Source organism: Pelobates fuscus, chromosome 5 (genome assembly GCF_036172605.1).
Source record: "Pelobates fuscus isolate aPelFus1 chromosome 5, aPelFus1.pri, whole genome shotgun sequence".
NCBI classification, from domain to species: domain Eukaryota; kingdom Metazoa; phylum Chordata; class Amphibia; order Anura; family Pelobatidae; genus Pelobates; species Pelobates fuscus.
Window position 1 is genome coordinate 42,372,567 of NC_086321.1, and position 288,358 is coordinate 42,660,924.

General features: G+C 40.9%; 3 protein-coding genes across 7 annotated transcripts; 1 reads left to right on the top strand and 2 right to left on the bottom strand.

The window, feature by feature from the left end:
• Positions 1-9,338: 9,338 nt before the first annotated feature.
• FCHO2 (FCH and mu domain containing endocytic adaptor 2) lies at positions 9,339-121,579 on the bottom strand. 3 transcript variants are annotated; one of them, XM_063453750.1, is made up of 27 exons: positions 121,404-121,579; positions 83,133-83,224; positions 76,933-77,007; positions 76,673-76,814; positions 76,421-76,573; positions 70,534-70,638; positions 49,794-49,892; positions 47,331-47,427; positions 40,145-40,189; positions 38,756-38,828; positions 38,207-38,231; positions 36,592-36,652; positions 34,832-35,004; positions 32,593-32,604; positions 31,490-31,514; positions 25,725-25,764; positions 25,543-25,628; positions 22,163-22,636; positions 20,687-20,850; positions 18,000-18,129; positions 16,293-16,404; positions 15,843-15,998; positions 14,243-14,375; positions 13,658-13,857; positions 12,527-12,591; positions 11,563-11,727; positions 9,339-9,953 (listed from the first exon to the last, which is right to left on the bottom strand). In XM_063453750.1, exons 1-27 carry the CDS (start codon positions 121,434-121,436, stop codon positions 9,931-9,933), a joined length of 2,958 nt encoding a protein of 985 aa, XP_063309820.1. In that variant the 5' UTR covers positions 121,437-121,579; the 3' UTR covers positions 9,339-9,930. The 3 variants fall into 3 exon arrangements, with proteins under 3 accessions (XP_063309820.1, XP_063309819.1, XP_063309821.1); XM_063453749.1 differs by having other exon boundaries at positions 32,593-32,607; XM_063453751.1 differs by lacking the exon at positions 22,163-22,636 and having other exon boundaries at positions 32,593-32,607.
• A 13,910-nt stretch (positions 121,580-135,489) lies between these two features.
• On the bottom strand, positions 135,490-197,347 carry TNPO1 (transportin 1). Of its 2 annotated transcripts, XM_063453752.1 has the most exons (24): positions 197,181-197,347; positions 182,184-182,259; positions 177,809-177,958; positions 176,485-176,591; positions 173,827-173,960; positions 171,767-171,848; positions 167,032-167,154; positions 165,176-165,294; positions 164,090-164,150; positions 163,834-164,002; positions 163,560-163,712; positions 161,830-162,055; positions 159,130-159,301; positions 157,398-157,484; positions 153,464-153,571; positions 150,793-150,951; positions 149,473-149,560; positions 149,230-149,328; positions 148,473-148,568; positions 141,694-141,769; positions 140,846-140,945; positions 139,715-139,789; positions 138,772-138,915; positions 135,490-137,709 (listed from the first exon to the last, which is right to left on the bottom strand). In XM_063453752.1, exons 1-23 carry the CDS (start codon positions 197,283-197,285, stop codon positions 138,808-138,810), a joined length of 2,673 nt encoding a protein of 890 aa, XP_063309822.1. In that variant the 5' UTR covers positions 197,286-197,347; the 3' UTR covers positions 135,490-137,709; positions 138,772-138,807. The 2 variants fall into 2 exon arrangements, with proteins under 2 accessions (XP_063309822.1, XP_063309823.1); XM_063453753.1 differs by lacking the exons at positions 135,490-137,709; positions 138,772-138,915; positions 141,694-141,769.
• A 46,868-nt stretch (positions 197,348-244,215) lies between these two features.
• ZNF366 (zinc finger protein 366) lies at positions 244,216-281,301 on the top strand. Of its 2 annotated transcripts, none has more exons than XM_063456781.1 (5): positions 244,216-244,313; positions 263,563-264,862; positions 276,865-277,056; positions 278,990-279,164; positions 280,421-281,301. In XM_063456781.1, exons 2-5 carry the CDS (start codon positions 263,570-263,572, stop codon positions 280,903-280,905), a joined length of 2,145 nt encoding a protein of 714 aa, XP_063312851.1. In that variant the 5' UTR covers positions 244,216-244,313; positions 263,563-263,569; the 3' UTR covers positions 280,906-281,301. The 2 variants fall into 2 exon arrangements, with proteins under 2 accessions (XP_063312851.1, XP_063312852.1); XM_063456782.1 differs by lacking the exon at positions 244,216-244,313 and adding an exon at positions 261,307-261,354.
• The last annotated feature ends 7,057 nt before the right edge of the window (positions 281,302-288,358 follow it).

Consider the following 288,358-nt stretch of genomic DNA (forward strand, 5'->3'; position numbering starts at 1 on the left):
TGGTGGCTCGGTTCCGCTACCGACCAGTCCTCCCAAAAACACCTTTCCCCGTAGGGGTGTGGAAGACTTGTTTTAGCGAGGTCTGGGTTTAATTTAGTGTGGTGAATAAAGTCACGTGTTTCTTGAGTACTGCAATGAACACTACGTCGAATAGTAGACCTTGTGCTTTTGGGTCGAATTCTTGTCGTTCCTAAGTCCAATAGTGTGTTGTCGATGCGGACCAGTACAGATTTGCGTCTGTCGGCGCATAGTGCATCATTTGCATTGCCCAGGAGGCATATCGAGCATTGAGCCCATTCTCTGGAGGTGGTAGGGTTGAGTTCTGTACCCTGGTTGAGTGCCAGATCCGCGAAATAGAACATCTTGCAATCAGGCCTGGTAAATCAAGTACTTTATCGCGTGTCGACCTCAGGCCTTACTCCCCACCATTGCGGGGTTTCGTCCCGAGCGTGCAATGAAGACTACCACAGCGTTGTTGAGTTCGGGCGCAACTGCCACTTTCTCTGGTAGCAGTGGTCTGGGGTATTTGGTCCTGAGGAGTGCGCATACTTCCATCCCCAGAGGGTTGCGCAGCCAATAGTGTTCGTCCAGGAACGTTCCGTCTTTGGCTATTCTGGTTTAGTGCCGCCGTCACAGAGTAAGGTTTCCCTAACATACTTCGAGGAAGTGTGGGGTAGGTCTTGCCGTTCCACTTCCTCAGACGGTGAGCTGTCTTCGTGTCGCTCATCTACCATGTCCAAAGTACGTGGTGGGTAATAGTCTTCTCTGTCGGAAGATTGTGGCGGACGGGGTTCGGATTCACGGTGCTCCACCTATTTGGTCTGTTCGATGGGCGTCTTGCCCTTGACCTTAGTGGCAGGGGGGCTGAAGCCCTTCCCTTGCCGTTTTGACTTGAAGGCTTGTGGGCCTGAGGTCTCCATCAAGTGGTGTGGGGCAGAGTTCATAACAGAACCTTCTCCACTGAGGCCGGAACTGCGGCGTTTATCATTGCCTAGAAATCTTGGGAAGGTTGAGTGTCCACCATGACTCGTTCCCGTCCTGTTGGGAGATAGTGGTAGTCAGTGGGAGTAGTGTGTGAGAGTCAGCACGTAGGGGTGCTAGACTCCTGGTAGAACTGGGGATCACCCAGGTAAACGGTTTGAATTGCCTGCTTTAGTTTGTCTGAGAGTATGAATACTCGTGCCAAGTGTAGAGGGGTCACCTCTATTAGTTTAATCTGGCTACTGAGAGCCGCGGTGCAGGCGCGACTGACTGGTAGTGGTGTTGTCTGGCTAGCTGGGTTCACCACAAATGTATGCCAGGGCTGTATGCACGGTTTTTAACTATACAGGCTTATTATATAGGCGCGTGGGGCCTGTCTCCATAAGGTCTGCAGCCGCAGGACCCATGTCTATTCGGCTGGGTTCATCCCAGGTGGTGTGCCATGGTAACCCAGAGGACACCCATATTATAATTATTGGCACCTTACAAGCATTGCATGCATATCTGGGGGTCACCCCAGGTGGTGTGCCATGAAAAATTACCCAGAGGACACCCACGTTCAATATGTACACTAGGTACAGTAAATATACATATATGTATCCCTGTGAAGGGTACACCGCAATACACTCAGTTTCAGTTTCCTTAGTGACCCTGCCGTCAAATCGCATCCGGCATGGTACTGTTGCTTTAATGTAAAACTGACATGCAGTGTTTAAACATCCATATATGTCTGTAGTAATCAGTGGTAAAGTTGAGGCGTAGGCCTCCGTGCATATGATCGGGGGTCACCCCACGTGGTGTGCCATTAAAAATATACCCAGAGGACACCCACATAAATTTGCACCGTCAGGTACAGTAATATAATATGACCCTCTGTAGGGTACAATAATATAATATAATATGCCCTTTGTAGGGTACAGTAACACAATATGACCTTTGTAGGGTACAGTGATATAGTTGATCTTGTTATAGGTACAGTATATGTGTTGTATAACAACTGTGATATTGTATGGCTTCACAATAATACATAGATTGTGTGCATGCTCAACATATAATCATCCAGTGTAAGGCACCATGAGAGATATAGCCATGAGAATAAAAAATAATAATTGTATAAATAAATGAATGTGCCCAGAGAGGGGGATCCCTGAAGGGGTTAATCCAAATGCAGGGCGCGGTGATCGGGTGATTCCCGATCCGCCGTGTGGGCGGGGAAGGCAGCCGTCGTGGGTCTCGCGAGCCGCGAGATCCAAGATGGCCGCCGCTCGCGGTCGAAGTTGCGCGACGGAACTCGGTCGCGGGTCCGTAGCGCGGGAAAAAAAACAAAAGAACCGACCCGGCCTCCCTCCACCCGTCCCCACACAATCTCTGTGAGTCTATTAGGCGGGTCCGTGGAGCGAACGCGGCAAGGGCAGCCGTGACGCCCGCGGACCGCAACAGCAAACAGGATAATAAAGTAGACCTTGAATAAAGTATGAAAATCAAGTAAGGAGGGAAGGGGACAGGCATAGGAGGTCCAGGGGAAAAAATTATAGATAAAAGTAAAGACAAATAATCAAATAAACAGTCCAAATTCTAGGTTATACCCAGAGAGGTAAAATACTCTGACCTATGTAGGCTGGAGCAGCAAAGAAAGAGGAAGTGATGTCATAGACAGGGCCTTTTATGGGCATCATAACTTTTTTCTGATTGGTTGTTATGTTTCTATGCTGCTGGAGTTTTCAGTAGAGAAAGATATGCAAATATGAAGCCTCCTGTCATGTGGTAAAATTTGATAAACACAGAAATATAAAATTGACTCCACATGGTTCTTAACAATGGCTTACACAGAATTCATTGTTTATGAGATCTGTAATTTCCACCAGGTGTTGGGCTTTGATTAATTAAAACAATAGTTATTCTGTTGCTTGGTGTAATCAAGCTTAAATTGTGTAACTTTCATTGTGCAATCTATATTTATTAACTTTTCTAAAATGAAGAAACGAAAAAAGGAGTATTGTGAGTGGCATATGCTGTGCATTCATTAAATGGGTTTAGCCAATAGTTTGCATATTTTATTTTTTCTATATTCTGAAATATATTTATTTTTATAGAACTTTATGCTACTAAAGTTAAGAAATCATTTGGTTAAAGAAGCCAGGAAAGTGGAGCTTATTAAACATGTTACCATCCTGGTAGCTTGGTGAGTGGATAACAAGATGGTTATTAGACCTATGTTTAAGGGAACACAGGGCAAAAAAAATGAAAACTAATTTAGTTGGCAGAATTTTGTTGTTTTGCTTGTCCAAATGACATCCATGCTAACAATTAATGAAAACCTCTCCGGACAAACCAAAAGAGTGCAGAAAATGAGCCTATCACTGTACTGAAAAATATACCCATAATATTTATATAGTTACATAGGCTGAAAATAGTCTTGCAGCCATCAACATGAGCCTTTCCCACATTCAGTTGCTGTTTAAAAATCTGATAAAAAAAAAAAAAAAATCACCTCTTCAATATTCTTACTGTAAAGAACCCTTTCCTTTGCCTTAGACTAAATCTCCTTTTTTCCAGTCTGAACGGGTGACCTTGTGTATTTATTGCATAATGATATCATATCCCACTTGAGGCAATGTTTTCCTTAACAAAATAGATTTAAATGTGTTAGCCTTTCTCCTTAATTCAAATCTTTCATTTACCTTTCAATTAATTTTGCTGGTCTTTTTTTTCTGTACTTTTGCTAGTGCCATTAAATGCTTCTTTAAAACAATAGTGTACATTGCACAACTTATTCAAGGTGTGGTTTTACCATTGATTTATGAAGAGTAAACATTATATTTCATCCCTAGAATTTATACCCTTTTTTATAAATGGCAAAACCTTATTGGTCTTAGCAACTGCTAATTGACATTGGACAGTGTTGCCTAGTTTGTGGTCTATAACAATTCCCAATTCCGTCTCAGTATTTCAATGCCACTTTCAAGATCATTTTATACATATGTTAAATAGAAGTGGTCCTTGAAAACGTACTATTAATGACATAAAAGGCTTGAATTTAGCCCTGAGATTGTATTTTATAAAGGATTCTTTTATCTGGCTCTTTACAAGGCAAAGGGTCGGGAGGTTTATTTATTTACACTGTTCTGGAATCATATACGAGCTGTAGTTACTGCTTAGACACTTTTCTTTGGTCCTAGCTGTCCTTATGATGCTGCTCGATTAATGTCCAAGCATTTCCTATTTCCTGCACATCCGACTATGGAAAGTATCAGTGTGCACGGATTACATTTTGTTCAAAAACTATCCAAAGGATGTCTTTTTAATGTATCCGAGGTGCTTCTAGCGTCGTACACCGGAGACAGAATCCATGTTAATGGATTTTACCCCCTGCCTGTTAGACAGAAAGTGTGTTTACATCAGTGAAAATGTATTAATGTGTTTGCTAAATCACTTCAACGCAAGGAAACAAGACCTAAGAGGAGTGTTTAGTGAGCACAATTTAATTCCTCTGCTCGAGCAGTGTTTGCACGGTTTAATCAGGGAAAATCCAATCAGATGGCAAGCACAGAAAAACACACAGCATGTCCTTTGTGTAGGCAAGGCTAGAGCCCTGGGCGGCCACAAGGTCACGTACTGAAACCCAATGTTTTACCAACAAAATACTTTATCACTGCAGCATAGACACAGAATTAAATGGAGAGTTGTCTTAAAGGACCACTCTAGGCACCCAGACCACTTCAGCTTAATGAAGTGGTCTGGGTGCCAGGTCCAGCTAGCTTTTACCCTTTTTTTTTATAAACATAGTTTCAGAGAAACTGCTATGTTTATACTGAGGGTTAAGCCAGCCTCCAGAGCCTCTAATGGCTGTCTCATTGACAGCCGCTAGAGGCGCTTGCGTGCTTCTCACTGTGAAAATCACAGTGAGAGCACGCAAACGTCCATAGGAAAGCATTATGAATGCTTTCCTATGCGACCGGCTGAATGCGAGCGCGGCTCCTGCCGCGCATGCGCATTCAGCCGATGACGTCGCGAGAAAGAGGAGGAGGAGGAAAGCTCCCCGCCCGGCGCTGGAGAAAGAGGTAAGTTTAACCCCTTCCTCCCCCCAGAGCCCGGCGGGAGTGGGTCCCTGAGGGTGGGGACACCCTCAGGGCACTCTAGTGCCAGGAAAACGAGTATGTTTTCCTGGCACTAGAGTGGTCCTTTAAGTAACTGCTGCTGATCCTTCTAGTATAAGAATGCATGTGTGCAGAGGGAGCCCTTCAGAGGCTTCTCGTTGAGTGAAAGTCTCTTCCGGGTTAGCAAAGGCTGCAGTTCCAACTATTGTAATATATATAATGCACGCATGTATTAGCATTTCATAGTGACAAGTTTTTCTGATCCAGTCAGCTAGTCATTTTCCATACAAATATCTAAATACCAAGAGACCATGTGTTTCTGACTTGTCAGGTAGGTGGTCCCCCCCCCCCCCAATCATTCTGATAGAGAAGTGCCATAAACTCATCAAGTACATTAATGGATCCATTAGGAAGAAAAACAAATCATCAATATATCCGTGGTTGGTGACAACGCAAGTCCCCAAATCATCCCTGAAAAGATACTTGAAGCAAGGAGGAAGCAGCACTCAGGGGTCCAGACAAGACCTGGTGCCAAATAGACCAGCACACAAAACATCCGTTGATCACAGATTTATTGGAGTACCATTACAAAGTTTCTGCCCACAAAAGAACCTTTATCCAAATATTTAGTGACTTTGCATTTCCTTAACTGGGTTCTTATTAAACCTTTTAGAGGTTTATCATCATTTAATAGCACACATTTCATTCATATAATTATAGCAACTATTAATCAGAATGGCCACTTCTCGATGTACACCACTGTATAAAACAATAGAAATTACCTAGAATATGTTAACCTTTCTTTTATGAGAAGCTATTTTTTCCCCTGTTCTCTTTATGCTTTCTCTATGCTGACTACCAGGTTCAAATGTCAGAGTTTACAACAATGATTGACAGGGACTTATGATGGAGGCGCCTAGTTGCACGATAAAGAGGTGTGGATTTCTAAATTTCGATTTTTTTTTTACAAATCATAAATGCTTAAATTTGTAAAGTGCCTTTTTTTTAATAGTATTCTTATTACATCTTAGAAATAATAAATGTGTGTTATTTGGGCTCAAGTTGCACACTATCGACTTAGTGAGGGGGTGCAGGCCAGTTGGGGAAATCTTATGACCTCCCCACAAGCTCATTAGTCTGCCAATAAATGCTTAGTGGTAGTTCTAGCCTTGAGTATAGACTGATTAAATATATTTGTCAAAGCTGGTGGCGAGGCTAGACCAAACTGGATCACAGTGGTCAATAATTGCAAGATCAAGAAAGGTAGGTTGTGAGGTCAGGAAATTTTGCCCATTCAAACAGGAAGTCCTTGAGCAGGCTGGTCAGACGTGGTCACTTTCGAATATGTGAGAACTGTCTGGAGCCTGTCAAGGCAACTTTTAAAGCAAAACTCCAAGCACCATAACCCCTACAGACCACTGTAAGGATTATGGTTCCAGTGGTGCCTTGGTGTCCTCCCAGTGTTACATAGGCAAACCATTTAAAAACGGCTGCTGCCAGACTTGCTGGGTGCTCCTACCACCAAGATAAGCCCAGCCGTGTGGGCTCATTGGCTGCCAATTTTAGTCAATGAGCACACAGGGCTATTCTCAGTGAAGCTAACTGGAAACTCCTTATACGTGCTTCTAGCAACATGGCAGGTGGCAGCAGGCACCCGACCTAACCCAGGCAAGTTGTCAAACTGCTTTTAAAAGGTTTATCGAGTTACATTCCTTGCACCGTAACCACTATAGCAGGCTGTGGAGGTCAGGGTACTTGGAATATAATTGGCTAGAGTGCAGGCAAAAAATACAATATAATTAACCTGTTTTGTGGTTATTTTCAAACCAATATTTGTCAGTAAGCTTTCATTTCTTTAATCTGTTTTAATCACACATTATAAAGCTACCACTGTAAAGATCCCTTTATTTTTATTTGCATCCCCAGGGCACAGTACCACTCATGTACCACTATGAACCACTCATGTACCACTCATATTCTGACTTGTTGTCCAGTGGCATCATCTGGAGAGTCTGGAAAAACTTATACTTTTTGGGAATGGTCCCTACATATTGAATTTAACTGACCTCCATCCACAACACGCACGCACGCACATAAAAGAATACAGAAATCAAGTGTTTTTTTAGTAAATTATTTGTGTATGTATATATATATATATTACATGTTTATTACAGATACAACATATTCTGCAAAATGTACATTACAGAAAAAAATTAAAATATTTACAGACTTGGTTTTTTGTACGATAAATTTGTTTTCATTTACAAGTAAGAATATTTCATAAAACCTCAAGAACTTTAGCTTTCAGTGTTTACAAATTTGTCTAAACAGGAGGCAGCTATAAAGGGTATCACTTGTATACAGAAGCAAGAACCAGCTCGCTAAAAAAACTAAACACAGAAACAAAAATCACTTGGCAGATACCAGCATCAACCTGTAGATTAAAGTTCCTTCCGTCGCTAGTGAAAATTCCCATATAAATCTGTATGGCTTCAATATTGTAACCTGCGCATTTTAATCAATACATTTCAGAATAGTTAATACCGAAGACAGAGTAAAAAGTGCTGCAATTTACAAAACACACTGTATGTAATTTAAATAGCATCGTTATGAAATTGCCAATTCCATATAGATCAAAACAAAATTAAGCATTTTCTTCACTATAACTACTAGTTTGATTGCAAAACAGATTACAATAAAGATACCTGAACATCTTAGCTTTTAAAACTGTATATTATAAACTTGTTGCTATTAAAAAAAAAAAAAAAAAAAAAAAAAAAAAAGTTACCAGTAGATGTTTTATTGCTGAATTGGATTTTTCTTTTTAAAACTATGTATAAAAAGCAGTACTATTGCTTAGTAGTGGAAGTTTCATTGGCAATTAATATTCACAAGCATATTAGTATAATTATAGATGTGCAATTGTAATATAAAGTCAACAAAGTAGTGGTTTAAGATGATTATTATTTTTTTTTATATATATATAAACAATTTGTTAAACAGGACCTGCAATACTATTAATAATCACTTATATGCATGCTACATGTGCAATTTTGGACTCATATTGAGATTCTGGGAGTTGTTAAAGAGCCAGCCTAAATATTGGCATGGCTTCTACTTCAAACATTCGAGAGGATGTAAACTTCTTGCTAAAATGAAACTGAAAACATGCTTACAGCCATCTTTGAGAATATGATAATTACGTTTGTTGAACAACAAGGAGGTACTATTATGGGACTCAAGTTTGTTCAACAAATAGACAAAAATATCCCCATGTATTTTATCATGTCTTATCTCTGCCTTCTCAAAAGAAAACAAGTACAGTACATGTTCCAACAAACGCTACGACTACAGGAAAGGTAAGCGAACACGGATCTTTAGTCTCCATATAGCAAAATAAAAGTTAAAAAAAATGCATTCTTGTATGCAAGATTTCCTGCCAAATGTATTTAAATATGACCTTACATAGTGTTTCACTACATCCTAGAATTTCCAGGAAAGATTCTAGGAACCAGATTACGGTAGACATTATACTAAATATTAAGCAGGTAAGATTGTGTAGGATGGAATTATAACTCTCATTCTAAGGGAGTTATTTCCTAAATAGTAAGGCATAGTGAGCTGATGAAAGGGTTGTAAAACACAGGTCACAAAAAGTAAAGTTAATTTTTTTTTCTCTGTTTTAGGCTTAAATTTTATGGACTTGTCCACTCACTATTTAGTAAAACAACACCACAATGTGGGATTGCATTACAGGATGTCTATTTTATCAGTGCATATTAATGTTAACCTGCTTTTTTCCTGTAAAAATAAAATATAATGAATTCAATTACACAAAATCCATGTATTACCAATTAACGTGACTTCGTGCCCAGGGACATCTTTTGATGTCGATGTGCATGTGAACCAAACATTCCTACTGGAGAAAAAAAAAAAAATTCTACTTCCTCTCTATATTTAACATATAAAAACATTTAAAAAATATAAAATAAATCTCCTTTCTAAGAGCACAAATGTGGTAATTATCTTGCACATTTCCCACAGTTTATCAAATAAGCCCTTAATAACTTAGAAATAGATCAAAACTATCACCAAATATTTGAGTCAATAACTAGGATGAAGGGGACTAAAATACTAAAAATAAAGGCATGTACATTGGTGCATACGAAAACACATGTTGTACAGAATTACTCCAGTGACACAAAACATTACAAAAGTCCTGCTCATTCATTAAAGCAGTAGTATTGCCAGTTCATGTGGTTGATATCGGCATCAGATTTATAAACTGCTGTTTGCGAAGTAATTCTTTGAATATCAGGAAACATGAGATACGGGTTATGATGTCTGGTGACTGAACACCCTGCCTTTCTGCATTGAATTCATATATATTTATATGCAATTAAGAATTGAGAAGTTTAAAATTATGGTTTTCTTAAGTCAACTGTCTACATGTATATAAAAACATATAAACCATCATACATTAGTTATAGTTGATTGCACTTGCAAATTTTGCATTTGCTAAATAAAAATAATAAAAATAATTTTTTGACAACGCAAAGGGCTGTTTGTGTTTGTACAAATACACATAAAAAAAAATAGCTGAGTTTTTACAAAGACAATTGTGGAAAACATCAGTGCTACAACATTATAAAATAGATATCCCAACAAAATGACTCATAAAAGTGCATTTTCTTATGTCGTGTAGTTGGCAGCAGTATAGAAATACCTTCTTAATAAGTCGAAAATTAGAAGAAAAAAAATAAAAAATATATATATTTATCTCATTAAAACAGCATTTGGAAGAGTTCTGATTGACATGTCCTGTTTATAACCCATCACTTCACATTCACAATCAACACTCTGCCATATATTTTCCTGGAAGAAGAAAAAAAAAAGGACAAAAATTAAAAAACATTATTAAACTAACTTAAAATTAACAAAGTGATGAAATGGTTAGAATTTGCATCACCCATTTAAAGGAACACTCGATTTAAAACATATGGTTTATTTGCTATACCCACAAAGTAAATTTGTATTGCATGTGTTCTTTGGGTGAATATGAATCTTATTACCAAAAAAGCGCTCAAAAAGTGATGACCGTAAATCTGCAAATAAATAAAAACAAATATAGTGCAGACTATCTGGATGTACTGTACAATGGGGAGTCCAGATAGTCTGAACTATATATATATTTTTTTTTATTTGCAGATTAGCGGTCATCAGTTTTAGCGTGATTTTTGGTAATATTGTTTGTATCTGTATGTACTTTTTTGTGTCACTGGGGTGCAGTGCAGCTAAACTGAGTGTTTAATTATCTTCATAGCGCTTACACTTTGCTGGTTTCCCTTGAATATGAAATCTTGGTGACTGGATGTCTAATCACAGACCGCTCAATGAGCTGTAATACAGTACAATGATACGTTCAATAAATCGAGCAGGAGATAAGAACTTCTCAAGTAAACATACTCTATGGTCGGATTGAAAAATAAACTTTTTTACGGAGGTTGTGTGAGTCACAGTCAGAGGAGGTGATGTAACTTCTATAGGCACAGTAAGACAGTAGGCACATGATCTATACAACAAACCTGCTTCATTAAAGGACCACTATAGGCACCCAAACCACTTCAGCTTAATGAAGTGGTCTGGGTGCCTGGTCCAGCTAGGGTTAACCCCCCCCCCCTTTTTTTTATAAACATAGAGAAACTGCTATGTTTATACTGAGGGTTAATCCAGCCTCTAGAGCCTCTAGTGGCTGTCTCATTGACAGCCGCTAGAGGCGCTTGCGTGCTTCTCACTGTGAAAATCACAGTGAGAAGACGCCAGCGTCCATAGGAAAGCATTGTAAATGCTTTCCTATGAATTGGCTGAAAGCGCGCGCGGATCTCCCCGCCCGGCGCTGGAGAAAGGTAAGATTTTAACCCCTTCCTCTCTCCAGAGCCCGGCGGGAGGGGGACCCTGAGGGTGGGGGCACCCTCAGGGCACTATAGTGCCAGGAAAACGAGTATGTTTTCCTGGCACTATAGTGGTCCTTTAAGTGAATGCTTTGGTGCTTAGAGTGCCCCTTTAAGGTTCATATGACTAGCTACCATGGCTTTTTTTTTTCTGGAAAGATAAAGCCATGCCATTAGCCACACTGGAACTCTGTTTCATCTCTTCATTTCTTCTCTGTTACTGACTGGATTGGCTTCATATCACTTTCTTCTTTAGTATGTATTGGTGGAGCAGCTAATTTTAATTCATGTAGATTTGTGCATGTTTTTTAGATTAGTGCAGGCTCTGTATTGAGGTGGACTGCTTGTTCATAATGTTGTACACACGTGTGTTCTCATGAATTTGTATGGCCAGAATATAGAAATACTTGTGTGGATGAGTGTTAGGATATAATTTTTATAAGGATATAGAATGTTACCACAAAGCTTACTCCCACAGTGCTTTAAAGTCAAAATGGTACAAAATATGATACTAACACTTAAAGTCCTCTCACCTGTGCCAAATCTCTTTTTTACTAAGGAAAGACGATACCCTGTACCCACTAGTTCAATGTCCACTCCAGACAAGGTAGCACCATCACTGACAAATTGCACGGCAAGTGTGCTTGGTTTACTTGGGCCCTCTGAAAGTTCAAACTTTGCCCTAAGGGATCCAGAACCTACAAGACAATGTAAGACATGTTAAAAGATACGCCATGTGTCTATCATTCCATTTTAAGTACGTTATCATTTTATTTGTTTTCTGCGACTTCTCTCACTAGTAATTTCCCTACTACTTACTATGGTAGCATACAAATATTTGTATTTGTTATGTCAAACACATGACGGTCACTCTGTATCAATAGAATTACTAATCTCATGTCAGATTCTGTAGCCCCTTTAGCTGCAGACCAACAAGGAAGTGGGCCAACATCTACATTCGTATTACATTTCCCATAATGCTCTGACCACTGCTGGCAGAAGCCCATGGTGGTGCCAACCATCTATGGGACAAATTCTTATTCCTTTATGTCTAACGTGGTTTGAAAAAGCTTATAGAAATCATGATCAAAGGGTAAGGACATCACACACAGAAAATGTCTTGCTTTCTTTACAACCATTTTATAAAAGGAAATCAAGTCCGGCATATTTCTGTAATACATGAGCCAAGTTCAATCCTCACGCAGGACTCAGGGAAATAAATATAGAACAGTGACCGTGTGGTTTTCTCCTGCTCACGGAGATTAGGAATTGTTCAAAGTACAATATGTATCACAGTGTTTTTTTTCTTACTTGTAAAGGCAATTACATTTTGAATAGCTTATCCATTCTGCTAGTTTTGTGAGATAAAACCATAGCTGTCAAAGTACTTTACTAGAATTTTTTAAAACATGACGTCACCGTAGAATGATATTTCTTCATAACTCTCCTAGGGCACAGCATTATTTACAAAGTATTTATAATGGGTTTGGCACTTGCCTCCATTTTCAGACTTTTCTGAAATTCCTGATATCTTCCAGAATGCCTTCATTTGCTCTGCATTCCTAGAAGTCAAACAAACAGAAACCAATCCTATTAGAACACCTATGTCACTTTTTTTGTCTTATAGATAAGAATTTCCATCATTTTTCACTGTAATACAGACATTAGGGTTGAAGAAACTCAAGCCCAAGCTTTTACATTTACCTGTTGCCAATATAGATCCCCCCCCAAAAAACACTCAAGTGACGAACTCACGAAATCACTTGGTGCATGCTGAATGCAAGGAGAATTCCAACAGGTGATGACAGGATGATGATAACAGATTATGTTAGATTATAACAGGAGAAGGGGAGGAGACAGAAGGAACAGACCAAAAGGGATCCGTGAATTGTTTTGAGGTGGAGGTTTGGCAGTAGTCATGGAGAAGGAATAAAACAAATGGATAATGTAGAAAACATGCTAGAATGTTCATGCTGTATGGAAAAGTGTGACAGCAGTGTCCTGGTGCCATCATAGGGCACGATTCTGCTGGAGAAGATACTGGCAGCCAGCTGTAGTGGTTATGGTGCATTTAGTGTTGGTTTAAATGGGGAGAGACTCAAAAGGAACTATTTAAAGGACACTACGACCAATGTAGTGATTATGTTGCAATAAGTATTTGGATGGTGCTATCTCGGTTTGTGTTAAACTGGAAGCTTGAAATTGGTTTGACAAAAACGATGTTCTCCTGGCACTCACAGTCCATGCCCTCTGCTCTGGCTCTTCCTTTACCAATGAGGGAGTGAGCTTCCATGTTAGCATTCCAACTTTTGATGGCAATGACAGACAGATTGTTGCTGGTTCGCAGGAAACCTGGCATCCAAACACTCATTGCACAATAGGAACTACAAAGAGCTACAGCAGTTTACGGTGCTCAGAGTGACTCTTTACTTTATGATACAAGAAATATGCAGAATATAAAAAAATTAAAATGTGCATAAATTCTTACTTGGATGGTAACAGTAAAAATGTTATTTGAAAACACATTATATCCCATAGTGATTACCTTGCCATTATGTAATTTTTTTAAAATGACTACAAATGCAACATAAGAAAACAATGAAGATTTTAAACAACTCTTGTGCTCACCATACTGCAGAGGGTAATGACTGCATGTTGGTTACTCCTCCATCAATTGGAACCACGACCTGTATATTAGACAGTGGACATGGTAGAGCCATCGACTCCGGGTTAAACTTGTAATCTAACCTCACATCGGTAGTGTCGGAGGTACACTTCCAATAAGTAGCAAGATTTAGTGGAGTGGATTGGATCCCATTTGAAGTAACCTACAAAGAACAAACATGGCGTCAGAAGGCTATATACCAAATTCGAGTCAAGTAATACAGCAAAGTTGGATCAATAATTGTACATATGAAGCCTAAAAAGGCAAAAGCACACAGATAAAGATGGTGTAGTTTAATGTAAGGACAATTCATGGACAGAAGAGAGTGTCAGAACACATTAGTTTTTATTCTAAAAATGGACATCTTCAATAAAGAATTCTTACATGTGGGAGCGCAGGACATGGGGACACAATGGGCAACTTAGAATAGGTGTCTAGATAACAGAACACTCTCTTGCGTTTTGTTCTGTAGTCACTTAGAATTCACACTCTTGAACAGAGGCTTCAAATAACCAACTATGTAGTATGAATCCCTGAGTTACACTTACCTGATATTTTAATATATCTACATTATAGTATGAGGCTGATGGGTTTTGTTCAGACATCTTCTTGAGGTAGGAAGTGACAGCTTGCATATTCATCCAGAAATCTTTACAATTGTTGTCGCTCTGAGATGGATCGCTGTCAACAGTTTATGGTATTAGATATTAATACACATGTATCCACATGTCTGAGTAAAACCACCCTCGATTTTAAAATATGGCATCAAACAGATTATTAAGGTGTTTGGAACGATTGGTGATATATTTATAAAACAAATATAAAATCAAAGAGTATTCTTCTAAACCATGTCTGTGAAAACATTCTTTCAGCAAATACACTTGTGTCTAGGCTGTTTACAGAACATAGGACTGGCTGGAGACTGCTCAAATTATCCTCTACCAATCGCACTGCATAGCACAAATAAATTCACAAAGTCAGCAGTATTATACATGAAATATTTTCAATACTTAGCTGCGAAAACGAGCACAGATAACACAACGGTAAAGCATCAGAACAGGCTTAATATATAACTTTATACCTAAAGCGTTAGGAATGCAAATCATTATTCCCAACACTATAGGATGCCTATTCATAGTTCGTTTTTGCCCCCTTTCATCTTCTCTCTAGCATGGAGTCTTCCTCCTGCTCTGACACTCTCCACATGATGTTATTTTGGAAGTGTACCTCCAGAATGACGGCCCAACACTACTCATAGAGGTGTACTGGGCTCCTAGGGTGCTCACCACGATTCACCAATGGGTTTGCCCTGCAAAAAGATTCTTTATGACAAGCCGTGACAGCACTGTGCACGCATATAAGTGAATGGAAGGAATATACATATGCGCTTGAAGTAGCTCCAAGAGGCGGAGCAGTATGTGTTAATGTCACACACCAGGGCAGTACCCAGAAGCAGAAGATCAATAGATACTCTGGTCAAAAGTACAAGACATCTTGGAGTAAATTCGGAGGAATGTCTGAGCCAACAAAGACTGTGTATTTCGCTCGAGAGAGCCACGAATGCCTTTACCTTATATTGTTTTTAACCAAACATCGAAATATATGCTGTAAAGTGGAAACCTAGGCATGTGGCGAGTCCTTCCAGGAAATAAAGATTTGGATACAGCACTCACAAGGCACTGATCCTCCCTTAGTGAGATAGTTTTGAGTGGTACTTCATCCACTCTGTTGGTGAGTGCTATTCTGATTTCAATTTTTTTTTTTTTGCGTTTGTGATTTCCATGTTTTCATGCTCAAGGTTAGAAATATATAAGAAAGTATATATACACATAGTACGCTTGTAATATTTTGTTTTGCGCACCATGGTTTATTTTATTTATTTTAAAATGTATACCCACACTTTGATTAAATGATTACTTATGGAATATCCTCAAAAAAAAAATACAATCAAAAAGTAGCAAATATAAATTTCATGTTTTTCTAAATAACCTCTGACCTGCAAAATGTGTTTAATAAACATATGTAATAGGAGGTTATAGCATACAACTAATACAATACAATTTAATAGAGACTAACTGATTTCAGATGCAATTTAAAATAATGTTCTGAATGCTTATAATCTGTTTGTGGGTTGAACGGAATACTTACCTGTATAGAAGTTGCGTGTTTGGCAAGATCTGTTCAAGTTTGCTGGTGTTTTTTAACCTGAAGCAAAGTACAGCTGGAGAGGGGTTGTTTGTGAAAACTTTAATTATTCCACTTGGAAAGGACACGGTCATATCACCAATTATCTTCACAATGCATCTAAAACAGACATAATAATCACATGAAAGTTTAGCATTAACTTATTCTTCAGCATTTCCCATCAAGTACTGCCATGAAGTCACAGGGGGTCTTTTATAATGAATGGATCCACATAGCTTTTCTTAAAGAAGTCTTTAAAAAAAATACATCTGCCAGCAATTTCACTGGGATCATATATAGATAAAAAAGATTATAAACTTTAAAAGTAACACCAAGTCATGTTTGCAAGCACTAGAATACAAATTACTACTTGAATATTAAAAAAAAACAACAAAAAAAAGGTTTTAAACTAACTTTGACGGGTCCGCTCCCTTAAAGTAGGCATTCACAGACTCCGAGAAGGCAACTGCAACAGGCAGGGTGTCTTGATTTCCAAGGGTGACAGGACTGGGCCCTCGGGATATACCTAAAACATAAAATGACCAGCATCAATAAATTTCGATGGGAAAGATCACCCTTAAGGGACACTTGAGCTCATTGAAGTGGTCTGAGTGCATAGTCCCAGGTTCATTAACCCAGCAAAGATAATTATTTCAGTTTTTAAGAAATTCCACCTCAAGTGGTTGTCTATCAAACAGCCACTGGAGGGACTTCTGGGCCATTGGGCAACTTTTGTTCCAGCGTCATGCAAAACCCTATGCGAGCCGGCCATTGCCACGCATGCACTTTAGGTCTCCCCTGCCGACATCAGTGAAGGCGGACCCGAGCTAGCGCCGAGGGACATTGGCACTGGACTGAAGTAAGTGACCGAAGGGGTTTTTAGTCCCTTCTGCACCACAGTGGTGGGGGGCCCGAGGGAGGTGGAAACTGTAGTGCTAGGAGCTAGGCAAACAACTTTGTTTTCCTGGCACTAAAGTTTCCTTTTAATATTTGTTATTCCACATGTAATAAATGTTGTGTAACAACTGCATGGACTGGTTAATCATTTCAGTATAATAATCATATCTACTAATTAAAGTGCTAAATGTAGCACTCAAAAAAATTGACAGTCAGGAGAATTCTTTGATTGGAATCTATGTCAATTAATTCAGCAATGACAAGTGCTGTAAGAGCAAATACACATGCAGATTGTAATCACTTCTTCTATGTAAGAACATAAATAATATGGCTTTATAGGACCACAAACATATGAGGTTATTAACTTTAAAAAAATAAATAAAAAGAATTGTGGAGCACGGACCAGGAAATTAGAAATTATAGGCCAAAGCAGCTAAGCTTGAAAAATGACTGAATATGGGAATTTTACAAATTTAGAATTTTTTGTCAAAAGGTTCCAGTTCTTCAGTCAATTCTCAACACTTCTAATCGTATTAGTAAATACTCTACAGATTCACAAACATTAATATGAAAGCTAACTGCTCGGTTTTCTGGCTTTGGATTATGAGCCTGCCACCATGTTGTCATGCAAATCGTTCCATGGAATATGACCTGCCAATGAGTTTTGCTAATTTCACGATACTATCATTATAGACACAACTGCCCCTGGTTGTCAATCTACAAATTGAGATGAGAGGGAACTAAACTATCCCGAGTTAAGGCAATGGAATGCAGTGTGACATAATCGCTCCGTGGAATATCTAAATTAATGTTAAGAAGCAACACAATATGGCAGCTTAATCAAACTATTAAATTAATCAGTAAGAGGAAAGCAACAAAATATGGCAGCTTAATCAAACTATTAAAACAAAAACAAGCATGTTGTTTTATATGTGGCACCAATTTAAAATGTATATAGCTATACAGAGATGAAATAAGGGACCTATATGGTATGTATTGACATGGCTCAAGAGTGATATTTTCATATTAGGGGTGTTACCAGGGTGCAAACCTTTTTGGTAATGTCACTACCAATTGATCGATCAAAGGATCATATTTGCAAAGGCTGTATTATGTGCTGTGAAGCTCTGTTAAACGCACATACAGGCCATGTATGGAATGAAAGGTTAGGATTGAAATCGGGGGCAGATGGATTTAGGAGGTATGCATAAACACAGCACTTACCGAAGGTGGGAGTATTTGCTGCACTGATCGAAGCAGAAGACGATATTGAAGAGGAGCTTTCAGCGCGAGGTAAGGAAGCAGAGGGAGGTGGACTAGTGTTAGATGTTACTGGAGGGCTGAACGGCCGTGGCTTAAAAACAAAAAACAATAGAACATAAAATGTGATTATTTACTGACAAAAAATAGAATGGTTCGATGGCATATGAGCATTACAAGCACACATCTAACAATTGTGGCTGATGAAAACTATGGAGTTTGTTCACTGAACGCTAAGTTGGGGCGAGTAGAACCCCGAAATGTAAAGTTTAGACATAAAATGCAGACCTGCAACTATAGCATAGCTGGAGATTTTTTTTTCTCAAAGTTTCTCAATTCAGCTTTCAATTCACCACAAGTTAAACTCCACTGACTAGTTATTATTGTTTGCAATTCTTGCAGCTCGAATTTCAAATTTTTTAATGATTGTAGATACATTTAGAACACCCCTTTGATTTTAAATCTCCCATTTTTTTTCTCCCACGTTCTGAACGGGGCTCTTATGACTGTAAATGGCAAAACAAAGTCGGCTCCATAAGGCACTTGAATTTTTTTTGTGGGGGAGAGTTTACTTTTATTCAGACTCATTAAAAGCAGCATTGTATAGGGAGCTCCCCAGGGGAAACGTAATCTTGGGCCTAAAGTTGGACTCTTACTGTTCAATTGTTGGCCGCCTCTTGTCTCTACCCTGGGGCACACCCTGACAACTATTAGGCTTAATCCTGCTTACAACCGACGCCTGACAGACGCACCTGCGGTCTGAAGGAAGGGGAGGCGGCCGATTCCCGACCTTGAAATATATACGAAAGACTGTGTGATGGAGGCGCTTCAAATATGAATAGTATCAAATAAAGATACGCTACAATACTCTAGTGGGATCTCTCTCACCCACCAAAACCATGCAAAAAAACACCATGACCACAGAGGTGTTTCCTGCTGTGTTGCTTTTGTCTCTTTCTCTGAGGAAATTTATCGTGACCTAAAGGGTAAAGTGCCACCAGACGTCATTAATGGTGATGAGATTTGAGCCTGTCCTGTTTAAGGCTCTTCTACATGTGAGTTGACACTCCAAAGCTTTTTCACATTATAATTTAATATTACAGATTTATGCTGTGTTCCCCCCTGTTTTTTTCTTTTGTATATGCCTTGAGATCAACTGGACAACACTACTATCCTAACTCTATGATAGGACTGATATACCCCTATTTAGGGAAGGTGTCTAATCCGAATTACATAACTCTCCACTCTTGAGGTTAATAGCTTCTGGGCTCTTTTCCACTTTTTTTTTTGCATGATTCCGACCTTGACCTGTGCCTGCAGGCGCCGAGCCCTGTTTCCTCCATGTCGGGAGGCAGAGTGTGCAGGCGCACACCAATGCATAGCCTAGTTCCGGGTGACGACCGGGAAACCCCTCTGGAAAGGCTTACTGCAGACTTTCAGGGGGCCTGGGCACCCGGGGGGGGGGGGGGGGGGGGGGACCATGTAGTGATGACGGGTTGTGAAGGAGACTTTCAGTCCATAGGCATAGGCTAGAGGGCAAGTTGGCTTCACCTGTAGCTGGGCTGATTTTGGGTGTTATTATTAACACAATGTTTGACTTGATCCAGTTTTCTCTTGCAACATGTTAACCAAATTATCCAGTGGTACTTACCCAGTAAAGTCCCTCACAGCGCTCCAGTTTATTTAGATTTTCTCAATATCCTACAATCTACATTGCTAATACGGTGGTTCTGCCCTCTCGTGTGGGTTCTCTTATTGGAATAAAAGGGTAGACTGTACCATAAAAGGATACACACAGCTGGTAACCATACTCAGGGAGGCAGTGGCTTTTGAAGGTACTGACACTAAAAAACAGGTGTACATCCATACCCAATAAAGTGGGCACTCAGTATGTATTTGTGAAATTGTTCAGCTCTAATTTTTATTTAATTTTTTTTAAACATGAAGAACTAAACTGTGCTATAGGGATAAACATGTACAGACGTCTTTCATACATTTCCCATTGGATAAATTCTCACATTTAGAGTCTGGGCTATGGCTTCTGTAGCTTAATTTTAACCGTGTCAACTAACGTACAGAGAGCTGGAGTATAGGTGAGCGATATAACTTTATTATTCCAGTAATGGCTTTTTGCTACTTGGATATATCATATATTAAAACAAAATGCTTTGTAATATCAGGAAAGCGTTTAAATATTTTGTCAGTATATGACAAGGAAAGTTCTCTGCAAGTTTATTCACTGAGCTGTGTGTTAAGTGCAGTGAGGGCTAACCTTGGCAGCTCAGATGTTTCGAACTACATTTCCCATGGTGCTTAGCCAGCTGAAAGGGCAAAGGGAATGTTTTGCACCCTGACAGATGGAAAGGGTTGGCACTGTGCATTTAGTAATGGCTTTGGTAAAAACCAGAAGTAGCAATAGACTTGGAACAAACATTTTGATAAACAGTTCAACCACTCAAATCAGTCAACTCCAACAGCTGCATTGCTACATTTCACTGAAATTTCGCAAAACGGATAAAGGTGTAAATATATTTAAACGAATCATTAAAAAGCTTAGATGGAAATCAAAGAGACTAATAAGACAAGTCTTGTCTGCAATGTACAAACAAAATAAACAAACAGAGAAATGTTAATACACAAGCAGTACATACTAGTTCATTAATCCCGCCAAGTTTCCCAGCAGAAAGCTTTGGTCTTGATGCAGGCCTCGGTGGTGGTACAATCGTGCCAACAGAATGCGGCGTGGTTGGTCGTGCCGGTGGTGGTACAATCGTGCTAACAGAATGCGGCGTGGTTGGTCGTGCCGGTGGCGACACTGTGAGAGTGAACAATGTGTTAATGATACATACGGTGACCATTTTTAGCCAAGATTTATGGATTACTTACAAATATGGATTACTCCCATAGATGGTGAAATAACACATTTAGTCCATGTTTAATACAGACATAAAAAGAAAATGCTATTTAGGATACTGGGAAATTTTAAATATAGAAGTATATCATACTTCAAGCACCATTACCACAGGGCTTTGAAGTGGTGCATGGAGTCTGTCTGTGTGTAGTTATCGGAGGTGTAATTCTACTTCCTGCAGCATTAGTCAGCCAGGACTCTTAGCTGATGGATGATTGGCGTGATAGCCCTCTAGTTTGTGCAGCGCTAGAAAAGCCAGATGTTGGTCAGCCTGCCATACCCAGGAGCTGTGCCAGGGTACTCATTGCATCATAACTACTAACATATGTGGGCAGTAGTGGCTATGAAACTTGGACTAACCCTTTAAAACCAGTTTATTATAATGTCATGGACCTTGATTGGCCTGTAAGGTGTTAATCTTAAATGGGCACTTCTCAAATCTCTAATTTACAGAGTCCAGAAAAAAGAAAATTAGTAAGAAATTAATTTACATTTTCTATCTAAGACGTAACGTTATGCCGTTTGACTGCATGATGACCTACACATCATTCGCGATATTGAGCAAAATGATTTCTAGTAGATTACCGCAGTATGGCGGCTTGGAACACTGCTGATATTTGTACATTAACAGTCTAAAGGAGGGCTGAGACTCATGGGATATGTATTTCAGAAACAACTGATTCTTAAGCCTAATGATGTCCATTATGTTGGAATTAATGACATTTGTAGTCAACTTAGCTAAGCAGCATCGAAGCTGTGAGCATTTTATTTTCATAAATCATGCAACGAGTATTGACATAATTTGGTTATAAAGAAATAGGATATCGTAATGCAAGACGGGGAGGTTACATCCAATATACATGCACCAGGACACTCCTACACAAATAAATTCACAGACAGTGAATATATGGATACATACACACACTTTCACAAATCAAACTCCCTTTGAGGTGCAAAAAGGGACAACACCACAATTTGAAATCATAGGGATAAATAAAACCAAATTAATCACAACCACAACAAATGAATTTCACTCTGAAAAGGTTGAGGATACAAATAGAACTGCATGAACGCAAACAATATTAACAGTCGGATGCAAGTAGACTGCCAGGGGTCAGGCACTGCAAGCATTGTGTGTCAACAGAGGACTCACACCAAAGTCACTTTCCTGGGACTATGATTCACAACAAACCAGTACAATGCATGCGTTTCATACCATCGGTTACATGAATTGCAGATACTAGGCTGCAGTTGAAAGATGAAGACGGTTCTGAGGTATTTGAGTTCTCTTCAAGGAACACATTATCAGAGCAATAGTTGGCATTGTAGATGCCTCTGTCATCAAAGGCACAGTTTTTCAGAGCCCTTTCAGATAAAAAGTATCTCACATTATCAGTCTTTTCAAAGTGACTATGGTATCTCTGTAGTCTTTTGCGGTTTCTGTTAACTTGTTTAGCATTCTCATAAAAGGAAGCCCACTGCCTTTGAGAATGTGAGGAGGTAGACTGTGAGTTCTCAACTCGAGGCTTCATCGTGCCAAAACTGTGCATAAAATTGCTGCCACAGTCTGACTGTGTAGTATCTCCAGAGTCAGGACTTGAGAAGAAGTCAAATGAGAATTCAGAAATAGCACTTGATGGTAAGATTGTGGGAGAAAGACAAGAGCCCCATAATTGCTCTTCTAGTGCAGCTAAAGGAAAATGGGGAAAAATGTCAAAGGTCGTTTGTATAAAGCAATCTCAGACAGGACTGAAGATACATTAACGCATCTTTTTAGTACAGCTGACCAATGGAATGGTTTTTATGATACCCAATGGCTGAGATTTATCACCTTAAATATTCACTTTGGCCAGACTATGCTCTAAAATCAGCCTGACAACTTACTAAAAGTAGCACAATTTGAGGGAAACAAGCAGCCAACATTTCCAAGCTGTTTTTCTGATCTGGGGGCTCGATTGGGAAAAACAAAAATATATATATTGTATCAAGTTTGCAGAACACATTCCCCAAGAAGGAACTAAAAGCATTCAAGTTACATCCAACTGCAGTTTATCCTTGCCTGCCTCCCTGAGTTACCAAGTAATCTATTTTTCAAATGTTCCCGCCAGTACCCTGGCCAATCTTACATGCGGTAGAAGTTTAAACCACCAGCAAATTTCCCGTGGCCACCATATGTCTAAGATCTAAGCAGCAGCTTTAAAGTGAATGCTCCACCTATTTATTCTCATATCCAAAACCAACAGGTCAGTCCTGGAATTTGCTATCTCTAAAAGTAAATCTGTAACCCTTTTCCCCTAAGGTATGAAAACCTCTATTCCAGGGGTAGGTAATCTTTGGCACTTCAGATGTTGTGGACTACATATCCCCTGATTCTTTACCAGAATTAGGGCTGTAAGAACATTTAGGGAGATGTCGTCCACAACATCTGGAGCGCTGAAAGTTGGCTAGCCCTGCTCTAGACTATACATTGTGCTGGTGAAACGTCAGCAAATGCTTAGATTGAATGACGAATATACCTGAAAATTGTTTCTACCTCAGCCAGCAGGATGCCCTGAAATGGACAGGTCAACTACAAACGCAACCAGGATGCCCCATGTGACATGAACAGCGTCCCACAATTCCAAGCATGCGAGTACCTGCTAGGAATTATGGGATGCTGCTTCATCATTTTAGGGCAGGATGGGCAGTCGCTCATGGCACCCAATATAAGAATAAACAGTCGTATAATAAAGTCAAGGTAACAGCCACAGATGGAGACCATACAAATTCAATGTGTATAGAAATGTTTGCTTTTTCAGTATAGAGTTCTAGGTGTTAATCAGCACAGTATACAGTGCTTAGAAAATATTTTGAAAACTAGAAGCAGCCAGTGGAAACCTGCCAGTCATATCTCTGTTTAGTTAAACTTGTCTTCATATTGTTTCACAAAACCCATGTAGAGGAATTGTTTAATGAGAGGGCTGAGCATATTTCTTCATTCATTTCTGGACATCATTAACTACTGGTAATAACTGCTCAGCATGTTTACACTGTTCACCCTGTGCTGATTTTGTGCAACTTTTAGCTAATAAAACTATTATTTTTTTGATGTGTCACAATGTTACCACTTTCTAGATATAACTACATTCGGATACCAAATGGCAGTATCAAGTATCTAATCCCACGCAAATATCTTGGGAGCTAGTGTAAATCAATGCAATATGGATAAACACCTCCACACGTATCTTAGGACAAGACAACATTTTAAGTGGAACTATCACTTCCCTGGGTTTTTAAAATTATGCTTAAATAAATATGTATTTATGAGGTGTGGAAAATAAAAAATAAAATCAGAAATCCCCAATTCTTCATCCTTTAATAGAACGCCTCCGTCTTAGCTTCCTGTTAATCACTGTTCTAAGCTCAGTCCTTTGCACCTGGCAACCAACACAAACAGCATCCAGAGAAGGGGATAAATGGACAATGTCCATTTGCAATGTCTGTCCATGTCTGTCCTGGCCTTGCTTTGTCTGAACTGAATTCTGATATCACTTGCCTAAATCTTAAAGAACAAATAAAGAAACAAAAAAAAGGGCTAATGCAAGTGATAGGTGATTTTTTCGATGGATGATTTAATTCCAGCAAAGTGACGGTTCCCCTTTAGTACGTCAATGTGTATTGCCCAACATATTTACAAGGCAAAAACCTTTATAAGATGCAATCAAACACACGAGCCACCACTGCCACTCTCAGACATTGTTACATTTAAACAGAGATGGGAACAGTCCTCTGCAATGTTCTAAATTCTTACCATTTTATTTACAATGAACAGGCCCAGTCCAATCTACTAGAAGCAAATTAAACGGCTCTCTTAAAAATGCCTCAATTCTCTTTATTTAGACATTTCATATTTTTGCGCATACTATGATGTCAATAAATGAATGAATGATCCTCTGCAAGCTGAACCTCTCTGCTCCAGTGTAAAGAAAGCATTTTGGAGAAATAATCAAGACATCACACATTTCATAAAAATATAAACATGGGTAAGAAAGGCGTCACTTCGCTCCTTTTAAAGGTCAATTGGGTGGTTAAGAGGAGGAAGCAAATATTAGACAGAGAGAGAAATAGGAGCATGGGGCAAGGTGCAATACACAAATGTGAACAGAATTCAGGGAGATTTAAAGACGCCCACAAATTTAGGCTAACTTTAGCTTTCTTACATATTAAGTGTGGATAGATATTCCAAATACTGATTAAATGGACAAAAAAATAAAAATCTTGAATAAAAAAAAACTTTATTCTAATTGGCACTACCAAGAATGTACAGTTACTATAGTACTTACATTAATGGGGGCTGCTATTTTTGGGGACTATTAGACTTGTAACGCCACTAAGCTCTGTTTTAAGGCATTCAGAATTAAGGCTATAAGGGTTTATAAAGCAGAGTTTGGGGCAACATTAAAGAAGTGAGACACTCTGCAGAAGAAATCAGCTGGCTTTAATGGCATTCTTTTAAAAGTAAGCGTTAAAAGTAAGAGATGCCTATATTGGTCCAAGTTGGCTTTGAGCTGTTCTCATATTCATTAAACAGTGTTAGTACATTATACTGGGTAATACCTGTGGAGCTTGAGGATGAGACGGAAGATGACTCAAGTGATGGAACACCATAGGCATCCCAAGCAAGAAGATCACCGCTGCTTCTTCTGATAAACAGGACGTAAATAAAATGAAAATTAAATGACTGGTGACAGTACTATGATGCACTGTGCATTGTCAGAATGAGTGAAACAAACACTTACTCATTAGGTCCTGGAAATTTCATCTTTGTCATCTCCTCACCTAAAATATAGCAATGCATAAATGTAAAACTATACACATGTATAGAATAAACATATATGCAATTTCAAAATTCAGTCATCATAGCTTTCATAAATGAATACCGCCCCCCACCCCCCCTCCCCCAAGCTTTCCCAATCATTAGAGAACATCCTGGCAGATTCTATCATTAGAGAACATCCTGGCAGATTCTATCATTAGAGAACATCCTGGCAGATTCTATCATTAGAGAACATCCTGGCAGATTCTATCATTAGAGAACATCCTGGCAGATTCTATCATTAGAGAACATCCTGGCAGATTCTATCATTAGAGAACATCCTGGCAGATTCTATCATTAGAGAACATCCTGGCAGATTCTATCATTAGAGAACATCCTGGCAGATTCTATCATTAGAGAACATCCTGGCAGATTCTATCATTAGAGAACATCCTGGCAGATTCTATCATTAGAGAACATCCTGGCAGATTCTATCATTAGAGAACATCCTGGCAGATTCTATCATTAGAGAACATCCTGGCAGATTCTATCATTAGAGAACATCCTGGCAGATTCTATCATTAGAGAACATCCTGGCAGATTCTATCATTAGAGAACATCCTGGCAGATTCTATCATTAGAGAACATCCTGGCAGATTCTATCATTAGAGAACATCCTGGCAGATTCTATCATTAGAGAACATCCTGGCAGATTCTATCATTAGAGAACATCCTGGCAGATTCTATCATTAGAGAACATCCTGGCAGATTCTATCATTAGAGAACATCCTGGCAGATTCTATCATTAGAGAACATCCTGGCAGATTCTATCATTAGAGAACATCCTGGCAGATTCTATCATTAGAGAACATCCTGGCAGATTCTATCATTAGAGAACATCCTGGCAGATTCTATCATTAGAGAACATCCTGGCAGATTCTATCATTAGAGAACATCCTGGCAGATTCTATCATTAGAGAACATCCTGGCAGATTCTATCATTAGAGAACATCCTGGCAGATTCTATCATTAGAGAACATCCTGGCAGATTCTATCATTAGAGAACATCCTGGCAGATTCTATCATTAGAGAACATCCTGGCAGATTCTATCATTAGAGAACATCCTGGCAGATTCTATCATTAGAGAACATCCTGGCAGATTCTATCATTAGAGAACATCCTGGCAGATTCTATCATTAGAGAACATCCTGGCAGATTCTATCATTAGAGAACATCCTGGCAGATTCTATCATTAGAGAACATCCTGGCAGATTCTATCATTAGAGAACATCCTGGCAGATTCTATCATTAGAGAACATCCTGGCAGATTCTATCATTAGAGAACATCCTGGCAGATTCTATCATTAGAGAACATCCTGGCAGATTCTATCATTAGAGAACATCCTGGCAGATTCTATCATTAGAGAACATCCTGGCAGATTCTATCATTAGAGAACATCCTGGCAGATTCTATCATTAGAGAACATCCTGGCAGATTCTATCATTAGAGAACATCCTGGCAGATTCTATCATTAGAGAACATCCTGGCAGATTCTATCATTAGAGAACATCCTGGCAGATTCTATCATTAGAGAACATCCTGGCAGATTCTATCATTAGAGAACATCCTGGCAGATTCTATCATTAGAGAACATCCTGGCAGATTCTATCATTAGAGAACATCCTGGCAGATTCTATCATTAGAGAACATCCTGGCAGATTCTATCATTAGAGAACATCCTGGCAGATTCTATCATTAGAGAACATCCTGGCAGATTCTATCATTAGAGAACATCCTGGCAGATTCTATCATTAGAGAACATCCTGGCAGATTCTATCATTAGAGAACATCCTGGCAGATTCTATCATTAGAGAACATCCTGGCAGATTCTATCATTAGAGAACATCCTGGCAGATTCTATCATTAGAGAACATCCTGGCAGATTCTATCATTAGAGAACATCCTGGCAGATTCTATCATTAGAGAACATCCTGGCAGATTCTATCATTAGAGAACATCCTGGCAGATTCTATCATTAGAGAACATCCTGGCAGATTCTATCATTAGAGAACATCCTGGCAGATTCTATCATTAGAGAACATCCTGGCAGATTCTATCATTAGAGAACATCCTGGCAGATTCTATCATTAGAGAACATCCTGGCAGATTCTATCATTAGAGAACATCCTGGCAGATTCTATCATTAGAGAACATCCTGGCAGATTCTATCATTAGAGAACATCCTGGCAGATTCTATCATTAGAGAACATCCTGGCAGATTCTATCATTAGAGAACATCCTGGCAGATTCTATCATTAGAGAACATCCTGGCAGATTCTATCATTAGAGAACATCCTGGCAGATTCTATCATTAGAGAACATCCTGGCAGATTCTATCATTAGAGAACATCCTGGCAGATTCTATCATTAGAGAACATCCTGGCAGATTCTATCATTAGAGAACATCCTGGCAGATTCTATCATTAGAGAACATCCTGGCAGATTCTATCATTAGAGAACATCCTGGCAGATTCTATCATTAGAGAACATCCTGGCAGATTCTATCATTAGAGAACATCCTGGCAGATTCTATCATTAGAGAACATCCTGGCAGATTCTATCATTAGAGAACATCCTGGCAGATTCTATCATTAGAGAACATCCTGGCAGATTCTATCATTAGAGAACATCCTGGCAGATTCTATCATTAGAGAACATCCTGGCAGATTCTATCATTAGAGAACATCCTGGCAGATTCTATCATTAGAGAACATCCTGGCAGATTCTATCATTAGAGAACATCCTGGCAGATTCTATCATTAGAGAACATCCTGGCAGATTCTATCATTAGAGAACATCCTGGCAGATTCTATCATTAGAGAACATCCTGGCAGATTCTATCATTAGAGAACATCCTGGCAGATTCTATCATTAGAGAACATCCTGGCAGATTCTATCATTAGAGAACATCCTGGCAGATTCTATCATTAGAGAACATCCTGGCAGATTCTATCATTAGAGAACATCCTGGCAGATTCTATCATTAGAGAACATCCTGGCAGATTCTATCATTAGAGAACATCCTGGCAGATTCTATCATTAGAGAACATCCTGGCAGATTCTATCATTAGAGAACATCCTGGCAGATTCTATCATTAGAGAACATCCTGGCAGATTCTATCATTAGAGAACATCCTGGCAGATTCTATCATTAGAGAACATCCTGGCAGATTCTATCATTAGAGAACATCCTGGCAGATTCTATCATTAGAGAACATCCTGGCAGATTCTATCATTAGAGAACATCCTGGCAGATTCTATCATTAGAGAACATCCTGGCAGATTCTATCATTAGAGAACATCCTGGCAGATTCTATCATTAGAGAACATCCTGGCAGATTCTATCATTAGAGAACATCCTGGCAGATTCTATCATTAGAGAACATCCTGGCAGATTCTATCATTAGAGAACATCCTGGCAGATTCTATCATTAGAGAACATCCTGGCAGATTCTATCATTAGAGAACATCCTGGCAGATTCTATCATTAGAGAACATCCTGGCAGATTCTATCATTAGAGAACATCCTGGCAGATTCTATCATTAGAGAACATCCTGGCAGATTCTATCATTAGAGAACATCCTGGCAGATTCTATCATTAGAGAACATCCTGGCAGATTCTATCATTAGAGAACATCCTGGCAGATTCTATCATTAGAGAACATCCTGGCAGATTCTATCATTAGAGAACATCCTGGCAGATTCTATCATTAGAGAACATCCTGGCAGATTCTATCATTAGAGAACATCCTGGCAGATTCTATCATTAGAGAACATCCTGGCAGATTCTATCATTAGAGAACATCCTGGCAGATTCTATCATTAGAGAACATCCTGGCAGATTCTATCATTAGAGAACATCCTGGCAGATTCTATCATTAGAGAACATCCTGGCAGATTCTATCATTAGAGAACATCCTGGCAGATTCTATCATTAGAGAACATCCTGGCAGATTCTATCATTAGAGAACATCCTGGCAGATTCTATCATTAGAGAACATCCTGGCAGATTCTATCATTAGAGAACATCCTGGCAGATTCTATCATTAGAGAACATCCTGGCAGATTCTATCATTAGAGAACATCCTGGCAGATTCTATCATTAGAGAACATCCTGGCAGATTCTATCATTAAATAACATCCTGGCAGATTCTATCATTAAGTAACATCCTAGCAGATTCCATCATTAAATAACATCCTAGCAGATTCTATCATTAAAGAACATCCTAGCAGATTCTATCATTAAGTAACATCCTAGCAGATTCTATCATTAAATAACATCCTAGCAGATTCTATCATTAAAGAACATCCTAGCAGATTCTATCATTGAAGAACATCCTAGCAGATTCTATCATTAAATAACATCCTAGCAGATTCTATCATTAAATAACATCCTAGCAGATTCTATCATTAAAGAACATCCTAGCAGATTCTATCATTAAAGAACATCCAGGAAGATTCTATCATTAAAGAACATCCTAGCAGATTCTATCATTAAAGAACATCCAGGAAGATTCTATCATTAAATAACATCCTAGTAGATTCTATCATTAAAGAACATCCTAGCAGATTCTATCATTAAAGAACATCCTAGCAGATTCTATCATTAAAGAACATCCTAGCAGATTCTATCATTAAATAACATCCTAGCAGATTCTATCATTAAATAACATCCTAGCAGATTCTATCATTAAATAACATCCTAGCAGATTCTATCATTAAATAACATCCTAGCAGATTCTATCATTAAATAACATCCTAGCAGTTTCTATCATTAAATAACATCCTAGCAGATTCTATCATTAAAGAACATCCTAGCAGATTCTATCATTAAAGAACATCCTAGCAGATTCTATCATTAAAGAACATCCTAGCAGATTCTATCATTAAAGAACATCCTAGCAGATTCTATCATTAAAGAACATCCTAGCAGATTCTATCATTAAAGAACATCCTAGCAGATTCTATCATTAAAGAACATCCTAGCAGATTCTATCATTAAAGAACATCCTAGCAGATTCTATCATTAAAGAACATCCTAGCAGATTCTATCATTAAAGAACATCCTAGCAGATTCTATCATTAAATAACATCCTAGCAGATTCTATCATTAAAGAACATCCTAGCAGAGTCTATCATTAAAATACAACATCCTAGACAATAGCAGTAATAAGCGGAGGAAAATAAGTGATCCACAATAAGAAATTATGTCAAAGTAAACATATTGCCATCATAGGAAATATTAAAATGTGATTCATTACTAGCAATTTGCAAATTCAATGAATTAACTGTGCAGGACTGTTATCATCTGTATGGACTAGAACTGAAAGGATCGAGGACATAGATTAAAGGATCAATCTGGAAGAATCTACACAGTTGAATGATCTCTGTTTGGGGTGTGAGAAGGTGGAAGAATCGATTAAACTATGTTGGGAAAACAAAAACTAAATAAAGTGGTCTAATATTCAGAAAGCACCTTATACTGGACCAAGAACGACCAACATTTTGTACAACTTTATTTTTTTGGTCTGGTGTTCACATACTCAGCAAGGCAACTGAAATTAAAATTGGCATACAACTGTAACTGGAATCATTTCATAATGAGGTTCCAACTATTCACTTCCACTAAAACCTAACAACCCTTCGTTATTAGCCTCTGAGATCACCATTTTTGTAATAACTTACTGGATGAAATTCTGCTCATCTGGGCCTGCAAATAAAATAAATACATACATATAACAGACAACGCTAAATAGAGCAAATACATTTAAAATAGACAAGTCAGTAAGTAGAATGAGCAACATATATGCTAAATACTCTTTTGTGAGCACCAAATTGTGTAAAACAATGGACATTGCATTCTTATCCGTCATAATAAAAGGTAAACATTTAGATTTGGTTAATGTATGAACTATTTTAAAACTGGATTTTTTGGCTGCTGCTAGACGTGAATATTTGAGATGCAGATTGCAAAAACTTTACAATTAAAACGGTCTGCATCTTACATTAGGTGATGTTTATATATAAAACCACCAGATAAAAGCCCAATGGGATGCATGCAATTTATACAGAGTATACCCTTGCAAAACCATCATTACCCAGTCAGCAGTATTAATGGAGACACCAGTGCACTGCGAAACGCGCTGCCTGTGCCGTGCAGTCAACTGGCAATCTGACCCATTACGTGCCTGTGCTAACCAATGCAGAAACACCAAAATTACATGTGTCCCCGGACTGTTTTTGAAAATGCTCACACCATAACACCATCACGTTATCTAATCATCCAAGTGACAATTAAAAGGCTTTGCTCAGGTCATTAAAATGAATAGCACCGTGATGTCCATATAAGGCGCAGAGCCACTTGCTGGGTTTCATTCAATGGGAGCACAAGCCTGTGCAGAGGTTAATGGGAAATACATGTAGAGCATTACTTTATTTAGGAGGATATTTTACAGAAGAAGCAGCATAGCATGGGAATATGTTTCACCAGGGGGACACTCAGAGGGTTTCATTTTTATGGCTTTATTTTTAAAAATGTATTCCTGTAATGCTTGAAATAAAGGGTGGTCAATGTGCCCAGGAGTGGCCCTTTAAACTGAATTGAAATGGCAGCTGAGCCTTGCAGCAGTTTGTGCTTTAAGTGTATGAATAAGCCAGTGATAACCGAAGCTGTCATGATTTTACTGCCGTGGTGTATACACACGCAAAACACAATAATACCGTGCCTGCTTTACGTATTAATAATTCAATGAGCATTAACTGGACTGTAAATCATTTACTGTACTCACCGGACTTGGTCTCTGCTATCAGCATAAGGAATGAAAAGTAGGGGAAAAAAAAAAAAAAAAGAGGATTAGAAAATAAATTTTGCTTGCTGCGGATTTTACATCCCAATTATTTGAATTCATTAGGACACACTCAGACATATTCTGTCGATGAGCTTAGCACCAGTTGGAGTTTATGAAGATGATTTACAAGCTGTTAGCACAGAAATGGCGGCACCCCATACCACACCGTGAATTCTTTGGGACACTAAAAGAATCCATTCTAATTACAGTAGTGATGTGGAATTATTAAAAATCTTTATTGTACTTGTATTGAATTATTGTACTAACTCCATTTTAACCTTATATTGTGACAATCCTCCATTTTGTCCTCCTAACCTGACTTCTTCAATCCTCCATTTTGTCCTCATGACTTAACTTGTTCATTTTAAAAAACTACCTTACGTGACTGAACTTCTCAACCCAATTAGTATAGTAGACAAAGACTGTGTTTCCTGCAAGGACAAGCACCAGGAGGTGCTGGCTACTCCTTAAACCTTGCTGGCTACTCCTTAGAACTTGTAAGATAGTGTAGTTTGAAGGCCACGAGAACACAGTAGTAATGAAATGTTTTATTCATAAGAGACCTTGCACCTGGACATGAAGCCTGATATCATTGACCGTGTAAAATGACGCTCAAGACCCCCTTATCCCCACCCGTGTCCAGAATAATCCCACCTCTGGTGGGTGGGCACGGGACTAACCTCTTAATTTTTTGAACCAATAGGTAAGACACTAACCCCGACACTTAACAATTAATCCAATTGATGATGTTTATTTGCTGATATTCTAATAATCAATGATGACGCAAAATGCCTCTTAAAAGGGCCTGCGCGCCCGCTTTTTCTTCACTTGCCAATAAACTTTCTCGAAGTTATTTTAACCTGAACCTTGTGTGTCAGACTTAATTACTTCAGCGTATATACGCAATTCAATTTTATTAATTTGGACAGGAACAGATAGACTTTTAAACATTTTGGTTTACTTTTAAAAAGTACCATAACAACTTGGCGCCCCACGTTGGGCGTCATTTTACACGGTCAATGATATCAGGCTTCATGTCCAGGTGCAAGGTCTCTTATGAATAAAACATTTCATTACTACTGTGTTCTCGTGGCCTTCAAACTACACTATCTTACAAGTTCTAAGGAGTAGCCAGCAAGGTTTAAGGAGTAGCCAGCACCTCCTGGTGCTTGTCCTTGCAGGAAACACAGTCTTTGTCTACTATACTAATTGGGTTGAGAAGTTCAGTCACGTAAGGTAGTTTTTTAAAATGAACAAGTTAAGTCATGAGGACAAAATGGAGGATTGAAGAAGTCAGGTTAGGAGGACAAAATGGAGGATTGTCACAATATAAGGTTAAAATGGAGTTAGTACAATAATTCAATACAAGTACAATAAAGATTTTTAATAATTCCACATCAGTAGCAAGACATGCACATAAAGCACACAGGGCTGAATCGTCTAACCAGTCTGGGGATGTTACCATGGAACGTCTTTATGTGTTTGCTGCTACTGGGTCTGGCATTTCCGGTGGCTGCTGTGGCGTGGCGGAGGAGTGGATCGAAGTCAGTCAAGTACACCTTGACCTGCACTGACTTTCTATGTATTTTCGCACTGAGCACATCGTTAATGAACTATTACATTCACTGGGATTTGTTTATTTCTGATTTTGACTAACCTTGCAAAGCTCTTTCACTCGATATCAATTTCTTCAAAGCACCAAATTAAGTTATTGACCATTGAAGCACAAATCTTCCAAATTATTCTACTTTGCTGTATATCTCTACCATTACCAATAAATACCACCAACCCTCCCCTTTCTTCATGTTAGATTGTCTAGGTTTAGGGTGCCATAAAATAAAAGTTTGTGTTTCTTTTTCAATTTACTCAAAAAAACAAAAAACAAAACAAACTGCACTCAAAAAATCCTTGCACCATAACCACTACACTGCAATAGCTACAATGCTAAGCTATAATTCTGGACTAGGGTTTTTTTTGGGGGTTGTTTTTTTTTTTGTGCTGGTCTTCACATTTCACCATCTTTCACAAATTCATGTAGCCACAAGTAGGATAGAGAATTACTGGGGGGAATGTCAAATGCACAGAAAATAGAGATGTAAATATTTGGACTTTAATTCACCTTCTATACCTCCATACGGAATGTTTCTTTTTATTGAATGAGTAACAGGAAAGCACTTACCACACCTGCGGGAGAAAGAGTAATATTCCCTATGGACATCTTGAGTTCATCCAAAGATGCCATTGTGTGGTGAGATCCGTTGTTTGGTTGCATAGGTTTGATCTGTACACGGAATTTCGGCCTCTCATCGTCAGATTCAGAATCACTTGATGAGTAAAAATGATTTCCTTTGGTATGTTTGAAGCAGTTAAAGAAATCAATAATCTTAAGTTGCTTACAAAATATAAACAAACACACACAATGTTAAGTCATGTAAAGAAACAATCGTAAAAACTGATGTTCTTTTCGTTAGACTGTATAGGCTTAACACATCTTAAAGGGACATTCCAAACCCATAAAGCCCTTTAGCTTGCATAAATGATTTATGCATATAGTGTGTCCTCCTTTTTACATTTTACAAAAAAAATGCAGATTTCAATAGAAATTGGCACGTTTAGAGATTAATCTTGTTACACACCCTGGCTGTCAGACAACTGGCCCTGTTACCTCCTGGTTTGGTAAGCTCTATGACTCTAAACTGAAGTGGCAGGAATTGCTCAGAGCACCTGCCTTGCAAATACATCTCATTGAGCTGGTAAGTCTGAGTGGACAGTCACAGAAAGTCTGGGCTGGGTTAGTAGATGACTACTTGCAAATGCTTCACAACAAAATATATGCAACTTTTGCAAGTTGTTTTTAGATATACTCTTAAAGAAAAAAATGCATAATAATGTTTTCATTGGAGGCATATCTACTAAAAAGTGATTTTTATTTTGTTATTTGGATATTCTGTTTAAGGCCCGATAATTCAACTATTACTTTTTAATAATTCCGATGGAAGTCCTTTTATCACCTTTTTTTGCTGTACCACTACCATCTCACTATACACTATAGCGTTTAATATTATACCGCTGCCTGAAATTTTACATTTAGTATGGTGAATAAAGCGGAGCAATTGTTGGCCCGTGAAGAATAAAGTTTCCATAACAATAAAAAAAAATATTAAAAAACAACAACATCATCATTCTTCAAGAGGGAAGAATATAAGGCTATACATGGATGTATGATTAGCATATCCCTTAAAGGGACACTGCAGTCACTATAATCATTTCACCTCTTTAAACTGGTCTAGTGCCTGGAGTCCCCAGGCACGGTTCGTTCCTCCATTCAGTGTTAAGTAATTTTAACAACAAGGGTCCCTAGCCACCCACAGTCTGGCCTCTTCAAGAGGTGTGGCTAAGCGAGAGATTACACACTTCCTTGTAGTCTTATCCTTCATACTGTCCAGAGCTCTGATAGGCTAGAAGCAGTTAGTTGAAGTTCTCAACCAACACAGCCGCCCATTGCTGCTCAGGCTAATAGTTCCTGACTGGCCAAAGAAGCACAGAGGGGAGGGGCTGTGGGACTACCATTTAGATGATTAAAAACGGTTTAATGCTGAATGAAATTATGGAACATGGGGGTTACAAATACTATAACCAGTTTAATGAGATGAAGCAGATACAGTGCCTACAGTGTCCCTTTAAATGGTTTAAACATTTAGTGTGATAAAATATCAGGAAGCAAGTCTTTAAGGCCACTTAAAAAGCATGGCTGACATCGGTCTAATCAATATGAGGAGTTTTCCCGAATGATGTAGTTGGATATTGTATTCATAGAGCCAAGTACCTTGTTGGCAATACAATATTACACACATACTTACATCTCCCAGGTAAAACTAGGGCAGCTCTTTAATACGCACATTGTCGCCATTTTAAAATAAAATCAGCAGTGGCAAAGGATATCATTCTGCATTTCTTCTGGTTTTATACTAAACCCTTCATCATCAACTGCAGGAAGGTTCTTTAGGAAAGAAAGATGAGAATTTACACAGATCAGATGTCAACGTTGTGACAAAAAGCTAAAATGATTTTAAACAGGTGCTTCACAGTATGCAGAGCTAGTGAGAATTAAAGCCCACATGCGTTCATATTGGCAATCAATGATCTTTAGAAACAAAAAAACTGCTTTCATTAAGTAGACCAATGGATCTTACTCGCTGAGCAGTGACATTAAATCCCACATCGGGGAGAGGTGTGGGGCCTAACCCTTGTGTTAATCACGGCCAATTTTATTATAAGTCCTCCTTGAAGTACACTACCTGGCTCCTTCACAGGTTACAATGACAAAAATCTGATTACAGCTGGCAGTAAATAGTCGTCAAGCTGGAATGGTTGAACTACATTAAATCTCTGGAAAATCAGGATTGACTGAAACACTTCCGGGCTTGGAGAACATTCACTGCAGCTAATGCAGGAATGTTCTTTAAAAATTGGATTGACCTACAGCCTGAAGAGACCTGTTAACTCACATTAGATTTTGCTCTGGATTTTTGTAGCATTGCGATCATCAGCATGCGCAACTATTGAAAACCTGAGAACTGGAGTCTGAGAATTGCCAAAAGTAGTGCAGCTTCCCATCCTGCCATCCCATCCCTGCACACTCTTGGTTCTGGAGTTCAACTGCTAATGACTCAAAACCACCTAGCTTTTGGGGATCTTCTTGAGATCAACGCGACAGCAGTTGTCTTGCGTTAAACAAAGTTCACTGTATGCAAAATAGGCAAAGAATACTGCAACAATTTAACCTAGACACAGACATGTTTCCACTTCAATGTGCCCGATAAATTATTAACCACAAGCACAAAAATAAGCAAGTCAGAAAATAAACATTGTAAGTCAAACCGTGTTAGAGCATGCTTCACCGATCCCACCTTGCAGCTGCCTATAATCCCTCCTTCATTAAGCATGTGACTTGTGGAGTTCGGCTGCGCACACAATATTCACCCTTCCTCTTACTCTACCTCAATCACATTAGATGATGCATAGCACCAGTGACAGAAGGGTATAGGGATATTACAAAATAAGGAAAATGGCAGGGGCTATTAAACTCTCTGAAATTTTCAGAATTTGCCAATTTAACAAACTCACATTAAATGCCCTGTTTGGACATGTGATCCTACTAAATTATCTTCCATTTGAACTTTGTATTTTTTGATCTCTTAGTAGCCCCATAAACCCTATAGTAATTGGACAAGCGGTTTCAAATTAGGGTTGCCAAATTTGCCATATTTGTTTAGTAAATTGACATATTTAAATCAATTCTGCATTCTTAGCTGAATTTGTCAACTTACAATTTGAAATAACTTGGATCCCATCAAATTACTTTTAGTAAGTGATTTCACACTGGGAGGATATAAAACATATACAGTATTTCTACCCAGTATTATTAAGCTCTCCCTGATAGAATTCAAGAGAAATATTGTAAAAATGACTGTCTTCTAGTAACCTGGCTAAAATGGACTCCAGAGTTAGCTCTCATAATATATAATATTAATGTTTACACATAAACACTTACAAGCGAATCAGCATCTGCATTCTCCCTGGAGGAGGGAAAAACAAACAAACGGATAAACAGAAAAGCTCATTCAGTTCTACCATGAAATTAAGAAATTGGTATGTTTTCTGAAGGCTAACTTAATCACCACATAACAAGATTTATTTTGCTCCAAGAAAAGTCTAATTACTGTACCAGACATATAAGAGAGAGAGAGAGAGAGAGAGACAGAGAGACAGAGATTTATAGATATCTGAGAGCTTCAAATGGGCTTTTACTCCTTAAACAAAACAAAAAAAAACTACTGGTTGAGCTAGAAATGCTTCCTAAATGAGCTATTCTGAGCGTAATTTTGCAATTCGTATGGCAAGTTAATGCATCCGTGAAAAAATGTTGATGTTAGCTAGCCCAGAATGACTAAATGAAATTTCTCACCTCAACCAATAGACACAGCTTATACACAAAGAACCAAAGACAGCACTGGGTGCCACAGTGTAACGCCCTTGTCATTTACGCATACTTAAAGTGTCATTTGTGTATATTAAACAACCAGCACATCAGAAAACTTACACGGATTCGGTGTCATTACTTTTTTTTATTATTCCTGGAAGACCAAAAGTCTTTTTTTTCTTCTGTTTTATGCCTGAAAAGAAACAAGGAAAAATAATAATAATGTAAAAGCTGAAGTGTGAGCACTATATTGGTTTTTTTTTTTCATTCATTAAACTGGTGAAACTAGACTTATTCATAAACAAAATGCAAACTAATACTCATTAGCTAGAAATTAAATGTTGTTTTGGTTTATTTAATCTCATCTCTGCACAACTCCAAATTGCTGGAAAAACATAAATTATTAAAATATTGCAGATTAAACCCTTGCCAGTCATGGAACACCTACATTTCATAACCCAAGAGGCCCAATCCCAGGATGCTGAATGCTGATTTGCTGAACATGATTTGAATGATTCATGTGCAGCCAAGTCACATGATTTGACGGTGTGAAACCCTTTTTTATTCCAGTACAAATGTGGCCACTTTTTTGATTTAAATCAGATTTTTGGTTTTAATCTGAATCATTTTAATAAAATGCTTTTAGAAGAAAATCTATCAGAAAATGTTTTTCTCTTTTAGATACATTATAATCCAAAGGTTATACAGCATGGACTGTGGATTAGTAATGTAACATTAACATTTTTGGTAAATTAATTTCAGTAATTCAAGTTAAATGAACCTGTGTCTGCAGAGGTAACGTGGACTTTTTCACATAAAAAAACAAAGTTAAAAAAAAAACTTAATCCCATTGTTTTTCTGCAGATGTACAAACACAAGTAATTTAAGTTGTTCTCCAAACAGTGATTAACAACAGTGTTAAACTGTTGTAGCACCTCCAGCAGGTAGCTGGAGATAATTAACCTTGCAATGATTTCATCATTACCAATGTATATAACAAAATCACTTCTCATCTGTTAATTTAATCAGAAAATGTAGAATTGTATAATGTATAAAATGTATAATGTATCTTCTTCTGGCTACAAATATAAAATATTACAACAACCAGAAAGAATGATTTTTTACGTTAACAAATCATTAAAACTGACTTTTACTGAATAGTGATTTAAATCAAATCCCTGCCTTGTTTAGGGATGAAACAATCTGTGGAAATTGTAGTTTGTTTCAATTTTGGCTGTTTGTGTGTAGCCAAATAATGAAAGTGAACTAATGGAAGGGAAATTATGGCTAAAATAACCAAATTTTCCTTTTGTGGGTTTCACACAGCATCATTTTGGTTAACTTTTAACTAAATGCATTCAGCTGATGCTTGGCACTTGATTGGTAGACCTCATTTGAGTTTTCAGTATTCCTAAAACAAACTTGTCCATCCTAAAATGAGGAAGTTCAATAAAAAAAAAAAAAAAATCACCTTTTCTGTGAAAATAAATAAAACAAATTAATATTCACCTTCCACTGCTATGGCCGTATTGCATTCTTCAAATTCAATGGAACCTTAAAAGAAAAAGAAGATGATGAGGGAGGACATAGACGTGCTTCTAAAATTATTACAATGAAACAAATACAAAAACTGGCAGAAAATACATGGCATAACATTTCTATTAATCTATCCACTGGTTGCAAAGATCAGGCAATTCGGTGTGTGTCAGCCATGTACATTTTGGCTTTTTCTTCCCCCCCCCCCCCCCCCCCATTTGACAATTTTTATCGTTTTTCTTTTTTCCTTGAGAAAAGGAATCAGAAGTATGTTGTGGGTACAGAAATTGAGAGAGGTGGGGGTAAATACGGTGTTAACAATTTCAATACAATTGCAATACAGAGACAGTTAATGCCACTCAAAGATATTGCATGTAACATAGGTTTCATGTAGCCCAGGCAGCGTTGCCACGGGGACCCCCGGTAGTTGTGTCCGAGTATCAGATTAGGTGGTTGTAATAGTCTTGGGGTAGTCTTTTCATTGTCCCCGCGCCACCAGGACATGTTTCCTGGGTGTTAGAGGGTCATGGCTTCGTAGTCAAAGTTAGGTGTAATCTGCCGAGTCAGGGAAGTTGTTGAGGGGGCCTCCATTGATTTCCACTCCCTGGCTATCAACGTGAGGGCGAAAATAAGGATGTGGAAAATAAGGATGGCATCTACCCTTTTAAATTGGTCTAAGGTTAGGAACAGTAGCCCTAATTCCGGTTGAAGTGTAATTGGTGTTTTCAGTGTGTCTGAGTGCATTGTGCACATCCACCACACATGGTACATAGTTTATCTTTCAGTGTGGCACCTCCAGCAGGTAGCTGAGGTGTGGAGATATATTTTTGGTAGTCTATCGGGCAACATGTACCATCTATATTTGCATTTCTTCCAAATGAGACACAGGCCGTTTTACCCTTGTGTGCTGTGTATGCCTTGTGCCATTGCTTAGTGGTGCAAGTGCAGTTTAGGTCCGCGTGACATGTTATTACGTGTCTGAAGGGTTGTTGGTCCCTGTGTTGAGTATGTTGTAACTGAGGGAGATTTTTTTTTTTTTGAGGTTTTTGTGGATCGGAAGGCCTTCTCTATCTGTGTCATGGGCGGTGTAGAGGCAGCTTGGTTCCCCAGGGTGGACTTTAGTTGTAGGTATGAGAAAAGTGCTCTATGGGGTAGGTTGAATTGGGCCTGGAGGTCCGGGACTGGCAGTTTGCCGTTAGAGTAGAGGTGGTGGATATTAGTGCAACCCTTGAGTAGCCACGCCCTGTAATCAAATGAGGTGCTGATTATGTGAATGCTGTATATCGGAGTGGCTAGTGACCAAGGCTCAGCTGAGCATAGGGGAGCTCTGGTGGCGTCCCATGTTCGTAGTAGTAGGTCTGTGGTAGGTAGTCGTTCCAGAGTACCTGCGCTGCCGGTGAGTGGTCTTGTGATGGACTTTGTACAGTTGAATAGCATTCGAATACATGTATATGGTACATCATACAGTTGACATCAATTTCAAAATCCCATTGTTTTACTTCCCATGGTATATCGTACAGCTAACAAATTTAAAAAACACAGTAGTGTACTTCTCTCTCTACTCCCACAGTGTATTTCCTGGTAACCAAAATCAGGTGTCAGAAAGCAGTGCCCTGTTTTTAACGCAAGCTGCTTGTAGGGGGTCCCCCAACACACAGGGGAGGTGTTTTTTCTCCCGACTTCAGTCAAGCATTTTGGGTGAAGTCTCCCGTCACCCTAGTGTGTCGGGTTACAGTTTGTGTTAAGAGGGGGGTTGGCCCCTGTAACAAGTGTAAACAAGAGCCAACATACACCTGAGCTGGCACTCAGTGGTCAATTTCGCAGCAAACTGGATTTCTCCGGTATTCTCCCTTTCTGTTATTATTAACAATATGTAATGTTTTTTCTGTTTTTGTTTTTTTTAAGTTTAACAGATAACCATTAGAACATTTCGTACCAGGGAGGGGGGGTTTAGTGACATCAAGGGTGCCCCTCAGCTAACTGTGTCAGGAAGCCATCCTGAATAGCGTTGGTTTAGTGTGTGCAAGGTTTGGAGCCAAGAGTGACCAGCTTGGTATCTGTCAGAATGTGACATATTGGCGTGCATCATTAAAGGAATATTAGTTCTACGAGTATGTTAGAATTGCAGTGTGCAGAATCGCACATATGCAGAATTGCAGTGTACAATATTGTCATGCTGATGTATAAAGTGATGTTTGAGGTGTTGTACTTGCTGTAAGCAGGAATAATATGTGCCGTAAAGTTCATTGGTGTCAGTCACTGAGGTTGCCGAGCCTTCCACCATTCAGGGTGGATTTTCTTGGGTTAGGGTGGCTGTTCGGTTGGCCCTTGGATTTCTATGCCCCAGTTCTGCAGTATGCGGGCACCTTCTTTAGGAGTCTGTATGTTGATAAGCAGTTTGATGGGGTATTCCCACATGCAGCTGACATGGTGGGCTTGCAGTTGTTCCATTAGGCCTTTGAAGGATCTTCTCTGTTTCAGCGTGGAGGCAGAGATGTCCGCGAACACAGCTATTCCTTTATACTGTTCCGGCAGGGTATTCTGGGCCCAGCACACTTTCCTTAGCGTGGTGGTAGTGCATGCGGAGAAGGACATTCCTGGGGGTGTCTGGTGGCAAACTTAGGTCTTGCAGTCCTGTGGATACGGTCCAGGAGGAGTATATCTTGGGATAAGTCCTGTGCCAGTGCTTGGACTAGGCCTGTGACATAGGTCTGAAGACTGTCTTGGGTGGCTGACTCCGGTATGCCCCGTATGTAGAGGTTGTTCTCCCGAGAGCAGTCCTCAACGTGTGCAAGTTTGGTATCTTGGATTTCCATCTGTTCCATGATGCCCTCCACTTTGCTTGCGAGGTCGTTGTGCGCGGTGGCAATTTCTGCCATTTTGTCCTCAATGTTGGAGGTCCTGGTGCCAATTTTCTTCAGCTCCTCGCAAAGATCACCCACAGTGGTGTCGAGGTGTGCCAAGAGCTTCGTCAACATCTCGCATAGCATTCTTTGCATAACCCCCTGAGGCTTTGGTATGTATCTGGAGACGTGGGGCCTTGTTCTGTGTCTTCCTCGCCACCATCGTGGCTCAATTCTTGGTAAGTCAGATTTTTCGACTGCCCGGCTCTGGAGGCAAAAAAATTAGCTTTTGCAGCCATTCCGTGGCTCTCTTGCCCTTTGGCTGTGACATAGTGGGCTGTTAGTTGATTAATTTGGGCAAAAATTGCTCAGTTGAGGTCGAAGGGAATCGGGGCAGTTGAGGCATGCAACTGCTCAGGTCGGAGTGTAGGACACGCCCCACATTTTGGCTTTTTAATGAACAAGCAGCAGAATGGCCTTCATTACGTTGTTAAACAGTTAATAATTATAGTACATTGTAAAATAATCTGCTCTGTAACAGATGTACATTGCTGATGTTTTCTCAGTGGGTAGCTGACTGATTGCAGCAGTGAAAGTCACCGTGATGTACATATTATGAGGATATGATTATCACAAACTTGTACTCTTAATTTCCTTAGAACCTGTGCATCTCTCCCGTAGCAATAATCAATCACATTTCCAATACCAGAGTTTGTTATCCTTCTTCCTAATGTTTTAATAAGCATTGATATTTATAACTGCTTTTATAAATAACAAAATGTTGAAAACTAATTATAGCTCTAAGGGAAGAACTAATTCTAATATCCAAATGCATAACGAAGTCTAATAATGATCCATGAATTAAACTGAGCTGTATGCCATCTGCTGATCGCTCCCAACTCTGTTGCAGGAAGGTAAACGATTACATCTTTTAGAAAGACAATCTATAGTTAGAGAAACACAAGTGCTCACATCAAATCTACTTCAACGCTTAGTGTCGTTAATTTAAAATTCCATAATAAAATCATCAATAATAGATGCATGCATAACTGTAAGCTCATCCTCAGGACTGTAAGCTTGTGTGGGGATGGGGTCCTCATCTGCCTATTGTTCCAGTATCATTTTGTAAAGGTCTCATTTATTGTTAAATTTCCCCCTTTCATAATATTGTAAAGCGCTGCAGAATTAGTTGGCGCTGTATAAATACCAATAATAATAATAATTTAAAAAGTACAAAAAGGATAGGCATTTAAATAGCTCCCAGTTCAGTGAAGGTATCAAGACAACTCATATTCCTGGCTTGCCCTCCAGTGGAGGTATAGCAGTAGTGCGTGTTAGATACATTCGGAAGGCTAGCACACAAAGTGAATCTCTATACCAATCAACTGTAAGCTCGTTTGAGCAGGGTCCTCTTCAACCTATTGTTCCTGTAAATTTTCTTGTAATTGTCCTATTTATTGTTACATCCCCCCTCTCATAATATTGTTAAGCTCTACGGAATTAGTTGGTATATAAATGACAATAATAAAAATACGGGAATAGACAATACCTGTTGTGATACTGGTTAGGTCCGTGTATAGTAGTAACATTTAATGTATTTGTACATTTCCATATCAGCAGATTAAAAATCCCATGGACTAACACAGGACATTTGTAACTGTATAGACTATATTTCAGAAATCCTGATTGCAGTATTTACTCATTGCACTTTTTTTTTGATACTCATACAGAGGACTGGCACACCAATCAAAAACTGTAACACATCAAACATGTTCATTTCCATTGATATACTAAATCTAATAAGAAAATTTATCCATTTACTTTTAAGTGACGCAACTTTGAACAAAAGCTGTTATTTCAACACAGATCTATTTCCTTTAAGAAATTAAATTTAATTTGTCCTCCTGCCCGCCCCCCAACCCCATTTTTTTTTTTTTAAATGAAATAATAGTCCTGTGTTGGTACGCAGAGCCATTCACAATTACCGTGCCATATAAAAAAAAAAAATGAAAAGACAATATGCAGCAACAAAAAAAAAAACAACAACAAAAAACAAACAAACCGAAACGCCCGTAATTAACATTTATCTGTAACATTTGATACTTTATTTAAAACAAATCACTTTCTGATTCTATGCTATTGTCAGTTATGAGTTCACGACATTCCCCTTGCCCCAGTATAAACTGTCCGATAGCAGACCTTCGTGTGCAGGTTCTGTATTCCAGATGCATATTCTCTGTGAAAACAGTTTTTTTTTTTTTTTATAAGGATTAAACAGAGAGGGTTTGTGGTTCCTTTCACATCCCATGCGTGCGCTTCCCATGCCACAGTGAGTGGCGAAGCCTTGCGTGCCTGGCACGGTGCCAGTTGACAGCCCAGCTGGATATCAGTGCACATCGTGACCCCCCTCCTGCAGCGTGTCACTTTGGAATTGTTTCCGCAGTAGAAAGTTTATTCAACCTCTCTCTCGCAATTCAGTGGACCGGCCATAGCCGTGCTATTTAATCATAGTCGGACAGGTTATTTTTCTGACAGCACTAAAGCCAGAGAGCAATTTCTAATGAACAGCTTGATACAAGTGGAATTTCAAATGTTTTAGCCTCAATTAATTCTGCTGTCAAAACAAATGACTGCTCTTAGTGCTGCGATGTTAAAGCCGGGTCAGCAAAGGTCAATTCTGTGAGTATACAAACAAGCTGTTTTTCATCATTTCATGAGCAATCCAGACTGGGTTAGACCCTACAGTCTGAATGCATCGTCAAAACAGATAAACAATATATGAATAGTTATGGTCCCTTTCACTATGATGGTCACTATATGAATAACAATATCAAAGCAAAGCTACTTTACAGGTTAGTTTAACCAAGCCAGAAATATTGAATGAGAAGGAAGGAAATGCCAATTTAAGGCCAAATAGGCCAATCTGAAAAGTTATTTTTGTTGTTATAGTATAAAAGCCACAACTACCAAAATCAAATCTGTGCCATAAAGAACATGGACTGTGAACGTCTATGACTTTCAGGCAGTCTGTTTAAATCCCTGACTTTATATTTCAACCAAGTCAAATGGTTTTAAAGGACTCATCTGAACAGCCACGCATGTTGAGGTGCCACAACTGCCATTATAAAAGTTCATGTATGCATATATTTACATTGATTTGTAACATGGTGTAGATTTTTAGAAGCTACGACCCAATGGTCATTAAGAATATTGCATAGAGACCTTTTGTTATCACATTCCATAACTATACCCCTTGTAGAAGGTTGGAAAAATTAGTAACTTTATTGCAGATTCATTGCAGCAATATGCCAATTCACACACTGAAAAAGGCCACAAGAGAAATCCAATCCAGGTGTTTGGTGTGTGCATATGTTAAATGAATACCATACACTCACACACAAAACTTAATGGAGTAACCAGTAAGCTTGAAACAACTGCTGGTCAACATCGGTCATCATCTAAGGCAGAAGTTCCATTCACTCTACCTGATAAATGGAACTGCTGCTAAGTGCTGAACTACATGCCTCATACAGCGTTGATTGGGCAGGAGTTAAGAGGATATATGTTTGGCTACCGCTGAAAATAATGGGAGCATTAGGGCTGGCTGACCCGCTTTCTGGTTTTGGTTTGGGAGGCCACTGCAGATATGACAAACCCTGGGTATTTGCGGCCAATTCATAAAAACCTAAAAAGTGAGCTTTTTATAGTGTTCTATTACTGCCGGGCAGCCCACTTCATGTGAAAATAAACAACATAGAAGTCAAATCTGTGTGCTGGAAATCAGAGCACCTGGCAATGAAAATGGAGGTAGGCCTGTGTCAAAAGCCCTGCAGGAAAAAAAGGAAACTATCCCAAAATAAACTGAAATCTAAAAAAGAATCAAGGATAGATAATCCTACACAATAAAACTCACTAAGTGCCAGATCGCTTATCAACATGTAAGTGCTAAAGAACAAAATGCTTCATTCACCCTGATGTGAGTAAATAACTTAAAAGGAAATTCAGGAGTGCCTGAAATAAGCCGGCACAAGCTGAAATGTTTACAAAAGGCAATCTGACACTTGCGTGTTTGATCTGGTTTCAGGGGCATGGGGAGGCTTAGCTGAGGTGCTCCTGCTAAAAACAGCTGCAAAATCAATGTATACCACACGAAAGCAAGCTTGTTTACCAAGATCTGCAGACTTCTGGGAACAAGAGATATAAATTAATGATGCCACTGTGACACACTAGGATGTGGATGCTTCCAAATATAAAATTGGAATGGTTAACGGAATATTTAAACAAGCAAACAGAAGATTTGGAAATTGAATACATACCAGGTCTCTCTTTCCCTGTTCCCTTAGAGTCTGCAAACTTCTCTAATAAACTTTCCACGGTGATATTTGCCATATTGTTTATAAAATCCTCATGAACCTGAAAAATAGCACACAAAAGTAATCACACAGCTACTACAAAGTATGTTAATGACACAACCATGTGTTGTGATGAGTGATGAGTGATCCAGACATTAGGATTCATATTAACGGAGGTCAATATTTCCCGATTAACAGGCATCCAGTTAGAACAGTACACTTGCCTAGTAACAGCAATGGAATAAAGAAATGATTTATGGCTTATTTAGCAGGGTTCAGCATTTGGATTGTCGATACCTGACCACAGGGGCTAGTTCACATCTGTTTTTACATCACAGGTATCTCATATAGGTCTACTTATCACTTGGTGTCTTAAATCCACACTCACAGTGTAAGTCTCAGAGAACCTTTAGATAATAAGATTGTATTAGCCAGTATGGGTGCACACTTGGTTTTAGAATACCAGGATGTATCTCATACAAAGTATTGTTAGGGACAAAGGGATATCTGATCTTTAAAGCGGCACCGTCATGCCAAACTTACCTTTCCTTAATAGATTCCTCTTCTCTCCCTCTGTCAGGATCTGTTCTATATTTCTTCCTATCTGCTCTAGTTTTTTTTTTAAACATAAGACAAAGTAGGGACTACTTTGTCTTATGGAAGTTTCCTACGCTTGACCAGCTTTGACCAGCGGAGGAACAAAGTGTGCTCCGTTTCCTGTGGTCAAAGCAATTTTCCTACAATTCTTACCTTTCCTCCGTGATCTTAGGACATTCGGCAATACTGGTAGGAAGCATCACGTCACTTAGACAGAACGCTGGCGAAACTGCCGTATTTCGTCCTAACAGAATGAGAACAGTTTGTTTATTCATGTTAGGATGCAATTCGGGACTTTGTTCTGATCGGAATTTCATTCTAATGAAATTCCGATCAGATTAGTGCCGCGGCTGCATCTCGCTTAGTAGATAGCTCCCTTATACCGTGGGAATTAGGAAGCTATCTACCAAAAGGCTGAGACCTAAATTGTTTTTTCACCCAAATTTACCAATACTAAGTAAAGATTAATTTGTATTATTAAATTCTGCCCCTTATCGCTATATCGCGAGTAGGGCATGTCTATTAAACAGTGAGCAGCCTGTGGCTGAACTGGGGACCTATTGCCTAAATGACAATGGAGGGGGGGAGGGGGGGGGGGGGGGAGACCTATCGTCCTCCCCCCACCCCTGAGCGGCGCGTGGGGGCCCGAAATTACAATAAATATTGTTAGGCTCAGAGCGCTCCGATTGGTTGGTTTAAGCCAACCAATCAGTGCTCTGACAGGTAAATAAAGAGACTGACAGGTACTGTCACGGCACTCTGATTGGTTGGCTTGAAATCCAACCAGAGTGCTCTGTGTCATTTTAGACAGCGTGGGAAAGTTCTTTGGAATTTTCCCATGCTGTGTAATTTGAATCATAGCAACACTCTGATTGGTTGCTTTCAATCATAAGTCAATTATGAGTTAAATTACACAGCATAGGAAAATTCCAAAGAACTTTCCCAGGCTGTGTAAAATGACACAGAGCACTCTGGTTGGATTTCAAGCCAACCAATCAGAGTAGTGTGAAAGGTAAATGTAGAGACTTACTTGTCAGTCTAGGTCCCCAACCCCCCCAATTTGTTATTTAGGGCCACCACCCGCCACTCAGGGGAGGGGGCCGGGGGAGAAGACAATAGATCCCCACCCCCCTCCTATTGTGCCGCAGAGGGGTGGGTGCCAGGGGGGGGGGGTGGGGAGGGGGTTGCTTACCCCAGTTATTTAGAGGCCCCACTTTCCACCAGGGGTGGGGGCCGGGAGGGAAGACACTAGGTCCACCCCCCCCCCCCATTTCATTTAGGGCCCCCACCCACCGCTCATGGGTGATGTGTGGGGGCCAAGGGGGACCCTATGTTCCCCGTTTACTTTTATAGTCCCCACTCGCTAGTTAATAGATGCCCCACCATGAAGGCATTTGTTGGGGGGGGGTAGGGCTTTTTTGTTTTTTACAACAGTGAGCAGCCTTTAGTAGACAAGGCACTACTTGCGGCATAGGGGCGTTTGGGGGGAGGCTAGGGGGACAATTAGATGTAGAGGAGTCGAGAGGGAGGGGGTTAAAAAAACAACAACGTGATTCGGCCATGACAGTGCTGCTTTAAAGGGGCAGGTTAATTTTAAGTTCCAAAGTCTGCTTTAACAATGACAATATCATCAAAAAGAAACATTTTATTGCTTAGAGATTTTCTGTGTGCATCTCACAACCTCCTGAGAGTCATCCAGAGGCAAATTTATGATTTTATTACATTAGAGATTTGCAACTCCTGAATTATGAGGCAGCTGGCCAATCTAAGCACAACGCCAAAAACTGAACAGAAGAAAAATAAACAGAATAAAAATGACTTCTAACTCACCTGCCCTATCTGTATGTGGACTTCGCTTACAGAATGAGAGAAGGATTCTATAATTTCCTTTACACGAATAAGATGGGCTTCTTCAATATCTTGAAATTTCTGTGTGTAAAGAAAAAAATCATTGAGTTATCAATCCTTACATGTTTCCCCATTTTTAAAAAATATTCTTTTATATGCTCCATGTTGTGCAATGTAACAAAGGTATTAAAAGAAAGCCATCTGCACACAAATAAGAACACGATAATAAAAAATAAATATAAACATGTGCCAAAACCGGCTCAGTCACAAGGGCAAATAATTTTTTAAAACACTTAGATAAGGCAACAGCCAAACAAGGATTAAGATACCAAAAGATGTTGCCAGTTTAGATTTTCCCCTTCACTCTGAGAGAAAGGAGGGAAAGGGGGCCCCTGTCCAACCCATGGGCCCCTATGGTGGCAGCTTATGGTTCATCGGGCTATTGGCTATGTATATAATGAGTGTGGCACAGATAGCAAGATAGGAAAAGTGAGAACTCCTTTTTAGGAAACTGATAAAACATCTGATAAACTAAAAGCATGAAAGCAACATATTATACAACTCGACTTTCCATTTATCCAGGAGTCTGTATTTGATCTCACCAACATATAATTATAATTTACAGAGTCTTACAACTAGTTAGTAAATGTTTTACAGGACTTTGACATACAATGAAAAAAAGCTCTGTAGCTTCCCACACATCTCTTTGTTTAACATATTGAGCACATTCCAAGAAAAAAATATTAAAATCGCTTTCCCCCCTCCCCCATTATTTTAACGGTCGGGCTGCAAGAACAATATTTATAGTTATATATAGTTTTATGTTAGTGCTATTGTAACTCGTACCTTTAAATGCGTCGCACATGTCAATATAAAAGTAGCCAGCACAAGGACATAGATAGTCAAACTCTTTAAAGCCGCACTGTCACTAACGGGGGACTTTGCAGAATTGGCAAAAACCTGACAGTGACATCGATGCTGGTGGTCCAGGTGGCCGGGGGGCAGGTAAAGGTGAAATTTGCTTGCCTGAACCTGTCCTTTATGTGCTCAGCTGGGGCAGAGGGTTTGACATTAAGTGTCCACTCTATCAATTTAAATGATAGATGAAAACACAGAACAGTTTTTTTCCCTATCTAACTAGTACAATGTAGTCAGAAGTTAATTTGCTACATGCATTTCTCAGAATCCACCATTTTTATGGCTTCTTCCATGTAGGACATCAAAGGGAAACAATATAGCCTGTAAAAGCCTGACAACTTTGGAATATTACTTTAACCCTTATGGAGATATTATACACACACACGTAGGGGAATCCTTGCACTCAGGACACCCGCTATCACTGCCTCCTTGCACACAGTGGCATAAAACCAAACATGAAAAAAAATGCTATGAGATGAGAACCATTTTGTTCCAGAAAGCAGAAGACAAAGCTGTATTTCTGCAAGTGCCCATAAAATAATATCAGGAGCGCCAGCGTAGCCCTCTATGATGACAACCGATTGACATGTGTCATATCGTATTTAGTTAAATGTGAAAGATCAACGTATTTGCTAACTCAAGGTTAAACTAAACCGGTCTTTGAGACAAAACAATGTATACATATTCTCTAGATCTTTATTTTACTTTTTCTAATTAAAATTATTTTTTATGCTGGTTTTCAGTTTTTTTTTAAATTCATTGTCTATATAAAATGTATTAAAAATAGGGGTCAATTCTAGCCCAGGGTGTGTCTTTTACTATAGCCGTTCGAAAATCATTCTAGACTTAAAGAGCTTGCGTTACGGTTTCTATAATGCATATTTATGAATATTTTAATTAGCTACATAGGACAACTTAAACTTATTTGAAAGGTAACAAAAGAAATTATATATAGGCCAACTTAAATTCTCCTAATTTTCATGATGATGATTATTTATTTTACTTTTGCGTGTGCAAAATTGCACACCCCATAAAATTGCACACCCCTTAGCTTCTCAAAAGATACAGGCATGAACTGCTAACAATTTCACGTTGAAAACCAACATGTATAAAAGACTATTTTTTTTACGTGCAACCAAATACAAAATATAAATAATTTGTATTTGCCATCAGACATCTAATGCCTATTCAGATACTTCATGTAAAAATGTGCTGTGGACACTAGAGGGAGCACAACACGAATTAATGCAGGATTAAACATATCTGCGGAAACATAATTCTGACTAAAATGTGCTGTGGTCCTATGGGCCACAGTTCCACAACATCCTGTCCACATAGTTTAAAGGAACACTATAGTCACCTAAATAAAGCAGTTTTAGTGTATAGATCATTTCCCTGCAATTTCACTGCTCAATTCACTGGCATTTAGGAGTTAAATCACTTTGTTTCTGTTTATGCAGCCCTAGCCACACCTCCCCTGGCTATGATTGACAGAGCCTGCATGAAAAAAAAACAAAAACTGTTTTCACTTTCAAACAGATGTAATTTACCTTAAATAATTGTATCTCAATCTCTAAATTGAACTTTAATCACATACAGGAGGCTCTTGCAGGGTCTAGCAAGCTATTAACATACAATAGAAACAGGTTATACCCTTAACCTCTAACTGCAGTCTCTATTACTACAGTAATGTGAATGAACCTATCTTTCCTGGATAGTCAAACAATAATATGACACAAGTGACAAAAAAGAGTAAATTTTAGATCTTATATATTGAATGCGACAGACTAAATAATAAAGTCCAATTTTGGTCTGTGCAAATTTCCTTTATCCCAGGTATTTTCTTGGATAGTAGCACTCCACAGTAGAGTTGAATATATGAAAAAAGTCACTTGTCAGTGCGGGTGATGGCTGCGCAGTGTCCCACAGCTCCTTGTGAAACACATGATCACTTTCTTGGCTCAGGAGCTGACAATTCACAGCTCTGGGAGGTATGTCCATGTGAACAGGGCAATAGATTAGAAAACACTAACATAGCAGGGGATAAGAAAATCTTAATTAAACAGAACTTGCAATAAAGAAAGCCTAAATAGGGCTCTCTTTACAGGAAGTGTTTATGGGAGGCTGTGCAAGTCACATTCAGGGAGGTGTGACTAGGGTTCATAAACAAAGGGATTTAACTCCTAAATGGCAGATAATTGAGCAGTGAGGCTGCAGGGACATGTTCTATACACCAAAACTGCTTCATTAAGCTAAAGTTGTTCAGGTGACTATAGTGTCCCTTTAATGCTTAGTGTGTATTCTACAGAAAGGTACATTTAAAACAATCTGATTTTTCAAAAATAATTTAAGCTTAGAAATTTGGATTCGTTCAATAAGTACAAGGATTACAAGGAGTACAAGATAAAACAAGAGTTACAGTAAGACATTTAAAAATGGAATAATCTTATTTCACAGTGTTCTACAGTAGGTGGACTGGACATAAATTCAAATTAGGCGAGACAGGTTTGACTTGGAGCAAGGGTCAGTAACCTATGGCACACGAGGTGCCTTTGTACGGCACTAGAGCCAAACAGGCTCGGTCTATCAGGAGTCATTAGTGCAAAGTGAGTGGTGATTGCAAGTGGCCAATCCTCAACTTACACATTGCAGCATTTAGAGCAAGCATGTCAAACATGCAACCCACAATGAGCATCTTTGCAGCCCTGCGAGCACATGCTTAGTGTTAGTGTTAAAGCAGAGTAGGCACCTGCTTTCGCCAAAATTTACCCGGCTGGGACTCAGAGGTTACTGTAGGAGCTCAGTCTTCCTGCTACTCACTACTGCTTCCTCACGCACACTGCCTGTAGTGATGCCGGGTGCCGGAATTTGACGTCATATTCCGGCACCACGAAACTGCGCATGAGGGAGCAGGAAGGAGATCTCCAGATAGAAGATCCCCACTGGACCCCAGGGAGAGGCCCCACACCAGCTCCCAAATGTAGGGGAGCAATAAATAAAATGATGTGTGTCTGTCGCGAGTGCGAGCGCCGCGCGCCTGTCGCGAGTGCGAGCGCCGCGCGCCTGTCGCGAGTGCGAGCGCCGCGCGCCTGTCGCGAGTGCGCACCCCGCGCGCCTGTCGCGAGTGCGCGCCTGTCGCGAGTGCGCGCCTGTCGCGAGTGCGCGCCTGTCGCGAGTGCGCGCGCGCCTGTCGCGAGTGCGTGTGTGCGCGCGTCTGTCGCGAGTGCGTGTGTGCGCGCGTCTGTCGCGAGTGCGTGTGTGCGCGCGTCTGTCGAGCGGGTCAGCGAGCGAGCGGGTCAGCAAGTGAGCGGGTCAGAGAGCGAGCGAGCGGGTCAGCGAGCGAGCGGGTCAGCGAGCGAGCGAGCGGGTCAGCGAGCGGGTCAGCGAGCGAGCGAGTCTGTCAGCGAGCGAGCGAGTCTGTCAGCGAGCGAGCGAGTCTGTCAGCGAGCGAGTGAGTGTGTGTGTGTTGCAATGGCCACTGCTGGACAGTGGAGTACCTGGAGGTCACATTCCGACATGACGTCGACGTGCTCCACTTTCACAGGGTTCCAAGAAGTAGCGGGAGGATCAGGGTGTGGACGGCATCATTTGGGGCCGGGGCCGGGCTCTGGAGTCGCATACTGGCAGAAGCAATGTGAGTGCAGTCTGCTTGTTGGCTAGAGTGGGGTTCTTTTTTTTTTTTCAAAATAAACCTACTTTTCTATTAAATGTAAGTTTTTTTTGTTGTTTTTTTTTACTGCCAACATAAGCGAGCGAGTCTGTCAGCGAGCGAGCGAGTCTGTCAGCGAGCGAGCGAGTCTGTCAGCGAGCGAGCGAGTCTGTCAGCGAGCGAGCGAGTGTGTGTTGCAATGGCCGCTGCTGGACAGTGGAGTACCTGGAGGTCACATTCCGACATGACGTCGACGTGCTCCACTTTCACAGGGTTCCAAGAAGTAGCGGGAGGATCAGGGTGTGGACGGTGTCATTTGGGGCCGTCATTTCTGCCATTTGCTCTGGAGTCGCATACTGGCAGAAGCAATGTGAGTGCAGTCTGCTTGCTGGCTAGAGGGGGGTTCTTTTTTTTTTTCAAAATAAACCTACTTTTCTATGAAATGTAAGTTTTTTTTTTTGTTGTTTTTTTTTTTACTGCCAACATAAACTTGAACCTTGTTTATTTGGCCCGCGCTAGACTTTGAGTTTGACATGCTTGATTTAGAGGAAGTGATCTCAGATCCCTATATCCCAGCAGAGTAGACTGTAGCAGCTATTGCAGCTTCTGCCCTTGACCTGTAGCTGGCCAGCCCAGTCCCCATCTGAAACACAGAGCTGCAGAATAAGCCTCCTACTTATACAAATAATACAAACAGTCCACACACGCAGTCCTGACAGCCACAACATTACAGACTTTCCACACACACACACACACACCCCAAACACAATGTGGCATATCATCCACACACAATTCTACAAGCAGCCTTTATAGGTATCATACACAATACCCCATACTACTCATGAACCTATTGTGTAGGGATCAACAGATATTGATTTTTTTTAGAGCCGATACCGATAATCTGTGAACTTTTAGGCCGATAGCCGATAACGTACCGATATTCTGAACATTTACCGTTTTTAAAAAAAGAAAGAAAAAAAATAAAAATGTCTACACAAACCTACAATTAACTGAACAAGTTTATTATTATTATTATTGTGCAAATCTTTTTTTTATTAACGTAAATGCACAAAATATACATGCCAGTCAAAAAAATTTATGTTTGCAAGAATATGTATTTGTGCAGTGGATACAGTGAGTATTTGATTAGTGAATGCAGTAGGGATCGACCGATTATCGGCCGATATTAGGGAATATCGGTATCGGCCTATAGAGATACCGATATTGCCATACCAGGACCGCCTGGCCCATGACAAGATCGGCTGTCCTGGAGGGCCCGCAGCAAACACTTACCTTCCCAGCAGCTCCCTTCATCTCCCCTGTGTAAATCTTGCAAGTCCCGCGGCCGTCAGAGCATTGCCACGGGTTACCATGGCAACGCTCCGCGTGGCACACATGCCACCAGATTTAGACAGGGGAGCGGAAGGGAAGGTAAGTAAGCTTGCTGCGGGCCTCCACTGCACAGTCCATGCCGCCAGACCACAGTCCTGGCCAAGTAAGAAACAGGGAGGGGGGACTAAAACATAATTTAAAAAAAATTAAACTTTTATTATTTCTAAAGTTAAAAAAATAAAAATGCCTCCCCCCTATTTTACACACCTAACATACCTACACAAACACACACACACACACTCACTGCATTCACTATACACACACTACACAAACACTCACTGCATTCACTATACACACACTACACAAACACTCACTGCATTCACTATACACACACTACACAAACACTCACTGCATTCACTATACACACACTACACAAACACTCACTGCATTCACTATACACACACTACACAAACACTCACTGCATTCACTATACACACACTACACAAACACACACCATTTACTATACACACACTACACAAACACTCACTGCATCCACTATACACACACTACACAAACACTCACTGCATCCACTATACACACACTACACAAACACTCACTGCATCCACTATACACACACTACACAAACACTCACTGCATTCACTATACACACACTACACAAACACTCACTGCATTCACTATACACACACTACACAAACACTCACTGCATTCACTATACACACACTACACAAACACCCACTGCATTCACTATACACACACTACACAAACACTCACTGCATCCACTATACACACACTACACAAACACTCACTGCATTCACGATATACACTACACACTCACTGCATTCACTGTATACACTACACACTCACTGCATTCACTGTATACACTACACACTCACTGCATTCACTGTATACACTACACACTCACTGCATTCACTGTATACACTACACACTCACTGCATTCACTGTATACACTACACACTCACTGTATACACTACACACTCACTGCATTCACTGTATACACTACACACTCACTGCATTCACTGTATACACTACACACTCACTGCATTCACTATACACACACACTACACAAACACTACTCAAATACACACTGCATCCACTACACACACACAGCTCCCCTGTCTAAACATACTGCATCCACTACATGTGGCATGTATATTTTGTGCATTTACCTTTAGAAATAATAATTTCTTTCAAAATGGTAAATGTACAGAATGTCGGTAGGTTATGGGCCTGAAAGTTCACAGATTATTGGTATTGGCTCTAAAAAAAAAAATCAATATTGGTCGATCCCTAGAATGCAGTGTGTGCTTGTGTGTGTGTGCTTGTGTAGTGTAAGCAGTGTGTGTGCGTGTAAATATGTGGGGTAGGAATCTGGGGTAGATATGCGAGCAGGGGCACTGGGGTAGACAGGCGAGCAGGGGCACTGGGGGTAGACAGGCGAGCAGGGGCACTGGGGGTAGACAGGCGAGCAGGGGCACTGGGGGTAGACAGGCGAGCAGGGGCACTGGGGGTAGACAGGCGAGCAGGGGCACTGGGGGTAGACAGGCGAGCAGGGGCACTGGGGGTAGACAAGCGAGCAGGGGCACTGGGGGTAGACAAGCGAGCAGGGGCACTGGGGGTAGACAAGCGAGCAGGGGCACTGGGGGTAGACAGGCAAGCAGGGGCACTGGGGGTAGACAGGCAAGCAGGGGCACTGGGGGTAGACAGGCAAGCAGGGGCACTGGGGGTAGACAGGCAAGCAGGGGCACTGGGGGTAGACAGGCAAGCAGGGGCACTGGGGGTAGACAGGCAAGCAGGGGCACTGGGGGTAGACAGGCAAGCAGGGGCACTGGGGGTAGACAGGCAAGCAGGGGCACTGGGGGTAGACAGGCAAGCAGGGGCACTGGGGGTAGACAGGCAAGCAGGGGCACTGGGGGTAGACAGGCAAGCAGGGGCACTGGGGGTAGACAGGCAAGCAGGGGCACTGGGGGTAGACCGGGGTACTGGGGTAGATGGGGAAGTAGGGTCACTGGGGTAGATGGGGTAGTAGGGGCACTGGGGTAGATGGGGTAGTAGGGGCACTGGGGTATATGGGTTAGTAGGGGCACTGGGGTAGATGGAGTTGTAAGGGCTCTGGGGTAGATGGGGTTGTAAGGGCACTGGTGTAGATGGGGTTGTAAGGGCACTGGTGTAGATGGGGTAGTAGGGGCACTGGTGTAGATGGGGTAGTAGGGGCACTGGGGTATATGGGGTAGTAGGGGCACTGGGGTATATGGGGTAGTAGGGGCACTGGGGTATATGGGGTAGTAGGGGCACTGGGGTATATGGGTTAGTAGGGGCACTGGGGTAGATGGGGTTGTAAGAGCATTGGGGTAGATAGAGGGGGGGTATGGACTCCAAGCTTACTCAACACTCACAAGTTCGGGCCACATTTAACCCCCGTCGCATGCTAAGCTCCGCCCCTATTGCCCTGTCTGCATTATCGGCAACATCGGTATCTTTATAGGCAGACACCGATATTTATGAAAATTCTGAATTTCGGCTGATAATATCGGCCAGACCGATCATCGGTCGATCCCTAGTATTTTGTACAATAGAACAGCCCACATATGCACAAATGCAACGCTACAAAGCAACTGCTTTGCCCATAAATAACACAAGCAAAATACGGCAACATACACACCTCAATTAAAAATAATTAGCATCGGCACGCCAAGGAACTTCAAAATCTCATATTGGCACATTCCTACTAAAAGGTTGCCTACCCCTGACAGAGGAACAAGAGCTGATGAGAGCCTTGCTTCTAAACTGAGTAACACACCAACATGTTATTAGTTTAATAACAAGCTTGTGAAGAATTTCAAAATGCATTTAAAGCATGCCAATTAATGTGAATGAGCAGCCCGTTTTAATTTCAGATTTTTCTTTTTTCTTTTTTTTTTAAAGAGTGAATCAAATATGTTTACAAGATCAAATTAATCAGTGATCAACAGAGGAGCAGTCAAAAAACACACAAAAAAACCTTGCATATGTATATTTCAATCTAAATGATAAACGGGTAGTGAAACACACACACATTGAATCATGAAGAGGCAAACACAGAAAGGGTAATACTGTAATGAGCACGAGATAGATCTTTGTTCACTATACTAGTAGTTTTTGTATTTTGATAAAACAAATCAGCAATTCTGAAGAGAAAACAGGAAAATATTTGCAGGAAATATTGATAAGTAAAAGCAGTAAACGAGTATCAGGAAGCAGAAAAAAAAGCATTCTGCTTGCTTCTGTGAAATCATGGTTACAATGTCTGGAGGCCTTTGGAGCAACAGAATCCTATTTAAAAGAAACATACAAGGCAATGGCATGTTTCCGAATACTACAAACTATATACTGAATGGCAGGGAATCCACGATTTGGTGACAGGCGGAGGATAGAAGGGGCAGAGAAATCTGCACAGTCTGTTTCTAATAGAGAAATTGAAGATTGGGGACCTAAGGCTGTTACAGAAGTCCCACAACACTAAGCCAGGCTGGGGACACAGACGGACAATCTATACTCACCGATCTAGCATTTCAACTATGATGGAAAAGGGTGCTGGTTTCTTCCTATACAACTTGGCAGAACCAAAGTCCATTTTGTAACTAATTGTGGAGATTAGTGGATAAGAGGGGAGAGTAGAAATTATCAGAGAATGCATTTGGAAGCACTATGGTAGTCAACGTAATCATTATTGAAAAATTCAGGCTAAACAAACGGATGTAGAAGAAAAAATAATCTCCATTTGAGCTGTAGTCAATCCTTGGCTATTTGGGTCTTCATTTTTGCAATTAACTTATTCTGGTATAGCTCAGAATTAGGCGAATAACACTGCAGGAGTGTTGCTGTATTGGATTCACATTCTAGGGGACTCTCTGATCAGATTATAACTGTGTAACAGACATCCCACGTACCTTTTTTTTTTTGTAAATCTGTTTATTAAGGCATAGTAAATAGCACAGAGTTGGCTCGCAGGCCAGATAAACGAGTAATGTTTTCAAGACATAAGCAAGACATGTATACAAAGTTTTAGTATCTAGTAAGTTGCAATATAGACAGGAGCAATATGATTAACCAATATCAGATCAGGAGATCCGAGCTTCATCTTGTGGGTCAGTAACAGTTCCCCAACTGTCAGGTTCAGATATGTAAATGAGTAGTACCTCAGAACATTCCCGAGATATTTGCGTGGGAGCACCACTGACTATTCTAGGTGTGATGTTGCTTTAGGTTGGGCAGAAACAGTTGGCATGATCTATCCCATGAAAGCAGAGTTAGGAAAATTGGGTTAACCGTCAGCAACGTAGAGGTTAGAATTCTGGGTCTGTGAAGACGATATAGAGTACTTCCTCATCACTTCCAATACATAACCCCTCTACCTAGTGTATCCCCAGATAAAGCCAATATTCAGGATCTAAGACTCTGCGTTGGTGGGAGATTATCCCTCAAGACAGTGTTCCACAGCGGAGCTTGAGACATATCCACCGGCTAGTACACCCAGCAAACCACTAAACCATTTAAAGAGGGGTCAATTGATCGCCCATGTCAAAGGTTACGAATTCTCAATGCATAAGTTTGTATGGGCGCCACCCCGGGGCATTGAGGGGGTGAGCTAGAGCGGTGGTTGTCCAGATTTGATAAGTGTCCAGCGTAACCTAGGTCTCCAGGGTCTCCGAGGGCATCCCCGGAGATCATGGCTTACCGTCCGCCATCAAGTCTGACCACAGGAAATTCGTCAGTCGGTAGTCAGGTCAGTCATGTACCGTGAGATGTCAACTATCCGTCCTGTGTATGGTCTAGCCAGTCCCGGGCCCAGATCCCCCGTGGCCCAGAGATCAGAGAGAAGAGGGTAGGAAAAGAGGTTAGAGAGGGGGGGGCATTGGAAACTGCGCTGCGCGCCCCTGATTGTCCCCGTTCTGTCCGGAGCTGGCAATATAGAAGAACCATGGCGCCCACATTTCAGTGTGTCTGGCTACCCGGCCCATGATGGTAGCATGGGCTTCTTCTGCCCCCTGAATATCTTCCACTCTTTTGATCCACTCACTTCTAGTCGGTACTATGTCCGTTTTCCAGTGTGCCGGAATGTTAGCTTTTGCGGCGTTAAGCAGGTGTCGCAGTATCGATTTCTTGTACACTGGTATGGGTAGAGCGGAGATGTGTAATAAAGCCAGTTCTGCATCCCACGTTGGTATATCTCTTAGGATGAGCCGAACCGCCTCTCTAATCATATCCCAGTAGGGAGTGATAAGCCTGCACTCCCACCAGATATGTATCACTGTACCGAGCTCCTCCTGACATCTCCAGCACGTTGGAGGAGTAGAAGGGAAGATGCGGTGGAGCAACACCGGTGTCCTATACCATAGGGATATCAGCTTATAATTTAGCTCCTGATAATAAGAGCTCATGGAGCTCTTATATTGCCAAAGTAGCGCGGATTCCCATTGTTGGGCGGTGAGATCCTTCCCTAGTTGTCCTTCCCACTGCCGTTTAAATGCCATCCGTGTGGGGGTGCCTCCGGTGAGCAGGTGCAAATATAGAGACGAGATTGCGTGGTCTAGGGTGGTACCTTGATCACAAAGCTGCTCAAACCACGTAAGTTCCCTGTGGAGTCGTGCATTGTGTGGTATGGAGGCTAGAAAATGTTTCAGTTGTAGGTGGCGTAAGTGTGAAAGAAAGGTAGGAGGTCTATCCCCTAGGAGCGATGAGAGATCTCGCAATCGTCCGCCACTAAGAACCGTGTATATGGGTACAAATGTACGTTCACTCTCGATAGGCCATGCCTCAGTCGGGAGCCCCCCTCCAACTTCTTCATTGTGAGTAATCGGTAACAGTGGGCTAGGCGTCGGCGACACATGTTCTTGTTCCCTCAGGGTTTGCCAGCCAAGCAGGGTCTGCGAGACTAACCCCTCGCTAGGCGTCAGGGTGGGCCGTCTTCTGGAGGATCCCCAGACCCTCGCCTCCAGCGTCGGGCCTATGAGACCTCTATCGAGGGCCACCCATTGTTTAGGTGTCGACGTTGAGTGCCAGTCCAGAACGCGCTGCAGGATAGCGGCTTGATAATACCTTTTGAAATCAGGGAGCGCTAGGCCGCCTTGTGCCCTTGGCCGGCACAAGAGGTCATGGCGAAGCCGAGGGCGGCCCCCGTGCCAAATATATTTGAGCACTCCTGATTTTAGGGCAGCAAAGAAGCTCACCGGAATGGCCAGGGGTATAGTCTGTAGGAGGTAGAGAACCCTCGGAAGGATGTTCATCTTAAGCACTGCTACTCTGCCGTGCCACGTAACATGTGGATAGGACCAGTTGGAAAGATCCGTTAGGATATTTTTAAGGAGAGGCGAAAAATTGCAGTCGTAAACTTCTTCCGGGTTGGTGGTCACCCATACCCCCAAGTATTTCATTTTACTAGATAGCCAATTGAACGCAAACTGCGGTTCCAGAGACCGGTATTCCTCCGGGGGGAGCGTGATGTTTAGCGCCTCACATTTGGAGATATTAAGTTTAAATCCGGACAATTGTCCGAATCTGTCAAGTTCCGAAAGGAGGCAAGGTAGTGTAATTCTGGGATTGCGGACAAAAAAGAGAAGGTCATCAGCATAGGCCGCTACTTTGTGGTGAGTGCCATGCCATTCATAACCCTGGATGTCCGGATTCCGTCTGATCGCTCGGAGAAGTAGTTCCAGGTGGAGTGCGAACAACAGGGGTGAGAGCGGGCATCCCTGTCTGGTACCGTTTCGGATAGCGAAGTCGGCGGTCGTGGCCCCATTGACCCGTACCGTTGCTCGAGGATCAGTGTATAAGGCAGAAATCCACGCGAGGAACCTCTCTCCACACCCCTGCCATTGTAGCATTTCCAGCAAGTACGACCAGTTGACCCGGTCAAATGCCTTCTCCGCATCCGTGGAAAGAAGCATCAGCCGGGTCCCCTGTCTCCGAGCATGGTGTTGAACTGCAAATAGTCTTAGGGTGCTATCCCTGGCTTCCCTACCCGGGATGAATCCCGTCTGATCAGCATGAACCAGTCCGGGTAGAAGGTGTTTGAGGCGATTCGCCAACACCTTTGTAAATAGTTTGGAATCCACATTGATCAGAGATATCGGGCGGTAACTGCCGCAATGTAGCGGGTCCTTCCCGGGCTTCAGGAGTACAGTGATGGTAGCAGCAACTGACTCCCGGCCCAAAGGACCCCTTTCTCCGATCGCGTTAATGGCGTTGGTGAGCCGAGGCATAAGCAACCCCGAAAACTTTTTATAATATCCCACAGAGAAGCCATCCGGGCCTGGGGCCTTCCCAGTCTTGGATGATTTCAAGGCCATGGCTATTTCATCCACACTAATTGGGGTATTTAGGAGCCCTGCGGAGTCTCGGTCCAACTTATCCACGTCCATGTCTGACAAATAGGTGCGGATTTTCTCGCGGTGTCTCATAGCTTCGCTCTCCCCGATCGGTGCTTGTAGATTATAAAGTTTCTCATAGTAGAGTCGGAATTCTTCTGCTATCAGCTCCGGGAAGGGAGACACTTCCCCTGAGGTCAGTTTTAGCTGGCGAATTTGTCTGTGAGGCATGGGGCCTTTTAGTAGCCGGGCAAGGTATTTACCGCCTTTATTGGCGTGGGCATAATAGAAGCCCTTGGTTCGCTGCACCGCCCTGAGGTGTCGTTTCAGGAGGAGTGCTTTAAGTCGTCTCCTATGCTCCATCAGTTCTCCATAAACAGCGTTTAACTGAGAACGTTTATGGCTGCGCTCAAGTGTTGAGATAGTGTGATGTAGTTCGGTCATTTCTGCCATGAACGTTTTTCGTTTTTGCGAGGCGAGGCGAATAAATATGCCGCGGATCACGCTTTTATGCGCTTCCCACAAAGAAATCGGGGATATGTCCGGGGTATCATTTTCCCGAAAGTATTGCTCTAACTCCCGGTGCAGCTGATCTTGGACATCCCGATCCAGTAGTAAGGCTTCATTAAGTCTCCAGGTCCATCCAGTCGGCTTGTATAGAGGGGAGGCCAGTTCCATCTCAACTGATCCGTGGTCCGACCAGGTGGCCGGAAGAATGTTGGCTCCCAACAGGCGAGAGAGTCCTTCTTGGGCGACAAAAAGGTAATCTATCCGCGAAGATCGGTTGTGAAGTGCTGAAAAATAGGTGTAATCTTTCACCGTAGGATTCAGCACCCGCCAGCTGTCCACCAATCTCAGAGAGTCCAGCGATTGTCGGATGGACCTGATGTGACGTTGTGGGATACAGCTATGACCTGTGGAAGAGTCCAGCGTAGGATCCAGTGGGGTATTAAAGTCGCCACCAACAATCAGGGTCCCATCTGAGAAGTCCTCCAATTGTTGAAGTGCATTGCGGAGAAATGGTGCCTGTCTCTTATTAGGAACATAAATAGAGGCTATCGTGTAGATCTTATCAGCAATGACTCCTTTAAGGAAGAGGTATCTCCCCAATGAGTCCTGCGCTCAATCTAGTTCTTCGAATCCCAGGTTAGCTGACAGTAGGATAGCCACACCAGTTTTGTGAGCGGAAGGGTGGTTGCAGAAGTAGTTAGTAGGGAAGTGTCGATTGCGTAATTTGGGGTGTGACTCTCCTTTAAAATGAGTTTCCTGTAGCAGTGCGATCGCAACTTGTTTTCTTTTCAATTCCCTTAATAGGTGCGATCTACGTTCAGGAATGTTGAGTCCTCTGCAGTTCTGCGAGATAACCTTTAAGGGTGCTTTGCGGTAAGCCATGATGCGTAGTATCACTACGAACAAGGGCTGCCTTGGTGCCGTGTAGAACTCTCAGGTAACGCGACAGTCAGTCCAATGCTAGGTGAAGAAAAAAAAAAAAAAGGGGGGGGGGGGGGATAGCGAGTGGGGGGAGGGGAGGGGAAGATGAGAGAGAAGTTAGAGATAAGAGTAGTGGGCGTAAGGTGGGTCAGCCACAGGAGACCGGGGACCAGGGTCAGGTGTCCGTTAGGAAGTTAAAAGGAGGTATGTATCCTTGTCGTCGATACCCTCACAGAATTTGGGGGTGTCCCAAATCTACGCCCCCCGCCCGAATGGAGGGGGGTATTCCCGTGCAGCGACCAACACTAGAGGTGTTTCGTTCCGGTACCAGCCCAGGAAACCCAAGCACTCTCTATGTGGCCGCAACTACAGCACGAGTGTAAGAATGTGGAGGCACAGCTCGAGCTCCGCCTGGAAACTATCTCTCCGAAAGACAATTGGCAACCGCTCCTAACCGTTCCCCCTGTCTACTGTAAAAGGGCTATGTAAATTCCCCAGAGAATGACAGCGGGGTCAAGGCTTATGGATGGTAATATCAAAACAAGAGGGAAAGTAAATATAGATGAGTCAGGTCATTACGTAACTACCAGAGACAACCGGCACACCCCAGGTACTACCCCATAGCAGGGCACTCTATCGGATTCCCATACCCGCTCCTCCCTTAGAATCCCATACGGGCAGCATCCTATCTCGTGGCGTAACAGCGGGTGACGTTTACTTATCCAGCCCCCCAGTACCGGAAGGCCCGTGGGAACCCCTAAGACCCATCTCTCCTAAAGGGTTACATTTATCAATACCTGTAACTCCACATATATTCAAACAGATAGGTAAACACTAATAAACGGCATAAACATTTTCTACCATTGAATTCTGCAGTCATACTTGCATTATAGTTAGTAGGCACACTCCTCCCGGAACGGGCAAGCACGGATGAGGGAGGGGAAGGGGAGAGGAGAGGAGGCGGCATGAGGGGGGGGAGGAGGGGGGGGGGGGGAAAGAAGGGCGGACATCATGTAGAGCAGTACCTATGCCAATAGTGAGCTCGTTTAGATTGTCTACATATAAGCGTATGTTCTCTACCTAGAAATGCACAGATGATTGCCACCTAAGAGGACCCCACCTTTGAATGAAATATGTTAACACAACGAACTGGGCAGTGGTTCACAACGAAAAGGGTTAGATTGGTCGTAACCCGGCATATAATCGCTTGTCAAAAGTGATTGCATAGTTCGGTAGGGAGGTTTACACGGCGCAACGTGCCACAAGTGCAAGCAGCCGAGCAAGGCCCTCAAAGAGTGGCAATGAAATACACAATAATATACAGTATACCGGGCACTAACATCCGTAAATAGCAATAACAATGTGTAGGTGTACTTCCCCAAAACCCCCCCCCCACCCCAATCCCGAACCCCCCACCCAAAGCCCCAACATAAGGTCCAGTGCTCAATCAAATGTCCCAGTACATGGAGAATTCCGTTGCCAGAGGACGACCCAGTTGAAGCGTAGACATCCGCCCCCCCCCCTCCCCCCAACCCCCCCGCCCAAACCCCAAAAACGTGTATATACAGCCTGTTCTTAGCTGAGATATCGAGGAAATTATAGTAGTACATAAAGCAGGTATGGAGAACATAAGCGTAGGAGTCCTCAAGGAAACCCAACTGGGCCCAATATCCCCCTCCCAAGTGCCAAAAACATGCCCCACAGTACCTTAGGGTATGCAGTGTAGTACGTGCGTCTCACATGGTGGTCGGGGTGAGTCAGCCATCTTAAGCGGAGTTCCGAGACCCAGATCCTGCGGAGGTGCAGCATCAATTATGAGAGATGGGGCGGTTATTCCTCTGGTGAGGTCGGTTCCCGGTATCTTCCCGTACGGGGGGCAGAGGGAGCTCTGGATTGTCGTTGTCTGGGTTCCCTCTGAGCTCTCGGCGGTGGACCCAGCGGGCCTAGAATCCAATTAGTGATAGGTTGCGACGGGAGACCCAGCTCTCCCATGAAACGTGGGACTTCCTCCGGCCATCGCATAGTGATCCAGCGATTCTGATGTCTCGCCATCAAGGCAAAGGGAAAACCCCATTTGTAGACCACATTATGATCCCGTAGCGCTATCGTGACAGGGCGGAGAGCTCGTCTGGCTTCCAGGGTGATGGGGGACAAATCATTAAAGAGTGTAACTTGGGCTCCTCTGAAGGGCCAGGATGGCCTCTCCCGGGCTTTCGTCATGATGGCATTCTTCACCGGGAATGAGCTGAGGCAGCAAACAAGATCTCTCGGACCGTCATCCGCGTTCCTGGGCCGCAGAGCCCTATGTGCCCTTTCAAAGTGGATCTGTGGGGGCGGGGATGATTGCATAATAAGGTGGAAGAGCTCCAAAAGGGTGTCCGCCGCCACCTCGGGGCCCTCAGTTTCTGGGACCCCGCGTACACGTATGTTGCATCGTCTACCCCTATTATCCACATCCTCCAGATGACGGCGCATAGCCAGGATCAGTTCACCCTGTCTCGAAACTGCGGTGTCCGTGGATGCCATGCGGGTAGACAGGGCCGCGCCTGCTTCTTCAAGTGTAGTGATGCGGCCTGTATGCGCTGTGATCTCGGCGCGAAGTCCTGCCACTTCATTCCTCATAGTTTCCTGAATATTCGCCTCCATGACCTGTAGATCAGTTTTAGTGGCCATGGCAGCAGTCAGGTCCCTGAGGGAGTTTTCAATTCGCTCCAGAGCGGTGAGCGCTGGGCCCTGCTCCGGCGTAAGCGCCATCTTGGGAGTAGCCGGGTCGCCGCTCGCACTGGGCTGTTGCTGCAGATAATTGTCCAGGGGACCCTGCTGGGGATTCCCCGGGGTCTGGGGGTGCTCCGGGCGTTTAGTGCGCCCCATTAAGTCTGCTTAGCCGCTCTTAAAAGCTGTAATTGGGGAACGGTGGAGCGGAGCTCTGTCTTCAAGCGGCCATCTTGGACGGAGCCGGAACCACGCCTCATCCCACGTACCTTGTGTTTAATTGTTGCCAATTTCATGGGATGAATAAATTATTTCTCTACACCAGATAACACTTGGCATTCATCAAGGTTTATTTATATAAACAGCATGAAGTGAGTGCACCCCTCACCCATGACCACGTGCTCCTGCGCTACGCTGTGTAAATACACGGTTTTAAAATGTATATATTTAGATCTTTTCAATACACCAGGGACAGAAAGTCTTCATCGAGATTTAGTCTCCCCGCACAGATGGAAGATTATTGCCTCTAGCAATGCATTGCTGTCCCTTTAAGAGGTTTGGATGTTTCAGTAATCTAAGAAAACCAAACTTCCCTTTGCATTTCCTTTGAAAGCTGTGCTGTTACTTTCAAGCAGGAAGGGGATTGCATACGAAAATCCCTACCCCGAGCCAGTAAAACCACATGCCAAGGTCACTTGACCCTTTTTGAGCATAATAATTGCATGTTACAGATCAATGGCCCTTTAACATTTTAACACAGAGCAAAGTTATTTGCATAGTGACCTATTCTATCTAATTTGACTAATATTCTGAGTGATTTAAGTTTGTAGTGGTAAATATCACCACCCAATGGTGACCAAATTATCAGCCCAGGACTCAGTGGTCAAGCGCTACCTTTACTGTAAGACATAACATTCTACCAAATGTAAACAATTGTTGATTAGTAAATTTGTGAAGTTAGGGAGAATAAGAGAAACAATTTATTCGGCCATGGATAAACAAAACTAAGAAGTTGGAAAGTCAGTGGTCCTGAACACAAGGTGACATGGGTAACCTTTTAGAATTTAATGGATGATGCGTTTCTCTGGCTTCTAAAGAAGATATTTCAATAAAAACATAGTAAGTAATAAAACTTTTGAAAAAGCAATTCTTAAATGAATCTCAGAAGAAAAAAAAAAAAGACCATACACTCAGATGGTTAGGTCAAGCACGCTATTTGACACTAAAACATGTTGTTAGAACTGAGCGTGGACTTTATTGAGCAAGTGTGGTTCTCTGGGTATACTGGAAAAGTGTGGTAAAAGCATGTGAAATGTAGTAAGAATAAAGAAGGTAATATTGAGAACGTGAATGTTTCGGGGAAGGGGAAAAACCTCCACCGAGGTGAGAACTATAGAACTGCTTATCACGTGGCCCCTGTACTGCCAGCCACCAATCATCTGTGACAGTTACAGTATTGTAAGTACTTGTTAACCAAACATTCTCAAATAAAACTGACAGTGCCAGGTAACACCCAACTTCTATTTATAGAAAATGGTTTAACCCATATTTCAAACCTCATGGAGCTTGATTTCCAGAACGATAAAGAGAATATTTGTCTAAGTCTTAGGAATAGCTCAGCACCTATAACCAATCAGATATCAGTTTAAATGGCGTTCATGTGTTGAAAACAGAAACTCATCCCTCTAGATTGCCAAGAAATCTGCTACCTAACTCTAGCCAGTTAAAACCACCAAGCCCATGGAATGTATTCATAATAAAGCTCTCTCAATATTCTAGTCAATTTAGAAGGAAACAGATGTGCAGGCAATATAACAAAATAGAGCTCACCCTTTATTATTATTGCCATTTATATAGCGCCAACAGATTCCGTAGCGCTTATTTATATGTTAAAATATATTAACCAAAGCCTCCTGGGAACCGAGGAAAAAATTGTCTTCCAATATGCCATCCATGTTTGATGAAAAGGTAGAGGAAGTTCCCAGAATCTCAGCCTATTACATGACATATCACTGGAAAGCCCAGGATGTCCTCTTTACAATACAGCAGGGAATGATAGAGTAGCTCAAAAGAATAAAAGGAGATGCTTGTGAACAAAATGTCCAGTACAGAGGACACAAGTAAAAGGGCTGGGTCTCAGGAGGTTAAGATAAGAAAAACGCCTTTTGAAGTTCATGTTTCTGCTATAAATTTGCAGATTTAGCAGTTGGTTCTCACCAAAACAGGAATTAGGCAAAACATAAAAGTAAAAACAAACAAATCAAGGACTGGTCAGATATAAGGTACAAGGCAGATTTATTGGTCAGAAACGGGTATAGTTTAGGCTCTCTGTGAGCCTTTGTCAAGATTCACAGCAGCTGGGATTGGACAAAGTTGTGCCTTTTGTCAACCTCAAGCTTTACGATTAGACAAAGTCGAATTTTTCATGTGAATATTCTGTGTTATATTCGATCTAAACCTTAGTTTTGAAATTGTATAGCAGGCAGATTTTATTTCTTTTCTCATAAAGAATTTACTTTTCTACATGATTCAAACATCAAGCAGTTACCGGTAATTAGTATCCATTTGATTCACCTCTTTTACCATTCCCCGCTAACATACAGCTGTTTGCTGTTCGGGCGTCACACAATTCAACTATTGATATATATATATTTATTGACAAAACATACCTCCGTTTAAACCTTAGTTTGAGTAAACTTATTGATACAGACGTTGCAATTGGGTATTAACATTATAGAATATACTATGAACTGATGACTTTAGTATGGTACCACACTGGCGCCATCTTTTAACTCTTAAATACTTTTTATACATTTGTTTTCTTACAGCTATTTTAAAATAATTTTACTCCATAAAAGTTGTATATATTTTTTTCCTGCAAAAATTTTGCTATTCTATATTAAATGTTCAGAAGACAAGACAGTCCCTACTTTGTTTTATGGTATCTTTGGATTTGTGTTGGAATTTTAATGAAATGTTAGTTTCTCTCCTATCGTATATTAGCATTATTTTATTGGGACAGGGTCATTTTGATGTGCCTGATAATCAAGAGACATAGAGATAGCCCGTTTCTCAAAGTTATTTGAGGTTAGCCTGTATACTGTGCTCTTATAACACTCTAAGGGGCATCTTTTGTTCCGTACACTGAAACAAATATACTCTGCTTATACGCCAGATAGGCATCAAGCTAGCTTCAAATGAATGTTATGTTAATATTTTTTAAATCATACTGTTCTTGGTAGTGATCGGTAACTAAATGTTATATGATTTATCTGCAATAAAAAGAAAAACTCACCTGTGCGGTTTCTGCCATTTTCTGCTCAAAATCCAACTTTACAGTAGCATATTTTTCAACGCAGCGTTTATAACTCTCAGTGGCTTTCCCCGCTTTGATCGATGCCTAAAATAAAGAAGGTGTTTAATGACAAAATTTATATTTTCCTTTAATGTTCAAGAAATTTGCAAAGATGAAAGTAGAGTGAAGTTTTTATAAAGTTTATCTCATGTTTGCCATAAAAAAAACTCTTTGCAAAAAGTTTTCTTTTGACAATCTGAATTTGGGGGTTGTTTACTTGCCTTATTACTGCTGCTCACCTACCTCCTGCGACATCACTCAGGCTTTAAAGGAACACTACAGTCCCCAGAACAACTACAGCTTATTGAATTTTTTCTGGTGAGTAGACTCATTACCTTCAGGCTTTTTGCTGTAAACACTGTCTTTTCAGAGAAAACCTTTACAACCTAGTGATAACTTCACTGGCCACTCCTCAGGGGGCTGTTAGAGATCCTTCCTGGGTCATGGCTGCCTAAAATGCATTCAAACATTCAGTATCTCTTCACTCTGCATGCAGACACTGAACTTTCCTCATAGAGATTCATTGATTCAATTCATCTCTATGAGGAGATGCTGATTGGCCAGGGCTGTGTTTGAATCATGCTGGCTCTGCCCCTGATCTGCCTCTTTGTCAGTCTCAGCCAATCCTATGGGGAAGCACTGTGATTGGATTAGGATACCACTTCTGATGATGTCAGCAGATTGCTTGTTTTTCTGAGTCTAACAGCATGCAGAGTTACAGCTTCAGGCTTGAATACAGTAGGATTTTGCTATATTTATGGAGGCATGAGGGGCCCGGGGGGGTGCAAGACGGTGGTTTTAACACTATAGGGTCACAAATACATGTTTGTGTTCCTGACCCTATAGTGATTCTTTAAGCAATGGCCCAATATAATGCTCCTCATAGTTGTCATAGTACAAGCTTCCTATGAGCTGCCATGTCAGGTGAAAGTTTACTCTGTCGGTGCAGCAGAAGTGCATCTAGATGTGTGTTTAACCCTTTAGGGCAAGCATGGCAATGTTTTACCACGAGGGGGTAACCATACAGGACCAATACACCCAGACCACTTCAATGAGAAGAAGTGGCCTGGGTAACTTAACTCACAATGCGTTTTTATGGGGAGTGGGGTTTGAATTAATGTATATGAAATGTGTCTTTAAATTTTTAACAAACCCGGGTGCGGACACAAAGATACAGCTGATATAAGCTTTGCCAACTAATGTATGCTGAGTAACACCCTGTCAGTCCAGACACAACCCATTGTCTCATTACATGGACACTTCCTAAAATGTCCCGCAAACAATGTTACTAAAAGTTATGTGAAATTAAAAAAATTCTAAACAGGCAAATTGCTTGACATGACACATTCAAATCAAAATGAACTAGAGCATGACAGTAAGCACTGCACTTTATATTTAGCATGGAGTGAACACACAGTTACAGAGTTCAATAAGGGCAATATCTGGTGTACTGTGCACTAGCACTGCACACATCGCACACTGAGACCAATGGAGCTTCATGTTACTTAGTGTGTAAATGCAGAGAAAATTACCTTCAAAATGAAGAAAAAAATATATTTAGTCTAGAGTCAAGCAGATGTCTACAGAAACAGTCATGGTTTCCTTTATAAAAAAAAAAAAAAAAAAAAAAAAAAAAAAAAAAACAAGCTAACCCAAACTCATGCAAGTGCCCACAGAGACCAAAACTGGGAACAGGGAGGACAATGCATCCCTGTATTAAATGGAGACCGTCAGTGAAGTGATTATAGTACTTGGAATTTGCTGGCAATGTTCTTCCATTCTTCTTAATGGTTTTAATCAGTTGTTTAAACAATTAAAACAAAGTCCCTGGATGGGGACTACTCCGTTTGGTGTCCAGTGGCCGTAGGGTGCAGGAGAAAGTGAGTTTTACATACCTGAACTTGTCCCCCCCCCCGATCCCGGCCTTCGACTGATCGGTCCTTTTTAGCTCCTGGTGTTTTATCTGCTAGGAGCCGGCAAGATCCTTCATAGACGAAGCCTTTTTCCACACAGCCATAGCTAGTGACGGCTGGGGAGAATGACACATCTTTACAGCAGTAGCTCTGCCTTTTGTCAAGTGAAGGAAATATACTAAAGTATCTTTGGAATCTCAGTGAAACTTTAACGCAGTCAATGTGAGTATTTCAGAGAGATCTTTAGGTTATGAAATACTAATTTGGGGGTGGGGTGAGAGAGCTGCTAAAAATATTAAAGATAAACGAGAGCCGCCAGGAGCCCATCCTTCAGCTAAAGCAGGGCTGTAGGCAGTCAGGGACTCTCATTCAGAGTTAAACGTTTTATCACTGAAAGGAGGGCCAGCACCAGGTGACTCCAAGCACTATAACCGACCTAATGAGATAAAATGGTTGCAGTGCCCACCTACATTGTCCTTTAAGGATTTGCTCAATGAGTGCATGGCTTTATTAGTTTATAAAAGCCAGCATGTTGAGCAGTACATCTCAATGAGCAATAACATTTTATGGAGAAGAGAGGTAAAACTTCACAGAGGGGAGATCCTGGAGAGATCTACAATTTAAATATATATAAAAAGGAATATAATTTTCCCTTTCAGACTTATCTTTTTAGACACTATAGATACAGGGGTAAAATTAGACTAAGAATCTCTTTATTTTAAAAGGGGAGCAGGAAACACAAGCATCAATAAGCCAAACCACAAGATAATTAAATGAAGTGTGATGTCAAAGCATTCCCAAGTAACAAAAGACATCTGTCATATCCACTGAATGGATAATCACCATAAATGCATTAGAATGAAATATTGCTTCTTTACAAAAGATTGGCAAGTCCTCACTTTGGATTTGTATTGCCAAAAATTCTGAAATTTCAAATAGTAAAGAAGAAGAAGAAGAAACTAAACATAACACAATAGCCAAACATGGAGAATGTGACTTAAAGCAGGAAATTGAAACTACCCATAACTTATCTTCCATTACCTCTATAACACTAAATATAAATTGCCAAATAAAGCCAGTCTAACAGAGTTATTCACTAAAGTGAGCATTCAAAGTGAATTTCAAATTTAAGGTCTGAACTGAACAAATTCACTAAATCAGCTACGATTTCAGTTTGGCCCAAAATGTGAAATTCACTTTGAATTCTCACCACAATAAACAGCCATGTTAGACAGACAGATTCAAGAAAGAAAATATAATACAAAAATGGAAATCAGTTAAATGAGTTATGGAATTGAAGGACTCCATTAGATCACGTTTGTTATCGTTAGTTGATATTAATAGCTTTTATGTTAATAAATTGGTTATATTTGCACAAGTGAAGTGGATGCTTTATAAGCTGCTATACCGAGCTGTGGAGGAGAGAGGGGGTTAAGTGTCATCCTTGACTGACACAGAATTGTGTGTGAACTTAGAGCCAGTTCACAAGGTGAGAAGTATATCTGGTTCTTTTGTTATATTACACCAAAATTACATATTACACCATTTGCGGTCCCCCTTCTGTTTTCAATTCTCTTTCGGGGATTGGAAGAACCACCAAAGAGGAAAGGTGGTGCAAAGCCAAATGTAGTGCAGAAGCATTTGTGATATCAGTGTAGCGGAGTCCTAGTCCTAGCAGGGACTATTCTCCACTGGATCCACAAAAGTACAATCAGGAACAAGAAAAACGCCAAATAAATATCCCACCTCCTCCCCAGCAACTGGACGACATACAGTTCTGGGAGCATAACTGGTTTTATTCCTGCCACACACGGCTTTTATACATTGCCCCTTGGATGTGGTTTCTTAGTCACAATTACAGGGATTTTCTTCCCAAGATCCACTGTGCCCAAGATAATTGCGTGAGAAAAAGCTATAAATTATCGCTCAGGTACAGAAAAATATACAATATTTTAAAACCCCCCCAAAGTACAGAACGTCAGAACCCTCCGAAAGTCATATCACTGAATATCTTGGATCTCAGCACACACTTTGCCAAAATAACACTCAGATCCCTTTGGTGGTTCGGGAACGCCATTCGAATTAAGTTTTGAACGGTTGGTCACGAGGTGATGCCCCAAAACAGTTCCAGAGAAAAAAGGCAACGACCGGTTATCTTTCAGGGGTTCTCACACGAACACTGATGAATCTATCCCCTGGCTGTAGTAGATTTAGTATACGAATACTCCCCCTGCTCGGTAGTTTATTCCCTTCCGAATGCCGTTCTAACTGTTCGGGAAGTTGCATGGGCAACGGTACCAATTTCCCGGGGGTTCGCGGGATCGCGTATCCAAAATTAGTTCCACGCCGATCATCATGTACCGCTGCCCTCGTTCAGACGCCAAAATGGCCGCCAATGGTTTGAACACGTGCGTTAGTTATACGAACGGCAGCCACATAGGGAAAGCACTTCAACTAATAACCTATTTGTGGTTAACAGCCAGGGGTGGTCGGTGATTATGAAGGTGCGAACAATGGACCACACAGCGAGGGGGTTCGGTAAACGAACGGGGCATACGGCCAAATGAACAAAAATAGGGAATAAAGGTATATTCTGCTACAATCAGCCGATCAGAAAAGGCTATGCTTATGTGAGTGTGCGGTCTGCACCCTTAAAGGGACTCTCCAGTGCCAGGAAAACATATCCGTTTTCCTGGAACTGCAGAATCCTGCAGAAGCCCTCTCTCCCACCCCCCCATCCCATGTTGCTGAAGGGGTTAAAATCCCTTCAGTGACTTATCTGAATTCAGCGCCGGTGTCCTGGGTCTAGACAGCCACTAGAGGAGGACTAAACCCTACAAGGTAATTATTGCAGTTTATAAAAACTGCAGTAATTACACTTGCAGGGTTAAGGGTGACGGTGAGTGCTTAACACATAAAAAGATGTGAAAGAAAAGGTATTTATTACAATACAGTATAGCAAAATGATTAACAGTGGTTCCTAAATCAGTCCTCAAGGCTCCCCTTCCAGTCCAGGATTTAGTGATTAACCAGTTGTGTCTCAGGTGCTTATTTTTTTCCTTTTTTCATATAAACACCTAGGACACAACTGGCTAATCCCTGAATCCTGGACTGGTCGGTCAGCCTTGAGAACTGATTTAGGAACCACTGTTAATCATTTTGCTATACTGTATTGTAATAAATACTTTTTCTTTCTTTAATAATCCTGAGAACATCTTTTTATGTGTTAAGCACTCACCCTTTTAACTACCTGTTGAAATATAAGCGCTCCACTATCTTGTTTTGGTGATTTAGGTCACTTTCAACTACACTGTTCGTTTTTCTTCATGGAAATAGATTTCTCTGTCCTTCACGATGACAGTAAATCAGTGAACAGGGAGCACAATACTGCTCTAGCTGCCAGTAATCCGTTACACATACTGAAACATAAAACCTAATATGCAACACAGAATTCAAAGTGGGGAAAAAATGTGAATTAATTTTCACCAGTTTGTCACAGGTAAAATGTCTTGTGAGGACCACACCAGGTATGGGGACATATAAGGCTGTAGTGAACCAATTGTAAAAGGCAGCAAGGAAATAATGCATTAAAAAGGTACAGAAAAAATGTACCTCGTTTAACACATCTGCAGTAATAAAGCCAACTGTGGCTTTCTCACTGTTTATCATTAGCCAATCTAGCCTCCGTTGGTTTCTAAAGGTATATATAGTTGATCATTAGCTGCAAAGCTAAAATGAGCCACAAGGAAAAAGCCAACCCTCAACTTATAGTTGCTAAACAAGGAGTTTTTCCCCCCATTTTTCTTCTTTAGCAGCAAGAATGAAAGCGTACATGCAAAACACAAGTAGTACTGTTCGTAGGTATGGTCAGTGGGAATCCGTTTCTTCTTGTGACATCAGAATGTGGGGCTTACCTTTTCGATGTCTTTGGCCTGTGCTCCCTCCTTTTTTAATTTCTCATGTTCTACACACTTGACATTATAAAGTTCCTTAGCTTTCTGGAGAGCTTGAGTAATAGTCTGGATATTTTGCACTGCTTCCAATGTTCCAGCTACTTCCTCCTTCGTCTGCCAAATGAAAGCACATATATTTTAGGGAAAGGTCTAAGCGTTCGGTTAAGAAAGCAGCAATAACAATCACATTACAAAATGTTCACGTGGATGTACCTTTTTGTGAGATTTAATTTGTTCATCGCCGTACTTTTGAAGTTCTTTGATGAGTTCCTGTAGCTTTTTTACTAGATCTAGGTGACACACTGCTAGTTTTTCTGTTGATGTTTTAAAGACATCCCAGACTGGTCCAAATGTTCTGTATTTTTAAAAGGGGGCGAGGGAGTAAAACAACAACAACAAAAATAGTAATTAAATGTGCTATTTTATTCAAATTCCAGAATGTAGTGCATTAGTAAATTTATAAGTAAGCATACCCGAGCTGTGTATAATTGCTTGCAGACTTGGCAAGTTTGGTCATTGAACGAGAATATGCCTCTTCAATCGTGGACCTGACAAGGATAAAATAAAAAAGGGACGACAAAGTAAATATGAAAACACACTATAAAAGCCTAAAAATAGTTTGAACAATGAAAAATATTTAAATCAAGAATACAAGTATGGAGCAGTAATCCTCAATAAATGCATAATATTGCCAAGAGCTTCACTTTTATTAATGGACACATTACCCAGGATGGTAAAAATCATGGGGATTACCCTGATTCTAGCAATTCAGGCACCTATAGTCACATACCCTTACTACCAGCGGTAGTCACCAATTTAGTCATGATTCATACAGAATCACCTGCCTCCACATGTCCACATTCACTACCAATCCAAACATATATTGCCACCCACATGCCCATCATTACTTACACATCATGCTCAGCCAACCTGTAAGGAACATAAAAATGAAGGTATAGGAAGTATCGCCCAACGCTCACTGTGGTGACAGAATGAGGAACGGTCACATCCAGACAAGGGACACTTCTGCTTTAACGCTACACACCGTACTGACAAAATCTAAAACTGAGGCCACAATTGTAGCACTGGAAAAAAAAAAACTACACTTTGGCTATATATGCAGCTTGATTAGTTCAGCCTGAATTTTGCAATTGGTTTTTCACTACAACTCACTGCTTAGCGAATAAAGCTTTGTTTATTCAAAATGTTTCCTCCCCCCCTCACCATAAGGCATAAGCTTTTCCGGTTCACTGAACAGCACATTAATAGGGACAAATCCTGTGCTTTGACAATAGCTCTACCCATTAGAACCACGAATGGAGCCACCAACACGCAGAGAGAAGCTGTGCTGAGTTACACATCCAAAAAAAAACATTACTAAGCAGAGGTTAATGGGATATACAGTGGGACCTCGGTTTACGAACTAAATGCGTTCTCTGGGACGTTTCTTATTGCGAAACATTTGTAAACCGAAACACGGTTTCCCATAAGAATGCATTGACAACCAATTAATCCGTTCTGGAGGTCAGAAAAAAGTCAAAATGAACTGGCATGGAAACCATCCCAGAAAGCAGAACACACAATAAAAGGCATGCAAACGACGAAGCTCAGCTCCCTACCTTTCCACTGCTTGAGAAATGCACCAAAAAGTCCCCAAAGAACTGCAAACAATTTCCAGAATAGCTCCAAAACTCGATGCAAAAGCCACTCCAACATCTCCACACCACGTGCTACCCACTGGCTTCAGCATGCAGGGGGCGGTGCTATAAACCTCCAAGGTGGAATGCATCCTGGGGAAACTTGCTTTGTATTGCGAAAAAAAAATTGTAAACCGAGGCATTATTTTCAATGGATTTTCATTTGTTAACCGAAAATTATGTTAACCGAGGTCCCACTGTACTTGAAATTGTGGTGTGCTTAGATCTGGTTGGCAGAAAATACGGCTCCATTGGAGGTATTTGCAGCAAATAAAGGCAGTATGCATGAACCACAAAATGGATAGTAAGCTAGATTAACAGCTTCCTGTAATATTACTTTTATATTCCACCGATTTTTGATACCGTTGGCACCTTTGACTAGCTAAATAATACTGGGGTATATTTTGAAATCACGGAGTTATAGTACAAAGTTACTCAGTCGAAATTATACTTTGCTTGTGAAATTCAAAAAAGTAAAAGCCACAAACAAAGGGGTTAAAGATCTGAATATATGGCATCTGTCTGCAAATGTTTGCATTGCCAACTATTCAGATTCATTTGCACAAAAATAAATAAGACACAGCTGGGATTACAAAGCCCAAACTGTATTCTGTTCCAGAGAGGAAGACTGCGAGACTGACACTGAGCCACTCCACACAAATGTTCTCAAATTTAAATATAAAGGACAAGTCTGGGTTTTGTTTGACTGTGGAGCAAATAGTTGAGAAATTGTAATTTCAACACATTATGTAATCAACAGTGCGATTGTAATCAACACGTACATATATATTGTTTTGAATGTATTTTTGACGTATTTAAAGTTAATGAATTACTTCATATATTTTTCCAGGATAAGAAAATATTACAGAATATTTCTTTATTTTATAGAAGCAGAGTCTCCAAATCAATAAGACTCAATGAGTGCAATGAGTTATTGGTTAGAACCCATCATTCTCCCTGCCAACGCACTGTTAGTGTGTAAATTATATATCTGTGTTGTAACTTTCAATGGTGTCCAACCTTGGATGGCGCACTCTGTCACGGTTCAAGCAGGGGACGAAGGGAGACACTGCAGAGGGAGGTCTGAGGGACCCCACACACAGCACGCTACTAAACAAGCAGCTTTCTCTTCCATCCCAAACGCTTACACATTGAGACATCAGGAGACTAACTCCGCTGCAAAAGCCGTGAAAACAGCAAACCACACGCTATCAGCGACGTAGCTCACTCCAGACTCCCCAGCCCACATGCTCTTTCCCGGAAGACTAAGGCCTCTGGAACCGCACTGGTCTGGGAAGAAGCTGATCAGCTATGGTACCGCAGTGCTACTCACCCAAGTGGACTGCCCAAACGTGAGAAATGTCTGCCCAGCTTTGGCATAGGATCACTGCCCTGTGTTCCTCCTCATGCATTGCAAGATGTGTGGGCACTGTGCTCTCCCCATCTCTGGCACTGTAAGCCTCCTCTGACAGATCTGATATTAGTATGGTTTATACCCAAAACCAAAGCTTAACCATTGCTTTCCCTTTACATGTTTAACATTGCTCCTGAATACTCATTCTCCACACTGACATAGTAGCTCAATTATCTCTGCCAACGCTCATTCAGTGTCTCCTTTTCTAATGATACCTCCTCCCTTTGTCTCGGTTGGAGTCCCCCATGGCTCTGTCCTTGGTCGCCTCTATTTTTTCTTTATACTGCCTCTCTTGGCAAATGTATTACCTCATTTGGATTCTACTTCCACCTGTACGCTGATGACATCCAGATATATCTCTCCTCCCCAGACCTCTACCCGTCACTGCTTGCCTTTCTTCCATCTCTGACTTGATGTCCTCCTGCTTTCTGAAGCTCAATCCCTCAAAAACTGAGCTCCTTGTCTTTCCTCCTTCTAATACTGATCCTCCTCTTTCGCTCTCCCTTCAAGTTAGTGGTATCCACACTAGTCCATCCTTGCAAGCGCGCTGTCTTGGCATCCTACTTGATTCTGGTCTCACCTTTGAGCCTCACATCCAGTATGGTACAAAATCCTGTAGATTCCATCTTAAAAACATAGCTCGCATCCGCCCCTTTCTTATGAAAGATGCTACCAAGGAGCTTGTCCATGTCCATGCTCTAGTATTTTCTAGCATGGATTATTGTAACCCTCTCCTAATTGGTTTTGAGGCTTTTGTCAACCTTCTGCTGTCATTTCTTAAGAATTTAACACACATTTACAAAATGACAAGTAAAAATGCACCTATAAAAACCAATCATGCAATATATACAGAATACTATTCTCCATGGAGCTGTCCTAGAGTGATGGGAATCTGAGAGGATGTTTTTACTCACTATTGTATTTCACAGTACATTTAGAATGCAGGGAAAAGGTACACGGTAGGCAGATGAAATGATGGCATTTTATTCTATGCGAGAGAATACATGAAACAGTCACTGCATCAGACAGTCTATGTGTGAAGAAGTAGCTCAAAGGAAAATTATTTGATGTCCAATAAATGCAAGAGGTGACCTTTGGAGTAAATCAAGGCTCTCCTTGTCGTAAAAGCTCAGACAACAGGACAAATGCAGAGCAAGGTCTAAACTTCATATAGGGGAGTCAATTTGTTTTTCAATTTTCTTACCGTTAAGGACCAGGGCTCTTTTTTACATTTCTGCGGTGTTTGTGTTTAGTTGTAATGTTCCTCTTACTCATTTACTGTACTCACACATATTATATACAGTTTTTCTCGCCATTAAATGGTCTTTCTAAAGATACCATTATTTTCATCATATCATATAATTTACTATAAAGAAAATTATAAAATAAGATGAAAAAAATGTATATACTAACTTTGACCCCCAAAACAGCCGTGCTAAATAGTTTCTAAATTTTGTCCTGAGTTTAATAAATTCCCAATGTTAACATGTTCATAGCTTTTTTTTTTGCAAGTTATAGGGCAATAAGTACAAGTAGCACTTTGCTGTTTCCAAATATTTTTTTTCCAAAATTAACGCACGTTACATTGTAACACTGATATTTGTCAGGAATCCCCTGAATAACCCTTCACATGTATATATTTTAAAAACAAGACAACCTAATGTATTAAACCTTGGGGTATTTTGATTCTTTACATGATCTTTTCATGCAACCATTTTTCCACCAATCTATGCCAAATTAAAAAATTAAAAAATTATTGGTGATTTGTTTGACACACATAGCAATTTAAGAATACATGTACTGAGAACTTTAAGGGTTACTGCCAAAGAACACCCCAATATGTGTTCAGCAACATCTCCTGAGTACAGTAATACCACCCATGTATAGGCGTGTCGGGTTCTCTGGGAGCTAAAAGACCTTATTTGGAAGGTGCGCATTCTAGCTTTCCAACTTGGAATTTTCACAGCTGGTCATCAGCACCCATGTCCTGTTTGGGACATTTTTTAAGCTGGCCAATGTAATTAACCCCCATCAAACCATATTTTTATTTTTTTAAAGTAGACAACTCACAGTATTCAAAATGGAGTATATGTCCACTCTTTTTTAGTAGCCACCCTGGCCAAAATTAGCATTTATATTAGTTTTTTTGCATTGTTTACACAAACTGACATTTCACAATGATATTATCAGTATAATACATTTTACTGCTCTAAAACACTCATTTGTGTAGAGTAATGACTCACGAGTACAACAGTGATTCAGAAAGTCACAGGGTCAAACATAAGATTTGCCTATTTTGTCTTTTGTAAATTGCGATTTGCCAGATTGGCTATGTTGCCTTTGAGATGGTATGGCAGCCCAGAAATGAAAATAAACCCCACCATGACATACCATTTGAAAAAGACAGCCGAGGGTATTCAAAATGGCGTATATCCAGTCTTTTGTAGAAGCCACTAGTCACAAACACTGGCCAAAGTTAGCATTTATATTTGTGTGTGAAAAATGCATAAAAACGAATAAGAATGCTAACTTTGACCAGTGTTTGTGACTAAGTGGCTACTAGAAAAAACTGGACATACCCTATTTGCAATACCTTATGTTGTCTACTTTTGCAACGGTATGCCATCATGGGAGTAATTCTTATTCCTGGGCTAACATATGGTCTCAAAGGCAACGTAACTAATTTGGCAAATTCCAATGAAAAAAATGAAATGGGCAAGCCTTATATTTGACCCAGTAACTTTCAAAAACACTATAAAACCAGTACATGGGGGGTACTGTTATACTCAGGAGATTTCGCTGAACACAAATATGAGTGTTTCAAAACAGTAAAACATATAACAACAATGATATCATCAGCCACTAGACATGCTTAACTCCCATTGTCTCATTATCCAACTGCAAAGGCTCTAAACACAATTAAATGAAACCATGCATATTGTAGTAAACTGATTATAGCAAACGGCACCGAGGCCTTCTTTTAATATCAGTACACAATTTGGGAGAAATATGTGTACTGGTTAACAGGGGTGAAAGATGTTAAAAGGTTAAAGGGGCACTCTAAATTTCTTACCACTACAGCTCAGGGTAGTGATTATGACACAAGGTACATATGGATTATAAAGGCTTTTGCAAAATCATGCCAAAACTTTGAGTAGCAGAAGAAAGAAAACGGTATGTGGGGCATTGCTCACAAAACAAGTAGTGGTTATGGTACAAGGATGCAAATCAGAAACAATTTTTTCATCACATCCTAGCGGAAAAAAAAAAGTTTATTTACACTGAATTTATTGAGATATATGCAGTGTGCGCACTTTCCTTTTTTCATTTTCCTCGGCATGTCCTGAGAAGCTTCCTCTATACACAGATATCCAGATTGTGTTGAGGTTCTACATGCCTACTGTCAGCTCCACCACTTTCATTTTTCTTTGTTTTAACTCACACATGATATTACTAGTGTGATGTTAACCTCAGTGCTGACCTTAATCCTCCTTTTTGTGTATAAACAGACAGATCGAGGGACAAGCACCACTTAATCCATCCAGTAGGTGAACAAACATACCTCTCTCGCATAAAGTCTGACAATTCTTTTGTAGATATCTGTCCATGTTTCATGTTGTGGTATAACACATCAAAGCCGCTGTTCTTTTCACCCTGTGAAGAAAAGAGAAGAAAAAAAAATTGTGAGATTACCAGGCAAATAGAATATAATACAAGCGTGAAACTGAAATCTCAGAATATATTGAAAATACTAAAATAACGCTGCAGAACTTCTGTGTGCTGATTTCAAACATCAGATCATTCTTCGTTCGGAACAAACTAATTTATATAAATTAAGAGAACTGCTAAATTGTGGTATCAAACAACAAACATTACAAAGTTACACACACACTCACAGCAACAAGATTGCTACAACATAAGAAAATAATAATAATATGGATAGATTAAAGGGGTACTGAATGTTACATAGATGGAAAACACCTAGAATCCCATGGCATCCCAATGCCTATTTAGTTGGCACACAATACCTTTCTGGAATATGATTTGAACTTGTGAAACAGGGTCTCTATACATCCCACTTTGGGGTCATAAGGTAACCTGCCATTCGTTTTCTGTCCAATATGGGCCACATTATAGCACATGTAATTTATACAGAATTCTGAACATAGTAGAACAAGGTATAGCTAACTTTATTTACAAGACATGTTGTTCACTTGGCAGCAATTCCATTTCTCATAAAAAAAAAAAAAAAAATGGAACGGCTGGATATGTATAGTCTTGTATAGACTGCGTATGCTGAAGAAGTACTCCAAACCACTGATCAGTCTACAGACATTTGAAGGATACGGAAGAAACATTTAATGAAAAGATGACATTCATCTTACTCAATGCATCTTTGAAATTTTAAACTGTAAGTGAACAGGAAAGACACACAAGTTTGCCACACCTTTCCCTAGTATAACCTGTTTTACCAATTGTATGCATGCCAGTTTTTATATAATAATATGGTGGATTACTGAACATGTCTGCAGCTTCATTTTGAGTACTTATTCTTCTGTAAATACGTCCTGCTTTTTTGCAGATTATTTCAAAGAAACAAAAACTAAATTCAAAAGATTTCAGAACTTGTAATTCTGCTGTGAAATCTTTAAACTAAGCATAATAGGTGATTTTTTTGATTGGGAAAAAAACAAAAAAGTCTTCTCTAAGCTTCAGAGATTGATTGCGTGGACATCTTTACTTCTCATTGTCTAGCATGTAAAATGAATGTTGGAATACAAATGATAAAGCTACTTTTGGCACTCTAACGTAAACGTTGTGATGTGGAGATAAAAATACAACTGTATTCATACGTCAAGGAGCAACCTATGTTTAGTTTGCGTGATCAAAGAATCATTCTAATTGGAGAGAAAATTAACCCATAAATATATAAATCTTGGCTATAGATTAGATCTCAAGTAGATAAACCTCTCTTTTAGAGTAAAGATGTCAGGGTGACTGTAGTACTGACATAGTATCCATTGTGTAACAAACACAACATACAAAAAGACAAAATATATATTTTAATGTTTAAGATATTAAAAAAGTAGAGGCCGTGTCCTAGCAGCAAAGTAGTCTGACAGTGCACATCTTGAGTTACCCAGTAATTTCATTTAGGATTGTCCAAAGTCCTACTGCGTAAGATGACCACAAAATGAGCCAAGAAATCCAAGCAGAAGACGTTGGAACCACAAGTTTTCTCTTGGTCTTCGTCTCAGCAGCAAGATCAAGATGGGGCAGAAAAGCCACCTTCTCCGGCTTCCCGCTCTGATAAATGAGGCATTACATCAATAACTATCCTCAGTAAGGAAAACGCTAAATTAATGGAAAACCTCTCTGCAAGCGGACTTCCCCAAATTGTCATCAAATATCAGGTCAGACATTCAGTCCATAGGGGAGCATGTTCCATGTTGAGGTGGAAATAAAGGATGCCCAACACTCTTTAGCATACACAATACCGGTAGCAAAACTGCAGAAACTGGAGGTGATGGTGGCGGATCATGAGAGACAGACGCAATAATGTGAGTATACAGGGGATTTGGAGGAAGCTAGGCTGCAGGAGTTGGTTACTAGCAAGTATGTTACTAGTTTAAGAGACTCAGAATTGTTGCTGAACACCCATGTCACAGGCATAATCGAAAGGAGGTTGCTATCTAATAGACGTGTGTTCATATATGTCTGTTTTCCATGTTTTGTATTTTAATTTGATTCTGTTATCTGCTTTTGATATTGTGACCACAAGAGCTGTATGAGAAATGAATGAACACCTGAATGACTGACTATGTATCGATCTATGTATCGATCTACGTAATACAATTAAAAACTCTCAATAACGTATTTTCCATACGCACTTATTGACTTTATTTTCTGTATATTGCTTGATTTAAAGTTGCAGAGTAGTATTTTACAGACTTCACTTGAGTTGAATGTGTACAATGATCTATCTTGATGAAGCGGTGACAGAGCGTCTGTTGCCCATCGCAGGAAACCATGGGAATTAAACATTTATGGAAGGTGCAGTCACTTTTTCCCACTAAGACAATCATTGCTCAGAACCAAGCTCTGTGCAGGCCACACTGTAACCATGCACAAGGTTTTATGGAAGCAGGCAGACAGGCACAGCTGCATAGATAAAACTGCCATCCAGCTGGGAAACGGAAGGGAAAAATGTGTGAATTAGTACCCTGCAATGTTTAGCCCACGTGTACAGGGATTACCATATGGTGTAAAAGCGGAGCTTCCTGCCAGGCACATGAATAGCAAAAACACTTATATAGACTCACTTTGTGGCTGATATCACATAAAATGTAATCGGCCATCGCTGTATTTATCTTCCCCAGAGTAGTACTATTACTAGATTACAAGGTAACACAATTTAGGAGGTTTATCACCTGGAAAAAAGTTACAATTGTTATTTTCTTAGCTGGAACTCAGACATACTCTGGCTGACAACTGTATTGTAAGTCTGAAGAACATTCTAATATTATATCCAAGTAAAAAATAAAGCATAGGAGTACAAATAAACCCATTACTAGCAAAAATGCTTTGTATTTACATTGGCATCACCTCCCCCCCCCCCCCCCAAATCAAAGAAAGCAATTGATTGGCACAGGATGGCATTTTGCTGGTCACTAGCTTCCCAATGCCTTCCGATTGGCTGAGATCATAGATTTCGATGAGGAGGCAGAGCAGAGCTTCCCACGGAGAGCAGCGAGGAAGAATAGGGTAAGTAAAAGATCCTTGTTTTTTTAATTGCAGGTGGAGGCACCATAGTATTCCTTTAAGGTTTCATTACCTCACTAAATATTAACAGCTCTGATACTGTAATCATGATCCATTGTTGTTCTACTGCATTCATTTGCAGTCACTATACAATGTCATTACCAAATCAAAATGAACGCCAAATCGGTCATAAATCACTTTGTCTGCAAATGCCGACCGACACAAACAAAAGACTTAAATGTCTTAAAAGGCAGAATACTAAGCTCTATAAAGCACTGTAATGATTATGAAGTTCGGAGTAGCCTGGCACCCACACGGTAAGTAGCAGAAACTATTTCCCTCTTACCTGGGTGCCCCAGTTTGATCTTTTTTATTGAAGGGCTACTTATTGTAGGGCAGTACCAGAGGACACCTAGCACTATAACCTTTATAGCAACCTATAGTGGCTATGGTACTTAAACTGCCATTTTAACTGAAAAGGAAACAGTTTGTATATTTTTTTGTTAAATCATACAAAAGCAAAAGAATTACAAAAAAAAAAAAAACATAAAATAAAATTCAATATTTAGGAATATATTAGCAGTTTTTTTGTTGTTTTTTTTTTTTACTAGCGTTAGAATAGTCTTTAATGGAAAGTGAATTTCAAATTTAAGGCCCAAATAGTCGATTTGGAATAACTCTCTAAGTTTAGCTATTTAGGTCTAAAATGTGAAATTCCCATTGAATTTACTTTGAATTATCGACAATTCTCACTTTAATATATATCCCTGTAGGTGACAGGGGTAAACAAATGATAAAGGACAGTAAGGATGCAGGAATGATTTTCCTGCAAAATGCTTTGTTCTAAGATTAACCAATTTTTCGCATCTGCAAGCCATCCCCTCCCTCTCTCCGTTTATTCAGAGTATCTTCTTTCAATTTCGCAGAAGTCACATTTTTTCTAAATAGATGACCAAGAATTAGCCAAATTCTTTGTACACAACTACATTTCTCCTATATTCAGGCAGCAATTATTGTCTAACTCTGTATAATAATAATCCCTAAACTATTTTAAAACACTTTCAAAGAAGCAAAAAAAAAAATCAACTGGTCGGTGTATATGAAAACATTTGCTACAGAACTTTGCCTCTGCAAGCTCGGAGAATACAATGGCCGGCAGGGGCAGTATGTTACTTTGACATTTACCAAGTACCTAGAGATCGATGCAGACAGTGTACAGTACACCCTTTTTATTCAAGCAGGATAATGCACCTTGCCACAGTGCAATAATTGTTCAGGAATGACTTGAGGAACATCACAAGGATTTCAAGATGATGCCTTGGCTTATAAATTCCCAAGATTTCAATCAGATTGAGCATCTGTGGGATATGCTGGAACAATAAATCCGATCCTTGGAGACCCCACCTCGGAACATGCAGGACTTAAAGAATCCGCTGCTAATGTCTTTGTGCCAGATACCATAGGACACATTCAGATGTCTTGTGGAGTCTATGCCTCAGTGCATCAGAGCTGTTCTGGCAGCACGAGGGGGAGACCTACACGATATTAGGCAGGTGGTTTTAGTGTTGTGATTTATCAGTATGTAAAGCACTGCAGTTTATTTTGATTTAATTTCATGTAAATATTTAGTAAAGTGACAGGAAGAGGACTGCTTACTGTACACTTAGCTGTTTTATCAAGATTACAATGCTTCATAGCAATCAAATGTGAAGGTGTGAAGCATTTTATCTATTGCATAAGGCTGCCAACCAGAGTAGGAATAAACAAACAGCGCATTTAGAGCACGCGTGTCATCATCTCGTATTAAAAGCAATGTGGCGTTCAAAGCTGAATGTAAAAACAAGATTTGTTCATATGTGCAGCTGAAACAATAGGCATACGCATCTAATGTTAATTTGTCCAACTACTAGTTTCAGATCTTCTGTTTTTAAGGAAATATTTGCATTGTGTTCGAATGAACACACATATGTATTTAAAATGAAAATTATTTTAATGTTAGAGTATTCCTGGTGTCTTCTAGATTACACGACCACTCTTCAGAAAGTGAAAATAAAGTAACTCCCCTCTCTTCCAGTGGCGTCTTGGTCTCAGTGTAGCCAATGCTTCTCCAACTGAGATCATCCGTTAGAAAATCCCTGACCAATCAAATGAGATAGACAGACATATTATTCAAAATCATATAAATCATATCCAATGCGCTTTGTCTGTGATAAGGACTGGAAATACTTCTATCAACACAGACTATTTTCAAAACTATCAACAGGAAATGGAAGGAGAAACACCCTTACACAAACTGACATTTCGTTTCTGAATGAAGGAAAACATGCCTTGGGCAACTGGACACAAGATCTTTCAAAATAGTCATGCATTTATAAAAGAGGAAAAAAAGTTTTAAAAAAAAACCAAAACTTTAATGCTAAAGAGGCAAGCAATGCAAATCATAGGACTACATCCATCAAAATGAAAAATGTAACAGGCAAAACACTAGTGCATTACATTGATCAGACAACAATAAACCACCTGCCCAATATTGTTTAGGACCCTCTATTGCTACCAAAACAATTCTGATGCGTTGAGGCATGGACTCCACAAGACCTAGTCTGAAAGTATCCTGTTGAATATGGCACCAAGACATTAGCAGAAGATCCTTTAAGTCCGGCAGGTTGCGAGGTGGGGCCGCCATGGATCGGATTCGTTACTTCAGCACATCCCATGGATGCTCAATCGGATTGAGATCTGGGGAATCTGGACGTCAAAGCAACACATTGAACTCTGTCATGTTCCTCAAACTATTCCTGAACATTTTTTGCATTGTGACATGGTGCATTATCCTGCCATCAGGGATCATCATTGCCATGAAGGGGTGTACGTGATCTGCAACAATCTCTAGATGGGTGGTACGTGTCAAAGTAATATCCACATGAATTCTATGACCCAAGGCGTCCCAGCAGAAGATTGCTTAGATCATAGCATGGTCTACGCTGGCCTTCCTTCTTCCCATAGTACATTCGGCTCCCATCTCATCCCCAGGTAAACAACAATGAAGGCACTCCAGCGGTGGACAGGGGTTATAATGGACATCTGACCGGTCTGCGCAACCCCATACACAGCAAACTGCAATGCACTGTGCATTGTGGCATGTTTCTATCAGCTGAAGCGCCAGGAGCTGAAGAGGACAGGCTGGAAGATCATGGCAGGGGTCATGAGGAGCTGGCTCAGTTAAGTAGAATTCACCTTCCCATCCGCTGTTTGGCTACTCACTGCCAGCGGCAAACCTAAATGAAGAAAAGACCCTAGACTTGGATGGGGGAAGCTATATTTTCCCTATGTCACAGAAAGGTTGGGCATATAATCGCAAAAATGTTTCAGCACTTATGAATTGGATAATGAAAACAGAACAAGCATCACAAATGGTTATGGTGCTTGCAATATCTATTAAATTAAGCTAAAAAAGCAGGGCAACAAGGGAAAAAGACAGCTCCCAGATGCTAAATGAAGACAAAAAAATTTCACCAGGGGGGCGGGGCCGGGCCGCCGAGCCGAGCGGTCGCAAGACAGATCGGCTCCCGCACAATATGACCCGTTAAGCCTATGAATGGAGTTTCTTGGGGGAATAAATGGTTACCATCCACGACCCTCGATGCATACAGGCTACCGGAGCTGAGGAGAGGCTTGCTCCTTGAGTTCTAGTCCCTCGGAGGAGAGGCCCCTGCTGTACCAGGCGGAAGGCCTACCTGGCGGTGAGTGGAGTGGACGGCCGCCGCTCCACTATCCTGCCCAACGGAGCCTGACTCGAGCATGGAACACGGCGGACCCGGCCCCGGTCCACCCCCCTCTGGGCCGGGGGGGTGATCCCGGTCCATGCCCCAGAGTCACACCCGGAGACTCCACCGGACCATCGGGCCCAAACCCAAGATGGCGGATGTCAGGTGCGCGGGAACTGCACCGCAGAGCCCATGGCAATCTCCGGACACCATCTGACCCGACGGCAACACGAGCCAAGCGACTCATGCCTTGCGGCAACACCCGAGTAAGGAGACACTCCAGAGGCATGGCGCTGGTAACCCGGCACGAAGCACCACCCACGTGGACGGCGCGGCGGAAGAGACCGCTCATCCTTCTTCTGAGCTGGGAGCTCACCGGGAGGTTTCCCCTCCACAGCGCGCCATACCCCCCGGGGAAAGCCGGCAACCGACGGAACCCTGGGCCCACGGTCCTGTTGATGGGACCAATGGCGATCGCACACGAGCCCCCACCAAGGCCTCAGGCCGAAGAACGGCGGCCCCGGACGCAGAGTCGCCACGACACCGGGATGATCAGGTGCATGGTGCTGGTCGACAACCCGACTGAACATCAAGCGACACTCACCCCGAGGTACAGCGCAACACCCGACGGAGTGAGATGAGTGCAGACTTGGACAGTGATGGACTCACTGGCTATTGCCATATAACTTAGCATGGCTGGGACTTGGGCCTCAGAATCGTAACTGTTACCAGCTGGGACATCCCTAGTTGCATGTATTACTTTAATCACTATGCTGGCCTCAAAACCTCTGGGTTCGGCGGGCAGGGATTGTATTGGCTGGGGCAAAGCATGCTCTATACGTTTATTGCTGGCTGTCTCCGCACCCTTAACTAACACCCTGCTGCACTCTCCTCTCAGTACTCTATCAGTCCTACTACTGTTAACAGCTTCAGCTCCATCCTCCAATCTTTTCCCCATGCTATTAACCTGATGGTGTTGAGCCTTGTACAGATGTCTAAATTACTGATGCAGATGCTCCATGGGTGTAACAAACAGAGCCTGTTCTTACTAAGTCTATCAGGGTCGATGCTTTACTACCTTGTTGATCTCAATGCAAGCATGTTTCATTTCCTTAGGTAGACTATCCCTAATGATCAATGCCAGACACGTAAGCCATGCAATGTTCATCTCACACAGCTGAGTTCCGTGCCTTTGCTGTCCACACTGCTAATATTACTCATATTTTAAGCCTCAGTCTATACCTGGCGTAAACCTTGCGTGTTTTACACATTTTTTCCTTATAAGCTCCACACGAGACCTGCAAATACCCCCTTCAGCAAACGTGAGCTTATACATTATATTATATTAGTTATATGCATACTTATACCGCTAATGCGTCCACACTGTTCTTGTCTCTAGCTTCAGTTGATAACAACAATTCCTAGCATGTATTTTCAAACTAAAGCTTAACTACCATAAAACAAAAAAACAAAAGGCATTGCGATACTGGAAATGTAATATACTCTTGCTGACTAATGTATCAACCCTACACTGTGAAACAACCGTACATTTCCCCCCAATATCTCTTCTGTACCCCATCTTGTATGCCTTTAATAAAATAAAGATTGACAAAAAAAAAAAAAAATTTCACCAAAAAGCACATTCCATAAAATCCAAGCTGATTGCGTCAATTTCCACTTACACAAGAAAGGCAGTGTTGCCAGAGGAAGCAATTTAAGGTAGGAACCGATTAATATGATGCTGTAATTAGTGTGGACCCAATCAAATAGTATAAGGTTGGATTTGGGTGCCTACCCAGGAGTTGAAGGGTTACTGCAACCAAAAACAGTATTTTAAGAATATTTTTGTTTACAATAATCCTTCCTAAACATTATGACCTTTTAAAAACAGTTAGTTGGTCGTGGTGCTTTGAGTAACCCTTTAAGAACCACTGGTTTAACTGTAAGTTAGTAAAGCTATAGATGTTATGTAAATTCTATGACAAGAGAAAAGACTGGTTTCTGTAAATTCCCATGTGAGAATTGCAATGTATCACGCAAATCATTTTTTCCTCTGGTCACACAACTGGGTCCCAGTGTTACCAGTTATCTAACCTGGTGCTTATTCTTCATTGAAACAAGAAACTGAATTAAAGTCTGAATCCCTGACCTTCCATTGCTTTCTATGAAAGTATTAGGGAACATGTGCAACTCAAGTTCACAAATTTCTCATAGTGATCCTTTTATTGCCATTTGCACATCAGCAATTGAGTAACTGGCAGCTTCAATTCAATGTTATTAAACAAAGTTTATGGCAATACATTGATTCAAATTTATAATTGGCTTTCTGAGATAGGGATAGCTGACATCATGGAACGGACAGAGCAGTGGAGATCTATTTTTTATTAGACTGAACGGAGCCCGTGCATAACAGCAGGTCTATTATTGAATACTTTGCAGAGCAGTGTTCTGGTACTTTTAGATTTATTTTTGCTTTTAGAATGTATGTTCTTTGGGCTCAGAGCCTGAAGCCACGCTGACCGGTCGCACAGCTTGAGAGCTCTGATGAAAAACTCTTCACACTTGCCATATTTGCAGTTTCCTGATCTGAAATTCAGCTGCTGAAGCATCACGGTGCCGGGAGGAACAGCAGTATCTCCCCCTACTCACGTCTCTTCTACGACCCCACCACCACCTGTCGCCTGTGTACTTCTGTTGAGGTTCCATTGGCACCTACCTTGCCTCTGATCACTGGACAAAGCACACCGCCTATCCAAAATGTCGACACCCAACCTGAGAATGATTAAACGGCGGAAGCAGTGGACACCAAGATACTGTCTGAGGAGGTGGGCTTAGGAACCGATGTTCTACCAAGCTTTACTATGAAATGCCGAGGCCCTACAATGCCAAGCGCAGATGCCGTAGTCGCCGAAGATGCAGTTACAGTCGCCCTGGCGCTGCCTCTCACACCCCCTAAGAATTGTCAACTTCACAATGCTTGAGCTAGCGCTCCATGGGCATGTCACCGTCATGCTGGACTGTGCTGCATGTCCGGAGGGCATAGGTTAAGAGTGGATAGATTTCTCCAACCCTTTACACCACTAAATCTAGTAAAAACTTACTATATTTCAGACTGTTGCTGCTGGCTCTGCCCTGATATTCCTCCTTGGCTGACATCATCAGAAGTGGTGAGATGAGCCAGTCACAATGCTTTCCAGTAGGAGACACTGAATGTTAGTGCTGCACACTGTGCCCAGCACTGCCCCAGAAAGCACCTCTAGTACCCATTTGAGGAGTGGCCAGTGGAGGCAACCCTAGACTGTAATGTAAACACTGCTTTTTCTATAAAACAAAAACAGTATTTACTGCAAAAGCCCTGAAGGAACAGACTAAACTCACCAGGACAAATACAATAAGCTGTAGTTGTTCTGGTGACTATAGTGTCCCTTTAAATCTCTACACTCCTTTCAGGAAAACAAACTTTTTCAATACTTACTGTAATTTTCTTTTCCTGGCTAATATCCAGGTCAGCAACAAAATCATAGGTGATGTTGACTTGGATTAGCCAAGAAAGTGTATTGCTGATCTAATAAAAACACTACTAACTACATTATCTTAGGTTTATTGTTGAGTAAATATTGAAATAAAAGTTTACACCCTCTAAATGACTGTTTTCTTAACATGGTCCTGTAAACCAACTACTATTTTTGTCTATTAGAACAAAAGAAAAATATATTGATGCGGATTATAAAGACAGAAGAAGTACTCAACTAAACCTTGTTTAAGCCAGTCCTTTCTGGTGCTCAAGTCTCTGTGACCTTGCACACAGTGCAAAATACTTAAACAGATTTACCCCATGGGGCTCAACCAAATCAGTATGTATATAACCTACTCATGGATTTATTTAAAGGAATAGTTTTAGGAATACAAATATGTATTCCTAACGCTATAGTTCCCAAGTCACAATATGTAAATTTACCCTGCAATGTAAACAATGCCGCTCTTGCAGTTTTCAGCTGCAGTATTAAGGGGGGAGGGAAGGTTGCACATGGCACGCAGACCACTTCATTGAGATGAAGTTGTCTGGGTGCTTATAGAAGTCCTTTAAAGAGACATTCTAAGCACCAGAACCACAACAACATAATGTAGTGGGGTTTTGATGTGCAGACCGTTTACGTCCATGTGACAAATATAGGCATTGCCATTTCCGGCAAACAGCAATGTTTACATTTGTCAGTATGCCTATAGTGAATGTCAGTCAGTAACTAGATATATTTCTTAGTGAAGACTTTAATAATTCAAAGTCTTCCAGCATACAAAGACTGAATACTGACAATTCTTGTTATAAAATAGGTGTAGAGAAGTATCAAATAGGTGCAGCACGGTGACTGCTAGTAAAAGTAGCACCAATGTAAAGAATATATTTATTCCTGACTTTTTGTGTCTTAGGTGACTGGTGTTCAACTTATTCCCATTCAAAAAGAAAAATAAAACAGAAGAGAAACTGTAATTTCATATTTTAGTTCCATAATAAAAATAGGCAGGCACAGCAAACTAAATTAACCTTTTTGTGACCGCATACGTAACTATGTATCACTTACGTAGTTATTTTATTTATTTATTTTTGGCTGCCTTCCTGGCTGTTGTATGCTTGAGAAATGTGTCAAGACGTGGTTACAAGAACACCAAAAGTGTCAAATCAGTGAAATTCTGACTATTTTAATTCTACACGTAAGTGGCTACAGCATTTGGAATGGATTTGGTCAAATAAAAATGCATGTTTCTCTCATTTTTAGCATTCCGAGAAGTATAAGTTGGTGTTCAAAGAAGATGTTTCAACAAAGAAGTTGACAAAAGGCAAATAAATGTTAGAATGATTAGGTAGGAAGACACCTGTAAATTCAGCAATAAAGTAAATCCTAACAACAGAATAGTCAAAAAGTTATAGAGACTAAAACTGGGTCAGAGCATTCCCAAAAAAGCAAGGCTGGTCGGGTGTTCCCAGTATGCAGTGATTAGTTCTAACCAAAAGTGGTGCAAGGAAGGACAGCGGGGAATGGACATCAGTGTAATGGATACCATTGATGTACATGAGGAGAGCTCCAAACGCTAGCACTTCTGGTCCGATCACACCAAAGAGGTACCGTAGTGAAAATTGCTGAAAAACTAAATGCTGGCTATGATAGCAAGGTGTCAGAAAACACAGTGCATTGCATTTTGCCACATATGAGGTTGTGTAGCTGCAGACGGTTCAGAGTGCCCATGGTTACCCTTGTCAACCACCAAAAGTGTCTTCACTGTGGTCATAAGCCTCAGAGCTGGACCATGGAACAATGGAAGAAGGTTGCCTGGAGTGATGATCACTAGTGATGTCCCGAACGGTTCGCTGGCGAATAGTTCCAGGCGAACATAGCGTGTTCGCCATGGATGGCGAACATATGCGATGTTCGGTATGCCCCTATTCGTCATCATTGAGTAAACTTTGACCCTGTACCTCACACTCAGCAGACACATTCCAGCCAATCAGCAGCAGACCCTCCCTCCCAGACCCTCCCACCTCCTAGACAGCATACAATTAAGATTAATTCTGAAGCTGCATTCATTTTTGTTTTTTTTTTTTGTTTTTTTGTGTTTGTGTTTATTATACATTATCCTCCATAGCAAGTAACCTGTGTTTATAATACATTATCCCCCATAGCCAGTAACCTGTGTTTATTATACATTATCCTCCCCATAGTCAGAAACCTGTGTTTATTATACATTATCCTCCCATAGCCAGTAACCTGTGTTTATTATACATTATCCCTCCATAGCCAGTAACCTGTGTTTATTATACATTATCCCCCCCATAGCCAGTAACCTGTGTTTATTATACATTATCCTTCCCATAGCCAGTAACCTGTGTTTATTATACATTATCCTCCCCATAGCCAGTAACCTGTGTTTATTATACATTATCCCCCCCATTGCCAGTAACCTGTGTTTATTATACATTATCCTCCAATAGCCAGTAACCTGTGTTTATTATACATTGTGACGAGAGCAATTTCGCCACATAGCATTGGAGAAGCCTGGTTGCCCGCCTGCTGCCTTTGGACTATGGACCAGACTTTAAAAGACTTTATGTTCCCTGCAGAAAGGCTTATTCGTGCCTTTCTGCCGGGGTGTTCGGTAGATTTTATCTACCGAACAAGCTGCCGAAGGAGCGACCACCAATTTACCTCCCTGAAGCTGCGGTTAACCGCAGCTTAATTGACGAATACAGGGTGGTCTTTGTTCGTTTACCGAACACGTGGCGGCGGCCATTTTAAAAGTCCCTTACGGCCAGCAGTGTTCGGTACTTAAACTATGGAACTAAAAACGGACACTTATTTGCACGAACACCGCTGAGCCGTCCGCCGCCTGGTTCCTGTTCGTACAGTTTAACGAATACATGTCTATTCGGTATGTTATTTTATGTGAATGTGTTAACCCAGATAGCTATGCCATGGAGCCCATTCATGTAGTTAAAGACTTTGGCTCCATGGCAATTGAACTGTGTGAATAGGATCTGAGCGCTATTCGGTAGTTTTGTGCGCTCAGATCCCAGCTATCTGGGGATATGTGAAATGTCTGTGTTTTATGTAGACAAGGTGACTTTATGTATTTTAAAGTGTCTTTGTGTCCCCACGTGTATAATGGAGTCTTGCCTCTGTCCTGGGAGATAATTGAGTTACTTCTCAATTATCTCCAGGATAGAGGGAGGGAATTAGGATGTATTGTGGGGATGTTTTACTGCTGTGTGTCTGTAATTGGTGTATATCTGTCCCTTGTCACAGTCTTCCATCTGGTCCCCTAGGGCAGTGTCCACCAGGTGGGAGACTTGCATAAATACTGGGCGGGTAGCCCATATCTTTGGGGGGATTCACTGTATGCTGTTAGAGACTGATTGCCAGAGACTGAAGCCGCTTGGGAGCTTTTCCTGTTCGTCTGCTAGCAGCTATTCGTGAGGTTCCGGTTCGGGAGTTTGGAGTGCTACCTTATTCCCTTGTATGCAGTGCGGGAGTTTGGTGCATTCACTTGTATTCAATTCGGGAGTTTGGTGTTCTACAGTAGCTGCCTTTATATCTGAAAGGGGAAGATCAGGGGAAGATCGCCTAAACGGATTTTAACCCCTTGTCTGCTGAAACGGTCCGTGACATACATTATCCCCCCATAGCCAGTAACCTGTGTTTATTATACATTATCCTCCCCATAGCCAGTAACCCGTGTTTATTATACATTATCCTCCCCATAGCCAGTAACCTGTGTTTATTATACATTATCCTCCCATAGCCAGTAACCTGTGTTTATTATACATTATCCCTCCCATAGCCAGTAACCTGTGTTTATTATACATTATCCTCCCCATAGCCAGTAACCTGTGTTTATTATACATTATCCCCCCCATTGCCAGTAACCTGTGTTTATTATACATTATCCTCCCATTGCCAGTAACCTGTGTTTATTATACATTATCCTCCCATAGCCAGTAACCTGTGTTTATTATACATTATCCTCCCCATAGCCAGTAACCTGTGTTTATTATACATTATCCCCCCATAGCCAGTAACCTGTGTTAATTATACATTATCCCCCATAGTCATTTATCGTTGGACCTAGGCAGCATGATGTCTTAGGCCGGCCGAGAGAGTGAGTGAATAATATAATATATATGTTCAGAAACATATTAGTAATATATGTAAAACGGGTTCATGCAAAGTGGGTGAAAAGGTATTAAAGAAAAACACACTCATTGCATCAAATTTACAAAGCCAAACTTTTAAAAGCTTTCCTCATTTCTTTCTCGGGATGAGGAATATATCGGTTGTAGACTGAGGATTTCCATCTGCCCAATCTTTTAATAATATGCACTGGAGTGTCAGTGTTGAAGGAGACCGAAGCTGCCCCTATTCTAAATGAAAGACCCGAGACATGGATACAACCCAATCTTAGGAGTAGTGTTCTGATGTAGAAGATGAATTTAGCCGTAGTTAGAGGGATTCAGTGAGAGTAGTGGTGAAATGTGTGTGGCATGACTGAGTGTGGGTAAGTAAGAGTCAAGTATTTTAATTGGGCACTAGTTCTAGGTGGGATAAAGTGGTATAGCGGATGGATGAGTAGTTTGGTTCGTTTTAGAGGTTTGTAGAGAAAGTATATAGTGAACATGATTTTTAAGGTGGTCCCAGTGCCACCACTCATATCAGGTGTCACAATAGCTTGCATTTAAAAAAACGAAACTTTTTTGACTGTAATATAACAGCAGTCAGTTTCCTTCACACGTGTGCGTTTCAGGGCCTGCCAGGGCACAGTGTCACACCAGTACAACTCATATCTGGTGTAACAGTAGTGTACATTTAAAAAAAAAAAAAAATACAGGGGGCTTGTTGTCACCTTTCGGGGACCCTTTGTGTTGTACGTGGCTGGGTGGAGGAAGAGACCTTCAATGACATCAGTGAGGACAAGGAACGGGACATGGCTAGCTTGGTATCCAACCTTGTGCAAATGGGGGGTTTGCGGTTGTGCAAATGGACTGTTGGCGGTTGTTTGCAGTGCGTTAAACGGGGAGTTTGGTCTGTCACTATGAAGCGGGCGTAACCCTTACACTACCTGATCGATACAACATCATACCTGATGTTTTAAAGCACGTTATTCCAAACAATTTAGGAATGTTAGGTGATTTATGCCCTTTATGGATTAAAACCAGACTCTGCATCAACTATGTAATTTTCCATGGGAGTTTTGCCATGGATCCCCCTCCAGCATGCCACAGGTGTTAGTCCCCTTGAAACAACTTTTCCATCACTATTGTGGCCAGAAAGAGTCCCTGTGGGTTTTAAAATTCGCACGTTATTCCAAACAATTTAGGAATGTTAGGTGATTTATGCCCTTTATGGATTAAAACCAGACTCTGCATCAACTATGTAATTTTCCATGGGAGTTTTGCCATGGATCCCCCTCCAGCATGCCACAGGTGTTAGTCCCCTTGAAACAACTTTTCCATCACTATTGTGGCCAGAAAGAGTCCCTGTGGGTTTTAAAATTCGCCTGCCTATTGAAGTCTATGGCGGTTCGCTGGGTTTGCCCGTTCACGAACATTTGCGGAAGTTCGCGTTCGCCGTTCGCGAACAGAAAATTTCATGTTTGCGACATCACTGATGATCACGTTTTCTTTTAGATCAGGTGGATGGTAAAGTGCGCTGATACCTGTGAAAGAGATGGCAGCAGGATGCACTATGGCAAGGTTTGGTTTTCACTCTGCAACAAAAAACACTGCCTTTTGCAGGATGGGTGATGTCTACATTGCAGGTTTTAAATGCCTCCAGAGGCTGTCAGATTGACAGTGGGTGAGATTCTTCTGCAGAAATAGCAGAGTAAACCATAGCTATTTCAATCAGATGGACTCACATCATGGAATTTTACTGCGAATGCACAGTGGCTACACAATGGTAAGGAATTGGGTTTGCTGAGATTTCCAAGATTGATGACCTTAGCCAAGGAAATGGGACCTGACACAGAGAGAGCACTGTAGAGTGCAAGAAAAGGCGAGTAAACCAACTTTTTCATCCACATGGGTAGGGGAGCACTAAACTAAACAATATAAAAATTAAAAATATTATAGCCATAAAATTTCTATAACATTAACACTGCACCTTTAACCCCTTAAGGACACATGACGTGTGAGACACGTCATGATTCCCTTTTATTCCAGAAGTTTGGTCCTTAAGGGGTTAAAAAGATTGCAGTCTGTTAGTAATGATGTTCTTTTATAAGCTACAAAAGACGTTGGCACAGATCCCTATTGACGTCAATAGGAGTTTTCACCTGAACTTGCCAAATTGGCTCTAAATAGATTAGAAGGATAATTCTCACATAGGTTGCTGTGACAACCTCCAAACTGAACAAAAAAAATAACCTTCAAAACCTAACGCACCTTTGAGGCAAATTTGACATGGCTCAGCTCTTGTATAGAGCAGAAAAAGTAATCTCATGGTTATTTAATTAGATTTCCAACAAACACATAAATTACGCAATAAGCGTTCGAAGTATAAATAGATTTAAACAAATGAAGCATTAAAAAACTATGAAAGGAATTCTTGTGAATAGAAATATAAACAGGAAAATAAAATACTTTGTATTGAGAACTTATACATACATTTGACTCGAGAGTATAAAAAAATAGGCATGCAGTAAAATGATGAGTGGCGTGGCAAGTTATCTTTCAAACAAACGCGTTTAATCTAGATATTATGATGGAGAATATTCTACAAATGTTTCAGAAGAAAGGGTCATGATGACAGAGCTTAACATTTCAAGTCCTACAATACTAGCCAGGCCTTAAAAGTTACTTTCCATGGCAAACATGGAGGGCCATGGCATACTCACCAAGAATGAATTTTCGCTTGCCAATGGCTGGTGCACAGTGGAACTTTTGAGCCCTGGGTACGATCAAACGCACCATGAAAGCTATCTGTTTTGCTTTGGGAGTATGACGGACCACCAAAGAAGGTGCAGAGGTAAGTATTTAAAGGAGCCCTTTAGGGTCAGGAACACAAACATGTATTCCTGCCGCTATAGTGTTAAAACCAGCATCTAGTCTAGCCCCTGAGTTAGATCTTAGTTGCAAGAATTGACTACACAATGAACGCAGGTAGTATGGTTTCTGGAAAACCAAGGCCTGATACAAACAAAATACACAAGCAAACAGGAAAGAACGTCATTCCTGCAAACCCCCTTCAGAAAATGCAGCACTTAAGATACAAAATTAAAAATTAATGCTTGCCATTAAGGTGAGATGTGCAATTTATGAGAGGCTCATTTAAAGGTGCAGTATCTCAGACTGTGTGTGAACAGGGTGCTTGCTTTATGAGAAGAGTTGGCGTCCAGGTATTTCGGGGGTATGCTTTGAAGTACATATGCGCAGGTTGCACAGAGTGAGCTTGGATAATAAGATTTTACTTACCATTCAAATCCTTTTATCAGAGGCTTATAATCTATTAAGGAAAGTGCTTAGACAATATCTTACATCACACCAGATCACTTTGTAAGTAATGACGCATTTTAACGGCTTACTAGAGTTCAATGAATGCATAAGCACTAGTGTATTCTCACAGCATTTTGGGAAGGAGAGGCCCAGCGAGCTAGCACATATCGTGGACAAAGTAAGGTGCCATTAACCCAAAAGTGCTGCAGAGATAATGCTTTTAAACCTATCCGGCAAAGATCTCTCCCAAGTAAACATGTCAAAAGCGGATACAAGGGTGAAGCAAAACAGATCTAAAGGAATACATATTCAGGAAGCTGAAATCCAAACTAGAAAAACACTATGCAAGACTGACAGCGAGATTATACTTTAATTTTAGGTTTAACTTTTCATGTTTAAAAAAAAAAAAAAAAAAAAACTATTAATGACAAACATTTTTAACGTTACACAGCATTTGGTTCAAAACAGGAGATGTGGAGAAAAACATGTGCAGTTTAAGATGTACAAAGACATCATGTAATAAACTGACTTGAAAGAAAATATATTAAAGTAGCGTATGTTTGCTGTTTAACTAGTCAAGCTTTTGAGAACAAATTATGAAAGCTCAGGTTAAGGGAGGTGGAATGTTTGATAAGACAATAAAGGAGTTGTTGATAAGCCAATATTCTCACTAAAAGAACACTTCACACCAAGCCACCTTTCTTGCACCTTTATTCCAAAAATGATCATTCATGGCTACTGCTGGTTTCATCATCGAGAGACTGGTAGTTGTAATTCTGAGAAATGCAGAAGCTATTCTAAAAGCTTTTCAATACACATTCTGCACAACAGGCGCCTCTACATTCAAAACACAGAAGTAGGACAGCCGTCTAAACAGAGTTAGTTCAGTAACTCCAGCATGTGAAATCTATTAAAACAGGAAGCCACCCAGATCTTCTCTATATGGTTTTCTGGAGGGGAGAGGTGAAGAGTAAATACCTAAATCGTGGTTACATAAATAGATACCAGACTTTTGTGTACATTACAACCAGTTATAAATAGACTCAACTGCTAACAAACAATTGGGGTATTAAACGTTATGCAAGACAATGGAAATTTGTCTTAAGGTAACTCTACAGAATGGATTTACTCACCCTTGTTACGACACAAACCTCATATCGGAATGATATTTCTGTAATTCTTCAAGGTTTGTGATGAATATAATTTAGCTAGGTCTTCAACAGACGTGCTGTGCACATCCCATAATTCAATAGCTTTTAAAGGGTAGTGAGTGGTTTCATTCAAATGTAATTGTGAATGAAGCTACCCAGACACACGAAAAAAATGCTCTGCGTGGCTTTTATTAAACATAAAGTCAAAGCACCAAAATCACTTTATGTTGATGAATTTTGGGGGCATAGATGACGTCTCTGCAGATTTGCTGTTTAAAACTGACGTTTCTGGGAATTTTCCACTCCTCTAGTGGTGGTCAACCAGAAGGCCACTATTGGCTGCACCGAGGTGTCCATTCCCAGCACTAGAACAAAGTTTAGTTTCAGGGTAACTTCCATTCTTGTATTTCTGAATGAAAACAGTACTCACTCATTCCAAAGGATGAGAATGTCTGTACAAGTCAAGTAGGATTTGTATGACACGCACATGACGTGTACACACGCTGCACAAAACTATGCACGGCAGGAAACAAGCAGAGGCCATTCATTAATGTGTTAATTGTTCAGCGGGTTTCAAATGGCCCGGAACAGCAAGATTGGAAATATTTAACTACCTTTGACTATTTTAGTCTAACACTTGAAATTCACTTTAAATTTCTGACATGCAATACTTTAGTGAACAACTACTGTCTGTTATTCAATAATGAGTGGCCTTGTAGATATGCAGCATTTTGAAAATCATTGCACCTACATTGAATATGATAAAAAGATATGAGGACAAAGAGCACATTGCAAAATAATCAATACAATAAACATAATTGTACTCAGTGGACTCCTTTAAGTTGGCTTAAAGGAGCACTATTGTGCCAGGAAAACAAACAAGTTTTCCTGGCACTATAGGGTTATTAGGTTCCCCCCTCCCTCGGGGCCCCCCTCCCTTCAGCCACTTAATGTAATCCAGTGCCGGGCTCCCTTGGCACTGGTGACTTCTCCTCCCCCTGCCGACGTCAGCTCCTGAGTGGAGCCGAATGCGCATACATGGCCAGAGCCGCATGCGCATTCTAACCGCCCATAGGAAAGAATTACTCAATTCTGCGTGAGTTCAATGCGATTTTCCCATTGAGAATTGTGGAAGCACCTCTGGTGGCTGTCAGGGAGACAGGCACTAGAGGCTGGCTTAACCCTGCAGTGTAAACATAGCAGTTTCTCTGAAACTGCTATGTTTGCAGCTGCAGGGTTAAAACTAGGGGGACCTGGCACCGAGAACACTTAATTGAGCTGAAGTGGCCTGGGTGCCTTTAGTGGTCCTTTAAGTGCAGCACCCAAAACCATATTTTTTCAGGCAGCAACATTTGAACTTGGTTCCCAGGACATCACAAATAAAACTTTAATAGAGTATACAAATATTTAATATTAATACTTAATGAAATTTTTTTAAAAATGTTTTTCTTTTTAAATCAACCACTCCCTGTGGCAGCTAAATAAAATAATGGAACATATTGCCACCAATTTTTATAATATAGCTCTCACAACTAATAATACATAGTTAAAGGGACATGGATCACTTTGAGACAGTTGCAACACTATGCAGGCTGAAAAAAACGCAAGTAATATGATTTTTTTTATATTTACCTGCTTCTTTCTTATGCTTTTCACATCCACTCCAGGGGGTCACTGATTTAACCAATCAGTGTCCTATCCCTTGGAATGCTGGAAAAGTGCATTGGGCGTATATGTGAACTTGGAAGATCTCTTCACCTTGCAATATCCTCAAAGGGGGAGTGGAGGGGATTCATGCAGAGAGATTCATGCACAGCAGACTGCGGTTTCTCTCTCCTCTGCTGCTGCACAGCATAATAAGGGGAATATGTTTGCAAAGCAGAAAGGACCGAAAAACCTGCATTTGCGAACACGACAGAAGTGGAGTCTTATATGAAATATGATTAGTGAGAAAAAATACATACTGAGTCTATGACAACTGCTGGACAATGCCATTCATTGTGACTGGGGAAAGAATATTTAACATAGACCAGCAGAAAGAATAATGATTTCACCTTTTGCCTTGACAGGTTGTGGTATCAACAGGGCCCAATACTAGATTTGCCATGCTAGGAGGGGCTAGGTTTGTAGGTGCCGGTAGAATCCCAGTGTTTCTCAAACTACTCAAAAATGCTTTGACACAAAGCTGGGGATGAGGGGGATTCAAATATTTTTGTTTGCGATTATGAAGTAAAGAATGATTTTCCCCATGGGGATGTACTGAAACAGTTATGTTTTTGTACGTGTGGATTACACAAGGGAAAGGGGCTTGTTTTGGGTTTATCAGGATTTTTATAACCAAGCACGACTGGTAGCATAATTAGTCAATTATTACCAATACCATCACTTTACTCATCAGGAACACCTAACAAATATTTTTTGAAAAGAAATTTAATGCACTGCGCTATAACTCTAAATTGCCATCTTTTTTAGGAATTAACCAAGGAATTTAACGTTCTGGGCCAAAATACTTGTATTGGAATAAATCTCAAACATTGTATATTTTTCCAGTATTCGCTACTGAATTCTAAGCAGATCATGATTTAGTGAATAATGCCACCAGTTTTATAATAATTAGCTCAGACGCTGTGTAAGTACAACCACACCTTTATGTAATTAAAGGCTGAGTGGAAATACTGATTGTCACATTACAAGATGAGGGAGAATGAAAGTGACAGCATGACAGAAAAAAATGATTGGAAATAAAATGAACAAATATGGGGTTATTCACTAAACTGCCCCATATGAAGAACAAAAAAAATAAAAAAATTTTAAGGCCAAAAAAAGCCAAACAATAAATATTCTCCAACACCACTGTATTTCCAGATCTATTAGTTTTGCCTAAAATTTCCATTTTCACTGTCAATCATCCACAAACCCCAGCTCTATAAATAGCCCTATTTATAATAATTTCGAGTGGCTCCATTTTCAGGACAGAGGGGTAAAGGGTACCTGTTTTAAAAGAATCTCATTAAGCTGTAATAATTGTCTGAAAATATCAGTTGAGCTGAGAGTCAGTTTATTATTATTACCTGTGTTTATATAGCACCAACGTTCTCCGCAGTGCTTTACAAATATAGTAGCAGACATACAAAACAATATTGACCAACGAGAAGAACAAGCTTCGGCTCAAATGAGCTGTTATAGGGGCAAGTTCTCTGGTCTATGGGGAACCCGCAAGCAGATCCCAAGTTGTTACCTGGACCATCAACGACCCGCGGTTGGATCAACAGACTAAATGTTACTACAAGCACCATAGCCACTAGAGTCCTCTAGCGTCATTCCACCATTTTAGGGCAAAGTGTTTTGCCCTCTGACTTAGTCCTGCAAGGCACCTAGGGTCCTCTCCTGCTGGCTATGACCAGATCTGGGTCCTGCAGATCTGCAGAAGCCAGATACTTATCCCCTGTGCCATTTATTGTCAATTAATCGCTCTCAGCAAATGAATGACATTCTATGTGTAGAAATATGCATAATATTAACTGATTAAGTGTTTAAGGGTATTCAACAGATTAAAAAAAAAAAAAAAATGAAAAGGCGGTGGGATAGAAGTTTAAATACAGAAGAAATAACTAAATTTGCTATTTGTGAATATCTAAACAGGTTTCATAAACCAGGTTTTCTGGTGAAAGAACTAACATTGGAAAACCAGATGGAACTTACTATTCTAAATCTCTACTACTCACAGGTTGTGCTTTTGTAGTGGTGCCCCTTTGCCTTGGATTATTAGTTTATGGAGTACTTCCCACTAAGCGACTATTAAAGAATGACTGTCACATTTATTTTTATTATGGAGGTTATTCAAACCAGTAAAACACTACTAAAAAGTGTTGACGGAGGGGCGGGGCCTGACCTCGGTGCTGCACAGACGCGAGTTCTGCAGGCTCCTGCTGAACGGGCGAAATCTGAGGCAAAATCGGTGGCTATGGAGCCCACGGACTCACCGGGGTGCACTTCCCACACTAGGAGTGCACCACTGAACAGAATGATGCCCAATGGACACAGACGGCCTTCTTCCCCCCCCACCCCCCCGGACCGGTGGGTGTTATCCTGGTCCCCAACGGAAGACCCCAGCTCCCACCCTACCGCAACTGCACATCGTGAACAGCAGCAAGCGGAGCCTAGACCACACAAGATGGCAGAGGCCCCTTCACAGACCTCGCTAGCCCCCAGCCAAACTGAAGAGACACACCTCGACTCCTTTGATTCCAGGCTGGAGGCAATATTTCAAGCCTTTTGGGACAAGCTGCAGGCACACTCAAACATCAACCAGCATACACAGGGGTCGAAAAGAGGCCCAAAGGGGTTGGCGGGAAATCTTACCGCAGGCAGAACACCTACTCTAGCAGCTCAAAAAGTAAAGATGGCGCCACTACAGAGGCCTGCACGGAAGCCTGCACAAAGGGCAGCACTCATGCCTGCACAGAAGCGCAAGCCCGAGAAGTAGCTGAAGAGAGAACAGAGAGGGAAACCGCAGAGCACACCCCGACACAGGAGACGCCGATATGCATCACACAGCCGCCTACTTGAACCCCGGTCCGGCTGTCACCCAGTATGTAAAAAGCAACCCGCAAGCAGATCCCAAGTTGTTACCTGGACCATCAACGACCCGCGGTTGTGGGTGAACCCGGGTCAGGACTGTGCTGGACACTGGAGCTGGTGGGGTAGCCATATGGGGACATGGTCATGTAACACAGCACCACGCAGGATGCATAGCTCAGTGGGCATAGGCTGACCACCCTACATGAAAGCAGGGCCGGGCTACTACATCTCTTAAGCCCCAGGTCTCGTGTTAACCGTCACCCACCTATCTCATATCTATAACTATGGAGCAAGGGTCTGTTTAGCTGATGCGGGTTCCTATCTCTCGTTGTTTTCTCTTAGTTTTTTTGTTTTTTTTCCCTCTTTGTTTTTTCTTGCTCCCATAGGTGGTACTGGTGGAACATCACATACAGTAGTTTAGCATGATATAAGTAGCCTCCGTCCCACTTAATATGGTGCCGAGACTGATTATGTCTCACTAAGATGACTTCTTTTATTTGTATACACTTGCATCTGAGCAAAATGTTAGCTAGTGACTGTTAAGCCTTAAGTATTAATGCTAAAATGTAGTCTATAGCGATGTATATACTAGACAGAATTTGCACAGTGAGGCATGTCTACTCAGTAAATCCTCTTATAGACATAACTACCTGTAAAATCAGTTACATCACTTAGTGAAAGCTTATGTATATTCTACCTTATCCTGTTTCACAATACTTAATTTTCCTAAAAAATAGTGCAAAGTATTTCCATGCCATGCCTATGTACCAATATATATGACAATGATTTGTCTGCTGATGCTGTGGTGGCATCGCAAACTTGGTTGTAACTACCCGCACTGCAAAAATAAAGAATTAATTTTAAAAAAGTGTTGACGGAGGTAAAGATCAAGCATAGCAAAATGAAATGTCATTTACCTGCGCATCATAAACCACGTAGGGGTTGCAGAGATTTTGACTACTATAAACTTTGTACCAGACAAGGAAGTTTAACTCACAAGTTAGGCTAACATTGATAACAATGAGAACTTAACACTCCGAATTCAGAGTTATCATATCACGATTACCATGCTGCTACCATGTTCGGAGATAACCCAACCGCTCAGTATCAATCGCTTCCACTGGGATAATTATAAAGTACACAGTACTAAGCTGAGCAGCTCACAATTTATTACTTTCCCACAAATTATCCATTTGTCATCCACCAAAAACTCACTTAGAATAGCTCCGACCAAAACACACAAGCATTAAGCAAGCCACTGCAATGAGAAAAAGAAATTATAAAAATGAAATATAAAAATACAACTAAGAAAAACCCATAAGTCTTTTATTACGGCCGTATTAAAGTCCCATGGCATCAAAACCAATAATTCAGCTCTGGGTGCAAGTATTAGGAAATCAACCAAGTTATTCTGTTGCACATTAAAGAAAGAAATAATTCTATCATTGTGGGTACTCTGTATTTTTTTAATAATAAGCATACAAATAACTGTGAAAATAAGTATGGAATTAATACCATCTATTCTTTTTAATCCATTAGAAATCAATACCGAATATGAATATAAATGGAAAATAGAATATATAATATTCTACAAATTAAACATTTCTACTTGACAATGGCTTGTGGGACTTTGCAAGACGTTTTTCTCAGCTTGAGCCATTAAGCCTCCTGTTAGTGCACATTAAAGAGATGGCTCAATATATGCGATTAACTTACAATCCCATTAGACAGAAACAGCAGATGCCTGCAGTGGTTCTTTATAGGCCTGGGTAACGGAATTCCATTCAGACACATTTCACACAGTGGGTCAGGTATGAAATCAATAATACAAGAGATTTTTTTTTCCAGGAACCTAATGTCAACCCAACGCCTAATTATTGCCTGTTTAAAACCTGCCAGTTAGGAAAGCTTTGCCCCTTCACCAATTGTATCTTGGTTTGAAAACGAATACTTGTGATGTTTCAGATTTCAATCATTGTTTTTTTTGTTTTGTTTTTTAAATCTCCAGAGAGAATATCAAAGCTAGATTTAAACAATGTAGTGTTTCTCTGGGAGCCAGACCAAAATCTACAAGTCAGACATCCTGTGTCACTCACCAGGACACACACCATGAGTCTCAAACTGCCATCCAGCACATGGCGGGTTGTCAGGTGTCTTGTTTTTCACTTGCAGGTAGCGAGGTCAAGAGACGTGCTGAGACGGAGGCTCTTTCTGATCACTAAAAATCACATAGCACAGCGGCTGTGTAGTATGGATGAAGGGGTTGGTACATGACAGAACGCCACACCCCTGCTCTCCTTCATTATACTGTGTGCTGGATCCTCAGGGGAAGTACTGGCAAAAGACACAGACATACGTCTTGTAAAACCACTACTACATTAGGGGGGTAGAGGAGAGGAAAGGAAGAAGCAGTTTGCACAGTTGTTTTGTGTGTGTGTGCGTGTGTATCTGTAAATGTCTGCAAGTGTATGTGTATGTCTCTGTATGTGGTGGTTAAAAAAAATATTTTTAGGGTTACTGTACTAGGTACAGATTGGGTTTAAAGGAACGCTATCGGTGGCGGCACCCCGGGTAGGAGAAGGGGTTAACGCAGCCAAAGGATGTTCTTTCCCCCAATATGAAGTTCGCTACCAAATAATCCAAAGCGCTAAACAGGAACCTTTAAGAAATATCCCCCCAAGCACGAGACGAGGCTTTGTGTTGAGGGTCAAGCATGAACTGTTTTAATGGGTGCCACTGGCTGGCTTTTATGTAAATCCCCATGCAAGGGGTTTCCTGAGAACATTTTCAAGGGGCATTCCCCACAGGGCCCGAAGGGCACCGCGGTATGAACACAGACATAATTACTTTACCCTTCAGGTCCAGGACATACAAACTTACAATACCCCTCAAAATACATTTAACATTGGGGTACCCCCTCAAGTCCTATATCCCCGGGTAGCTGGGATCTGAGCGCCCAACATGTCGAATGCACTCAGATCCCACGAAAGGAACTGAAACGCCACCGGAGTATAGATTCGGGGATACCAATTTACACAAAAACACAGAATACAACTGGTCGAGGAATAGTTTGTTCCTTTTCTTTAGTTCGTGTGGTTAAAACTACCGAACAGCGCCGTGTTTGTGCGGTTGGAAGTCGACCTGCTCATGAAATGGAAGTCTCAGCAGTGTTCATGCGATTGCGTGCCCGACAACAGTTCCAGACGCTCGACAAAAAAACACCACTGGGTAGGTTCGACTTCCAAGATGGCCGCCACCTCGTGTTCATACATACGAACGACAACCACCCAGAAGACCGTTCGGGAGATGGAAGTGGCTGAGGTTAACCATAGTGTAAAAGAGGTCAAAAAGGTTAACAAGCAGCACACTTCCCTGCTGGGTGGCCAGCCATTCGGTAGTTAGTTCATTTTAGTGAATGGAACCAGGGAAATAGAGGAACAACTGGGAACTGACGAACAAACAGACGAAACAAGTTTTCAGAGATAATCCAGAGACAGGGAGGTCTGTCACACTATCAAGTAAGGAATACAAACTTGCATTCTCAACATCATAGTGCCCTAGTCACTGGCTAGTTCAGTGAACTCCTTGTTGCAATGAAAATGGCTAAAAAGTTTTCAAAAAGGGCGGGGGGGGGGGGGGGGGTGTTTCCGTTATTATATATTTTTCTCCCTGCAGATTGAGACCGGTAACCTAAACAGCCACCATAACATTAGGAATACACACTTGTATTCCTTACACTTTAGGTTCCCTTAATAATATCAGTTAACAGGAAAGAAATACTCATCTGGAGAGTGTAAATGTTATTCACATGGGCCATATGAATATCATTCTTCCTGATGCCTTAGATTGCTATCATCAAAACTATTACTGGGAGGCACTTTGCTGTTTGTTTATTTCAAGGCTGTGGGTTGTGCTGCCACTGTGCTGGACTGATATCTTACAGCAACGATATGAGTCTGTTTCCCTCCCGACATCTATACCATCATCTGCACCAGTTATGTGAATGAAAAAAACGCACTAACTGAAAGACCGACATGTGTTAGTAGAAGATTCCCAATGACAAGCCTCACAGAGGCGGCAGCTTGATTGCCGTCTGTTGGGTAAAAAGACTAACAAAGAATAGGAAGACGATAGATTAAACATGGGTACCTCACAATATATGCTCTGTAAGGTTAAGAGCTGCATAGTATCATAACTCCAATTGCCAGTGCCTATGTTGGGCCCAAATCGCTCTTTTCCATCCTAATGTTGTTGATGTGTCTGAGTGTATAACAGAGCTCCTATTAATTAGTCTTTACACTACAATCAATGTGTAAGAAATCAGTCTGTGTGAATCAGATACATTGTTCTAAGCTACAATTGAGTTGCACAAATGGTTATAAGTGAGTCACCTAAAATTTCTCAGAACAGCCCCGCCCCCGACCCATCCACACTCTTAAAGAGACACTTTAGGCACCCAGACTTCAGCTAATTGAAGTTGTCTGGATACAGTGTCCCTATTGCACTTAGTTCTGCAATATAAAACAGTGCAGTTCAAGATAACTCCAAGTCTGCCCTCTGTGGCTGTCTACCAGAAAACCACTTTTGGTCCGTTATCTGACGCTGGACGTCCTTGCGCTCTGCATGAGGACCTCCAGCGTCAGATTTTCCCTATGGGAGAGCATTGAATAAGGTTTTCCTATGAGGGAGGTCTAATGCAAGCACCCCCATTTTAGATACTTTGACAAGGTTCATCATTAAATCGTGAACCAATGAATTTCAAATCCTGACCTACAGTGATGGATGAAAACATGTTCACTTCGAAATCCCACAATTCACACATTAATGAAAAAAACCTTCATTCTAGACACACTAGCAGTTAAAGCTTTGTCTTTTGTAAATGTGCCATTTTCTCAGAATTACAGGACACTCTAGGCACCAGAACCACTACAACTTAATGTAGTGGCTTTGGTGCAAAAAGATTGTCCCTGCAGTCTCTCACCTTTAAACACTGCCTATTCTGTGAAAAGGCAAGGTTTGTATTTGTCCCTTAGGACACCTCCAGTGGCTGTCTCTCAGACCACCCCTAACTATAGAGGCTTCTTATTCTGGTCCTGCAATCTTTGCAGGAGTAACATTTGGCCTCATCATTCAGAGCGCTCTCCATAGAGGCGGATTTGGACATATCTCTATGAGAAGATGCTGTTTGCCTTGTATGCACAATAGTCCCCACCGCAATGCTTCTCAATGGAAAAACACTGGATTGGCAGAAATAAAAAATAATGCTATTACGGGCAAGAGGCAGCTGTAGTAAGTCCAGCGAGCTGAAGAGGCACTGAGCTAAGCAGACAGGAGAACATTCATTTTAGAAATGCATGATTTGGGTTTCTTATGTTAGACTGCTCCTTTAAAGAACAGTCCGCAATCTCAGCACTTTACAACTACACATCCAACAAGATATTTCTAAAGCACAAATATCCAGAACGAACACTAAGTGTATAGAAATGAATGAATACAACCTTATGTTTTCCATATGATTTAAACTTGCAGGATGGACCCAAATAAATAATCATATTTTCTTTCACTGACATACTAGGTTTGCAATATGAACCCAGGAAGGGGTTTTCTGTCCATTTTATTCTACTAGGTGTTAAGCGCGGCACACAGTGCACTGTATATTGTGGCTTTCAAGCTTTCTAAACGTTTAATGTGTTTCCCCCCTCTTTTGCTATGGAATGCTGACAAGGGGAAAAGGTTTGTCACATATGCATCCTGTAGCTTTATACCGCCCGATGGCAAAGTGAACATCAAACCATAAGTGGAGTCATCTTATATCAGGCAAAAAAAAAAAAATCACAGAATATGGTTTCTAAACCAAACACCATTAGCTCACTGTTAAAAACAGAAATTAACAGTCACATAAAGCCCACCACTTACCAAACCCCATTCTTCGCCACTAAAATCTTATAGATTGTCTGCTACGTACAAATCAGCTCAAGCTTTGCTACTGTTAAAAGGGGCACTAAAGGCACCAAAACAACTTTAGCTTAATGGATTGATTTTGGTGTACAGATCATGCCCCGGTGTTCTAGCTGGACAGCCCGGTGTTCTAGCTGGACAGCCCGGTGTTCTAGCTGGACAGCCCGGTGTTCTAGCTGGACAGCCCGGTGTTCTAGCTGGACAGCCCGGTGTTCTAGCTGGACAGCCCGGTGTTCTAGCTGGACAGCCCGGTGTTCTAGCTGGACAGCCCGGTGTTCTAGCTGGACAGCCCGGTGTTCTAGCTGGACAGCCCGGTGTTCTAGCTGGACAGCCCGGTGTTCTAGCTGGACAGCCCGGTGTTCTAGCTGGACAGCCCGGTGTTCTAGCTGGACAGCCCGGTGTTCTAGCTGGACAGCCCGGTGTTCTAGCTGGACAGCCCGGTGTTCTAGCTGGACAGCCCGGTGTTCTAGCTGGACAGCCCGGTGTTCTAGCTGGACAGCCCGGTGTTCTAGCTGGACAGCCCGGTGTTCTAGCTGGACAGCCCGGTGTTCTAGCTGGACAGCCCGGTGTTCTAGCTGGACAGCCGGTGTTCTAGCTGGACAGCCCGGTGTTCTAGCTGGACAGCCCGGTGTTCTAGCTGGACAGCCCGGTGTTCTAGCTGGACAGCCCGGTGTTCTAGCTGGACAGCCCGGTGTTCTAGCTGGACAGCCCGGTGTTCTAGCTGGACAGCCCGGTGTTCTAACTGGACAGCCCGGTGTTCTAACTGGACAGCCCGGTGTTCTAACTGGACAGCCCGGTGTTCTAACTGGACAGCCCGGTGTTCTAACTGGACAGCCCGGTGTTCTAACTGGACAGCCCGGTGTTCTAACTGGACAGCCCGGTGTTCTAACTGGACAGCCCGGTGTTCTAACTGGACAGCCCGGTGTTCTAACTGGACAGCCCGGTGTTCTAACTGGACAGCCCGGTGTTCTAACTGGACAGCCCGGTGTTCTAACTGGACAGCTCGGTGTTTTGCAGCACATGCGCACTAGACTCCAAATGCTGTATATGGGAAAGCTTTGGATTGGCTGAGATCATCAGGAATGGAATTTTTTATTTTTATGGGCACATGACATAATTGAAAACGAGAGCGATCTCAACGTACCCTTACTGGTAAAATACTTTATAATTAAATAAACTGGTCTGGATGATCTCAAGGCAATGGAGGTGCGACGGCAGAGAAGAGGCTGGTGGTGCAGGGGAGAAAAGGTAGGATACTCCTAAATGGCTTTAAACAGCTAACGCAGCACTGCAGCATTAGTAAAACTAATGCTATAATGTTCCTTTAAACTTCCTTTATTGCAGTCTGTTGGTTTTAGAATTTCTTATCTCCTGCTCTGTTAATAGCCTACAGGAGTCTGTGTGGATTAAAGTTCAATTTTCAGAGCAGGAGATAAAAACCATCTAAAGTAAACACACTGCTGTCACACCAGATTGAAAATGAAATCATTTTTTCATGTAGGATGTGAGTCACAGCCAGGGGAGGTGTGGCTAGGGCTGCATAAGCAAAAACAAATGTGATTTAACTCCTAAATGGCAGAGAATTAAGCACTGAGGCTGCAGGGGTGTGGCCTCAACACTAAAGCTGCTTCAATAAGTTGTTTTGGTGCTTAGAGTATCCCTTTAACCCCTTAAGGACCAAACTTCTGGAATAAAATGGAATCATGACGTGTCAGACATGTCATGTGTCCTTAAGGGGTTAAAGGGACACTATAGGCACCCAGACCACTTCATCGTATTAAAGTGGTCTGGGTGCAGTGTTTATATTCCAAGGTTAAGCTAGCCTACATCGTGAAATGACATTGGACATCCTCACACTTTACATGAGGAATTCAAAATTCCCATGGGAAAGGATTTATTAGATGTTTTCCTGTAGGGAAGGTGTAATACATGCAGGACACTCATCGAACATGTGCATTAGATTCCCCCCATCGCTGTGACTTCAAGGGAGGAGGAGATTGATCTAGCACCGAAGAGCCTAAGTGCTGGAAAGAGGAAAGTGAATAAAGTTTTTAACCCTTTAATAACCGGGTGGAGGGGGCACGGAAGCAGACGGAAACTCTAGTGTTAGGAATACAATTTTGTATTCCTAACGCTACAGTATTTTTTTAATTTTAACTCCTTCAGAACCAATGATATGTCAAGACTAGATCTGCTTGATGTCACCATGTTCAAATATCCTGAACATTGATCATCTCTACATGCTGATGGACAGCATATGAAAAGTGCTGCCCTGTAGACAACAAAGATACCTGAAGGATGAATCCCAAAAGAAAAGCCATGATCACATATTTCACCTTTTGCAAAAAAAAAAAAAAAACCAAGGGAATACAAGAACTGCAAAAGTTTAGACAAACAACATTAACTAGCCCTTCGGTATGTACCCGCTCAAGTCTCAAATGTTTTTGCTCAATAGTGCCATTACAGATAGAAGAGAACCTATACCATTTACATATTCGATTGATCCCAGAAATAGCACAGTTTAGCTCCAAAATCCAAAAAGTGCACGAGATATACAGTAACCCCGTAAAAATGTTTTGGCCCCTTTGAGCCTTGTCAGCAAGGTGTAGACGACCCCCCGCTAGGCACAGTGAGCGCCTGAGTAAATTGCACCACAAACTGAGCATATGAGACCTCTGAGTTATTTAATCTACCTTCTGCTGTATATGAATGCTACCTACAATCAGGCAGCACTTCCCCCACCAATATAAAGAAGAGAGAAGTGTCCAGGGAAAACATGGTGCATTTGGAAACTCTGATAAGATTTCCCACAATAAAAATGGATTTGCCTCAATTAGGTAAAACCAAGTACACACATTAAAAATGTTTGCACTATAAATACACTGCAGGTTAAGTAGTGCATGGAGTTTATCAACATAATAAAGGATTTGTCACAGTACAGTGTTTCATCAGGACAAGCATTTGTGAATCATAAATATACTAATAGTGACAATTATTCCAAAGAATAGCTGAAGAGGCAGCACTCATTAGAAGTGATTAAAAGGGAGTTACCCAAACCAAATGTATGTTTTAACTCAAAGGGCAGTCCCAGAAAAAAAAAGTCAAGTTAAAGGGACCCTCTAATGACCATAACCAGCAGAATCTGTAATGTTCATTTTGGACGGAAGAGTTCTCTGTTTCCATCTTACAATTGTGTGTCAGTTTTCAATGAGCTTGAAACAAACTGTGTGCTGGCCCCTCATTAGCGATATTGCTAAAGCAGAAGCTCCCCTTCCACGCTATTTATAATGATTTCGCCTGTTTTTAGATGGATTGGCTGAGAGTTTCTGGTGACACGCAATCAATAAATTCCATTAAACCCCTTTAATGCATTGTAGAGATGCATAACAAACGCTTGTAAAAAAAAAAAAAAAATTCATTATTGTTTCTATAGAAAAAAAAGCAAGTTTGTTTTGTTTAAGAAAAAAAAAACTTAGCATGTTAAAAATAAGTTATGAGAATTGATATAGTATTTATTTTATTAACATCATGGCTGCAGTCTTTGTACAAAATAACTTTGGAATGATGGCAATAAATGCAAAACAAATGTTTCCAAGCTATCTCCCGGTAAATTGCTGAGTAAGATATTAGGAAGTTAATGGACAAAAGGTTTTGCACAAAGCCTAGTAAAACGATAAAGTTCACATGTACAACTATGCAAAGGAATTTGCACAATAAAATGTACACAGATCTTGCAATACTACAGCACATACAAAGAAATGCAATACATTTTTAATAAAGACCTCATTCAGAAAAACATTTTTTTCTTTAAATAACATATTTCATTTAAAATATAATTAGATCCCAATTAACAAAGCTCGTGTATAGCAAATATCTTGTCTCTAGACCAGGCTTTCCCAATTAGTGTTCTGCGGAATCCAACAAAATTGGGGTTCCGCGGCGATGTGCCCGTCGGTTGGCCCAAGCATTTAGGGCCACATGATGGTATCGCTAAACAGGCGTCCGGTAAGGCGCTGCGGGAGTCTAAGACCGCGACCAGGCCCATGTAGTATGGGATGCTGGAAAGAAGTGACAGCACTTCCTCCCAGACAGAGCGCACCGGCTGGAGGGAAAGGAAGCGCAGCAGAGTGAGCAGCTGCCGACCTGGCACACCATCCTCAGCCAGCAGCACGGAAGAAAGAAAAGAGGTTAGGTGACAGCAAATATAAACATATGTGTATATCTGCCAATGTGTGTGAATCTGTATGTGCATCTGTGTGTCAAGGTGTGTGTGTTTATCTGTCTGTCAGATACATATGTACACACACACACACCAGCACATATATAAAAAAAAAAAAAAAAGGTTTATGCAACAACGCAATATTGTTTGGGTTTTGTTGGGGGGGGGGGGGGGAGGCAGTTGATACACTATGTCAAAGGGTGCCACTAGAAAAATTGGGAACCCCTGCTTTAGACTGTAAGCTCGTTTGAACAGGGCTCTTAAAGACCTACTGTCCCTGTAACATTTTGTAATTGTCTCATTTATTGTTTAATTTCCCCATTTATAATATTGTAAAGCTCTGAGGATTAAGCAGGCGCTATATAAATGCCAAAAGTCATAATAATACAGGCGATGACTAATTATACAGATCTCAGATCCACTCTGTCTAAATATCTAAAGTGCGTATAATGCTATATAAAAACCAAGTATAAGATTCAAGATTCTTATTTTGCAGGGAGAACAAAACACCTCTTTATTTTCTGAACATGCATATTAACAATTATAACAGTCTAAATAAGCAATAACAACTTCTAAACACAAAGCAGTAAGAACCATGGCCCAGACTACACAGCTTTTAATTTATGTATTGCAGAGGTGGCCAACAAACTATGTTCTTATTCCATAAAGAGTAACTTATCTATACTTACCTGAGTCTGTCTCTTGCTCTCTCCTAAAGAGCCATACTCCACTATCTCCTCCAGTTATGCAACTTTTCCACCTTGTTTGGTGGCTGTCACCCTTGCTGCTCTGTACCCCACCTCCTGTAGACTGTAAGCTCGTTTGAGCAGGGACCTCTTCTACATATTGTTCCTGTGTCATTGTGTAATTGTCTCCCCCCCCCCCCCCCCTTCATAATATTGTAAAGCTGCAGAATTAGTTGGCACTATTTGAATACCAATAATAATATTAATAAAGTGTTTGCCTTAACATCATGGGACTTGGGCAGTTTATATTTCATGGCCTGTTATACATAAACAGTAATGCAAGATCAGACACATGGTTTAGTCTTCATTACTTATTCAAAATAAGCTACAACACAAAATAACTCAGCTATGTGATAAAGCGGTTTATAGCAGGGGCTATGTAATGCATAGCCACGGTCGTCAATGAAATATAGGTGTCAGCAGAAATATTTACAACCCTGAACAACATATAATAAAGCTTCCAGGGTTATTTGACCACCTGCGGTGTGACACAATATGTATTGTAATCAATCTCCAAAGTTTCCTCAGCTGCACAAAAACACACACAATATACACACACACACACACGTAATAAAAATATCAAAGTCAGTTTAAATTTGCTTAAAGTAAAGTTTCTCTATTCCTTTTGTTCCGGTATATCTCATATATATCTATTTCTGTGACTCAATTTTTGAAAATTGTTAATATATTAAAGTGTTCTGGATAGTAGCAGTTTATCTACCCTGGAAGGCTGAAAGGCACTGACCTTGTCAGGAACAACCAAACACGGAGATCCTGTAGTTGGAGTTCTAACCACTGCGCTATCTCACCAAGACCACTGAGACGTTAAATAATGTAACAGTTGTTGGCCATAGATAAATTCACTGAAGAGCAGATTGCATACACACACTAAGACGTGGCACTCCATCTGTTGTGCACCATGCTTTCCATTATGTTCTGCTGGCATGTAATAAGCAGTTATTGGTAGAGGAGAATTTCACATAATCTAACTCAATAACAGCTAACTATGACAACCCAAATGTTTGGTTATTTTACTTTTAACTGTGTTTCCGCCAGGCTGAAGGCTTGCTGGCATCTTGTAAAATATAATTAAAAAGCATTTAGTGCATCTAGGTAAATCATCACTCATTTGCGCAGCATTCTCTACCTTTTGTGCTTGATTCTATTGGTCTGTCAAAATCACTGCTTAAAGGGTCACGCTAAGTATAACAAATTAAAAGGACATGTAATACCCTGTACCAATTCTCTGAGAGTGGCTTAGAACTGTAGCAATTTGTAAAATTGCTGCAGCTCTAGCCCTGCCAGACAAAGCTATCAATCAAGCAGCCCCAACAAGTATTCCAGACTGCCTGTGTTCATCTTGTCCAAATGAATATGTTTAACTTGAGCTGAAGTATCTCCTCCCCAAAGTGGTAGATGAACTGCAGACGACTGCTAAGGGCTACATGTTATTATTATATATTATATATAGTGCCAACAAATTCCATAGCGCTGTACACATAGCCCAGTTCTAATGAACGGAGCCATGGGTAAATTCACAGCAGATGCAGTATGGCTGCTGTCAATTTACACAGCAGTACCACCCTGTCCTTTACAATGAGTGGACCAGCTCTTGGGGTCAAACTACTTTTCTTATAAACCCCATGCTATGCAGATGTTTATGGGATACATTCTCTTCCAGCTGCAGAAAGACCAACTAAACACTGCATTTAATGACATTTTGAAGGTAAGTTAGTTCCTGATCTTTATTTTGTAATCATCTTTGTCTTCAACTTTAAAAACGCAAGAATAAGCATTGCAAAAACCAGCAAGTACTGATGTGCGCGAGTAAGAAAAACACTGTCCATATTTCAAGGTAAATTCATATTTAAGGGTTATTAACTGAGGTTATGTTAGTAGTTATGAATAAGGTACAATAGATGTTCTTGTAGCCAACTGAAAATACCAAGTTACCAATTTCCAAATAAAAAACAAAAATCATACGGGAGATCTATCTATATTCTTATTAACGACATTCCATTCTGCTTAACATAGGCGGCCATGGCCAAGAGGAGGCTACAGAAAATACATTAAGAATTATTCCAAATCACACAATTTGATATATTTAATTTGCAGTTAAGTATTAAATTCACTGATTAATTCATATATGAATGAATATGATTCATTCAAGGGGCATATTTTTTTAATCTAATGTCAAACAGAAACTAGAATAGCTGACTTGGAGGAAAAGAATATATAAAATATATATATTAACTCTGCTAGCTTAACATGAATTTAGCAATGTGCATTTTAATTCATTACATTTTCGTTATTTTGTGAATAGGTACAAACTGGTGCACGGCAATATTTTGTGCCCTAGGTCCCCCACTGCCAGATTCACCTCGCACTCCAAGAAACCTTTAACTTATTTAAACTGGTGGCCAGTGCAGGAAAAGTGCTTCCCTGCTATATACCTAAAGCACATTCTACTGAGGGGAAATCTATGACTGCATCATGGAAAGGGGGTGCCAGAGCAATGCACAGCCTTTATTAAATAATGGGAAAGGGGTCCCAGAGCAATGCACAGCCTTTATTAAATAATGGAAAAGGGGTCCCAGAGCAATGCACAGCCTTTATTAAATCATGGAAAAGGGGTCCTAGTGCAATGCACAGCCTTTATTAATTCATGGAAAAGGGGTCCCAGAGCAATGCACAGCCTTTATTAATTCATGGAAAGGGAGTCCCAGAGCAATGCACAGCCTTTATTAATTCATGGAAAGGGAGTCCCAGAACAATGCACAGCCTTTATTAAATCATGGAAAGGGGGTCCCAGTGCAATGCACAGCCTTTATTAAATCATGGAAAGGGGGTCCCAGTGCAATGCACATCCTTTATTAAATAATGGAAAGGGGGTCCTAGAGCAATGCACAGCCTTTATTAAATCATGGAAAGGGGGTCCCAGTGCAATGCACAGCCTTTATTAAATCATGGAAAGGGGGTCCCAGAGCAATGCACAGCCTTTATTAAATAATGGAAAGGGGGTCCTAGAGCAATGCACAGCCTTTATTAAATCATGGAAAGGGGGTCCCAGTGCAATGCACAGCCTTTATTAAATCATGGAAAGGGGGTCCCAGTGCAATGCACAGCCTTTATTAATTCATGGAAAGGGGGTCCCAGTGCAATGCACAGCCTTTATTAAATACTGGAAAGGGGGTCCTAGAGCAATGCACAGCCTTTATTAAATCATGGAAAGGGGGTCCCAGTGCAATGCACAGCCTTTATTAAATCATGGAAAGGGGGTCCCAGTGCAATGCACAGCCTTTATTAATTCATGGAAAGGGGGTCCCAGTGCAATGCACAGCCTTTATTAAATACTGGAAAGGGGGTCCTAGAGCAATGCACAGCCTTTATTAAATCATGGGAAGGGGGTCCCCCAGTGCAATGCACAGCCTTTATTAAATCATGGAAAGGGGGTCCCAGAGCAATGCACAGCCTTTATTAAGTTGTATTGTTTTCCTCTTGCAGACTGTGCAGGGCAGCCCTTTTCATGCAATGGCCAGCCGCTAATTAAAGTGATAGGGGGTTCCTGGGAGGCTAGGTGGAGCTGCCAGCCCCAGCCTGGGATCCCCAGGAGGTGCCCACAGGGAGGGAATGGGAGGCCGGACACCGGCCAGGAAGGAAATCGAGCTCACCCAGAAAGTCTCCACGAATAACGCCATGACCATGGTGCCGGTGAGGGCAGAGGGACAATGCCTCCCGCGGTGTATTCTCCAAGGTGGCCTGGGCCTGGCCGGCTCCGTATTACTGTCCCCTGACGGCTCTTCTCCCGAGCTATGGAGACCGCCTGTGTCCCTCACCTCCACCCCCTCCTCCTCCTCCTCCTCCTCCTCCCTCTGCTGCTGGAACTGACACCGCGCATGCGCAGCCAGGACAAGCCGAGGGCAGGAAAGCACACGCCGTGCGCGCCCCCCTGAGAGCGTGCGCGCCCCCGTACCAGCGGCTTACATTGTTTTGATCGGCACTTATTCTTCTCGCACTCCTTTTTTTTGGCTTCAATAAACTTTATTAGGAAACGCAAAAAGGGAACAGCAAGGGAGCATTAGGGGAAGTCAAGCAAAGCAGATTTTTTTTTTTTTTTTTTATAGTTTCTTCCTTTATTGAACTGGTTTTTAGTTGTTGCAGGAAAAGTTTGATCCGGTTGATTTTTTTTCATTTTTATATTTCATGTAGTACTCTGGTTATGAAGAGGTTATACACTCATTTTCCTCTCCCTAGTTGCACCCTCTGCCACTATTTCTCTTCCTTCTTTCTCCAAGTCCCCTTTTTAACCCCTTAAAGACACATGACAAGTGTGACATGGCATGATTCCCTTTTATTACAGAAGTTTGGTCCTTAAGGGGTTAAAGGGCTAATCAGAGCTAAATCCACCATGCCCACTGCTGCTATTTGAAGTGGTCATGGTGCCTGAAGCCTGTATGTGCTCCTCCTAGCTCTCCCAGCGCTCTTTCAGTGTTAATTTCTCTGGCTCTGCTTTTTACGCAACTCCTCTCTGTTGGTGTCCCCCAAGGTTCAATCCTTGGTCCCCTACTGTTCTCCATCTATACTGCCTCCCTTGGTAAACTCATCAGCTCCTTTGGCTTCCATTATAATTTATATGTGGATTACATGTGAATCTACCTGTCCTCCCCTGCCTATCTTGACAAATGTCTCTGACTGCCTCTCTGCGATTTCCAACTCAATCGCTGCTCACTTCCTTAAACTCAACCTGTCCAAAACAGAACTTATTTTATCCCTCAAGTCTTGCAACACCATTGTCTGTTTTCTTCCACGTCAATGGCGCCACCATCACCTCTACCTCGCAGGCTCACTGCCTAGGGGTTCTCTTTGACTCCGACCTCTCCTTCATGCCTCATGTCCAGTCGATCGTCAAATCCTGCCGCTTCAAAGAAGGGCTACTAAACTGGTTCATGGATTGCAGGATAAAACTTACCAGGAAAGGTTAAAGGATCTTAACATGTATAGCTTGGTGGAAAGACGAGACAGGGGGGATATGATAGAAACATTTAAATACATAAAGGGAATCAACACAGTAAAAGAGGAGACTATATTTAAAAGAAGAAAAACTACCACAACCAGAGGACATAGTCTAAAATTAGAAGGACAAAGGTTTAAAAATAATATCAGGAAGTATTACTTTACTGAGAGGGTAGTGGATGCATGGAATAGCCTTCCAGCTGAAGTGGTAGAGGTTAACACAGTAAAGGAGTTTAAGCATGCGTGGGATAGGCATAAGGCTATCCTAACTATAAGATAATGCCAGGGACTAATGAAAGTATTTAGAAAACTGGGCAGACTAGATGGGCCGAATGGTTCTTATCTGCCGTCACATTCTATGTTTCTATGTTTCCATCTCAAAAGCATAGCTCACATCCGCCCCTATTTAACACCTGAAGCGGCTTAGGTGCTGGTCCATGCCGTTGTTCTCTCTTGCCTTGACTGTTGCAATCCCCCTTCTCAGTGACTTCTCCAAGGCTGCACCATACCTGTGGAACTCCCTTACCTTTTCCGTAAGACTTTCACCAAGCCTCCACTCCTTCAAAAAAATCATTGAAAACTCACTTCTTCAGGAAAGCATATCAATTAAACTGTTAGCAGCTTTCCCTCCTCGCACCCTGATTCCTTTTCTGCAACTGTGAAAAATAACCTACTAAGCACTCAGTGAATACTTTTCCCATTTGTGTCACCCCACTCCCTCTAGTATGTAAGCTCATTGAGCAGGGACCTCAACCCCTCTGTTCCTGTGCGTCCAACTTGTCTGTTAGTCCACCCACTGTACAGCGCTAAGGAATTTGCTGGCGCTTTATAAATATTATAATAAATAATAATAATAATAAGCAGCAGCGTTTCACTTTGAAACGCTGCACATATAAAGATGAATCCCTTTGTTCCTGGAGATGTAACTCCGCCATATCAATTCTGTGCAAAATTGGCATCTGATGCATTGCACATATCGTATATTTTCGCCAGACAGCCAATGGCAGCACAGCCCCCTTTATGCCAACACATCTGTCCTCCCTGCCCCCTCCGTAAAAAAAAAAGGGAATTACATCAGGAAAGGATGATTGGGCAGAGGGACTACATGCACTCAGCAAGGGAAAAGAGGTAAGTTTAAAGGACCACTATAGTGCCAGGAAAACACTCATTTTCCTGGCAGTATAGTGCCCTGAGGGTGCCCCCACCCTCAGGCTGGATGGGTGGCAAGAGCTGCGCGCGCATTCAGCCAGTCCATGGGAAAGCATTATCAATGCTTTCCTATGGACGCGGGCATCTTCTCACTGTGAAAATCACAGTGAGAAGCGCGGAAGCTCTCTAGCGGCTGTCAATGGGACAGCCACTAGAGGCTGGATTAACCCATAGGTAAACATAGAAGTTTCTCTGAAACTTCTATGTTTACAGAAAAAAGGGTTAATCCTAGCTGGACCAGGCACCCAGACCACTTCATTAAGCTGAAGTGGTCTGCGCGCCTATAGTGGTCCTTTAAGCTTTTTCTCTTCTTTTTTTGCAGTTGGAGTGGGGAGGCAGGCCAGCGTAGAATGGGTTACTATTTAGAAGGCACAGTCCCTATTTGAAGCCCAAACCCCTCTATTCTATTGTAATGTCCCTCTTTTGTAGGAGCTCCACATTGTTGATGTATACAACAGAGCAATACAAAATTAATACTCCCAGTAATGTATCTTTAAACTACAATGAATGTGCTCAGAAATCTCTCCATGTAAATAAAATACATTGTTCTTACTCTAACATATTACAGTTCCATAAATTATTAGTAAGTCAGTTCAAATTTCTCAGAATAGCCTTGCTCCTGACCACACCCCTAAAGTTAAAGTGTCCCCGTTGGGCCTTTTGAAATGTTGGGACCAGTGTTTTTGGTTGGAGTAACCCTTAAGTATCTTTCTATCTCTGCCATGCTACATATCTGTTTATGTTCCCTAATTTTCTGCCTTTATGCCCACTATTTCTTTGCCCGATTCTAGTTATCCTCCTAACTAGCAATTCCCACTGTCTTCCCATCATTCCGCATCTGCTGAAGGCTTCTGAATGTGATCGAGGCTTTGTGTATGTGGATTGTTGACAGGGTGTTGGGAGGGTGGGCTGACAGTGTTGTGAATCTATGTGGGAGGAAAATAAGCGTCAGATGTTCGGGGTGGCTTCCTCATTTATTAAAAAATTAAAAAACAAACAGGTTTTTTTTTTTTGCCCCTCTCCTGCTTACCTTGAACAGGAGTGGGTTAAAACCTCTGATTGTCCAGTAAGGACGTAACAGGGACCCTGGTGGTCCAGGAGTGGAGCATGTGATCAGCACCTCATATGGGTGTACATCATTTAAAGGGACAATATAGGCACCCAGACCAAATGCTTAAATTTCGGGCTTGGAATTTTTTTTTATTTTTTAAATCGCGCTAGCAGACAGTGGGTAAATAGTTAAAATATCTTTTGGCGGTGCTAGGGTTAATTATTTGGCAGCTGGCCAGTGCTTGGAGGGTGAAAAGATCCCACTTACTGATATTGCATAACATGGGAAGTTTTCCCACCAGATGTAATAGCTGCCATATTCTGGGAAAGCCCATATAGGGATTTCCCCGCTATGAGAGCTCAGTCTGTAGCAAGGACACATAACCCCCGTTATTGTATCAAATAGCCCCTACCTGTTCCCACAGGTGGGGACAATAGGGTAAACCGTAAAATCCAATGAAAGATCATTTGTAGATGCATTTGGCCCCTATTCAGGTTAAAATCGTTAATTTGTAAATCTTACAAATCTTATACTTGTATAGGATTCAGATGAAAAAGCACATAATGTAATCCTGACACCAAGTGTATCCAGGCAATTGCTGCAGATTTGCTTGCACCCACCGAATTTGGTAATTGTCACCGGATTATGAAGTGCAGGTGTGCGGTATTGTATTAAAATAAAAATGTAGCTGAGGAATTACTGTTAAAGTAGATGTTATGTTTGGGTTTAATTTACATTCTGATCTGAGCTGCAAACCTATAGTTTATCAAAGATGTTTTGTGAAAAGGCGTGTCACAGCGAATCAATGGAGTAATGCTGCAGGAAGCTGCTTTCGTTATTTTCTTAAACTAATTATCCTTCTGGATCCACTCTGCAAAGTCTTTTCCCTACTATATCAGTCAAATGGCAGTGTCTGGTGGCCATAGGAGATACAGAATAACGGCACACACCACTCTGCATCCCCCATTGACTTCCAATAGCTGCTGTCATAGTTCTACAGCTTAATGCAGTTCTGGTCAGTATAATTATTGCCATCTGGCATATTTTAATTACATTGCCCCCTAGGGACACCTCAAGTGGCCACTCCTCAGATGGCCATTGGAGATGCTTCCTGGAGCAGTGCTGCACAGTAGGCAGCACTGCCGTTCAGCGTCTCCACCCTCTGCATGGAAATGTTGAGTTTTCCTCATAGATGCATTGATTCAGTGCATCTCTATGAGGTGCTGATTGGCCAAAATGGTGTTTGGCCCCATCCCCATTCCGCCTTCTTGCCGATTTCATCCAATCCAATCCAATCCATAGGGAAAGCATTGAATTGGCTGAAATCGGCAAGGAGGCAGTTCTGATGTCACAAAGGAGGCAGATCAGGGTGGGGACAGTATCAGCAGACCCGCGCGGGGCTGAAAATAAGGTGAGTTTTCAATTATTTTTTTTGAGGGGCTAAGGGAGGGCAAGCCATTTAAATGGTGTATTAAACACTATAGCAGGCCTCCCTAAACTGCGGCCCTCCAGATGTTACTGAACTACAACTCCCATGATTCTATGAATTAAATAGATAAGTGGATAATCATGGGAGTTGTAGTTCAGCAACATTTGGAGAGCCGTAGTTTGGGGAAGCCTGTACTATAGGGTCAGGAATACAGGTTTGTGTTCCTTTAATGGCAATTGGACTCACAGATGCACATACAAATAATTTCGGAGACTATCACTTGGCCTACCCTCCTATTGCTTAAGGCAGGCTTCCCCAAACTCCGGCCCTCCAGATGTTGCTGAACGACAACTCCCATGATTCTATGAATGAAATATAGTCAGAATCATGGGAGTTATAGTTTAGCAACATCTGGAGGGCCAGAGTTTGGGGAAGCCTGGCTTAAGGTGCAGATTCCAGCCTTAGAGAATCATCCAAGGAGTGATAACAAATAAACCGTGCTTTCCTAGGCGCTCAAATTTGTAATTTGGTGAAGAACCTGGTTCCGCTAAGCAGCTCGACACACGTGAAGGTACCTCCAACCTTAACACAATAACATGCAGAATAGTGGGGTAATGAAAGTAGAAAAGGTCACAACAAACAACCCAGTGGAGCGCTAATGTAATGTATAAACTCACCCTTTTAAAAAAGAGGGATATGAAATTCAAGGGAATCTGGAGAGAGAATATAATGGAGACAATAGTGTAGTATGTATGGACTTGAGGTACATAAAGAGAGGAATCTATATGTAACACACTCACATGGTGCAGAGCCTGAAAACGATAGGCTCAAATCACAAGCGCAGGGGTGTTTTAAGGCAAACACCAAGCCTCTTCAATGGTTTAGTAGCAATCCTCAAAGAAAGGGAGAGATAAAGGGACATGGACCAAAGTCCTAGTGTGTTATCCTCAACCCAGAGTGGTATCAAAACAAATAAAATGCTTGCTCACCTTTTTGAGAGCCAATACAAACTGGGCTCTCAGTGTGATAGGTAGTGTGCCTTTAAGAGGGCACTGCTCTTCTTTGTAGCAGGAAAGTAGATGCAGGTCGAAAGTAGATGCAGGTCGAGTTCGGAAGAGGACTCATTTTTACACCATAATTTTATGGGAACTTTTTTATTTATATTTTATGTAAGTGTTTAAATAAAAAGTTTTTTTATATATTTGAGCCTACGACCTGCATCTACTTTCCTGCTACAAAGAAGAGCAGTGCCCTCTTAAAGGCACACTACCTATCACACTGAGAGCCCAGTTTGTATTGGCTCTCAAAAAGGTGAGCAAGCATTTTATTTGTTTTGATACCACTCTGGGTTGAGGATAACACACTAGGACTTTGGTCCATGTCCCTTTATCTCTCCCTTTCTTTGAGGATTGCTACTAAACCATTGAAGAGGCTTGGTGTTTGCCTTAAAACACCCCTGCGCTTGTGATTTGAGCCTATCGTTTTCAGGCTCTGCACCATGTGAGTGTGTTACATATAGATTCCTCTCTTTATGTACCTCAAGTCCATACATACTACACTATTGTCTCCATTATATTCTCTCTCCAGATTCCCTTGAATTTCATATCCCTCATAGAGAATCATCCAACTTTTTTTGTCATGTCATTTTTTTCCCTTTCTAAAATATAGGTGTCTCGAATAGAAATGTAGCCGTTTTATTAAGGACACTGATCCACCCCATCAAATAACTGTAGTTTGTTTTTTGGTATGATTTGACCATAGCCACTGATGGCTGCTTAGCCAGTTTTATGTATGCTTATATTGTTTGTTTTTAGAAATTTTGCCTTAGTAATTAGTAAGATTCATTAAGCCTGAAACAGGTTAAGCATTTTCTCAAGATTCACTACCAACACCGAGAGCCCATCCTCCCCATGGGTAGGTTTCTTTTCTGCCACAGCTTGGATATTACATATATAAAGCAACACTTACCGCATGTCACAATTTACAATGTTTAGCTTTTGAAGCAACCAAAAGCCTGCTTAACCCACTCAAAAATAAAATCACTATTGTGCATGCATGGCAATACACCACTCAGCGTCTCCTCATACAGATGCATTAAACCAATGCATTGCTAGAGCGTTCAGCAAACTCCAAACGTCAATCCTGCACACAATGCAGAACTGAAATAGAAAGCATTTTTAGTGGTGGCACCTAGAAGTGTTACTAGGCAGCTATGAAAAGGAAGCGTTTAGATTAAAGGATCACTAGTGTCAGGAAAACAATGCGGTTTTCCTAACACTAGTGCCCTGAGGGTGCCCCCACCCTCAGGGTCCCCCTCCCATGGCGCTAAAGGGGTTAAAAAAAAAAAACCTCAGCAGCTTACCTGAATCCAGTACCGGTGACCTGACCTCTCCCCGTCCGACGTCACCGGAGCCGAATGCGCAGCAAGTGCTGTGCACACATTCAAAGTGTCCATAGGAAAACATTTCTCAATGCTTTCCTATGGACGCTCTGCACGGTGGAGGCATAATATGCCTCCAACGTCGCAGATGTGCCTCTAGTGGATGTCCGGAAGATAGATAGGCTGGATTAACCCCTAATGTAAACATAACGTTTGCATCTGAAGGGTTAAAACCTGAGGGACCTGGCACCCAGACCACTTTATTGAGCTGAAGTGGTCTGGGTGACTATAGTGTCCCTTTAAGCTGTAGTGGTTCTGGTGACTAGAGTGTCCTTTAAAAAGAAAACAGTGTTTGAATTTGACAGTCCTGGTGTCACTGCAATGTGCAGAGGTTGTCTGATTTCAAACACTGTATGACCCAAGGGGCATGTTTATGGCTGAAACATGTATATGATCCTGTCATTTACTAAAAGGTAGGGCTGAGGTTTTTTTTGTTTTGGTTTTTTTTAACTTATACTTTAACAAAGAATCCATTTCCTATCAAAACTTGATGAAATTATTACATTTAAAAGAAAATAAATAATTATAATAATAGTGTTTAGGTGACAGTTGTCCATTAGGCAAATTAAAGACATTTTAACAAGAAGCAGGAGTATGGGGGCACAACCTATCAAAAGCAGTTTTGTTGGTGTCCAGAGTGTTCCTTTAAGTCGTTATCTGTCGAACTACCACAAACTTATTCTTCAATGTCTCAATTTACTATGAAAGTGTCTGTTCTGATAACAAGACATCTAAAGGTAGGGCTTGAAGTAACCTAAAATTCAGACCTTACATGGTTTCTGCTCTCCACTATTTCTAGGGTTAAAAAAAATTATTGAGTGAGGCTAAATTAGTTCCTAACCTTAATTTTCTTTTTTTAATTTTAACCGGTTTCAAACACTGTTTGCGTCACTCAATTCTTCTAACCCTAAGGGTGGAGGGCAGATGAGTATATTTAGGATTTAGGTGAGGTTTAAAATTAGGGTTAGGAACTAATTTAGCCTCACTATTATTATTCCAACCCCAACTCTAGAAAGTGTGGAGGGCAAACCGCAGCAGAATTCGTTTAACAGCTCTAGCCATTCCATATACCTCCCTTCACAGTCCCTAAGTCACAAGCATCCCCCCCTCAAGTATATCTGATAGGCCTGCTACTCTAGCTCACAGTAATCTTTGATAGTTAAGAACAACAATTTACACCATGTATTTAAACAATTTTATTAACACAGCCAAGCAGTGATTAACATTCACATCTATTATCACATCATACAAATGTAAATACAAAAATTACTACATTACAATATATATTCTCTGCATGATCCAAAATATTTGGTGGCCCCCAAAAAACGTTTAAAATTCAGCAGCTTATCAAAAACTAAAACTATATTTTATTTAAAGTGAAAGTCAATAAGCAGGGGCAAATGTCTGAGAAATAACAAATTACTCCATGTAAGAAGACCATACATTTTCACTAGCAATATATGCTTAATACAAGGGTAACACCTATTTTGACCCACCAGCTGTTGGACATAGTTCCCAAAAATTCTCTGCCATTCAACAGCTGACACAGAATTCTAGGTAACCTATCCAACCTGCTGAAGAGGCAATATTGGATATCCCAGTCTAAAAGGTAACATTCTGTTAGGTCAAAAATAAAGAAATCGCATATAAAGCTTTTCTTTTGAAATGCATACAACCTAAGTTGCTACCAGAAAGTTCCAATAAACTGATGTAATCAGCTGAAGGGAATTCATTTATGGTTAACCGTTTTAACAGAAAGAGCAACCTTTTTGATATATAAAATTGCCCCACACTTTGAATCATGAACTACCACTTCTCAGGCCTAAAGATGTGTACCGGCCAAGGATATTTTTTGCCCCCACAGATGAAGTGTAAAAAAGGCATCCTATACTGCACTATAGGTATTTATTGATATTGCTTCTTTTGAAAATTCATCACGTTGATTGGTTTCCCATGGCTAATAAAACTTTTTTTTAAAATGTATTTATTTTAAATCACAGTGTTCGATTAGGTTTATTAAAACATGGCTATTTATTCCCAATTTAGTGCCAAAAAGAAGCCCATAAGAAAAAGTATTCTAAACCCTTTTTAAAAGGACCCCGATACAATCTAGGGCAATCACCAAAATATTCTAGTCATTCTTATATCATTTATATGTGAAAATAGCAGGGAGCACAGCAAGGACTGACTGACAGGCATGCTTTATTTTTTTTGTATGTATATGTATATGTATATAGGTTCCAGTGGTGATTTTACAGAAATATTTAATGATGCAAACAAAAAAAAGACAAAAAAAAAAACAATTTGCCTATAGAACTTTAGGCATGTTCTAGAACATGTAGGCAGTAAATTGATCTTATTATAGCTATAATCCATTAATAGTAAAACAGGTTAATGCTTTATATCCCTCATTCTTATCAGTAATTCACATTTAAAAGTCCCTCTTCATACCAGGGTAGCTATCTTAACTAACTCTAGCCTCCGTTAATAATTAATTTTGGTTATACCACTATGTGCAGTGACCTTTATAATTTGGAAAAAACATTTTTTTTTTATTTATTTTTTTTTTACACACACAATGCATTCAACAGTCCCTTTTTTTTGTTGATAATCTGCTTAAAGGGACAGCCTAAAGATCAAAATCACTTCATCTTACCCGCTTCACTACTGAGCACTTTGATTAAAAAAAACTATTAGCATACCATCTATTTGAAGCAAGGAATGCATAGCTAGCCTATAAACATAACAGTAATTTTGTGTACCGATTGCTTTGCAAACTTTGTAGGAGAAGGGGGGGTGCAGAGAAACAAAGTGTCAACATATTTTTAATTTTTCATTCATCCTTTATGAAAAAAAATATTTGAGAAATCAAAAGTTTTACAATACTTCACACAGAGTCTGAAATGTTAATATAAAAGCAAACTTAAAAAGTCAATTCTATTTTTCCTCACATACAGTAGATGTGAAAAATATCTAAAAAATGGTCATTTGTAAGGACCTGAAGGCATTACTAGTAGTGCAGTTTACTAAAAAAATTGCAACAGAATGTAAAAAGAATGTCTGCATTTAAGCATAATGCCCACATCCAGTAAAATCATATTTCTAAAATAAAGGTCTGGACTGATAATGTAATGCCAACAGTGAAATTAGTCCATTCACTCCTCCCCTCTCCCAGACTAAGAATGGTATCACGCATTGAAAACTCGGGTACTATTTGAAAGTAGTGGGTGAGCTTAAATTTTCTGGCAGAGAAATGTGTTCCTCTACAGGCTGATAATCATAACTAGAATATAAATGAGGGTTTATGGACTAGATATACTTCACAATACATGAAAATAAGAGTTTATACTCTATTCTGGTATTGAAGGGGTTAATGAAGTGATTTTGGGGCAAAGAAGCTGCCCCGGCTTTGAAAACTGTGCCATTCTGAGAAACCACACCACTATCTTTTTGAAATGCCTACGGCCTTGGGACTGTCATTGAGACCGCCACTAGAGGGCTTCAGACTAAAACTCAGCCCTGGAATCTACATGCATGCAGACAATGAACATGCATCCAATGCTACTCTGTGAGCAGTGGATTGTCGGATGATGGCGATTGCCAAGGATGTGGTGCATGTCCGTAGTACTTCTATAAGAAGCATTTCATTGGATAAAAGCCATAAAGCTTTATGACTTCATGGAAGGGTCCTTGACTGAAGTGAGAAAATTGTTGAGACTAGATTATAGGCATGTTTACATTTTTTTTTTTTAAACTAAACAGATAAAGGAACACTTGGTGAAAAACAATATTAGACTGTTCCTTTAAGTAAAAAATTCTGCAGGGACAATTATAAGAAAGGAATATAGTCACAGTATATTAGGTAGGCAGAATATTTTTACCTGCAGCATAAAGATGAAAAACAAGTTACAATAAAATAATAATACACTGATCACAGTAATAGGTATGGTTATCACGTAATATGCTTTGGAGGAAACTGCTGAACTCAAATTCTCAAGTAAACTGTACTGCTTAATTCACTGCACATGTCCTGTCAAATTTCATCACATCATTGTGTGGGATTCCTAAACATGATCAGTTCTAATAAAGCTTCTCATTATATGTGTACTTAAAAGATATAGGTTACTCTTTAATACCTTGCAGTTTATTGCAGTTGGAAAATGATATATTAACAACTTTCCTAATGCAGAAACATGTTCGTTCTTAACCAAATGGAGTGTGTGCAGCTAATTAAGATTCCCAACATTTTCTCCAGGTTTAAGTGCCATAATTAAATAACTAGATCACCCTCTGACAAGCACGTGTATAAAAGAAAAACAAAACAAACAACAACAAAAAACGTAAGGGGAGAATCTACGAGTGTTGCTATGGTGCTCTGCATGAAAATTGGCCTTGTACACAGTGCAGGTACAGTATCAAACAGCACTTTTATTTCAATTCATACACTGTCTTGCAATTATTCACACAAAGCATATTAATGTGTTTATGCTAAATGCATATAGTAAACACCATTTAGGTGTAAGAGTCTATGAAAAAGTATTAACCTATGAACATTCGTTTAGAACACCCTTTGATCGATACACCAGTCGAGTTTTTGAATTAATTATGAAACTTGTTTATAGTTAATAGGCAATGCTTTCTGTTACCAACTTAGGTTGAGAGGCAGTTTTTATACCATGGTTATTGTCCTTCAAAAACAGGGAAGGCTAGAAGGAAAAAAAAATAAAAATAAAAAGGAAAAAAATAATAAAATCGCGGTAGATATAAAAAACAGTAAACACAGACCTCCTGAGGTTTCCTACAACATAAAAAATATTCAAGTAGAAAATCTACATCACATAGCAGTGGCTGTTTCTGTAGTTTAGCACACTAACAGCACTTTATTCAGTGTGAGAGACAGACATTTTAAGCCGTGCTTTGAGCATGCCAAGAGGCAGAAAACACTGGAATGTAACAAGACAAGACCCACAATTCTATTAACATTCCATAGACATTCAAGAACTGTCAAGACCAGACCACAATAGTAAGATGCTTTATATGTATATCCCATGATGCAAGAATCAATGAACTATTGATCGGTAATCAGGAAATCCTGTTTCTTGCACTCATTATGGCTCGAATGGTAGCAGAGCCGTCCAATAAGGCTAGAAGTGAGAAATGAGGAGGAGAAAAAAAACAAAAAACTTTTCAGATGGGAATACCCATTAGAATAGCAATCTTTATTTTTTGTTTTAATCAATTTTGTATTTGAATGGTTTTATTGTTTTCCCAATTTGACCAATATTTGTAATTGCCTCTATTCAGCGCAATACTGGTTTACAAATTCAACTAACTACTCTAAAAAAGCACAGTTTTTTTCGGTTGAAAGGATTTATTTTAAATACCAATTATGGCAATTTTTTTTGTCAAGAAGTTCTTTAGCGTCTCAAATCCCTGCAGAAAAATTAAGCACCTTCCTATACCATGCATAACTTTTACCAATGAACAAAGCACTACAGTCACTTTGCTTTCAAACTAAGAAGGAAAATATATTTTTTTTGCAGAATTTAGCAGTCAGGCAAAGTTCCCAGCTTCACAAAAAATGAAATTATAGATCAAAAGCCAATATTCACTTTATCAGATCATTAATACCTGAGTGCAACCGTTGTTAAAAAAAAAAAAAAAAAAAAAACTTTTAAAGATCATAACGTGACTTTAACGCATGCCCCAATTTAGTAAATGAGCATCGGAATGTAAACTGTTGCCTAGTTTCTACAAAAAAAAAAAAAAAAAAAAGCTATCACATAGCTAATCTTTTACATCTGGCTTTGGCTCACGACCGTAAAATTAGCCAATCTAGGGCAGCAGTAGCCAACAAGTAGTCTATGTGTTGTCCTAGAACTACATCTCCCATGATACTTCACTTTACTGGCTGTTCTAGAATAACCCTGGGGTAGATTACTTTCAGCACTCCAGATATTCTGGCAAAGCATCAGGGGAAATTAAGTCCACAACATCTGCAGTTCCTACCCTTGGAATAACCTATACAAATAGTTCCCAATACAGTCGTCAAAGTAAACCAACAGTCCAGGTATTTGCCTGTATTTCCACAGGAAATAATTGGAAACTACCAAATATATATATATATATATATATATATATATATATATATATATATATATATATATATATATATATATATATATATATATATATATATATATATATATATCATTGGTGTGCCTAGAGGACTGGGTTGCAATCATCTATACAATTTTCACACCTTATGGTCACTGTTCATTAGCATTTTACTCCTGTACAACATACTGTACTGTAGCCTCAATTATTTCTTCACATTTTCTTCTTAAAATTGGCAACTATTTAATCATCCAACATGTAATTGGGTGTGGATGATGTACAGGTGAATTTAGAAATATAAAAAGGATCACAATTCAACGTCTCTGTAAAGACATTCATACTAAAGTCATCTAGTTACCCAGTATCTGAATGGAGCATTTTTCATGTCATAATTCAGTATAAAGTGCAATGGCTCTTGCTCATTTCAAAAGAGGAATAAAACCATGCAAATTGGGCAACTTTTATTTTACAAAATTGATTACAAATGTTTGACTCTGAAAGCACTAATACAGAAAAAAAAAATTATATATTATTAAAAATAAAATGGTATGGCTTTTTTTTCTATTAACACATTTAAACTCCGCTTAATGAAACTGAAAGCGGGGGTTGGGGCTCTGACCTGCAGAGGTTGGGTTCTTTATCATCATGGGATACCTTTGAGGCTATATGAATTAATAAAGACTTGCACTTTTATGAGGACACATTATTTAATGTGCCAGCAGTTAAAGTTTCACATTCACAGTACATAAGAAAATACACATGGAAAGAAAAGTAAAAGGTTAAATTAACGAGGGTTTATTCACAGGATTACAGGTGGAGAAAGCAACAGAAATAGCTGAACAAATGAAATAGAAATAAAAAAATTAAAAAAACAAAACAAAAAGGTGGGGGAGGGGTTGAAAAAAACAAAAACAAAAAAAAATAAAAAATAAAAAAAAAATCAATCATTCTATAGCTTTTAAACATTAACCCCAATGTGTATTCAGGGTACAAAGGGCCACCAACATGCGCCAATACAGTGCATATACCCTGCGACACATCTGTCAACTTATTGGTTTAATGATCATGCTTTGAAAGGGGGAAAAAAAAAATTGAATGTACTATGTTGAAGTGGAAATAAACACTGAATTATAGCAATTACCTTAATTACTATCAGAGTTTACCAATTAGTAGCTTCCCAGTAGATTAAGAACTACAACTCCCATGATGCTTTGCCAGCCTTTAGCACCAAGGGAGTTGCAGTTCTACAACTAGATTGCAACATGTTGGTTACCTCCAACTTTACCATTTCCAATTTGCGCCAACATTTATTTATGCATTCTTTTAAACTGTTCTTATGCCTTGTAATTCCGAGTTATCATAAAATCACTAGTATTTAACCATGCAGAAAGCACATCACACTGACAGCACAGAGGCAAAGGGGGGTTTGTATAGGTAGATCAGCTTTCCACGTTATGTTACAATACAATAATTGATTAGATTTTTTTCTTCTTCTTCTTCTTAACAGGAGCTAGAGATACTTTACCTAACCTGTTTAGCAGCCAGAATTGTTTGCCAGGGGCTCAGCAAGCCCTTCACTTCTGGCAAAGGGAAAAGGGTTACGTTTTAACTATAGTTTGAAGCACTGTATAGCCAGAGAGTTTCTTAAAAATACAATTCTAAGAAATGTAAAAACATCTCAAATGCAAGGCTATATTGAATTCTTAAACTGCAACATGAGAGAAAAAAAAAAAAAAAAAAGAGGGCGGGGGGGAAAGTCTCATACAGGTCAATGTTTGCCTATCTTACCACGTGGTGCAAGCAAGCTACCCACCCTCTAAATTAGGTTTATTATCACTGTGACAACCTTGGACTGCAAATCTCTTCAAGCTTCAGGAGAAACCAAATCAACATTGCATGGCAATGCTATGGTATCCAAGCACTGAAGATATCAAAAATGCCAGAGACTTTAATGTATCGCTAATTACAGAGGACTTATAAAAAAATAATTACTGTATTAATGAGTTATTGTAAACTAAAAACTAAGGATTTATTCTTTCCTTGTGTTCCTTCCCGTCAACAAAAATAAATAAATAAAAACAAAAACACTAAATTTGGCATTCTGGTGGGCGTCACGTTATGCAGTAGATCTTTATTCACCAGACAGGCAGCTGAGCTGTAGACTGTAAGTACCTGCTTGTAATACGCATAGCAAGCTGCATTTTTTTTTTTTTTTTTTAAACTCTGCATTGACTTCATTTGTGTATGTCTTCATTAACATGCAAACACCAATAACTCCCAATTAGAGTGAGACACATTTAGGCAACCCTTTTGCTTTAAAATAAATGCCTTTTACTGCTATAACCCCATAAGATTTTCTCTAACGTGTGCAAAAAATTATTTTTCCTTACTTAACCCCCTAGAGTCCCGTTATAAGGTTCTCATTTTGATACAATTCCCCATATACCAGAATGTGCTGTTTGGAGATTATATTCTTTGTTTGCTTCTTCACATCCAGTGCAGAATTGTAAAGGAGACATATTTCCACCCACCAAGGCTCCAGACATTTAAACGTTTCCCAACATCGACTTAATACAGTGACGGCAACACCTCCCTCCCGCCCCTCCCAGTAGGCTTTGGGATTGTACTGTTTCCTACTGGTTTGCCCTTCCCCCCTGTATTAGGGTAGCATTTTCCCTGGGTGCAGAGGCTCCCCCGCTGTCTCCCAGACTGAAGGACCTAAAAAATAAAAAATAAATAAAAAAGATGTTATATGTGTCATGCCTTCACCTTACAGCTGTACAATTTGAACACTAAAAAAAAATAGATTATATATATATATATATATATATATATACACACACACACATTTTTTTTTATATCAATTTCAGCAGTCTCCGTAGTTTCAGGACATGCAACATAACTACGCTGATCAACACTGCTACGAACAAACTTACTTAAATGAATTAAAGGAACACTACACCAAAACCACTATATTAAGCTATACTAGTTCTGGTGCTTAAACTGTCCCTGTAGTCTTTCAATTGTAAAAACTATTTTTTTAAGGGAAAGAGGGAATGGTGGCATTTTAGGGAGCTATAGTGCCAGGAGCTATAGTGTTTTCCTGACACTATAGTTTCCCTTTAAGAATGGTATCAATAGCTGCATTAAAGAAAGGACTGGATATGCAAATACAGTAATTCCAAACAGTGTGTGAACAATAAATCCCTCACAAACAAAATATGAGATTAAAAATAAAAGATAATTGTACTTTTTAATTTAACATAACAGTTTCAAGTCCACAATCGTGGTACATCTATCAAGGTTTTACAGACAGACAATAGAGACTATTTCCAAACAATGATCAATTAAAACCTTTCTTAGTCACGGTTTAAATTAATCACCATAATTTGATTGGCATGAACTAACACAAGTGCTTAAATCTAGAAAACATTTTTATTGTGATAAGTCATTAGGAGTAATAGATCTACACAACGTCTGTCCAATATAAATAAAGTTTAATAGGTGTACCCAGGAAGACTCCATTCACCTCAAATATTGAAAGTTTACAAAAGTTACAGCCAACATATTTAACAATAAGAAAGAGAAAACACATCATCTTAACTGGAAAGGGGTTTTAAAATCCTCAGATTTCACTATTTGGCTGTGGCTATCACTGTGGCTGCCCAGTCATTCTTCAACAGCAGAAGAATTCCAGCAAATTCACACTTTAGCAAAAAATAATATATTTGAATTGGAGTAAAGTTATCTTGAAACAGAATTCAATGTTTTCTGACTTACCCCTAATGATGAGACTGCAGCTATATAGCAACTAGGTTAAACTCCATAGTAAGCTGCAAGACGTTCTTTCAAGGGAAGAGGAAACTGGTCTGAGAAACGCCTCCAGTTTTCATCCCCTACTTGATTTTTAAATCCGTGAAGAATCTATAGGGGCAAATTCAACATTAAATCATGTTGGGCTTGCAAGGATCCTTTCAATTTCTATAAAATAAATTGTTCCTGCAATGCCAGGTCCATTCCAGACATTTGCTTGTCTCCAGACTCATTCATACTCTTGTGCAATTGCAGGTTATACATGCATCACGCTCACGTTTTTTGTAAAACAGTGCTACCATTCTAAATAATTCTAATGTTATGGTTTTATACAGCAATCCTTCTAAAAAAAATAAATGAAAAAAAATATTAATACATTCCTGAACTTGGAGACTTGTTGTACAATACAGGAATGAGAGTAACCCCTTAAGGACCAAACTTCTGGAATAAAAGGGAATCATGACATGTCACACATGTCATGTGTCCTTAAGGAGTTAAAAGCAAACGAAGAACAATATTTTCTACTGTAGTGATGGCTGTTGTAAATCTAAATAATATAGAAAGACACATGATACTCTACTGTTCTTTACTGGCATGTGCCATGGGAAATGTGATTTATAAATGTATGGTGTGTGAAGGCTGGCCGTGACTTTACCACAGTTAATCTGTAAATCTTCATGTTTAACTGAATGGTAGAAAGTGGTCCAACTGATTTGCAGGAAGGTAAGCAATACATTTTACATCAAACTACAATGGCATTCTGGATTTCCAGACTAGCTCGAAAAATAAAAACAACTAAAAACAACCACACCCCACCTCTCCCCCTCCCCCCGTTTTGAGATATTTAATGCAGTGTGAAAGTGGTAAAGTAGCATTTAAACTCCCATCATATTATACAAAACTGCATTACCTTACAGAACATGTCTCGAAGGTCTTCTTTTGGATTAACCCATGATGCAACAGCATCACAGAAAAATATAAAATCCTGAAAATGAAAAAGGATTTGGTAAATTTTCAAAAAGCAAGATGAAATGGATAGTAAATAAATGCACTTTTTCATTCAGCTTGTACTCTGAATTTATCTGCTTGGTTTAATATATCTGTTGTACATTGGATTGCTTGTAGAGAAGTCAGTGAGCCAACAGCAGTTTGTACAGGCAATGTAAACGCAAGTGCCACGTCTCCTAAAACCAGATTCTAATCTTAACACACTGCTATTTAATTAAAAATAGAGGGTCAATAGCGTGTGTAATAGGAATACTTTTTTTTTTAATCAAGCAATCCTTTAACAGCAGGTGCTTTTGCTTGGTAACCGACACTACTCGATACTTCTACATTTATTCAACTATGGCACAATTTGTGAACATATTTGGCATTTTTTAAGCTCGAGGTTACCCTTCAATTCACAGTTTTCATTACACAGTATTAAAGTTAGAATTAAATTGTGCAGGGAGTGGATCAAATCAGAAGTTCCATTTAGTAGCTTGTATTACTCAAAGTAGAATAGAATTTGTAAATTAGTGGTGTTTCTGTGCTAATGCATGTTAACAAATGTAGTGAATATTTGCAATATTTCCCCTTGCGCCCTCCCCTCCCCCAAAACAGGATTTATAAATTGGAGGGTTATACACACCTCCAGTGGCTGTCATAAAGCCCGCCATGGAAGCACTTTCGATGCAGTAACCGAGTAAAACACTGTCATGTAACAGCAGACCCCTATGGGGAAATTTGAAGTGTGCACAGAGAATTGGATTTAACCAAATCTGGAGGATCATGCCTCCTTGAAGGCACGAGAAGAGAGGGAAGCAGAACTGCAAATGCGTGACAATTGTAGCAGACACTTTAAAAATGGTCTAAGATGGTCCAATTGCTTGACAAAAAATGTTTTGTTAACCAGAGATTGTATTTACCATGAGAATGAGGCCCCTGCAAACCATCGTGACACAGCTTTCCTACGTTTTCCATAAGTTACAGGTGCAGCCTGCACAATAATTCCTCAGCTTTTGCTGCTGTTTAAATGGTATTGGTAAATCCTTCTTACCTGAACTACTCCACCAGGGTTAACACTGATCATAGTACAAATTCCACGGAATGCAGAGTCCTTTTCCTCATTGTCTCGAATGTTGCGCAATGAGGTGCACCTATTGAAATTGCAAATGTAACTCATTATGCAAGTATGTTATTCTGTTTTGGCTTTACATTTTTCAATAAGCAACCATGATACGAATTGCTTTAAATTACAATGAAATATCATATTTTCCAAAAATTTTCTTTGTGCATGGTTTGCACAAGTTAAAACTAAAGTGGAATTAAAATACTGCAAAGCGTCTAAGAACATATATATATATATATATATATATTGTAGCCATTGGACATAAGACAGACTGTTCAATTCAGTACTGTAATGCATTAATTACTTACAACCTTGCAAAATGTATTGACTTTCACAATATTAAACATGGAATTGGCTAAGAGCAAAAATGTTGCATACAGAATACTGCAGCCAATGTAATCATTATGCTTTCTGACAAATTACATTGACCTGTGAGCTAAACGGTATGAGCATGCATCACTAAACAGATGTTTGGTAAACACTGACAATGATGCTGCTTTATAGACAAGCTTTTAACGCGGCAAGCATGTGACAATCTTATCCCATGCAGCAATTAGTTAGCCAAAACAGAAAAACTACCATAAAATGTACATGACAATGCTACTGTAAAAACTGACAAGAACCGATAGGACAAGATTAGTCACATGGTTGACAATGACTCAGGATTATAACTGAAGTTAAAAAAAAAAATATGAATAAAAATAATTGTAAGATGTAAAGAGAAAGAAAGCGTGACGAAAAAAAAATGAATTAAAAAAAGATTGAATAATACACACCAGGGTCTTATAAACTGCTGTAGCATGGGGGCCACCTCTTGAGGACAAACGTAACCAAGACGACCAATTGTTATTGCTAAGGCAACGCAATCACGGTTATACACCACCAAACGCCAACCAAGACATGAGCAAATGAGGGGGGAGGAGAAAAAAATAAAGAAAAAAAACAACAAATAACTCAGAAACAGAAAACAGAATCTGTGTATGATAATAAACATAAGATTTTACTAGTGTTGTTTATGACCACTCCCTTGGCAAAGGGTAGTGACACATGGCATAACTCTCAAGAAAGGAAGGGAGTGGGGGTAGGAGGGGTGGTAGTGTAATGGAGGGAAAGAAAGGAAGGAAAAGAGAATGAGAGAACATCTAAAACTGTTTCTAAGTTGGTGAGATATTTAAGTTTCCATTTATATATATATATATATAAAAATCATATTGATAATTATATCAAGCCGTGTTGGACTGCTTTACATGTAACATGTATTTGATTAAAAAGTGTTACTATCCTGCAAGCTAACATGCTAGATTTGGAAGACAAAATACAATCCCCCACAAAACGAATATTTGCTGACTCACAAGTTGTTCCTATAGGGACTATTCCATTTACGGCAAGCCTCTTTATTAGTGATTGTTTTATGATACTTTTATATTACAAAGGCAAATGCAAAAAATATCTGCTAATGATGAGCATATATTAAATAAGCGGAGACTCAATGCACCTTAATGTAAGTTTATTATGTAGACATAACAGTACTTTGCACTTTATGGATCGATATCTTATCCACAAATGATTATGGCAAAGTCTGAAATGCCCTCGTTTGTATATTAAGTCTGAAAAACACATTTCAAACAAACCATTTCCCCCGCACCATTGCAAGCATTTTAACTAGTACAATGTATAGATGAAATAACTTTTTTTAAATCATGATCATTCATGACCCATGTATTTCCTAATTTGTGTCACTGGATGCGAGCGATAGTTCCTCTAAGAAACAGAATAGAAATTTTATATTTACCATTATTAGATTTAAAAAAATATATTATTATTATTAATCTGGGGAATGCTGTGATTTCAGTTACAATGAAACAATAAAAGAGGCTGAAATGTTTTAAGTCGCAGTGATTTTATTTTACAGTATTTAGATAAAACTTGCAAAATAGAGTTCAAGAGATTGTCTTTTTATATATAGTTTTTGTCTGTTTCTTTACAGTACACCACTAAGCAATTCTGTGCTACATGCCAAGAATTAAAGTGCTGTATATCGCTTTGACATTGATAAATCCAGATATTTGGAGCCAGACACTTATGAGCCAACCAAATATTAAAAGCCTGGGAAACCATGCAACAAGAAATCTATATAAAAACTGCTTAAAAACATTAAGGGGACACTAAAACAAATTCAGCTTAATGAAGCATTTTTGGTGTATAGATCATGTCCCTGCAGTCTCATTGCTCAATTCTCTGCCATTAAGAAGTTAAATCACTTTGTTTACACAGCGCTAGTCACACCTCCCTACATGTCACTTACCCAGCCTTCCTAAACACTTCCTGTAAAGAGTCATCTAATGTTTACACTTACTTTATTGTAAAGTATGTTTACTTATGAATTTCTTATCGCTTGCTCTTTTAATTGCTTGCTAGACCCTGCAGAGCCTCTTATGTAATTACAGTTCAATTTACAGAGCAAGAGATAGAAACTTTTAAAGTAAGTTATACCTGATTGAAAATGAAACCATTTTGTTTTCATCCAGGCTGTGTGAGTCACAGCCAGGGGAGGTGTGGCTAGAGCTGCATAAACAAAAACAAAAGAGATTTAACACCTAAATGGCGGTGAATTGATCAGTGAAACCTAAGAGGCATGCTCTATACACAAAAACTGATTAAGCTACAGTTGTTATGGTGACTATAGTGCCCCTTTAAAAGCTTAAGCAGTAACCTACTCAGAAGCTGTGCCACAAATTGTCACAGTCAACTGACTTGTGGCTAATTGACATTCCATATGTGCTGAAGAGTGGGTCACTAATTAAAGTGTTATTAAAGGACCACTATAGGAACCCAGACCACTTTGCCTCAATGGAGTTTGCATTCATAACGCAATAGTATTCCTTGAACAAAAGTGAGAATTGTCAGGAATTAAAAGTTAATTTCAAACCCAAGGCCAAAATAGCTGAGGATGAAAACATCTCCAATATTCCAGCTCAGCTACATTTGGCTTTGCATTCGCACTTCAGTAAATAACCCCATGACTTGTCAATCTAAAGCCAGGCAACCAAGATGTTTAAGCCGAAGGCAGTTTTAATAGAACAAAAGGAGCAACAACGTGTCAAGCTCGACAAAGACCTCTCAGCAGGTCGAAACGTTGCTGATCCTTTTGTTTTATAAAAACTGCCTGCGGCTTTAACACCTTGAGAGTCTGGAGAATTTCTTGTGCCGCTTTGTTGTTGTGGGATTGCTGGTCCTACTCCGGAGCAACGGGTGGCTGCTGGGATTGAGTGTGACTCCCATCACCATTTTTGCAATATAAAGCCATGTTCACAACCAAACTGCACAGGATAGAAGCAGCGCAATTCCAGTCAACTATTCAGACTTTATTGCATTCATACAACTGCTTGGTGAACTGATAAACTTAGTACAAAAATGTTAACATTGGCCGAGAACATGCCACTACAAGCACGTCCCCTAAGACCTTCCATTTTCAAACCTTTAAAACGTTACGTTTGGTGTTACCATGCACAGCCCGACAATGCTGAACACATCCAATGCTCCACAAGATGCATTTAACATTTGACAGGAAAACACTATATTCCTCATTTAAAAAAAAAAAAAAATGTAAATTAAAAAATGTGCAAATATTCAACAATTATATTAAAGCAGGGTGAAGCGGTGTGGTGTTTTCTTGAGAATAATCTCCATCTATATTAAATAAATTGTTAAAATAGGTTGACTCTTTACTAAAATAAAAATTTGCCATTTAAACACAAAGGCAGAATTATAGAAAGTTCATTATTAATGTTTTAGTCATGTTCTCTCATTAACAACTGAAGGTTTAAAATTTCAGGTTTAAGAAATAGGAGGGATAAGAGGTTGTGGGAAAGAAAAGATGGGAAGAAGAGAGTTTAAAAAACGTCTTTCAGCAAACTCAACACATACTAAAACCCAGCAGATTTGTACAAAAGCAGAAAAAAAGAAAACCTATGTTCAGGAGACACAAACTATGCAACATTCTCATTAAACAGGCACTTGTGATCTGATGAAAACATGCAGTTAAGCAAATGATGCTCTTTAAGTTTAAAAGTTCAATGTGGGACAGTAGAATAAATGAATGGACTGTTAAAGTTAAGAAACCGATTCAAGTCAATATGGATAGATCTCACAATGCATTTTATTTGACCTGTTAAAAACCTAACCTCTTGATTACAAAGTTTTACTCTGATCTGTCAAATAGACACAGTGGTTCTGAATTACTGTTTTTGCAATATGCCAAAAACGTCATGTATACACACAAATGAGCATAGACAGCACACAGATCTGACACCCTTTCTGTATTTCCCCCACTACATTAAAAAAAAATTGCACTTACATTTGTTTTAGTACCACTCTAAAGCCACAAAGTGTGTCTTCATCTGCCAATGTAAATGAACCGTAAACTTGTGCAGAAATCACATGCCTGTCAATCTTTGAATAAATGAATCAATTTGCTCATTGATAGATTGAGTAGCATTTAATTTGTTAAGCATAGCTAAAAGGTGCACAAGTCTAGTCACGTATGGGGTTTGGCCGTGAGTGTGATCGAGGAGTTTACACATCATGGACAAAGTATTACTAAAGAGCGCTTATTTAAAAGACCATTGCGAGCTTTGGAAAGAGTGTAGATTAGCTTTGTTTGGTGTATACATGATACTGAATATTATAGTCCATGCTGCCAGGCAAAAGTGAAGGTATTAGGACTACAGGTCCCTTTAGTAAGTACTTATGATTTAATCGCTTTTCAGCATAAAAAGCAGGCTAGTATGTAATGAAATTCAGACCAGAATCCTTTTGGGCTGAGCACCCCAATCCATAATAGGTGTCCCTTTGGAGGTGATCACATGAAAGCATATATTTGAGGAGAGTCAATAGAATCAGTTTATGTAGTAATTATTGCCGTTATCATGCTTATCTTACATATTAAAATTAGTGTAGGACCCACCAATATTGCGGTAATACGGGGATTAAAACGATATGGCCATATGGTGGAACTGAATCTTCATATTTGTTTGCCAAGATAGGTGATTTTATGTAGCCTTGTAAAATGTTTGTGTGTGCTGTTCATTAATCTGTATTTAGTATTTAAAGAAACCATTGTCCATCCACAGATGGCTCTCTCAGTCCCTCTGCTTTTATTTGATCAATAGAGTGAAAAAAGCTATCCATGGCTGACTACTAAGCATCAAAGGGACACTAAGCACTAGAACCATGACAGCTTGAAGGGACACACCAAATCTCTAAAGCACTCTAGCTTTCCAAAATACATTGTGTGTGAAGAGTGTGTGCTCTCTCTCATTTTACAAAAAAATGCAGGTATCAATAGAAATTAACCCTTTTCTAACCTGATTATACCCTCATGGCTTTCAAGCACACAACAGATCATGTTACTTACTGGTCTGTTTAGCTCAGTGAAGCTAAAGAGGCAGCAATTGCCTGCAGAACCTGCCTTGCAAATACTTCTCATTGTGATGCATTGGGAAGTCTGTGATTGGACAGCCACAGGATGTCTGGACAGGGTTAGAAAGGGAGGGGGGGTTTGCAAAGGCTTCAGACAAGAGATCTGCAGGTTTTGCAAACGGTCTTTAGATATAACCCCAATTTAAACAAGCATAATTAAATGCATGCATGTTTTCATTGCAGGTAGATCTACTAAATGGTGTTATATATATTTTTATTTGGGCAGTGGAGTGCTCCTTAAGTGTAGTGGTTTTGGTGTAATGACACGGCCTCTGCAGCCTGACAAATTTAAATCCCTACAATTCTGTGAAAGGTCAATATTTACATTTGTCCCCAAGAACACTTCTAGTGACTGATGAATGGCACCCACACGCTCTGCATAAAAGTTTGCCTTAGAGATGCCGTGATATAGTGTATCTCGATGAGGAGATGCTAATTGGTGCAGCACAGTGATTACTAGGTATGAGCAGTAAGCCCCCTAAATGCACAACCGTCTGGCTCCATGACACTACATCTGCCTTATTTGTACTTATCCCAATTTTCCAATGTCATAAAAATGTATATTTACATGTGCAAAAGAATGTGTGTGTTTGAAAAGTTAGCAATACTCTGTCCTACATCAACCACATGCTGCAATAGGAGCAGCATTGTAAACAATGCAGGCTTTAAAAGACAGAGGCACTACACCCAGACCACTACATTGAGATGAAGTGGTCAGGATGCATTAAGTGTCTCCTTAAGATCTATTTAAGCATTAAGACGTTTGTGGTTTAAGGTTCATTTTGAAATAAATAAAATGCACAAAACTGATCAGTTCCCAAGCATGCTAAACTACATAGAGTAGGCTTTAGCATCTTTTCTAAAGCCCCCCCAAAAATAAAAAATAAATGTGTTCCCACAGTAAACTTTTAGACAAAAAGTACATCACATTTAACATTTAGGAGAAAAAAAAAATAAATTATACAAACTACTCAAAGAAAAAACAAAGATACAATAACAATTTATGGGTGCGCCTGTAAATTTGTGTGTTTTCAAACTTTACAATTGTAAGTACAAATGCAGCTTTTTGCCCAAAGAAGTGCCAATTTAAATAGTTATACTTTACATTATACATCTATTTCCAAAAGTCAAACAATGTTTATGTTTAGTTGTAGTAGCCAACAAAGCCCCTCGGGATGAGTTTAATAAAGTATAAATGATTGAAGTATTTACTGGTACAGTTTGTGAATTTGTGTTACTTTACATTTATTTTTCCCAAAGGGAACAATATTTGTACTGCAGGCATTTGAAATATACCCCTTTCAGCAATTCGAACCTGCAATTCACAATAAGCCTTACAACAATGCTCATTAGAAATATAATCTAGAATTATCCAACACTCTGTTTCAGTTGGAAGGTTTATTTGAATCATTATGCCTATGAAAGCATTGCTGTGATAGTGAACCGCTGGCATAGTGCAACACAAAATATAAAAAAAATCATGAAAAAAACAGTACTGTCACCAACACATTTTGAAATGTTTTTAAGAACCTTCCCTGTACCACTAAAAACAACTTTTCTTTAATAATAGTTATATTCTTATATACGTAGCATAAATAAGCATATCATTATAATGCATTCAATCTAGAAGTTTCAACATGTTGGAATCAGACTGGAGAGAACAGAAAAGGTTGTACTCTAGCAGTAACATATCCCAGTGTTTGCTCTCCCAGGCATTCCTGAAGTATTTTAAGCAAACACCCAATTGCTGGGTAAAAATCTATACCTACGGGGGCTGTGTATCTGGGCATTTGTTTATTGTTGGTTTGGATGTTCATTTTTTTTGTATCATTTTTGAATTGGTTAACAGTTTTTAGCCACATCACCACACAAACTAAACCATAAAAAGTACAAATAAAAATAATGCTGACTGACCAGGTAAGAAAGAAACTTTTGAAAATGAGATTTTGTTATTCTATCCCCACATGGAAACATCTGAAGACCTTTAAGCAGAGTAAGCATACTATATGAAGTAAAAAGGTTGCTCGTAAAGTATAAGGAAAGTGCTGAATAATTCGAAGCTGACAAGTGGTACCTGTATTCTCTAAGAGAGTCTTTGGTGTGTTGGGTCTGTTAATGATCTCTACAAGTTGGTGTAACACCATTGGAACATAAGGCTGCATATCAATTCCTACAAAAATAAAATATATAATTCTTCATTAAATACTTATAAAAATCAACATGCACAAAACGGCCTTCGCATTTTACATGGCAATACTGAAGTGCTTGTTTATTTTTTTACATAGCATTTGAATTGGAAGCATAAAAATGTACATTTATAGCGCAAACAGGTCGGTTTTAAGAATCAATGTTGACCCACTCATTGCCCCAGTCAACATAAAAGCAAATGCCATCAATCAACAGGATCACATTCACTTTATCTCCCATAGCAGTATGATACTTTGTGCTTTTGACACGCTCAGACCAAACTTTACCCAATCCTCTTCCTACTGCCATCCAACTTCAAGAGGAATATTAATCACTATGCATTTCACAGCAGGGGTGGGGCATTCCTATTGATTGACACCCAGGACAAAGTTATCGGCATAGCCAGGAGGCTATTTTTATTTTATTTTTTTAATCAGTTAGCTCTGCTACTGGGAAGACATGGCCAAGTCAAGGAGTGCTGCATCAAAGTTACACACACATTTTCATTTTCTTCTTTTAGTCCTTTATTAAAATCAGTAAAAGAAAAATGTATAACCAGCATAGATTAAAACATGAACCCACCCTGATCCTCTCACCTATTGCAGGTCTATAGGTTATACTGATGAGCATATTTGAAAACTTACCCATCTGGATGGAAATTTCACCAATTGCCCAAGTGGCATTGTTGCAGACAGAAATTAATTCAGGATTTAGATTAGTTCCTAAAATGGGCATGAAGTCAGCTATTGAAAAAAACGAAAAAAACCCCACAAAATTAGAAATACTCTGAATGTCAAACGGCACCTTGCAATGCTTGGCAGTATAAATACACACTTTCAATTAATTCTAATAACGAAGAAAGCAGTAAAATAATATGTCAAACCTACCTATGCATACTTTGACATGTTGAAAACATGCCTTTGTCAGATCTCCCAACAAAGCAAATGAACTCTGCCGTACCTCCGGCATTTTATCCTAGGAATAAAAAAGGAAAATTAGTAAACTGCATATGTAAAAAAAAAAAAAAAAAAAAAAATCATTCTATTATCACCACTATCCTTTCCAAACTTCCAGGTAGCACATGCCATACAAATACACGCTTTCCACCAAGTTCCATTTCTATGGCACATTTTTTCAATCAGGTACTATAAAAGTGAAGCTGATTTTACAAAACGTTTTTTTTCTTTTTGTATAGAGTTGTAAAATTAAGGTGGCAACATGCCCCTGATTTCTACAGCAATTCCTCCGTTTTTAGAAGAATGCCCCAGTTTTGCTTTTTACAAGTTGCTGCCAGAGCATTTAGTGTTATAGGGTTAGGGTGTTGCACGATGTTGGTTCACTATGTCAATGGGTTCCACGGGAAAAATTAATTGGAACCCCTGCTTTAACCAATACTAAAAGGTGCAATCTCTCTGGAAGGGACATTTTTCAGAACATTGAATTAGGGAGAATATGAGCTTAAAGGACCACGATAGGCACCCAGACCACTTCAGCTTAATGAATTGGTCTGGGTGCCAGGTCCACCTAGGATTAACCCTGCCTGCTGTAAACATTGTTTCAGAGAAACTGCTATGTTTACACTAGGGTTAATTCAGCCTCTAGTGGCTGTCTCATTGACAGCCGCTAGAGGCACTTCTGCGCTTCTCACTGTGATTTTCACAGTGAGAAGACGCCAGCGTCCATAGGAAAGCATTGAGAATGCTTTCCCAAGGACTGACTGAATGAGAGCGCAGCTCCTGACGCGCATGCGCATTCAGCCGATGACATCGGAAGGAGGAGAGTCCCCAGCGCCGAGGGAGCCCAGCACTGGAGAAAGGTAAGATTTTAACCCCTTCCTCCCACTTCAGCCCGGCGGGAGGGGGGACCTATTAACACTATAGTGCCAGAAAAACGAGTTTGTTTTCCTGGCACTATAGTGGTCCTTTAATGCTTCATAAGGTACAATGACCAGTAACTGTGTTCTTAGTGGTAGCACAAAAACTATTTAACTATAATATTTATATTGTATAGATTTTGAAATGTAGAATGCAATGAGGAAATGTTAAAGGTAATCATTTGTCAACATTTGAAATATGTAAATATATATTAATAAAGCAATTGGAATTCGCAATAACAGAAAAACAAAAATATAAACCCCTAGTAGTTATACAGAAAAAATGTGACCAGGTATAAAAAGGGGGGGGGGGGGATTTTTATATACTACTTACCTGCATGCATTGGTACATTAGCGTGAGGATATTGCTTCGAGCTACCAGTTGTTCTATGTTACCACCAAGCCCTTCAGCCAATCCACTTAGTAAATCCAAAGCAACGATCATGAAATCTTTATCTGGAGATTCGTATTGATCAGGCTGTGCATTGTGCAACTGTAAGAAAATGCAATTCTCAGAAAAAGGAAAAACAAAACCGTAATATCTTAAATCCATATGGTCCAAGGCCTACAGTGATAAATTGGAAGGACTTCTTCCATTCATTTATACTACTACTTTATCTTGGTACTGTCTTTGTTAGATGGTATAAGTATAAGATATTGACGGCTAACCATGGCATGATGTACCACCAGTCAATAATATAGATAAGAAAATAAAGAGAACTTTTTCATTTTTGGTGGATATTTATACGCATATTCCAAAATGTTTGTGAGTGCTAAGATCCAACCAAGCATTAGCAGTAAGTTAACAACCACTAGGGTAACTTTTTTGTAAAGCTATTTTTGCTGGTAATGGTGTTCAAAAGTATGTCAACCAGATTTGTGTCTGGGCTACTATTTGTAACCAACTTCAAACACAATGTTGCCACTTGGACACTCATTTTAAAACAATTTCATGTTGAATAGTGACAGTGTTGCGATGAGACTATGGATCTAAAGACCACAAAAAAAAAAAAAATTACAGGGACACTATAGTCACCAGAACAACTACAGCTTAATGTAGTTGTTCTGGTGAGTGTAATAGCTCCCTCCAGGCATTTTCATGTAAACACTGCCTTTTCATTGCCGTTCTCCAGGATTGGAATTGTTTACATTGCAAGACTTAAATGTCTCTAGGGGTTGTCATACTGACAGCCACTAGAGGTGCATCCACAGAAATAGAGTCAATCTCGGCTATTTCAATAAGATGGTCTCTAGTACATGTGCCCTGGTATCCCAAATGCTTTCCTATTGTAAAAGTATTGGATTGGCTGAGATCACCAAGATTGATGATCTCATTCAAGGAGGCGGTGTGACGAGAAGAGCGAAGCATGGCGTGGGCAGAAACATAAGTAAAATGGCTTAACCCTTGCGGGGAAGGTGTCACCGAAATGGTGACTTGGTGACACTTATTCAAAAAGAACTGCATTCAACCTATGACAGCTCTGAAGTCAACGTGCTTGTAAGACACACTGTTTGAAAACCACAGCACCAACTTATTTTCTAATGGAACTTTATTAAAAGGCATCTATATATTGTGTTAACAGATATCTAAATGTTCTTAAAATACAGATGCATTCCCTTCGCTCATCCAAATGACAAACAGTTCTGCTGCTTCCTGTCACATGTGTTTTAGTTGCCAAGATTAAAATGGCAAGTATGTCATGCTTTGCCAGAGGAATGTAGCAACATAGTAACAGATGCTAATGCAATAGCAAAAAAAGCCATGGGGAAATGCTCCCTGCTTGGGGAAGTGTGTCTGCTTCACAGGGATATTTTGCAATGCTTGAGGAAGTTTCCAAGTGGGGTCAACCATGTCGGAGGGGAATGGAACATTTGTGGAAGCAGGGCATGGGTATTACATACATTCCATGATAGTGTTGGGGGTGCTGGAGAAAGGAATTCGTATTAAAAAGGGACACTACTGCCCAAATACATTTTTAAAAAATCACTTTAGTAGGTTTACCCCAGAGAAATAAATTGCATGCATTTCATTACACACATTTTCAGTGTGGGTATATCTAAAAAAAATTACAGCTTGCAAAACATGCAGATCCCTTGTTTGAAGCCTTTGCAAGTCCTCTTCTAACCCCGCCTAGACTTTCTGTGATGGTTTAATCACAGACTTCTCAATATAGCTCAATAAGAAGTCTTTGCAAGGCCGGTGCTCTGGGCAATTACGGCCTCTGGAGTTTAGCTCCACTGAGCTATACCAAACCAGGAAGTAACAGGACCAGTGTTCTGCTTGAAAGGTGGGGGGGGGGGGAGCGAGAAAGGTTGTGTAACCAGGTTCATTTATAAAGGTGCCACTTTGTGTTGAAATCTGCACTTTTTGAAAAAAAAATCAAAAACCCAAAAAACAAGCTACAGTGATTTAGGAGTCCAGCGTCCCTTTAAGACATCTCCTAAAGCAATTTAACAAGTTAGCCTGCCACGACACATTCGCTGGTCTACTTTTTCTAGTGTACAAAAGTCTATGGAAGATATTCTTGGGGATGCGCAAAGAGAAACCATTTTGTGAACTGCGCAGATACCTGTTATCATCAGTTGATGCAAACAATAGCGGATGGGAAATGGCAAGGTAGCTCAGGTGGAAAGCCTTTCAAAGATAGTATTTTGCAAAATATAAGCTTGTATACAAGACAAAGAAGTCCCAACTCTATCTTTTAATTGCATTTGAATGTCAATTAAATCACAATAGTCTAAATTAAAGATTTCACCTTTAGGAAAAGATCAAAAGTGACAGTGCTCTTTAGATCAACTTGCTGTAGTTTTTATAATGGAATAATGATAGGCTGCTGCTATAAAATCTTTACCACCATTTTCCTATCCATGGATTTACACTGAACCTGTTTTTATGCCCTAGGAATCTGTAAGGGAAAAAAGCACAGACAAACGGCACAAGAGATAAAGGAAGAGGACTGAAAATAGGTTAGTTGCTGTTGGGAGAGGTCACATTAAGACTTTACCATGGCTTGTTGAAGAGTTTTTTGAACCAGGTTCACACAGCGTTGATATACAGGTTCACAGTATGGTAGAAAACCAGACTGAAGTGCAGTAGCGACAGAAGATAGGCACTGGAATACAAAATATACACAAAGTTACTATACATATAGAATATGGTGCTGAAATTGCTAAATTGCTCTGTCACACAAACTTTTTATCTTCACTTCAGTTAATTTTATTACTGTGTCAGGTCCCCCTTTATTGTATTTGTGAGCAGGCAGCAATAGCAGCCCAGTCACTTGTATTTTCTTATGACAGAGAGCTACCACTGGCTATTCACGGCACAGAAGTTAAGGGAAGCAGAGAGGATTTAACCAATATGGAGTCATACTGACCACCTCTAGACCAAGGGTGGACATTTAGGAAGTTGACGCCACTTCTATTTTCAAATATTACAAGAAGGTAGCTGCAAGCCAGTAGCTCCCTCTTTGGAACTAAAACTAAAGGAATTGCACATCAAAAAAATTCAGTTTGTTTCATATGTTCTAATTTCTATTCATTGTCTTTTGCATGAATAACCCAGTAACTTTTTTCAGTAGAAATGATGCACTAAGATCTCATAAGGCAATGGAGGAAGGACCAGCAGAAAGGTGAGTACTGTGGGAGAATACGCTTGTCCACAAATGAAGACGTAGGGGGTGATTAGGTCTTCTTCCTCCACGCCAGGATGGAAAAGCAGGAGTGTGAGCGATAGTATACTGATGTTGGATGTTTCTTTGGTATGTATTATTGCAATAATTGTATTAATATGGAGTAGTGGAGCTTGGAGCTGCTGCCTTTTGTCACATTTGTCTAGCGTAGGAAAGTTTCACAAGACTAAGTAATCCACTACCTTGTCTTGTGTTTTAAAGAGATATAGATCAGAAATGAAGAAAATAAGAACAGTTTGGTAAAGAAGAAGAGAAGAGGAAGCAATAGGAGTAAGGCAAGGTTTAGGCGACAGACCCATTATAAGGACCAAAGCAATTTTTTTATTTTTTGCTGTGTGTTTAACCGTAATTTCCATCTCTCATTTACTTCACTATCAAATATTACAGTTTATTAACATACAAAAAAAGGCTTTAATTTGGATGTGTCAAATAAACAATATATACATATATACATACATACATTTAAAGTATCAAACCTCTGGCACTCAACCTTTAAGCAGTAATTACCAGCCACTGAACCCGGGTGCCTCCCAGCAATAGTACAATTGAAAATGAAGACAGGAGCACTCTCTTGGTTTTCCAAAAAGTGTTATTGAGAAATCACCACATCTACAGCGACGCGTCGACCCCGAAGGGTCGAAACGTCGCTGTAGATGTGGTGATTTCTCAATAACACTTTTTGGAAAACCAAGAGAGTGCATACATATACACACATATGTGCCATCCACAGTGCGTCCAATATATAAACAAAGAAAGATCCAGGATGCACTCACTGTACTTGGACAAAAATAATGTGGTTTAATTAAATAATGTGCATTCAGCAAACAAAAACCGACGTTTCGACCTCTGCCGGTCTTTTTCAAGGTTACGGTGTTCCACAGTTTGTCAATATTTTCAGGGTACATAATCTATTTAGAATTTTATTTTTTGGTATTTACAGATAAAATAGGAGTAAAAAAATAAAATTTCAATGTGGAGCGATTTTAGAATTGGTATGTTTATTTTGTAAGTTTAATAGCAATCATAGAAAACACAATTGCCACGCAAAAATATATATTTACATAAAGTATATATCACAGGCTATTTACCTAAGGATTTGTATTCTGCACAATTTAACTGCCAGTCTCTGGTAAATATTGTAGAAAAATGTTGTTTGTTTCTGTTAACAAGTTGTTAACAAGGTTTTTATTTTGTAAACCTGATGTGTGCTACTACTGCACAAAACCCCAGAATGTGTTCAGCTACATCTTCTGAGTACAATAATACCCCAGTGTATGCCTTTGCTACTATTATGTGAAGCTACAGTGCCATACAAGAGATGTGACCACTTCAGTTTTTACAGTTAGAAATTTTATAGGATTTGATTGGCCTGTCTCATTTTGGGGCGCCATAGCAGTTTGTGAAAATTGCCCCCCACAGGACTACTATTTATGAATGTAGAAATTAGAGTATCTATATTATGCTCAGCAAACTCTTCTGAACAAATCAATGCCCCCAATGTTTCCCTTTGGCACTAAGTTACAGTGTCACATAAGATACTTGGTTATCCAGTTTTAACAATAAGACATTTTATTGATGAAATTAATAGGCCCTTTAGCACATTTTGGGACACTAGCAGTTTCACAGTTCAAATCACTGCATAAATGCATACTATTTGTGAAAGACACCACGGAGTATGTCATATGGTATATTCTATAGCCATTACTTCTTTCAAAGTTTATAGAATTTTATTTTTGCATGCACATAGCAATATAGCGGTTAAATCCTCCCTGCTGCCCTTAACTTCCGTGCCATGAATGGCCAGTGGCAGCTCTCGGTCATAAGAAAATACAAGTGACTGAGCTGCTATTGCTGCCCGGTCACAAATACAATAAAGGGGGACCTGACAGTAATAAAATTAACGTTTTTTTAAATTGTGTGCAACAAGACAATCTGTATATAAGGCAAGAAATCAAAAACATTAATCCAACCACAGCTCCATACAAATACACCCTGTAATTTGTGATGGTATGTTTTTACTTCTCAGGTAAATAAACAAACATTTCTGAAAACACAAATTATTCACTGTCAAAGAACAGGACCATCAGGCTCCAAATAAAAAAAAATCTTTTAAAAAGGGTTAAATCCAATTGAACATCTACTATATTACACAACCTTTGTGAACTCAACTTACGCATCATGTTGTTATGAAGTTCTTTTGTTTTTGGGGTATAATGTTAAAATCCTAAACAAATTTTAAACTTGAACAAGAGACATTTGAACAGTACGTGTTTGAATCTCCTATCCACACAGAAAACAGTGAGTTTATTTTTCTTCATATGAACACATCATCAGACCAGTAGCAAGCTATAAATATTTCCCCATCAACAAGATTACAGCTTAATGCTAAACCAATCACAAGCTGCTGAGCCCAGCTAAACGTTATAGGCAGCTGGAAATCAATACGGTTCTTACTTGACAAGGCTCGGACTAACTGGGTGACAAGTAAATTTGCAGAGTAGTTATCAAGTTCATTACAGCATCGCACAAACTGCGTTCTCATGTTCAGTTACCTATCAGTATTAAACCGGTCATACGGAGGATAGTTTGGGAACACAACTGAAACTGGCATGAGGAAAGGTATGCATGGGAAGGGCAATTAGGGCACTACACTCAAACTTAAAGATAAGCGTGCAGATCTTTTATTGAGAAGACAGGTTTCAGTGGATATTTGCCACTTAAAATTTAAACAGACTGGGAATTAAAGCAGATCTGCTATAAGTTACTAATCAGTTCAATATTAGCGCAATACCCACATTTTTTTATTAATAACGAGTTTCCGCTTATGGAAAGTAACATTTATAGATGCATAGTTCGCTTGGAGAAAAAAATGAGTGTACAGATTGCTTTAGAAAAGCTAAAACTAAGTCACATTGTTTAGTTCTCGATTAAGTATTTCATGTCTATTAGTCGTTATATTATTCCTGGTCTCACAATTCTGTTTCAGAGTAATTATTGCACAATAACATTTTCAAAGAGCAAGCGTGACACTGGGAAAATAAAAATTATAGAGCAGCCTGCTGTGGTAGAAAAATAACAAAACAAAAAAACACCACAAACACAAGACTATCTTTACATTATTATTATTATTATTTTTAAATTGAGTCTGAACACTTTCTTTCTTAACAGAAGAATGCATGAAATTCTTCCATAATATACAATACTGTTAAAAAAAAAAAAAAATGCTAAATACCAACAGAGAACCTACCTCAAGTAAAGGGAAGAGATCCTTGTCCTCATCCTTTAGCACATTCCATTTTTGAATGAGAGGAGGCATAAGCATCTGAATGTACTCCTGATCGAAAGGTAAACACATGCATTAATCATATGCAATTAACACATATTTGGAACCCAATCACTTAATGTATCGTTCATATTTTAATCAATGTGTCTGCAAGCCAAATTGCTACAAACTGCATATTTAAAAGGGACACTCTAGGCACTCAGACCACTTCTGCCCATTGCAGGGTGTATAAACTGCAATAATTACCTTGCAGGGTTAAGTCCTCCTCTAGTGGCTGTCTATCAGAAATCCACTAGAGGGACTGCAGTGTTCCTAGAACACAAAAAGTGTTTTAAACTAAGCTGGACGTCCTACTGCTATGCATGAGGACCTCCAGTGTCACCGGAGCGTGGGCGATTCAGGTAAGTCACTGAAGGGGTTTTAACCCCTTCAGCAACATGGGATGGGGGTGGGAGGGAAAGGGGCCTGCAGTGCCAGGAAAACATGTTTTCTTTTCACTGGAGAGTCCCTTTTCGATTTCTTACAGCCTACCATTACTGGCTCGGACCATGGCTTTATGCTTAGAACAAATTGGAAAATATGTTCTGTCAGACAGTCACACCCAGGAATTCTATAGAAATCTAAACTTCTCTATGTGCTGTGCCCTAATTTTAAGGTGAAGCTATTTTGGAGTCGTTTATTGGGGAAAATACCAGTTTTTGTCAAATCTCCAGATTCCTATTGGGCTGACCACCTCACCCTTTAAAAGTGACCACTGGAAAGCATAAATTGTGGAGTCTCTGAAAGCAGTTGAAACTAAGTATTTTAGGGTAGCATGTAAATTTACCTTACATTTAGTGTAGAACCCACAGGCATTGGGGTACTATGACGCAGTGGTGGGCTTTAAACAATATGGCCATATGGTGGAACTGAATCCCCATATTTGAATGCTAAGATAGGGGAGATTTTAAGTAGCCTTGAAAAATTTAAAACCATTTGTTTTAGTATGTGCACTGTTCCTTTAACTGTATTTTGTCAAATCTCCCCAAGCCAGTTGGACCAAAAACCGGACATAGCAATCGAAGACTCACAGCACCAGAACAACTATAATGAGCTGTAGTTATGGTGCTTAGTGTCAAATCTAGATGCTTTCTATGAAGTGTCTACATTTTATCACGTGTTCATTCAGTAAAGGTTATCAATAAACTTATATTAACATGGCTCACAATTTCTTTATGAAATGCTTGCGTTGCCTGTGTTGTGATTTCATTAAAATTCAAGCGCAGTCAAAAGATAAACTAATTAGAATTTATGCTACGCTGACAAAAGTAGCTCCGCCTACAGTTTTGTCATATACCCAAGCCATCACTTGAGTATATGACAAACAGGACTGTAGGAGAAAATGCGGTCTATGAAAGATCTGTCCTGAAGTCTCACGGAATCCTATATTGTCTATTCACGCAAGCGCAGGAGTAGAACACAGACATGAGCTCCTGGCACTGAAGAGGATAGTCAGGAAAACAACAGGGCAGGTTCAACCAAGTACAACTCGCCTTTCCCTACACCTCGTGAAGCAGTCCCCATCAGGGGTCACGCCAACTTATGCAAAGACCCCAGCATGTGACAGAGCCAATTTAATATTATTAATTCTCTAAAATGGTACAGAAATGCAGTCAACATAATTATTCATAAGACTGTTGAAGTCCGTATTACTCACTGGCTTGTTCAAATGGTGTCCTACAGAATCCGCTAAGGTCCCGATGGCATCATAAAGGATGAGCAAGTTTTTATGCTGGTATTTACTAAAAGCGAAGACCAGAGTGTCCAAAATGTAAGCCAAGTATGGAACAAGCTCTGTACAAGCTTCTTCTTCTAGTGTAGCAAAGGCACTATACGAAAAAGAGAAACCGTTATCAGCAAACTTTTTAAAAGTAAAAGTGATTAAAAATGAACCATGTGGTATCCGTGGCTTTCTTACATTACACAAAAATCTATCTCCAATATTTAATTTCTTCTAGACCCCACTGCACTATAAATTTTCAAAGGTAAAAAAAATAAAAAATAAATAAATAAAAAAAATTACTGATGGGTCTTAAAATTGGCATCCACATTTAGATTGCCTTGTAGAGTTTATTATGACAGAAATAAAATCGTGAGGACCCCCCCCCCCCCCCCTTTCTTTCTCTGGGCAATGCCCCATAGATTCTTCTATGGGGGTTCAGGTCAGGTGAGTTTGCTGGCCAATCAAGCACAGTAATCCTACGGTCATTGAACCAGGCTTTGGTGCTTTTGGCAGTGTGGGCAGGTGCCAAGTCCTGCCGGAAAATGAAGTCAGCATCCCCATAAAGCTAGTCTGCGGAAGGAAGCATGAAGTGCTCCAAAATCTCCTGGTAGACTGCTGTGTTGACCCTGGACTTAATGAAGCAAATGGACCAACACCAGCAGATAACATGGCTCCCCAAATCAACACAGACTGTGGAAACTTCACACTGGACTTCAAGTATCTTGCAGTGTGTGCCTCTCCATTAATCCTCCCGACTATTGCTCTCATCAGAAAAGAGGGCTTTGGACCACTGAGCAACAGACCAGGTCTGTTTTCTTTAGCCCAGGTAAGACGCTTCTGACGTTGTTTGTTGTTGATTAGCGGCTTGACAAGAGGAATACGACATCTCAAGCCTGTGTCCAGGATCGGTCTGTGTGTGGGGCTCTTGATGCAGACTCCAGCCTCAGTCCACTCCTTGTAAAAGTCCCAACACTTTTGAATGGCCTTTTCCTGACAATTCTCTCCCTGTTGCTTGTGCACCTTTTTCTTCCACACTTTTCCCTTCCACTTTCTATTAATGTGCTTTGATAAAGCACTTTGGAAACATCCAACTTCCTCCGCAATTACCTTTTGAGGCTTTCCCTCCTTAAGGAGTGTGTCAATGATGGTTTTCTGCACAACGGTCAGGTCAGCAGTCTTCCCCATGATTGTGATTCCTACTGAACCAGACTGAGAGACCATTTAAAGGCTCAGAAACACTTTGCATGTGTTATGGCTTACTTAGCGGATTAGAGTGGGACACTATGAGCCTAGAATATTGCACCTTTTCACAATATTCTAATTTATTCTATTCTATTCTAGATTGTGGATTTGGGGTTTTCATGCACTGTAAGCCATAATCATCGGCTTGAACTATCTTGCTTTGCATGTAATGCGTCTCCATATATTAGTTTCCCCTTTTACGTTGCATTACTGAAATAAATGAACTTTTGCACGAAATTCTAATTTTTCGAGTATCACCTGTACATCGCAGATTCCACTGGAGATTACAACCCTCTGGATATCTTTTGTTCATAGTTGGGTCGACTGTGGTCAGGTATTTACTTTTGACCCTCTCGTGTACACATTTTTTATTCCACTATTGCCAGACGTTTTACTGGTTTTAGGGATTCCTTTCCTCTAGATTCCAATCGGGAGTCTGGCTATGAGTTGCACCAATTAGCCAATTTTAGCCATTTAATTTTTATTTGCTGCTTGCTTGTTTTACCTCTTATTTGTGTGATACCAACAGTATTGCTGACATTGTACTGTAGCCATTTAACTCCTACTCTATATTCAGTGCTATTGCATTCATTATCACACGTTTGTGTGCATTTTATGTGTTTATTACAAGAATTGCCCTAATTTAATTTTTTTTTTTTTTATCTAACTAGAAGTTCTAATTAAAGGTTAAGTACATTCTATAATAAGTTGTATCTATATTCTATTATTTCTCTTTATTATATACCACAAATAAAGAAAATGTTTGGCACACCCATATATATTTTTTTTTTTTTTTTTTTTTTTTATCGGCAGAGGGGGAATGAGTTGGTGTTCAACTTCTGTAATGGAGGCAGCTGTAGAAGCAGGCAACTTTTCAGATAAAAACACTCGGAATAAAATAGAGACGCTTGGAACTTTGGCGGTTTAAGTGGACACAATGAATTAGCACAGCACAGATATGAAACAAGTATAGCAGTAATTAAATAGCAGGGTTTACCAGCAGTCTTCTTAATTGCTTTTAGTACCAAGACAGTGCTTCATTTCAAGGTACTGAAGTGTCAAAACTTATTGTTAATCCAACTTAAAATTTTACCCTAAATTAAAGCTTGCTTTATTTACATATTTAAACTGATTAGTGGTTAGTGGTCTGGTTTATTATATTGAAGTTTAACATGCAGTTTTCACTTTTTCTTTTCACACCAGTATTCTGCCTATACACCACAAATGCTGTGTACGCTCTTGTCCTTTCAGAATAATGCTTATCCTATAGCAGTCAATGCTTTTTGGGAACATTTGAAGAACAGGTAATCATGATGAATATTTTTTTTTTTAAATATGCAGAAGTTGCAAAAAGGCAAAAATGTAGACAGACCCACAAATTATTTTACATACCTGCAAGCCGCTTCTTGTACTCGCTTGTTGCTATCTAAGATACGTTTTAGCAGCTCTGTCATTAATGGCTTCAAAAAATTGTCTGGGGGTTGGCTAACTACCCAATGTGCATAGCGGCTAAGAGTCCAGCACGTGATAGAGCGCACAAGAGCCTTTTTATCAGACAGGCACTGAATAAGGTGGGGAATTAGCTCCGGGAGGTATGGAATCATACCCTGCATGCAACCTGGAAAACAAAATCAATATAATTCACATTATATGACGTGTAATTACTTTATATTGTTAACTTAAGGAAAGGAAAAAATAAAAGTACAAATATAATCACTTAGGAACAGTCTTTTTGATCTTTTAAATACATATATTGTGCAGACAGATTAATTGAACATTCCAGACATCAAATCCACTTCATCTCAAAAAAGTGGCAATATTGCCTTAAGCTAGTTTTAAACGGCTTTTGAACAATTTACAATGTACTTGGGCATCCATCATGCTGACTCTGCTCTGGAAGCATTTAGTGGAGTATCAGTGGGATGCAATTATAGGACAAGTGAAAGCAGACATCTCCCAATTACAATAAGACTTTTGCCAAGCTTTTGTGAAGGGCAAAATTAGCAGCCTGCCTAATAGTTTTTTTATTTAAAAAAATTAGAGCATTGATGGTCAAGTCTACAATGCATTTTGGGGTATAATAGCATCTGAAAAATTCAAACTACCATAAAGTTACCTTTAACGTACCCGAGTCACCTTTGAAGGGAAACTATAGTGCCAGGGGCATGGCTGTCACGGTGGATGGTTTCATTTTGAGTGAGCTCCTCCACTATTCTGTCATTCAGCGCAATATACAATCTTACTTAACCCAATTAGGGTCATATCTTTTATAAGCTTTAATTCTCGACACACCGGTTATGTTGTGCAGCGGTCATAGACCCATCAGGAGTGTATGTACTCCATCGTGGCTACAGCGGCCTGGTGCCTGCTGAACAGGAGAGAGGGCTGATCTGCTACGGAGGTGCCCAGACTTAGCAGATCTTAAACTACAGCCCCTTTGACCACTTACCTCGACAGCCATCCCAGATTGCTTATTAGGAGCCCACGGATCTAGCAGGAGAGCAGGCCCAAATATAGCAGCGGAGGGAGCAGTGCAGCTAACCTGGATACAAGATGGCACGGAAACCGGTGCCAATGCGCACCAAAGCTGGGCCTCATGAGACTGAAGGTAAAGAGGGTTCTGCAGTGTATCGCCATTCTCCATACGGGCTCAGAGGCCTGCAGCTCATCTACTCGGCACAGCATTGCACTGTGCCCTTGAAAGGCATATGCTGAATTCGGCTTTGGAACAGTGCTAGCAAGAGCTCCTAGTACTTCACCTTTCTCCCTGTGGGGAAGGTGTGGGGTTTAATAACTTCCATGTCACTTTAGGTGTACTCTTTCCTGTTTATTATTGTCTTACCGGTTACAGTTGGCCCTCATTGCTATAGTGTATTTTTATCGTCTCAATAATAGGGGAGGAGGCCTTCCAGGGAAGTTATCTTGTCGCATTCCATGCTTCTCTATCTTATCAACATAAAACAAAACTGCAGTAATTTTGACATTTTATGATAAATTTATAACTCTTCTGTATTTTATGCATGCTTCATTTATGTAGGTCTATCTATGCACTACCAAAAATAAAGAATGCCAAAAAAAGGGTAGCCTGTGTTTTTCAACTTGTAGTTTCAAAAGCAACCAACCTTCAGCAATTGCTCCAAGCACCAGGATTCCAGACTCCTTGACGACCCATTCTGGATGGAAAAGTAACTCTTTCAAAAGAGGCAAGATGTGTGGCAAAAGTTCATCTCTGAACACATTGGCTAGCACATCAAGAGCTGCAGCAGAACATTTTCCTGGAAGAGTAAAAACCATTGCATTTAGTGAAATCTAGATAAAGGCTTCCATATCTTAACGTGACGCACAATATTTGAGAGCGCACTCCAAAAAGACAGAAGGTGAGGTTTCAGTACTCACGTATATTCCAGTCAGATATTGTATCATCATCATCCAGATCATCATCATCATCCTCATCTTCCTCAATACCATCTTCTTCATGAGGCTGAGCTACTGTCCTTGATCTATGGAAGCGAGGCCGAATGTCCTGCTCACTGTCCGGTACAGCTTCATCCTCTTCAACATCACCCTGGAGAAAAGATCAGGACAAGCAGAGTTATCAGAATGGCAAACAGCAGAAAAGTATAAAATTGATGCAACTATAAAAATCACTCACCTTAAGTAAGATTATATCGATTTCGGAATACTTCATTCCATTTACTAAGACCGGTATCAATCTGAAATTGAACATAGAAACCGTTCACTAGGGAATGGCCAAGAGTTCATACAGTTCCAAAATCGTATTCTGAATGCATAACACCCCTCCTGCAGTCCGAGATTTAAAAAGGAATCATCCCAACATCCTGGATTTCCCCCGTCATTAGATGCTCTTGAGTTGTGCAAAACAAACTCCAGGCTTTCCTGCCCATACAGAGCACGTTAACTCTTCTTATGGACAATATTTGTGTCGGCACACAAGGCTGATGGCTGATACATGTCCTTTACAGTACGGTCCAGTCACAGCAAGTGATGTGCTACTTGTTACTGATACCACTATTACTTTATTACACACACACACACACATTCAGTTTAAGAGTAAGGCTTATCTTGAGAAGTTTACTGTACCAACTGAAACATTGGTCATGTTAAACATCATATTATATACATGATAGAAATTCATATTTTGGGGGGCACTTTGCTGCTAATGACCCGCTTGTCCCAAATGGCTTAAGAGAACACTATAGGGTCAGGAACACAAACATGTATTTCTGACCCTATAGTGCTAAACCCACCATTTAGGTGGCTTGCCTCATTGCGCCCCCCTCACCTCCCTAAACGCAATCAAAACGTACCTTACTTCTAGCGCCATGCGGGTCCGTCTTGTTTATTTTTAGGGAAAGCATGGGATTGGCTAAAAACGGTGAGGCGGGATGGGGGTGGGGCCAAATACCTTTTGGCCAGTCAGTACCTTCTCATAGAGATGCATTAAATCAATGCATCTCTATGAGGAAAATTCAGCATCCCCGTGGAGGAGTGGCCACTTGGAGGTGTCCCTAGAGGGCAATGTAAACACTGCCTTTTCACTGAGGCATTTCTATGCAGTGTTTTGCAGAAATGCCTAAAAGCAATGGTTATAGTCATTAAGCTGTAGTTGTTCTGGTGACCATAGTGGGCCCTTTAATACAGATAACAAAATGATTAAGGATGAGAATAAAATAAAAGTATATATAGTATAAGTAAAATGTTAGCTAAATAAAATTACTTTGGAAGATGTCTACACAGAACATCTTTGCAGATCGGCTGCTCAGCCAGTGTCAACCAAAATTCACACGCCTCCAAAGCAACATTTTCATCTTGGTCCTGCGTCCTCAGTAGCATGTACTATAATTGTAAATAAAATACCTTATATTAGAAAACCAAACAAAGGTTAAACAGATTATAATAGATAGATTATTGATTTTTTTTGATTGGGTAACTAAAATTATAGATCAGGGTGGTGCAGTAGACATTGCTTACTTAGATTTTCAGTAAGGCTTTTGACACTGTTGCACATAGAAGGCTTATCAATAAACTGCAATCTTTAAGTTTGGATTCCAATATTGTTGAATGGGTAAGGCAGTGCCTGAATGACAGGCAACAGAGGGTTGTAGTCAATGGAGTATATTCGAAGCTTGGGCTTGTCACCAGTGGGGTACCTAAGGGATCTGTACTTGGACCCATTCTCTTTAATATTTTTATTAGTGATATTGCAGAAGGTCTTGATGGTAAGGTATGTCTTTTTGCTGATGAAACCAAGATATGTAACAGGGTTGATGTTCCAGGAGGGATAGGCCAAATGGCTAATGATTTAGGTAAACTAGAAAAATGGTCAGAGTTGTGGCAACTGACAATGTGGATAAGTGCAAGATAATGCATCTTGGACGTAAAAACCCAAGGGCAGAGTACAGAATATGTGATAGAGTCCTAACCTCAACATCTGAGGAAAGGGATTTAGGGGTGATTATTTCTGATGACTGAAAGGTAGGCAGACAATGTAATAGAGCAGCAGGAAATGCTAGCAGAATGCTTGGTTGTATAGGGAGAGTTATTAGCAGTAGAAAGAGGGAAGTGCTCCTGCCATTATACAGAACACTGGTGAGACCTCACTTGGAATATTGTACGCAGTACTGGAGACCATATCTTCAGAAGGATATTGATACCTTAGAGATAGTTCAGAGAAGGGTTGCTAAACTGGTTCATGGATTGCAGGATAATACTTACCAGGAAAGGTTAAAGGATCTTAACATGTATAGCTTGGAGGAAAGACGAGACAGGGGGGATATGATAGAAACATTTAAATACATAAAGGGAATCAACACAGTAAAAGAGGAGACTATATTTAAAAGAAGAAAAACTACCACAACAAGAGGACAGTCTTAAATTAGAGGGACAAAAGGTTTAAAAATAATACCAGGAAGTATTGCTTTACTGAGAGGGTAGTGGATGCATGGAATAGCCTTCCAGCTGAAGTGGTAGAAGTCAACACATAAAGGAGTTTAAGCATGCGTGGGATAGGCATAAGGCTATCCTAACTATAAGATAAGGCCAGGGACTAATGAAAGTATTTAGAAAATTGGGCAGACTAGATGGGCTGAATGGTTCTTATCTGCCGTCACATTCTATGTTTCTATAGACACGTAAACAATTTTCTTTTGTTTGTGGTAAGGAGACTCAAACCATAGGCCATAAGCAGACTACCAATGAAAAATAAATACTTGTCATACATTTCCCATCTAGCACAGCTAAAAGTAATAGTGCTAAAATTAAGCTCCACATTTTTATTCAATCATCGCCAGCAGGTTAGTAGAATAATGCAGAAGTGTCAATTACACATTACCAATACAAATTGAGTCCTCACTCAGCTCCCCATAGAGCCCCAGTTTTTGTCAAATCAACAACTATTAAACTGGGAAAGAAACACAATTGTGGTTATTTTGCTTAGAGTGCACCTTTAACTTTAAAACCTCTATGGCTTATAATGTATGTGGAACTGTAAACACAATATTTCCTGACATATCAAAAGAGGTAAAGATATTATAATTCTGTTTTTAGAGCCTTAAGCATAAAATACATTGTTACCTCTACAATATTGTGCATGTGAGGAAGCAATCGATCCATTCGAACTTCTAGCAGCATTACCAGTGCCCGGCAAACATTTTTGCGCACCTCGGGTTCTTCATCAGTGGCCAAAGCAAAGAGATTCTGACAGATAAAAAATAATAAACCACTGGTGTTAGCCTGCTGCATCTTTCACAGGACAGACACTGTGTGTTAAAGGGAAACTCTACTCACCGAAAATACAGCTTATTTTCCTCCCAAACTAAATTCTACCCATCCCCTGCACCTCTGTAACCCCCCTTGCAAGACATATAAACTTCAATAAATATTATAATTCTTACCTTATTTCCAGCGCCGCGTCACACATCCATCCTCCGTCGTCTACACCCCCTTCCGCGTCATCCGATCAGCTGACCCACTCTCCTTCCCTCCGCCAATGAGCTCATACTCATTGGGAATCATTGGGAAGCAAGAGCGCATGCGCATCTAACGCAGCGCCCCGCCCCTCGCACGCTTCACGCAGAGATTCATTGAATCCCCTTGTGAAGCTGCATTAGACCCACGTGATGTGCGACGTCCTCATACAGTGCGTGGGGGCGTCGCACGTCGTAACTCACCTTTCCTCTCCTATGGATGCGGAAGCACCATCTAGCGGCTAGGTAAGAGAAGGCAGCTGGAGGTGGGATTTTCAATTTAATCAAAACACTGCGGTTTAGCAAAAACCACAGTGTTTTGACAAACTTGGTTAACCCCTTAAGGACAGAGCTTCAGAAGCTTGACTTACGCTTAATGACACAAGCAATTTTTGCATTTTCTTGCTGTTTGCGTTCAACTGCAATTTGCATCTCTCTCATTTATTGCACCGACACATATTATATACTGTTTTTTAAAGGACAGAAAGGGCTTTAATTTGATATAACATATATATATATAAATGCTTACTTATTATAAAAAAAATACAGAAAAATGCAAAAAAAATGAAAAATATTGTTTTTTTTTACAGTTTTTGCAATCATAATGTGTGCATAATTAGTGCAGGTTAAGGAAAGTAATTAAAAATAAATTCATTTATTTGTTCTGATTTACAGAATATATAATGTGTCTGGGATTTTAAGTTTTTTTTGGTAGTTACAGGTCACAAAGCACAAGGAGTAAAATAAAATTTTAATGTGGAGCGATTTTAGAATTTGGTATGTTTGTCTTGTAAGCCTAATAGCCATAAAATAAAACAAAATTGCCACACAAAAGTATATATTTATATAAAGTAGACATCACAGGCTATTTACCTAAGGTTGTTTTGACACTTTCTACGTAGCCATTTTACCGCCAACCTCTGCTAAATATTGGAGTAAAATTGTGTTTTTGGGGGGTTTTCGCACACAAACGTATAACAAAGAACTTCTCATGTGTATTTTGTAAAGTTGGTGTGTGCTATTCCTGTACAAAGTTTTATTATGTGTTCAGTTACTTCTGCTGAGTACAACGGTACCCCCATTGTATGTCTTTGGCACTATTTTGTGAAGCTACAGTGCCATATAGGAGACCTGTCCTTTTCAGTATTCACAGTAGAATTTTGAGAGACGGATTTAATGAGCCTATGCTTCCATTTGGGGTATTATAACAGTTTGACTGTTCAAAAACCCCAACAAAGGCCTACCATTTGTAAAAGTAGACACTCCAGGGTATCTCATAAGGTGCATATTGTGCCTTAACATGCCCCCATTTTTTTACCATTACATGCCAAAGTATGTGGTAAAAAATAATTTTGTGCATTTTTTACATACGGATTGCATTTTTGCTGGGCATTTTGTATATTTCATATGTGCCACTAAGTTCAAACCCCCCAAATTATGCTCAGCTAAGTCTTCTGAGTAAAAGGACACCCCCATTGTATGTCTATGGCACTATTTCGTGAAGCTACAGTGCCATACAGGAGACCTGTCCTTTTCAGTATTCACAGTAGAATTTTGAGAGACGGATTTAATGAGCCTATGCTTCCATTTGGGGTATTATAACAGTTTGACTGTTCAAAAACCCCCACAAAGGCCTACCATTTGTAAAAGTAGACACTCCAGGGTATCTCATAAGGTGCATATTGTGCCTTAACATGCCCCCATTTTTTTACCATTACATGCCAAAGTATGTGGTAAAAAATAATTTTGTGCATTTTTTACATACGGATTGCATTTTTGCTGGGCATTTTGTATATTTCATATGTGCCACTAAGTTCAAACCCCCCAAATTATGCTCAGCTAAGTCTTCTGAGTAAAAAGACATCCCCAATGAATGTCTTTGGCACTATTTTGTGAAGCTACAGTGGCATATTGGAGACCAAGCCATATCAGTTTTTACAGAACTTTGAATTTTGACGCTGGGCCTATGTGCAATTTCCAAGCATCTTCGTAAGTTTTAAATTCAAACTACCCCACAAAGGCCTACCATTTCTTAAAGTAGACACCCCAGGGTATTTCAAAAGGCATATTTTGAACCTTAGCGTGGGATAATTTTTCCGCTAGCTTGTACCAGGTGTAGTGGTAATAAGCGTTTTTTCTGCCTTTTTGACACACAAAGTGAGTTTGTACAGTATATTTTGCAAACCTTATGTGTACCACCACTCTATAATACTTTATATGTTGCTCAGCTATGTCGGCTGAGTACAAAAATACCCCCGTATGTACCTTTGCCAGGTATATGTGGACATCGGAGGGGCACATTTGGGACACAGCCATTCCATTTTTTTTCAAACTTTAAATTTTTACGCTGTGCCCATGTCCCATTTTAGAGTATTTTACCAGGCTATATAATCCAAATACCCCATAAAGCCATACCATTTCTTAAAGAAGACATCCCAGGGTATTTCAAAAGGCATATTTTGAAAATTAGTGTGGGATCATTTTTCCGCTAGCTTGTACCAGGTGTAGTGGTAATAAGCGTTTTTTCTGCCTTTTTGACACACAAAGTGAGTTTGCACAGTATATTTTGCAAACCTTATGTGTACCACCACTCTATAATACTTTATATGTTGCTTAGCTATGTCGGCTGAGTACAAAAATACCCCCGTATGTACCTTTGCCAGGTATATGTGGACATCGGAGGGGCACATTTGGGACACAGCCATTCCATTTTTTTTCAAACTTTAAATTTTTACGCTGTGCCCATGTCCCATTTTAGAGTATTTTACCAGGCTATATAATCCAAATACCCCATAAAGCCATACCATTTCTTAAAGAAGACATCCCAGGGTATTTCAAAAGACATATTTTGAACCTTAGCGTGGGATCATTTTTCCGCTAGCTTGTACCAGGTGTAGTGGTAATGAGCGTTATTAAATTAATTTTGTAACTTTTTAAAACTTTTTTTACTTTTTAAAACTATTTTTTAAACTTTTGTTTTGCTTATTCATTTTTTAAAGTTTCCTAAACTTTCGTAAAACTTTTTTTTTTTACAGATTTAACATTTTTTCTAAGCTTTTTCTTTTACCGTTAACCCCTAACTAGCAGTAAGCAGCACTAACAGTAAATTCCCCATTTTCCCATAACTCCCACCCACCCCAGCTAGCAAAATATTTAATTATACAATATTTAAATTAGTTAATTAAATTAATTTAACCCCTGAGGGTTAAAAAATAAATAAAAGTTAATCGTCAGGGGTTAAAAAAAAATTAGATCACAGTATAATACTGTGATCTGTATTTTGATCACTGTAGGCAGTGATAGACTGGCAGGTAAGGGGTTAATTTTTATTTGGACTGGGTAAAGGGTTTATTTTTTTTTTATTTTTTACTTAAACGTTATTAAAACTTTTTTTTTTACTTAATTTTTTAACTTTTTAAAGCTTATTTTAAAACTTTTTTTAACGTTAACCCCTAGTTAGCCTAACACTAAATCCCCCAATTCCCCACTAACTTCCACCCTCCCCAGCTAGCTAAATTTATAATTTTAAAATATTTAAATTAATTAATAAAATAAATTTAACCCCTGAGGGTTAAAAAAAAAAAGAATTAACCCTCAGGGGTTAAAAAAAAAATCAGATCATATTAAAATGTAATCCCTGCCAATTGATCACTGTAGTCAGTGATCAATTGGCAGGGAAGGGGTTAATTTTTTATTAATATGGGTAAAGGGGGGTGGGATTTTAATTTAACTTTTTTTTTTAACACCAGGGGGCAGGATCATCACTGATCCGGCTCCCTGCACTTCACAGTGAACCCGGAAGTGCAGGGAGGCGGAGGTGAGTATACAGAGCACATGTGCCCGCTCTGACATGCTGTCAGAGCGGGCACATGAGCTGGGACAGCCCGATCCGGTGCTCCCGGTCTGCCTCTAATGCAGAGGCAGACCGGAGCACCATTAACCCCACGATCGCCGCGATTGCGGCGATCTGGGGTTAATTTTACCGCGTGACGGACGAGGTCCGTCACCCGTCGTTAAGGGCATCCCCAGGATGACGGACCTCGTCCGTCACCCGTCGTGAAGGGGTTAAGGGTAGAGGGCCAAGGCACCCAGACCACTCAAATGAGATGAAGTGGTCCGGGTGCCTAGAGTGTCCCTTTAACACTTGCTTTGACATTTGTTAGCTTGTTTAAGATTGTGTTAAATTGCTAAATTTAAATAGCCAAGCTGTAACAATAGTAGAGTGGGAGAATTTAAAAAATCAGCTATTTTAGACTAAGCTTTGCAATCCTTTGTTCAATTCGGTGTTCAGTGCATACACTCAAAAACACAAACAAGTATACTGGTACAAATATTCTGCATACCTCTATAAAAGAATCTATATGCAACATAAGTGCTTGTGTTCTTCCAATGATGAACTGATTGACACAAGCAACAGCATGTGACCTATAGCGGGAAAGAAAGAAATATATCAAACCAAAGTAAAATTATGCAATGGTTAGCATTCTGCATTTCAGTTGTATACTTTTTCCAAGACAGAAAGGATTTTTTTCTAACTTCTGTTATGTGGATATTAAAGACTGACAAACATTGTGAATGGGCAGGCATTCAACTACACTGAATGCAGCAATTATGATTAGATGCATTAATTATCCCCTTAGTGTTACCAATCATACAAAAAGAAAATGATGGATAGAAAGGGAAGGTAAACATTTCTTTTAAAAGGAACACTATAGTGTAAGGAATACAAAGTTTTATTCCTAATGCTATAGTGTCCTTAACACCACAAGTGTTAACATGGTAGTTTACTTAACTCTTCCCCCACACCACACTACTCTCTCAGAGATGGCATTCAGTCTTCGCGTGGCCGCGCTCGCATTAGTACTTCCCCCATAGGAAAGCATGTATAATTCTTTCCTATGGGGTTTTACATGACACTAGATGTCCTCATGCATACCTTGAGGACGTCCAGCTTCAGTAAGGTGACAGTCGCCTAACCACCTGGAGTGGTTACAGCAGTTTATTAAAAACTGCAATAATTACCTTTGCAGGATTAAGGAACCAATATATAAAGATCTTTTTTATAGATCCGCGTGTCTGAATCTATATAGGTTTTTCCTGACCTCTTGAATTTAAAATACATAATACATAAAATACAGAAGGAAAAATAGAGATTACTTTTCCTTACGTAGAGCAGTTCTGTTGACAAAATATGGACAGAGCTTAACCCCTTAAGGACCAAACTTCTGGAATAAAAGGGAATCATGACATGTCACACATGTCATGTGTCCTTAACCTCCCTGGCGGTATTCCCGAGCGTGACTCGGGGTTAATTTTCACTGCCAGAAGTGGTAACCCCGAGTCACGCTCGGGGTAGATAAGATTTACTTACCTCCGCCGCGATCCGCTTCGGGAGGACTGCCTCACAGCCCAGGCAGCCCTCCCACGGCAAATCAGGCCCCCGGGGGCCATGTGATCGCTCTCAAAGAGCGATCACATGGCCCTCTATAGCTGGCTGTGGATCTGCCAGCAGGGGGACTGTTTGAAATATCAGACAGTCCCCCTGCTGGTGGGAAGTATAAAAAAAATAAAAAAGACAAGTGTAAAAATAAATTAAATATATTTTTATATATATATATATAATATGTATATATATTATATATATAATAGATGTACATATATATTATATATAAATACGTATAATTAAAATAATAAATAAATACAATAATAAAATAAATAAATAAATAAAATATTGAAACAAAATTTAATATAAATTATATATGCATATGTAATTTCATTCTAACTGTATTTTGTTATTAATATATATATCGGTAACAAAATACACTTAGAATGACATTCTATATATATCTATATATATATAAAATACAAATAAGCGCAAATATATATATATATAGATAAATACATATAATTACATAAAAGATTACATTAGTATACACGTAGAATTTAAATACCTATAAATGCATATATATTAAAATTCTACATGTATATTTAAATAATCTTTTAACGTAATTATGTGATTTGATTAATTAAAATTTGATTGACATGCCTGACATGGGGGCGGAACTGGGCGGGTAATTCAAATGCAAAAAAATGGTACCGCTTTTGGTACAAAATTCCTGACATAATCATACCGCCAGGGAGGTTAAGGGGTAAAAGCAAGGTTCTGTTTCAGTTGCTAAATTGACCCACAATCCAAAAACATAAATAAAAATGAATCCCACAGAAGGGCAAACTGCAGGCATGGGCAGATGAGAACAAAATGGCTGCTCCCAGAATATGACTGGGCCACTTTAAGCTAGCCTTCATTTAAACAGGCATTTCTGTAATTTTTTTTAAAAAAAAAACATTTTCTAACATACACATTTCTGCACTGCCCTGACAGCTAAAGTGTCATAGAATGTACCTTATTTTAGGACTACTATGCTTAAAAAACTGCAGAAACTTTGGAATCATGATATTAAGAGGTCTTTCCAAAACATCGCTGTCTAAAATCTCAGCAGAATCTTCACATATTTTCTGAAGGGCTCCAAAGGCACCCTAAAATAAAAACAGAAAAAAATAAGCATAAATGTTACATTACCTAAGCAATTTATGTGCAGAAGTTAATGTGCCTGTTTATTGGGGTTAGCAGTACATATAACAGTCACATGTAGCAGCTTATCATTTTGGCTAAAAGTACACCACTTTCTTGTATATATCGTCACTTCAGTTTAATGTTGCTCTGTCAGATTAACATTTCTCTACATAAGTCACTTTAAAATAGATTCCCATAAAGATTTATCATCATTTGCCAACAAAGGTGAGTTAATATGGCCATAATTACCACGTGTCTAGCAATCTAACATTTCTGACAGTAGGAGGTAGTCAGCTTGCTAGCATTTTTTAAAATTCAGTGACAGGTACTGATTACATACAAAAGCACTGCAAACATTTAATGAAAATTAAATGGTACAAAAACAATATCCTCCTTCCCCCCCTTCGCCAATGAATGTCACGGACGTGACTTCTAGTTTCTACAGAAGGACATGATTGTACTACCAGGGAGCCTGAGAGCCCAGTGGGGAACCAGGTAATATGAACCATTTTTAAAAGGTTTACCCCATTATCAGGAGACCGGACCAGGTACAGTGGGCTGTAGTGCTTATGATGCTTTAAGTAAATTGTTTTCGCATCATAAGCATGAACTGCATATGACAGGTCTGATTAATAAGGAGCTGCAAAACTTGGCACATTAGTATCTCGCTCCCTCCATGTGACCTGGAAATTAGAGGGTTTTCATTTAGACAAAGGGAAAAATTATAGGTCAACAGAAAGGCATATTCTCCTAGAACTTGTAAGTTTATCTGTAGAAATTTTGGAAAGTGAGAACCCATAAACCTCATCAGTTTCTCAAAAGATGGGCTGTTTTGAGGGAAACCTTTCTATTTTGTGAATACTGCTCTCAATTGACACTCAGTCAGCAGCCCCCCAAGGAACGGATACGTTGTCAGTCAGCAGCCCCCCAAGGAACAGATACGTTGTCAGTCAGCAGCCCCCCAAGGAACAGATACGTTGTCAGTCAGCAGCCCCCCAAGGAACAGATACGTTGTCAGTCAGCAGCCCCCCAAGGAACAGATACGTTGTCAGTCAGCAGCCCCCCAAGGAACAGATACGTTGTCAGTCAGCAGCCCCCCAAGGAACAGATACGTTGTCAGTCAGCAGCCCCCCAAGGAACAGATACGTTGTCAGTCAGCAGCCCCCCAAGGAACAGATACGTTGTCAGTCAGCAGCCCCCCAAGGAACAGATACGTTGTCAGTCAGCAGCCCCCCAAGGAACAGATACGTTGTCAGTCAGCAGCCCCCCAAGGAACGGATACGTTCTCAGTCAGCAGCCTCTTAATGAACAGATCTCTCATGATTGTTTCAGACACACCTCCACGGGCCAGATGTTGGTGGTATGACCATGGAGAAGATGCCTCTCTAATCCCAAACTCTCCTCCAGCCTTCCAATGTCTCTCCCCCTCTCCTCCCCTCCCCCCTTTTTTCTTCCTCTCTTCTGTCACTTTACAGCAGTCCTTGGATTTTCAATTATATATCTGCTATATACCTGCTTATAGAGGAGTAACATTAGAATTGCTGCTGCCAATTTACCAACTTCTTTGTTATTCTCCTCTCAGTTGATTGACACCTTACATTTAATCTAATGATCTTTCATTTGATTTGAAAGGTTAATTAATGATCTTTCATTTGATTTGAAAGGTTCACAATATTTTTTTATTTTATTTAAACTATTTCATGATTTTTGAGTGTTATGTACTTCAATGTAAACTGTTCATTAAAAAGGTGAATAAAATATATATACACAATAATATTGATGTCGGTCTTTGTAATAGTGAATTTGCAAATTTCTCAGGGAAAATAAAACAGGGAAAACTGGTTTACCAAATTGCCAAAAAGCCAATTATTTAGTGGCGGTGTAAGCATATATTGTATATCCAAATTGAGACTATTTTGTAGCCAAAGACACCCATATAAAGTCTCATTAGTAGAAGTTTTTCAGTGTAGTCTGAGAAAGCATAGATATGGGGGATTTTTTTTATACAGATAATTACTGCTTTTTCAAAGGCTAGAATTTGAAAATGCAGAGGTTTATGGTATAGAATTCAGTACTCAGAAGCACTGAATCACTCTTTAGGTTGATCAAGAGTGGCTGTGACTGCAATCATTAGCCCCAAAATGGAGCCTCTCTGAATGCCTCTTAAACTAGTACTTTAATGCACTGCGCCGGCGGGAAGCAGAAACTGCCAAAAGCAGCGTCACTTTCAGTACAGTGAATGAGAATTTCTAATAATCAAACTAAATTCAGCCTTCTGGCCTTTGGATCAATTCCCCTAATACTCAGTCTACAATCAGTATGTCAAAGAACTCTGGTCCAGCAAAACCTGAAAAGACAGCGTTTGAAAACCATTAAGGAAAAATTGTGTAGAAAATAAATTGAATTGATTCCAGAAAGAAGCCCCGGTTTTCTAGGTAAACAAGGGAATGTTTGGGCATTAAATTAATTCATGCCCAGCAGAATTACCTCACATGTGTTGTAATCCTCAGAATCCAACAAACTGCACAACTTTGGTAAAAGCTCTGGCCAATTCTGCAACTCTCCTTTAGAGGCAATTGTAGTAATCAAAATGCCTAAAAGTAAAACAAGATAGAGTTAAAATCTCGGGCTGAGTAATTGTTTAAGGTGTAATGCATAAGTTTTCATTCTACAGGATTTCAAGGGTAAAATACATCTTGATCTTGGATGAGCCTGATCCAGCGAGGATACTTTAATGGCTAGATGAATGGAAGAGTTCACTTCTTGCATCTGGTTTTAATATGTTTGCAGACCATTGCAGTGATTGCTGGATCACTGTGACAATGGTCGGCCGAAAACACTTTTTTCAGGATATCACAGTGGGAAGGCTACAATGGAAGCTCACTACTGCATTGTGTAGATTTTATTTTGCATGTAGAACTATTTTGAAATGGTCTCACAAAAACAATCATATTAGCCGTTTTGGATCACGTTCTATGACATTAACTTGATGGGTCTCCTATTATTCAGCTGCAAGATGTTAAAGGAATGTTCCAAGAATCATAGCTACTATAGTCCACTCCCCCCCCCCTTTACCTGGAGTCCACGATGACACACTGTATGCACCTGCTAGAAGCTTTCCTGAGCTAAGCCCTGCTAGATGGATGAGAGCATCAGCAGATAACTCCAATGAGCTAAAGAGGCAGGCACCTTACTGACCCAAAGTATTAAGTCAAACAATTTTGACTAATTATTTGAGGGGCACACCCACGGCTTTTCAAGCACCATCACCTCTATATCGCTTTTTATTTTGTTTTTTAACATGCTGCTGTTGCAGAAATTATACTCTGATTCTAAGATATTAATTTTTTCAAAGGTGCTAGCAGATTCAGCCTGCCTTTCCAGCTTGCAAGCCTTCCTATGTAAACAAAGAATGTTGAAAGCATAAAGCATCTACTTTAGCAATATATGCCCAATCACAACACAGCCTACATATAATATAAAGTACGTTTCAGACAACAAAAACATGAATGCAAAGAAGCACAAACCAAGACTGCCCAGGAGAAAACAAGGGTAGCACCACTGCACAGTTCTATTACAATATTAACAGTTCACTTTAGCAAGTCCCTAGCTCAAGAACAGCAGTTAATGTCAGATTGTCACAAGAGTCAAAAGTTTGAGCAGCAAAAGTTGCTTATCCAAATCTTCATTACCTATGGCAGAAGAGCTGGCTGCTTGCATAGCGTCAGGAGAGTGAGGGAGGAAGAAAAAAAACAAACATTTGCCATAAACAAATATAACATACAGTAGAGAAAATCGCAAAATCACTTACCTACAGTTGCACGGATTAATGGGGAAGAATCTCCGATGTTATTTAAGCACTCACTTTTGATAAAATCCGTTACCCCATTTGGAAAGTTCTGAAAATGTGCCTTTACATTATTTTTCAATATTAATCCACTCAAAGATCGCGTAGGTTCATCTGAAAGAGAATTATGAATTAAAATCCAATGCCTATAGTTTTACCAAGTCAAGTTTAAACAAACATTTCATAAGCTGCCTACTGATTATATCCAGAGAATCCATGTAAGCCCTGTTTTGTAGTGACTAATTTCACCTACGTATCGAAATAGGACATTAAACTTACAGTAAAAATATTTTACTTAAGTGAATCTATAATTACACAGGTGGTGCCAAATGATACATTTAACTGCAAATTTAAAATTAGGCAAATACTTACCGTTTCTCCATTAGTGACATGATATTGGAACAGCATCCTATCTCTGCCATGGCTAGCGCTGCTAGCGAACACTTCTCCAAGCAGAGTCAGCCTTGCCAGGAGATCTGTCACGCTAGTAGATGCTTTTGGCTTTCTGGCATTACTTTATCATAAACATAGGTGTAAGTATTAGCTGAACCTGGATACATTTTTTTTAGTATAGCTCATTGAAAAAGTAATAAAGCTTTCTGGTATGATTTTAATAACTTAAAGTTTGGGAAGGTTTAAGATATGCTCTATACGTGGCAGAAAGTAAAGCTTTGCGCTAGTGAATAAGGTAGTGATTGGTTCACATTAATACAGGCACACCCACACTTCCCTCTTGGTACAGGTATTCCAAGAGTGCGCCCCTTTTACAATCCAACAATGAAACAAAATATATAATCTCCACTTTGTTGCAAATGTAATATGCAAAGGCTTCAAGGAGCATCTTCTAAAAGGTCATTTTTGCTGAAACATTTATTAAGTGTTAGACAAGGTGCACAGGTCCAAAGCAAACATTCTGCTTGAAAATGAAATGTCTTAAGGTTCACTTTGCATGTAATGCTCATTAAAATAACTTAAAGGATATGAAGTGGTGATGGTATCTGGCATCTCTATATGCAGAATTAACTTTTGTTTCCAGAGGTTTGACTCCTCTTACTCTCCCCCCCCTTTTTTTTTTTTTATTTATAAATGTCACTGTGGCTATAAACAACCCCCCAGAGCTATTTAGACAGACTACACACTATGAAATGATGGCAGCCATCAGGTCAGAATGTATTTTCTATTCATTCTATGTGATCAGTTCTCAAGGACCAGAATGATATGCTGCTTTCTAAGTGTACCAGCTCAAAGACGGTCACATTAATAAATACAATAAAAATTAATTAAATACAGACACATTTTGTGTATTTGATAGACTCTGAAATTCATATATTGACTGTGGAGGAATCTCATTGATATTACAATTTTACTGAAGTAAAAAAAATAAAACCTTGAAAAAATATGGAACCTCAACCACCAGGTTTCCTCCATTCCCCCAGCTCTCGCTAGTAACAGCTGTGGGAATCAGGTATATGGAGGCTGCCGCAGTCTCACAGGATACTCTAAAGATGGTCGTGCGTGATTATAACAACACCGGCATGGCTTCTGGAGGACAAACCACCAAGAGCTAAAGACTATGTTGGCACCTGCAGACAACAGCTTGAGCTACAGGAACAAGATATATATATATATATATATATATATATATATATATAGATATATATATATATATATATATATATATATATATATATATATATATATATATATATACATACAGATTAAAAAAAAAAAAAATGTAAGAAAATTGTAATGTGCCGACCCCTCTGAAGTGACAGCTCTTGTTTAAAGTGGCTTGATCTATTTATAGAGCTATATAAATTGACATACTGGTAAATAAACCCAAACAATTTAAAACCAATGAAGCAAAATTGGATCTACTTTTCTCCATGGAAGTGATCTGGTTTTGATGATTATTTGTAACAGACTACTTAAAGGGACACTTTTTCTTCTCGTTTTAAGGCAATGTAAAATATTGCTGTTTCCAAGAACACACCTCCAGCAGCTGTCACACAAATAGACACTAGAGGATCTTAGTCATGAAATTAAGAGGAAAACAAAAAAGCATGTGATTTCTGTATGAGAAACATTGTATTGGACAAAGGGAATATTTATTGATTACTTTGTGTGAGATGGAACAGCTGTTCCAATGAGAATCTCACAGCACTGGAATAAAGGGGGACAGGGTCAAGCTAAACAGGAAAATAGATTTGTTTTAAGTTAGAGTGTTCATTATGCTACAAGTGTTAGGTGTTGAATTCCCACAGTGTGATTTAAGTTTTGTTTTATACACCGAAAGTGGCAGCTGCCTTCTATACTTATGCAAGCTGTGAATGTAAAGGGGTGTGACAAAGTTCTTTTATACAATAAGAGTACCAAAGCTCCCTATAGAGGCCCCACTTTTTCAGCTGATTTGTCTCTAGATGTTGTTATTCAAAACATGCATCACTCTTTAAAAAAAATATTGAAGGAGTAGGACATGTTGCATGGCGTAAACAATGAGTTCTGTCAAGCAGATCAGAAGGATTGTTCAGTTGAAATTTAGAAGCACTACAACTATATGCAATTTCAGGTAGTCTTGAAATGCAAGAAAATATATTTGTAACCCCTTGTGGGAGAAAAAAAAAATCATGTTTATTACGAGCAAGGAAGGCTAGTGTTTTCTTTTATAATTTTGCTAGAAGGGTTAATCCCAAACACTATGATCACTTAAGTGTTTTGGAGTAGCCATGTTGCAAGGACCCTTTATGTGTAACATTGCACATACAGAGATATTTTAGCCTAGCTGCCGGAGGTGTAACTCCATCTACAGATGAGTCAATAACCAGCCCGAAAAAGAGAATTCCAACTTGGCGAATGTTAATTCTGTGCAGATTTCCATCCGTTTGCACTCTGCTGATGCTCTCAGTCAAAAAATGGATGACTGGAACTGCATCCAGCTTCTGCAGACACCATATGTCGTTCAGCCATCTTTGATGGAAGCCCAGTACATGGTGGGATCCAGACATTCTGAAAACTGTTGTTTGCCCAGTTAACAGTGAAAGGGTATTTCTAGTATCGGAACCACTACAGCAGGCTTGGAGTAAAACCTGCATTTCACCAGATATACCCAGCTTCTTACAAATGCAAGACTATATACGCATCACTTCTGTGATTTGCATTTCACTGACAATAATGAGAAACTCTGTAGGTACATAACAAATGCATTTAGTAATTTGATTAAATGCAGCACACCAAACTGTAATCTAAAATTATCTTCCAAATGGATTGGAAATGCAGTTGTAAAGTTATTGCTTTTGTTATGCAATGGTATACATATTTTACATTAAAATTTTAAATAAAAACAAAAAGAGGAACTCAATTTGTTTTATTTTACAAACCCATGGTATATATTTAAGGAGCACTCCGATTTCAATAACCACTACAGCAGGATGTAGTGATTATGGTGTCATCCCATGGTAAACTATCAAACCAGTTTACTATGGTGTGACAATTTAACCAAATCCTGCTGGTCATTCACAGCTGCCACCAATGCTTTTGTGACTTTTAGGGGAAGCGGTGTAGCACAGAGCGCAACCAAAAAGGAAAAAAAGCTTATTGGCTGAGAGTGTCAGCCAATGACCATGGTCCTTCTGTCAGTCAGGCTCAGCAGTGACATCAGTGACTTAAACAATTTGAATACTTGCCGTGGGGCAGCACCATAAACACTACAGCAGGTTGTAGTAATTATGGTGCTTGAAGTATTCATGTATACCTACCCAGAAGAGGTGTGGTTATCGATTTTCAATTCACCATGTGAGAGTTTAGAAGAGGCGTTAATATGAGGGTGAGTTATAAGAACTTTTCCTGTGGCACAGCTTTAAACAAAGGGATTGTACCTGCTCTACTGTAGAGGTCAACTAATTTTTTACATTGAGAAAGATTGGTGTTATTCACCTATGTGCGCTGGAGTTCTCAATACAAAGTTGCATATTTATGTCAAAAATCAAGATGAAGATGGTTGATAAGACAATTGGATTTTTAAACTGATTTTATCCAACATATTGCAAATTGTCAAAAAGCAAAACATTGGTTAGTGGATAAATCTCACGTGTGTATTACTCCCCTCACCCACCCTGCAAATAAATAAAATGCATAAACTCACAAAAACCTATCATGAATAACCCTTGCCAGACCCAACACAAACAAAAAGAGAATGCCAGAAACTCAGCAGTTCACAAACAGTACAATAAACAGTGCTGACACTATTTGTGTCACTAAGTTCACACTCTGGGCACATGTAGTTAAATGGAATTAAAGAGTTCAGCAATGTAAACTGAATGTCAAATCCACAAGTTCTTACCTTCAGACTTTAACTTCGTGAGAACAAAAATTAGATAGTTATTGAAGTCTGGAAACTGATTGAGCTGCTCCAGTTTCTGAAAGGATTGTCAAGGAAAGTAAAGCAACAAAAAAATAAATACAAAAATAAACTTTAATGGAGGATAAAAGAAATTGAACACAACACTTATTGCCAGTTGATTCAGATATATAGGTCCTTCAGGCAATCTGCAGATTAAGGGTCATATATACTTAGCTCAACTAATCTGTAAGATACTTACGGGCCATCTGTTTGTAGAGCCACAAATTGACTTCTGACTTAAACATATACATTATATACTAGGTCCCAATAATGTCCTGGTTGCATAATCGGTCAAAATAAAAAATAGCTTTATTCACTATTATTTTACAAGTTCATATAAATAAAAAAAGACAAGTTTGCATAATCCACCAAATGCCAAGGTTCCTCTAATATATTTAGCCAAATAGTGCCTTTATAAAACTTCTCATTGTCAACCTCTGAATTACACTTTTTAAAGCTAAACTATGATCCCTTTGGTTTTTTATCTGCACTAGGATGATAATATATACACATGTACACACTACAACCGAGGTCAGTTTTGTAACTTCCTTATAATAAATCATTTAACAGTGCACATCCTCAAAATGTTGATGAAATTAATACCTTTTTGAGTTGATAGCATTTTACTTGGTGCTTGGAACCACCATGAAATAGTGTAAAGCATAATACCTGCCCTATTCAAAAAGGAACCTACAACAAGGAAGTGTTCTACAGAGTATCAGAGGCAAAGATCTTAGCCAAGTAACCTGAACAGATATTATATACAGAACAAATGTCACTGTGGGCACCAAGACAACATCTGAGAAGAAAACTGAAACATCAACTATGCATAACCTTGTTTTTTTGTTTCTGTTCCTTTCTTATAGGTATGCATCATGCCTCCTAAGCTGTACGTACAGAGCTCAGACACTGTGATGAGGAAGAGCCAGAAGAATGGGTAGAGAGACAACCCTGGGAGGGACATTTAATATACCCATAGGTTTTATATTTTTAGTGTATTTTCCGTCCCAATGCAGCCGGTATGTAGACACAGCAGGCCGTGCTGTGCTCATCTGGTACGCTTATAAAAAAAAAAAAAAAAAAAAAATTTAGGATTAGGAGACGCCATGCAATAAGTGTTTAGCTTCCTTACACAGCTCTCATGTCCTGAATTTCTTTTGCCCAGCCTGTACACTGAAGAAGAAAAAAGAAAAAAAATGGAGGCATCGAGTTCCCACTACCTTCACACACTGGGCGGCTGGCAAATTGCAGAGGAGTTCAAGCTATGCAAGGAAGTCAATTAGACCCAGGATAGTGCCATTCCTTTTGCATTTTCACCTTTTTAATGCCTCAGAGAGAGGTACAGGTCAGCACTTCATTATTCTGATCTGTGCCCATTTCATAATGCCTGGAATTCTAGTTTTTAGCCAGTCCTAAAATAAGTACCAATCGGAATGTACTAAGAACGAATCCATCCCAGCCAGTCTATTCACAGCACAATACCACTGATAATATGCTGATCATAGTAATAAATGCAAGACATCATGAATCATTTTCAATCATGTCTTATTATTGCGATCAGCACATTTAATATTAACATAAAAAAATCTGAGGCGCTTTCCCCTTGAATATAAAATGGTTATCCCTTTAAATGTTAATTAACAAAACCTGTGCTGCTATCCTCTAATTCTCCCCTATATATCAGAATCAAACATCCAATGTATTAAACCAATGAGTTAGCGCACAAAATTGAGAAAATTAAAATATGTGAAATAATATTTTAGAGAACAGAGAGACAGATATATATATATATATATTCCTGAAACTTATGATAGATTTTAATCGTATAGTCCACACCAAGTATGTAGTCATCCCTTCCAGACTTCTCCAACACTCCTGGTGGGTGGGGGGGAGGGGGGACACAGACTTAAGATGATGTAATATCAGGTGAGAAACATCCACCATACACACCCTATGTGGCGATCCAGTGAGACCATTGGTGGACGGTGAACTCTACCGCGATCTCAGCATATACCCTAAGAACTGTGAGCCAGATACACAGATTTGAACTGTTTTTATTTAGTATTTTTACTATATCTTTCTGGAAACCTAACAAAGTGTGAATAGACTGAAAACTGGATAGTCATTCTCTATCAACACTGAAATAGACTGTGGGGCTAGTTACAGTCCCAGCACCATATATTAAAGGGACTCTCCAGTGCCAGGAAAACAATCCGTTTTCCTGGCATTGCAGGTCCCCTCTCCCAATACCTGGGTTGCTGAAGGGGTGAAAACCCCTTCAGTCACTTACCTGAGACCCCTGCCGATGTCACTCGGCGGTGGTTTCGGGTCGCCGCCGCCGCTCCTCCTCCTCCTCCTCATTACGTCAGCCGGTGGGCAAGACTGATGCAATGCCGCACATGCGCATTAGAGCTCTCCATAGGAAAGCATTGAAAATGCTTTCCTATGGGGAATGGAGCGACGCAGGAGGTCCTCACACATCGTGTAGATGTACATCGACGCTCTAGCACAGAGCTATGGACCAGGAAGTGCCTAATTTTTCTAGTAGACGGCCACTAGAGGTGGCGTTAACCCTGCAAGGTAATTATTGCAGTTTATAAAAAACTGCAATAATTACACTTGCAGGGTTAAGGGTAGTGGGAGTTGGCACCCAGACCACTCCAATGGGCAGAAGTATTTTCATTCACTGACACGTCTTGATTTAACCTGTATTTTACTTAAATTTGTGCACCGTATTTTTTATGCCATGTTACAACCTGTTGACAAACTTTCTCATACAGCTATTGTGGTGTAACAGACCTAAATGTTAATTCATGCACGAACAAAAATAAAGAATTAAAAAAAAAAAAAAGTAACGTGACCTGTTAAAATGTTGTTATAAGTTTGACTGAAACAACTTTCGATTTCAGTAAATATGCTGCAAACACAACAAATGACAATTTTCAGTTCTTTACAACCTATAAAGTGTTTTGAAACTTATTGTGCGTAATAATTTGGAACAGTGCATTGTAAGTTTTTTATGTTTAAAAAAAAAAAATACTGTTATCATTAGGAGGTTTGTTCAATAACATTTGAATTGTACTCTTAATAGTTGATAACATGAGAGTTATACTGACTGTTATTTACATCAATTATTTAGGTAAACGAGAAAAATATAATAATTTGGAACAGGGTGTACTTGGTGTGGACTATACGATTAAAAATTGTAAGAGTTTCAGGACAATACATACATTTTATGCTGCAAAATTGTCAGGGTATTTATATCGGCAGATATTTTGTGCTATGATAGAAATTAAAGCGTATATTGCCTAAATCATTCTGAACAGAGCAGACTCCATTGTTATCTTCAAGCTAACAAAAGACACAAGATTTCTATCCTTTCTGTAAAACTAACCACTTTGCCAGAGCTAAAGGAATGCTTAGTATATACAAACCTGTTGATAAGAGATGAGAAAGGAGGCGGATGGACAGACTGTCTAAATGCTAATGGAATATAATCAATTCTAAACCCAGACATTACCCAGACATTTGTGACAGAGAAGATTAAATAATTTAATTTTACTTTCGATATTGTATAAGGTCCCATTGTAAGTTTAGGGGTCATACTTACCGTATATACTCGAGTATAAGCCGAGTTTTTCAGCCCATTTTTTGGGCTGAAAAACCCCAACTCGGCTTATACTCGAGTCAAGGTCTGTATTATGGCAATTTGCATTGCCATAATACAGACTGGGGGGAGAGGGGGGCTGGCAGAGCTGTAACTTACCTGTTCTGCAGCTCCTGTCAGCTCTCTCCTCCTCTGCGCCGTCCGTTCTGCTCTTCTGTCAGCTCACACTTCCAGTGTGAGCTGACAGAAGAGCAGAACGGACGGCGCAGCGGAGGAGAGAGCTGACAGGAGCTGCAGAACAGGTAAGTTACAGCTCTGCCAGCCCCCCTCTCCCCCCCACTGAACTGCCACTGGACCACCAGGGAAGGAGAGCCCCCCTCCCTGCCATATATCAAGCAGGGAGGGGGGACGAAAAAAAAAATATATAAATAAAAAGAAATAATAAAAAAATAATAATACTAATAAAAAATTAATAATACAAAAAAAAAGGGGTATAAGGACCACTAGGGGGGGGGGGGTATAAGGACCACTATGGGAGGGAGGGGGTGGGTTAAGGACCACTATGGGAGGGAGGGGGGTATAAGGACCGCTATGGGAGGGAGGGGGGGTATAAGGACCACTATTGGAGGGAGGGGGGGGATAAGGACCACTATTGGAGGGAGGGGGGGGATAAGGACCACTATGGGAGGGAGGGGGGGTATAAGGACCACTATGGGAGGGAGGGGGGGTATATGGACCACTATGGGAGGGATGGGGGGGGATAAGGACCACTATGGGAGGGAGGGGGGTATAAGGACCACTATGGGAGGGAGGGGGGGGATAAGGACCACTATGGGAGGGAGGGGGGGGATAAGGACCACTATTGGAGGGAGGGGGGGGATAAGGACCACTATGGGAGGGAGGGGGGGGATAAGGACCACTATGGGAGGGAGGGGGGGGATAAGGACCACTATGGGAGGGAGGGGGGGGATAAGGACCACTATGGGAGGGAGGGGGGGGATAAGGACCACTATGGGAGGGAGGGGGGGGATAAGGACCACTATGGGAGGGAGGGGGGGGATAAGGACCACTATTGGAGGGAGGGGGGGATAAGGACCACTATGGGAGGGAGGGGTGGGATAAGGACCACTATGGGAGGGAGGGGGGGGGGTATAAGGACCACTATGGGAGGGAGGGGGGGGTATATGGACCACTATGAGAGGGAGGGGGTGGGATAAGGACCACTATGGGAGGGGAGGGGGAAGTAAGGACCACTAGGGGAGGGGAGGGTAAGGACCACTAGGGGAGGGGTGAGTCAGGACCACTGGGGGGGGGGTGAAGGAACACGGGGGTGGGGAGGTAAGGACCACTAAGGGAGGAGGGGAAGTCAGGACATATGGGGGGGGAGGGGGCGGCAAATTTTTTTTTGCCTACGGCGGCAAATATCCTTGCACCGGCCCTGCACACACCGCATTCACACACTGCATTCATACACACACACGCTGCATTCATGCACACACACGCTGCATTCATGCACACACACGCTGCATTCATGCACACACACGCTGCATTCATGCACACACACGCTGCATTCATGCACACACACGCTGCACTCATACACACACGCTGCACTCATACACACACGCTGCACTCATACACACACACATACGCACACACTGCATTCATTATACACACACTGTAAATAAATATTCAATTAATATATTTTTTTTAGGATCTAATTTTATTTAGAAATTTACCAGTAGCTGCTGCATTTCCCACCCTAGTCTTATACTCGAGTCAATAAGTTTTCCCAGTTTTTTGGGATAAAATTAGGGGCCTCGGCTTATATTCGGGTCGGCTTATACTCGAGTATATACGGTAGTTATAACTGTCATATTAGAAATTATAGCAGAATTTGCCAGACACATAGTCTGAAGAAAGCCCAAAGAAACTCTTTGATCTGACAGTAAACTTAAATTATAGACAACCATAAAGATAAGGTAAATGACGTCAAAATAGCCACCAGGAAGTTAACTCTTTCCTGGATAGGAATGTTTAGTGGGACGAGACTGCCCGCTATAGACCAAATACTTAAATTGCTAACTGGAAGGTAACCACACCTCCAGTTTTCTATTGGTCTATCACCTAGTGACGAACAGAGAATTTTTCCCTTTAAAAGTTAAGACAAAGGGAAGAAAGGGGTATGCAGAGGAAGCAAATGAGTGAGCAGTCGGGGGAAAAAGTCAAAGAGTCGGAAGCAGGCTAAGAAAAAAGCAGAGTCAGAGCGAGAAAGAAACATTCCTTGACACTTAGCTACCTGAGAATATCTGATGAGAATGTCTACTCAATTGGTAATTATACTGGTTTCATTTAATCTAAATTAATTAAAATTTTCTAATAGCATGATATATGACTGGATAAATCACGATCAGATTTCGATATTTAGAAATCTTAGTTACTAAGGAATATATAGTTATAATATTCTATTCTGCAGATAGAAAGGAATAATTATATATATTAATGTGACATATCACATGTTAGCATATCGTGATATTTATCCAGGTGTATTGATTGGCTCTAAAATAAGATAAAATATCTGTTTAGGCAAGTTAAGATTCTGCTTATAGAACATGGTAGATTACTCTTATTGGATGGTTCCAGGAAATGACTAATGAGCTGATATACATGTTATTTTATTTAAAATCACATGACAATAGGTCTTAATTACCTAGGAGGTCTAACCAGCATTGAAAGGGTTATTCTGTCAGCTAAAGTGTTATGGCCTTAAGCTGCAAGCTCTGTGTCTTAGTTCCACTTTCTCTGTGAAGTACTATCATAAATCATTGTCTTGACAATTAAGACTGTTAGCCATTGGGAGATGTTTTTACATTACCATATTGTATTGCATACTATGTTATACTGAATATTCATTGATTATTATCACGCATGTTACATATTATTATTATTTAAATTGTCACAATAAATTGTATCTATTTTTATAACAAATTGTGATTTTTATTTATATGGAATACATTTTACTTACACAATAACGATCTTTGGGATCTGAGAATTTAAATAGTGGGCAATTCTCAACTGTTTACTATTATTATCCCATAAATATCCCCACAAAATATTATTTCAAATAAGCACATTATGCAGTGAATGGTATGGAACAATGAAATTACATCACTGGTGCAATGTACTGCTTTCCAGAAATAATGGATTCTCAAATTGACTATTTACTGCACTCTGATTTGAACGGCATTCAAAACAGAAGAATTTTAATAGAGTAAAAAAAAAAAAGTATGGAGATATACATTTAGATGATAATGGCATTAATTTATAACAGAGAGGGGTGGGTACATCAAGCACACACATTCACTTTAAATAATAAATGCCTTTTATGTAGACAGACCATTAGGAACCAACATATTGAACTGCAGTCTAGAAATCAAAATTACTTTACACTTCTACAAATGCAAACATCAAGCCATTTCATTGCACACGGAGGTGGGGGTAAAAAATATGAATGCTACACGATTCTAATTAAGTGTCAAAAGGCAATTATGTTATTTAATCAAAACTAGAAATAACTTTTTTAAAGCAGCTCTGTCACAGTGAAATCTCTTGTGAATACTTTACAAAGACAAAAAAAAATTAAAACCTGACGCTATTGATATTTGATTGAAATTGCAACACTGGCAATAAACACAAGACAATGCCAGGTCTACTTTGTCTTATGGTCAGCTGCGAGGTTAGCTGGGAAGCAAACTCCGGTCAGCTGAAGCACCAGGAGCTGAAGAAAGAAGAGTGAGCTTCAAGCTAATATATCTTACATCAGCTTCACCCCTGGGGTGCTGGTCTCTGCATGGTGCGTCAACAATATGCAGTCTTTGAATGTGACAGAGCAGATTTAAAGGGACACAATAGTCAGCAAAACAGATTATAGATTATGCCCCTGCTCAATTCTCTGCCAGGAGTTAAATCACTTTTGTTTCTGCCTATGCAGCCCTAGCCACACCTCCCCTGGCTGTGATTTACACAGACTGCATGAAAACAAAATGGTTTGAAGTTCAATCAGATGTTAACTTACTTTAGAAGTTTGTATCTCCTGCTCTGTTAATTGAACTTTAAATCACACAAAGGAGGGTCATGCAAAGTTAGCAAGACTTAACAGTGGAGGAGATAAAATATAAGTTAGACTGTGCAATAAAGTAAACATTAGATTTCACTGTGCAGGAAGTGTTTAGGAAGGCTGTGCCTAGGCTGCATAAACCGTAATTTACCTGCTAAATGGCAAAATTAAAAATAAAAAAAATGGAGCAGTGAGACTGCCTGGGCATTATCTATATACCAAAACTGCTTCATCAAGCTAAAATAGTTTTGGTGACTTCAATGACCATTTAAATGTTATTGATACGAATGTCCACTAATCAGGGTATTTAGAGAAAGAATATACAAAAAAAAATAATAATTATATATATAAAAAAAAAATTTTTTTTTTGGATTCTGGATCAATTGAAAAGATAATATACACCAAGACACCTTTTGCCTTTTGAGATATAGACTGTGATAACCATTGCAAAGCCCAATTTTACTTCAGAAAATAACTTCTGCAGACTAAGCGTTATAATTTGCGCTACTTGCAAATCTACAAGCAAACGGAGACATATATGAAAAACATTTCACTGTCACCAGCAGCATCTATTTTTACTCTAGATGATTGGCTATATTAATAACTATGCGCCGGAGAGACAGGCTCCGTAACTTAGGCAAAGAAACTTCTTCCATTCACTTATAAAAGTTTTTTTAAATGAAGTTATCACATCATTAAAGTAATAGAAAAGCAATTATACCTATTTACCATAAACATGTCTAAAGCACAATAGCTTTTAAATTCCTGTGGATATGATTCACGAGAGTTGTGTTGCAAGTAGTATTAATATGATAATTATATACTTTAAAGTGTATTAAGGGTTTTAGACTGATTTGCGATTGACTGAACAACTTACTGATTGCTTTCCCCAAATATCTCAACGTAATACAGGCTATTTAAATCAAATCTGTAAATGGCTAATAATGAAACCAGGTAAAACATTCTGTTAGAAAGCTCCTGTTTTAAAGAACAAGACTGTTACTTTTCAGAGAATAAATTTCATGTAAGCATTGTGTTGTAGCCAAATGAAAACATGAATGAATGTCACTATCATTATGAATTCAGTCTCTCCAAACAAAAAATGTATATCAAGAGTGGGTGAGCGCACACTATTATTTCCAAGTAAAGCAATGTAATCCCACAACTCGTTATGTGTACATAAACACTATAAATATTATATGTCAGTTGTCACATAACCACTCCAGGACACAACGCGGAGTGTTAAGAGATCTTCAGATAAGTACTGTTGCACGCAACAGACGGCATAAAGCATTTAAACTCCATAAGGTAAGGCGCCCAAGTGACTCCAATGCTCATAACTACGTTGAGATGACAATGTTAAAGGGGCAATACACTGCCCAAATACAAAATAAATACAAATAAATAAACAAACCCTCCCCTTCTAACCCCGCCAAGACTTTAAGGGACTGTCCAATCACAGAGTTCCCAATGCAGCTCAATGAGAAGTCTATGCAAGGCAGGTGCCCAAGGGCAGAAATTGCTGCCTCTTGAGTTCAGAATAACTAAGCTAACCAAACCAGAAAGTAACATTATGTGCTTGAGAAGCCAAGAGGGGTGTAACCAGTATAATTTATAAAGGTGACAATTTCTATTAAAAACCAAAACTTTATATAAAAAAAACTATATATATATATATAGGACACACTGTTTACACAAAGCTTTTCAGCAAGTTAAACTGATTTATGGGTCTGGAGTGTATATTTAAGGAAGTGTCCCTTTAATTTAAAATACTCATCATTGTAAAACATGAAGCTTGCTGATACAATTGAAGAGATGTGAATTTTTTTTTACAGTTTTTCTTGATCACAGGCTATTTCACACAGCCATAAAAGAGTTTGGGGAAGTTCATCCTTTCACAGACCTGTTTCTGCCGTTGATCCAAAACAATGTGTCATTATTATTTAATGACACTGCTTTTCATAATATGTATAGGAATATGATTAAGACAGCATAGAGATCGAGCTACAAGTTGCCCCTACCTTGCTCCCATCTGCAAAGATTCCACAGAACTTTTGCCCACAGTAGCTTTTTAACAACTATAACCATTTTACCATGACAGAGGAAAAAGGAGGCATTTCAACTGACCATAAACCTTAATTTGTATTTATATTTTTAACTAAGTGAGGCGATTTATAAAAGCAATATCTTTTTCGTTATCAAAAACATAAATTAACCAAACGACAAAAAAAAAAAAAAGTCTGTGTACAATATTTCCCAAGTTAACTAGAATCAGTATTAAAGCAAGGTGGGACTACATACATGCAAGTTAGTCTTAGAAAATGACATTGGGCTACATCATTTAACTTCCACGTCACGCACTGCCATAGAAACAAAGGCCACAAAATAAAATTACAGGATTATTCAAGTGGGAATTGTCAGAAATATAAATTAGAATATTAAATTTAAGGCCAAAAAAAGATATTTCCCAAAGTCAGCTAGGCTACTTTGACCTTAAAGGGACACTCCAGAACCAAAACAACTATCTTAATGAAGTTGTGATGGTGCCAGGAAGCCCCTGGAGACCCTTTTACCTCAAGTGCTTAAACTGCTTTCGGACAGTTTAACCCGAGAGTTGCCTCCAGCAGCACTAGGCTTTTTGAATGTCTTTCCAAGCCAGTTTAGTAGTGAATGAGTCAGTGATTGGCTGAGAGCGTCAGGTGACCGCTCTCAGCCAATTAGATGCATCCCTGACAGGTGGTACTCTATTTTGATTCTTGGAGTGGCCTTTTAAAGTGAATTTTAAATTCCTGACAATTCTAACTTTGGTAAATAAGCAGTCAAAGTGGTAGGAGTCTGGATGAGGAGTCTTGAAACATTGCACATCCAGAGTTATTCACAATTGTGAGCAGGGGGCTAGTTGCACCCCCAGCACATGACATTGGCAGCCTAGAACTTTGTCCCCATTCAAATGGTTTAACACTAAGCAGAGTGACAATACTATGGGCAATAACCAATTCAAGGGGATTAAAGGTTTATAGCGCCTATAGTGTGCCTTTAATAAAATCACCAAATGTACCGATCCCTCCCAATCATTTTTTAATTAGATGATCTTTCCTATAACTCATGCTGAACATTAAGTGTTTGTTAGTCCACCCATTGTGCAGCGCTACAGAATTTGCTATATAAATAATAAAATAACATACCCGCTATCAATCTTAATCACGGTCCAGTTGGAAAGCCAAGTCCATGGATAGACAGTCTGGTCCACAAAGGAGTCAAACGTTAAACCAGACTGTACAAGCACTGTGATGAGCCAGTGATGGCTTTCTTTTTAGCATTCCAGCTGCTACAGATGTTTGGCAGTCCTCAACAGCTGCCTCCAATGACTGAAGTTTGTCAAGCCCCAAATGAAGCTTATAAAACTCAAGTCAAACTTTTTGGTTTAAGAACTTGCAACCTGGTATGACCTCCCAACTTTATATTTCCCATCTTATTTGGCGCACTATAATCTATATCGATGATGGCTAATTTTTGCCACTGGACAGCTGGACATTACCAGGATAGTCATCCAACTAAATGAACCTCATGGGAAATGTAACATGCAAGAATGACTAAGCAATGTGGAAAACTGTCCACAACAGTTTGAGTGATGCCAGTGACCACTTTAGGATTTTCTTTATAAGCAGTGTTAAAATTTATATAACTTATTCTGCAATGCCTTACAATATTATGAAAGGGGGAAATTTAACAATAAATTAGATAATTACAAAATGATACAGGAACAAAAGGCAGATGAGGGCCCTGCTCAAGCGAGCTCAGTCTAAAGGAGTCTAACAATAGAGTTAGATGAGATTTGTCTTACCAAGAGTCAAGAACAATCCATAACCTTTCCAATAAAAACAAGGTATACATAACTTTCAGTAATAGGTAACCTAGCATTCTCCCTTACCAGTAATGGTAATTCCCTGTCACTCAATCTACTAGACTCACAGTGATAGTCATTAAATGAAATGATCATCATGGGAAATGTAGCCTACAAAAACGGTTAAGAAAAGACAACAAATACCAAAACAAAATAACAGGGTGCTGTTGGAGGGCACTTGGGAGTTTGTTTAGCCCAGATAAGATGCTTCCATATACACAATATTTGCCCGACCCAAAAGCACTAATAATCCATTTTTTTTCCCCAATGTTCAGGACTAGCTAACTTATGTCTGACCAGCTGTTGCATAATGGCTGGCTAAGCATCATGGGCAACAGCATGCAAGAATTGTTCCACAAGAAGGGAATCCAGGAAACCCAGTCCGTTGGGTATTCAGTCTAACACAATAGCTGGTTAAGCAGCAGTTGCCAAAAGCTGTTTTAAATCAATATTCTTTATCAGAATCCAGAGTGGCAGATCCACCAAGAGCTGAGGCTCTAACGTTTGGTCAACCCTGGGTTAAGTATAATGAAATGTAGTGCAGGCTAGCAGTCAGAAGAGGAGCCAGACAAATATAATGTGCAGGGCCGCTGGGGTGCCAGATGTTAGCCAACCCCTGGCTTAGAAAAGTTATATTGAGGGCAGATGAGATGCAGAGGTTAGTCTACACAGGACTATAGTAGTGATGTAGTATAAGTGAGCTGGGATACAGAAGAGATGTAGTAAGAGAGTTGGGGTGCCAGAGGTTAGTCAGCACTGGCTTATAGGAGAGATGTAGTGTCAGACAGCTGGTGTACTAGCCTATAGGATAGATGTAGTAGCAGAATTGGGGTGCCAGAGATCAGTCAGTATTAGCCTACAGGAGATGATGCAGCAGACAATTCGGGTACCAGAGGTCAGTCAGTATTGGTCTATATAACATGTAGTAGCAGAGAGTAGGGGTGCCAGAGGTCAGTCAGTACTGGTCTATATAACATGTAGTAGCAGAGAGTAGGGGTGCCAGAGGTCAGTCAGTATTGGTCTATATAACATGTAGTAGCAGAGAGTAGGGGTGCCAGAGGTCAGTCAGTATTGGTCTATATAACATGTAGTAGCAGAGAGTAGGGGTGCCAGAGGTCAGTCAGTATTGGTCTATATAACATGTAGTAGCAGAGAGTAGGGGTGCCAGAGGTCAGTCAGTATTGGTCTATATGAGAGGTAGTGGCAGACAGTTGGGGTGCCAGAGGTTAGTCGGTATTGGTCTATATGAGAGGTGGTAGTAGCAGACAGTTGGGGTGCCAGAGGTTAGTCAGTATTGGTCTATATTAGATGTAGTAACAGACATTTGTGGTGCCAGAGGTTAGTCAGTATTGGTCTATATTAGATGTAGTAACAGACAGTTGTGGTGCCAGAGGTTAGTCAGTATTGGTCTAGATTAGCAGACAGTTAGGGTGCCAGAGGTTAGTCAGTATTGGTCTATATTAGCTGTAGTAGCACACAGTTGGGGTGCCAGAGGTTAGTGAGTATTGGTCTATATTAGCTGTAGTGACAGACAGTTGGGGTGCCAGAGGTTAGCCAGTATTGGTCTATATTAGCTGTAGTAGCACACAGTTGGGGTGCCAGAGGTTAGTCAGTATTGGTCTATATTAGCTGTAGTAGCACACAGTTGGGGTGCCAGAGGTTAGCCAGTATTGGTCTATATTAGCCGTAGTAGCAGACAGTTGGGGTGCCAGAGGTTAGTCAGTATTGGTCTATATTAGCTGTAGTAGCAGACAGTTGGGGTGCCAGAGGTTAGCCAGTATTGGTCTATATTAGCTGTAGTAGCACACAGTTGGGGTGCCAGAGGTTAGTCAGTATTGGTCTATATTAGCTGTAGTGGCAGATAGTTGGGGTGCCAGAGGTTAGCCAGTATTGGTCTATATTAGCTGTAGTAGCACACAGTTGGGGTGCCAGAGGTTAGCCAGTATTGGTCTATATTAGCCGTAGTAGCAGACAGTTGGGGTGCCAGAGGTTAGTCAGTATTGGTCTATATTAGCTGTAGTAGCAGACAGTTGGGGTGCCAGAGGTTAGCCAGTATTGGTCTATATTAGCTGTAGTAGCACACAGTTGGGGTGCCAGAGGTTAGTCAGTATTGGTCTATATTAGCTGTAGTGGCACACAGTTGGGGTGCCAGAGGTTAGCCAGTATTGGTCTATATTAGCTGTAGTAGCACACAGTTGGGGTGCCAGAGGTTAGTCAGTATTGGTCTATATTAGATGTAGTAACAGACAGTTGTGGTGCCAGAGGTTAGTCAGTATTGGTCTATATTAGCAGACAGTTGGGGTGCCAGAGGTTAGTCAGTATTGGTCTATATTAGCTGTAGTAGCACACAGTTGGGGTGCCAGAGGTTAGTCAGTATTGGTCTATATTAGCTGTAGTAGCACACAGTTGGGGTGCCAGAGGTTAGTCAGTATTGGTCTATATTAGCTGTAGTGGCAGATAGTTGGGGTGCCAGAGGTTAGTCAGTATTGGTCTATATTAGCTGTAGTGGCAGATAGTTAGGGTGCCAGAGGTTAGTCAGTATTGGTCTATATTAGCTGTAGTGGCACACAGTTGGGGTGCCAGAGGTTAGTCAGTATTGGTCTATATTAGCTGTAGTGGCAGATAGTTAGGGTGCCAGAGGTTAGTCAGTATTGGTCTATATTAGCTGTAGTAGCACACAGTTAGGGTGCCAGAGGTTAGTCAGTATTGGTCTATATTAGCTGTAGTAGCACACAGTTGGGGTGCCAGAGGTTAGTCAGTATTGGTCTATATTAGCTATAGTGGCAGACAGTTGGGGTGCCAGAGGTTAGTCAGTATTGGTCTATATTAGCTGTAGTGGCAGACAGTTGGGGTGCCAGAGGTTAGTCAGTATTGGTCTATATTAGCCGTAGTGGCAGACAGTTGGGGTGCCAGAGGTTATTCCCCCCGGTAGTGGAGGGCTGTGGCCCAGGCCGGGTGTGGCGGGAAGGTGTTAGTCTTGCCCCCCGGTATTGGAGATCCCAGGCCCGGTCGGTGAGCCCTATACCATGGGGTCCTATCACCTGGGGGCCCCTAGCTCAGCTCCCTGGGGCCCCATATTCTCACACATGCCGAGCAACAGGCGGCTGCCCGGGCCCTCGGGCCTACACACGCACTGCCAATGGCGGGAGCCGGCATCTCCCCTCACAGCATCACTGGGCCGCTCTCCGAGGCCAGCCCGGCCCCCCACTCACACTCACACTCCGGCCATTCACTCCCAGCACCCCCAGCCACGCTCCCCGGAGCCCCCCACCATGCTGCCCCCCGCCATGCTGGCCGCTCTGCCAAGGATACTTGTTGCACGGATCGCTGCGTGCTGGTGTCCGGGGACTGGGACTCCTTGAGCAGCTGCAGGATCTGCGCGAGGCCCTGCTCGTCCGGCTTCCACTCGTACTCCATGCTGTGAGTGAGTGCGCGAGGCGGCGCGGGGACACTCACACGGCGCGAGGACAGCGGGGGGAGCGGCCTGACTGGGAGGAGGGGGGAGAAAAGAGCGCCGCGCGGTCCTAGAGTCCGCCCGACACACTGACAGGAGGCGGGGTCTGGTTCCAACTGCCGCGCCCACAGGAAACACACAGCCGCCTGGGTCATAGAATCCCCGGCTGGAGACAGAACGCCGCCAGGGTCATAGAGTCTGTCACACTGCAACGAAGGTCATAGAGTCTCCCAATTGGAGACAAACCGCCGCCGAGTCATAGAGTCTGCTATAGAAACATAGAAACATAGAATGTGACGGCAGATAAGAACCATTCGGCCCATCTAGTCTGCCCAGTTTTCTAAATACTTTCATTAGTCCCTGGCATTATCTTATAGTTAGGATAGCCTTATGCCTATCCCACGCATGCTTAAACTCCTTTACTGTGTTAACCTCTACCACTTCAGCTGGAAGGCTATTCCATGCATCCACTACCCTCTCAGTAAAGTAATACTTCCTGATATTATTTTTAAACCATTGTCCCTCTAATTTAAGACTATGTCCTCTTGTTGTGGTATTTTTTCTTATTTTAAATATAGTCTCCTCCTTTACTGTGTTGATTCCCTTTATGTATTTAAATGTTTCTATCACATCCCCCCTCTCTCGTCTTTCCTCCAAGCTATACATGTTAAGATCCTTTAACCTTTCCTGGTACGTTTTATCCTGCAATCCATGAACCAGTTTAGTAGCCCTTCTTTGAACTCTCTCTAAGGTATCAATATCCTTTTGAAGATAGGGTCTCCAGTACTGTGTACAGTACTCCAAGTGAGGTCTCACCAGTGTTCTGTACAATGGCATGAGCACTTCCCTCTTTCTACTGCTAATACCTCTCCCTATACAACCAAGCATTCTGCTAGCATTTCCTGCTGCTCTATTACATTGTCTGCCTACCTTTAAGTCATCAGATACAACTATTGGGATACAACCCTCAGCAAGGGTCATGCATACCTCCCAGGTGTCCCTATTTAGAAGGGACAGTCTTTGTTTTGTTCCCAAGTGCCTCTTTCCCATCCTAATGGCCCTGCTTTCTAGGAGCTTCATATTGTTGGTGTTTCTGAGTGTAAAACAGAGCTCTGTATTTAAACTACAGTAAATGTATTTATAAATCAGTCAGTGTAACTAGGATACAGGGTTCTATTTTCTAAAATGACATTGATACATGAATTGTTAAAATTTCTCAGGACAGACCTGCCCCCTGGACACTCCCCCTTACCTTACAATACCCTTGACCTCATCTTCACTTCTGCATGTACAGTATCTAATTTCTGCAACACTCCATTTCCTCTCTCTGATCACCACCTCTTATCATTTGCTCTCGTGTACCCCCCTACCCAACAATCTCAGCCTAACCCCCCTCAACTAAGGAGGGACCTTAATTCTCTTGATCTCCAGCAGTTGTCAGCTGATATTGATTCACAACTGCTGTCCATCCCCTCCCTCTCCTGTCCTTCACTGGCCATCTCCACATATAACTCTACCCTTACATCTGCCTTGAACACTGCAGCACCGCTCCAAACAAGCGCCTCGAGGAGGACCCGCCCCCAACCATGGCATACTAAATCAACGCGCTACCTGCAAAGATGCTCCCGTTGTGCTGAACGCTCCTGGTGGAAGTCTCGCACCCAGTCAGACTTTCTCCATTATAGATTCATATTGTGTTCATACAGTGCAGCCCTTGCCCTTGTCCTACTTTTCCTCTCTCATTAGTTCATGCTCCCGCAATCCCAGGCGTCTCTTTGATACCTTTAATTCTCTTCTTCGCCCTGCTGTGGCTACACCCCAAACTAACCTTACTGCTGATAACTTTACATGTTACTTTACTGACAAGATTGAACAGCTAAGGAAATAATTCTCCCCTCCTTGCCATTCTGTTTCTCAACCACACATAGATCATGCCTTTCCTACCCTTCAGACATTCTCCCTGGCTACTGACCAAGAGGTGGCTGCTCTTCTTTGCTCCTCTCGCCCCACCACTTGCCCGCTCGATCCTGTCCCATCTCACCTTATTAGATCTCTCTCCACTTGTCTCGTGCCTTCTTTAACACACATCTTCAACTGCTCTCTCTCTTCTGGCATTGTCCCTGTTGACCTTAAACATGCCACTGTAGTACCTATACTAAAAAAAACATCCCTCGACCCGTCCACCCCCTCTAACAATCGTCCCATATCCCTGCTCCCTTTTTTCTCAAAGTTTCTGGAAAGACTTATCTTTACCGGTGTGTCTCTTTTTTCTCAATTCCAACTCTCTCCTGCACCCACTTCAATCTGGCTTCCGCCCTCTCCACTCTACTGAGACTGCCCTTATCAAAGTTACTAACAACCTAATTGCAGCTAAATCCAAAGGCCACTACTCCATACTAATTCTTCTTGACCTCTCAGTGGCCTTTGACACCGTTGATCATGCTCTCCTTCTTCAAACTCTTCAATCGCTTGGTCTCTGTGACTCTGTCCTCTCGTGGTTTTCCTCTTATCTCTCCCAACGCTCATTCAGTGTCTCTTTCTTTTTCTAATGATACCTCCTCCCCTCGTCCTGTCTCGGTTGGAGTCCCCCAAGGCTCTGTCCTTGGTCCCCTTCTATTTTCTCTTTATACTGCCTCTCTTGGCAAACTTATTACCTCTTTTGGATTCCACTACCACCTGTACGCTGATGACACCCAGTTATATCTCTCCCCCCCGGACCTCTCCCTTGCTGTCTTGCAACGTGTCACTGCTTGCCTTTTTTCCATCTCTGACTGGATGTCCTCCTGCTTTCTGAAACTCAATCTCTCTAAAACTGAGCTCCTTGTCTTTCCTCCTCCTAATACTGATCCTCCTCTTTCGCTCTCCCTTCAAGTTTATGGTACCCACATCAGTCCATCCTTGCAAGCGCGCTGTCTTGGTGTCATACTTGATTCTGGCCCCACCTTTGAGCCTCACATCCAGCATGTTGCCAAATCCTGTAGATTCCATCTTTAAAACATAGCCCGCATCCGCCCCTTTCTTGCACCAGATACTACCAAGGAGCTTGTCCATGCTCTAGTAATTTCCAGCATGGATTATTGTAACCCTCTCCTGACCCTCATATCTCCTCACAGATCCATAGGTATGTCCCTTCTCGGTCTCTCTGCTCTGCCTGTGACCACCTCCTGTCCGTTGTCCGCACCCGTACGGCCAACTCGCGCTTGCAGGACTTCTTGCGGGCGGCTCCCTTCCTATGGAATAGCCTGCCTACCTCCATCAGACTCTCCCCTAGTCTTGCATATTTTAAGAAGTGCCTTAAAATCCATCTCCTTAGGAAAGCTTATGGCCTCTAAGACTAACCTCTACCTCACATACCTGTCTCTTGCTCTCTCCTAAAGGCCAGCCCACCTTATTTGACTGCAAATTCCTGTCCTAATGTGTTTTGCACCCCACCTCCTATAGAATGTAAGCTCATTTGAGCAGGGTCCTCTTCAACCTATTGTTCCCGTAAGTTTATTTGTAATTGTCCTATTCATAGTTAAATCCCCTCTCATAATATTGTAAAGCGCTACGGAATCTGTTGGCGCTATATAAATGGCAATAATAATAATAATACTAAGTGTTTGTGAAGCTGTCCGGTCTTAGTGATTTACCAGATGGTAAGGCTTGAATGGTTTGTAGTATTTCTTGTAGCAAACTAGTGTCGATAAACTCACTTTCATCAACTTTTCCTCTGTTTTTTTTCCTTCACTTGTACTCTTCATCTCTACTTACTCTTCTTTAATTAATCTTTTTTTTTGTTTGTTTGTTTGTTAGTGTCTCTTACCCTCTTCACTGTGTACCTTGTTTGTTTTTTCCACACAACAAAAAAAAGTTGGAAATGATCTCAATCTCACCTTAGTTGAAAAAGTTTTCAAACCTGGCTATTTTGACCTAATACTTATCAAATCACTGTTTAGTGAATGGACCCTCAAGTATACGCCTGCGTAATAATTTTTTTTAGTGAAAAGACACAAATATAGTAAGAAACAGACTGGGGCAACAGGGAATAGTGACCTACCTATATCAATAAACTGCCTCATACAAACTGTACATCCATACACACACTGCCTAATACATACATACATACACACACAAACTGCCTTATACATACACAAACACAAACTGCCGCGCACATATAAACACACACTGCCTAATTCATACATACACACTTGTAATCCTGACTCTCACTACATGATTTGGTTTGCCACAATAGAGGCACAGATTTTTTAAATTTTCGTGCATGGGAATCTGCGGCAGAGAGATGACCTTTAACAAGTCCTAGTTGCATAGGGGCATCCTCTGGTAGCGGAGTCAGGTGTGCTGGATAGGTAGACAGTGATGCTATCAATTGTGACTGTAATTGCATTTTCCCTGCTTTCAGATCTTGGATAGCTTGACACAAGGCTATCACTTGGCAGGTCAGGATATTCAAAGCATCTGCAATCTATGTGAGCTCCATTACTGGTGAATTTGCTCAGAATGCAGAGATTTGGACAAAACACAGTCACTTAACATAAAGTCTTTATTGATAAAACAAATTCAATTAAAGGGACACTATAGTCACCTGAACAACTTTAGCTTAATGAAGCAGTTTAGGTGTATAGAACATGCCCCTGCAGCCTCACTGCTCAATCCTCTGCCATTTAAGAGTTAAATCCCTTTGTTTATGAACCCTAGTCACACCTCCCTGCATGTGACTTGCACAGCCTTCCATAAACACTTCCTGTAAAGAGAGCCCTATTTAGGCTTTCTTTATTGCAAGTGTTGTTTAATTAAGATTTTCTGGGGGGCGGGGCCTGACCGCCGGCGGGATCAGACGTGCTCCGTCTGAGCTCCCGCTCCAGGGCCCGAAAACCAGAACTAGCTGGAGGCCAACCGCGCATACTGACCCACAACAGGAACCACACTGACCCCCAGTCCCTGGGGCACCCGGGGATACCGCCCGAGCACCGACAGCAACCCGACAGGGGCCCGGAGTCTGTTGGAGCTTGAACCGGGACGAGACGGCCGCTCTCCCGGGTCTCCGGCCGGCGTCTCGCTCTCCCCCCCCCCCTCTGGACCGGGGGGGTTATCCCGGTCTGCAAAGGTGCCGGCCACCGCACCAGGCCGGCCCTGGACGGCTGTCCAAGCGCGCAACATCTACCGGACGGTGCCCTTCTGGAGGGCCGCAAGATGGCCGCCAAGCGCCACTCAAACATGCAAATGCACAGTCTGGCTGAGTGAACAGACCCCAGCCCGACAAGCACCAGACCGCCTTATGGGCGAAACTCCCGTGCACCCCGCTAAGCCAGCACCAAACCCGCTCACCGCAGCAGAAGGCAGAGGGAGGGCACACCGCTGATGGCAACCAACCATCTGCACCAGCCTACCCCGAAGATCTAAAGCTCCACACCTGTTCACGAGATACTGCCGCAACTTCAGGGCTTACACGCAAATTGCCCGCTCTACGAGACGCTATACAAGCGTAGCTGACATCAAGAAGGTACCGGAGCTCTGTCCGCTTAGGGCGCACGGGACATGCTGCAGCGGGACACCGGAACAAGGCCCATGGTGCCGGGGCACTGACTCCCACAGCATCTCAGGATGGCGAATCCCTGCAGCGGCAGCCCACGTCGCAGTGTGGCGAAAACACAAGCAGAGACGAAACTCCACCAGCGGGGAATCGCCGGCCGAGAGCTTTGCAGCCTCCCCCCAAGCTAGGAATCGGATGAGGGCGCAGAGAGATCTCGGACGCTACGGGGTGCAACGTGGTGAAATCACCAACATAAAAATTTACCCACACTCACATAATGCGGGACTCCTGTACTAACCCTCACTTTCGAGACTTCGCATGCTAAGTTTGTTTAGTTTTATTTTATTATTTTAAAGCCGAGTATGACCGTATAACTAATAAGCTTAGTCTGTATTGTATGCATATGCTTAAAAGCCAACTCACAAATACAGCAGGGCTCTCAATCTGTTCCCCTTCAAGAATCAAGACACACAACGTGTATTGTACCACTGTTAGCCACATCAGAGGTCACTTAGGCTGCATTTACTGATAATGTGTATCTCCTCAGTTAGTGTTAAAGTGAATGTAATTTTTTACTTTTTCATGCCTTCTGCTGATGTCTGCCCAGTATGCTACACACTACCGGGTGGTAACTTGCCTTTATACCTATCATGGCTAAGCTTGCGACCCAATAACCCACAAAAAATGTCAGTATGTTTCTCTGTATCCATACCTCATATGTCGTAACCTGTAACTGACACAGAAGTTTAACCCTTGATGAAACCACATTACTTTAAAAAATAGTGCTGTGAATCAGACATGTGATGCTCTGTACTGGATGTTATCACATTTTGCAATGTCTATGTTTAAATGTGAAATCTGCAAAGCACTACAAAAATAAAGAATTATAAAAAAAAAAATAAAAAAATTAAAAAAAATTCTTATCCCCTGCAATGCTAATAGCTTTCTAGACCCTGCAAGAGCCTCCTGTATGTGATTAAAGTTCAATTTAGAGATTGAGATACAATTATTTAAGGTAAATTACATTTGTTTGAAAGTGAAACCAGTTTTTTTTTTCATGCAGGCTCTGTCAATCATAGCCAGGGGAGGTGTGGATAGGGCTGCCTAAACAGAAACAAAGTGATTTAACTCCTAAATGGCAGTGAATTGAGCAGTGAAATTGCAGGGGAATGATCTATACACTAAAACTGCTTTATTTAGCTAAAGTAATTTAGGTGACTATAGTGTTCCTTTAACTAAAAAGTCCAAGAACAAAAACTATTAGTTCAAGGCCAGGGCCAACAAATCTAAATAAAGTGTTAGTTGATATTCCAGACAGGATCAGCAAACAAAATTATAAAGTATTTAGCTGGTTAAACAGAGAAGCAAAAGTTTGCCAGATGGTTCATCATAGGATCAGGCAGGCAAGGGTAAACCATGTCTGGTTCGTGCCGGCAGATTCAGACAGGCAAGGATAAACCACGGCTGGTGCAGATAACCAGGAGAAGGAGGATTGTAACCCTGTGTTATGTTTCAGGAATGTTAGACAAAAATGGAGGAACACAACTGCAGAATTATTAGGTAGTACTATACCTTTAAGAAAAGCAAAAATAATTTATTTAGCATTTCTTGAGAGAATTTATTTTTCTTTTAGTGAAAATAAGTTGTAGACAATTTATCTCATAATTGCAGTATTGGCATGAAGAGGAAAAAAAAGACCCGGGGAGTGCAGCGGGGTACAGTTGGAGCAAGAGAACAGCGAGAGTAGACAGGCGGGGGTCACAACAACCCGACAGATTTGCACCCGAGGGCGCGAAAACACATTCGAGGTACGAAAATGCGCAAAAGCGGCACGTACAATAGAGGATGTAGGTAATCGTGACTCTATAATTTAATATAATATAAAAATCCTGACGGAAGGTGAACTCCGAATACGCAGAGAATTCAACCGAATACACAAAGCCTCATTGTTAGAATGTTATTACTAAAATGATGTATCTGGGCTTCTGCGAAAGCCGAAATGTTCACATTATGCCACTGTTTCTGTCATGTTCTGACACCCTGAGGGGAACCTGGAGCAGTGTGGGGAACACACAGCACATACCCCTCAGCATGCCCACTGGAGCGCCTTGCATTTGTGACACACTGCTAAGAACTAGAACATTTGACATCGGTGGAGGGAAGAGTCAGGTGCATGCCCCACTTTCAGGATGCCAAGGTGCCTGTGGCACCCGGTAAGTGACTGCGGCATGCCTGCTTCACCTGGCGCGCCATGACACCCGCTAACGACCACTTATTGGAAACATGTCCCAATCGCAAAAAAAAAACTAAATTAGGCAGGAGAAATGTTCAATGTATTATATGTCAAACAATTGGGACAGGCCTCATTGCACAGTTTCTCTTATTCTACAGTGGGTGCAAAACAAAATACAAACTGTAGCCATTATTTACTCCAGGGCAACAGAAGTGTTCCTTGTTTCAGCTGTGGTGGTGTACCTCTGTCCCTTCTCACCCTTGACGAAACTCCTGGATCCAGCTCCCAGGGAGAAGACCTCTCCTCCAAGAAAGTATAGCAGTATGCTCTTAAAAGAGCAAGTGATTATAGCAATTCCCCCTGTTTCACTACCAGCTTCAGAAACGGGGGACCTAATAGACTTGGGAGAACAGCCAGTTGGCCAGTGCAGATGGGACCAAAGTCTCTGTACCAGCCCTACAGTGATGCTGGGCAGCCGGCCCATATTCCCAACAGTAGCGGGGAGTACAGAGTGGATGGACAGATGGTCCTACTCCCCAGCGGCAGCTTACCTTACAGGGTTTGACGAACAACCGGTCCCCCTCCCCAGCGGCAGTCGGAAATGCTGGGAGAGGGGACAGCTGATCCCTCTTCCCAACTACAGGGGGACCTTCTAGACTGGTCCTGGGAGGAACCCCAACTGGCATGTGTAGATGAGACCAATGTCTTTGCACCAGCCCTACAGGGATGCTGGGCAGCTGGCCCAGATTACCAACTGCAGCTGACGTTACCGGAGGGAAGGACAACCGGTCCGGGCCTGATCAAAAACCGGCCAATGCAGCAGAAGCGCTGGCTATGGGACAGAGCGCCGCTGGCCTCTGCCCACTAAGCCCAGATTGCGCCAAGACTGGGAACAAAGGAGAGACCAGGGGTGACGAACACCCACACAGCAACCTGGGGCAGACAGGACAGAGCCTGACACCGGAGGTTACCAGGTCAGCTACTTGTTGTTGGGTGGGCTGCCTGACTAACTCAGGTACCGACCGGCAGCAGGTCAGGCACCTGGTTAGTCTTAGGGCGGAAGATATGTGGCCATGGGCTTCTGGAGGAGCCTGCTTGCCAGCCATCTGCCCCAAGGCTATGGGCCATGCAAAAGGGCTCATAAAAGACTTGGTTCGGGTACTTAATCTATTCTGTTCGGGAACCGAACAGGAGCACAAACCATGGACAACCTAGGAGCTTGTTAAGCCCAATTGCCACCTTGCCAGGCAGCGGTGTTTGGGCATGAATTTCATGGAACTAAAATTGGACACAGAAACTCCCGAACACCACTGGACTTCCATCATCGTCTGCGTTCGGTACTACCTCACTTAGAAAGGCACTGTTCAGTGAAAACATTCCCACGAAGAAGGGGAACAGGCTACACAAGTAATTTAAGGATTCCGTTCGGTGTGTTATGTACTTTTGTGCTCCTGAAAAGAGGCAGACAGTTAGCCCTGATTCCTGGGAACTGTTTTTGGCATAGGACCATATGCACGGTCGGTCAAATAATTGACTTCCAAAATGCAAATCCCAAACACCTGAACCGATCTGGGTGATTTTTGGATATGTTGGTCACCCAGATAGGGGCTGTGTCTTTTGTGGGGTTTTCATGTGTTTTGGGAGTGCTTTTGGGGTTTTTTAAATTGTATGTTTTTGTACCTGAGAGATAATTTAATAAAATGTTTGTGTGAACCGGGGAGGAGTGTGTGGAATATTTGCTTGTAACTAGTCTCCTCTCAGGTCCAGTGGGAAATGCCCCTGGAATGTGATTAAGGAAACCCCTTGCATGGGGAGTTACATAAAAGGCTGTGTGTGGCTCCCATTAAACCCGTTCCACATCACCCTCAACATAGAGCCTTGTCTCATGTGTGGAGGGAACAGCTATATTCATTCTGGGGATTGCTATACTCTTTATACTCCCTTTGATTACAACACTTGCTCTTGTATCTTGTAAAGAGTATCCTGCTTTACTCTCTGGATTAGGAGAGGTCTACCACTGGAAGCTGGATCCTGCTCTTACATCCAGGGTGTGTGGAGGACAGCGAGATCTCAACCAAGCTGTAACGCTGGCTGTGGGGACTATGGTGGTTATGGTGTCTGGTGGTGTACTGGGAAGTACTCTGTGTTACTAGGAAGCATCGACTGGCAGAGGCACCCAGTCGGGGTGCCAGGCGGTCCGCCACATTATCTATTGTTGAAAAAATGTACATACTTTGCCTTATTCTTCTACTGTATCTCTCTGTTTTGTAGATAGGTCTTTCATTACTTCTGGTCACATATCTAAGGAGACTGTCCTTGCAAAAGTCACCACTCAGGATGGGCACTGCAAATTCCTTACTTTTGATATTGTCCAATCATCTATGTTACCTATTATACTTGGTATGGATTGTCTCACACTTCACAATCCAACTATAAATTGGTCTCCATTACAGGTAAAATCTTATTACTCTTACTGTAAGACATGTTTCCCACATACTCAACTATTACAGTTAACATGTTAGGCCCAGATACATTAACTTTATTTGGAGTTACATAGTTATACAGCTGAAAAGAGACTTGCATCCATCAAGTACAGCTTCCTCACATTTGTTTTTTGCTGTTGATCCAAAAGAAGGCAAAAAAAACAACAACTTTGAAGCACTTCCAATTTTGTAAATCTTTCTTTTATTATGGCATATGCGAAATGGGATACAGAATAGAAAGAGGAGGCATTGTGGGGTAGCACGAGTTGATAACAAGACGGTGAGCAATACACCTCTGAGAAGGACTGCCATATTTTTTGTGGTTTTTTTGAAACGTCATGTAAACAGATTAATACAGGCTTGGTTCATAAAATAAAAATAAACTAACAATCAAATAATAATTAGAGTAGTCGTTGCTTAATCAGTGCTAGATCTGCTACACATAGAGCGCCATGGCAGGCGAAACAGTTGCACTTTTTCCGTTTAAAGATTTAAAGAGACAGGCTGCACCATAAATTGGTTAGTAAGACTTAAAACATTACAGGCTAGTGATCTTACGTTTCACATATACTAATAAGTCTAACAATGGCACGAGCGTCTGCACAGTTTTAGCTTTCAACAGGCTAGTAGTCGTAGACGTAACTGAACCGTCGGGTGCTGCCAGACAACTAAGTGTGTATGTAGGTAAGTCTGAATCGCAGACTGTAGACAGGTTGAGGCGTCTCACATGTTATATCAATTGCAAGTTGCCAGACACGGTGAGTAGGGCATGCATACGTTCAAAATGGACGTGTAAGCTGAATTTGCGCATTATAATTAAGCTCAATCTGTTTAACACGTCTCGAGAGTTACGAGATGGGTATAAGTCTTACTAGCCCCTCTAGCCCCACCAAACTATGGCAAATAATAATGCATAACAAATTGTGCATAACAGATTATAGGGTGAGATGGATATCCCGCAAGATATGTTAAAAAGTAAGATTACGTTAGGCTAGCAAGGGGCAGCATCACATCAACAGAAACAACAGTAGGCTATGTATTAAGCAAAAAGACATAAGTGGTAGCAGGTTTCGTTATAGTAACCCTCTCATAGCCGGCGTGAGGTGGCATGTTCTGGTTGACCGGAGCGTGAGTTGGGGGGAGTCCTTACAGTGAGGCGTATAGAGTAGAGGTACTCCGAGTCCACAGTACAGTCCCTTTGGTCCCATGCCTGATCCAGGCTTGCAGGTTTGCGGCTTCAGCCCGCTGATGGGCATGTAGTGTGTGTCCGACGTCGGGTTGCAGTGTCCTGCTGCATATCAGGCAATGATACTGATGTCGCTTTAGGCCTAGGTTGGTCAGGAGGCCTGTGTTGATTTGCCATAATCTCGGTCGCCACTGGGGTCTGGAGTGTCTGCGCCCCGAGTCCACTGGGGTTCGCTGCGGGCGGGGGATGCTACGCCACGGTCCCTGTGGTGGCTTCTCCGCGGTCGAGGGCCGCTGGTCTTCGGCCTGAGGCCTGTATAGGTGCTCTCGCCCTGTGCCATTGGGCCCATCAACAGGTCCGTGGGCCCAGGGTTCCGCCGGATCCCAAGCTTCTCCCTGGGTGTATGGCAGGCTGTGGGGGGTGGGTTCCCTCCCTGTGAGCGCCCAGCTCAGAAGAAGAGTGAGCGGGCCCCATGACCGTGGCATTCGCAGGTGTGGTAGTTGGTGAATGTCGGGTGCCAGGGGTAGCTTCGGGTGCGAGGGCCTCTGTGTGGCATAGCCCTGTATGCAGGTATAAATGATGGCAGATGGTAGGCCTGTGCTCGGGGTTGCTGGTAGTATGCACATGGTCTCCGCCATTTTGTGTGTCGGTCACAGGTTACGTGGCAGCGGTGTCTCAGTAAGCTGTTGAGTCTTAGTTTTGCGTGGACCGGGATCACCCCCCCGGTCCAGTGGGGGGGGAAGCAGGACCGGGTCCGCAGGCTTCGTGTCGGGCTCCGTCGGGCGGGATAGCGTTGCGGCGGCCGTCCGCTTCACTCACCGCCAGTACAGGTCCCGCCTGGTGCAGCGGGCCCCATCCTCCGAGGGACTAAAACTGCGAGAGCAAGCCTCTCCTCGGCTCGGGCAGCCCGGGTACAACGATGGTCGCAGGAAATTGCCGGTATTTCCCACGATTTGTAGGCTAATTGTGGCCCTGTTTGCAGGAGCCGAACTGTCCTGCGACCGCTCAGCTCGGCGGCCCGGCCCCGCCCCCTGCACTTCCAATTTTGCAACAAACTAGAAAACAAAACTTTCCTCTTGACCCCAGAGTGACAGTCAGATTAATCCTTGGATCAAAAAGCTATTACCCTACATTGAAAAATGATATCCTTGAGTATTCTGTTTTTGCAAGTATGCATCTAGTAGCTGTTTGACCATCTGTATGGACTCTGATAAAACCACTTCTTCAGGCAGATAATTCCACATCCTTATTGTTCTTACAGTAAAAAAAACCAAAAACATTTCTTTGCCTTAGACAAAATCTTCTTTCTTCCAGTCTAAACACATGACCTTGTGTACAATGTAAACTCCGGTTTGTGAATAGATTTCCAGACAATTGTTTGTATTGGCCCTGAATATATTTTTATAAAAATATATCTATCTAAATCCCTCTGCAACAAAGTAATATCTTGCTCACATTGTACTACTTTACAGAGTTTTGTGTCATCTGCAAACACTGAAACATGACTTTCAATGCTTTTTTGTTGTTGAGTTTGCTGATGTTTTCCATAAAAAAGAAGCAGAGAGGAAGCCACGGTGAACTGCCCCATTCCCCCCCTGCTGGTGAGGGATATCCCAGCACTCTAAGCTGAGTACTACCAACTGGGACTGTCCCAAGCACACCCTGATACGACCTAAGAATCCAGCTGCGGCATCCATGATGGCGACAGAGCAAGACTCAATGAAGCCTGGGAGGCCTCAACAGGATTTTCTGGTGGCATTTGATAACACCTTCTGGGAAAGTTTGAAGCATCGTGGGGTTCTCGGTTTGAGAAACACACCTGATGCTTACACGTAAAAAGTCTCTATACCTTTCCTTGGTACCCACAGGGGAGATTTATTGATTTAGTGTTTGTAAACAGTCCTCATATATTTCGCTAACATTTACATTTATATAACCTTTGAATTAGCCCAGTTTTCTCACCGCAGGTCTATGTCTTCTGCTAATTACTTCTAGTAATCTGTTTCCTAATTTCTGATTATACCTAACCTGCAGTCCATGTAACACTGTCCTAGTGCTATTTATATATTTGTCTACCTTACCTTGTTTTTCTATGTGTTTACAAAAGCAAAAAAGTGCAGTATCTCTTGAAGTTTATGTAATATGCAAGTACCTTGCTTTAATTTCTATATCATAATGTGATAATGTATTTATCACATATGTCAATGCAAGCTTGTGTTTTTCACTCTGCACTATAAAAATAAAATATTTTTAAAAAAGAAGCAGAGAATTTCCCTCCACATACTATATATGACTTTCCTATAGACCTCGCACCAGGTTCTATCCTATTAGCCATACCTATCCACCATCCAAGGAACAACAGCAAACGCCTAAACAATACTAGAAAATATTTGTTGAGGTTTTATACAATCATCCTCTCCTCCTGCTGGAGCAGGTATATTTTTTTGTAAGGAACAAGGTCAAGTCCCTTGTACAGATAAGTAAATAAAATAACTGTTATTGGGTATCCTTTATAATTGATTCCTGAATTAATTGAAAGTCTACATTCTGCCACTGTGTTTACTAAACTTGACTTGCAGGGTGCATATAACTTAATCCGTATAAAAAAAAAGGAGATAAATGGAAAACTGAATTCAGGACACTATAGTGATTATTTGAATACAAGGTTATGCCTTTTGGGTTATGCAATGCACCAGCTACATTCCAATATTGCATCAATGACATTTTCCGAGATATATTGTCATCATTTATCTGGATAATATTTTATTATACTCCCCTAATCTCCAGGAACATAGGAATAGGAAACATCATCCCTTTGGACTCCACGCTTGCTACAACATGCCCCAAAACCAGGCAAGCAGGCATGAATGCTCCCACCACAACCTTAGGGTCTCGGAGGTCCATCACTAATGTTACGTTCTCCGGCTGGAAGAAATTATGTCTGTCTGAGGAGGATATTCCTGAGTGGTCTTTGTGCTTGGGCATGGTGGAGGAACCCATCATGGTGGCTGAAAACAGTGGCTGGGACTCTACCTCAATGGGAATAGGATAATCCACTATCCTCATCTGCAGCTGGGCTACATCACTCCTGACAACACACTGCAACTCACCTGCAATGTTATTGATGCTCTTTTCTGCCCATTTTAATTTCTATATTATTTTCATACCTGGATCAAAAAACAAAAAGGACAACTCCTTTTCTTAAATGCTTAAACCAGAAACTAAGACTGTGCAACTAAGACTGTGCAATTCCTCTTCACAGAATACCAAAAAAACACTTCTCAATTGAATGGGAAGATTGTTGACATGTCAAATCAAGAAAATTACCTTATGATGAAAAACTAACATCCCTTGATGGACTAATGTACAAAGACCATGCCATATATGTACCCACCCCTTCTATACATCTTCAAGCCATATGAACAATACATGATGATCCATTGGAAACACACCCTGGGGTGACAAAAACAATTGAACTTCTTCACAGGGATTTCTGGTGGCCTACCTACAGAAAGACCGTTTAGGATTATGTAAAGACTTGTCTCGTCTGTAATGGGTCCAAACCTTAATTACATAGCCCATATGGTGTTCTTATGTCTTACTCCCGCCCTTTCAGACCATAGCAAATAATCACCATGGATTTCATTGTTGATCTCCCTCCATCCAAGAAAAATAACACCACCATTTTTCGTAACTGTTAATCGTCTCATGAAGAAGGCTCATTTTATTCCCCTTCCTAAATTACCTACTGCATCTGAAACTGCCACTGTTTTCATAGACAATATAATGAAACTAAATAGTCTCCCTGATTTAGATTATTTCCAGTCATTTCACTTCCAAATTCTGGTAAAATCTCTGTTTATCTTTACGTATCAACCACAAATTATCAATCTCTTTTCACACTCATACAAATGGTCAAACAGAAAGGGTCAACCAGTGTCTCAAAACATGTCTCTGTTGTTATTGTAACCATTTGCAAGATGATTGGGTTGTCCATGGCTGCATTCTCTTATAATAACGCCATACACTCAAGCACTAAGATGACTCCATTGTATGATCATCAAGATTTCCATCCATCCTCCATTCTCTCTGATTTCCTAAGGCTGACTTTCAACTTGACCAATTTGAAGAACTATTCAAAAAATGTAGGGACAATTCACAGATCGGCCAGAACTTCAATAAAAAGTTTGCGGCTAAAAAAAACGAGAAAAACGCCTCCCTTATTCCAGGTATGAGATCGTGTCTGGATCTGCACGAAGAATGTGAAAACTACCCAACCGTCTAAAAAAAAGTCCTCTTTTCATAGGTTCACACACTAAAGAAAAGAAAAATAACGACGTTCCATTCCATATCTCTCTACCAAGTCACCTACGATTGCACCATGTTTTCTATGGATCTCTGTTAAAAATACATGTTGGAAATCTTTTTCTTCAAAGGCATTCTGTTCCACCCACAATGATTATTATTGATGGGGAAGAAGTGTATGTGGTCCATAAAATTCTAGATTCACATATACACCATGGGAATTTGCAATATCTTATTTGATGGAAAGGTTACGGTCCATAAGAAGACTCTTGAAAAAGCTTCTAATGTACATGCCCTCAGATTGGTTTTGTCCTTCCATAAAAGATAACTCCCCAAACCATCCTGTGGGGGGAACCTTTCAGGACTCACCACTCCCCCATTCCATGATCGTTCCATTATGTCTTCATTAGCTCCAACTTCCTCATTTAATGTGGCCCCACCTTCACATAACATGTGCTAACAGCTTCCTTGTTAAAAGACAGCTTGGTGCAACAGTGTGTTGCTCAGTTATTATGTCACTACTGAATGTTGCTGTATTTTCCCCTGAGCTCACTCTTGTATGTAGAATTGTTACTGACGTTGCTAGTAAAACCGATTATATTGCCTTCTCCAACCCTGAACTCGGATCCGAATTGACCTCAAATTTCTGCCTAAGTACATTTGCACCTCATACTGGGTTTTAACCAAAACAACTTTAGCTTAATAAAGCAGTTTTGGTGTACAGATCGTGTCCCCTGAAGTTTCACTGCTCAATGTTCTGCCATTTATGAGTTAAATCACTTTTGTTTCTTGCTATGCAGCTCTAGTCACACCTCCCCTGGCTGTGACTCCCACAGCCTGCATGAAATCAAAATTGTTTAAATTTCAATAATATGTATCTTGCATTAAAAGTTATTCTCTTCTGTTCTGTAAATTGAATTTTAATCACACACAGAAGGCTCCTGCAGGGTCTAACAAGCTGTTGACAGTGCAGGAGGTAAGACATTCTAAATTAAACAGAATTTGCAATAAAGAAAGTGTAAACATTAGATGACTCTTTACAGGAAGTGTTTGTAAGTAACATGCAAGGAGGTGTACCAAGGGCTTCATAAACTAATTGATTTAACTCCTAAAGGGCAGAGAATTGAACAGTGAGACTTCAGTGGCATGGCCTATACACCAACACAGCTTTATGAAGAAACTTTGTTTAGGTGACTATAGTGTCCCTTTAACTCCGCCTTCACAGCCTCTTCTAAAGCAACAGCTTTATTATAAGTAAGTTAATTTACTGCATTTGTGTTCCACATTTTAACAAAGCCTGACACTCTAAGGAAGGGCTAAAGGAACACGAGAGGTAGGAATGTGGTAGATTACAGCTGATACATTTGTATTGATCTATCAAACTTGTGAATGGATTGAAAAAAAAAAAAGCAAAGTTCAAGTTTGGCCATACACAGAGTATGTAAATGCTATTCAGTGACGGAGGGCAGATTACAGAAATAATAGTCTAAATCTGATTAGTGAGACACCATAGAGTGCAAGCCATTATCCAATAATACCAGGCTTATATTTCCAAGGTCATGACGCACCCTTTAGCATAATCCCCTGCTATAAAATTAATATATATATATATATATATTAATATAATTTGCTTTACTCAGTTTATGAAAAAATGAACAGTTCTGAAATCTAAGAGGTATTTATATGTTTGTTTGACAGAGCTATCTGGAAGCAAATTGTGCTGTGCAAAGGAAATGCGACCACACATGAAAATTTCAATAATGAAAACTCTCTAATTTAAGTTACATATGAAATTTTTGCGTCTAGCTAACAGGAACACATTATGTATTATTCTGTACACATATACGTGTATTTTGCATTGTTCCTGTGAACTTATGTGAGTCAGAAAAAAAAATGTTTTTCAGTGATCCTCATGCACAAATTTACCTGTTTTTGTCATTACTGGGACAAATTAAAGACATGCCCATCTCTAGAATTTTCCAAATTAGAATGTTTGCTCAGCAATCTGATCTTACTTGGGGCTGTTCATTAGGTCACCAAATCATATTGCAAATTATATGCTGGCCTGTGTGTCAGTAAGTGTATGTCAGACACATAGTCATTGGTGCACATACTGTCTAACCAACACACTTTCATTGACAGACACACTCTCTCAGATACACATACACACACCAACACACATACACACTGACATACAAACAATCTCACTTATTTGGCACAAACTGACAGACACACACACTTACTGACACTCACAAACAGACAGACACACTCACTTACTGACACTCACTGACAGACACTCACTCATGTGACACTCACTCATGTGACACATTCACGCTCACTGATAGAGACAAAAACACACTCAATGACAGATACACTCATTGACAGACACACAAACACACACACACACACTCACTGACAGACACAAACACATTCACTGAAAAACACACTCACTCACTGACAGAGAGCCTCACTGACAGACACACATTCTCAATGACAAACTCACTGACACACACACATTCACTAATTTGAACCGCTCACAAATTATTTTTATCTATAGTATTTTTTTTGGAGGCCCGCACAGCCTCCCTACATTTGGGAGAGCTGGTGTGGGTCCTCTCTCTGTAGTCCAGAGGGTCCTCTCCCTGCGGTCTATTTGTGGGGCTGCTTGAATTTTGTTCCTCACTTCTTCAAGCTTTTACTTCAAGCACAAAACACCTTTATCCACATCTTTATAAACAATGCCGTGTGGGCGGGGGTACATGATGAGCCCCACATATCACTGCTCAAAATGTATTCCTTGAGAATTCACTCACTGTTAGGGACCAGGAACCAGACAGAGACAGAACTAGATGCAAAAACACCTTTATTAATAAATAACAAATAAAGAAATAACCAAAAGCAAAAGCAAAGTCCAGGAGGCAAGCAGGGGTCAGTCACCAGAGCGGGTAGTCAGACGAGCCAGGATCAGGAGAACGGAGAGCAGCGGAGTCAGGAACAAGGCCAGATTCAGGAACCAGGAACAAACAGGAAACACAGGAACAAGGAGCCTTCTGGGGAACAGGAAACCACGCAAGGGCAAGGAGGTACTGGGATTTGCTGCTTAAATAGGCTGCACTGATTAGCAGCAGGGCTGGTTACCACTATCAGGTGAGTAACTGTGGCAACATACTGAAGGAGCTGATCGTTAATCTCAGCTGAAAACTCAGCCACAGAAAAAGGAAGGGTTGCTGTTTAAAACAGCAAAGAAACCCTGACACTCACTTATCATCTTTTGCAGTTATTTTTACAATATAAAATCCACTGATAGCACGGTATGTCAAATCCTTCATAGCCGCTACCGAATTGTTGACTCACCTTAATTGGGAAAACATTTAGTCAATCAATCCTGCACAGCTCCACTAATCAGTAATCCAATATTCTTCTTCTGCTTCAGGACTCAACTAAACAACTAAAAACAAATAAAATATATATATATATATATATTGTATATATTGTGATAAAATAGTATATCGCCTGTGGGTTTCTTTCCTAGTTTCCACTCGGCCACGCTACTGCCTCAAGAACCTGTAACTGTTCACTAGTCCAGGTTTGCATTTGCCATCTTTCCAGACGTCTGCTTTTCCTACCAGAACATCACCAAGTAAACGTTTCACCCTTAGTAGGGCTTCCTCAGAGTCACCATTTCAGTGGAATTAATCCTTCAATTACCAACCCGTTTTTCCAGTTTGACTACTTTGGAATTCAAATTCTCCCATTAGTAACCAAATCCTGTTGATTTACACTCACGATATTACGTTTCTGTATATAAGCAGCAGTTTGAGCTACTGCATGAAATACTTTCCTCACTTTCTTTCTTCATATTTTATGGTAGAAATCACTACGTTTTGTTGTACCTTTAATCACGCATTCTCATATTTGCGCAAGATATCACCTGGTTCCTTTCTAATATGACTTATACTTTTTTTTTTTTATTCTTTATTTTTGTTCGTGCATAATGTTAACATGTGAATTTGCACTGCCACAATAGCTGGTGCACTCAAGTTTGCAAACACGCTTTGTTACATGGAATTAATGACATTGCACTTTTTTAGTAGTTATATAAACAGGATAAGTTCTCACGCTTATAAAGACACGTTAAAGTAGTAGTAGTTTGATTCACAGATATGTGTCGCTTTATATTCATATTAAGATTAACAGATCTCTTATAGCAATTATTGCAATTAAAGAATATAGCCTAGGCACTAAGTTATCTAGCACGTCTAGTCTATATATGTTAAGGCATCTTCGCTAAAACATGTGTAATTGCATTTTGAGACTTTCCACCCCGGGTGGCCCCCAGTCCAGCAAGGTGATAGTCAACGGCTTTGTGCCAGGAGACCCCACTGGGTAGCTTAAAAGTGGCAGAAGGGTAAGGGCCCAGGAACCGCTGTGTTAGACATAGTGAAAGTCCCCTAGTGGTGTACTTGCGGTTCCTTCAAGTGCCTGTCTCGGGCGGGCTAGGTCGGTGGATCGCTGCTTCCTCTTTGAGTTGGGCCAGTGATAGTGTTTAGGCGAGTGGTTGCTTGTGGGGCTGTTTGTGTCGGCATGGGGTGGCTCCGGCTTCTCCGCCAGTTTTGCCAGGCTCCGGGTGGGTCTTTGCAGGTGCCCGCCAGTTCCCATATGGCTCGTGCCGGCCTGCTGCCACTGTGAGGTGAGTGCTTCCGTCTTCTCGGGTGGCTCAACATGCGGTCTCCGCCATTTTGAATACGGCCCTTGAGGATTGGGGCCTCTCTGTCACAGCCTGGAGTGCGGATGTTGCTGCACGCCGGCAGGGTTCGGGTGGGGACCGGGATCACCCCCCCGGTCCAGAGGGGGGAGGACAGGGCCAGTTCCACCCAGCTTTGTGCTTCGCTCTGACCGCTGGTGGGCAGGATAGCAGGGCAGCGGCCGTCTGCTCTACTCACCGCCCGAGCGGTCCCCATCGTGGGCGACGGAGAGCGCCCCTCCGTGGGACTAGAACTTTGCAGCAAGCCTCTCCTCGGAACCAGGGTGGCTTGCTGCACTGGATCGCCGCTGTCAGGCACTTATCAAGTCGTCTTTGTGCGGTAAACTGGCAGATTCTGTAGGAGCTGCACCATCTTGCGACTGCTCCGCATGGCGGTCCGGCCCCGCCCCCCATATGACTTATACTTTAAATACTAAAGATTCCATATTTCCTTTTTTTATATTACACTTGAAATGTTTATTGCACTGTGTTTTTAGGTGAGCGCGTAGAACATATATACAGATGAGGATTTTTGCCTTAAATTTACTGTGCAACCCAGAGAAAGAGACAGAGAACAGCTAGGGAGGGCTAACCTTCAATAGAACGCCAAGACAAGAAAGCCAGAGGGAGCCCAGGACGGGACAAGGTAGATAGGGACCCAGCCCGAAGGTCAGGATACATGGGTTTACGCTCCTGTATATAAAATATAAGGGACCTGCGTGTCCATCATATCTGTGGGCCTGCGAGCCCAAACAGATATATGCACAAACCTAATTTGCTATAACCATAAGTCATATGAGTACATACGAATTGAGGCCTGCGAGCCAAACGGTTTATTGTCGAATGAAAAACGAATAAAAAGTATATTTACAAAAAAAATTTGACTGTGCAACTGGTTCTTTGTATATTATCTATATACAGATAATTATCTGCATATCTGAATACAGATAACTGTACATGTACAGTATGGGACAATTATCCACTAAATGACTAATTGAAGAAATGAGTTAAGTGCCCATAGAGCGTAATGTTGTACAGACACATTGTACAGTCTCAGATACTGTCTAGAAACCTTATCGAGAAGGGATTACGAAGTAGGCACGAAAAATAAAAAAAAGGTTTGGATTCAAGTAACAGCCATTTTAATTCATTTTGCAAGTATTTGTAGTGTCATTGGATTGCAGGAAAAAAGTGATAACATTAAATAGTGTTGAGTGTTGAGTTTGCTGAGTTGGATTTTTTCTTAATATAGTCTCAAAAACAACCTTACGATCACTATATTTGTCCTGCCAATCTATTGTCCATTTCCCAAATGCATAACTAAAAATAATTCAAAATATTTATATATAATACTTAAACTGAACACTAGAGGTCACCAACACATTGTTGATATTGCGACTCATACAATGAAAGAGTACACATGTAAAATTGACTTGTACTTTGTATTACTTGCAAAAATGCACTTGAATATATGAGGTGAGGAGGAAAACCAACAACAATCCATTGAAGTGGTTATGGTGTTTTGTGTCTTTGGGTTGCATGTCCACGTTTTCACTAAAACCCCTCAAGTAGCTTGATAAAAAAAAACTGGGGCTCTCACATGCCCCCCTTTAGCCGCTTAGGTAATTCAGAAAATTATTTTGGATGGCATGATAGTGTCCATGATAACCACTGTCTACTGCCAAACATGCCTTCAATGTGGGTGTGAGCATCAGAACTAGACCTTGGTGCAATGGAAGAAGCTTCCTTCGTCTGATGAATCACATTTTCTTTTAGATCAGGTGGATGGCCGAGTGCGTGAGCGTCGTTTACATGGGGAAGAGATGGCAACTGCATGCACTATGGGAAGAAGGTAGGCTGGTGTAGGCTGTGGTATTCTCTGGGTAATGATCTGCTGGGAAACCTCCAGTCCTGAAATTTATGTAAATGTTACTTTGACACGTATCACCTACCTGGAGCTTGTGGAAGACTACATACATTACTTCAAGAAAATGTTGTTCGATGATGGCATTACCTCTTTCAGCAGGATAATGCACCCTGCCACACTGCAAACATTGTTCAGGAATGGTTTGAGGAACATGACAAAGAGAACAAGGTGTTGTCTGAGCCAAATTCCTCCAAACTCCATCCGATTAAGCAACTGTTGGTTGTGCTGGAACAACAAATGCGATCCATGGAGGCCTCACCTTATAACTTGCAGGACTTAACCCCTTAAGGACACATGACATGTGTGACATGTCATGATTCCCTTTTATTCCAGAAGTTTGGTCCTTAAGGGGTTAAAGCAACAGTGTCAAACAAAAACTTAAATTTCTGCTAATTTTTCCTTTCTCACTATAAGAAAGGTAAGTTTGGCGTGACAGTGCCGCTTTAAAGAATTTGTTGATAATGTATTGGTGCCAGTTATCACAGGACACGTTCAGACGTCTTGTGGAATCCATGTGTCGACGCATCAGAGCTGTTTTGGCAGCAGGCGGGACCTACACGATATCAGATAGGTGGATTTAATGTTGTGGCTGATCAGTGTGTGTATATTATATATTAGACATGTGCAATTCGTTTTGGTCCGTATATGAATTCAGACGAATTTCGGGCAATTTGGACATTCGGGTACTTCCGAATGTCCGAATTGCTTAAGTTCCGAAGTTCCGAAGATGCTGAATTTCCAAAGTGTCGAACTGCCGAAGTGCAAAGTTCCGAAGTGCTGAAGTGCTGAAGTGCCGAAGTTGGCGAAGTTCCGAAGAGTCAAAGTGCCGAAGTGCCGAAGTTCCAAAGCACAGTATTGCCTAAGTACTAATATACTTACCCAGTGAAAGAAGAACATTTTTACATTGTATACAATTTTAAATAAAAAGTATACAAACATAGCCAGGATTCAGCTGTAAGCATTTGCAACACTTACAACAATCAAGTAACATACATTCATATAAAATGTAAGTTACTTGGCCAGTCAATTTAATGACAGGAATGAATAAGTAGATAACTCCCTAATTCCCACGGCATTAGGGAGCTATCTACTAAAAGGCTGAAAGACCTAAATTGGTCTTTCAGCCAAATTTACTAATACTAAGTAAAGATTACTTAGATAGTATTAGTAAATTATGCCCCTACTCGCTATACCGCGAGTAGGGGCATGTCTATTAAACAGTGAGCAGCCTATGGCTGCTCACTGTTAAAAAAAAAAAAAGGTCCCCCTTCCCGAGCCCCCACCCCTGAGCGGCAGGTGGGGGCCCTAAATTATAATAAGGGGGGGACCTAATGTCCTCTCCCCTGGTCCCCACCCCTGAGCGGCGGGTGGGGGCCCTAAATACTAAAAAGAGGGGGGACCTAAGGTCCTCCCCCCTGACCCCCACCCCTGAGCGGCGGGTGGGGGCCCTAAATACTAATAAGGGGGGGACCTAATGTCCTCCCCCCTGGCCCCCACCCCTGAGCGGTGGGTGGGAGCCCTAAATTATAATAAGGGGGGACCTAATGTCCTCCCCCCTGGCCCCTACCCCTGAGCGGTGGGTGGGGGCCCTATATACTTATAAAGGGGGGACCCTAATGTCCTCCCCCTGGCCCCCACCCCCGAGCGGCAGGTGGGGGCCCTAAATACCAATAGGGGGGGACCTATTGTCCTCCCCCCGGCCCCCACCCCTGAGTGGCGGGTGGAGGCCCTAAAAAAATTCCCTCCCAGGTGACTAGGGGTCCCCAAACCTGCCTAGGGGGCCAGGGGGGAGGACATTAGGTCCCCCCCTTATATCAATTTAGGGCCCCCACCCGCTGCTCAGGGGTGGGGGCCAGGGGGAGGACATTAGGTCCCCCCCTTATACCAATTTAGGGCCCCCACCCGCCGCTCAGGGGTGGGGGTCAGGGTGGAAGACATTAGGTCCCCCCTTATTAGTATTTAGGGCCCCCACCCACCGCTCAGGGGTGGGGGGTGGGGGGAGGACAATAGGTCCCCCCCCCATCGTTTTACTTTAGGGTCCCCACCCACCCGTCTCCAACAGGCTGCTCACTGTTTACTAGACATGCAAAATTTACTAATACTAAGTCATTTTTACTTAGTATTAGTAAATTTGGCTGAAAGACCAATTTAGGTCTTTCAGCCTTTTGGTAGATAACTCCCTAATACCATGGGAATTAGGGCGTTATCTACTAAGCGGCTGCAATAGAAGTGCCGAAGTCCCAAAATTCCGAAATGCCGAAGTTCCGAAGTGTTGAAGTGCCGAAGTTGCCGAAGTTCCGAAGTGCTGAAGTGCTGAAGTGCCGAAGTTCCGAAGATGCCGAATTTCCAAAGTGTCGAAGTGCAGAAGTGCCAAAGTTCCGAAGTTGCCGAAGTTCTGAAGTGTTGAAGTGACGAATTGCCGAAGTCCCGAATTGCGAAAATTCCGAATTTCGGAATGCCGAACCGAAAATCTTCCCCATGCACATGCCTATTATATATATATTAATATATATATATATATATATATATATATATATATATATAAATATATTATTGTCTGTGACACCTTATAAATACCTGGACAATTTCCCTTACCGAAAATAAGAAAAAACATATAATTCAACCTCTACCCAATTCCAGACACTGGAGAAATTATTCAGATCCTTAAATTCTTTGTAGGGCAGAAGGATGGTTTATTTGGACCTTGACTCTGTCCACATAAACGTAAGCATTTAATACAACTCATTCACTAGACATGCCATCTCAAATCAAATCTTCTCTTCTTGGTTATTAATAGTGCACACCTTGCATATATTTTTCTTTTAATTAACATTGTTGCTCAAATGAGTGAAATAATGATATGAATGAGTTTCACACCCAGTTGTACACATTTATTTTTCGGTCACATTAAAACATTCACCTGTTCCCCAGCAGCTAAATTGGGATTCTACCTACTCTAGCTGTTTTATGAAAGAGATCCTAATTATTTTCAGGAGTCCTTCCTCTATATAGAACATTTTGCCCACGACAAACAGTCTAATAAATACATTTAAAGGGACACTGTAAGCACCAAAACAACTTTAACTTAATGAAGCAGTGTTGATCTATAGATCATGTCCCTGCAAGTTTACTGCTGAATTCTCTGACATTTAGGAGTTAAATCACTTTGTTTATGCGGCCCTAGTCACACCTCCCTGCATGTGATTTACACAGCCTTCCTAAACACTTCCTGATATTCTAGGTTCCTTAATTGCACTGTATGTTGAATCTAGAATTTCTTATCTCTTGCTGTTTATAGACTTTTGGAGCCTCCGGTGTGTGAATAAAGTTAAATTTATAGCGCAAGAGATTTTAAAGCAAGTTAACATCTGATTGAAACTGAAATCATTTAACAAAGCCTGACACTGCGAAGAAGGGCTAGAGGAGCACAAGAGGTAGGTATGTGGTAGATTACAGCTGATACATTTGTATAGATCTATCAAACGTGTGAAGAGGCACATCTATACCCACAAACTGCTTCATTAAGCTAAAGTTGTTTTCTTTTTTTTTTTTTTGTAATTTCTCTTTATTAAATTATTTGTCTTGAGACATTTTGTACAAATAAACATACAATAAAACAATGATTCTGTTAAGAATCAGACATAAAAATATTCATACCATAGTCATAGAAGGATAGTTTTTTTTTTATATATATATATATATATTCTTATATCTATACAATTACATTACTTTTTGTTTGATTTGGCAAATTGCTCTTTGCTTCATCAGTATAGACAATCTTGTTTTGAATACATTATATATCTTTTCTATGATTATACCACATTCACACAACCTTCTACATACATTGAAACATAAAATGGGTTATCTCTTGTTCTTCAAATTGTTAAGTTTTTTTTTTTATTTCCTTTCCTTTCCTTTTTTTTTATTCCTTCCTTTTACTGTCCATTCTTTTTCCTTCCCTTATTCTCTCCTTTATCTGTTCTTTATCTTTCCATTTACTCTCTTTCCCTTATATTCTCTGTTCTTTCTTCTTTTTTTTCCCTTTTCTTTCATTCTGTTAACATTACTATATTTATTGTTTGAATTGATTCGTTATGTTTTTTCCCTTTCTCTTTCCTTTCCCTTTCCTCCTTCTTTTTTTTCTCTTTATTTCTTTCCTTTCTTTTTTCTTCCTTCCCTTCCCCTTTCCTTCTTACTTTTTTTTTCTTTCCTTTCTTTTCTTTTCTTTTAGCTTTCTATATGGTTTATATCTGCTACAAGGGTATTATATATCTCTCTTATTGTGTTTTTTTTATGAGCATTATACCAGATTACTCATTTTTCCATCTCCAGTTGATTCAGAATTTGGCCCTTTAAATGATGCATATTTGGAATATCTGTTTTTTTTCCATGATCTTGCAATCAGGAGCTTTGTCGCCATAAAACAATGGATAACTAGTATTTCGTTTTTGTTTTTTTTATCTAGCTTGTTGTTATAAATATGTAATAAGGCTGCTTCTGGTAAAATGTTTAGATGAATATTACTTATCTCAGCTATTATTTTATATGTAAGGTCCAATATTGGTTGGATTCTAGGGCAGCTCCACCATATATGCATCATGGAGCCGTCTAAATTAAAACATCTCCAACAATTAGGAGGATTGGTTTGACATATTTTGTTTAATCTCCTTGGAACCATTTACCATCAATAGCTGACTTTAATAAAGTTTTCCAATATATTTAAACAGTGGAGATGTTTTTTCATTTTTAGAAATGCAAGGCATCACAAGTTAAAGTCAACTTCGGTATCAAAGTCTCTCTCCCATTTTTTAAAAGCTGTGGGGATGTTTGGTTGATTTATAGAGTTTAACAATTCAAGTATTAGGGAGTATTTCCTTTTCGTAGTTTCAATGGATAGAATCTTTCTAAGTAGATTTCCTTTATCCACATTATATTTTATAAGATGCATCTTTAGGAAACTCCTAATACATAAGTAATTAAAAATTTCTCTAGGGGGTAAGGCTAATCTTATCTTTAGAGTGGGATAGTCTACTAGATGATCATTATCATATATATCTTTAATATAGATATCAGAGTTATCATACCAGTTTTCCAAACTTATATCATCCATAATATTTTCCACCATTTTCAGGGATATAGTAACTGGGATTAAATCTACCATTCCCATTTTTTTTTATAGTATACCATTCATTTATTGTATGTGAAATAATCGTGGTTTTACATTCTGGTATGCGAACCCTTTTACCAATATTTGCCCAGAGTAATGTTTCTAGGTTAGACGACTCCTCTCTATATAATTCTAATTTATACCACACTTGTTCTTTACAGTCTGCAGCTTGTAAATTTAAGGCATGTGACTGTCAGGGCTCCGCGGGCAGTGGTGAGGGGAGGCTGCAATCCTCTCGCAGCACTCACCCTCGGTCCGTCGCCGCCCGCGGTCCCCTCTCCCCTTACCGATAAGCGAGCGGCGTCCTCTCCTCTTGACACGCCGCTCGCGTCCTCCTCTCCTCCTCCCAGCGGCAGCATGTCTAACGCTGCACGCTGGGAGCCGGCACTATTATCTAAGCGCCGGGGTCACTCACGTGACCCGGCGTTAAAGCTACAGTGCAACAAACACAGTGGGGGGTATAGATATCCCCCACGTGTGTTTGTTAATACTGATTGGTGGTTAGCCAATCAGGATTCAGGCAAGGATTTAAATACTTACCTTTCCTGTCTATCTGTGCCCTGTTGTGGTCTTTGCTTTATAGTATTGATTCTGAACGTGTGCTTTCTGGTTACGTACTCTCTGGCTTGTTATACTGACTTTGTGACTTTCTCCTACCCTTTGACCTCGGCTTGTTTCTCGTTATTCTGTTTTCTGGTTCCCCTTACTCGGCTTGTCTCCTGACTATTCTGTGTGTGCTTAGCCCGGCCACTCTAAGGACCGGTACTGCACACTTTCTGTCTGTGTGTCTGTGTGTGTGTTAGCGTGTTGCGTTCCCCAGTATCGTGACAGTGACATCATAATTGCTTGGTAAGTATTTATTATTAATGGGTATCCCAGACCTCCACGATAGGCTTTATTCGCTAATGTTATTGAGTTGATTCTGGGTTTCTTGCCCCTCCATATAAAGTCTGTACAACTTCTCTGTATTAAATTTAACCAATGTAATGGGACCTTAAGAGGGATCATGTGGAACAGATAGATCCATTTTGGGACAATATAAGCCCTAATCGTGTTAATTCTGCCCCACCATGATATTTCATGAAACCTCCATTCCTTAAGCAATATATTCATTTCTTTTAGTTGATTTAAAAAATGTATTTCCATTAAACGAGCAACGTCAGATGTTAACAAAATGCCTAAATATGGAAGCTGTGTAATTGACCAGTTGAATGAATAATTTTGTCTTAACGTTTGTAACTGTGATTTCCCTATATTTGTAGTTAAGGCTAGTGTTTTATTAATATTAATTTTGAAGTTGGAGACCTCGCCATATAATGTTATCTCCTGCAATAACAGTGGTAGCGAGTGTTCCGGTTCTGTAATAGTCAATATAACGTTGTCTGCATATAGACAGATTTTAAGTTGTTCATTTGGGATAGAAATTCCTTTTATACCTATACTTTGTCTAATTATGTATGTCAAGGGTTCCACTGAAATAACGTATAAAAGCGGTGAGAGTGGACAGCCCTGTCTCGTGCCGTTAAGAATTTTGAACCATTTAGATCTTAAATCTCTGCCTACTATTCTAGCTGATGGCTCTGAGTACAGAGCCTCCACTGCCCCCGTAAACCAACCTTCAAAGCCCATTTTTAACATAGTTTGTTTTAAAAAATTCCAGCTGACCCTGTCGAAAGCCTTTTCGGCATCAATCAACAGGGTCAGCAGGGGCACCCTAGTTGTTTGGGCCCAGTCCATTATCTCTATCATTCTTCTAGTGTTGTATTCTGTAATAATTCTGTTGGGGATTTGCCCGGTTTTAGTTATTAAAGCATTTTATTGTTACATGCATATAGTGTTATACAGAGGTCAACAAGACATTTCTTACATCTTACAGCTTACTTCACGTTTCATATACAGCATTTATTTTGCCTTGGTAGATTGGATTGTGTTTTCCCTCTCGTTGTTGTGCTTAGGTTTGCTTTGGGCGTATCTCTTATTAGTAGATATATGCCTGGATTGCTGTGTTACATGTGGGAGTGCACCTTGCCTCTTTATTCCTGAGCATCGGTGTAAACTTTAACTGAAACCGAACTCTAATGTTGAACTAGTTTCTTATTGCCCGGTTTTAATATCGGACTAATATGTGCTCTTAAAAAATCTGCTGAGGCATGACCTACTCTTGAAATTTCATTAAATGTATCTGTTAACACTGGAATAATTTGTTTTAAATATATTTTATTTTGAAAATGAGCACAGTGCGGAGTTATAGCTTGTGGTTGCCTACGCAGAGGCAAATGAATCAGAGTGAATGTCCAACAATACAACATCGTTTTGTACATACTTTGTAGGATTATGCTTGTCTAGTGTGTTAGAATGCTTGTGACAAATAGTGATGTAGCGTAATTACGTGGCCTGCGAGGTTTGAAATGGTGCGGTGTGCTAAAATCATATCAGAAGTCATACAAATTATTTTAATGCATACAGTAAACAGTGCGTATTCGCTTTCGCTAGGCTCAGGTAGTAGTTATAGCTGGTCTATTATAGTTAAGGCCTATACTATTTGTAATTATTACGGTGTTATTAGAGGCAATCGTTAACCATATAAGCATAAGTATTCAAGGTTAGCCTACGCAGAGGCTTAGTACGTTAGTGTATGACCTCCTTTTTTTTTTAAAATTTCTATTATTTTATAAATTTTTCTTTCGAAATTTTGTTTTTTTCGTCTATTTGTTAACATAGAGTCTACTTTATTGTTTTTATAATAGAATTTTACTTTCAATTTTAAAAAAAAAAAAATTCTTGCCTCGATTAACTTGTTTATATTTGTTTCGCAGATCTTAATCTTTTCTAATCTCTCTCTTGAAAAATTACTTTTATTCAGAGTTGATAAATTATAGTATTCAATATACATGTCTGATAATTGAATCTCTCTTTTTGTTTTATGTTGACTTGCCAACTTAATCCAATACCCTCTTATCACTGTTTTAAATGTACACCAGAGGGGCGGAGCCTAACCGCTTAGCAGACCAGACGTGCCCGGCTAGGGCTCCTGCATCTGGGGACACAATCCGGGGTAATCCAGTCCCAAAAAATTTGCCTACCGCAAACTATCCCACAAGACCCGGGAGAGGCTGCCGAATCGAACGGTACCATTCCCGACCAAATCGCTGCTGAAAAGAGGTTTGCGGCCTACACGTGGAAGAGGCCTGGGGAGACGGCCGCTCCCCGGACTCACTAACGGCGGCTGGACACCTCGGGGAACACCTCCCCCCCCCCCTCTGGACCGACGGGGGTTATCTCGGTCCGCATCAACACACCTCACCTACCGCACAGCCTGCTGATGGCTACATCTAGGGTCGTTATCCGCCCAGTGAGCCCCCACAACATGGCGGACGCATTTACCATCAGAAACAGGCAACAGCCCAATCTAGACGGGAGCACTATGCTGGATGGCGTGCTACAACGCATCGATGACCACTTCACCAGATTCTGGGAGAAACTAGAGGAACGTTTGAAGACAACAACTGGGGAACAGAAAAGCGTGCAACCACAAGCGGGTAAGAGGGAGAAGGGGACCCCACAGGGCGTTAACCCCCTCCACATCCCCAACCCACGTAAATATGGCCCACCAACGAAGCTAACCAAGCAAGCGTTCTTCTCAAACCACCCCCAAAGGGGACAGTGGTCAGGGGCTACAGCGGCAACTGGCAAAAGCCGCCCCACAAGCCTTCCCGGGCCGAAGACCGATAGGAGCAACCCTCCCAAGCATCGACCACACCGCCGTAGAGCAAGCCACCGCAGGCGGTGGCGAAACACCGACTGAGGATCAACCCGGCCTCACAGAGTGACCGAGTTGGTGGATTAATGGTGCAGGCCTTCACGAAAGCCTGGGGCCGGCAGGCGGCTGCCACATACCCGCAACCTATTGCCACCAGAGGCGATCCCCTGACCCTGGGGGCCAACATACACAACACCTTGGACCAGCAGGCCTATGCACTGAAATCCCGGAACACAAACACCTACCAGTCCGCAGTACAGCTTCTTGCCGCACGCGAACAAACCGGAGTGGAGTTGTGGCCTTCCCCAGTTGCAGGGACTGTCTCTCCCACATGGCCCTTGTGCGGAGTCGGCTGACTCGGGACTGGAACTGATACCCTAGTGGGAGACACTGGCGGACGGCCCAAGCTCGAGAACACACCTACATTCCTGTAATATGTCGTCGCTGGTTTACCTACACCAGGTCTGAAGCACCCACCTGCTGGCAACCACCCCTTTCGGGGCACTAACTGAACTGTTTGAAGCTCGGACTGCACTTAACTTGCAGGTTTGATACACAACCCTGCAGCCGCTATGCCGTACAGACCCTGCACACTGCTTTTCTTATTTTGTATAGTGACTCAGTTAAGATTTCATTTTGGACTTTGGACGCTCCCTAACTACTATGATACCATAAGAATGTAAGCCTAGAGTCATGTTTGCCTTTCTTAATTTCGCTACCTAGGCCTGACCTCTTACTTAACTTTTATTGTTAATTTTTTACGTTGCCAAGCATGTCGACAACTTTATAAGCGTGCCCTAGCATTTTAGCAGATTTCTATGTGGACCCCTTATGTCTTTATCAGGCATGCAATGTACCCTAAAGCAGCCTAAACCGACAGCCAGCCTAACCTGCTACCTATGCCTTATATCCAGAGTGCGCAGTATGTTTATGCCTCACTATACGATACCTCGCACAACACATTAGACATCCCCACCACGCTTATTATGGATTGCTAGCCTGTACTATTTTCTAGGGCACCATAAGCCTGCTTATAAATGTTATTAACCCATTGCAATCCTGATTTAAATACCTTCCCAAATCCGAGAGGAGTGCAGGGCCGAGGGGGCAGAGTACGTCGCCTTGAGAGACCCTAGGGGCCTCAGTTAAGCTTGTTATGTTGTGTCCCCTTGTTCTGCTTTTGTTTATTTTATTTTCTAAGCTATCTCACCTAGAGCACTACACAGATATAACATTAGGCAACCGTATCACATAACGAGCAGCCATACTGCAGGTGACCTATATTATTACAAACTGATATCTTATTTAGCCTGACCATAATCACTTAAGAATGTGCAGCAACTACACTTTTACGCTGTCAGTTTTCTCATTAGCATGTTTAATTTTTTAAGAAAGCCCTCACCGTTTAGCCAGGATGAGGATTAATCATTGTTTGTTCTGCTGTGGCCCTACACACTACTTATTTACTATGTGCCTAAGTTTTGCATAACCTAATGTTACTCTTCTATAGCCTAACAGGTTAGACACTGATACTAGCTACGACACGCTTTTGTTACACGACACGTTAACATAATTAAAAAAAAAAAGAAGCATCATCACTCAGGAAATGTAAATTTTTCAGCTACCGATGTACGTACCCTTTACTGTAATTCGTTTTTGCATTTCCCTCTCTTTATTTCTGTATCCAATCTAATATGCTTCAATAAAAGAAAGATTGACAAAAAAAAAAAAAAAATGTACACCAGAGGCATTCTTTAGTGATCTCAGCTGTTGAATTTTCTTTAAAAAATAAATCAATCAAATTGGTCATATGATCGATATTTGCCTTTACTTCTCAGAGGCTATCGTCTAGTCTCCATAATGGTGGAATTTTTTTTATTCCTTCTGCAACTTCGACTATTATTAAGTCATGGTCAGACCACGTGTTCTCTTTTATATTAACTGAGATTTCGAAAAACTTATATTTCCAAGAATCAAATCAATTCTTCCCGCTGAGCCATGGGGGATAGATCTGTGAGTATAGTTTTTCTCATTGGGATGCAACAATCTCCAACAATCAATTAAATCAAATGTATTCACTAATTTGTTCATTTCTTTAGCCTGCTTTGCTAAATTTTGGTTAATTTTTTGATTGATACCCACTTGTTTATCCATCATGGGGTCCAGTATACAGTTGAAATCCCCTGCTACTACTACTTTCCCTTTTTTCACCTGCTCAATCAATCTCAAGATCCTAGTTAGTAACCTGATCGGATGTTTATTAGGTAAGTATACATTTACGAGTGTATACATTACCCCATTTAACAGGCCAACCAAGATTATAAATCTACCTTCCAAATCTGCATTTTGATATTGACAATTAAATACTGTATCCTTAGAAAAAATAATAGATACTCCACTTTTTTTTTTCTTTTGTTGGGATGCATTGTAAATTATTGGAAATTAAATTCCGCTTATAGGTTCTCCTTCTTCTTTATATCTATAATTCCGCTAATAGGTTCTCCTTCTTCTTTATACCTATATTTCCTCTTATAGGTTCTCCTTCTTTATACCTATAATTCTTCTTATAGGTTCTCCTTCTTCTTTATATCTATAATTCCGCTTATAGGTTCTCCTTCTTCTTTGTACCTATACTTCTGCTTATAGGTTCTCCTTCTTTATACCTATAATTCCATTTATAGGTTTGCTTCTTCTTTTACCTATAATTCCACTTATAGGTTCTCCTTCTTCTTTATACCTATAATTCTGCTTATAGGTTTTCCTTCTTCTTTATACCTATAATTCCACTTCTAGGTTCTCCTTCTTCTTTTACCTATAATTCCACTTATAGGTTCTCCTTCTTCTTTATACCTATAATTCCCTTATAGGTTCTCCTTCTTTATATCTATAATTCCCCTTATAGGTTCTCCTTCTTCTTTATACCTATAATTCCGCTTATAGGTTCTCCTTCTTCTTTATACCTATAATTCCTCTTATATGTTCTCCTTCTTTATAACTATAATTCCACTTATAGGTTCTTCTTCTTCTTTATACCTATAATTCCCTTATAGGTTCTCCTTCTTTATACCTATAATTCAGTTTATAGGTTCTCCTTCTTTATATCTATAATTCCCCTTATAGGTTCTCCTTCTTCTTTATACCTATAATTCCTCTTATATGTTCTCCTTCTTTATACCTATAATTCCGTTTATAGGTTCTCCTTCTTTATATCTATAATTCCTCTTATAGGTTCTCCTTCTTCTTTATACCTATAATTCTGCTTATAGGTTTTCCTTCTTCTTTATATCTATAATTCCGCTATAGGTTCTCCTTCTTCTTTATATCTATAATTCCGTTTATAGGTTTCCTTCTTATTTTACCTATAATTCTGCTTATAGGTTCTCCTTCTTCTGTATACCTATAATTCCACTTATAGGTTCTCCTTCTTCTTTATACCTATAATTCCGCTATAGGTTCTCCTTCTTCTTTATATCTATAATTCCGTTTATAGGTTTCCTTCTTATTTTACCTATAATTCTGCTTATAGGTTCTCCTTCTTCTTTATACCTATAATTCTGCTTATAGGTTTTCCTTCTTCTTTATACCTATAATTCCACCTATAGGTTTTCCTTATTTAACCTGTCTGGGGCATATTGCCTAAACTCTTTATTTTATAACCCTCATTATACTTACCTGTAATCTCGTTTATAGGTTCTGCTTTCTCCCTTTGTCCTTAGTATTTCCATTCCCCTTTAACTCTTGTTACTTTTATTATTTCAAGTCAAAACATGTCAAAGATTTCCAATAAAGAACCTAAAGTCAACCCCGGCATAAGTCTCTCTTATCTGACCTGATCAGAACCATGACACTTATCCTCTGGTTTTAGCCCCCACAAACTCCTCTGTGTGTTTTTCTCCCAACAAACCTCTTTGTGTGTCACTTTCTCCCTTCAGGCCCTTTGTGTGTCTCTTTCTCACCCCAATTTATTTGTGTGTGTCTGTCTCCTCTTCCCCAGTCGCTCTGTGTCTCTTCTCCCCAGTTGCTCTGTGTCTCTTCCCTCATGCCCTTTGTGTGTCTTTCTCTCTTTCCCCTCTGTGTGTCTCTCCCATGCAGCCCTTTTGTCTCTTTTCCCTCTTCCTAGCCCTTCTTGTGTCTTTCTTATGGTTGCTCTGGCCCTGCCTTTAAACACAGGCTGTTGGGATTCAGTAAACCTATTTCAGTTGGACCCCATCGCTGAAACAGGTCAATCATATGATTACCCCCAGAATAACCTTTGTTATGTATCACATAACAGTTAAAGGGAAACCATAGGCACGCAGAACACTATGTATCAGTGAAGTGGTCTTGGTGTCACGTCCCTGTATTTTTAAACCTGCAAGTAAAAACATTGCCGTTCTGCAGTGATGATCATAAAGAGATCATCTGATTGGTGCAGCACGGCATTTTGCCTCCCATGCGCCCTAGTTTCCCAATATTTTACTGTGGCAAAGCATTAGATTGACTGTGATCATCAAAACTGATGATTTCAACCAAGCGGGGAGGGGTGGAGGGTGGACCAGTGGTGTATCCTGGTTTTGTGCTGCCCTAGGCTGCACTAGCTAACAAAAACACACACTCACAGGCAACACACACAGACACACACTCACTCACTAGCAGACACACACACACAGTCAGAGACACACACACACACATTAACAGACACATACACTAACAGACACACACTCACTAACAGACACACACACACACACTAACAGACACACACACACTAACAGACACACTCACTCACTAGCAGACACACTCACTCACTAGCAGACACACACTCACACTAACAGGCAAACACACACACACAGTCAGAGACACACACAGTCAGACACACACACACACACACACGCACACACTAACAGACACACACACATTAACAGACACACACACTAACAGACACACACTAACAGACACACACTCACTCACTAACAGACACACACACTCACACTAACAGGCAAACACACACACAGTCATTTTTTTTTAATTTAACCTCCCCCCAGCCTCCTTACCTTTGGGAATGCTGGGGGGGGTCTCTTTCTCCCTGGTGGTCCAGTGGCTTCTGGGCGGGCGGCACTGGCGGGCGGGCGGGCGGCTGGCAGGGAGCACTTCCTCTGAGCGGTCTGCTCAGCTCCCTCGCGCGCCGCAGGGTGAGGCTGGGAGCCGGAATATGAGCATCACTCTGCGGCGCGCGAGGGAGCTGAGCAGACCGCTCAGAGGAAGTGCTCCCTTGTCAGCCGCCCGCCCGCCTGCCTGCCAGCACCGCCCGCCAGCCCAGCATGTTGGTTAGCCGCATTTGGGGGCGGCGTTTTTTGCCGCCTCCTGGAAAATGCCGCCCAAGGCAAATGCCTTGTTTGCAACCTGTGATAATCGCTCTATTCAGTGTATTGTAGAGATTGAGAGAGAGCACCGCAGAGAGGGTTGAAAGGAAAGTAAACAACATTTCTCCTTCACAGGGGAGGGAGGTACCCTAACCAGTGAGCAGGTACTATAGCATTGTTCCTTTAAATAATAGGTAGCTGATATGATTTTGAACTTGAAAATAGGTGGTCAAGTTTAGGACTTTGTCAAAGAAAGATTAGAAATTATGTAAAGCTAAAGTGTATATTTTAACTTTTAATACCTCTATATATTTATTTATATTACTTATCTGTAATTGATTTTATTGTTGTCATAATTGTTGATTAAAGTTTCACTTCAGTAGTTTTAGAAATTGCCTAACTTCCTTTATATGTAGAAAAAAACAAAACTTTCAAATGCAGTAGTTAATCATTGGCTTTTATTGCAGTTATACACTGATCAGCCACAATGTTAAATCCACTGACAAGTGAAGTGAATAACATTGATTATATTGCTACAATGGCACCTGTCAAGGGGTGTGATATATTAGGCACTTAGTGAACAGTCAGTTCTTTCATTTCAAGAGACACATAGTGATGGATCGATGACTGGGTCAGAGTATCTCCAAAGCGGCACGTCTTGTGTGGTTTTTCGAGTATGCAGTGGTTAGTACCTGCCAAAAGTGGTGCAAGGAAGGGCAATTGGTGAACCAGCGTCAGGGCCATGGGAGCCCAAGGCTCATTGATGCATGTGGGGAGTGAAGGCTAGCCCATCTAGTCCGATCACTCAGTAGAGCTAAAGTAGCTCAAATTGCTTACAAAACTAATTGCTGACCATCATAGAAAGGTGTCAGAACACACAGTGATTCTCAGTTTGCTGCATATGGGACTGCGTGGATGCAAATCGGCCAGAGTGCCCATGATGACTTTTGTCCTCCGCAGAAAGCAACTTCAATGGGGACATGAGCGTCACAATGGGACCATGGAGCAATGGAAGAAGGTTGCGTGGTCTGATGAATCACATTTTCTCATGTATATGTCCGGGTGCATGTGGGTCATTTATCTGGGAAGAGATGGCAGCAGGATACGCTATGGGAAGAAGGCAGTGTTATGCTCTGGGCAATGCTCTGCTGGGAAAGCTTGAGCCTAATATTCATGTGGATGCTACTTTGACAGGTACCACCTACCTAGAGATTATTGAAGACCACATACACCACTTCATGGCATTGGTGTTCTCTGATGGCAGTGGACTCTTTCAGCAGAATAATTCACCCTACCATGTGGCACACATTGTTCACGAATGGTTTGAGGAACATGAGAAAGAGTTCAAGTTGTTGCCTTGGCCTCCAAATTCCCCAAATCTCAATCCAATTGAACATCTGTGGGATGTGCTGGAACAACATATCTGATTCATGAAGACCCTACCTCGCAACCTGCAGGACTTAAATGATCTTCTGCTAATATATTGGTGCCAGATACTGCAGGACATGTTCAGAGGTCTTGTGGAGTTCATGCCTTGAAACATCAGAGCTGTTTTGGCCGCACGAGGGGGACCTACACGATACTAAGCAAGTGGTTTTAATGTTGTGGCTGATCAGTGTATGGTAAAAATTGAAGGATATAAGGACTTCCTAAGCACAATTCTCCCAGATAAAATATTTCAGTTCTCATAACTTGATTAAAATCCTCCCATCTTTCACTACCTCTGTAGTTATTGTCACATGGTTTCAACGCTTTACTGAGAAAGAAATTCCAGTGCAGACACACGTATCATTGTTTGAGCCTCAGACATAGTACTTTAGAGTAATTGTTGGTTCTCTATAAAATGCAATGTTACAGGATAGATCATTAATAGTGGGTTCGAAAATCACAGTCTAATTTACAATATTTCTTTTGTACAAAACCGAGTGTGATGTCAGACTCATATTATTGTTATTAATGTTGGTTTTTGTTATTATTATAATACAATCTACTCTATTATTCGCTTGTTTCTGGTCTCTTTCTATCTCATCTATCCTTCTCTCTAATGATGTCAAAGACCTTTCATTAACCCCTTGCTAACAATCCTTTGAATACATGGGGCAGCAGAAAGGAGTGAAAGGTGAGTTTAATTATCAAACCTGTACTTGGAACATATAGATCTATATATGAGATGTTGCACAAGGTCACAATACTTGTTGCTTTTTGTCATTTTTTTTAGGTATTAAATATCTGTCTATAAGCAAATGTAATTGCTCCATTGCTCACTGGATATACTGATCATAGTGTATATTATGACATAGTTTTGTTTCTTTGCTCAACCTTTCCCAGCCCCCTGGCACAAAGAAACAAAAAGATGTCAAAACTATACACTATGATCAGTATATCCAGTGAACAATGGAGCAATTACCTATTTGCCCTGTGAAAAGGGTTTACTTGTTGGTTCTGTTTGCTGCTATTTTTTCCCCCTTATTACCCCTCCTCATTTTAAGCCATTGATAAACTATCATTTAATACATATATGTATTAATACATGACAGCTGTATTCCTAACATTATAGTGCGCTTTGGTCCCCCTCCCTCGGCACAAAAAGGGTTAAAAAAAACTTTTATTCACTTACTCGATTTCCGATGTCCCTCGGCACTGGGTCGCGCTCTGCCTTCTCTGACGTCATTGATGGGGGGATCTAATGCGTATGCTCGGTGAGCGCCGTGTGCGCATTAAGGTCTTCAATGCTTTCATATGGGATTTTCTTTGACACTGGATGTCCTCATGCAAAGTGTGAGGATGTCTAGCATCATTTCACAAAGTCAAACGTCATGAAACGCCTCTAGTGGCTGTCTGGTAGACAGCCACTAGAGGCAGTCTTAGTACTGCAATGTTTTTACATTATACTTTTTGTTCCATGAGTAGCAAACACCACACTCGGTGGTTTATTTACTGAACTAGAAAATATGCAGTATTTGCCACTTTGTCGCAGCTACCTTTACGATAAAACAGGTGATTTGGAACACCTTTCTAACTGAACTATTCTAATTAAGGATTTGACCTTAAACTAGACACACTGTCTATCACAGCTGTCCAAATATGGATGGAATTAATATTGTCAATGCTGAAGAGCTCCTAGGGGACTTGTTACCTTGGTCAAACCATTCTAAAGCCATTTAACAAAGAACTGGGAGATGGCACCCAAAGCCTACTGGCACTGCAGGAGATAAAATTGTTATGGTGCCTAGTGCACACCTTTAAATAAGAGTAACCCTAACTTTGGTTAACTCTTTGGTTAGCAAACTAAATAATAACAGAACTTTGAAAGTGTGTTGTTAATTCAGTGTCTTTTATTGCCAAGATACTTGTATGCAGGGCCGGCGCTACCTGTAAGACGACCTAGGCAGCCGCCTAGGGCGCAACTTAGCAGGGGGCGCCGGATCCCTGTGCCCGGTGTTGCTCCTCATGCTGCGCCGCCTGAGCGCTTTTGCTGCATGGACTGCTGCATGGAGGGCTGCATGGAGGGCGGCCGGGTTTGAGTGACCGGCAGGAGGGAAGCGCAGAGCGCTCCCTCCTGCTGGTCTCTCCATGTAGCGTGGCCGGGCGGCACGGAACGCGGGACTGGAACCTCTGTTTCCTGTATCCGGCCGCCGGCGGAATGACAGGAAGTGCTCACTCAGTGAGCGCTTCTTGTCATTCCGCCGGCGGCCGGGTACAGGAAACCGAGGTTCCTGTCCCGCGTTCCGCGCCGCCCGGCCACGCTACATGGGCAGGAGGGGAGGGTGAGGACCACTAGGGGAGGGAGAGGGGGGGGATAAGGACCACTAGGGGAGGGAGAGGGGGGGGATAAGGACCACTAGGGAAGGGGGGGGATAAGGACCACTAGGGGAGGGGGGAGATAAGGACCACTAGGGGAGGGAGGGGGGATAAGGACCACTAGGGGAGGGGGGAGATAAGGACCACTAGGGGAGGGAGGGGGGATAAGGACCACTAGGGGAGGGAGGGGGGATAAGGACCACTAGGGGAGGGAGGGGGGATAAGGACCTCTAGGGGAGGGAGGGGGGATAAGGACCCTTAGGGGAGGGAGGGGGGGATAAGGACCACTAAGGGAGGGAGGGAGGGGATAAGGACCACTAGGGGAGGGAGGGAGAGGGGGGATAAGGACCAGTAGGGGAGGGAGGGGGGGGATAAGGACCACTAGGGGAGGGAGGGGGGATAAGGACCACTAGGGGAGGGAGGGGGGATAAGGACCTCTAGGGGAGGGAGGGGGGATAAGGACCCTTAGGGGAGGGAGGGGGGGATAAGGACCACTAAGGGAGGGAGGGAGGGGATAAGGACCACTAGGGGAGGGAGGGAGAGGGGGGATAAGGACCAGTAGGGGAGGGAGGGGGGGATAAGGACCACTAGGAGCAAAAGGGGGGGTATAAGAACCACTAGGGGGGGATAAGGACCACTGGGGGTGGGTAAGGACCGGGGGGAATAAGGACCACTGGGGGTGGGTAAGGACCAGGGGGGTAAGGACCACTGGGGGGGGGGGTAAGGACCACAAGGGGTGGTAGGGACCACTAGGGGAGGGGAGGGTAAGGACCACTAGGGGAGGGGGGATAAGGACTACTAGGGGAGGGAGGGAGGGGGGACAAGGACCAGTAGGGGAGGGAGAGGGGGGGGATAAGGACCCCTAGGGGTGGGAGGGGGGATAAGGACCACTAGGGGAGGGAGGGAGGGGGGATAAGGACCACTAGGGGAGGGAGGGGGAGGATAAGGACCACTAGAGGAGGGAGGGGGGATAAGGACCACTAGGGGAGGGAGGGGGGACAAGGACCACTAGGAAGGAAAGGGGGGTATAAGAACCACTAGGGGGGGATAAGGACCACTGGGGGTGGGTAAGGACCACTGGGGGGGGTAGGGACCACTAGGGGAGGGGAGGGTAAGGACCACTAGGGGAGGGAGGGGGAGATAAGGACCAGTAGGGGAGGGAGGGGGGATAAGGACCACTAGGGGAGGAAGGGAGGGGGGAATAAGAACCACTAGGGGAGGGAGGGGGTATAAGGACCACTAGGAGGGAAAGGGGGGGTATAAGAACCACTAGGGGGGATAAGGACCACTGGGGGTGGGTAAGGACCAGGGGGGTAAGGACCACTGGGGGGGGGGGTAAGGACCACGAGGGGGGGTAGGGACCACTAGGGGAGGGGAGGGTAAGGACCACTACGGGAGGAGGGAGGAAGGACCACTAGGGGAGTGGAGGGTAAGGACCACTAGGGGAGGGGAGGGGGAGTAAGGACCACTACGGGAGGGGAGGGTAAGGACCAGTAGGGGAGTGGAGGGGGGAGCAAGGGCCACTAGGGGAGGGGAGGGTAAGGACCACTCGGGGAGGGGAGGGGGAAGTAAGGACCAATAGGGGAAGGGAGGGTAAGGACCACTAGGGGAGGGGTGAGTCAGGACCACTGGGGTAGGGGGGTGAAGGAACACAGGGGGAACGGGGGTGGGGAGGTAAGGACCACTGAGGGAGGAGGAGGGGAGGTCCACTAGGGGTTTGGGAGAATGAGGACCACCAAAGGGGGGTAAGGAGGGAGGACTACTAAGGAGAGGGGAGGAGGGTAAGGACCACTAAGGGGGGGGAGATTACCACTAAGGGGGTGGGGGAGTAGGGGAAGGTCTACTAAGGGGTTTGGGAGAGGGAGGACCACTAAGGGGTTTGGGAGAGGGAGGACCACTAAGGGGGGAGGGGGGAGTGAGAAGACCACCAAGGGGGGCCTGCAGAGGGACAGGGGGCCAAGGGAGAGCACTAAGTGACAGAAGGGGAGAACACGGAGGGACAGAAGGGAAGGGGAAATCAATAATTGACCGGAGGGGAGAGCACTATGAATTTTTTTTTTTAAAAATAAAGCGCTGTTCCCCTCTCAGTCCCTATCCTACCTCACAAACCCTCTCTTTTACACTACACACATACACAATGCACCCCCCCACACACACACACACAGAAACATACAATGCATTCCTACTCACACACAGACACACCCGAAACACACAATGCATCCCTTACGTTCTCTTACATAATTAATGCACCCCTTACAGACACACACTGCATTCAATTACATACACAGAAACAAACCTTGCACCCCTTACACACACACACACACACACACACACAGAAACATACAATGCATTCCTTACACGCAAACACACACTACATCCTCTATAAACACACTACATCCCTTACAGAAATTGCACACATAAAACATCCCCAACTCATGGATGGGCCATGTAGGTGGATTTATGGATGGGCATTGTAGGCGTATGCCCCCTGGGGGCCCAGACCTTGAGCTGTGTAAGGGGCCCTAAAAAATGGAGCTGCTTCCTGTTCGTTAATTGTTGTGAGCACTGTTAAAAACAGTCTCCAGAGAGCCTCTTCTACAGACTGAGCCCATCATCAGCCTCTTGTCCTCATGTGGTGGTAAGTAGGCAATCCAATATATTATTAGTGGCACTAATCTCTAATTTACCTCACATTAAATGGATACTATAGTCACCAGAAGCACTACAGCATAATGTAGTGGTTCTGGTGTCTATAGCCTGTGCCTGTAGGCTTTTTAATGTAAACACACTGTCTTTTCAGATAAAATACACTTTGTGAAGACTGGCAAAAATCCTTGCACCGGCCCTGCTTGTATGTACAATTTGCATGCTTTATTTGTGTGTACTTCAAATGTATAATTAAAGGGACACTCCAGGCACCCAGACCACTTCTGCCCATTGGAGTGGTCTGGGTGCCAACTCCCACTACCCTTAACCCTGCAAGTGTAATTATTGCAGTTTTTATAAACTGCAATAATTACCTTGCAAGGTTAACTCCTCCTCTAGTAGTTGTCTACTAGACAGCCACTAGAGGGCACTTCCTGGTCTATAGCACAGGTTTTCTGTGCTATAGCGTCGCTGGACATCCTCACGCTATGTGAGGACCTCCAGCTAAAATCCCAATAGGAAATCATTGAAAGCTTTCCTATGGGGAGGTCTAATGCGCGTGCGGGGAGGTCTAATGAGCATTAGGTCTCATCCCGCCGGCTGGCCGCGCATGTGCAATCGGTCTCCCCCGCCGGATGATGTCGGCGGGGGAAGAGCTTGGGCGGACCCTAAACCACCGCCGAGGGACATCGGCGGTGGTCTCAGGTAAGTCACTGAAGGGGTTTTCACCCCTTCAGCAACATGGGATGGGGGGTGGGAGGGAGAGGGGACCTGCAGTGCTGGCACTGGAGTGTCCCTTTAAGAATATTATAATATTGCGAACCTCCTTCTGTGCTAACAGGGAACCTTGCCCTGAATTAATATTGCCATATCATCAAGTATATTGTAAAGGATGTTCCCACCACATTGGGCACTGTCAGCATGCTCTTCCAGTGATTTGAAACCAGAGTCAATCACCTCCTCATTCCCTTCACATTTTATCAGTTACTGTAATTATACCATTAACTCCCCATCACATACAAATTCCTATGCTGTCTCTTGTCTCTATTCCCCATTTTAATCTTTAGGTTGTAAGCTGACGGGCAGGGCTCTCTACCTGTTGTATCAATCTGTTCTTATTGTGCTGTCTTTTTCCCAATTGTACAGTGCTGCAGAATTTGTTGGCGCTCTATAAGCGTTACTTAGTGACCAAAGAGAATAATAAAGTCTATAAACCCTGTTCTACATCCCCGAAACATATCATCAAATCACATTACGTTTTACTATTTTTAGAGCCTCTTTCCATGGGCCAAAGATACAGACTCACAGGCAATCAGGATAGTCAGTATTATCCTCCTCATTGTGCAGCAGTACTGGGGTAGGGTAGACTATACATTTTTAGGATTCACCGGCTGGCACCGACAGGATGTCCTTTGTTTAGCATCAAATATATGTTTCCACATTTCTTTGATTAGCTTCTCTTTATTTAGCATCAAATATATGTTTCCCCATTTCGTTTCACTTTGTTCTCAAAGTGTGCTTCACAGGGAGCAGGTACTGTTGGCTTGTTATGATTAATTTGTAAGATTAATTTGTAGATTTACTTTACCAGTCCTCACGTTTGATTCTGTCTAACTGACAAAGCTAAGTTCATTGAATTCTGTTGCTCCATTCTTTGTGTTTTCCCAGTCTGATCTCATATTATGGACTATAATTGTCGCTTCTTCTACCCACCCCACCCAGATCCTATTCAATATACAGGGCTTGGGGGTGGTGGATTGGTGAATGGTTGTCCTACAAACCAGATCCTGAAGGCCATTTCCTGGCACATTGGCTTCAATCCTTGCTCCGTCTGTTAGAGGGATGACCAGGGGCAAAAACTCTAGCCCCAATCTCAGCTGCTGTGCAGATATGTTCTGTTAAATAAGTCAATACATTAGATGGAAAACAGGAATTGAGGTCTGCTAAAAGACAAAAAGGACTGTTTTCTGTTATTTCTAATCCACAAAATATTTTAAATTGAAGAGCTGGAGTCTGATGACAGTAAGTAACACCTTAGGTGAGATTTTGCTGAAATCACACTTATATCATGTGCTGCAAACCACTTTGTTGCCATGGATACTGGTATAACAGTGGGGTTTAATCATGAGCCTCCAGACTGTGATCATCAGGTTGCTGGAGAAAGTTGAATAATCTCACAGAAGGAGATTCCCTGGTGATTCCCTGGTGTTTGGTCTGAAAAGACTCAATGTAGATGATCCATGTGATCCATGCTGGTGTAGACACATGATAGCAGGATGGACTATCTGCATGCTTCAGCACATTGTATACTGTGCATGAGGAATGCTGGGTGGCATTTATAGTTTCCGAGTGACTGTTGTAGAATTCTGTGATGTCATTGCCAGCCCGTACAGTCTCTGAGTTCCATCTGGTTGCCAGTTAAAGCTTTATATCCAGATTAAAATATTTCTGCTATCCATTCAACATTTGAAAAGAAAATGTCTACAGCCGAGGGGCTAATAAACAACTTCTATGGGCAATCAAGACAATTAATATTATTCTCTTTATTGGACAGCAGTACTAGGGTAGGGAATATCCATTAAGTAAATGTATGGCTGACAAGGGTGGTTTCATGGTTACCACAGGTAGTTGCATGGTTTCCACTAGCATACGCTAGTTGATGGTTACAGCCTCATACCACCATTCCTCTGCTTATTAAAATAAGCGTAAACTGCATTGGGATGTCTGTTGGCACATTGTTGCAAGAGTAAGGCAGCTTGCAGGAATTGTGTCAGACCTTTTGTAGCCCAGCACCGTGTGGGATTGTGCTTCGGCTAGTGCCTGGACTGGCCCACTAGGACATTTTCTGGGAGACTGTAGTATCTGTTGGCGACCTTGGTCCCAGACTGTGAAGATGTAATGCGGAGATTTTAATTGAGTTTGCAAGTGACTTTAAGTTGAGAAGAGATTGCATCTTGGTATATGTGTTAGGATAAGGGTAGATGTCCAAATTGTAAATATTATATGGTCATGTATTGAAGCGCAGGGCTTAGCACATGCCTGTTGAACTCGTTTCACGCCAATTGTTTAAGATCATGAAATACAGCGGAAAAAGAAAGGGATCTGTTTGATTGGTCAATTCACTTAGTTCTTGTTTTGGATCCACCATATAGAACTTTGTGTCTTCTCTCTGATATAACTGTAGGACGTGAAGATGTTCCAATAGTTTTCCTTGCATCTAAGGATACTGTACCTTGAGTTATCTAATTAACATTCCCCCCAAACACTACTTTTCCCACACCTTTTTTTAGATCTTTGAGCATTTCTTTACTAAGGTGAGTCCTCTTTAAGGCCCTCATGGTATGCCAGTTTTTGGCAAACCATTACTTCCCCTTACCTTCATCAACATTGGTCATTGGCCCTGCTCACATATAACATGCATGCTCAGCTTTCCCCAGCACACCTTATTATTATGAAGCACACTTTACGAATACATGTGAGAAAAATAAGTATAGTGAATGGAATTTTAGTGGCATTCCTTCTCAGTTCTTTTCTTCTGCCAAACATTTTTTTTTTAGAAGAAAAAGATGTCTATCTTTTATTTCCTTATTTTTTTGCAGGAAAGCATTGGGTCGTTTGCATCCTCTCCCCTCCCTTCCTTCCTTCTTTCCGAAGGTACTCATCTAAAAAAAAAAAAAAAAAAAATAAAAAAAAGGAGAACGAAGTGATTGTTCCTGTTCTCTTTCTTAAGTGAATTTTAAACACTGTCCCTAGCAGGCTGTGGGACAAACTGCGCAGATCAGGACACAGAACACAGGGAACGTTACATTGCATTAGAAACATTACAAATCAGAGGCAGAAGATCTAAACAATCCGCGTCTGTAATCAGTAAGTCCATTTCCTGCTTTCAGGCTAATGACAGTGAGGTGATAAGACTTGTTAATTAGTGACCAATAATATCTGTGCATATGTATAAATGAAAAATATTTTGTACTGGCAATGCCAGTACAAAATATTTTTAATTTATACATTTACTCGGGTACAAGCCCTTTGGTGGACTGGCACCACCTTCTGACCACAATTTTTGTCTGTTTTTCTCCAAATACCTCTTTTTCCATCCATGTAGGTGTCTGGGATCACTAGGCAATCCATTTTTTTTTTTCAATCTGTGCATATGTATGTTTCAAATTTTTGAAGATTTCCTCAAAAAACACAATAATTTCATGGAGTGTGGAAATGTTTCCATTAATGTTTCAGGCGATAGATAAAGCGGTTGCTGCATAAATATATCTATATGATGATATCCATTTGAATAGATATATGTATGTTCATGGATAGATATATGTATGTAGATAGATAGATAGATAGATAGACATGCACATTCTTAGATCTATATACACACACAGATATTTGTGTAATATTTGTATATGAACACAGTTAAATGCCAATAATATTGTCATGTTAATTTTCTTGCTTACAATGATGTGTTTTGCTCATTTAATAGGTACCAGTTTTATAGAATTCTACAGGCAGTTTGAAAACAAATGGTTAATTGATGGTTAATTGCAATTAAAGTTATCTTTCCTTATTTTAACTGTTTGCAAATCGTCCGTTAATGTTTATTTTCTTTTCCAGTCTTTTTGCAAGATGATAAAATGTTGCATGTGGGGTATATGCGTACGTCTTTAGCTACAAAGAGAAATAAGGCAGATGGTTGACAGTGTCTTCCCTTTTTCACATGTACTGTAACTGTAATCTGTGGTTACAGAATATAATTATATAATTTATGTGGCTATCAACATGAGACCCTAATATCTATACACATATATACATATAACCATAAAATATTCATTGATAATGTAAATACTTACATGTCAGTAATATAAAACATTACTTGTGATTCTAGCTGTTGATTCATTACACGTGATACTTTGGCAGCTTGTTGGTGGTACATACATATAACCATGGTACAAATGTATATATTTAACAGCACATAGCATGAAAAAAGCTTTCTGTAGTATCACACAGGTAAAAGTTAATTGATGTTTAGAGACATTATGTGCAACATTCTATTTCTAATTCAGGCTCCCATTGGGTGAATTTTTTAAGTGAATTCAAAATGTAAGGCCAGAGTAATCAAACTAAAATCATAGGTGACTTAGTTCAGCTATTTTGACATTAGATTTAACTCTTAATTCTCACATTTGTGAATAGGCCTGTCAGTCTCTGTGTTCTCAGGTATCTACAGTATTCAGTTTGTGTAGAGCTTGGAAAAATATCTACACATGATGACAACTTATCCCCCCTCCCCCTCCCCCCCCCCCCGTAATTGAAACATCGAAATTGCAAAGAGTACTTTAGAACTGGCAAACGCTAAGGGTAACTTTTCTGGTTAAATAATTTGATATTATAATTAATATTATTAATTATCACATGACAGTAACACATGTATCGGGTCAGCTGAGTGATGAGAAAAGTCCTGGTTTCTTAAATAAATAATCATTTCAGCCTAATGGTAATATGCGACAATACGCTTTGGCCTACGAGCCTCTTTGACACTGCTGCTTCAACATAAAGTATGGGAATGATCCCATGATGATTTAATATAGTGGTAATTTTCATTATTGAGTGATGTATTTTATGATTACAATGGTTAAGGGATGATGGTGTCATTTAAAATAGTCAAGGTGATGATGGTTGTAAAGGATGGAGACGGCAGTGGGTACATAAGTTAAGAGGTGATATTAAATTAGTCAATGTGTAGGTGGGGATAGAGGTGGTAAAAGATAGTGTAGGTAATGATGATATTTCTCAAGAATGGTTGAATTAATGTAGATGTCGACTCGTACACCGTTATCTTATCCGATTTGATATTTGAGTGGTTTACTATTGTGTTTTCTTCTGGTTCTAACCAAGTTTCACTTATACATGTTTCTCCTAATTGTGAGGTTGGTTATTGCTGACACTCAAAACTTAATAAAGATTGTCAGAAAAATGGTTGAATTGATGATGATGATGATAAAGAATAGTGGAAGTAGTGATGCTGCTATTAACCCCTTAAGGACAGATGACGGATATATTCCGTCATGATTCCCTTTTATTACAGAAGTTGTGTCCCTAAGGGGTTAAGGGATGGTGAAGGTAGAGATGGTGGGGGTAAAGGATGGCGGTGGTAGTGATGATGGCGATAAGATATGGCACAGATAATGAAAGTAAGGTATTGTGGAGGTAGGTGGCAGTGGTGTTAGTGATGAATAATGGGGGGGTAAGGAAAATGGTGGCAAAGTGTGATAAGGGTAATAAATGTAGCAGGTGAAAATGAAATATCACACTCTCTCAGTTTTTCATTTGATATATGTATTCAATTCCGACTTTTTTTACAAGCACAGTTTGTTTGTTTTTTCAAATTCAAAAAAGTTGAAAATGTGCACTCACATGAGATGTATGATAATTCTGGCATATATTTGGCTACAAATAAAGCTTACTTATTACTTACATACTATATACCAATACCATACTTATATAGACAGCATTTTCATAGAACCAAATGCCCACACATTCTAAATTTAGGTCACAAAGCATAGGAACAAAGAACAATTCTATATTTATTAGATCAAATGTAAATTCCTAAGAAAACACACAAGTTAACAAAAACATGCAGTACATCAAATTAGGGAAACTACTATATTTGCGTCCCTTTAGTGAATGTAAGAAATCATTCACAGACTTGCTAGTTTATAAAATAGTTACAAAGAATATAAGTATCCGGGACACAACCTTAGCAGCCTATCAGAAAGCCTATAGGCCAGAAGCATTTACTCGACCCGAATATAAGCCGAGGCCCCTAATTTTACACCCCAAAACTGGGAAAACTTATTGACTCGAGTATAAGACTAGGGTGGGAAATGCAGCAGCTACTGGTAAATTTCTAAATAAAATTAGATCCTAAAAAAATTATATTAATTGAATATTTATTTACAGTGTGTGTATATAATGAATGCAGTGTGTGTGTATGAATGCAGTGTGTGTATATGAGTGCAGTGTGTGTATGAATGCAGTGTGTGTATATGAGTGCAGTGTGTGTGTATATGAGTGCAGTGTGTGTGTATATGAGTGCAGTGTGTGTGTGTATGAGTGCAGTGTGTGTGTGTGAATGCAGTGTGTGTATGAATGCAGTGTGTGTATGAGTGCAGTGTGTGTATGAATGCAGTGTGTGTATGAATGCAGTGTGTGTGTATGAGTGCAGTGTGTGTGTATGAGTGCAGTGTGTGTGTATGAATGCAGTGTGTGTATGAGTGCAGTGTGTGTATGAATGCAGCGTGTGTGTATGAGTGCAGTGTGTGTGTATGAATGCAGTGTGTGTATGAGTGCAGTGTGTGTATGAATGGAGTGTGTGTATGAGTGCAGTGTGTGTGTATGAGTGCAGTGTGTGTGTATGAATAGTGTGTGTGTATGAGTGCAGTGTGTGTATGAGTGCAGTGTGTGTGTGTGTGAATGCAGTGTGTGTGTATGAATGCAGTGTATGTATGAATACAGTGTGTGTATGAATGCAGTGTGTGTGTGTGTGTGTTGCAGAGCCTTGGTGGGGGGTGGGCATTTTTATTATAATTTTTTTTAATTATAATTTTCATATTTTTTTGTTATATTATTATTATTATTTTTTTATATTTTATTTTATTATTTATATATTTTTTTTTTTCGTCCCCTCTCCCTGCTTGATACATGGCAGGGAGGGGGGCTCTCACTCCCTGGTGGTCCAGTGGCAATGGCAGTTCAGTGGAGGGGGTCTGTCAGGAAGCTCTTACTTACCTCTCCTGCAGCTCCTGTCAGCTCCCTTCTCCTCCACGCCGGTCTGGTCAGCTCCCTTCTCCTCCAGTGTAAGTCTCGCGAGAGCCGCACTATGACCCCGCGGCTCTCACGAGACTTACACTGGGAGCTGACAGAGGTGCTGAACGGACCGGCGCGGAGGAGGAGGGAGCTGACAGGAGCTGTAGGAGAGGTAAGTAAGAGCTTCCTGACAGCCCCCCTCCTACACAGCCCCCTGTCTGTATTATGGCAATATAAATTGCCATAATACAGACATTGACTCGAGTATAAGTTGAGTTGGAGTTTTTCAGCACAAAAATATGCTGAAAAACTCGGCTTATACTCGAGTATATACGGCATGTACGACGCGAAAAAGGCTCTCACAAGACATGGGAATTCTAGGCCCTACAACTATTGCTTGTCTGCATTTCCAAGAATGACTAAAAGAGAATTCTGTGAAATGTAGTCCTAAAGCCAAAGGACGAAGGTTGTGCATCCATGATACACACATTTCTATGCTCCTTTTTTATATTTTTGCTATATGAAAAATCCACTTTATATTCATTTGATTTTATCATTAACAGAGGCTGTGTCACTTGAAAAAATCCCAAATCTTTAAGCAAATTAGAACACAGATCACTCTAAATATTGAAATTCTTTTTAAAATGTGTTTATGAAAATTCTGATTGAAAACTTGTATCTGCAAGAAGTAAAAAAGAAAGAAACTGTCCAAAAAAGAAAGTCTGTCTGAATTTTTTTTTAATGTTTTAATCAACTGTCTTCAAATGGAGAAAAGTAAAACATGTTCAAAAAAAAGTACACAATATAAGGTTTAATAAAATTGTTGGATGGTACAATTGGAAGAGAAATGAAAGCAAACCAGATAATCTAAGAGGGTTATTCATTAATCTGAAAATTGTAGAGAATTCAAAGTGAATTTCAACATTTAAGCCAAAAAAAAAAAAAAAAAACTGAGTTAGAAAAATTCCCCAAGTCAATTTTGTTTGAAATTTACCGTACTACAAATTTACTTTGAATTCCTGGCAGTTCTCACGTTAGTTAATACGGTGATACTATTTCAAGATTGAGTTGAATCAGCATTGGTGCTGAATTGCACAATTTGTCATCTCACTGCAATCATCTCATATCACTAAGCCTCAGGGCCGGATTAAGAGCCCAGTGGGCCTGGTGCTGATAATTATGATGGGCCTAATTACAAAATCTTATTGACCAAAAACACTAAAACAGTCCTACCTCCTAAGCGTCATGTATCTGATGGAGAAGATGCTGTAGGGAAACTCATAGGATGCAACTATGAGAAAACACATACCCTTTGCTAATCTCATGCTTTCATCTTTCAAGTAAACCCATACCCCCAAACAGCAGTGTCCAGTAAAGCAGGAAGTCTATGGATGCGGTAAAATGGTGGGCTACTGACACAAATCACCTAACCAGAACGGCTGAAAGGGCGAACATACACAAAAAGGGGGAATGTCTGTGTCCCTATGTCTCCCAGTCCCTTAGTGTTTGTGTCCTCATGTCTCCCAGTGTCCCTATGTCACTAGGGGACATTGAGAGACATTGGGACACTGGGAGACATGGGGACACAGATACTAGGGAACACTGGGAGACCTGGGAAATCTGAGACTCTTGGGGACACTGGGTGACAGACACGAGGGGACACGGGGAGACATGGGGCACTGAGCCACTGTGATATATAGGGGATACTGGAGACTTGATAAAAACCTGGGTACAGGTCAAAATGTTGCGGTGTCCAATAAACCTGCTTAAAGCTATCACAGTGAGTGCCTGAGATTTTTTTCTTTTATACTAGGGGACACAGACACTACGGGCACAGAGACACTATGGGCACAGAGACACTACGGGCACAGAGACACTACGGGCACATAGAGACATGGGGCACTGAGACACTGACATAGGGGACACTGATACATAGGGGACATTGGAGACTTGATAAAGACCTGGGTACAGGTCGAAACGTTGCGGTGTCCAATAAACCTGCCTAAATCTATCACAGTGAGTGCCTGAGATTTTTTCTTTTATACTAGGGGACACTGAGACACTAGGAGACATGGGGACACAGAGACATTGGGAGACTAGGGGACTTTGGGAGTCTAGGGAACACTGAGACACTAGGGACACTGGCACACTACAGACACTGAGAGACACCAGGGACACATGGGGATACTGAGATACTAGGGACACTGGCTGGGAGACATGGGGACACTGCCATGTCTCCTATGTCTCAAAGTCGCCCAGTGTCCCCATGTCTCCCTGTGTCTCCATGCCTTTCAGTGTCCCCATGTCGCCCAGTGTCCCCTAGTGTTTGTATCCCCATGTCTCCCAGTGTCCCTTAGAGTCTGTGTCCTCATGTCTCCCAGTGTCCTGATGTCACTAGGACACTAGGGGACACTTAGAGACATGGGGACACTGGGAGACATGGGGCCACTGAGCCACTAGGGACAGTGGCTGGGAGACATGGGGACACAGACTAGGGGCCACTGGGAGACATGGGGCCACTGTGTCCCTAGTGTCTCAGGGTCATGGGCGTCTGAATGGGGGGGTAAAGAATACAGTGCAATACCAGTGCTGGCCAGTAGGTGGCGCTGTGAATTGAGAAAGGCAGAAAGCTACAGCTAATCCCTGCCTCTCTCTCATGACTGAAACCGCAGGGGAGCAGCACAAAGGCAGCCTACAGAGCAGGTAAGTGAGGGATGGGGGGGTGGGGGAGACCGCATAGAGGAAGGTAAAGTAGAAGGAGCAGAAAGGTTCTGCAAGGGGCAGGAGGGGTCAGCAAGGAATAGAAAGGGGCAGCAAGAAGCAATAAGGGGTCGAAAGGTTTTCATGGAGCAGGAGGGTAAAGTAGAAGGAGCAGCAAGGAGCAGGAGGGGTCAGCAAGGAGCAGGAGGGGTCAGCAAGGAGTAGAAAGGGTCTGCAAGAGGCAGGAGGGGTCAGCAAGGAATAGGAAGGGGATGCAGGAAGGGGTAGGGACAGTCTGCAAGGAGCAGGAGGGGTCACCAAGGAGTAGGAAGAGGCAGCAAGGAGTAGGAAGAGGCAGCAAGGAGTAGGAAGAGGCAGCATGGAGCAGGAAGGGGCAGCAAGGAGTAGGAAGGGGCAGCAAGGAGTAGGAAGAGGCAGCAAGGAGTAGGAAGAGGGAACAGGAAACAATATCAGTGTTAATGTGTTCACTTTTATTTACTGAGTGTCAGGAAACACAGAGGGCCGCTGGGCAGGGGTGCCGCTGATTGGCTAAAACATTGTTGGCTAAAACATTTTTATGAATCGGGAACTAGCGATTGGCTTAGAGTGTCAGCTGACCACTCTAGCCAATCAGCGGCACCCATGCCCAACGTCAATCTGCACTTCCTGACACTCTGTTTCAGAAGTCGAATACCACTGAGCGACCTGGAGATCTGGAGCTGAAGGAAGCCTTTGTGGGTAAACCATTTGAGAGCAGTTTCACCCCTTCAAAGAAAGAGCACGCAGGGGCCTCTTTGCATCACAGCATTTTCATTTAGATAAAGTTGTTATGGTGACCAGAATGTTCCTGTAATTTGATGAAAGGAACACTATAGTGTCAGGAATACAAACATATATTCCTGACACCATAGTTGTGAAAACGCTATTCATCCTTGCTTTATGTGAAAATGACTATGCTCCTTCCCTTTCATGACACTGTCAAAAAGGGGCCAAGCATGGATGTCATTACAATTATGCCCCCCCCCCCCCCACGGAAAAATTCCTGCGGACGTCCATGCTCAGGGTCCCCATGTTCCCCAGTGTCCCAATGTATCAGCGTCCCCATGTCTCGGAGCTGCTGTCTGGACACTCTGTGCAGAGCTGCTCCCCCGCGGATCAGTGAGTAGAGAGAGGCAGGGAGGGAGATGCCGTAACTTCTTATCACTGCCTCTCTCCACACAAACAACGACCCCTACTGGCCGGCGCTGGTATTGCAGAATAATCTATGTTTATACTGAGACAGACATTTGTGTTGCCGGTATTACTGCAATACCGGCACCAGCTAGGCAGCCTCAAATACCTGAGAAATACTTCTGAGAAATACCTGGAAACCCTAAGAAATACATGAGAAATATCTGGCAACCCTAAGAGTAGTGTGTAAAAAAAAAAAAAAATGTAAAAAAAAATTTTTTTTTTTTTTTTTTTTTTAAACCAATGGGCCTATTCCATGGGCCTGGGCCTGGAGCTGCAGCTCCATCAGCCCCTATGTTAATCCGGCCCTGCTAAGCCTTACTGGACCAGATATTGCTTGAACGATAGCTGCAACATGCTCCAAAAATAAAAACCGTAATGATATAGATTAAGAAAATAAATGCTTTTCTAATAAAACAAAAGATTTCAAAAAGTGATTTTCTAATTTTCATGTAAAAAAACTAAATATAAAATATTTAATGGTGTATATATCATCTGAATATTGAACTGATAGTGAATGTGCTAATAACTCATTAGACACTGGACTCTAATCTCTGTGCAGTGCAAATACATCTTATTCCTTGGGATTTAGTGTACAATAAAGAAAAAGATTTAGAGGGGGAGGAATGAATGACCCAAGATTTTTAGCGGAGACAAACTAAGAGACACTCTAAATTTTTTAACATATTGAATAGCTTATTGGACATTTTTTCATGTTAAAATTGGTACATTGCAGATTAATTACACCCCAGCCTAACGTCTTAAATGCCGTTACCCATGTTGTCACCTAAAGCCACGAATAAACAAATTTTATGTGGAAAGATAAGAGCAGAAATAAAGTGTGTTTTAAAAGTATAGCCCATCTGCAAGTTGTTTAAGGATAGATCGGGTCAACATGTGGTTGGACAAGGGGTTGGAAGCACAGGAAGATGTTATAATTCAAAATTCAATATTCTTCAAATGTGATGTTTTACAAATTTATGAGAAAAGGGGTAGTGGAACAAGACCACAGTGTAAACCACGGCACGCACCTCTGTGTTTCACACTGTTCTATGAAAAGCTACAGATTTACCATCAGGATCAGTGAGTGAAACCACATTTACAATCCTGCAAATTAGACAGAAAAAATTTGACATATCCTGTACAAAATGTTTTTTTTTTTTTTTTTAAATCTTCATTAACATTAACCCCTTAAGGACCAAACTTCTGGAATAAAAGGGAATCATGACATGTCACACATGTCATGTGTCCTTAAGGGGTTAAACATGAATTGTAAAGTATTATATAATTTATAAATGCATTGTTTTGCTCAAGTATCATTAATGGGAACCAAATGGCAAGTGAACAAATAGATATGATATAGAATCGAGATCAAACATTTAATGTGTATTTGCCAAGCATAGAATGGCAATGCAACCACGATCATTGTACTTGGCACTTGCATCATCTGATATTTATGCGCATGCACAGGTAGGTGAAGATAGTATTTCATTCCTCCAAAGCCTTAACTTACTGAGTTATTTTATTTACTAAATTGACGTTTCAAAATGAATCTCAAATTCAAAGTAATAATAGCTGAGCTGGAAACATTCTCGAAGTTAGCTTAAATTTGCTGTTAAATGTGAAATTCCACTTTAAATCACTTTGAATTCTCACTGTAGACCCCTATCGGTATCAAAGTTCTGCAATATGCCTGTTTCATCTCAGGTAATAATAGCCAATGGCCAGCAGAGGGCCAGAGAAAGTTGGACACCCTTTGGTTCTTTATGCTGAAATAATACTGCTGTCCTGGTTATTGATTAGGTACTGCTAATCATGAAATACAGTTCCCATCATGCTCAGTCATCCATTCATCATCTATAACAAATTATGTAAAATTATATTTTGAAAACCCTTTAATGTAGCATGAAAACAAATACATCAATTAATAACTAGTATACCTATATCACTAACCACCCTTTAAATTTCTTGCAATACATTTTCTTATTAGAGCCACGTCTTTAATATACTAACAATTTCTACTGTAAAGGAAACTCAAACCACTATGATCACAACAGCTCGTTGGAGTGGACTGCATGAACGTCCAAGGAGATCAGCAGTTTCTGATCCTACTGTGGCTGACATCAGCAATCATTCTATGGTCAAAGTCACTTCAATTACATTTCTCCACAATTCTAATGATTCATTTTCATTTCATTTTATTTCAACTACAACTGACCCTCTTGACCATGTCAACACATGTACTGAGGTAAAAACAGCATCGTAAGATTCCAGCAGACGTGTGTAGGGTTACATTCACAATAAAATCATATATAGACAAAGGAAGTTTTTTTTTGTTTTTTGTTTTAAATTCTTTATTTTTGTGGTGCAAATAGTTAACATGAGCTTGTGCCATGTCCCAACAGCAGGCACAAGATTGGTACAATAAATGCATGAACCAGTGAAAGGCATTGACCGTCATTGCACACATTTTTTAAAGTTACATCGCTAAGTATAGACAAAGGAAGTTAATAATAATAACAGTAAGGGCATTCAAGAAACTATAGTGGGGAAAACAGAACAAAAAGGTGAGAAAGGAGAGAGAGAGATGTGGATTGTAGGATGTAAGAAGCTGGGAAAAAAATATAGTAGAGTGATGGTTACTCATCATCTATGTAGAGGGCTTAACACCTTCTCCCAAACTCTGGCAAAGAAAAGGTATTGTGGAGTGTATTGGTTAAAGGCATAGCAGTATTGTCATAAAGAAACATCACAGAGAGTTAAAATATACCGTCCAGCAGTGTTAGGTAATACAGTAAACATCATGATGGTCTTAAGAGACAAAATGTGGATATTTGTCACAGATATGCCCCCATAATTTATATCCAAGTAGCACAAAGTAGTAAAAAGTTCTAGAATTCAGATTAATTTATTTGTTCTGATTTTGGAATCTGGCAGGGCCGTCCTGATTTTGGGCCCTAGTCCTGTTGTCCAAGGTTTATTCTCCAGTGTCCCAAATCTGATGGCTCATTTCCGATACATATTCAACAAGGACTTCTGTATCTCGATTAGATTCCATCAAATGATTACATGAACATTGGATTCTTACCTCCGAGGAACCATCACTTTGTGTTTCTCAGACAAGCATCTCATCTATCCGTGCAAAGCATCCTTACTCAGCCCCTTTCCACTACGTTTTCTATTTGAATGTTTTTTTTTTTACATCATAATTACATAAATGGGAGTATTACTAGATTTTACCATTCTTCACAATTTTACCATCTTCTATGTCAGTTTACAGCCAGCCGAAAAACTTAATATGGACGGGATCCGCAAGCCCTGCTCCCCAAATAAAACATGCAATCACCTTGAGACATAATCAGGTGCCTGCATTATTTTAAAGCCAAGGAACATACCCTCTGTGCAACTTGTGCTTACTCTACTTCCCCGGATGAAATCACCATAAAAATATTTGCAGATTTGTTAATGAAAGCTCTGGAGGCACAAAAAGCTTTAAAACAATGATACAAACTACAAAAAAAATAATTAAAGGAATACTCCAGACCATTAAAGCTCTTTAGCTTGCTGAGAAATGTTATGTGTGAAGAGTGTGTCCTCTTTTTTCATTTTAGAAAAATAACAGATTTCAATCGAAATTTACAATTTTAAAAATTAGCCTGGTTACACCCCCAGGTTTTTAAAGAGGACAACATGTCCTGTAACTTCCTGGTTTGGTTTGCTTATTTGCAATGAACCCAAGAGGCAGCAATCACCCACATACCAAGACACACATAGACATACTGGCTCACACAGATACTGACACACACACATACATACTGACACATGTAACTCATTGTATTAAGTGCAACATGATCTGTTTGCAATGTTCACATATATCTGCACATGTATGTAACGCACGTATTTAATTTCACATGTTGAACTGACAAAATTCTATAAAAACAAAATAAACAAAAAAAATTAAAAATGTGTTCATGTAATTGAATTTTTTTTGAAGTCTTACTCTTAATACATGAGTTAATGTTATTAACCTTCTTAGTACTAACTGATTTAAACTCTTACATTCTTATTTTTCAATACAGTATTTTTACAAGCATTACATATGCCACAATGAGAATAAAACTTTATTTTCTTCAATAAATGTTGTTAGAAAATTATGTCCTTGTGTTTCCTTGCTGACATAACTTGAGGTTAAAGCTTGTTTAACATTTCTTGCTCCCCTATAAATTAACCTCAGTTTAAGACCTACATACTCTTTAATTTCACACTCTTGGCCAATTTTGTGTAACTATTTTATTTAAAAATCCTACATTGCTTGAATAGTTAAAAATAAAGTATATATGTTTAAAGGACCACTTTTTGGTCCTGGTGCCAGGTCCCCCAGGTTTTAATCAGAAAAACTGCTATGTTTACATTGCAGGGTTAATCCAGCCTCTAGTGCAGGGGTTCTCAACCCAGTCCTCAGAACCCCCTACCAGTCCAGGATTTGGGGATTACCTGGGTGTGTCTAAGGTGTTTAGAAAAAGGGAAAAAAACCACCTTAGACTCTACGGTGTTTTATTTTTATTTTTCTAAACACCACCAGGTAATCCCTAAACCCTGGGCTGGTAGGGGGTCCTTGAGGACAAGGTTGAGAACCCCTGCTCTAGTGGCTGTCCTCCTGACAACCGCTAGAGGCGCTACCACAAACTCTCAATGCTAAAATAACATTGAGCATGCAGAACGTCCATAGAAAATCATTGAGTAATGCTTTCCTATGGGCGTTTTGAATGCACACGTGGCTCTGGCCGCACATGCATATTCGGCTCCACTTGAGAGCTGACGTTGGAGGGGGAGGAGAGTTCACCAGCGACGAGGGAGCCCGGCGCTGGATTAAGGTAAGTGGCTGAAGAGGTTTAACCCCTTCAGCCCAGCGGGAGGGGGGCACTGAGGGTGGCGGGGACCTGAGGACTATATAGTGCCAGGAAAACAAGTTTGTTTTCCTGGCACTATAGTGATCCTTTAATGTTGTTTTAGTCATTTTTTTCTTTTCTTTATATTGTAATAACTGCATTCTACTTGTCTAAATATGTTTTCTAGTTCTTTTTGTAATAACCCTTCTTTGTACATTTTTTTATAATGATTTATTTTTGTTCTGCATTAATACAGCATCTTTGTACCCTTTTTGAAATTATAATTATTATTTTTTTTAAATTGAGGCTTAATATAAAAAATCTATATGGTCCGAGCAATTTCTTCACAAACTTAGATACTTCGGATGTTGTCAACCAGTATTGTTGGTGGCAACTATCAACATCAATAAAACTATTGACGCCTACTTGTTATTAGTAATATAAATGTATAAGAAATTAATATGACATTTACTACTTAGTACCCAAGTCATTTATATTTAAAAATATAAAAAACATTTTAACATCTTTAAAAGATCCCCTCTATATAATAAAAATATCATCAACGTATCTTTTATAGAAGACAATATTCACGACAATCATAACTCTGGTAGATAAAACATTTTTTTCCAATAGGACATTAATAAATTAGTGTAACTTGGTGCAAATTTACGTGTAAATAAATAATACTCTCCTTCAAACAGAAGTATTTATTTGTTAAAATTATACATATATATATATATATATATATGCCATTCAACATAAAGTTAACTTGTTGATCTAAAAACTCTCCAAATTGTTTTAAAAAGAACTCTACTGCCTCACAATCTTGCTCTATATAGTATAGAGAGTGGTCATGTCACATGTGGCCAATATGTAGTCTTCTCAAAATTGTGTAAAGTCTTCGAAAGGCTAATAGAGTCTTGTATGTAAGATAGGCATTTCTTAACTAAAGGTTGTAAATGAGCATCGATATATTGAGAAAGGGAAGATAAAATGCAATTGATGGGGGTGGGGTTTAACCCTCGATTTGTGTTTGGGCTGAAGGGGTTAAAACACTTACCTTTCTCCAGTGCCGGACTCCCTCGACGCTGGGGAACTCTCCTCCTCCTGCCGACGTCAGGCGCATTCAAACCGCCCATAGAAAAGCATTACTCAATGCTTTCCTATGGACGTCAGCGTCTTGTCTCTGTGATTTTCACAGTGAGAATCGCGGAAGCTCCTCTAGTGGCTGTCAGTGAGACAGTCACTAGAGGCTGGATTAACCCTCAGTGTAAGCATAGCAGTTTAACATTGTGCTAAATTTGGTATTTTATTTCATGTAATTTTATTTGATTAAATTATATTTATTTTTATTTTGATCCTGGCTATTTCTTCCCAAGATACAGAATCCTACATGTTTCAGTGGACCTCCAGTCCAGCCATAGATCGATGGATATGGACAGAGGCATAACTAGAAACCACGGGGCCTCGGTGTGAAAATTGCCCTGAAGGCTCCCCCATACATCTCATTCCCCCCCACCCCTCCAGCCCCTTCATGTGTCGCATGTTTGTATAAAACAATGCTGTATGCCTTCATAACTTACAATTGTCCACTAAAGATGTGGCTTCCAAATCCATCTTCTGATTTTGCCTGGAGTATCTGAGTGACTATTTTTATTCTACAATATCTGGTCTCAAATATAGAGGGTCTATCCCACATTACCTCTGGAAATGCAACTAAATCAGCACCATTAATTGAAGCAGAGCTGTCCCTTTCTGAGAAGGCCCTAACTAGACAGTTAGGTAATCCAGCCTAGATAGCTCCTCACCGATAGTTATTTCCCCTATTAGGTAATTATTTTCTGGGAACCTTACCCAGGCCTTACTGTCCTACATAGTTCTTTTATATAGTTCAGCTACGCAATACCACCAGAGGACTAGACTCACCTTGCTTACTGTGAGACACTGAATCTCATCCAGGCACAGGTAGAATTGATCTAATACTCAAGGGGAGTACGAATACTCATTCGGAAAGAGGTTTGACTACTGGTCATGGTATGTCGCCAGGGGACTCCTGGCTTCTTAACCATTATAGTGGGCTGTAGTTATTATGGTGTCCAGACTGCCCTTTTAAAGTGAATTTAAAATTTCATGCCTATGAATAATTGTTTTGTTGATATTGATTAACTAAATCAGAATAAGATAACAAAAATTAAAAAATAATACCTTTATTAGTTAACAAAAAAGGAAATTTTGCAGGCTTTCGGGACACTACAGGAATACGAAAGAGTTAGGAATACAATACAAACCTGTATTCCTAACGCTTTACTATTCCTGTCCACAGTTATCTAGGTCCACCCCCATGTGTGCCTTAAAAAAAAAGTAATGTTTACTTAAATTTTTCCAGCACCGAGGCTCCCACTGTACTACTCACCTCTGAGCCCCTGCATCGTCACAGAGCCATCGTTGGTCCTATAGTTGCTGTCATACTGAGCTGGACTTAACCTTCCAATGTAAACATGGTTTTCATTGCATGGTTAGGAGGTCAGGACAACTGAACCCAGACCACTTCAACGAGATAAAAAATCGCAAAAATGAAATCACAGCTGACTTGCAGATTTTAGGCCTAAAATGAAACATTTGCTTTTAATTTCTGACCTTTCACATTCTGGTGAATAATGCCTGAAGAAAGTTAAAAAATGATATTAGAAATGTTTAAGTTCAAAGTAGAGACATTTTTACATGCAATTAATAAATTGCATATTTTGTAAAATTTATTTCAAATTAATGAAAAAAAAACGCTAAGAAGTAGCACCAGTAACACAAGCAAACAGAATAAAGTAACACAGCCCGTTACTCTGGAACGACTCTTTGTTTTACAGCTGGCAAAAACGAATAGGAATCCAGGAAACATGAGATGAGCAACAGGAAATGAAAGTTACATTAAGTTCTTTTAAAAGGAAACATTTTAATAAGAATGAAGAATGACGCATATCGGAGATAAAATCTTATCCCACTTAACAAAATACTATAACTATCAAAACGGAATGGAGCCAATGTTAAAAAAAACAAAAAAAAACACCATATATTTATGAAAATGTATTTTGCTAGAAAAGAACACCTACTTTTTCAAGTCAATTTAATATTTCAGTTTTAATATATTATCAATATTTATTTTATTGAGAAGTTTATAATTTCTAACCTCAAACAAGATCAATGTTTACGTTTTTGTTGACTAACCTCCGCTACCCCACTCCTTTGCCCAAGCATACACCCTTTTTTACTTGGCACAGGGCTCAGAAACTCAACTCGATTTACTAAACCCAAGTTGGTAATGAATTTTCTTTGAGTTGAGCTACAGAGTACAATTTAAAAATGGCTTTGGGAGATATTTGCTCATAACCGAGTTGATAATTCTTGGGTTTAGTAAAAATTTGCAGTTTTCTAAAATTCACAGTTTTGTCCCCATGAATGGCCACTTTTTGTATATACTAATCAAAACTCAATATTTAGTTTAAAAAAAAAACACCCAACAATCTTTCCTGTATGCTCACAGTGCTATCCTTTTTACTTCATAATAGATCTCTCTGATAGGACATGGAATAGCACTCCTACCAAATACACAAATGTGAACTGTACTGAGATACAGGTAGACAGATTAGATCATTGTAGGTTTAGAATCTAGACAACCCACATGGTGAGCCTACGGTACTGGCAACAACTTTCAAAGTTGTTGCCAGTAGTTTAGCATAATTCTTTTAGGAACTACAATTGCTGTACAACTCCTTTTGTATATATATATATATATATCCTTCTTTTTGTGGAGCAGAATTTTAAGTTTATAAAATGATGAGAACACATAGACACTGCTAGAAATAGCTCAGTTCTTATTGCTAGGTGTGTTCATTTGCAAATAGGTACAATCCGACCCATAGGCGTGCGCACGGGGTGTGCGGGTGTGCCTGGGCACACCCTAATCCCCGTGCGCTGCACATGGATCGAGGCCGGCAGGGAAGATAAAAATATCTCCCATGCCGGCTCAAGCACAACATATGGGCCCCGAGAGAGGCTCTGAAGAGCTCCATTCCGTTTGGATATGGAGCAAACAGCCTCCAGGCAGCCCTCTCGCGATCGCCGATATTTTCAGAGCGTTGCCGTGGTAACCCGCGGCAATGCTCTGAAACTCCAGCTCTGGCGAGACAAAGGCATGGTCTGTACCCTGCGGAGGTACAGACCACATCACTAGCCCACTGGATCACCAGGGATGACCAGCAGCATGCTCCCTATACCCCCTGCAAAGAAAGGTAATAAGGGGAAAGGGGAGTAAATTTGGTGTAGTTTTTTTTATTTTATCTAAATAATGAAACAATCAAAATTAATTATATAATTATACTACATAAACTATATTATATTACATAAACTATACCCCACCACTTACTCACTACACCCTATATACACACTACACCTACACACACTATACACCTTATATACACCCCCTACACACTATACCCCTATACATAACACTACACCCCCTGCACCTACACACACTATATACACACTACACCTCCTGCACCTACACACTATACCCCTATACATAACACTACAGCCCCTGCACCTACACACACTATATACACACTACACATCCTGCACCTACACACTCTACCCCTATACATAACACTACACCCCCTGCACCTACACACACTATATACACACTACACCCCCTGCACCTACACACTATACCCCTATACATAACACTACACCCCCTGCACCTACACACACTATATACACACTACACACTATACCCCCTATATACACACTACACCCTCTGCACTCACACACTCTATACCCCCTATACACTGCACTCAACTACACAAACTCTATACTCCCTATAAACACACGTATTACACTGCATACACACACACAAAAGCACTACACACTCTATACCCCTATAAACACCTCACCACTGCATTCATACTATGCCGATATACACCTCCTGTGCACCCACTTTACCCCTATGCACACACAACTCCCCTAAATACACACTACACCCCCTATTATTACCACACCAATACACACATGTGCACAACACCTATACGCATACACACAATGCCATCCCCTGCAACTCCTAGATACACGAAATACAGTCCTTACATGCAAACGCAACACACCACTAGGCAGACACACTCTAAAGACCCTATAAACACACACACACACACACACACATATATTATACAGCCCAAAAACACACCTATACACTACAGGCCCCAGCTACATATTATACACCACAAACAGACCCCTTTACACTCTACAGCATAACCGGTCTCCTCTACACACATGCAATCACATAAAAAACATCCAAACACATATAACACCGCAGGGAGCATTCCCACACGTGCAAAACACACGTTAACAATCCTTTTCCACTAATGGGGACACCAGAGACAAGTCACTAGGACTTTTTCTCTATCAGACAGCACTGAATGCTCTGGTGGGGTATCACACTAACATAATAATTAGGAGGGCGGGGGGGTGCTTGTCATTGGTGGCGATATAACGTGCCACATTTCTGGCCCACCCTTCCTAGTGGGCTGCTCTGCCTGGGCTTACTTTTTGTCCCAGTCCAGCCCTGTTCACCGGCCCACAGGCAGGAGAGGACCCGGGGAGCTCTAGCCAGCAGTTCCGCTGGGTTCCTCTTGCGAAGTCGGAGGATTGCCAATAATTGTGCCAATATTTTTGTGAGTGTTCATTTTATTGGCTTTTTATTTACTATCGTTATTAGATGATTGCACTATGATTCTCGTTATATGTTTCTTTTCTATGTGAGGGTCAGTTCCCCTATGAAGTGGTAACTATACTTCACATTCGTGATTGTGGTGCCCTGCACTGTATTTTAACTTTGTGTTTTATACAGTTTTTGGATGTATATTTAGGAGGGATTTTAGAGAGTGTTACCATTATCGGTGGCTTGCCTGCACATTTTCACCTTAACACCCCACTAACCCGTCTTTGGATCTGTCCTCAATATATGAATGAGTAGATATAAAAACAGGTGGAGTCTAAACCACAAGCCGCTACCCAAGACACAAAAGTGAGATTTGCCAATAAGCAACTTGTATTAAGTTCTGCCCTTTTTCTCCGTTTTTGTTTTTTTACTGGAGAGCATAGTTTTTTATGTTTATGTTCTATTTTAACCAGACATGACTGCAGGCAAAGTGAGGTCCACTGCATTGATTATTGTGCAAAGCATGAGGATGTCCAATGTCGTTTCATGTAGTCAAACTCTGTAAAGTCCAGGAGGCGCCTCTAGTGGATGTCTGGAAGAGAGGCACTAGAGGTTGTCTTAAACCTTGTAATGTAAACATTAAGAGGTCAGGCGCTCTGCACCCAGACCAATTTAATGAGATGGAGTGGTCTGAGTGCCCATAATGTCCATTTAAACCTATGACTACAACAATGTGCTATAAAAATTAATGTATCATTATTTATCTAATAAAGATATGTATCTCTTCCAGGTGGACAATGCAGAAAGATTATTTGTGCTTCAACCCAGATGTAAAGAAGCATGTTCTCTATTCCCACTGCCGACAAGTCACGCCATCCGTTGCCAAATACAATAGACTGTCACCATTTGGTGAGGAATACACATCCGACCTGCCACATTACCAATATAATAATTATCCAGACAATTTACACAGTTTCCATGAAGAAATGGAAGGTGGGTCACAGAAAAGAAAGACATTGCCCACAAAAACATCCTGTGGCATTGACACTTCAGATCTTAAAGCTCAAATGAATGTAATGGAAGAAGACAAAAACTTTCTAGCATCTGGCCTTCCATTAATGTATCACCTTCCTCCACATCCAAGTTACAGCTCCAAGATGATTGACTTGTCTAACATTGGAGTTCAGTACTACAGGACAGTGGATAATTTATGGGATAGCCCTGTTAAACAGGAACATATAAGAACAAATGTAATGTGGCCTACTGGATCTGTTTATTTCCACCCTTCTTACCCTTTCTACCAAAAGGTCTACCCCAGTGTGATGTTCCCTTTTCACATGTCTTCACAAAGCATTGATATCAACAAACCATTTGGCATTAGGAGACCAAAGGATGACTCAATGAGTACATCCCATATGGATGGACATGACGACCACAAACAGAACACTGAGAGAGTTGATGTCAACATCCAGATTGATGAAAGTTTTTATGTAGACGTGGGTGATCAGAAACGTTGGAAATGTCCAATGTGTGAGAAGTCATACACATCCAAGTATAATTTGGTAACACATATTTTGGGTCACAGCGGCATTAAACCCCATGCTTGTACACGATGCGGAAAATTGTTTAAGCAACTAAGTCATTTGCATACGCATATGCTTACACACCAGGGCACTCGGCCACATAAGTGTCAGGTATGCCAAAAAGCTTTCACCCAAACCAGCCACCTGAAGAGACATATGATGCAGCACAGTGAGGTGAAGCCCTACAACTGTACAATATGTGGAAGAGGGTTCGCTTACCCAAGTGAACTCAAGGTCCATGAGGCGAAGCATGAGAATGGACGAGAGAATGTTTGCGTGGAATGTGGTCTGGACTTTCCAACATTAGCTCAACTGAAAAGGCATTTAACAGCCCATCAAGGTCCTGTGCAGTACAACTGCAGCGAATGTGATAAGACATTCCAGTACCCAAGCCAACTGCAGAATCATATGATGAAACACAAAGACATCCGTCCATATATTTGTTCTGAGTGTGGCATGGAGTTTGTGCAGCCCCATCATCTCAAACAGCATTCTCTTACGCACAAGGTAAGTGACTCAGTTGGTGTCTGCCGGTCCAGTCAAATGGAACATAAAACATATGCAACTAGTTTATTACCAGTGGTTAATTGTTTTGCATCATGAAAATGGCCAGTAATCACCAATATTGACCAGTTTTTCCATCATAATTGCAACAAGCATGGGGTAATGATCCCTTGGATATTAGTAAAGTAACAAGTGTGTTTTAGATCGCATGCATATTTTTAGTCCTTGTACGAACAAGCTCCAGATTTGGCTGTTGTGCCTCAGTGCTCAGGTTTGTTAATCACATACTGGAAAATATGGCAAAAAAGTGCATGTGTCCCCCTGGGAAATTGTACAGCCCTGAAGAATATATTGGGAGTTTGTAAATAATAATAATAATATGTATTATAATTCATTAATAGGTAACTATGAGGGACAGTGCCTATTCACATTATGGCTCCCTATTTTTAGGATATACTCTTGCTGTTACCCGCCACCACCTTTGAATAGCATACATTCCAGGCACAAAAATGCACAACATACAAAAATTAGCATACGACCTGCGGAAATTATCAGGCAGTTACACATACCCTAAATCCTATTAGCTCCAGCAGCCTACAGCGCCATTAACCTCCTGTGGATGCAGCTCGCTGAGCCTGTAGCCATCATTCCTGACAATGTTCACTGCCCACCTCCTGGGACAGAAGTTGCAAAGTGGGCAAGCTGCACAGTGAATTGTACAAAGGGCGGTTCTGACCATAAAAGGGAGGGCTTGCACCTAAAGAGGGTGGCCAGGCTCATTAACAGCTTGCCCCATCAAGTAGACCATGCATGATGCCCTGCTGAAGCCGTAGTGCCCAGTCCCCTCCTGTATTTTGAAGTCTGCTTGAAGATTTTTAAAATATGGAACAGATCTCCAGGATATATTTTTCCTGGAACAGTACTCCAAAATATGGGACTGTCCCAACAAATTCAGGAATGTTGGCACCCAAAGACTCTGGCTGTAGGTAAAACAGATAAAGTTCCAGCGCTCCATCAAGAAAGAATGTTTTAACCTTTTTATAACTACTGCTACATTGCTACTATTTGTGGAAAAGACCAGAACATTGGTGAGTGTTCACTACTTGTACTAGTACTTCTACAATACTTGAATTTTTACTTTGTGGATTGCACCTGCGCAAGCCTTTAGCTTCTTGCAGACTGCAGCTCCACAGACACAGTGGGACATCTACACTATGTGAACAGTGCAGATTAGGGATGTGCATGGGAAAAATATTCAGTTCTGTTCGGCATTCCGAAATTTGGGACTTCAGCACTTCGGAACTTCAGCATTTCGGCACTTTGGTTCGGCTCGGCACTTCGGAACTTTGGCACTTCAAAACTTCGGCACTTTGGAACTTCAGGACTTCGGGTAAGTGTAGAATTAGGGTTAGGGTAGGGTTAGGGGTAAGGTTAGGGGGTAGGGTTAGGGTTTGAGGTAGGAAAAGGGTTAGGTTAGGGGTAGGGTTAGGTTAGGGGTAGGGTTAGGGTAGGGGTAGGGTTAGGGGTAGGGTAAGGTTAGGGTTATGGTAGGGTTAGGGTAGGGTTAAAGTAGGGTTATGGTAGGGTTAGGGTAAGGTGAGGGGTAGGGTTAGGTGTAGGGGTTACAATTAAACAAATCATTGATTTGCACCACATTCCATGAATCAGGATACAAGATGATTTCCCATTGATACAAAACGCCAGAAAAGCTGGCCGCTATGACGAACAACTGTGACCTATTTCTATACCATATATGGTGGACATGTCAACTCATCAGACCCTTCTGGGAGGCAATACATAATGTCCTTTCGTCCATTACGGATGCAAACCTACAACTCACATCGGAAACATATCTGCTAACCACATTCCCATTACGCAGTTTTAAAAAAGCAGTCATCCCTCATCTGCTCAACGCGGCACGCAGCCTTATTCCATGTCACTGGAAATGAACTACGACCCCAATGCTAAGGGAATGGATAAACAGGGTAGAGGACATCAGATACATTGAAGAGATTATTCTCTCTGCGGCAGGACACACACACACCTACCATGACACCTGGTACCACTGACTCAGCTGGTTGTCTTCTGCTACTAGCACGAGAAATCCATAGCCGTCGGAGGAGAACATGTGGCTACCTATACCACCCAAATGCAGGAGCGGGTCCCTGACAACACAATAATTGTATAGACAATCCATCATGGAACCATAGGCGCTACGTCAGGACCTTCATCAAATTAGAAAGACATTGTCTTGATAGAGGCCGGGGGATGTTGGGCCTGGCCTGGGGGGAGTTGGGGGAAGCGGGATCAGGACTGTAGTCTAATCCCTCCACCTTCCCTACCCCTCGCTCAGGACCGGTGCTAGGATTTTTAGTTGCACAGGCGAAGATGCATTTTGGTGCCCCCCACCCTCGTTTAAAATAAGTTTCATACAAACACAGAAATAATCATACAGAGACATACATGCATACAGAGACATGCCGGCATATAAACACATACATACAGAGGCATACCGTCATACAGACACATACATACATACATAGATACATAGACATACAGAAACATACATACAGAGACATCCAGGCATACAGACACATACATACATACAGGCATACAAAGACATACACGCATACAGAGACATACCGTCATACAGACACATACATATATACAGGTATACAGAGACATACAGGCATACAGACACATACATTTGTACATACAGAGACATACAGGCATACAGAAACATACAGACACATACATTTTGTACAGAGACATAGAGGCATACAGAGACATACAGGCATACAGAGACATATAGGCATACAGAAACATACATACAAAGACATACAGGCATACAGAGACCTACATACAGAGACATACATACATACAGAGACATACACAATTACATACTTACATCAGTGGATGCATGCTGTCTGGCTCCTTGGAGTCCTGTCCTGCAGCCCAGCCCCATCACAGGGCGCCAGCCGCGCTGTGTGGTACACAGGGAGCAGGGATATGATGTCATTCATATCCTTGCCCCCTCCACACAGCCTGCGGCAGACACCAGGGTAGGTGCAGTGGCGTACACATGACCCATGGGGCCCCAGTGCGCAAATTGATCCGTGCCCCCCCCCCTCTCGCACTTACTCTGCGCGGGCCGGGGCCGCAACACATGGCGGCGGGCACCTGGTCGCAGGGGTTGCAGGGCTGTGACCCCTGCGACCGCGGTATGTACGCCAGTGCATGCAGATGCACACACACTTAAAGGACCACTACAGACACCCAGATCACATCAGCTCAATGAAGTGGTCTGGGTGTCAGGTCCCTCTAGTTTTAACCCTGAAGCTGAAAACATAGCAGTTTCAGAGAAACTGCTATGTTTCACCGAGGGTTAATCCAGCCTCTAGTGGATGTCTCACTGTCAGCCGCTCGAGGAGCTTCCGCTATTCTAAAACACTGAACGTCCATAGGAAAGCATGGAGTAATGCTTTCCTATGGGCGGTTTGAATGCGTGCGCGGCAAGAGCATTCGGAGCTGAGAGGCGGAGGGATCCCCAGCGCCAAGGGAGTCCGGCGCTAGAGAAAGGTAAGTGCTGAAGACACACACACACACACACTCTCATGCACAGATGCATACACACCAGCTAACAGACACACACATTTACTGACAGACACACTCAGCGACAGACATACATACACATTCACTTACAAAACATACACTCTCACTGACAAACATACACTCACTAACAGACATCCAACAGACTCACTAATACACACACAAACGCACTCAGTAAGAGACACACAGTAACACACTCACTGACACTCACTAGCAGACACACACACTGACACTCACTAGCAGACACACACACTGACACTAGCAGACACACACACTGACACTCACTAGCAGACACACACACTGACACTCACTAGCAGACACACACACTGACACTAGCAGACAAACTCACTGACACTCACTAGCAGACACACACACTGACACTCACTAGCAGACACTCATTGACACTCACTGACACTCACTAGCAGACACACACACACTGACATTCACTAGCAGACACACACACTGACACTCACTAGCAGACACACACACACTGACACTCACTAGCAGACACACACACTGACACTCACTAGCAGACACACACACACTGACACTCACTAGCAGACACACACACACTGACACTCACTAGCAGACACACACACACACTAACACGTGTTTTTTTTTTTTAATTTAATCCCCCAGCCTCCTTACTTTTTGGAGTGCTGAAGGGATTCCCTGAGGTCCACTGACGTCATCTTCCGGCTGCGGTATCAGTATGCGCGCGCGAGGGAGCTAAAGAAAGAGGAAGCACACATGGGAGAGTGCTCCTTCGCGCGCCCGCAGAACCGGGCGCTCGGCCACGCTACAATAGGTCGTCGGTTGGAGGGGAGCGCAGTGCGCTTCCCGCCTTCCGGTCAGCCTGATTTTGCGCCCCCAGGGCCGGTGCGCCCTAAGGCGGCCACCTGGGCCGCCTTATGGTAGTGCCGGCCCTGCCCTCGCTTAAAATTTTTCAGCCTTGACCTACTCCTTCCATTCCTCTCCTTCATCCTTCTTTTCCTTCCCTCTTACCTGAACCTGTGCAACCCTTCTTCCATCTTTCTTTCCCCTTCTCCCTCCTACATTGCGTTCGTATTTTTCTTTCCACCTTATCCACCATCTTCTTCGTGTTTAAAATATGTCACATATTCACACAGAGGCGTCCACATACACTTTAACTCTCCTAAATGTAAGAGGAAACCCGATTACCACTACACCCACGCGCGCACCTGGGACTGCCTACGAGCAAAGTGTATGACATCCTATCCTAGCCTCACTAGGGCTCGGCCATCGGTGCTAAATGTTTCACATAGTAGACGACCGGTCTTGACAAGTACCTATAGTACCTCTCAACAACTGGTGCTTAGGCTTTGTGACACGGTAATCAGCTTAGTCTTTTCGAGCAATACTGCGCTGTCTCATGGATGCTACACTCTACTGGCACAAATGTCTGCCGCACTATCACTAAATTACCCATGAGTAGCTAGGCCTAGCCTTACTATGCTACCTCTGCTATTTTACCTCAGTCTTGTTTGTTTGGCAGCAACAGGCCGCATGTTATTATGCATGTCTTTCTTGGATGATGGTGTAGTATTTCTGTTTACTTTCCTTTTTGACACTCATGCATTCTCAGATACATTGCATTTTTTTTTACACTGTATGTAATTCTCAATCTAATAAACTTTGAATGACAAAAAAAAATAGCAATAAAAAAAAAATAGCAATAAAAAAAAAAATTACAAAATTATTTTTAATAATATTACATTATTTGAAAAGCTATATTAAATCAAGGCCATAGTTATGGCACTAGTTATGGTAGAGGAAGGTCCCCTGTCACTTTCTCCTTTCAAATAGTTATAGTTAAGGCAGTTTGCATAAGTCTCTGCTGCAAAGTAACGCCCTGGGAGGAAGGAAGGTAGATATACTTACCTGAATTTCTTGCTCCTCATTGCAGCCATCTTCTTTATCCAGGTCTTCATCTGCTGTCAGCTTCATCTGCCAGGAGCAACACATCACTATAGTATCTCGTACACATGTGTCATGTGGTGCTATAGGTTTGTCCTTTTTATGTGCTAGACCAGGGGTTCCCAACCTGTGGTAGGCGAACCCCCGGGGGTACAATCCACTCCCCCGGGGATATGCATGAAGAAATTTGTAATGGCAGCCCTACCAGTGCAACTGCACTGGACAGGCTGGGAACCACAAGTCCATCAAATGGCTCATGCACTTAGGGTTACCTGTTGGACATATACATGAGGGGCCAGGTCGTGCATTGTGGAGCTTTAATAGAGTGACCGGGCCCATTCTAAGCAGGAAATTTTTTTTGGAGAGGAACAGCGCTGATCACAGGGGAGAATAGAGCTGCACACCTGAGGGGAAGGGTTATTATCTCCCATTCTAAGCAGCTTAGAAAGCTGGGGAAAAGGGTGAGCCTGTCACTTCCTCCCTGCTGACACAACCTGAGCCGCGCAGGTGGAGGGGGCCCACGAGCTGCGAGGGGAGGAGGGGTGAACTGGGAGAGGGACAAGCAATGCAACTGCCAACAACTCCGGATCCCTGTCCCCGCTGCGCCTCCTCATGCTGCGCCGCCTGAGCGCTTTAGCAAGCCCCAGGCGGCGCAGCACTGCTGCATGGAGGGCGGCCGGGTTTATGACCGGCAGGAGGGAAGCGCAGAGCGCTCCCTCCTGCCGGTCTCTCCATGTAGCGTGGCCGGGTGGCGCGGAACGCGGGACAGGAACCTTTGTTTCCTGTACCCGGCCGCCGGCGGAATGACAGGAAGTGCTCACTCAGTGAGCATTTCCTGTCAGTCCGCCGGTGGCCGGGTACAGGAAACAAAGGTTCCTGTCCCGCGTTCCGCGCCGCCCGGCCACGCTACATGGGCAGGAGGGAAGGGTAAGGACCACTAAGGGGGGGAAGGGGGGAGGTTTAAGGACCATTAAGGGGGGGGGGGTTAAGGACCACTAAGGGAGGGGGGTATAGACCACTAGGGGAGGGGCGGGGTATAAGGACCACTAGGGGAGGGGGGGGGGTATAAGGACCACTAGGGGAGGGATGGGTGGGATAAGGACCACTATGGGAGGGGGGGGATAAGGAGCACTATGGGAGGGGGGGGGATAAGGAGCACTATGGGAGGGGGGGATAAGGAGCACTATGGGAGGGGGGGATAAGGAGCACTATGGGAGGGAGGGGGATAAGGACCACTATGGAAGGGAGGGGGGGATAAGGACCACTATGGGAGGGAGGGGGGGATAAGGACCACTATGGGAGGGAGGGGGGGTAAGGACCACTATGGGAGGGGGGAGGGGTAAGGACACTATGGGAGATTGGGGGGGATAAGGACCACTAGGGGAGGGGGGATAAGGACCACTAGGGGAGGGGGGGATAAGGACCACTAGGGGAGGGGGGTATAAGGACCACTAAGGGAGTGGGGGTATAGACCACTAGGGGAGGGGGGGTATAAAGACCACTAGGGGAGGGGGGATAAGGACCACTAGGGGAGGGGGGATAAGGACCACTAAGGGGGGGAAGGACCACCAAAGGGGGGTAAGGAGGGAGGACTACTAAGGAGAGGGGAGGAGGGTGATTACCACTAAGGGGGTGGGGGGAGTAGGGGAAGGTCTACTAAGGGGTTTGGGAGAGGGAGGACCACTAAGGATTTTGGGAGAGGGAGGACCACTAAGGGGGGAGGGGGGAGTGAGAAGACCACCAAGGGGGACTGCAGAGGGACAGGGGGCCAAGGGAGAGCATTAAGTGACAGAAGGGGAGAACACGGAGGGACAGAAGGGAAGTGGAAATCAATAATTGAGGGGAGAGCACTATGATTTTTTTTTTTAAAAAGAAAGCTGTTCCCATCTCAGTCCCTATCCTATCCCACAAACCCTCTCTTTTACACTAAACATACAATGCATTCCTACTCACACACAGACACACCCGAAACACACAATTCATCCCTTACGTTCTCTTACATACCGTATATACTCGAGTATAAGATGAGTTTTTCAGCACATTTTTTGTGCTGAAAAACTCCCACTCGTCTTATACTCGAGTCAATTGTCTGTATTATGGCAATTTACATTCCCATAATACAGACAAGGACCGGGGGTTGGCAGGAAGCTGTAACTTACTTTCACAGCAGCTCCTGTCAGCTCCCTTCTCTCTCCTCCGGTCCGTGCAGCTCCCAGGTCAACTCCGTCTGCAAGTCTCGCGAGAGCCGCGGGGTCAGAGCATTGCCACGGGTTACCATGGCAACGCTCAGCGCGGCCGCGAGACTTGCAGAGGCAGCTGCATGGACCGGAGGAGAGAGAAGGGAGCTGACAGGAGCTGCTTTGAAGGTAAGTTACAGCTTCCTGCCAGCCCCCCTCCTACAGCCCATCCACTGGACCACCAGGGAGTGAGAGCCCCCCTCCCTGGCCAGCTAACAAGCAGGGAGAGGGGGCCGGAAAAATATATATATATTAATAATACAAAAATAGTAATAAAATAAAAAAATATATAAGAAAAAAAAATTATATTAAAATAATAATTAAATAATAATAAAAAAATGCCCACCCCCCACCAATGCTCTCCATCACACACACACACACTGCACTCATACACTCACACTGCACTCATAAACACACACTGAACTCATATACACACACACTGCACTCATACATCCACACACTGCACTCATACACACACTGGATTCATACACAAGCTACATTCATACACACACTGCACTCATATACACACACTGCACTCATACACACACTGCACTCATACACACACTGCACTCATACACACACACTGCATTCATACACACTGCACTCATACACACACTGCACTCATACACACACTGCACTCATACACACACTGCACTCATACACACACACTGCACTCATACACACACACTGCATTCATACACACTGCACTCATACACACACTGCATACACACACAGTGCATACACACACACACTGCACTGCATTCATACACACACTGCATTCATATACACACTGCACTCATACACACACTGCATTCATACACACACTGCATTCATACACACACACACTGCATTCATACACACACACACACTGTAAATAAATATTCAATTAATATATTTTTTTTAGGATCTAATTTTATTTAGAAATTTACCAGTAGCTGCTGCATTTCCCACCCTAGTCTTATACTCGAGTCAATAAGTTTTCCCAGTTTTTTGGGGTAAAATTAGGGGCCTCGGCTTATATTTGGGTCGGCTTATACTCGAGTATATACGGTAATTAATGCACCCCTTACAGACACACACTGCATTCAATTACATACACAGAAACAAACCTTGCACCCCTTACACACACACACACACACACACACACACAGAAACATACAATGCATTCCTTACACGCAAACACACACTACATCCCCTATAAACACACTACATCCCTTACACAAATTGCACACATAAAACATCCCCAACTCATGGATGGGCCATGTAGGTGGATTTATGGGTGGGCATTGTAGGCGTATGCCCCCTGGGGGCCCAGACCTTGAGCTGTGTAAGGGGCCCTAAAAAATGGAGCTGCTTCCTGTTCGTTAATTGTTGTGAGCACTGTTAAAAACAGTCTCCAGAGAGCCTCTTCTACACCAGACCTGTGGGGCCAGACTGAGCCCATCATCAGCCTCTTGTCCTCATCTGGTGGTAAGTAGGCAATCCAATATATTATTAGTGGCACTAATCTCTAATTTACCTCACATTAAATGGATACTATAGTCACCAGAAGCACTACAGCATAATGTAGTGGTTCTGGTGTCTATAGCCTGTGCCTGTAGGCTTTTTAATGTAAACACACTGTCTTTTCAGATAAGACACTTTGTGAAGACTGGCGTTGGTCCATATGGCATAGCATATGGGCGGGGCATTGTGATGTCACATGGTGGGCTGGACATATGGGGGGGCGGCAAATTTTTTTTTGCCTAGGGCGGCAAAAATCCTTGCACCGGCCCTGTGTCTGTGTATGTGTCAGTGTTGCCATCTGTATGTTTGTGTATGTGTACGTCTCAGTGTGTATCTGTATGTCTATATGTCTGTATCTCTGTGTATCTATATGTGTTGGTACCTGTATGTCAGTGTATCTGTCGGGATCCCGCGGGCGGCTGCGAGGGGAGGCTGCACTCCGCTCGCAGTACTCACCCTCCAGCCGTCCGCGGTCCCCTCCTCCTCGTGGGCTAGGCGAGCGGCATCCTACCAGCCTCGGATGCCGCCCGCGTCTTCCTCCACGTCCCCCAGCGGCAGCATGCATGACGCTGCACGCTGGGAGACCGCCCAATATATTACACGCAGGGGTCAGTCACCTGACCCGGCGTTAAAGGCACAGTGCCTCAATCACAGTGGGAGGTTTAGATATCTCCCATGTGTGATTGTTAATTCTGATTGGAAATTATCCAATCAGAATTAACCTGATGGTTTAAATACTTACCTTTCCTGTTCCTCCCTGCCCTGTTGTGGTCTTTGCTTGCTAGTATTGCTCAGGGGTCAAGTCCTGGGGAATAAAGTGTGGGAACTCTCCCAAGATTCCTTCTCCCCCCCAAAAAATTAAAATAAAATACACTTGTGTATTCGTGTATATACACACACAGAGACACACATATACATATAAGCCTGCACACACACACTCAGACACACGCACATACACACACACATACATTCACAGAGACACACACACACATTCATTCACAGACACATACACTCAGACACACACACACAGACACACACACTCACAGAACACATACATACACTCAGACACACACACTTACAGACACACATACTCAGACACATACACTCACAGACACATGCACATACACTCACAGACACTCAGACACACACATATTCACAGACACACACACATTCACAGACACACACACATTCACAGACACGTTCACAGACACACACATGCATTCACATACATTCACAGACACACACACACACATTCACAGACACACCCACACATTCACAGACACACACACTTACATTCAGTCACACACACATACATTCACAGTCACAGACACACACATACATTCAGACACACACAAACATTCACAGACACACACAAACATTCACAGACGCACACATACATTCACAGTCACAGACACACACTTATTTATAAATATTTCTTAACCTTACTGTACTACCCTATTGTGTGTCTATATACTTTCCTTCAGGACGGAACACACATTCCACATAGGGGTGGGTCGCCTAAACGGACCCAGAAGCGATCCACACTGGAGCTAGGTGTTATAGCTCCCTGTTTGTGAGTGTTTTATCTATAAACTCCACTTTATTATCATTATCTTTTTATCTATAAGCTGCACTATGTGGTATTATTTATGTCTGTTTTAGGTCTGAGAAATTGTAACTCTATAAAAACACCATAACTACTGTTGTTAAGGTGAACCTTTCGTATTTAAAAGCGCTACACTTCTGAACTTTTTATATAGTGTGTATCTGTATGTCTATGTATCTGTATGTGTGAATGTGTATCTATATGTGTCAGTGTGTGTATCTGGTGAGGGCTCGAGGGAGATAACTAGGAAGGAATGCAGAGATAGGTGAATGGCTAAGGAGAGATAAGTTAAGGGCTGGGGAGAGATAGGTGGAGGGCTAGGGAGAGATTGATGAAGGGGTGAACCAGGGAAATATAACTGTGGGGCTAAGGAGTAATAGCAGGGGGCTACGGAGTAATCACAGGGGCCTAGGGAGTGACAACTGGGGTTTATAAAACTGTAGGTGATATACAGTTCCTGTGATGCACAGCCTACTCATAGCATCATGGAACTTGCTCTTTACATATCAGGGAGTAACCGTCGAAAAAATAGTGAACTACAGTTCCTACAATGCTCAGATAGCATGGGGATTGCACTTCACAATTTTGCTGTAAAACTGCACACACGAGAACTATGACAGTGCACACTTACTGGCATTATACACACAGAAACACAAACATATACACTTATTGGCATTGCATAAACACAGGAATACCAGCATGTACACCTACTGACATTATACACACACAGGGACACTTACACACACTTACTGACATTATACACACAGAGAAACACTGACATACACACATACTGACATTGTACGCAGACAGGAATACTGACATAGACACATACTGACATTGTAAACACACAGAAACACTGAAATACATACTTATTTATATTGAATAAACACAAGAACTCTAACATGCACAAAGACTGACATTGTACACACAGGAACAAAAACATGCACATATAATTAAATGGCAGAAAACACAGACATATACACAATAGTCACTCCTAAGTTTGGCACAGGGCGCTTGAAGGCCTCGATCCCTGATAATATTCCCCATGTTGTTCAAATACTTGTGTCAGAGCAAATTGGTAAATGGTTTGTTTTCATTAACTTATACAGGGTGTGAAAGAGCACAAGTGTGGGATATGTGGACGTGAGTTCACCCTTCTGGCAAACATGAAGAGACATGTCCTAATCCATACGAACATTCGGGCTTATCAGTGCCATCTATGCTACAAAAGTTTTGTCCAGAAGCAGACTCTGAAAGCACATATGATTGTCCATTCAGACATCAAGCCATTTAAATGCAAGGTAAGAACTGTGTTTACTGCATGCATGTCCCAGAATCCCCTGGTGTCTCTATTTAATTGCCTATAGGCGAACTTGCAGACTTCTCATGAGACCCCCATCCCCTTGGACCTGTCCCCTCCCTACCCCTTTGCCCTAAATCCCTTCTTTACCGTTTATGTTTCTTTTTTCTGAACACTGAAATGAAGTGGCTTGCAGTAGTCAGGTTTTCACCCTCCATATTGTGTTCCCAAACCTTATTTTAATGCCTGTTAGAAGTGCTGTGTTTCTGATCATCCAGGGCCTATTGTCGGGGAGTGGAATATTTTTTTGAGAGTTATTACGTTTGTATTCTTTCTGCAGCTGAGAGAAATTTAGTGTCAACTGGAACACAAATGATTCCCCTTTCTTTTTAACTTCTTAAAGACAACATGTTGCACTTTGCTGTAATCCCACTTGGGTTGTTAGCTTTAACACTAGTGACTTACGAAAAACAAATTCCAGGAGCAGACACCACCAATATTAGTCCGTTTGTCTGGTAAATATTAAAAGTCAAACATTTGGAATTTTGCTACATTGCTTTCATCTTCAAATAATAAAAGAGAACAAATTAAATGTGTTTTGACTTTGACGTACCCCCTGCCAACATGGCAACAAACTCAAAGGGATCTCGGAGGTGTTGGCTTTCTTGGACCACATTCAGCAGGATTAAGGCATTGACCAGATAGCAGCTTTTCTGGCATACGGCTCCTCCTCGGGAGAAGGAAGGATATCACTGCAGAAACTGCCTTCATAACAATACTTTCCATCTCCCTAGGGAATGCTCTGCAATTAGATTTCATCTTGCTTTCTCTTGTACTTTTCGAGGCTTCCTGTTTTCTCACGGTCCTTTTGGACACTTTACAGTCATTCTCATTTTCTCTTTCTGCTTCTCGAAGGGAAGAAACACCCTCCTTGTATAAAAGGATATGAGAGAAGAGAGCACAGCAGTGGTCCTTTGAAGCGCGGTTTAAATTTCCCTGCCTGCTTCTTAAAACAAATAACAAAACAAAAAAGAAGAAAAAAAGCCCTTAGACTTCTGTGGCGTAGCAGATCTATTAATACACAAACATTATGAGACCACAGGTGACATGTTAAAGGGAAATGGCCATCATTTATTATCACTTAAAATAAAATATCACATATATTACAACTGCAGTGTGTACTCATTTGAGATGTTTACATATACGTGAATGCCTCCTTTCAGCGAATCTCCAGGCTCCTTACCCTTGCTTTGTGGGTGGCAGCCATCTTTAGGTCCTCTTTGGTCAGTAGCCATATTTGTTCTGCTAATTACCAAAACATCAAAAGTCTCCCTGGTTGCTGCTGTAAAGAAATACATACAAGTACTTTTTATGGTATATTGAATTATTTATACGCTTACAAACATAAATCAGCTAAATTTATGATATATTTATATTGAGGACAATAGAATGGAAATGCTCGAATATATCTGCCCCCTAAATTCTATCCCGCTCAGCTGTACGAAAATAATATCAGCACAACAACATAATCTACCTAATCTACCTAATGAAATGGTAAAAAGTATCGATGTTTCGACACATGCAGTGAGTGTTGTATTGGCCATCAATGCTATTAGATATTTGAGTGACGGATGTTAAATCTGAGCAGAAGTGCCTAAGTGTCTGGGGATGGAATCCCATAAGATTCATAGCAGGTCAGTAGCGAGGTGACAAGTTAAGGGTGGGATTAAACGGAGGTCTATCCGACCCTTTGCTGCATAGTGCATTAACTACTATATATTCGCTATATGCCTCTGACACACAAATGGTTAAGCTGTTGAGAAATATTTTATAGTTGCATTTCTGCTCTGAATTATTTTCCTCCTACAGCAAAAATCTATGAAAATGAACGATAATAGGTGTTTAATAAGTGGCCATATGTTTTCTTTTTCCAGCTCTGTGGGAAGGAATTCAACCGAATGCACAATTTAATGGGTCATATGCACCTGCACTCCGACAGCAAGCCCTTCAAGTGTGTCTATTGTCCCAGTAAGTTCACCTTGAAAGGTAATCTCACCAGACATTTGAAGGTCAAGCACGGAGTTATGGAAAGAGGATATCACTCTCGAGGTAAGTGTTGTTGCCTGTAAGAAGTATTTACTTTTATCTAAATGTCTCCATTAACAAGCAATAGGTATATTATTACTATGCCAGCTTAGAGTTTTCAAAGCATATGATCACTGGCAACCGCATTCCTCACACCCAGACCCCATCTCTTCTAATTCGATATTCCTCCCCTTATATTTAAAAAATATTTGAACCGTCCCTCTGTTTCCTTTTGGGCTGAGGAAGAATGACATTGGATGGTTTTACTGAGAGGGCTTGGACACCTGCTTTGCAGCGCACCATTGCAGTCTTCCAGTGCATGGAGTAATGGTAGAGTCTAAGGATATTGCCAATTATTGGGTCTTTTAATGGGATTGCAAGAAAGCACTGCAATTGAGATCTGTGCATAGAGGTCAATACAAACACACAAATTTTTTTCAAAATGTTAAAAACAAGCCCATATTCATACAAAGTGCCAATAGAGAACTGAACAGGGTACAGTAAGGACAAGTTGCCTGATATTGCTCAGACCTGGTCATTTTAATGTATATAAACATTTCTCTATGCCAGGTATAGGCAAACTTCGGCATTCCAGATGTTGTGGGCTACATCCCCCATAATGCTCTTACAAAGTGCTGGCAAAGCATCATGGGAGGTGTAGTCCAAAACATCTGGAGTACCGAAGGTTGCCTATGCCTGCTCTATGCAGTGCTCACTTTTAGTGCTGCATATAGCTCATCTGTCAGTCTGGGGCAACTAAGTATAGCCACAGGATTCAATTAATACCTGGGACTACCTGGTACAAGCAGAGATTTAACCCTGTTCACAATCTGCAGGACTTTGAATGCCATCCTAACGGGGTTAAAGCCCACTAATGGAACATCCTAACATTGTGAAGGCGTTATCATTACTTATTGTAGTTATTTTGCAAAAAAAACTATGCTGAATTAAAGCGACTATCTAAGCATTATAGCAACTATATCTCATGAGTAAATAGGCTGTGGGTGCTGTCACATGTTTGTCTGTATACAGTTTGGGAGCAATATGGTATAAACAGGGCAGTTTTACAACCTTTAAAATATATATTTTTAAAATATGTTTATATCTGAGAAAAGTACAATAACTGTGCTTACATGAACTTAGTATGTCAATGTAATGTTATTTTTTAATTATTATGTGTATATTTTGTAAGACAATGTTTAAATGTTTGTGAAAGGTAATTAAGGTAATTTATCAGTGTCACAGTAAATCCCAAAAATGCCCTTTGACTTTAAATTTAGGTTTGGGGAGAGGAAGGACAGGACTATCCCACTCTATTGTACTACGCAGCACGGAACAGAAAGAACCCTTTGACCTCTCTAATAAAAGAAGATTAAAGAAAACGCCATGCCAATCCGATGGGGAGAGCATAAAGGAAAACTCATCTCAGGATGAGGAAGATGAGGGATGCCACAGTCTAGGACTATATGAACAAGACATGCAATATGGGGCAAAACATCAGGTGGACAAACCTCCATCAGTGGTGAGAGAAGCATTCAAGAGGAAGCAGGAAGATAGGCTACACAGTGAAAGAGTGGAAGACAGGACCAGTACAAACCACAAAGAGGAAGAAAAAGACAAGAACCTGATCACACAAGAGGGAAATTTTGGGAAGACTGTTCCTGATTACCTGTTTTTCAAGAACAGAAACACAAGCTTAAAAGAACTCAATAAAAAGAAAATGAGATGGACTAATGAGAAGATGGCCACGAAAACACAAATTTAAAGCTTAGAGAACCATAAAACTAATCTAGCCACAAATAAATCCTGTTTATTAAATGACAACAAAATGTAACGAAAATACAGAACTCCTTCTGTGTAATGTGTTTGTAGGGGATGTATTTAGTTGAAGGAACTCAACAAACTCAAAGACCGAATTCAATTCACCCAGTGGGTCCAACTCCAATAGCTCGTGGGACTTCTGGGATCCCTCCTGAAATGATATTTTGGGTATAAACTTTCTTTGGAAATAATACAAAGCTTGCAAAATGCTTTACATTTAACAGTCTGCTTCAAGAGTTTACAACCCGTTATATTTTCTTGACTGTACGAATGCTGTACGAATCTAAATGTAAAGTGGGGGAACATACCAACAGAACCTTACCTGTGACCCCATTTATAATAAAGAAGATTTGTCATTTTATTTCTCATTACAAAAACATTTTTTACATTCTGTTTATATGCTGCATTTTTTGATCTTGTCAAGTGTGTCTTGGTTTAAATTCATATTGTGTGAATGAGTCTTTCCTTGTGGCATTATCACAATGAACCTCCCAGCACCATTTTCTTATATCTGACTGATTGATGAAAGGAGCACTATAGCATGAGGAATACAAATCAATATTCCTAATGCTATTGTGCCCTATTTCAAGGTTTGTTTTAGGTCCTCTCTCCCCCATTTCCAGTGAAAATGTTTTTACTTTACTTAAAGATTTTTACTCCAGTGTCGAGACTCTCTAGACACTGCCAGCTGACCCACCTCCCATGACGTCATCCCACTCGTGAGTTAATAGCCAATCCAATGAGCCACATAAAGGAGCATTGTAAGCTGAGGCCCATGTATGGCGAGCACTGCACACATCCACATTGGGATAGCTTCACATAGGAAAACCGTGTGTCTGTATGTATGTCTGTGTATCTGTCAGGGCTGTCTTTAAAAGGGGGCAAAAGGGTCAGCTGCCGTGGGCCCAGTTACTCCTGGGGGCCCCAAAGTAAGTAGATGTAATCAGGGGCCCCCAACCCTTTAAGATTACTCCGGACTGGGCCCCTTTCATGTTGCCTGCTGGGAGGAAGTGAGGGTAGATCACGTCCTCCCAAGTAACAGAATGCCGCTTGGGAGGTGGAGGAGGCATACACAGGAGGAGGGGAGAGACTGAGGAAGCCAGACTCCCATCAGCCTTGGCCATCCAGCTCCCACTGGACCCCAGGGAAGCCAGCCTTCTGTACCCAAAAGGTAAAGAGACAGGAGGAGACAGGGTGGCTAAAATATGATGTAAATTGATATATGTGTGTATACTTGGGTCTGAGTCAGTGCATCTGGCTATATGTGTGTGTTTATCTAGCTATATGTGTGTGGTTTTTTTTTCTGGCTATGTGTGTATGTATCTGGCTGTGTGTATGTCAGTGTGTATATATGTGTCAGGGACCAGGAACCAGACAGAGACAGAACTAGATGCAAAAACACCTTTATTAATAAATAACAAATAAAGAAATAACCAAAAGCAAAGTCCAGGAATCAAGCAGGGGTCAGACACCAGAGTGGGTAGTCAGACAAGCCAGGATCAGGAGCACAGAGAGCAGCGGAGTCAGGAACAAAGCCAGAGTCAGGAATCAGGAATCAGGAATCAGGAACAAACAGGAAACACAGGAACAAGGAGACTTCTGGGGGAACAGGAAACCACGCAAGGGCAAGGAGGTACTGGGATTTGCTGCTTAAATAGGCTGAACTGATTAGCAGCAGGGTTGATTACTACTCTCAGGTGAATAACCGTGGCAACATGCTGAAGGAGCTGATAGTAATTACAGCTGAAAACTCACTGAAGTCACTGAAACAGGAAGGGTTGCTGTTTAACCCCTTAAGGACGCAGCTTCAAAAACTGGACTTACCCTTAAGGACACAAGCATTTTTTACATTTTTTGCTGTTTGTGTTCAACCTCTGTTTGCATTTTTCTTATTTATTACACCAACACATGTTATATATCGTTTTTTAAAGGACAAAAAGGGCTTTAATCTTATGTGACATAAACATATATAAATTCTTATTTATTATTAAAAAAATCCAAAAAAATGAAAATAAAATGAAATAAATTGTTTTTTTTCACAGTTTAGGCAATAATAACGTGTGTATAATAAGTGCAGCTTAAGGAAAGTAATTTTAAAAATATTCAATTAGTTGTTCTGATTTTCAGAGTACATAATATGTCTAGGATTTCAGCTTATTTTGAAAGTTACAGGTCACAAAATACAAGGAGTAAAAACTTTTTTTAATGTGGAGCAATTTTAGAATTTGGCATGTTTGTCTTGTAAGCTTAATAGCCATCACAGAAAGCAAAATTGCTGCACAAAAGTATATATTTATATAAAGCACACATCACAGGCTATTTACCAAAGGGTATTCTGACACTTTTTACGTAGCCATTTCGCTGTCATTCTCTGCTAAATCGTGTAGTAAAATTGTGTTTTTTTCAGATTTCTAACATACACACATAAAACAAGGATTTTTAATGTGTATTTCATAAAGTTGATATATACTACTGCTGTAGAAAACCCCATATTGTTTTCAGCCATATCAACAGAGTAAAATGATACCCCCAATCTATGTCCTTGCCACTATCCTGTGAAGTTATAGTGCCATAAAAGAGACCTGACCATTTCAGTTTTCACAGTGATAATTTTGATAGATGAATTTGATGGAGCAAGTCTCATTTTGGGGCATTGTAGCAGTTTAACTGTTGAATGTATCCCTCAATGACCTACCATTGGTGAAAGTAGACACTACAGTGTATCTCATATGGTATAGATTGTGCCTTAGCGTGATGCCATTTTTTCACCAGTTTATGTCAAACTTTGTGGTAAAATATTTTTTTTTGCATTTTTTACATACACATTACATTTTTTGGGGTAATTTTTCAAGTCTGGTATGTGCCACTGTGATCAAAACCCCATAATTATGCTCAGCAAACTCTTCTGAATAAAACAATACCCCCAATGTATGTCTTTGACACTATCCTGTGAAGCTACAGTGCCTTAAACGAGTCCTGACCATTACAGTTTTTACAATTAGAATTTTGATAAATGGATTTGGTGTGTCTATATCACATTTTAGGGCATTGTAGCAGTTTGACAGTTAAAATTACTCCATAAATGCATACCATTTGTGAAAGTAGACACCACGGGCTATGTCATATGTTATATTTTGAGCTTTATTATACAGTTATGTTAGCACCAATTACTTTCAAATGTTATCATATTGTTTTATTTTTGCATTTTTTTATTTTTTTTATTTTTTTTCATTTTAAATTCTTTATTTTTCGTGCAATAGAGTTAACAGACACGCCTGTGGTACCACAATAACAGCTCAGGCGATTCATAGCTTATATTGACATAAAAGAGGTACGTTGCACATTTTTTTTTTAAGGAAACAGGTTATAAACATTTGGTCAACAGAGATAAGACAAGCTTTGTGGTAGTTACGTTCAGAACATAGTGTTATTATATGATTTTAGCAAGCTTGACTATATAGTGAGGTCGATAGAGTATTATTAAGCTCGTCGTCGCTTAACAGTGCTAAGTTAGTAATAGCTCATGGATTAATGTTTCTCGTTTAGAACATAACATTAGGTAAGAGTTAGTCATTTTTATGACCCTATGTAACACCGCTTTACTATCTAGTCATGCAATTCTTACTTTGAGGGCTATTAGAGCTAAGACTCGCATCAGTTAGGAAACCAGCATGAAATTTTATATTTATCGATTAAGCTAACACGTTTGTGGGTACTACATGAGTAAGTCGAAACAATGTTGATTAAACTAGTGGTTCGTTCTTAAGTTAGATATCTTGCAGGCTTTAGGCTAGACAATATGAAGCTGGAGTATCTAAACATATATACGTGTAGGCAGTTAATAACTCTGCAGGGAGCGAGGTAAATGCAGCCCAAAGACTGTAACATTACGGTCAGGTAGTAATTGGAGCAGTTCCCGTATGGAGGAGCCTGGTGAGAGAGTCCAGCAGGAGCTCTCTGTGTCTGGCATACCCCGGTCTTATCCCAACTGGTTGCCAGACGCAGTCCTCGAGGGCTCTTGTGCTGTCGAGGGCTGTAGCACCATGCGGTCAGTGGGAGAAGCTGATTGTCCTGCTTGTTCTTCCAGCCCTGGTCAGTAATGGAGCTTGCTCGGTCCAAGGTGGCCCAGAGTGCGCTTCTGGGGTTACCGCTTTGGCATGGGCATGTAGAGGAAGTGCTGGCTGTGGTGGTTCTCGCCTGTCAGCTTGCATTGTCTGGGATCGTTTCATGTTCCTTCAGGGACCTCCCATGGTAGCAGCTCAGCTCACCGTCTCAGTCGGTTCAGTTGCTGTGACGCCGTCGGCCATTTTGATGTGACCGCGTGGAGGCCGCGCTCCTCCAGCTTCGGGCCATCTAGGTGGGATGCTTAGTCGGTAGCCCGCCTTATGGGGACCGGGATGACCCCCCCGGCCCACAGGGGGGGAAACAGGACCAGGAGGGAGCCAGGTAGATGGTGGTTCATTGTAGTCGGGGTGGAGAGCGAGGCAGCGGCCGTCCGCCCCACTCCCCTCCCGTGTAGGCCTCAATCTCCGAGCCCCAGAGTCTCGTACCAGGACCTAGGGCTACCCTGCTGCGGGCGCCCCAGCTACACCGGGACACTCCAGAGCCTCGTGCCATGGACCCCCGGGTCAGTATAAGCCAGGTAAGGTGGTTAAATACCCTGTTTTCCGTTGTTTGCTCGGGAGCCCTGTTGATATGCAGCCTCCTGGCATGGCCGCCCGGCCCCGCCCCCCTATTTTTGCATTTTTATACACACATGTTGTATTTTAGTAGTTAATTTTGGAAACTTGATATATGTTACTGTAAATTAAATCACAAAATTATTCTCAGCTAAATTTCCTGAGTACAAAATTACCCCCTTTGTACACCTTAGCCAGGTTTTTGTGAAAAAATACAGGGCTAAAATCATACCCGGCCCATTACAGGTTTTTTTAAATGGCCAATTGACGAATGGTCATTGTTTCATTTTGGGGCATTTTAGTCGCTCATATATTTAAATAACGCCACCAATGCATACCATTTACAAAAGTGGACAACATGGGGACCCTCATATAAAATATTATAAGTTTTATTGAAGTGACATTTTGTTACCATTTTGTTACCAAGTTTGTGGTATTCCTTTTTATTTTAACATTTTTACATACACATAGTATTTCTGATGATTATTTTTTAAATATCCTGTTTCCCACTGTCATAAAATTATCTTAGCTGTACTCAGCAACATCTTCTCATTACAAATATACCCCATATGCATATCTTTGGAAAGTAGCGATCATAATATTAATCTAAATCTCTAATCCCAAACCAAGCCCTAATTCTAAACCAAATCCTAATCCTAAATCTAACCCTCAATCTAATAATAAACCATTACCACAATCCTAACCTATAACGTAATCCCATGTGTAACCCTAATTATAACCTTAATCCAAATCTCAATCCTACCTTTAGCAATAGTGTTAAAATGATTCCCCCTGCTGGTGTCAGCCGAGGAATTCCCTTGCTATATTCAGCAAGGGATGCCCGTGCTGACCCTAATCCTAATTTGAACCATAATCTGAATCCTAATCTGAAACATAATCCCAATACTACAATTAATTATAAACCTCATCTCAAACATAAACTTAATAATAAACCCAGTAATAAACCTGATAATAAATCTAGTACTTATGCTAAACCGAATAATAATCCTTAATTGTAATCCTTAATTTAATCTTAATCCCAAAGGTTTCCCTCTACTAATATCAGTGCTGATATTAGTAAAGGGATTTTAAACCAAAACACAGTGGTAGGTTGCTGCCATCTACTGGCTATTTTCAGTATTGCAGTCTCCCATCTATTACATTGAAGACATTTTTCCCAATGCAATGCGATCTGTGCTGGGCAACTAAAAATGCCCAGCACTGATCAGAATGGCATTTGGGCATAGAGGGTGATCCTCCAGGGTTTGTTCAGACCCTGGGGGTCTCCCAAGCACCAGATCACTTGAGAGAATGACTGTAGCTGAGCTTGATCGCTCAGCTGCAGTGTTCTTTGTGGATTTAAATGGCTACATGCAGTGCTAACTTTCAGCACTGCATGCAGCTCATCAAAAAGTCTGGGGCCACTAAAAATGGCCCCAACTGACAGAGGGGACCCCCAGGTTTCTAATGATACCTGGGTTTCCTAGTGTGAGCAGGGATTTAACCCTGCTCACACTGCATTGAGCTCTATGGGGATTTAAATCCCCATTTAAACAGCTGCATGCCGATCTCAATTTGAGCTCTGCATGCAGCTCATCAAAAAACCTGGGGCCACTAAAAATGGTCCCAACTGACAGAGGGGATCCCCAGGTTTCTAATGATACCTGGGTTTCCTAGTGTGAGCAGGGATTTAACCCTGCTCACCAGGGCCGTCTTTAATATTGATTGGACCATGGGCAAGCATTTGCTTGGGCCCCCTGGGCATGCAATCACTCCTTCCACCCCAAACCAGCGGCGAAACTAAAGGTTTCCCTGGACTGAATAAGGAAGGGAAAAACATGACTGCTGCCCAGGAAAGGGGGGATGGATTAAAGGGGATACATATGTAGCGAGTAGGGTACTGGTATATATGGGAGCCTGGGGGGTGGGCCCTGGCCACTCAGCAGGTAGTAACAGATCTAACAGGAGCTTTCCCACCCTCCCTCCCTAGGATTGTGCCTTTTGGTAGAAAAGTGGCGGTGGTGGTGGTGTCTTTTTTCTTTGTGTCTGGTTGTCTCTGTTTTTGTTTTGTCACAGCGGAATACCTGGCCAGCGCATGGGAAGGCAAGTGCCAAGTCGGATTGGGGAGTCGCAGCATGCTTGGGCTGAAGGCGGAAGGCAGGCTGCTTTGGACTCTGGAAAAAGGATGTGAGATCTGTCTGATGGATGAATCACCCCATCAGCTGACAGTTGGTTTAATGCTGGTCAAAATGTTCAATAAAGCTGTGGCCGTTGCCCTTATCCATTATACAGGTGTTGTGTGTTTATTGGGCAACGTAGGGGTTGTGGGTCTGCAGTCATGTAGAGAGTGACCTGGTGCAAAAAAACATTTTACGCCTTCCCTGTAGCACAAGAGTAAAGAAAAGATAGATCCCCATCTGTCATACAACTCCTGCGATGCTATGCAAGTGTGTAGAGTTGGTGTTTGTTTATCATTTTAGCGTTTTAATACAGGGATGTGTTTGTATGTAATGTTTGTATTTGCATGCAGGGGTGTGTTTGGATGTAGTGTTGTCTTAAATGCATATGTACATTTGTGTGTAATATTGGTGTTACAGCAAACTGGTGTGTTTGTTTGTAATGTTTGCCGGGGTCTGTTTGCATGTTGTGCGATTTGTTGTATGCACATACATATTAACACATATACATTAACAAGCAGATACACACATGAACACACGG

Excerpts from the sequence above, each read along its gene's own strand:
- TNPO1 (XM_063453752.1), bottom strand. The coding sequence starts at position 197,285 with ATGGAGTACGAGTGGAAGCCGGACGAGCAGGGCCTCGCGCAGATCCTG. Across the intron at positions 171,849-173,826 it reads CATAGTAGTCCTAAAATAAG|GTCACATGCTGTTGCTTGTG; the intron begins GTACATTCTATG and ends TTCCCGCTATAG. Across the intron at positions 150,952-153,463 it reads AAACTCTTCAACAAGCCATG|TTGCACAATGCACAGCCTGA; the intron begins GTAAAGTCTTAA and ends ATTTTCTTACAG.
- FCHO2 (XM_063453749.1), bottom strand. The coding sequence starts at position 121,436 with ATGGTCATGGCGTTATTCGTGGAGACTTTCTGG. Across the intron at positions 25,765-31,489 it reads GATGAGCAGAATTTCATCCA|GTGAGGAGATGACAAAGATG; the intron begins GTAAGTTATTAC and ends GCTATATTTTAG. Across the intron at positions 11,728-12,526 it reads AGAAAAGTCTGAAAATGGAG|GTTCTGGATCCCTTAGGGCA; the intron begins GCAAGTGCCAAA and ends ATTGTCTTGTAG.
- ZNF366 (XM_063456781.1), top strand. The coding sequence starts at position 263,570 with ATGCAGAAAGATTATTTGTGCTTCAACCCAGATGTAAAGAAGCATGTT. Across the intron at positions 264,863-276,864 it reads AGCATTCTCTTACGCACAAG|GGTGTGAAAGAGCACAAGTG; the intron begins GTAAGTGACTCA and ends TAACTTATACAG. Across the intron at positions 279,165-280,420 it reads AAGAGGATATCACTCTCGAG|GTTTGGGGAGAGGAAGGACA; the intron begins GTAAGTGTTGTT and ends CTTTAAATTTAG.